This window comes from Lathamus discolor, chromosome 4, assembly GCF_037157495.1.
Source record: "Lathamus discolor isolate bLatDis1 chromosome 4, bLatDis1.hap1, whole genome shotgun sequence".
NCBI classification, from domain to species: domain Eukaryota; kingdom Metazoa; phylum Chordata; class Aves; order Psittaciformes; family Psittacidae; genus Lathamus; species Lathamus discolor.
The window spans coordinates 94,701,999-94,990,356 of NC_088887.1; the positions used below are offsets into that span (position 1 = coordinate 94,701,999).

At 42.6% G+C, this 288,358-nt stretch overlaps 7 protein-coding genes and 1 long non-coding RNA gene across 23 annotated transcripts; 5 read left to right on the top strand and 3 right to left on the bottom strand.

Moving 5' to 3' along the window:
* The first annotated feature begins 12,540 nt into the window (after window positions 1-12,540).
* PCDH8 (protocadherin 8) lies at window positions 12,541-16,888 on the top strand. Of its 2 annotated transcripts, none has more exons than XM_065675820.1 (3): window positions 12,541-15,040; window positions 15,195-15,405; window positions 15,847-16,888. In XM_065675820.1, the coding sequence occupies exons 1-3, from the start codon at window positions 12,626-12,628 to the stop codon at window positions 16,218-16,220; spliced, it is 3,000 nt and encodes a 999-aa protein (XP_065531892.1). In that variant the 5' UTR covers window positions 12,541-12,625; the 3' UTR covers window positions 16,221-16,888. The 2 variants fall into 2 exon arrangements, with proteins under 2 accessions (XP_065531892.1, XP_065531893.1); XM_065675821.1 differs by having other exon boundaries at window positions 15,198-15,405.
* Window positions 16,889-38,590: 21,702 nt separating this feature from the next.
* On the top strand, window positions 38,591-54,477 carry CNMD (chondromodulin). Its single transcript, XM_065675822.1, has 7 exons — window positions 38,591-38,666; window positions 39,038-39,172; window positions 41,559-41,699; window positions 44,779-44,892; window positions 47,554-47,707; window positions 49,030-49,232; window positions 52,595-54,477. The coding sequence occupies exons 1-7, from the start codon at window positions 38,595-38,597 to the stop codon at window positions 52,808-52,810; spliced, it is 1,035 nt and encodes a 344-aa protein (XP_065531894.1). The 5' UTR covers window positions 38,591-38,594; the 3' UTR covers window positions 52,811-54,477.
* A 4,617-nt stretch (window positions 54,478-59,094) lies between these two features.
* Window positions 59,095-86,723, bottom strand: SUGT1 (SGT1 homolog, MIS12 kinetochore complex assembly cochaperone). Of its 2 annotated transcripts, none has more exons than XM_065678164.1 (13): window positions 86,603-86,723; window positions 86,479-86,524; window positions 82,305-82,395; window positions 81,568-81,637; window positions 81,156-81,226; window positions 76,168-76,221; window positions 74,374-74,390; window positions 73,395-73,417; window positions 72,689-72,785; window positions 71,383-71,490; window positions 61,749-61,839; window positions 60,258-60,439; window positions 59,095-59,627 (listed from the first exon to the last, which is right to left on the bottom strand). In XM_065678164.1, the coding sequence occupies exons 1-13, from the start codon at window positions 86,629-86,631 to the stop codon at window positions 59,526-59,528; spliced, it is 981 nt and encodes a 326-aa protein (XP_065534236.1). In that variant the 5' UTR covers window positions 86,632-86,723; the 3' UTR covers window positions 59,095-59,525. The 2 variants fall into 2 exon arrangements, with proteins under 2 accessions (XP_065534236.1, XP_065534235.1); XM_065678163.1 differs by having other exon boundaries at window positions 73,395-73,420; window positions 86,603-86,722.
* A 2,245-nt stretch (window positions 86,724-88,968) lies between these two features.
* ELF1 (E74 like ETS transcription factor 1) lies at window positions 88,969-171,728 on the bottom strand. 3 transcript variants are annotated; one of them, XM_065678166.1, is made up of 9 exons: window positions 171,632-171,728; window positions 126,563-126,873; window positions 118,385-118,559; window positions 110,990-111,097; window positions 110,533-110,697; window positions 105,841-105,924; window positions 102,300-102,492; window positions 101,237-101,704; window positions 88,969-90,685 (listed from the first exon to the last, which is right to left on the bottom strand). In XM_065678166.1, the coding sequence occupies exons 2-9, from the start codon at window positions 126,632-126,634 to the stop codon at window positions 90,070-90,072; spliced, it is 1,881 nt and encodes a 626-aa protein (XP_065534238.1). In that variant the 5' UTR covers window positions 126,635-126,873; window positions 171,632-171,728; the 3' UTR covers window positions 88,969-90,069. The 3 variants fall into 3 exon arrangements, with proteins under 3 accessions (XP_065534238.1, XP_065534237.1, XP_065534240.1); XM_065678165.1 differs by lacking the exon at window positions 171,632-171,728 and adding an exon at window positions 155,012-155,179; XM_065678168.1 differs by lacking the exon at window positions 171,632-171,728 and adding an exon at window positions 127,245-127,450.
* Window positions 155,213-168,102, top strand: LOC136013780 (uncharacterized). Of its 2 annotated transcripts, none has more exons than XR_010612367.1 (3): window positions 155,213-155,785; window positions 155,878-156,032; window positions 166,354-168,102. It is a non-coding gene; the product is annotated as an uncharacterized LOC136013780 (long non-coding RNA). The 2 variants fall into 2 exon arrangements; XR_010612368.1 differs by having other exon boundaries at window positions 166,374-168,102.
* A 5,423-nt stretch (window positions 171,729-177,151) lies between the features above and the next one.
* Window positions 177,152-200,726, top strand: WBP4 (WW domain binding protein 4). Of its 3 annotated transcripts, XM_065678169.1 has the most exons (10): window positions 177,152-177,329; window positions 183,226-183,298; window positions 184,762-184,824; window positions 184,913-185,036; window positions 185,847-186,068; window positions 187,005-187,060; window positions 190,207-190,273; window positions 191,953-192,083; window positions 192,966-193,195; window positions 195,614-200,726. In XM_065678169.1, coding segments are annotated over exons 1-10 (1,176 nt in total). In that variant the 5' UTR covers window positions 177,152-177,327; the 3' UTR covers window positions 195,822-200,726. The 3 variants fall into 3 exon arrangements, with proteins under 3 accessions (XP_065534241.1, XP_065534243.1, XP_065534242.1); XM_065678170.1 differs by lacking the exon at window positions 183,226-183,298 and having other exon boundaries at window positions 177,153-177,329; XM_065678171.1 differs by lacking the exons at window positions 183,226-183,298; window positions 184,762-184,824.
* Window positions 200,727-202,553: 1,827 nt separating this feature from the next.
* On the bottom strand, window positions 202,554-222,020 carry MTRF1 (mitochondrial translation release factor 1). 7 transcript variants are annotated; one of them, XM_065678179.1, is made up of 11 exons: window positions 221,613-221,801; window positions 220,659-220,775; window positions 214,501-214,959; window positions 212,335-212,426; window positions 211,435-211,516; window positions 211,096-211,203; window positions 210,832-211,004; window positions 209,575-209,692; window positions 208,223-208,359; window positions 204,259-204,357; window positions 202,554-202,758 (listed from the first exon to the last, which is right to left on the bottom strand). In XM_065678179.1, exons 3-11 carry the CDS (start codon window positions 214,934-214,936, stop codon window positions 202,636-202,638), a joined length of 1,368 nt encoding a protein of 455 aa, XP_065534251.1. In that variant the 5' UTR covers window positions 214,937-214,959; window positions 220,659-220,775; window positions 221,613-221,801; the 3' UTR covers window positions 202,554-202,635. The 7 variants fall into 7 exon arrangements, with proteins under 7 accessions (XP_065534251.1, XP_065534253.1, XP_065534250.1 ...); XM_065678181.1 differs by lacking the exons at window positions 220,659-220,775; window positions 221,613-221,801 and adding an exon at window positions 221,807-222,020; XM_065678178.1 differs by lacking the exon at window positions 220,659-220,775 and having other exon boundaries at window positions 221,613-221,696.
* NAA16 (N-alpha-acetyltransferase 16, NatA auxiliary subunit) lies at window positions 221,232-283,039 on the top strand. Of its 3 annotated transcripts, none has more exons than XM_065678173.1 (20): window positions 221,232-221,592; window positions 233,054-233,138; window positions 235,408-235,512; window positions 239,411-239,568; window positions 240,686-240,820; window positions 246,854-247,007; window positions 248,520-248,639; window positions 250,753-250,848; window positions 254,454-254,560; window positions 271,906-271,978; window positions 272,215-272,384; window positions 272,709-272,861; window positions 274,392-274,520; window positions 275,436-275,649; window positions 276,873-277,066; window positions 277,784-277,892; window positions 278,394-278,492; window positions 279,060-279,203; window positions 280,854-280,951; window positions 281,227-283,039. In XM_065678173.1, the coding sequence occupies exons 1-20, from the start codon at window positions 221,539-221,541 to the stop codon at window positions 281,425-281,427; spliced, it is 2,598 nt and encodes an 865-aa protein (XP_065534245.1). In that variant the 5' UTR covers window positions 221,232-221,538; the 3' UTR covers window positions 281,428-283,039. The 3 variants fall into 3 exon arrangements, with proteins under 3 accessions (XP_065534245.1, XP_065534246.1, XP_065534244.1); XM_065678174.1 differs by lacking the exon at window positions 221,232-221,592 and adding an exon at window positions 221,611-221,791; XM_065678172.1 differs by lacking the exons at window positions 221,232-221,592; window positions 233,054-233,138 and adding an exon at window positions 233,225-233,429.
* The last annotated feature ends 5,319 nt before the right edge of the window (window positions 283,040-288,358 follow it).

The window sequence follows — 288,358 nt, forward strand, 5'->3', positions numbered from 1 at the left end:
GCTATGCACAGTTTGAGCTTGCCTATGTGCAGCTCTAAATGTTTTTGAGAGCCATTCTACAACCATTCCCCATACCCTGACACCAAGTCCCTAAAAAATACATTGTGCAGAGTAAGAGAGCTCTCCATTAGATGCCTTGTACTGCAGTACGTGTGTGTTTGTAAGGGTATCTGTTGCTTTTTCAGGGTTACCTTCCGAAAGCAAGCTAGACTCTGTGGAGCAACTGAAAAGACAGGAGTGCACTGTCTCGACTGGAGGTGGAAAGAAAGTGGGATAAGCCACAGAAGGGGGAGCAAAGAGAGAAGGTGAGAATCTGATATATTAATAGAATCACCCTGTGTCTTGCTCGAGGCACAGACACATCCAGACAGGGCTGTTCCCCACTTAATGGTAATTGATTTGTGCAGGTGATATAGCAAACATGAGAGTCCAGCTGCATGATGCATGCATGGATGAAGCTCACGGCATGCTTAGGATTACCATATTTATGACAGCAAGAAAGCGTGCGATAGCTTTCTGGGAGCAGTCCCCAGCTTGTGCCCTTGCCTGCTCCCCAAGACACTACGATGACTATTGTTTGCCATCTGAAAATCCCTCTTTGTCCAGAAACTCAGCCCCTACATGCCCTTTGCTGTTCCCGAAAAGAGAAACCCCTTTTCCTCAGCACTTGCCACTCCAGATCCGTCAGCTTCCCACAAAGTGCCCATACCCATTCTCTGCTACCTCAGACCTCTTAAACCATCTCAGAGCTCAAATTCCCCAGATGCTCCCAGACCACAGCTCCCAGTCTCCCCTGCTGCAGCTGCTGGTCCCAAATCCTCTGAGACACCAGCACTCCCACCACATTTGTACCATCACCTCCCCAAGAAGCCCTCAGCTACCCAGGCTTCCTCAAACCTCGTAACACTCCCCAAATCTGTACCCTGGACTTGCCATTTCACAGACCCCTTTCTTTCCTCCAAGGTCCACCCACATTTCCCCCCTTTCAAATCCTCTCACCAACTCCCTTCACCACCAAGTCCCCCCTGCTTGGTCCACCCTCTCCTACTTTTGCTCACTTCCCCCAAGTTTCCCACCCAACCATCTCCTTGCCACTCCTATCTGCCATGCTGCTGACAGCCCTGACATTCCAATGGAAGCAGACCTTCAGCTTCCCCCACTGGATGAAATCCTGCAGCCCCCTTTTCTTGCCCATATCTTCTCCTAAAAAGTAATTTGGGAGGAGATTCCCATCAGTAATGACTTCACTGAAATTTTAGATGTCTAAAAGGGGTTCAGAAAACTAAAATCAGTAGCTTTGATTTTTTTCATTGCAGCGTTCCTACAGGACCTAACCACAGGCTGAGCCCACTGCCCTCTGCGGAGTATATGTTATTTCAACTGTAAGGCATGGTGCCTTGCCCAAGAACACACAGGGAGGCCATGGCATGGCAGTGTAATGTAGACCTTCAACCTCACAAGGCACACCTTAACCAGACTCTGCCTGAGAATCCTTGTTGGCTGTCCAAAATAAGCTCTTCACAGCTTTGCCTCAAGGCTCACTGGGCCTTCAACCTTTGACTTAGAAGCCTCTTTTCCTCCTCAAAAAGCTGCGCTCCCCATATAATGCTTTGGTGCTGTTTAGTCTCACACACCAGGTTCCTGTATCAGCAAAATGAGGGAGCCCCACGCAGAGGTTTTTTTCTCACTGAGGGAAGAGCAGAGAAGGTTTATGGCTGCAGGGAAAAGGAAGCCAGGAAGGTCACTGTGTACCTGGAGGACAGTGAAAAGAGAAGTCACCACCTGAGCAGCCAAAGTTTGTTGCTTAATGAGCAATCACTGATCTAAATCCCCATCATGCCACAGGCAACTTGCTTGATTACAGGGCATACACGACAGGGTTTTACCTCCACACACCTATATATTTCAACAGCTATGGCACCCAAGAGAACTGCACTGGAAGTACATTGGCAAGATTGAAAGTCAAGCACTTAAACTAGGAAATACGGGGCCTAAGGTGGTCTCTGCAGCCCCAGTCACACTATGATACAATCCTTATTTGCACAGTGAAGTGTTATTTCTCCACCACCCTCCTGCTCTGCTCCACAGACCAGAGAGCCCTCTCTCCCTTTGATGGCATGTTCCGGGTCCTTGCTCCACACCGCAGTTTCCTTACATCACTTGAGTCCTGCAATAATTTTCTCACAGACTTTTCTTTGGCCTTCCCCACTCTTAAATTAGAGTGATTCACAGATGTTAATTATCTTATTTCCATAATGAACCTGTGGAAGGAGGGTGTATCATTAACTCCACATTACATCTGCTGAGCTGAGGCACAAAGAGATGCAGGTTAGTAGATTAATATCCACTAATTTTGCACACCTAAGCTGAAACACTTAAGGCCTGCTTTCCCCTCCCTCTGTAGGGCTTGACATTGCAAACTCCACTGATGATCCATTAATATCTTCCTAGACTTTAAGATATAGATACTGGAAAATGATAACTTCACCACCGGCTCTCCAGCAGTTGTCCACAGGGTTGCAAGGCTTAGGTCCATTGTAAAGACCGTGCCCCATTTGAGGAAGCACAGAGCTAAGACTGGTGTTGGGCTATCATGGCAAATCTTTCTTACAACAAGAGACTAAGGTGTGTTTAGCTACTGGGTCTGGGTGGCTGTTTCCTAATAGCAGAGGAATAGTTGGCTCTGTCTCGTGAACAGCCATAATGGCAATCCAAGTTTGTGGCAGACCAGGAAAAAGGTGCTATGGTTAGAACAGACTCTTCTGACTTTTCTCTCCCCAGAGCTCCATCCCTGCTTTGTTCAAACCCAGCAGTTTCCTTCTCCACCTGTCTGAGATCCCAGAGAGATGCAAACTGCTTTCAGGAGTCTGGGTCTGCCCAGCCTGTACTTAAAACAAGCGCCTGTCCCAGATAAGGTCATGATGTACTCACTGCCCTGAGTGAACCTGGGGGAGGATTTACCTGCTTAATCTCTATGCTACTTAACACCTGCAGGCTGCACCGGTTCAAATGCGTAGCCTAGTTTGGGTGAACGCTCACAAAAATGGCACAAGTCACTTGCCTGCTTTAGCAGGGCATCTCATTGCAAAATTTCAGCTGCTTAAGTGAAACCATGAAAACTCCATGATTTAAAAAGCGAAGGAGAAAGAAAAAAAAAGGGGGAAATAAAAGTAAAAAAGGAGAGCCTGTATATTTACCCTACAGGCAAAACAACCATTAAGAAAGCCTAGGATAAATCTTCCCTAGCTTGCTTTCTGGAGATAGCAGAACAGCTTCAGCTGAAACTTTCTGTTAGAAAGAACCAACAGCCTGAAGCTGATACCCAGGATGGAAAATTTCAGCTTAAACGGTTAATACTTGCTGAAGAATAGGCTTCCGGGGACAGTCTTCTACACAATGTAAGTTTTGTTATTGCAGAACTCCCTATAGCACATGGAGAGCCCTGGGTGCCTTTCCCCAGTGTACCCACTACCTCTGCCCTTGCTCCTCTTGCCGGGCTCCCTGCTGCCCCGTCCCAGCACAGCTCTGCCAGCACCAGACACAACACACAACCCAATCCAACGCCAGTTTCTCACCCCGGCTGGCTTTATCTGGGGTAAGATGGCACAGCAAACCCAGCACTATAGAGTCACTAATCCAGCACCTTCAATACAAGCTGCAGCTCTGCTGTATGTACTTGCAGTTCCTTGTACTTGTTGCTGTCCCTATTGCCTGTGGCTCTGTCACACGTTTTTTGACTGTTTAATGACTTTATCCCTGAGCTGAGCACACAGTCTCCAGTCATTAGTGAGCATCATGCGTTCGTGTTGTGTTCTGTATCCTGGAAAGCCACATTCGGTTATGGTATATCTTCCTCTTTGCAATGCCAGGGGTGTCTTGCACAAGCCTCCCTTACTCTTTTGATGGACTGTAGACAGCTTGCTCATTAGTCTAGTATCTAATTGCTTATCAGTCACACTCTCAAGCTCCTCATTACTTCACTTACACAGCTACAATAATTAGATTTCACATTTCTTTAGACTCTCACAGCATTGTCTTAACCTACTGAGGAGGCACTCAGATATAATACACATATATTATAAATTATCTCTGATAATTATCATATTCATTATAATATATAACATATACATACGCAATGCTGCTGAGGCAAGCTCAAATGTCTCCAGTTCTAAGTGCTCAGGATGCTCCAGGAGCATCTCCAAATGCTTGTTTGTGTCACTTTTAACTTCAGTGAAGCTTCACCCATCTGTGACCCTTGGCTTACAAACCATGCCCGACTGCATCATTTGCTACTTCTCACCCACCACCACATACCTCTCCCGCAAAACAAAGCCTTCAGATCTGCTCACTGCAGAGATGCAAATACTTTAAGCAGAAACACAAATTTGATGTTTAGTACAGCAGCAAACAGAAAAGCTGCTTGAGCAGTCAGCCCTTATTTTGGGGAATAACATAGATTTTATGCCTCTTTTTTTCATCTAATTTGATGCATTTCTTTAGCACCTATTCTCTAAGCCTCAAGCTGTTTTTTTGTGAGATCATTCCACACATTTATTACAGAGCTCAAAAAGCTACAACAATTTATTTAACTTTTCAGAACAGAATTCTGCAGACACTGCGGACAGATGATTTTTCTTCCTGGGGATCACATGTGAAATACATGCTCTATTTCCAGATGCAAAAAACACAGACACCGGGTGACATGTAAAATTGTGCACCTCTTTCTAAAGTGAATTAAATTAGTGAATGCACCAGATGGTTAAACTTGAAAAGGCTAACAGGTAATTCCCCCCAAACTGGAAAAGGGCCATATCACCATAGGCTACGTCTGCAGAAGCAAACTAAGCAGAGCCAGAGTATGGACCATTTTATTCACTGTTATAGATGTAGCCATAGAGAGCACAGTGGTTTCCAGATCGCCTCCTTGTCCTGCTGTGGTGCACATTTACAGGTGGAGGAGGGATGGGTGGCACTTGGGGACTGACTGGCTATCTCCTAAAGATGGGCAAGCACTCTGCTGTGGGCCATGGCGCAGGTGCATCCCTCAGCCACAGGAAACAGCCCTGCCCCTCTCCACTCTCCCACCCAGAGCCATCATTGTGCCTCCTCAGCTAGACCCCTTCAGTATAGTATACACGCAGAATGAGCAAAAGGCACACATGGAAGATGGGCAGTGAGTACAGGAATGCTTTGTAGCTCTGGAGGTCAAAGTCTTGCGGAGGTCAAAGAATAGTGGATACAGAACAAATCTGAAGGAAAACGTCTTCCCATGGCCTCATAAAGCAGTCTCATCTGATCCCAAGCAACACCCCAAACTCACAAAATGCAGAAAAATATGGTAGTAGAAAAGCTTAAAGCAAAAATCCAGGGTGAAAATACTCAAGAGCACATAAATGATTTAGGAACCAGATTTCCACTAGTCCCCAAGCTTCTGAAAAGTTTACTTCTCATCGACTTGGTATGAATACCTAAAGCCTTTCTGAATCTCTTGTAACAGGATGTGTTTGCTCTTCATCCTCCTCTTTCCTGTTGCTTGCCATTTCCCTGCCTTGCCCTGCCCAGAGCTGCCTGCATGTCAGGCAGCAACACACTGGCATTCATCAGAGCTAAAATCAGTCCTTATAAGAAACCCAGCATGATAAAGTGGAGACAAACAGCGAGGTTTAACTCGGAGCCCCACCTGCAGATAGGAACGGGAGACCATCCCAAAACCCAGATGAAGGACAGCGGCCTGACCAAGCTCACCCCAGAGTCAGTTCTGGGGGGCTCTAATAAAATCTTGCTCTGGGAGGACCTCCGGCCCGGGAGGCAGCCGGCTGCGGGAGGATGCTCGCCGGCTTCCCGGGAATGAATAGCATTCCTGCCCTGGCAGGCGGCCAAGCGTGGCAGCCGCCTGCACGCGGGCTCTTCCCCGGCTCTCACAGCCTCTTCAACAGAAGTGACACGAGACACACTCTTGCTCGCAGCCTCCTGCCGCTCAGGAGGTTGGGAGAAGAAGAGACTTAGTCCTTCACAGCTGGGGGGCTCTGACTTTGCAAGCTGAGGCGCGGTTAAGATGGAGGACAATGCTGGAGAAGAGGGGGGAAACGGAGAGGCGAGATGGAGGAAGGGATTCCCTGCACAAGGCTGAGTCCCTGCCTCTCCATCGCATCTTTCCCCCGTGCCACCCCTCACTGTAACCCTCTGGGAAACAACCAGGAGCAGACCAGGGCATGACCCTGCAAAGCACCCCTAGCCTGGGAATCAGAACTGTGGCGCTGTGCCCAAGTTCATTAACCCTGCCGTGACACTGGGCTAATTGGCTCGAACATGGCATCATGCTAATGCAACTTCACTGTTTCCAAGACCTCAATGAGAATTGCTTTCCATTGTCCCCTCCCGTCCCATGTATCAGCAAGGGGGGGGGGGGGGGGTAAGAAATCACATGTGCACAGTAAGACTGAAAATACAGAGACAGCAGAGAAATGGAGAGGATATTTTTATTGGCATAGTAACAACCTATGAGCATGTCTATGAGCATAACTATCCTTGTGCTTACATAAGGGTATTCCTACTGGGAAGGACTTCAGAAATTGCAGGAAGGAGGCAGAACCCAAGAAGTGACATGACCACGCTTGTTTAGTGTGGCACTGGGTGAGTGACACCGGGTGACTGACATTGGCTGGCCAGGGGTAGCAGAAGGACATTCAGAAAGGGACCTTGCACACAAACTAGGACGTTGCCTCTCACAGAAATCAGTGGAGCCCAAGCACAACCACCACTCATAAGTATTCGCCGAGGACTCTACATCTTCCTGGTAGCTGAGAGGTGGATTTCTTCCACCCATTCATCATTTGTAAGAGCCTAAATCCCAAACAGTCCTTCAAGGAGGAGAGTGTGAACGAGGCCCAGGAGGAAACAAGGAGCTGCTGGAGAAAAGCCAAATATACCAGCCCGGACACCTTCAAAGTGGTATGAAAGACACCGCAGCCAGATGTACAGCAGCAGCCATGGAGGGGGAGCACCAATTCACAACAGCCAGGCAGAGAAGCCATGCAGCTCCCTTCTTCGGCCTCCCAGTGGTCTGACCAAACCCCAAGCTATGGAAAGGGTAGGCATTTCTTTTACAGGTGTGCATCGGAGCCTGGTGTGAATAACTGTGTTATGTGCACCCATTAAAACCAAAGACACTGAGGCAAAATAGCCAGAAAGGACCTGCAAAATAAAGGTTGTTCCTTCTAAGGGCATCTCCGATCTCCTAACGGTCCTCGCTGTGGGCAAACAGCATGGCTTGGCCTGTCATCTGTCCACAACACACCCACTATCTGCAGTGCATCTGATTCACAACACCGCTGTGAGGTACAGAAGCGCTTGGCAGACGTGGGGGCCTGAGTCTAAGAGAGCCTCAGGTCCTCATCCAGGCTAAAATATGTCCAACTCCCATGGCATTCAATGTCAGTTGAGTACTTAAATACCCCAGACCCTGGTGAGGCTGAGCCTCATTAACTTGTTCCAGATGAGAGAGCACCTGGGCACCTGCCTCATGGTTTAACAGCTGAAAAGCCTCCTTGGTCCTTCTGGGGCAGAAGAGGCAGAGGGTAAAGAGAGATGGAAAACAGGTGGCAGAAGAAGGGAGGGACACCAAAGATTAAGGTTATGTGGGATCATAAGCTGGGTTGTGGGGCAGGAAGGAAAAACACACATCTAGCCCCACTGCAGGCAAGACAGCATCGGGAGCACCCCCAAAAAGCCTGCAGTACACCCCGGCTGAGGGCCACATGGGGGGACTTTTAGGAATGCACTGCTCCGAGGATACCTTCGGGCAGCTTGCACGAGGCCCATGCTGTGTGGGGAATGCGAAGAACTGGTCTTTTGTTTCATGCCCCTTTGTTTTAACCTCTTGAATCAAAGACCCCAGCTGCTCCTCCAGGATCAGCTAGAAATTAATCCAATTAAAAAATAAATTCCCTGTGGATTCAAAACTCTTTGCCAGGTGGGGGGTATGGGCACGCAGTTCCTTTCTTCTGCAAAACAAACTCTTTCTTCTAACCCACATTTCACAGAGGGCACATACAGGCAGGGAAGCATTTGAAGCAAATACAACAAACAAATGATCGGGATGATTTATAACCCTGATACCAACCCAGAGCTCACAGGCAGGATTGCAGCCTCTGTCTTCTATAGCCTGCATGGCTGGAGACAGAAGCACAATGCTACATGCTACCCTCCAACACAAACAGTCATCGAGCAACAAAACCCTTTGCCGCTTCGTTCCACTCTTTTGTTTTCCAGAGTTTTTGGTCACCCAGGCTTGTGGAGCTTGACAGGTTAACCCACACTTCTTGGTTGTGGCAGAAATGATTAAACAGGGGGGGATTGTTTAGGCTGTGAAGCAGAAGGAATTCCTTTGTTTTTGTAGATCACTCCAAGGCAGCCGAGCCCGCAGGGATGCCCAAGAAGAAAGAGGCAGGGGCTGAGCGTGGAGATGGGCTTCCAGAGAGGGAGGTCGTGCCACCCCTCTGCAGGCTGTGAGATGAGGGGTAGGGGGACATGTTGTGCCTCAGCTTCACGGCTGGAGAGAAGTTGGCCAGACCCTCTGGGTATGGGGGTGAGCAGGACCAGCTGGAGACCATGCCCAGATAGCCTGGCTTCTCCTGCAAGGCTCAGCAAAGCCACAGCTTGTGCTCCAAGGGGATCCCATCGCACCACCCTGGGGGCACTCAGTCACAATAGCGGAAACTAGGGCCAAGGAGAGATGGGGGCTTTGAATAGCCAGGGACTGGTGCCCATAAGGTCTCCTAGGAAAGGGGAAGCACTTATAACACAGCCACTTCTTCTTAAACCTGGCTTGCTTCCACCACCCAGTATGTCAGTAAAGCTGTACATCCTCCCTCAAGGTGATTGGGGTCCTGAGGTACTGGGCTGGACCTCTGTGGGAGTCCTACCTTCTCTTGCAGCCCCAAAACGTGACATCTACTAACTTATCTCCATTGACAGAAATTATTGTAGAGAATCTCAGGCAGCTGCCAAGAGGAGGAAAGTCTTACCCTGTTGCACTGGGGATACTGGAACCTTGGGACGCCTGAAAACTTACTGCGCTGTAGGAGATGGTGAAAAGGGTCAGCAATAAGTGCCTGTGCTTAGCTTAAGGGGTGAAGGGAAGAAGAGGAGGTCCTGGGGGTTTATCACCCCATGTCAGGCTATATGTGGGGAGGGGGAATAGTGCCCACAAACTTTACTTCTAAGAGCTGGATCAGAATCAGGGAAAATTTAAAATTTAAACCTGAAAAACAAAAGAGAACCTGGAATGATTTGCTGGCCAGCACTGCCTTGGTAGCTGTTGGCATCAGGCTGGTGGTGTACGAGTCCTTCCACCTATTGGGAGCAGCACATTACCCAGGCATTCAGGTTCACAGCGGTTAATCTTGCTTTTTCCTTTTCCTGACACCCAACTCTGGGAGCAGCTTTGGTTTCTGTGTCTAAAAAGTATGGGAAGGAGGCTGGCAGCAGAGATCAGACCTCCGGACACCACAAAATGCCTCCTTCTTAGCTTCTTAGCAGGCTCCGAGTCTCCGCAACAACGCTAAGTGCAAGAGAGCTGGTAAATTATTAAAACAACCTTGCAACAGCTCCAGAGAAACCACCAGCGCCTAAGATTCAAAGGAAAGGCTGTGGTGTGAGAATCCCCATTAGTAACAATACACACAGTTTGTAAGAACATATGTCTCCGCATGGAGCAATCAACCAATCTGGGCTGTTTAACCACAATATTTCAAAGAAGTGCTTTTAATGCAGCTGATCCGTATGTTTATTTTGGAGCTGCAAAATGGGATTCTTCCCTAGCCTTTCAGAACATTTCTGTAATGGACTTTACCCAAACTACTGGGGAGAAGGCTTTGCTCCAGCGGAGAGACTGATAACAGATATTTCTTTAAATCAAAGTCATGACTGTGAAACAAGAACCCAGGCACACAGAAAGTGCATTTGCCCTCTAAAATAAAAAGGCAAGAGGAGCAAGACCCCACTGGGGCCCTCTTAAGAACGGTTTTGGATAGAAGGTGCATGAGATGGGGACTGGGTGGATGGGAAAGAAGGATTTCCAAGCCTCTTCTGATCCAAATACTTGAGCACACATTGAAAATAGAGCCCTTTTCACCCTTCTTTCCTTCAAAGTGCATGGGAGGCAAATGTAAGTCCTGCTTTATTGATTGATTGATTAATTATTTCTTTTAATAAAGAATAAGAGCTCCTCGTGGAATAGCCCTGTCTTTGTGGGGAGGGGCAAAGGAGGGGGGTGAGGTCTGGTCTCCTTCCCTGCTCGATCTAATCCTAATTAAAAATAAATTACATGCTGTATGGAACTTGAAATGGCAAAGATAATCCTGTTACACACGAGGGGCCACTCTGCTGCCCTGCCCGCTGCCGCTGGACCCATTCCCAGGCGCTCAGTCCAACCTGGTCCCCGGACCTCGGCCCGGTCCGTATCGCGGCCCAAGGGGTCTCAGGGAGACCCAGGGTGACCCAGAGGGGTCCGGCCTGGCTCGGGCGCTGGACGCCCCGCTGGACGGGCGCCTGCGGAGTTCCGGCGGGAGGGAGGAAGGAGCCTCGCGGAGGCTTTTCGTATGGAAAGCAGGAGCTGGGGGAGCTTTAGTTGGCGGCAGAGCGGATCCGCGGCCCCGCAGCCAGAGCCGAGGCCCCATTTAAATCCCATTTCCATAAGCCGGAGCTGCGGGCACCCCGCCGCACATACACCCCACACACCCCCCACCCCCCCCACCCCCCCCCCGCGCGTGCCGCTCCGCGCAGCGCCCGCGCAGCCCCTGGGGTGCTTCTGCCGCGAGTGCCACATCGCGTTGTGTGCGCGGAGGAGCGGGTGTCCAGAGGAAACCGGGGCGAGGGGGGAACGAACCGCGTCCCATTTGTGTCCCCTTCTTTCTTTAAAAGGCAAGGAAAGAGGGAAAAGAAAAAAGGAAGGAAATGAAGGAAAGGAAGGGAGGAAGGAAAAAGATGAAAGAGGGAAAGACGAACAAGGGAGTAGGAAGCGAGAATGAAAGGAAGGGAAGAGGGAAAAAGGGAAAGGTGGAAGAAAAAGAGGGAAGGAAAAGGGAGGGAGGGAGGCAAGGAAGAAGGAACTAAAAATGGAAGAAGGGAAAGGAAGAAAGAGAAGAGGGAATGAAGGAATGAAGGTCACGCAGTTTCCCGGGGACCCAGCTGCCCCTGAGGACCCCCAGCCTCCATCCCCACAGAAGCCTCTTGCCCATGGCTGCCGAGGCACCGAGAGGCTGCTCGGGACTCGGGGCTCCGCGCGGGGCCCCGGTGCCTCGCGGGGCAGATGGTTTCGTTCCCCCGGTTCGTGCCAGGTTTCAGCCTCATGCTGTTATTTTGTTATTCTGGAACGAGACTGGTGTTGCTTCCCAGAGAGGCCCTATTAGGACAAAAGGAAAATCCTGTGAATAGGCGTAACAGGGCACCAGGAGGGATAGGTCTTAAATGTATTTTAATATGAGCAGGGCATTGTGTGTAATTCAGCGCTCATCATCGTTTAGTCAAAGAGTTATGGCAGTGATTGGGAATGAATAGAGGGACATAATGGATACATGTGGCGTTTGCTCATTATATTCAACTTAGTCCAACTCCTCTGTGGAAACTGTTCAACTTTCTCTCCCTTTAGCCTGTCATAGTGAAATAATACAGACATTGGTTCCTCGAATGGGATAGCCTGCCATGCTATTATATTTCTACAGCTAACGAGGGCTTCATAAGCCTTTGATACAGCCTGATCTTTGAAACCTTTCCAAATCTCCTCAAGCTTATGCTAAATCCTATTTGGAACTTTTTTTTCCCTTCTTTTTTTCTTCTTTTTTTTTTTTTTCCCCTCCTCGCCTACTAGTGCCCCAGGCTTAAGAAACCCGGGCGGTGACACGCATACTAAAGCATGCGGGGACACCTCCTGAAAGGCGACTTAACGCCGCTGATCACAGGCTCTCACGCGAGGAACACACCACTCCGGCCGCGCAGATGAATGCCAGGACCCTCTCCCCCTCCTCAAAAACCCGCTAATCCGCGCAACCACCGCGCGACACGCCGCGACATGCACCGACAAGCCGCGACACGCCACGAGGCGACATGCCACGCCACAGGGCGGCATGTCACGACACGGGGAGACAAGCCACGGCACCTGTCCGACCTGCGGCACGAGTAACAAACACCGCCGCGCGTTTTGCTCCGCGCTGCGCCAGCTCCGCTGCCGCGCATCCCGAGAGGGAGAGAAGACGGGAGGAAGGGGAAGAGAAGAATGGGAAAAATAAAATAAATAAAGGGGGAAAAAGGGATAAACGGGGAAAAAAAGGGGGGGGAAGCCCCAAACCCCGCAGAACTGATGAAGACAAAGGGCAGAACCCCGCGCCCGCACCCCGCGCCCGCTCGCGCCGGACGCGGGAACCGCCCCGTCTCGGGAACCGCCGCCTCCCATTGGCTCGGCAGCTCGTTCATTTGCATACCGCCGTCTATGAAAGGCGGCGCGGAGGCGCGGAAAGATGCAGACGGCGGTGGAGGGAGCGCGGAGCCGCGTGTGATACGGTGCATCGCTCCCCGACACACACAAACACCCACACCGCCACCCCGGACCGCCCCGTCGGGCTGAGCCATGAGACGCTCGCTGCGGCTGCTGGCCGCCGCCTGCCTGCTGGCCCTGTCCCGCTGCAAGACGGTGAGGTACCGCACCGACGAGGAGGGCGCGCCGGGCACGGTGATCGGCACGCTGGCCGACGAGATGCCGGTGAAGGCGCCAGGGGAGATGAGCTTCCGACTGATGCGGCAGTTCAGCAACAGCTCGCTGGTGCGGGTGCGGGAGGAGGACGGGCAGCTGAGCATCGGTGAAGCGGGGCTGGACCGGGAGCAGCTGTGTGGGCAGGCCCCCCAGTGCGTCCTCGCCTTCGATGTAGTGAGCTGCTGGCGGGAGCGCTACCGCCTAGTGCACGTGGAGCTGGAGGTGCGTGACATCAACGACAACGCGCCGCGCTTCCCCCGTGCCCAGATGACGCTGGAGGTGTCGGAGAGCGCCGCACCTGGCACTCGCCTCCCTCTGGAGGTGGCTGTGGATGAGGACGTGGGCTCCAACTCCATCCAAAGCTTCCAAGTCTCCCTCAACAGCCACTTTGGAGTGGAGGCACAGACACGGGCGGATGGGGCACGCTGTGCTGACCTGGTGCTGCTCCAGGAGCTGGACCGTGAGCGCCAGCCATCCTACACGCTGGAGCTGGTGGCCAAGGACGGTGGCAGCCCAGCACGCTCGGGCACAGCCACCGTGCATGTCCGCGTCCTCGACGCCAATGACAACAGCCCCACCTTCGCCCAGAGCTCGGTCACGGTCGAGCTACCTGAGGACGCACCGCCCGGCTCCCTGCTGCTCGATCTGGATGCCGTCGACCCTGATGAGGGCCCCAATGGCGAGGTGATCTATGCCTTTAGCAGCCAGGTGCCCCCCGAGGCGCGGCGGCTCTTCCGCCTCGATCCACGCTCGGGCCGCCTCACCCTGGAGGCCACTGTGGACTATGAGCGCACCCGCACCTACGAGCTGGACGTGCGAGCCCAGGACCGTGGCACCAGCCCTCGTGCTGCCACCTGCACTGTCGTCGTGCGCCTCACTGATGTCAACGACAACGCACCACGTATCAGCATCAGCGCCCTCCGTGGGGCCGCCAGCGCCGCTGGTGTGGCCTATGTGAGCGAGGCAGCAGCCAGCGAAAGCTTTGTGGCTCTCGTCAGTGCCTCAGACCGTGACTCAGGTGCCAACGGGCAGGTGCGCTGCAGCCTCCGCGGGCACGACCACTTTGCCCTGCAGCGAGCCTACGAGGACAGCTACATGATTGTCACCACAGCGGCGCTGGACCGCGAGCGCATCCCCGAGTACAACCTCACTGTGGTGGCCGAGGACCTGGGCTCCCCACCCTTCAAGACCGTCCGCCAGTACACGGTGCGGGTGAGCGATGAGAATGACAACGCACCGCTCTTTGCCAAGCCCCTCTACGAGGTGGCCGTGCCAGAGAACAACCCACCAGGTGCCTACATCACCACCGTGGTGGCCCGTGACCCCGATCTTGGCCACAACGGTAAGGTCACCTACCGACTCCTGGAGACACAGGTCATGGGGGCACCCATCTCCACCTATGTCTCCGTAGACCCTGCCACCGGGGCCATCTATGCTCTCAGGACGTTCAACTATGAGATCCTCAAGCAGTTGGACCTGAGGATCCAGGCCACTGACGGTGGCTCCCCGCAGCTGTCCAGCAGCACCCTTGTCAAAGTGAGGATGGTGGACCAGAATGACAACCCTCCTGTCATCATCCACCCAGTGCTCACCAATGGGACAGCAGAAATTGGAGTGTCCAGCAAGACCTCCCGTGACTCCCTGGTGGCCCAGATCAAAGCTCGAGATGCAGATGATGGGGCCAATGCTGAGCTCACCTTCGCCTTCCTGGAAGAGCCTCAGCAGGACCTCTTCACCATCAACCCAAGCACTGGGGACATCGTGCTGAGGGGCGACCTCTCTGAAGAGCTGGGGCAGCTGTTCAAGGTCATCCTCACCGTGACAGACAATGGCAAACCCTCCCTGGCCACAACAGCCACAGTCAACTTCCTGGTGACTGCCACCGCTCCTTCCAGTATGCAGGAGATATCCAAGCCCGGCTCCTGGGAAGGAAAGGCGTTGCAGTGGGACATCCCTCTGATCGTGATCATTGTCCTGGCTGGCAGCTGCACCCTCCTGCTGGTGGCCATCATCACCATTGCCACCACTTGCAACAAGCGCAAGAAGGGGAACGAGATCAAAAACAACTCATCCTTGAAGGACCAGATAGACATCTCCCACCTGGAGAAGGGCCAGCAGGAGGAGGGCAGCCAGAGGGGGAATGTGTTTGAGGTACGAACCTTTCCCAGCAAAACCTCTTTCACCAGCCCTGACCCTTCTCCAGCTGCTGAAGAGATCTCCACTGCTGAGAGCAGCAGCGACAGCACTTGCCTGTATGAGGGTCAGAAGAGGCTGAGAGGACCGAGCGGGGAGGTAAGGTCCCATCGCGGGGAAAGGGGGCTGGAGGCGGGGGGGGGGGGTGGTGTGTGGTGTCTTGGAGGATGTGAATCACGGAGGTGCAGCTCTGATGTTGATTTATCCTTCACCACTTCCCTCTCTCCTGTCTCCTTTGATCCTCTCACCCCAGCAGGGTTTCACTGCCACTCCAAGCTACAGCAAGGAGCCTGCTCCCCCCGTGGCCATTTGGAAGGGGCACTCATTCAACACCATCTCCGGCCGAGAGGCAGAGAAGTTCAGTGGCAAAGACAGCGGGAAAGGCGACAGCGATTTCAATGACAGTGACTCGGATATCAGCGGAGATGCCCTGAAGAAAGATCTCATCACGCACATGCAGAATGGTAAGGGCTCAGCCCCTCAGATGGACAGGCAAACAGGGAGGTGGACAGAGGGACCCATCCCTGGGGCACAGTGATTAGGCAGGGCACCTGGAGGGGGAAATCTGACTCTGAGTGGCTCAAACTGCCTTTTGCTGTGATGCTGATTCCTCTCCACACTGAGTGCCCAGCACAAAATAGCAGGTGCTGGAAGTACAGTGGGATTGGAGTTTTTTCTTCCCCAAAAAGCTTCCCTTAAAGTTAGGATTGTGAGGAGTGTCCCTAGCAAAAAGACGTGACCTTCCCAAGGGTGTTTCATGGTGCCATAGAGCATCACTCCTGACTCCCACTGTCAGTGCATTGAATCATCCCGTGACTGTTAGCTCTGAGGATTACTGATGATGTGGATTTATTCCTGCAGTAACGAGAGGTTTCTCCTCTCTCTCTCTCTGTCTTTCTCTCTAGGTCTGTGGGCATGCACAGCCGAGTGCAAGATCCTGGGCCACTCAGACCGCTGCTGGAGCCCCTCCTGCGGCCGAGCTAACCCGCACCCCTCTCCCCATCCCTCAGCTCCCCTCTCCACCTTCTGCAAGAGCACGTCCCTGCCCAGGGATCCCCTGCGCAGGGACAACTTTTACCAAGCCCAGCTGCCCAAAACAGTGGGGCTTCAGAGCGTCTACGAGAAAGTGCTGCACAGGGACTTTGACCGGACGATCACGCTGCTCTCCCCACCGCGCCCCGCACGGCTCCCCGACCTGCAGGAGATCGGGGTGCCCCTCTACCCAGCCCCTTCCACTAGATACCTGGGTCCCCAGACGGACACAGCTGAGAAAGTGTAGCCCAACACGCTCCCCACCTGAGTAGACAACGTCCCTGCGCGCACATGACAAGGTCACTCCTGAGAGCCTTTAAGTTATTGACCAGATCTGGTGTCGAACGTGTAAATATGCAAGATGTGCCTTAAAGATGAAGTTGTTGGGAAAGATTTCCAATCACATCAGTACTGTTTGATATTTGCAAACAAAAAAGAATTGTTTGTAGTTAATGTAATTTTTATGAAATGTGCAGTATTTAAATTTTTTTTCATGTTTTCTACATTGAGGGGTTGTTTTTTTCCTCTTTTGGTTCACCCATGGCCTGCCTTTTTTTTTTTTTTTTTGTAGTGTTTTTAACCTGTACATTGTGTAATGTAATGTTTGTACATAATGAAAATTGGTTATATTTTTATATAATAAAAGCTTAAAAATGGGAATTCTTGCCAAAGGAACTGTCTGAAAGACACAATAGTAGTTAATAATAATATCCTGAATACGTAGAACCTTGTAAGGGAAATTCCTCTTTCTCTGTGTAATAATAACTTAAGCAACCCAGTGTACTGAGAAGTTTGCCTTGCCAAATGTGACCTGTATTTCTTGAGTCTGTGGTCAAGTTAAATGTTATTTAATTGCCTTTGGTTCCTGTAATCTGTGTCACTGATGAACACTAATAAAGGTTTTGTGATGTGTCAGAGGATGCGTGTTTGCGGATGCCATGCTTCAGGGCATAGAGGTGTTTGCAGGTCAACAAAAGCATTTTGCACAGAGAAATGCAGTGGGGAGGAGCGTGAACGATGCTACTTTTAGTCTCACCCATCCTTCATCTCCAGCAATACCTCACTGCAGGTTTAGCTCTAGGGATTTTAATGATGGGTTGCAGGGCTGGAGCAAGGGCAATGTGACAGAGCTGGCCTTTGCTTTTCACTACCTGGTCTCAGCTCTTCCAGCTTGATCCTTCACTGGTGGGAAGCAGGGTAATTTTAGGGAAGCAAGTGAAGCTACATCCATCAGGTGCAGCGCTCGTGCTGTGCAAATATCTTTGCATCAGCAGCCACTCAAGAGCATTGCTTTCTGATCTGGCTGAGGTGTTGATTTGAGTTAGGCTGCACAGGTATGTGCTTAGATGTTTATCCTTGTTAAGGCAGCCTTACTAAAGGACTTGCATTTGTGTACATACATATATGTACTTCAAAAGGAAGGATAGGGTTATATTTGTGCATAAACCAGAAAGAAGTTGATTATGTTGAGATCGTGTGACACGTATTTTGTCCCCTCCCAGAAATGACAGTCCTGAAAAATAAATCACCCAGAGCTTTGAAATTCCCTGCCCTCAAGGTTTCAGGCTAAAAGCAGATCTCTAATCCGTATGCTGAAATCAGTTATAGAGTAGCGTTTGATGAAACAAACTGAAGCATAAGCTTCAGTGAGTTTCTTCCTGTGTTCAAAAACATGCTTATACCAGAGATAACACTTCTGTGGAAGCTTTAATGGTAGTTTGAACTTTTCCGAAAGGAAAAACTGCTCCTCACTTGGAGATACAGTTTCACATTTTGAACAAATCAATAGTCCAGAAATTTGTACATGGCAAAGCTTTTGGGGTTTTTATCATTAACTCTTCATTTATATGCCTAATTAGTATGGTATGTATATAGAAGATGACTCACGAAGGAAGTATAAAGCTGCCTTAGACATAAACAAAGCCCTATTAGACTGTGTCTCAAAATGTAGGTAGGAAACACTTGTCTATCTATCTCACCTGCATGTCCTTTAACCAACAGACATTCCCTTTGCTCCTCAGCTCCCAGCTTTCTGCTGCCCACATTGCAAGAATGGCAGAGCCTGACCAATTTTTTAGACAGACATGGTCTGAGTTTTAACAGAAGCTTCATAAAAGCCATTTCATGAAGATTTGTGGTGGGCAGAGAGCTTCAGAGAGCTACCCTACTTGAAGGGAATTGAAATCAGGCTGATGCAAGACTCATCTGGGAAGCTTTTATGGTCAGAAAAATAGGTGAGCGTTTCTGGCGTTCATCTAAACCCAGTAGTAAAAAAACATGATGCATCTAATGAACTAAGAGGGTCGTCTTGGTTAAATATAGAGCTGAAGTTGTGGCTGAAGGGTGAGTGCTGAGAAGGAAGGCTGGGAGCCTCCCTGCCGGCTAATCCTCAGTGATGCAGAGCAGCAAGCCTGCATGTGAAGTAATTAGTCATAACGCTGAATGAGGGAAGGGAAAGGCTCTCCATCAAAAAGCAGGGCAGCCTGATGAGCTGCTTCTTCCTCATCTACTTCAAAAGCCTGGGTTACATACTGCAGCACCTCCACAGCAGGTCCCCAGGCTCTCTTGGGGGACGCTGGCAGGAGGTAGCTGCAGACAAAGATTGAGATTCCAGATTCATATTGTTGTCTGCAGCAGAGCCTGTGAGCTTCTATGGATAGGCTGATGCTCCTTGCTGCCTAACCAGGTATTCAGGCCACCCCAATATGAGGCAGTCTTGAAAGGGGTGGGGGGAGAAATAAAGTCTCCTGTTCCTGTTCCCAAAGCACCTTTCAGCAGCAAGCAACTACAGTCTCACTGGGGACAGGATCTGTCTCTTCTGGTCCTATGTGCTGCCAGGAATATGTGGGATTCGTCCATGCAGCATTTTAATCAGAGCCTGGCACTTTGCAGGGACTCCCTGGTTAGTGGAAATTTAGTGGTCAGTCTGTACCTTGTCTGAGACCTTCTCATCTTAGGAAACATGCAACAGGACAGCTCAGGTGCATCCTGATCTCCCCTTTCCCTGTAAGGGCAAGGGGCAGCAGCCCAGACTCCTTTAGTTTTAGATGCCTAAAATTAGGTGGGGGAAATCCCCAAGCTCCATCAGATAAGGGCACTCATCATTCAAAGTGCAGGTGAGTGGAGAGGGGAGCCCCAGTCATAGCTCCTTGGCAGATCCCCTTAAGTAAAACATTTGCTCCATTGATGCTATTGCACTGTGTATGTCCTAGATTTTTTCTTTAAGTTTTTAATTAACATAACTGATCTTTTTGCTAAAATACTTCATAAACTAATGAAAACCTATCAATTACATTCCACTTATTCACCAAGCATGGTGTGGCATCAGCCCTGCATTGCATGTGGTGGGTGAGTGTGAGGCCACACAGCCTCTCCATCACAAAAAACTGCTCTCTCCTGACTGCCCTTCCCTGGCTCAGGGGGCAGAGGTGAGGAGGAGGAAGCATAGAGACACAGGGCAGAAGACAACACTCTTTCAATGAGCCAGCATTAATTCCATGGCCCAAACTAGCTACATCAGCTGGAGATCACAAAATCCCTTACACCAACCTTGAGCCTGCTCCTGCAGAAGTCTTTGGTTGTCACCCACCTATGGTGGAGCAAAGCACTCTTGGCTCCCTTAGCAGACAGAGAAAAGAAATAGGCACTTTTAGTACAGAAATCATTTCCTTCTGAACCAGCCAGCTGAAATAGGTCTGGTGTATTGCACGGAGACATTCCCCATCCCTCCCTACGTGATGCCTGCAGTGGCAGTAGGTGTTTGCACTGTGGATATCCAACATCTAGTGCAACAAATTTCACCCCATATGTTTTCAAAACCTGCCAGGTAGTTTGCTTATAGCAACTGCCATGAGACCATCTGATCTGAGCATACTGTCAGTGTGGTAAAAAGGAGGGAGCTGTGACCAAAGTAGGTTAGATGAAGCTGAGAGATACCTAGTAGCATCACTAGCATCAAGCCAGGGTGTTTTGCTCACAACCAGGTGCTGGTGTCCAGCTTCTTTGGCATCAAGGCAGAGGGATAAAACAGCAAAAATATAGATGTGGGTAATTCCCAGACTCTTCCAGGTGCACCTGCACACCCATCAAGATGTAACTGCAATACTCAGGACACACAGGAGTGATGCTACAGCAGCAGATTCATGAAACGCCTTTTCTCCTGAGTGGCCCAGAGATGTTCTAGGACTGTGGGCTTACAACCACCACCCTGGAGACCTTGGGCAGACATCCAAATCTGCTTTAATTGTCAGTAAATTGAATTAATTTTCCTCAAATCTAGCCTGTTTTGCCTGTGACAGTAATAGGTAAGTGATCTCTCTGTACCAATCTCAGCCCATGAGCTTTTTCATCTGATTTTCTGTCCCTGTCCTGTTGAGGAGCAGAAGTGAGTGAGCAGCTAGGTGAGTCAGCAGTCTGACTGCTGACCAAGGTCAATCCATTACACACACCAAGGAAACAAGATCCCAGAGATGCCTTCTGTGGCACTTCAGCCAAAAACATGAAGTCAAATTCCCACTGACCTGCTCCTCTCTCCTGTGCCTCTTGAATGCCTTCAAGGATGTTTTGTGTTTAATGATGTGTGATATTATCAAACACCACTGTGAGGTGCCTGATTGTGGTTTCTGCTGTGCATGCTCTAGATGCAGGACTCCTAGTGAAATGAGGCATCAGCACTCATGCTTGTAAGTGGATATGGCTGTAACCTCCAGGATCAGGCTTAATCCTGTGATCTCAACACATATGAGAGATGCTCAGAAAATGCTGCCTGGAGCAGTCCATGAAGGCAAGAGAGACACCAGGGTGGGATCTAGCTGAAGATTCAGACAGATGTGCCTCTTTTGTGGCCAGTGTGTAAGGGTCTACATGAGCGGCAGGAATCTATGCTCCTGTGGCAGACAATGAGGGCTGGACAGGGAGGTCTAGGGGACAAAAGCACTCTAGTCTCCCATTACTGCATTGACTATGTCACCATTGTATATGACAGCAGATTAAGCACCTGCCTTACACATAGACACACAGGTGGATATAGAAATTCACGTGGGTGTGCTGTCATCAGAGGGGATGGTCCACCCTTCTCTCCATCTCCAGCTTCATTATTTCATGACTCCTTTGCCACCAGCACCCAGAAAAGTCACCTGCCCGTGGGCAGATGTATGAATGTACCAAAACCAGGTGGGATTCCACAGGTTTAGCTCAATCAGGAGTCAGGCGGATGTCAGACACTATCAGGAAGGAGGCAGAGAGGGAGAAGGCCCCCAAGGCCTTGGAAGAAGGCAGGACTGTGCATTTGGACAGCAGACAACAAGTAGTTCAGTGTCTATGTAACACCTCTGGAGGCTTCTATGCAATTTCAGGGTTGACCGTAATGCTTTTTGGATGATTTGAAGGCTTGGCCTCATTCGTGATAATGCCTGCTCACTTCTCAAATGTCACCAAAACCTAAATTTAGGCTGAAGTGGACTAGCAGCTGGGGAGATGTAAATGTTACTTCCCACCATACATGCCAAGGTCTTCAAGCCTTCTCTATTTAAGAGGATGCTTTGGAGAAGCTCCCTGGAGTTGGAATTCTCCCTCCTCAAGCAGTGATAAGGATCCCTGCACTTGCCCATCCTTCCCAATGGATGCAGAAAGGTGGTTTTGCACCCATGCCCGTGTTGCCCATGGCAGTGTGTGGAGGATTAGCTTGTCGAAAAAAAGGTCAAAGGTCACGCTCCCATCAACCAGCTGAAACAAGACATCTGTGTAGAACATGATGCAAACCTCTCACGCCAGATAATGAGGAAATGAAGGACACCGGCAAACAGCAACATACTATGACCAATCACAGCCAAGGCCACTAAGTGATAAGTGCATGAGAAGGAGGATGGTGGGGGGGTGCACGGTGTAGCTGCAAAAATGTAGAAGCTATAAACCAATGATCTTGTAACATGTAGAAGCTATGAGCCAATAATCTCTCTGTAACCAAACTATAAACATGCAAGCAAGGTATATAAGTATCCATCTGCTTAGCAATAAACGAGACTTGTCGGTCATCATCTGATGAGCTCGTCTCCCGGCGATTCCCACAGCAGTGGTATCCCAATCACAATCAGTGCTCCTGGGGAATGCCTCCCATCCAACATTAATCATGTTGGGAGAGTTCACAAGGAGCCAGAGACCCAGGCACAGGCAGGAAGGGGACCGGCTTCTCTGGGTTCCCCCTGTCCTGCAGTGCATGGGGAGGGTTAAAATCCTGGGAGGTGAACTGGAAAAGGAGCAGATGGCCAGCAAGTTGAGAAAAGCAGTGACTTAGCCTGGATGTTAGAAGCCAGTGGGCTTGTTCAGTTGGTAACTATTAATTATTTTTGAGTGGGCATTGGAATCCTCAGGGTCTCAAGCATGAGCACCCATTTCAGGTTGCCCGTCTGCTCCTGCTGAGGTAGGCAGAGCTGGCTGCTGTGCCCTGATGGTATTTTTTGAGTAGGGAGGACCTACCAGCCCCACACTTGAGGCAGGGAAACAGCCCTGTCTGCTGCTATAGTCAGATGCTGTTTAAGGATGCAGATATGTTTGTGGCAACTCCACCTTGCAGATTTGAAGGCAGGTCTCTGTTCCAAGCCTTTTCCCCACAGGCTCATGCTCTATGTAGAAATACTCCTTATTGTTAAAGTAAAATGGCTCAGGGATAACTTGAATTTGCTCCTGCAGGAAGAGGGGAGTTTTGCGGGAGGTCAGCAGAGGCCACGAGGGACAGAGAGACACAAACAGAAGAAGAAAGGGCAACAGCTTCCTCCCTTCACCTGAAAAACTCTTCTCCCTCCCATTCATAGCGAGAGGAAGACAAAAAAGGCAGGGAGTGTGGGTGTCAGGGGAGAGGGACCCACATGCCATGGGACTCAGCTTTCGAGAGGGTGCAAACACACAATGGTTTTGAAGGACGATCTCCAGCAAAATAACCAATTTCATCATGTACAGGGGATCCTCAGCTTGGTTCATCCTCTCTTTTCTTTCAAAACACGTCTATTTGATTCGGAGGAAATTCAAGAATCCTGACCTTCCAAAAATCCTACAGCAGACACTAGGAGCAGGGTCAGTGAACTAGCTAGAGAACAGCATGAGGAGGCACCTCCACAGATCAAGATCTTAACACTGCTTTTGCCTGCATATTTTCTACTGCCTAAATCTCTGCATGTGAGACCACTTGGAGTGTGGCCCTTGAGTGGGGGCATCCCATCTCCTCCTTTTCCAGAGTTTAATTTCACTGCTGTAGCAAAGATGTTCCTCCTCCCTTCCTTGGGAGCTGGACCACTTCAGAAATGGGATTCAGCCAGGGCTGGCAGCTGTCTGAGTAATGCACGATAACAAGAGATCTGAGATACTTCCAAACACGCAGCTTGGCAGGATGTTAATTAGACCAGAGTAACACTACCTCTACTGTTTGCAGGGCTGTAACTCAGAGAATTTTATGAACGCCCAGGAGGTAAAAGAACACGTCCAAGGCCCCACAACACATATGTGAGAAAGCTGGGAGTAAATCCAAGTGCTTTTTGTTTACTTATCAGCATACAACCTGGCACCTACCATGAATTCAGGACATGACCAGATGGATGCACCAGAGACCAGTGGCATAAAAAGGCAGAAAAATTGCTTCCAATTACTTTCCTTGAAAGGGAAGAGCATCTTGCCTCCATCCTCTCGCACCCACACCAGCAGCAAACCATCACTGTCCAAATTGCCTTTGTAAAGGTCCCCATGGTCCCACACTCCCCTGTCAGGCGATAACAAAGAGGTTCAGTCTGTTGCTTCCCAATTCATGGCTCCTTTGGGTCCTGAGATGGCCAGGATTCTGCTGCATTTCACCACCCTGACGTGAGCTGGGTTTTCTTAGCAGTTAGTTATTTTTATTTATTTAACTGCGTAAACTGATTATCCATGTAACAACTTTAATCAATTATCCGTGGCAAAGAACTTCTCTGCAACTTAATTAGCAAAGTTCTTCCCTGACCTAGCAGTATCTGATTGCATCATATAAGAGCTTAACTTTCAAATGGCAACACAGTTCATTAAAAATAACTAATAGCTGCAGGGTTTAAAGATGTAAATGTTAATTTTCTTAATGAGAAGAAAAAGGGCATGCAGACTCTACCTGTCTATATTCATTATACTGTGTCCACATGGGATGACTCACATTTGCAAAACTCAGGTTTAATTAACATGCTTATTTTTACAATGATATTTCTCATTATAATAAATTAAATGTTTAAACAGCCAGTGCAAACATTTTGATCCAAGACAAAAATGCTTGCGCAGTGCTAGTTTAAGCATTTAATTTATTATAATCCTTTCCATAACAAATGCCTTAGAAGCTGGGGTATTTTGCTGTGAAAGGCTATTAGTATTATTTCCTCTGGTAATGTTTAATCCCAGACAATCAAAAATGTGAGGCGTGAATGAAATTGGACTGGAAGCAATGATGATAAATGAGATAGTGAAGGAATCTGCCTCCTCCGGTAGCTGCGCTGGAGCCTGCAGCTGGTGCCAGCTCTGCAGCGGAGCTGCGCCCCGGCAGCCCGCCTTGTCATTAGGAGCTCATACACAAATTAATCAAAGCACATCAACTAATCCAAAGCATGTTTGGTCCCTGAGAGCAATTACCCCGACCCTATCCACCACCATCCAGCATACCCCAGGGCAGGGGGTCTTGCTAAAGGGCTCCTTCCAGTTGGAGTGTGCTTCCTTTTAAACTAGCCCCCTGATCTGTCCTGGCTAGGGACAAGGGATGGATGTGGCTCCTGATGAGAGCAAAGTCCCAGATCCCACACGGACCCCCGTACCCCCCAGACAGGACCGCCACTAGATGGAGGTGCGGGTCCAGCCCAAAACTAGGTCCAGGACTTCAGAAACATCAGTAGTAAGTGAAAACAGCAGATCCAGGAGACTCCAGCAGCCTCCCCCATGAAAGCAGAGCAGGACAGTGTTATGCTAAAATCGTGATGTCTTGTAAGATGTAGAAGCACTCTGGTTAATGCAGCTCCTTATTTTCATGGGGGCTCCAACTTGTATACTAGCGCAGGATAGGAGGCTCAGCCCTGAAATCTGCAGCTGCTTTATACCCACCGCAACAAGGTTCAGCTGCTGATTTCTAAATCAGTTCAGTTGCTGATTACTCCTGCATGGTCCTGGGGGCACGCTGTTGCAGGGAGGGTGTCCGTTGCCACTTGTAAGTTCACCAAAGGTGATATTATTCCCCAAAAGGCTGCCAGCTGAGTGGGCTCCTTCAGCTCTCACCCAGGACTGGAACTGGGACATGAGGGCCTGTGAGAGGACTGCAGGGCACGGCAGGACAGGCCAGGGGCTCCCCAGGGACAAGGAAGAGAAGGAAAGGATGATCAGCCTGGCTGGGAGCTATGCCCAACCTCCACCCGGCTTTCCCTGGATTTGTGCCCCTGGAAGACATCTCCTGTGCCTCCTCAGGGAAAGTTTCTACTGTGTCTGTGGAAACAAAAGGGGCAGGAGGCAGATTCCTCTACAAGTGGTCCAAGACGAAAACTCTTGCAAGGGATAAAGCCGAGGCAGAGTTGTGCAAACAGGCGAGAAAAGCTCAAGCATTCATTTTTCCTGAGCAATTAGAAAAATACAAGGCAATGGGCTGCCTGGGCTGGAGGCAGGCATGCAGGGACCCACTGTGGGTCCCCAGTATAGAGCCACCAGCAACCCCTACCTCCATCTCACTCTTACGTTCAGGAAATCTCCCACCCTGGCTCAGTGGTCTGGAACATCCTTTTGATGCTGGTCATTCATCAGAAGGAGTGTGACCTTCTTGTGAGACCTCACCTAGATACTGCATCCACCTCTGGGATCCCCAACATATGAACATGGGTCTGTTAGAGTGAGTCCAGAGGAGGCCATGAAGACAATCAAGGGGCTGGAGAGCCTCTTCTATGAAGATAGGCTGAGAAAGTTGGACTTGTGCAGCCTGGAGAAGAGAAGGCTGCGTGATGACCTTAGAGCAGCTTCAAGTGCCTGAAGAGGCCTACAAGACATCCGAAGAGGGACTTTTTGGAAGGGCATGTCGTGACAGGACAAGAAGGAATGACTTTAAACTGACAAAAGGGAGATATAGATTAGACATTAGGAAGACATTCTTTCCTGTGAGTGTGGTGAGACACTGGCACAGGTTGCCCAAAGAAGTGGTGAATGCGCCATCCCTTTCAGTGTCCAAGGCCAGGTTGGATGGGGCTTTGAGCAACCTGATCTAGTGGAAGGTGTCTCTGTGGCAAGGGGGTTGCAACTAGAGGAGCTTTAAGGTCCTTTCCAGCTGAATCATTCCATCATTCTATGATTCTATGGTTCTATGAACTGGTATCAAACAACCTTAGCTGTACAGCATATTTCAGTGATGCTGAAAAGTTAGTCTGCAAGTTACTCCAGTTTAGTATGCAATTCAAAAGTATGTAATTTGAATTAATAAATAAAGCCATTTAGGGGATCTCATTACACTGTGAAGAGCGTTAGCAAAACACAGGTTGTCAATCAGTTCAGCTCGTTGACAAGCTAGAAAGCAGCCGATGGTCCAAGCTGAGCCAAATCAGCAAAGGAGAAGAGAAATCTCTCCTGGATTTACCTTGTCTGAATGACCGTGACAGTGATTTTTTAAAGAAACATGCATTAAAACATTCATGGACAAATTACCAAGTGTCCCCAAGCCACTGAATCAAACTCGGGGGTTGCTCGTGGTCTGACAAGCATCCTGCCAGGAGGCACCCATTTATTTTTCATTGCTTGCTGCTTGAGAAATCGCTGCGTTCACAAAAACTCAGCGGATTAATAAACCAATCCCAGTGCTTAACTAATTGCAAAAAAGCCGAAAAGTGAATCGAGCAGTAGTACGATAGTCATTACAGAAACATCCACCGACTTTGGAAAATTGAGGGCACAACATTTCTACCTCGGAGGCCAGCTTTATGTAGGCCACAAAGTGCCTTGGGTATTTCTTAAAGTCCTTGAGTTTATTCATGTATTATGTCCTTGGATATTCAGGATATTTTTCCAGCAGGCAAGAAACCAGGGCTTCTGTGTACGAGTTTCATCTGCTCAGAATGTGAAGAAATATAGATCCCCTTAGCACATTCTGCTACAGTAGAAGCAAAGTGTAAGAGAAAAATTCCAAATATGTAGATTTAAAAATAAAAACACAGAACTCTTTCCTCCCTGAAAGGGATTTGAAGGAAAAAAAAACCCAGAGCTACAGATAGGTCTAGACTTTAATTGTCGAGCTGCCTAAGAATGGTTGGCCTGAGGTCATTTTAATCAGGTTGTATGTCAGCTTCCAAAATCTCCAAATTAGCTTACAGCTCGCGGTGAGAAAGATGTTTTTCTTTCCTGAAGAACGCAAACAGATTGTTGTGACATGTTCTCAGTCATCATGACAGATCCGATCCCTGCTTTGCGCTGCGAGCCAGGAAAGAAGTCAGACGCTTCTTCGGCTTCTTCAGAGATTTGGGCATCTCCCATGTTGTCAGAGCTGGGGACGGAGTTCACAGGAATCCTTCTAAAAGTGAGGTTTATATGCAAAGACTCTGATGAAAGAGATTGACCTTAATTGGGAAGCAAGTTTCCTTCACATTTTTTAACAACCTCCAGGCCTCCCTAGCAGTCTGATGAAAGGGAAGTTGTGAAAAGAAACAATCTGTATTTATGCAGCAGGAACTATCATATCCTGAGCCGCGTGGAGAATGACAGGGAACCGACTCATCCTTTTTAAAAAAGGATTAATTTGCTGTTTTCTTCCCGAGTTTGTGAAAAATGAAGGCTGTGGGTGGATTTCAAAACAGGCTGAGTGCTTTGGTTAGGTTTACGGCAGGCTCTGAGCCCATGTGAGACTCTGCTCCCAGCGCATCCTCAGCCTGTGTGTGTCCACTTCAGTCCCTTGGCTTTAGCCCATTTGGATGCTTTTTTTCTTTTTACTTCCCCATATTCGTTTTATCATCTGCATCAGCAAATGGCTCCAACAGGATCACAGGGAAAGAGGAAGCAGGGAGACAGGAGCTGTGGTGGTGACTTGGTTTCATGTTGAGGGACTGCCAGAAGGAGAGGCAAGTGCAAAGTCATGACAACTGGCTGATAGTGGGGCATATCTCACCTACCTAGTGGCCACCAAAGGTCTGCACCCGAATTAGTAATCGGCATTGTCTTTTTCACAAGAAAAGAGAAAGAAATAGACGGCAATTCCTCCAAATTCTAGCTGCTCCCCCTTTCTCTTAACTAGTTCAGCACCTTATTTCAGGAGAATTAAACTATTTCTCCCTAGCAGTGGCTGAGGGCTCAGTGTTGCCTGCAGCTGGGAAAGCACACAGGCAGAAGCAGGAGCCTTCCCCTGAGACCCTGGCATGTCACAGACGTAGGCACATGCCTGTGCAGAGATGGACCTGGGACTGCTTTGCCAAAACAGGAGAGAATGCTCTGTTCAAAGGGCCTCATGCATTCTTCACAAAGGGATGCCACCCCAAGCAGTTGACATGGAATCATAGAATCATTTAGGTTGGAAAAGACATTTAAGATCTTCAAGTCTAACCGTACACCTAACACTGCCATGTTCACCCCTAAACCACATCTACATGTCTTTTAAATACTTCCAAGGACAGTGACTCTGCCACTTCCCTGTGCAGCCTGTTCCAATGCCTGAGCACCCCCTTGGTGAAGAAATTGTTCCTAATATTCAGTCTAAACCTCCCCTGGCAGAGCTTGGCTGTGTTACAAGAGGCCATTACCTCTTGTCCTATCACTTGTTACTTGGGAGAACAGACTGACCGCCACCCCACTACAACCTCCTGTCAGGCAGTTGTAGAGAGCGATGGGGTCCCTGCTGAGCCTCCTTTTCTCCAGGCCTCAGATGCCTCAGCCGTTCCCCATCACACTTGTGCTCCAGACCCTTCACCAGCTTCGCTGCACTTCTCTGGACCCGCTCCAGCACCTCAATGTCTCTCTTGTAGTGAGGGGCCCAGAACTGAACACAAGATTCGAGGTGCAGCCTCACCAGTACAGGGGGATGATCACTGCCCTGGCCCTGCTGGCCACACTATTGCTGATAGAGGCCAGGATGCTGTTGGCCTTTTCGGCTGCCTGGGCACAAGCTGGCTCATGTTTAGCTCCATCAATCAGCACCCCCAGGTCCTTTTCCGATGAGCAGATTTCCAGCCACTCTTCCCCAAGCCTGTAGTGTTGCATGGGGGTGTTTTGGCACAAGTGCAGGACCTTGTTGAACCTCACTGGCTCAACTGGCCTTGGCCCATCAACCCATCCCGTCCAGATGCCTCTGTAGAGCCTAAGACGTAAGACCCCCAGCCTTTAAAATTGCATAGCGCAAGACAGCGACAGCGTGTGGGGTGCCTCTGTCAGGACAACTCCTGGTATCAGCAGAAGAGACTGTATTTTCCCATCCCCACTTTTCTCTTGGCTTGCAGAGCCACAGAAGAAAGTCACAACCATATGTCTCTGGGTGGAAGCTGCCAGTTTCTTTTTCCCGAAGGCCTCCATGTCGACAGCAGAAAAATCTTCATCATCCCTGTTGTATGAGTTCGAGGACTTTTTTTTGTTCCCTGGCTCCCTGCCATTAGCTCTGGTGGGACCCAGGGCAAGGCAGCAGTGCCACACAACCCAGATGTCAGCAAACTGTTAATCCCAAGGGACAGACCCCTGGGGCGAGATTGCCGCCACAACTTCTCCAATTAGACGGCTTACCTCCTACTTCAGCCATTCCAGACCTAGCATATTTTATTGTTCAGCCTCCTAGTTAAACGGCTGGGAAGCTCTGGATGTAAGCACGCAGAGATTACTGGTTCAATAATGGAGTCAGGCACGTTGGCTTTACTTCACTTTGCTAATAAAGCTGCAAAATAAATCTGTTGACTCTCCTTTCATCAGCATCAGCCCCATGAGGCTCTCCCACATCTTGCCTGGTGATTAGAGTAGAGGGCCGGGAACACAGGTCTGGAGTTCAGCCCTTAATGAGCCGCCCGTTCAGCCTGTTTCACTCGGGGCTCTTGACCTCTTTGCACCTCGGCCAACTCAGCTGTAAAACTGGCTAAAGGGCGGACCTCATGGGAACCAGCCACCGTGCCCCAGCTGAGCCTTGAGTCCAGCTTTCATGAGCAAACATGAAATAAAAATCAACAGCAATTTGGATCTGCGGTGACCCAGCTCAAATGCCACGAGGACGTCAGGCCTTGCCAGTGCAAACAGCATCAGTCTCTGGGGTCCCCCGTTACAATGTCAGAGCAAATCGAAGCAATGTCCCTGCTATTTGTGCTGCCGTGGAAAAAAGGTGCTGCAGACACCAGCGCAGACAAGGCAACGTGGTGCCAGCTCCAGTACATGGGTGCGTCAGCACCTGCAGCACTAAGCAGCACTGGGAAAACCTGGTGGCATGTGTCCATCCAGGTCGGAATGTGGTTGCCAGCCAGGGGAGTCCCTGTTGCACTCCCAGTTAAGCTGTGAGACAGCCTGCATCCCATCCCTTCTTCAGGGAGGCTCCCCATGGAGAAACCAGCATGAATGGTGCCAAGGACAGGAAAGCCCTAGTACCCTCTCACACCGGTCTGAAACGTTTCCAGTCTGCCCCACAGCCACCATGGCTGCGGCTGCTAGCACCTCTGTAGTGCTCATTGCTCAGGGTAACAGAAGGAGATGAAACAAGGAGCTTGTGCCAGGTACAGCTTGTTTCCTGTGTAACACCTTCTAGGTGCAATGCGGATGCTGAAGAGAAGTCCTGCTTCTGCCGTCTGACCCTGCCCAACACAGGTCTACTCACATGAAACAAAGTTGTTTCTCTAGAAGCTGAGAACCATCAAGAGCTTTTTCCCTTTTAAATGGGAGGTTGCAGGTCAGCTTTAGAGATGCCAGAACTGGCAAGCTGGCACTCCATGGGGACAGCGATGAAGAAGGGAGAAGCACCATCCCTTGGGATTTCAGCAGTATGGGGGTCAGCTTTTAATGGGCTGTTTGTCACAGTTTAGTAAATTGGAGCAAGAAACTGTTTCAGGCATAGCAAGAGCACCTAGGATCCAGTCAGTTCAGCTCCCACATCTGCACATCCTCATGCAGTCCTCCGCTGTGCAGCCGTGTGGAGATGAGACACATGAAGCAGAAGGCTCTTCCTTGGGCATCAACCAGAGTCCCAGATGCTCTTCTCTGGATATCTCAACATTATCCCACCCTGCACCATGCAGGCACACACAGTCAAGCACAGACTTGGAAAGGGTTGAGGCTGAGAACTGTCTCGTAAAGCCTTCTTCATATCAGGTACCTTCCATTTATAGCCCCAGCTGCCCTACAAAGTGCACTTTGGTGACTGGTGATTTGTAGATGTGGAGAAAAAGCTGGCATGAAGCTTCTTCTGGAGTTGGAAGGTGGGTATTTGCGTAGTATTTGCACTGTACAGAGTGCCGGGATTGATGCTGGTGGCTGGGTGCGAGTGCAGACCTTCGGCATACAACAGAGATCTCTGTTCTGGTGTACGGATCCTTTCGCTGAGAATTTATCATCCCTTGAGGAAAATATGTAACAGGCTTTAAATAATTATACAAATCACATTGCAGGCAAACCCAAGTTGATCTTTGAAATGCATTATCCTCAGAAGGTGAGAGAAATGCTCGGTGCTTTACTCCTTCTTCCGACCTCTTCACACATTAACTAATTCATCACAGGAGGGACCACCCAGCGGCTTTTCAACCACAGAGCAAAGGCTATGCCAGCTACCTCTGTCTTTAAAACCAGTATTGCCACAGCTGGAGGCCAGGATTCTTCAGCATCAACAAGAGCAGGCAGTGGGGGAACAAAGATCTTTTCATCAGGCCAAGCTTGCACGGGGGACATCGGTCCCACAGAGCCACTTTGCTGGTCTCAGCCAGGAAGAGCAGGCCTCCCTTATGGCAACAGGATGCTCTGGGGGAGCTGCAACCCCTCCTTGCAGGAGAGGGGAGTCATGTGTGGTCATGACTGGTGCCAAGTGTGGCTTTCTGTGGGCAGACGGAAGGAAATCAGCCACCTTGAGCACCTCCTCTGGGCCACCGAGGCTATGAGTGGTGGAGACCTTCCAAGAGAGGGAGGCAGAGCAGCTGCGAGGCAGTTCTCTCCACCTAGTGTAATACTGCACAGTATTGATCTAGCTCTCTGAAAGCTAACTCTTCTTTCCCCAAAACAGTGCCAAAACTGACTGGAACACATCCTTACGGTCTCTGCCAGACTGTGCACAGACAGGCGAGCAGCTTGAGGCAGCAATGAGTAGAAAGCCTTGCTGGCAAGGAGCAGGGAAAGGCCAAGACCATCCTCAGCCCTCCCTGACATCGCCCCAGCACAGTGGTGGGGCTGGGCTTTGCTTTGAGGCTTTGCAGGACCTCAAGGAGGGCAAACTGGTGGATAGAGGCCACTGCCACCCGCTCTCCAATTAGTCCCTTTTCGTGCGGTGGTGTGTTCCGCCTCCTCTGCTCTCCCTCATGCCACGCGTGGCGCAGAGCAGACAGGCTACAGCACATGGAGATTTAATCATTTGACAGTTCACAGGCTGCATTCCTCCCTCCATCCAGCTCTTCCAGGCTGTCCCAGGTGGAAGGTCCCCAGCTCCCTTCATGCTATTTTCCCCCCTCAGCAGTCCGTTCTGGACACACATGAGGAACCTGCTGCTCCAGATTATCAAATCACATCTTCAGGAAAGGAGACTGGGCCCCAGCCAGGCCAAAGTTATTATCATTGGTCTTGCTAGAGCTTGGTTTTGTAAGGAAAGCCACGGAGGGAGGACAAGGAGTGCCCAGAAATGATGGCTGCTCTCGGTCTCCCTCTCCCCTATCTTTCTTCTCTCAGGGAAATGCCTACCCAAGCGGTCCGTGGCTCCAGTTAAACCCCAGCACCGTCTGCCGGGTTCTCCAGTGAGAACTTACCAAGTTTCTGCACCACATCCCACCCTAAGCACAGAGGTGCTCAGAGGGAATGCAACTCTTGCAGCCTTCAGTGGGGAACAGAGAGGGTCTTACTGGACATGCCATAGTCTCCATGGTCGCTTCTGAGCAACCTCTAAAAAAAGGGATGCGAAATGACCAGAAAAACTCAATGCAGCATTAAATCTAGCAAGAAAACCTCAATGCAGCATTAAATCTAGCAAGAAAATGTGGATGTTTCTTGGTTTATTCACTTTCCCAGGTTTAGTTTCTTAAATCTGAGGTGAGGGAGGGGTTTGGGGAAGATTTTAGCTTTTTTAAATACAGATCTGGATCCAGGGGAAGAATGATTATAGATGGGATTTTAAAAAGCCTGATACAAAAGGCTAAATAAAAGAACAGCACATGGATGAGTAAGGATTGAATTTGCTGAAATTAACTGCACAAGTGCCTCACAAAGGTAATGAAAGCAAGAAAAATTCAATGTTTAAAGTGTGTCAGAAGGGTGAGGAAAATGTACATCTCAAGAGACTGGATTTGTGAAAAACATTCCGGTGCTGCAGGCGCCTCCGGGAAAATCTCATTGGAAATATTCTGTAAAGTCGGGTCATGAAATTATTAGGAGAACAGCGCAAAGATGGAAAAAGAGAAATGAGGTTGATTCATGGGTGCTTTCAGATGAGCGGAAAAAAAGCCAGACTTGGCCTTTGCTACAAAGCAAAAGAAACTTAGTGGATTTCTCATCAAAGTATAAAGAAGCCTCTAGGAAAGAAACAGATTGATGCTACCAAGTTGTTTAAGATAATAACTACCTCCAAAGCACAAAGCTGTGGTTGGAGGTTAAGAAAGAAAGTAGCCTATGAGCAATTTACACAGAATAGCTACAAAAGCGACCACATCGTTAAAGGTAGGAATGAAAGCATGTAATGACAGATAGCTATTTTATTTCTTTAATTCAAGGAAAACAGAAGGCACAGCCACGAGCTAGATTAAGAAGAATAAGATGAAGACATATGGATAGATGGGATTCAGCCCTGGGGAAAAACAAATCGGGCTTTAGTGTCCTAGGGTGAGGAAGAGCAATCCACGATGGGCCATATGTCATCACTCGACCACAGGAGAGCAGAGGAAGGATTTGGGATGAGCAATGTCCTGCACCGAACATATTTTGGGACATCCTTTCAAGTGGGGCCAGCTTGGCTGCTGGGGTTGCACCCCATGCAGAGTAAGCAGGGATGCCCATTTTCTCCAGAGACCAGCATCACAGCAAGGTTCTTGCAGGGCTTCCCAGGGAGAATTACACACCTACCATGAAAAACAGTGGGTTTGGTGTTTGGAATTTTGTGTGTTGCTGGTCAAAGAAGGGAGGATGGAGTCAGCACACTCCTCATACAGGGCAAGGCAGCAGAGGAGGAAAAGCAAGCATCCTAGGGGCACCACAATGTCCAGGGCCACTACAGACATGAGAGCTGTGGTGATGACATACATCCTCAGGAGGAAGGAGCGGCAGAGACAGCGTGTGATGCACTGACCACAGCCCCCATTCCTTGTCCCCCTGGTGTGGAGAAGATGGAGCATTGGTGAGTAAATTTAATACTAGGAAGAAGGGAAGGCTTGGGGGGTAAATAGTTTAAGATTTGGTTTCTATTTCTCATTGTCCTACTCTGATTTAATTGGTTATATATTGAACTAATGTCCCCAAGTTGAGTCTGTTTTGCTTGTGACAGCAACCGGTGAGTGAGCTCTCCCTGCCTGCGAGCCTTTCATTATGTTTTCCCCGCCCTGTCCAGCTGAGGGCAGTGACAGAGAGGCTTTCATGGGCACCTGGTGCGCAGCCACAATACCAATGCCAAGATTTGCTTTCTAGGAGGACCTTTTCCCCAGAGGACTTTGGTTATTTTGAAGAGACTTCAAGTAAGTGGGACCTGAATCAGCTTATGGTGTCACGGTAGTGTAAACCCATGGAAAAGCAGTGGAGAATCAGGTGCCCGGTGTCAGTAGTCCTCACGGATTTCTGTTCCGGCCACCACAGAGTTCAAATAACCATTTGAGACACAGGAAATGAAGATAAAGCTCACAAGGCACCAGAAGAAACTTGCAGAAAGGCACACAGCATGACCAAATCCTCCTCACTTTTAATATTTCCACTTCTCAACTTCTCTTTTAAGCTGAAAAAGAGTGAGAAAATGTGCTTCCTTGAGACAAGCCGGTACTATCTGCTAAGCAACCTCAGAGCCAGCGTAGCACTCCAAGTACTCTGGAATGCTTTTCAGCACAGAGCATAATAGTATTAGACAAGCAGAAAGGCTGTCCTGTAAAAGACTGTTATTATGACTTCCAGTCTCCGAAGTTAGCTTAATCCAGCTGAGCACACACATGTTATTTGGAGAGGAGGCTGAGCTCAGACACTAGTATCATCCTCATCTTTATTGCAAATGAAGAATTCAGCCGGTGAAAGGCAAGTCACGTTTTTGTGCCCTAAGCCCTGCAAACACTGGCTGTCGCACTTGTCTTTGCACTCCGCAGCCAGTGTCTGGGGCTGCTGAATGCTGAACTGCTTGTATGGGTTTGCTTCTGCCTAAACCCCCCCCCGGTTTATCCCATGTCACCCAATCAATCAAATGCACAAGATGCAACTCCCCGCGCACTCCAAGGGAAACAGATCCCTGCCCACACAAAAGGCAGAGCATGAGCATAGGGGTTAACTGGAGGTGGCAATCTTCAAACTGGGTGATGGGAACGTTTTCTTTCCCCTCTGCCTGCTTGAAATTTCCTGCTGCTCCTCCTCTGCCTGTGGAAGGCAAGAAGAGGCAGCGATGCTCTGCACTGGGGGAAAATAAATAAATACATCTGGGATTGTTCCCTGCATGACAAAAACACATTTAGAGGATTACTCAGGGGATTTGCACCTTGGCTTGAGGAGAAAACGCTGCACAGCTTCTCACCCAGGGTTTGGGCAGAATGCCTCCATCCCAAAGGAACCTACATGAGCAGGATCCATCTCACACCCTAGCCCAGGACCAGCAGTCAGGCACCCATCCGTGCGGATCTGCTCATGGCTGTCACCGTTGCTTGGGATTGTGGGAGTCTGTCCAAGTTAAAATGTGCCAGGGCCACCACTGCACCACCAGTACGGTGGGGTGAACCCCCTAGCCCCTGTGTGCAGGGGCTGATACTGCACTTCACCATGCAGCACCTGGGGGGAAGGTACCCTTGAATATTCAGCATCGGTGTGTTAAATACATCTATTCACCCTTGCACTGATGTGCAGTGCTTTTGCTAACGCTCCTCCCCAACACTGCACGCTCAGCCACTCTTTCTCCAGTCAAAACATCGCAGTCTCCCTCTGCCCTTCCGTTCACACCCCAGGGGAGGAGGTGTCACACAGTCAGGTACCAGTGTGGGGGGACAGCGGCTCCCCCATGTCAGTCGCAGGGATGCAGCTCAAACAAGCTGAACCCCAACAAGCAGCTGCTCTTCCCAGGCAAGCGTTGCCTCCCTGGCACTTTTTCCCATGGAAGATGAGCACAGGGGCCTTAAAATAAATCTGTCTTTTTAAAGCAGCGATGCTAAATGGAGGTTTGAGATCAAAGGCTGGGATTCTCACATTTTGCCAAGATAGACATATCCATTCACGAGATTTTTGGTGTAACAAAATACTTGCTAATGAAGAGGATCATAATCTTATTATTAGCCCCAACCTGTCATTCCAGAGTGGGCTAGAATATGCCCTAGTTTAGGAAGTTGCACAGGAGGCTTCACTTTTGATTTAATGAGCTGTGATTGTGTTTATTTTTGGCAGCAACTATGCCCACTCAATTTGTGTTTCAGGTCTGATCATTAACGACAGCTATAGACAGAAAGGATGAATTTGGGTTGAAGGGAAGGAAGATGGGGATCGTGTCTCTGGGATTCGGTCCCCAAGCAAGCAGACACAAGGTGATCAGAGGGGCCTGAGTTTTCTCTGCTTTTGTGCTGCTTGATGATGGGTTTTAAGCTACTGGGCACATCAGTGAGAGAATTTAGATATTGAAAACAAGGAAGATTTTTGCAGTTATGGGTGCAGAGGAGAGGCAGATGTAGGAAATCGAGAATACACAGGGCTGGGATGAGCTGTGGTGGGATGGGGTCGTCAGCTGGCCTCTGCTGTCACCATCCCAGATGGGGGGATATGTCTGTAATGTGCAACAACTGAGCCAGGGGACATCAACCTGCCAGGCGAGCAAAATGGAAGAGAAGTATAAACAGATGCACGCTTTGAAAGAAAAACACTGCTGTGTCGGAGCTGGTTAGCATAGGCACTGGTCAGCATAGGCGCTGGCTGGTGTAGGCGCTGGCTGGTGTAGGCACTGGTTAGCGTAGGCACTGCTCAAGCATGAGATGGCTCCCCATGTGTCAAGGGCTCTCCAGTTTAACAGCCGTGCCCTCCAGTGCCGTGGGCTGCCTAGGTGACAGAGCAAGCAGGGCAAGGCACAACCCAGACATCCCTCCTTCATGGTCTTTCTGTTTAATCCTTCAGTTCCAGCCTTATGAAGGCTCCTGTGCTCTGTATTTGACAGTGTCAGCCCCGAAGGAGTCCAGCACTGTTCATTTTTCAGCATCAAAGACTGCACACACAGGCACATGTGTGTGCATGTATGTACAGGCAGGACATCAGTACAGTGCAGGAAGGAAACGCAGATACTGATACAGAGACAGACACACAGACACATGTAGCCATTTCAAGCCCTTAAAAGCTTTCCATATACAACACTAGAATGAGCAAACAGATGCAGATGAACGCTCCTGCCAACCTGAATTTCCTGTGATCCTAGCATACTCAAAAACCCAACTGAGCATCGTGAGTGACAGGAAACAGAAGAAATTCCAGGGATGTGTCCACTTCAGAGATCAGTTTGCAAGGTAACCATGACCTTTCTAAACAGGGAAGATTTAGAAACATTAGGAAGACATTAGGAAGAAATCATTTACTATGAGGGTGGTGAGGCACTGGCACAGGGTGCCCAGAGAAGCTGTGGCTGCCCCATCCCTGGCAGTGTTCAAGGCCAGGTTGGACGGGGCTTGGAGCAGCCTGCTCTAGTGGAAGGTGTCCCTGCCCACGGCAGGGGGTTTGGAATTGGGTGAGCTTTAAGGTCCCTTCCAACCTAAACCATTCTCTAATTCTATGAAAAGACCAAATCACCACCCCAGCCTTGCTCCCACTGAGCCTGTCCCAGGCCTGGGCTGGCTGCCCTGCTTGCCAGGCTGGTAAAGGGTGGGGAGCTGAGCTTTTTGCTGGTGCCATGCATGGGGGTGTTTCACAGAGCTGCCACCCAACAGCGGCGTCAGCTCCCGTGCCTGTGGATTCCTGCAGCAAGCATGAAGAAGCATCAAAACGCTGTTCTGTTTTAAAAGCTGCTTTTTACAACTGCTGTCCGTCTGTAGGGGCACCTCTCCTCTCTGCAATGGTGTGCAGGGACGCCTGTCCGCTGCACCCCCGAATCCCCGTGCCTCCAAAGCTGGAGACAGCCGCGAAGGTGTTTTGTGGGGAACGGGGTGTCAGGCTCCTACGGCTGCCGGGCAGCTCAAGGGGCTCCTTGTGCCGGGCAGGGGGCGGTGCTGCCCTCCCGGTCGGGCCGGGGCCGGGGCGGGCAGGGGCGGTGCTGCCCCCCGACGGGGCTGAGGCCGGGAGCGGGAGCGGGGCCGGTGCAGCTCTCCCTCCCGCAGCAGCCATGGCAGAGGGCTCCGAGAAGGTGCCCATCGCCCGAGTGGGGCCTGACGATGTGGAGCAGTGCCTGCCACCCGTGAGTGCTGCCGGGCAGCACCGCGCGGGACGGGACGGGACGGGATGGGGGACGGGGCGACCCGGGTCGGGTCGGACTGGGACAAAACGAGTCGAGTCGGGTCGGGTCGGGTGAGGACGGGACGGATCGACCGGGACAAAACGGGTCTAGATGGATTTGGACGGAACGGCACCGAGCAGGTCGGGACGGCACAGAATGGGACGGAACAGGACGGGATGGGGAAAAAAGGGTCGGGTCAGATCGGATCAGGACCGAACGGATTGTAATCGGGTCGGATCAGGATGGGTCGGGTACGGTCAGGGCCGGGACGCGGCGGAAGGGGGTAGTGCAGGATGGGTCCCTGCCCGCACCCACCCGCGCATTCTCCTTAGGCGTACGCGGCGGCTGTGGCCCCCGGGCCGGGGCGGCTGCTGAAGGCGGGGGCCGCTGTGCTTATCGCCGGAGCTCTCCTCCTCCTGGCCGGGGCCATCGGCGCCTTCTACTTCTGGAAAGCCACGGAGCGGCAGGTGAGCCCGGCAGCGCAGCCCGCGTCGGGACGGGGCTGCTGGTTGCGTGTGCGGGAGCAGCACAGCCTGGGAACGCTTCCTGAGGGGTCGATAAAGGGGCCTTTAAGCAGATCTTTACGTTTTTAACATGCTTTCCGAAAACCCAACCCAACACAACCCAACACAACATTATCATCACTGGTTCTTTGCATGGAGCCTCCTGGAAGCACATTTCTTAATGAATATGAAACGTATCTTTGAGAACACAGACGTTACATTGATTTCTGCTTGCAAATCCACAGCGAACTCAAACCCCAACACGTCCCCAGGGCTTCGCAGCCTGGGCACACTCCAGCTCTGAGGACAAAACCAGCATTGACATGTGTAAATTCCTTTTTCACATCTTCTGCATTCTTGGTCCAGGTCCTACCTGGCCCCTCAAGTATGTCATGCTATATTTAAACCCTTAACAGGCACCTTTATTTGGCTTCGGTGGTTTGCATGACTGTGCGCGCACACAGGCATTTACTGTTAGCAGCTGCAGAGCAGTTTGTAAAGTCGTGGTAAGTTTTATTACTTACATTTTGTGGCGAACACGCTAAACTCCACGAGCAAAGAACAAAACTGAGAAGCTGCCAATCGGCTTAAGTCCCAAACTTCAGCATGTTAGAACATGTTAATATATAAACTTTGGTTTCTGTTCATGTCAGATGGTTGTTGAAATCGTATTTCAAACACGCCGGTGCACACGTGAATGTAACCTGCTCCATAAGTGTGATTGGGATCTTTGAATTTATTTTGGAAGGGGTTTTGTACCACCTCCACCCATGTACTGGTTTCCTCAGGAAGACCTTTGTGAGGATCCTGGCAGCCAGAGCAGAGGTTCCCTACAAGATCCCTAGAGGTTCCCTACAGAGAGGGATAACGCAGGCAATCAGAAAGAAACCAAAATGACAGCATGCTGACCTTCAGGATGCTCTCTAAGAGCCGTCAGCTTCTTGAGGCTTATGAGTGGAGAAGGATGGAAATGGATACATAGGGAGGGAGAGGGATGGCAGATTCAGCTCTGACCAAGCAGCTGCATTTAACAAGTACAAGACAAGATTTCCTTCTTTTTACCGCTCCCATCATCTAAATTCTGCTTTGCAAAATGTGGCACGTGCTTCATTGTCATTAACTGTCAAAGTTGATCTCCAGGTGAAGACACTGGGAGAGCTTAGGGCTACTTTTCCAAGCTGCTTTCAAACTCAGAAGGTGACATTGGACTTGCAAATGTTTGGGAAGCAACCGTAAAGATTACATCTAGGGTCATTCATAACAGCATTGAGGCAATTTAAAAGTTATCTTTACTTTAAATCTTTACATTCTCCCATAACTAACAGGGATAACAAAGTCTCAGCCCTAGCTCAGCCCCTGGCAGGCAAAGCCATGCACATTGGCCTGGTTTTATGGACCACATCCAACAGGAGTCCTAGACAGAGGAGGAAAATATGGGGCTGAATCTGCTTAACTGAGGAACCATAACTCTTTAGCACCTCAGACTTTCCTGGGCGAAGGTAAGAGAAGAAGAAATTTGTCTCTGGCTGTCAGTGTAAATTTTTCATTAAAATGCTGTGAGGCTGTTTTAAGGCCGAGAGCAAACTGCTTGTGCAGCACTTTCAGCAGGGCTGCACGAGAGAATTGCAAACCCTCTCTGCAGACTGTGGCCCTCCTGCAAATACAAACCACGCTGCAGCTTCCCTCATTGAAAATGGGATAAGAGCAAATGTGCTGACAAGGAAAATACGAGTCTATACAACTTCACATCCAATTTAAACAACGTTCACATCCATTACAAGCTGGGAAGCATGTTCATATTCAAGAGCAACCTGTTTTCCTGCGCCTCAGCAGAACATCCTAAGAGATAAACAGGGTTTGGACTCTTTCGGAGTGGGATGCTGCTGTTCGCCTTGCTGTTCGCCTTCGGGAATCATGTCAGCATAAGCAGAAATTCCTAAAATAGGACCTAGAAGAAGGTTTTTAAGTTGGAGCAAGCTGGGATGTGGACTCAACCCACACTGGTTTTGAAGTAAAACTCCCTGGAGGGACCTCAGGAGGTCTCTAGTCCCACCTGCTGCTCAGAGCAGGGACTGCTGTGGGGTCAGAGCTGGTTGCTCAGGGCTTGTCCAGTCAGGCCTTGAGAACTTCCAAGGAAGAGACTGCACCATCTCTGAGCAACCTGCTCCACTGACAGCCTGCCCCAAGGGTGAGGTGTTGCAGCAGTGTGGTGGTGGCTGATGGAGGGCTATCAAATACCTACAGAAATACAAGTTAGGAGCTGAGACAGTCAGTCTGACCCATCACCTGGTGTAGGAGGAAGGCAATAAGCAATTACTGATGTGCGCTGCTGCTCTGTTATTGATTCCAGGTGTACAATGTTCACTACACTATGAGCATTAATGGAAAAGTACAAGATGGATCAATGGAAATTGATGCTGGAAACAATTTAGAGACATTCAAAACGGGAAGTGGGAGTGAAGAAGCTGTCGAAGTTCATGATTTTCAGATTGTAAGTACCACCACCCTCATCCTTCACATAACATGCTCCAGCACTGGACCTGCCCTGACTTATCTGCCCCGTCAGTCTCAGGTTCCAGCCCCTAGCTACCCACACAAACATCCTTGCTCTTGCAGCTTGCTTTCACAGCAAGACAGGCAGTTTCCTTCAAAACAAAGTCTACATGCCTCTGCGGATAGGCTGTGCCAGGTCCTACTCCAGTAAGCACCATGGATTAGGCTTTATCAGGGTTGGCTCCACCTAATACTCTGCATTTTCAAACCACTGAACTACATGTGCCTTCGGGGCCTTGATAGCAAAACGTTCTGGCAGCTGTGACAGCCCTTGCGGGATTTCACATAATCACAGAATGGTTTGGGTTGAAAGGGACCTTCATGACCACTTAATTCCAACCCCCTGCCATGGGCAGGGACACCTTCCACTAGACCAGGTTGCTCAAAGCCCCATCCAACCTGTCCTTGAACACCGCCAGGGATGGGGCAGCCACAGCTTCTCTGGGCAATCTGTGCCAGTGTCTCACCACCCTCACAGGGAAGAACTTCTTCCTAATGCCTAATCTAAATCTATCCTCTTTCAGTTTAAAGTCACTACTTCCTGTCCTATCCCTACATGCCCTTGTAAAATGTCCCTCTCCAGCTTCCTTGTAGGCCCCCATTTAGGCATTTCATACTATTTGAACAGGAAAACCCACCTCCCCCTCCCTAAAACATCACGATTTTAGGAGAATAAGGTCAACACAATAAGTCAAGTAAATACCAAGGAGAAACCACCATGCAGTGCTGGACCTAGGCAGCTTCCTCTTGTCCAAGATAAAGGATGAGAGCTGCTCTCCACAGCTTGGCCTGGGTTCATCCCTAGGGGAGAGGATGGAGGCATAGCTTATGCATCCACGCACCAAGCACATGGTGCTGGGACACTTGGGCTGATTGCAAACACATTTGGGTACTCCAGCAACTTGGCTATGGCTGCTCAGTGCAGAGCCTGGACTAACAGATGCCAAATCTCAGCAGAGCTCAACATCTGCAATAGGGTGGTTTACTGAGCTGCACCACTCCTGAGCTACTAAAGGCACATCTATTGATGTTGCAGAAACCTATTTACAGAGCCCAGATCCTGCAATTAGTATTCTTATGTGTGAAGCACTCAACTTCAGTTAAGATCAGTGTGAAGTCCTCTGTAAGTCAAAGCAGCACCTAAAATAAAGATGCTGCTGCTAGGAAGTGTTACCCAGGGCTTCTGGAGCAGCCACCTTCTCCTTGCTGACTCTAGAAAGGTGAGGAAATTCAGGTCCTTGGCTTCTCAGCAAGTACAAACAAATCCATGCCAGGAGACCCAGGACCCCGACTTTCCCAACAGCTGCATTTCAGCCTTTATGAAACTCCCATTAACATCACCATAGCAACATTATTAGCATCTGGATAACACCCACAACCAGCTCTTCTCAGTTGCCTTCACCATTCCACATCTGCACAAAAGCACCAGCCCACTGCAGTTATGCCGAATTGGTCCCCAGGCTGGATGAGGCTTTGAGCAACCTGGTTTAGTGGAAGGTGTCCCTGCCCATGGCAGGGGGGTTGGAACTGGATGAGCTTTAAGGTCCTTTCCAGCCCAAACCATTCTGCAATTCTATGATACTGCCACCATGCTTGCTGCTGGTAAACTGCTGCCTGCCATGACCAGGTCAGAAATCAGCTCCCAACACCAACCAGCCAACGCCACCATCCCAAGGATGGTGCTGCTTGTAATTACAGCAGGCCAGAGGCAGGCTCAATGGGAGAGAGCAGAAGGATGCTGCCAGTTGGGTTTTGAGCCAAGAATGCACATAAAGGAGAAAGAAATTGGAGAGATGGGCCTCCAGCAGCCAAGTTACAGACATTAGCAGCTTTGGATTGACCTGCATCACTTGAATCATTGCATGGTCAGTGGAGACTGGGATTTAGCAGTATTAGGATACTCTTCGCATACTCAGTGTACCACGAAGTCTCATTCCCTCGTGCTTCCATCCCTACACAGACATTTCCTTTCTCACTGCTTTAGGATTAGTCATTTTGTTTTGATGGGTGTCTGCCCAGCCGTACAGGACTTGCAGGCACACAGGATGAGACTCAGGTGCCTCAGTAGCATTCATCTCAAGCTGCACTAGAAGCCTATGGCATCCAGGATGCCTGTAGGAGGCAGGTAAGATGCAGGGTCACAATGACATCTATGCCACCCTGTTCTGGCAGATAGAGGCTGCACAGAAAAGAAGCACTCCTCAAATGGCACTAGATAATAATATTTAGCTGGTTGAATGGAGCTTGTGCAACCCCAGGAAAAACAGTAGTTTTGCCATTGACAACGAGGCATCCAATTTCATAACACAAAAGAGCTCTTTTATGGGTACCTAAAAACCTACAGCAGAAATACAGAAACCACAGACAAGAGAGTTGATGCTCAAAGTGCTGGTACAGGGCTGGGAGGTACAACCCTGGACTCGCAGAAGAATTGCAGCCCTCTGGAGCTGCTGCGATACCCTTCTCTTGCTTAAAACTAGACTTTCATCTAGGCTTAGGCAACTGCATTTCACCCTCATAGGCCAGATGAAGGAAGTCCCACACACAGATTTCTGCACCAAATTCCCCATCATGAGCTTCCCCTTGCTGTCACAGCCACTTATGTGTATAAATTGGACCAAGCTTCCCCCACATTCCTGTAAATCTGTGTCATCAGGGTACTGCACCACCAGCTAACACAATTTGAGGCTGCCTACGGTAGGTGTTAAAGTTACAGTTCAAAGCGTGTCAACTAATGCTTTAACAGAACTACTCCAAGTAGCCTACAGCGGGCATGGAAGCACTTACATAAAACACCCCCATCTTCCAGAAATCAAGCGAAAACTTCTAGCCCCATTTGACTAAAGTCATAAAACTGAAATGGCGACGGATGAGCCTTCTACTGCATCTGGGCTTAAGTCAGATTCAACCTTCAGACTAAAAACTCAGTGGGAATTTTAGCAGTGCTTGAATGCTTCTTTGGGGGCGGTGGGGAGCTAGAGGGCTGTGCACAACCCCCCTGCCTTCTGCTTTCACAGGGCATAACTGGGATCCGCTTTGCTGAAGGAGAAAAATGTTACATCAAAGCTCAGCCAAAAGCGCACGTCCCCGAAGTTGATGCTATGACTAAAGCAAGCCTCTCATCTGAGCTGGTAAGGGGTTTATTCAAATCTTTGTATAGAGAGGGTCTTAAAGTATCATGTAAATACATATAATGATGACATCTGAAAGCCACTGTGGATAGTGGTAGGGCTGTTAAGGGTAGGGTGGGGTAGTTGAGGGTTCACTGACTGTTTGCAAGGGGTTCCTGAAAGGTACGAAAAGCAAGACTGATGTCAGACACATCATTGTGCCCAAGGCATCGCGAGAGGCTGCAGATTAGTGAGTGGGGGAAGCCACAGACCGGTTTCTACCAGGTCCATAGGAGACCTCAGTGACAACAGCGTCTGCCTGAGATCAGGCTGTGCACAAGGCTGGGAGAGCATGGAAGAAGCAGCTGCTTTAGTCGATACAAGGAAGGATTGTGGTAGATACCAGATCTCTACCAGCACTCTTGAGCAAAGCAGGGACTCCATCCCTCAAGTCCTCTAGAACAGTAAATAAAGGTGAATTGTGGAAAATATTATTGCAAAAATTCAGAAAATATTCAAAAATTCAGAAGAAATAATAGTTAGAAAAAATGAAGAATTTGCCTTCTCTAGATGCCATCAGATCTCATTTTAGAGCATGGTGTTAACTAAATTTCATGAAATCTGCACTGCAATCACCACAAAAGCTGCAGCCCTCACCCAGATGCCACCAAAACCTCTCCTTGCCACATACTAGTCAAAAAAGCCTATTGCTTTAGATGCACATAGGCTGAGTTTCCCAGATCTTGGACCCCCAAGCCCATTGCTCACACAAGAGTGGTTCTAATCACTTCATTACAGCTAAGCCTGGATGCTGGCAGGGTCTCAGTCACTGGCAGGAGAGCACAAGAGAACCATAACCCCTTTCCCTGGGTTTGCTCCACTCCTGACAAAACAAAAGCAGATACAGTTAGCTGGGGGACGGGCACCATGAAGTCTGCACCTACCTGCAGTGGTGCTGTGACTACTGAACATCCACTTTAAAATGCCAGGGGGGAAAGGTCTCTCTAAAGCTAAGCACCAAGGCACCAGCAATTTGTTACAAAGCCCCCTAAAGTTGGTGTTTTTCCATGATTGGGAAGAAATCTTACCCAAACTCCAGGCAGGGGCCCACATGTTTCCTGCATTGCCTTATTCTAAAGCAAGGCTGGGCTTCTTGACTTCGTTAGCACTACTGCCTGAAGTCACTGTTTCAGTTTGTCATCTTTTTGTAAGGATGAAGTCACAGCCCTGAAGACATTATCCTTAAATAGTCACAAAGGTATTTCAAACCTTCTACCTGGCAACAGTAAACCTGTTTCCTTGCCCTACTTTCTGTACATCTGATCTAAAGATGCATCAGCCACATAACCTCTGCAATAAACTGCACGCGCCAAAGCCAGAACAAGCAGCCAACTAAGTGCTACTTGTTGGGATGTTAACCTTTCCCTGTTGCTTGATTTTCCAGATTAGATGTATGATGGGAATGGCAAACTAGTATTTGTTTTTCTAGAGCAAGTCCCCTCTCTGGTATTCATGTATTTAGGAGAAAGTATGCATATGCCGTTTTCTTACAACATGTATCATAACCAACACTGCCTACAGAAACAGTTGATTAAAATAAGCTTTCATAGCTACCCAAAACTCTGGCTGCTCACAAGCCAGGATCATCTCAAACAGAAACAAAGGATATTTTTATTTCTGAAAACTAGATTCATATATTTCTGATGCTGATAAAAGCTTAAGTGGGAGAACATAAATAAAGAGCACTTCTCACTAGACAGATTGGATAGTGAACTTAAATGACTTGAGACCTACAAAAGGAATCAATAAACACACTAAAGAACAACAGCTCGACAGAATAAATTGATCTAGTCAGTTATATAACAAGTTTTGATGAGGTTTAGGGAAGCAATTTAGAATTTTAACTTTGAAATCATACCGGTTTCCATGACTGAAAAGTTGGGTTTCTTTTAATATTTCACTGTTGCTATAAAATACTTACACATTTTATGTAAAATAATACTTTGAACTAACAACTTTAAAGAATCAATCACTGGCATTTTCCTACATTACTTTGAAGATATGAACCAAAAACCTGCAGGGTGCACTTCAAAAAGGCAGGCTCCTTTAACCCACACTTGAAGCTTTTGGTCAATTGAATTGCTTTTACCAAACAAGACCTTTAATCATACTGACAACGTTGACTTAAAAATGGAAGCTGGAGCAGTTCTCAAGCTATAATCCATTCTAAAACTTCCGAATAAGATTTTTGCCCCCCTCCCTATCATAAATCTATCTTGGGAGTACATCAAATGAGAATGGGGCATGGTAAAAGATGAGGGGCTTGTTTTTAGCTGGCATATTTCATTGCTGCTTTGCACAGTTTCTACCACCTGAAAACCCGGTGCTTTGGGCTGAACGCTTTTTGACACCCAGTCCTTGTACATAGGGCAAAAACTTTCCAAGACAGATGAGTGAAATCTTAGCTCTAGCAAAGCTGACAGTAGTTTTGCCATTCATTTCAGTGGTGGCAACCTTTACTCAGGCTGTGGCTCAGTACAATCAGTTCACACTCCTGAGATACAAGGATGCTCGGTATTAGCTGCAGAGGATGATTATACAGGTTGATGCTCAAGAATCAGCAGCAAGCAGGCACATGACTGTTCACTGAGCAGCAAAGGATTTATGCCCTTCTATTTGCAGGAAGATGAAATCATGCCTGTGAGATTTGACGAAAACTCCCTTATCTGGGTGGCTGCAGACGAGCCTATCAAGCATAACAGCTTCCTAAGCCCTAAAATTTTAGAGCTTTGTGGGGATCTTCCAATTTTCTGGCTGCGACCAACATATCCCAAAGGTAACACTTCTTTATTTGAAAAATGTGTTATCCCTCCCGGTATCTAAACACCTTCCCCAAATTGGGTTTGCCACAGAGACTTGCACATATGGGAAACAAGGATCCCTTCCTCCCTTGCCCACCCTGTTTTCTCAAGCCCTCATGGGTGAGGGCTGAAATTACATGTTTGGAGTTTATTCACACTTATTAGATGTTTTTAATACTTGTATTCCTCAGATAATTTATATAGCCCACATGGATGACTTACTAGAAGATGAAACATTACCAGAGAGTTCAGCGTATTTCTACAGAATCACAGAATTGTTAGGGTTGGAAGGGACCTCTGGAGATCATCCAGTCCAACCCCCAAGGAGGGATGAGACAACAGCTTAAACTAGCCCCCCAAATGTTTAGGCAGCTGACACCAAGTAGCAGGAACTCTGTTCAGGCCAACAGCTGGGGAATATCAAGTTCCTAATGTGGGACCACAGACTGTCCTGTTTCCAAGCCTGCTTCAGGACTTCAGGGGAGTAGGAGGAGACGCTTTAGCTAGGCAACTGGTGGATAATGTCTATGAGGTTCTGGGGGCCAGTCCCAGGACTGAAGTGCTCCCATCACCCAGAGCTGAGCTTAGCAAAGGTGCTCAGGAGTCACCAGGGAGAAGGCACCTTCTCCAGGTGACTTCCAGACCTTGGGAGGAGAGGAGAAGGCTTGAAAAGATTTACTCTTCCTTGGTCCAGTTAGCATTAGAATACTTGAGGTGGGGGGGAAGCATGACATTTGAGAGCACCTGTGGATCTAAACTGCCCATATTTTCCACTTTTCTCATAACCCTGCATATGTCACTGGTCAACAAGACAGCAGTGTCATTGCTGTCCAGAAGCTGTTTCCACCAGGTTCACCAGGTGCCCTTGGGAGCAAGGCACTAGTCTGTCACAAAAGCACCTCAAAAAAACTTGAGGTGCTTATGACTGGACTTGCGAGTGCTGGCAACCACTGCTGAGTCAATATCAGTGACCAGAGGGTGGGTAAAAAAGCAACCACAAGTCTCCTCCAGTCTGCTTTGCCTCAAGGGAAGGAAGAAAGGGGAAAAAAAGGCAATCTCATCCCCCTTCAGACAGATACCGGCTACAGATACATCACAGGAAGGCAAGCAGCTCCCATAGGAATGCTCACTGAGTCTGCCACCACATACTTTCGTTTTTCCCTCTGCTTCCCACTGTCCCCTTTTTTATTATTCAAAGAAATCCTTGAAACCTGAGATAATTTGCTGATAAATACAAGGACAAGCTGAAGATAAGATTAATCTTATGATTATAATAATCTTGTGATTATTTCTGCAGATAACCAAAGGAGAGAAATTAAGAGAAACAAACGCCAGTCAGAATCCAACTTTGACACAGAAGACTTGGAAGCTGCTAGTGAAGAAGTAAACACTAGGTCACCCACCATGCAGCTGACTCAAGAGCTTGATCACCGGTCTAATGAAACGAGGCCAATGGAACAAGAAACCGATCAAACACTTAATCCAGACAACCCCTATAATGTAAGTATTTCCACTGTAATCTTTAAGAGTCTGAGACTGTTGTAGGCAGGTTATACTGATGGATGGGGAGTTTGTTTGTCTTTTTTTTTATCTGCACAGTCTTCGCCTGTTACAGACTTGTAATACACCTAAGAAGCTGAAAACAGTCTTCCCTTGGTCCTCCTCTCCTTCCTCCATCCTAGTTTTCGTTAGATTTCAGTCTCAAACAAGCATGCATGCTTCAGGTGGCAAGCACTCAAGCTCGCCAAGCTTGATTAAGGCAAGCTGATGCCAAGTTGCTTTTCAGGGTTGCCAGATCAATACAGAAGCAGCACTAGAGAGACTTGACAAGGATAACACCTTCTGAAAACAAACCAGAGCTGGTCTTGATCAGATAGCTGAGCCCCATCTCTACTGACAATGTAGAGAAAGAGTCCAGCAGGCAGAAACATAGAATCATGGAATAGTTTGGGTTGTAAAGGACCTTCAAAGGTCATGTAGTCCAATCCCCCTGCAATGAGCAGGGACACCTTCAACTAGATCAGGTTGCCCAGAACCACATCCAGCCTGGCCCTGAATGTCTTCATGGATGGCGCATCTAAAATACTTTGCCCACAAATAGAAATTAGTATCAGAAGTGACTACTACAGAGGAAAGCAGTAGTAGTCTATTTGCAAAGAGATTAGGGTTAGGCCAGGTAAATCTGTTTTCTCAGCCTCTTCACTATGAGGGTAAATGACCCCAGTTCTAGCAAGCAATTCGCAGCTGTGAGCATGTTTATAGGCAGCAACAGCAGATGACTACTGCAAAACTCGTCCTGGCTCTTTGAGAAAAAGCAGCAGAGAAGGAGCATAGAAGCCTCCCCACTGTGTCCCAACACCTTTTCCACGCTGCAGGAGAGCTGTTTGTACAGTAGGCACCTTCCAGTCTACTGCACCAGCGCCAGACAATTTACACCCACCATTTGGTGCAGCAGGAGTAAGTCATTTTAATACAACACTGTCACAAGATAAATGCCTCCTGCTTTGGAAGTAAGTCTCGGCTTTGACTTGACATTTATGCAACAGCAGGAGATCATTATAGTGTGACAGCATTCCGCCGAGTTGACATCCCTTAATTAAACTTAAATTAATCACTCCAAATAAAGCGGATCTCAATTGACTCTCTCACGAGGTCAGTGAAACAGCAGCAGCACTGGAATGTAACTTCTCACAGCTGCTAACATGATCAAGTCCACGGGGTCCAAGCTGTCCCGTCTATGGAGGGCAGCGGCAGAACAACTACCACAGGTCTGTTCCCCAGCCATAAGGCCCTGGACCAAGCTGAGAATGTCCAGTCAGATACAGTCACCAGGCTCCTCTCAGCCTCAGGGTGGGGCTCCCCTTTAGTCACTGCATAGATGCCTATATCCAAACTCTCTCTATAGACCAATTAATCTGATTCAAATGGATCTTTAATTACACTGTAAGTCATCCCTGTAGGATAAACTAATCCTCCCCAGAGCTATTTCTCTTCACCCGCTATGAGTAGAGTCTGGACGATGAGCTCAGGAGTAGAAGTTCATGCTGCAGGTACCTGGATTCGAGGATGATGAATCCTGACCAATTAAATGACACCCTCTCTGCTCTCAGGGCTGGGAACAGGTTACTGGGAGCCTGAACAACACTGAGCTGTCATTAGTGTCCTATACAAGCCCAGACAAGAGATAGCATCTTTCTGCACCTCACCTTTTCAGTGTGCTGCTAGTTTTCTGAATGGAAAATGGTCAGGTAAAAGGCCAAGTGTCACTTCAGCATTTGCTCTTTGCTGCTGCTTTTCTTGAAGTAACACCAATAAGGAAAGAAGGATGGAGTTTCAAAAAGCAGAGTATCTCCCAGAAACAAGGAAATGAATTTTGAAGGGTGAATCATAGAACCATAGAATAGTTAGGGTTGGAAAGGACCTCAAGATCATCTAGTTCCAACCCCCCTGCCATGGGCAGGGACACCTCACACTAAACCATGCCACCCAAGGCTTCATCCAACCTGGCCTTGAACACTTCCAGGGATGGAGCACTCACAACCTCCCTGGGCAACCCTTTCCAGTGCCTCCCCACTCTAACAGGAAAGAATTTCTTCCTTATATCCAATCTAAACTTCCCCTGTTTAAGTTTTAACCCGTTACCCCTTGTCCTGTCACTACAGTCCCTGATGAAGAGTCCCTCCCCAGCATCCCTATAGGCCCCCTTCAGATACTGGAAGGCTGCTATGAGGTCTCCACGCAGCCTTCTCTTCTCCAGGCTGAACAGCCCCAACTTCCTCAGCCTGTCTTCATATGGGAGGTGCTCCAGTCCCCGGATCATCCTCGTGGCCCTCCTCTGGACTTGTTCCAGCAGTTCCATGTCCTTTTTATGTTGAGGACACCAGAACTGCACACAATGCTCCAGGTGAGGTCTCACAAGAGCAGAGTAGAGGGGCAGGATCACCTCCTTCAACCTGCTGGTCACGCTCCTTTTGATGCAGCCCAGGATACGGTTGGCTTTCTGGGCTGCAAGCGCACACTGAAGCTGGCTCATGTTCATTTTCTCATGAAGGCAGTAGCAAGAGCCTGCTTTTACATATTTTATGCATACCTTGCTCTATGTAGCTCCTTACTGTCAGAAAACAGAGCAGGCAGAATTCTCACTGTCCACAATCATAGAATCATAGAACAGTTAGGGTTGGAAAGGACCTTAAGATCACCAAGTTCCAATCCCCCTGCCATGGGCAGGGACACCTCCCACTAAACCATGTCACCCAAGGCTTCGTCCAACTGGGCCATGAACACTGCCAGGGATGGAGCATTCACAACTTCCCTGGGCAATGAGCCTAAATGTGGCAAGTGTGGAAAAAAGGCAGACTGAAAGAGAAGGGAGAAATCCTCAGAAGACTGCAGGGTAGTATCACACTGAGCAGCTTCCTGAGACTGCAGCAAAAAGCATTAAAATACAAAAATTAAAACATTAAAACCACAGCATACAACTTCAGATGCTGTCATCTACTTAAAAGACCCAGATAACTGTCTTGAAACCTCTTCCGTCACTAGTATTTAAAACTTGGAGGAGTTTACTGCTGCTGGACTTTTTGCAAGGACTGTTGAAGAGAAAGTAATGAATTAGAGCTCCCTGTTGTTCTTTCCATCTTACACAGGTGATTGCCTCAATTCTACACTGCTGCAGCAAGACAAAAAGGAGAAAAAAAACCAAGATGCAGTGGTCAGTTACTGCAGTTAGTGGGAGTGCTGTTAACTGTAACAGAAATGAGAGTTCAGGTTTTACCCGTTGTAAGGTTTACAGGAGCATCAGTGTATTCTACGTGCTCTGAGAATGAGAGCACTGAAATGACGTTTACTATTTTACATTTCAGCAACTGGAAGGTGAAGGCATGGCTTTTGACCCCATGCTGGATCACCTCGGCATGTGCTGCATTGAATGCAGACGAAGTTACACGCAGTGCCAGAGAATCTGTGAGCCTCTCCTCGGCTACTACCCGTGGCCTTACAACTACCAAGGCTGCCGTACTGCCTGCCGAATCATCATGCCCTGCAGCTGGTGGGTTGCTCGTATCATGGGTGTTGTGTGAGGAAAAGCAGGCAGAGCCTTGACAAAATAAGTAGGAATGCCATGACAAACTGGTAAATGGCTACAACCAAAGCAGCAGTACCAATCCTGGCTTTTAAAAATCAAAGTGTGTGTTACTGCACCAAAAGCAAGGTCAGATATTCACACTGTAAATAAAAATCTTAATATTCCATTAGCTTTACAAACGACAAGGGCATACTCGCTTTTACTGAATTCAAACGCTAAAACATCCCCCAAAAAGTATTAAACTTTGCTCACAAACTGGTTTAGCAGTCCAGAAGCTTGCTCATAAATCCAAATTCATAACAAAACCCCCTCTTCTTTCCACGCTACAAGTGAAAATTTACATCCAATTAGGCAACTAGCTTGACTTGTACACTTGGGAGTACCTTTCATCCATGTAGCTTACTTAAATAAATCACACGTTAAGTTGCTCCCCGTTGCCATTCACACCGAGTTGCCAGGTCATTATGAATGGTTATAAACCAATTACAACATACCTTTCCCACAAAGCTGCTCTGGGGGACACGGGAAAGCACCCATTGTGCCAAATCGGAAACAAACAGCAGGAAAAGGGGCTGCGGAAGGGAATGTGCGTGGCCACGGAATCAAAACCCTTCGCACATCCCAACATCAAAGAAGCCCCAGCATCAAGAATCTTGTATCCATGATACCACCATAGCATCTAACAAGTATCTGCTATCCAGCTACTACAGCAGAAGTATTTACATGCAGTTGCAGACCAAACAGTCTCAAGGCCTCTTGGAATTGACAACGGCCACTGTATTTATAAATCCTTTAACTCGACACTTCTGACACAAGATTTCAAACCCTCTTTATTCCACATGGATAACAGCCATTCATGCTAGCTCCTTCGGCTTTGCTGAAGCTAACCTCCAATACCCACAAGAATAACTACTTACCAGTAAGGAGGAAAGAAAATAGAAAGAAAAATAAGGGAGGATTTCCAACCTCACCCTTTTCGCTTAGGCAAACTGCAATTACTGGGATTGATCTTCTTACATATTAAGCTTCTAAGGAAGGTAGTAAGCTGAAACACTCCCAAAGATGGAATGACCTAAGGTACCTAGCCTTGAAAGAAACTGGTAAGAGGCATTACACTGCCCTCATGCATAGTATACATCTTGAACCCTACCACTGAGTTAATGGAGCCATCTACATCGGCTTTATAAACAGACTTGTCTATTTTTTCTTAAAGTTCACTTCCATTTTTATGACTAAACTACTCTTCAGATGTTGCAAACCCAGTAATGTTATTAACACTGCGTGACACACAGAAAAGAGGAATTAATTTGACATAATCATGGCTTAAAGAAAATAAAGGCAACCTCATATGGGATGCTAAACTGCATATCTAAAAAGCAAAGTGTTAAGTAAGATGAGAATAGAATTCAGTATTTTGTTCTATTGTAGCCTTTTTTTTTTTTTAATAGAAGCTTCACCTACCCTTAATCTGAAGAACAGACTTGCTTTGAAATATTTAAATTAAAAACTTCTTAAAGTGGGATTTCAAGGCCTGTTAAATTTGAGTTTCTGCTTTTTTAAAATGAAAATGACCTTGATCATTATGTTGTTTTAGAAGTCCGCCATTCATACGCTTAGAAAAAGTTTTCCTTTCTTTTTTACTGCAGATTAAACAAATACATTAAAAACCAGCGACTGCTTTGTGCTTTTTTCAATGTAGAAAGTGTTAACGGTTGGATTTGATGATCTTAACAGCCTTTTCTAACCTAGTCGATTGATTCTACGATTCTGTGTTCAAGAACTGCCTGGAGAGGAAAACAAGGGGATTGGCAAGTGAAACACTAAAGGCAAAGCGAAGGAAATGTGACTGCCTGTATGAACTACACTGCTGCTGTCCTCTGCATCTTGGGCCATCTTGCGGCAACCCACGACCTGCCTCTTCGTGCCCACAGCCCCCACCCCCCCAGTGAAAAAGCAAACAAAATCTCCTTCTGAAGATGGAAGGATCTTGTAGGTGATTTCCATGTCTACGGGTCCTTGACAAAATTAACTCTTCCTAAACAAAAGCTTGAATCGGTTGTTTTCTATAGGCAGTGACAAAGCTTGTAAGTAGTAAAAGCATCTACTCAGGGATGCATTGAGCTGTCACATACAGCATGTATGTCTTGAGGACTCTTCTGCATGCACCATGTCAAGAAAGCCCCAGTGACTGTAGGAGCAGCAGATACACTACTTACACGCTCTGTGCCTAGTGAAATTGCCGGAACTACAATATTTCCCAAGTATAACACAGAGGGCACAATTTACCCATTTCTGAAAGATATTCAATAAAATGCCTCCCCTAACTATTGCTTCAAGCAAGCAAAATTCATATTTGCCTACATATTGGATTCAAAGGAAAAAAATTAAAGATCTCTTGCTACAGCAAGGTTGAAAAAGCCTTATTTAAGCCCAGCTTCTAATTTCGAAGGCAATGTTCTGAGGGAACATAGGAATGACAATAAAACCAATGATCCAACAGCATGAAAAGACATAGCAATATTCCCTGCAGTGGTGGCTCAGGCTACAGTTCTAACTATTTGCAGTGATCCGATTCACAACTGCACACAGCATTTACTACAAGAGTTGAAGACGCATTTTCCACTGCCATCACATAATACTTAGAGACTAAAGAGGTTACAACACGTCTCCGTTTGGGGGGGGGTGATATTTCTCCTGCAGCATGAATAAATTAAGGAAGTTTCAGTGAAGACTAACCACTTGTTCCATGCAGTGCAAAAAACCCAAACCACAGAATCATAGAACCATAGAATAGTTAGGGCTGGAAAGGACCTTAAGATCATCTAGTTCCAACCCCCCTGCCACGGGCAAGGACACCTCATACTAAACCATGTCACCCAAGGCTTTGTCCAACCTGGCCTTGAACACCACTAGGGATGGAGCATTCACAACCTCCCTGGGCAACCCATTCCAGTGCCTCACCACCCTAACAGGAAAGAATTTCTTCCTTATATCCAATCTAAACTTCCCCTGTTTAAGTTTTAACCCCTTACCCCTTGTCCTGTCACTATGAGTCTGAAATGAAGAGTCGTTCCCCAGCATCCTTATAGGTCCCCTTCAGATATTGGAAGACTGCTATGAGGTCTCCACACAGATTTCTCCAGGCTGAAGAGCCCCAACTTTCTCAGCCTGTCTTCATACAGGAGGCACCAAGCAAAAACATGTACAGAAGCATAGAACTACAGTTGGCAAAGAACAGATAGTTGATTTTATTGATTGGCACACCAGGGTGGACAGATCTCTATTCAGAGTTAGACTGAACCAGTAGCACCATCATCTTCCGTTTCTGAGATGCTCATCAAAAGATGTTGTTTAAAACCAACACTGTACCTATACCACAGGTAGGAGAGGCGGTCTTAAGCCACAAGACAGGCATTTTCTATGACCCCCCCAACAGTAGTACAGTAATCCCTTCTGTGGTATTAAATGGGAAGGCTACTGTTACCTCTTGCTTTCCTGTTCCTGTATTTACAACAGGACTAAAATCAGAGCACTGAGGTGAAACTGCCTGCATCTTCTGGACTATCCAGACATAACCAAAAGGCTTGGGAAAAAAAAAAAAAGCCCTTAAGAGAGGTTTTAACACAATTAAGACATAACCCACTCTGTCACTGCAGGCAGTTCTTTGCCTCCAGCCAACTCGTTGCCAGTGCTGCAATAAATTCCACTCACCCTCTCTAATCCTGAAGGAAATTCCTGTTGTCACTGTTACCCTTCACAGCCTTCAAGCTCTCTGGTATCTTTCTCTTGTCTTAGGGCTTCTGGAACCATTCTGTGCATGTGTTTTGTCAAGAACAAAGCATATACTGTTCACAAAGGTCATGAAGCATCTTCCCCCCAACTTTAATCCAATCCCCTCGCCTACCAGAAACCACCACCCCCAGTAAAGCAGCAAGAGCCACCTCTGGTTCACCTGAAGTAGAACACATACAGATTACCTGTCCATGCTCGGAAACATGCTAGAATTACGTTTAAACCTGCAAACTTGCCTTACAGAATTGAGATGGACAGGGAGGTCTACCACTTGACTGCTACAAGTTTTAGCCCGGAGCTAAACCATTATATTTGCATTACACATGCCTCAAGAGCACGTAAGTAACAATGCATTTTATTCTACTTTTTGCCTTAAGCTAAGTGCGTTGAACCTCAGGCAGTGACACAGTACCCACTGAACACAGGAATATGTTGTGTCAATCTGACCAAATATTCCCATGGTCTTTCTATAAGTGAAAGTAGACAGAGGAACCCCTTCTGTGTTCTCTTCAGTTAAGCAGGAACAACTTGACTGGCAGAAAACATTCTCAAATTACTTCTTCATTTCTATTTAAGAGATTTTTATCTAGGCTTTTCCCATAGCAAGTCTTTGCTAAGTGCTGTTAAGTGCTCTGAATGACATTTATAAAGCAAGACTCGCCAGAAGACAAGAACCCAATTTTGTGACAAAGCGAACTGCTCAGACATTTCTCTTCCTTCTACATTAGAAAGGAAGGAATGCCTTTCAGAGCATAAATAAAAAGCAGCAAAGCACTCATCCAGGAGAACAGAGTTCAAATCCCTGTTCCGAATAAAGTTACCTTCAATGTTAGCATCCCATATGGACGGCAAATGCTGTACATATCAAGCAACTAGCTACTCACAATTCTCCGAAGGGCAAGGGATTCCCCACTGAAGCTAACAAATCTTCACTGAAACATGCTGCAAGTATATCCTTTGAGAAACTCTTCCAAGAAGCAGACATTGCTCAGTAAGAGTCAAGAGGGAAGGCACACACAAAACCCTTCCTAAATTCAGTCCGTCTCCTTTCACTATCTTCAGAGACCAGTACAATATTCCATTCTGAAGGTCATCAAATTTGAGGTTTGGAAAACATGAATCAATTCTGACACTAAAAGCTATTCAAGAAGAAATCACTGCCCAGCTTGCCGTATAGGATAATCATGATCTGAGCACATCAAGAAATAGCAGTTATGTCAAGACTGTAGTCATAGTCTACAGCTGTCCAGTATGATGAAGTTCATAGCTATGGCAAACACCCAAAACCAAGCTCTCTAAAACGATTTGTGAGATTTTAAACTCTTGGTACCTATCTACTGCACAGGCATAGCAACAACAGTAGGAAAAAAAACCCACTGCACTTTGTCAGAACTGCTGCAAATCCTAGATTGCTACTCCTCAGAAAGCACAGAATACTTCCTTTCTTCCTCCTCCTTAGTTCTCAATCATCGTTTACATACATTTATTACTGTAACAGCTGCAGACTTCACTTGTCCTATTAAAACACCTGTTCTAATAGCCTTTGTATTTTACCAAGCTCATCCAATTCTCACTGCAGTAAAATAACATACCAAATACCAAGAAAACAGGCAGAATAACAAATAATCTGGAAAAACCTGCATCATTAGGAATGTAAGGAAAAGTAGTAAACTTAAAGCAGCATCCAACAGTGAGCAAGGAACAAAATGGCTTTCAGGCTGCTGCCAATATTTGCAATTCATGGTATTTTCTAGAATCTTAGAATATTTAGGTATCTCTGAATTCCCAAGAGACAGCAGCATACGGACTAGGCATGTTAGCCACAACCTTGCGAGTTTATGTATCTCTCACAGAATGGCTGGGGTTGGAAGGGACCTCTGAAAGTCACCCTGTCCAACACCCCTGCTCAGGCAGGGTCACCTAGAGCCGGGTGCCCAGGACCATGAGACCAGATGACTTCTGATCATCTGCAGGCCCTTTCTGACCCATATCCAAGCAGTACAAGCATAGACAGTATTTCTTATAGTCTGAGTTCTTTTTCTGTAAATACTGTTATTTACAATGTCATCATGATGTAAAAAATTAAGGACTCATGGGCCCTTCTTTAAAAGATAAAGCATTTCCAATGAAATAACAGAACTTAAAGCAACTTCTTGCTATCTTTGATTTCAGGCAATTGCAATAGAACATGAAGGCAAAGGACCCACTTTTCTGTACACGGAGACTTCCAGCTGCAAGTGACTTTCTCCTATCACATACAACTGCAGTTCAATCTATCACTCAGGTGGAAGGACTCCAAAAGTGGAAATTCTGTGTCTGCATCAAGAATAGCAATCTCACCCTCCTCACTGAAAGCGCATTTTGCTCCTATACGTGCCAGCTTTTTAAGCTGTGTATTCACATCCTTACCTATATGCTTTAAGTGATTTCCTCATCAAAACCCAAGATTACTAAAAATGAAATGAAGCAGCTTCCATATAGAAAAAGTTATATTTACAGTTTTATTTAGCAGAGTTAAAGAGCAAACAATTTTAACACTGTTGTTGAAAAGTGTTTTCACCCAAAGTTGCCAAGATCTAATAAGTTATTGAGCAGAAACACCAGGTGTAAGGCAATAATCCTGACCACTCATTAGAGATCACCCTATCCCCAAAGAGCAGAGCCGGTAAAGGTGGTAGAAAATTTAGACTGATTGGCTTGACTTCCAAAAATCAGACAGAGATGATGAAAACAGGGTTCCACTCCTGAGTATGTCTTTAACATCTGCGGATGAAGGAGTTTCTAAAGCACGCAAAATGTAAAGACAATTCCTACTTCCAAGGGAACATTCAGTGCTTTGAATCCAAGAATGCTATGTCCATACAGTGGTCAGTACATGACTATGGCAACACATCGATGGTAAAAGATTAAAAACAGGATTAGAACTTTTTCCATTCCATGTCATCAGGAGGATTTACTTCTACCTTCCTTTTACCAACATCAGACCAGTTGGTGCTCAGAACTGTGCCTCCAGACTCCATCTGCAATATGAGAGAAAGCTTGTTTAGTTTGCTACAGGAATTCTAGCAATATAAAAGCAACATTTCTTACAGCAGATGAACAAATTCTGAAGAAGCATAAAAAATTTACACTTTGTGTAGCAGCAATTCCACAGGAATTCTGTGTAAAGACAGAATAAAATTTGTCAAAGCCATCGGTCCATAATCTTCAGCCCAACAGTATTTTTACAGTACTGGACACAATGAGATGTTACTTCATTAACAAGCAGCTTTGGAAGAGTCAAGTCATGTTCTTTCTTATGAGGAAAACAAATAAAAGGAACTAGACACAAACAATTAAGAGGAATTTGACCCTTTCACCCATGGCAAGTCTTCAAGCTCTGAGCCAGAAATTGTACTTCCTCTGACAACACTGACTGAAACAAAGAGACCAGTGTTAAGGCCCAACCTTGGACTTCAAGAGTCACATTCGTTAGTGTACAACTTTGTAGCTTTCAGTAAGACCTGTTATACCAGTATCGCCAAAAGAACCATTGCCATTCATTATAGGCTCAAGGTCTCAGTAGCTGGAGGTTTCCTGATTCATGTGAACTTAGTAAATTGTGTCAGTATACAAAAGTTAACATGTTTCGTCAAGGAATGAAGACTTACAAACGATTTGTTCATGGCACGTTTCACTTCATCTGTACCATCTGAATAAATCTGCTGGAAGAGTTTATTTAAAGCAGCATCTCCTTCTAACTTCTCATTTTTCTCCTCTTCTTTGATTTCAACTACCAGTTTGTCCCAGTTCCTTGTATAGTGAGAGGATGATGGATATAAGTGCTGAGAATCTGAAAACAGAAGTGTCACTTAACTAAGGATTTTCTCACTACTTTTAGAGCAGCAGAGAACACACAGACACATATGTGTCTGATGAATCAGAGATGATAATGGACTATACATCTGAAAATGCAAATTGATTCCTCCTTACTGATATAAGCACTGCAGTAGCGAAAAATAAAGAAAACTAAGGCTAGAGCCTTAGTTCAGCAAAAGTTTCAAGTGAACAGAGTTAACATAATTTAGCTATCCAACAAAAACAAACAAACAAAAAAAGTTGGACAACAGCAACACAAATGATTAAAGTCAAAACAAGGCAGGAGACACTGGTGGACAGTAAGAAAAAGAAAACCCCCCAAAAACCCAACCAGCAGCCTAGAGCCATAGGGAAATTTGATCTAAAATTAAAAAATACTGAAATTATCAAATCAGGAAATTCAAACTTTCTCAGACTGTTAATCTGCCTTGAAAAGCTCCAACAGAGATGGAATACTTAAGGAAGTAATACTTAATTGGACATGAACCTATGGAAGCGAGTCCAGAGGAGGCCACGAAGATGCTCAGAGGGCTGGAGCACCTCTCGTATGGAGACAGGCTGAGAGCACTGGGCTTGTTCAGCCTGGAGAGGAAAAAGCTCAAAGGCTCCAGGAAGACCTTAAATCAGCTTTCTAGTACTGAAGGGGGCCTACAAGAAAGCTGGACAGGGACTTTTTACAAGGGGGACAGGACAAGGGGGAATGGCTTTAAACTGACAGAGGGGAGGTTTAGATTGGACATCCGGAAGAAGTTCTTCATTGTGAGGGTGGTGAGGCACTAGCACAGGTTGCTAAAAAAAGTGGCAAATGCCCCATCCCTGGCAGTGTTCAAGGCCAGGCTGGATAGAGCTTTGAGCAACCTGGTCTAGTGGAAGGTGTCCCTGCCCATGGCAAAGGGTTGGAACTTGATTTTTAAGGTCCCTTCCAACTCAAACTATACTATGATTTTATAATTTAAGCAACAGCAGAGGCATAATCATGCACAGAACTGCAAAACAGTGACCAAAACAGACAGCCAAACAGATAAGACCGAAGGAATTAATGACAAGCATATAACCTTAAGAAGCCATCAGATTAATGGAAGTTATGACTAAATTTAATACTAAAGTTTTAGTAATGCCCTGTAGATCTTTTCTGTCAGTTCTTGGCAGTAAAAACAAGACTATTAGGCCTTTCATTGTAAATCTGAAGTTGTTTTTAACAATATTTAACATAAATATTATTAGTAACTGCAAGTAACTTAATACATGTAAACCATTTAATATTTAAACTTTCAGAAACAAACCTGGTGTAAATCGCTTTAACTTAGGAGAATCTCCCTGGCCTTCCAGCTTCTCCCATCTTACAGCCTCTGGCTTCCTCATTTTTATTTCAACCTACAAAACACAAGACAAAGAACAAATTAATCCAGATGGCAAACACTTCTGCCAAAGAGTTTCAAAGTAATTGGATCCTGTAGCAGCAAGAAAATGAATGCATTTGTTTTCAGAAACACAGTCTCCAACATGAAGTCTATTTACCTACCTTACAAGATGAAGTTACGTGACTTCAAGCCACATGTCAGCTAAGCTTTAACATGGCTGCACAGCTCCTATGTCATACTTTTACCCTTTTATTTATTTCTACATATTTCTTCTGCTTCCTGTTCATTTGATTCTTTTTGTAAATTATGGCATCACAAAAGTCAGTCTCAATGCCTCTACACTGCCAAGCACCAAGGTATTATCTTTGAAGCATCCCTTTCTTGCCAGTCAGCTCTAATAATTAAATGGCACTTTAAAGGACTACAAAATCCAGCTTTATCTAGGTATAATATTTACATTTCATCCACCAAAACCATTTTGTATTTTGAGGTGTGCTACACAAACCAGAGAAACACACTGGGACTGTGCAGATCTTCCCACTTGAGAAATTCACAAGCAGTATTCATTTGGTTCAATGAACAAACACTGCTATGGAGAAAACTGTCTAGCATTCATTGACAAAACCAGCAATTAAAAATGGATATGGTTGCAATTACCATAGAAGAAACAGAATGAAGTATGTCATGCCCTAGTCACAACTACACATAATCCTTTTAGACAACCATACTGACATGGTTTTTTCATCATTAACCTTATCTTTTTGGTTACAGGGTTATAAAATTGCAAAACAATGCCAGTGAATCAAGGGCTGTCTAATGTCACTACAAATGACATATTCACTCAAGAAAGTGTTACAAAGTTCATACAATGCTACTAATTAACTAAAACCAGTGCTTGCCAAACTGCAGCAATTCCTCGCTGGTGAACAGCTCAGCAGAAGTGAGTTCTTAGTTCTGCCTAATGCCACTATAACCTGGGGATCCCTGCAGACCCAAGAACAAAGGCACCACTGTACCAGCTAACCCTAGAGATCGTAACAGCAAGCTCCTCACACAGCATCATGCTGATCTGAAATCTGAACTTCATTTAATCCATTCTTCAAATCAGTCACTAGTAAGCAGCCTGAGATACCTTACAAAATTAAGCACACGAGCTCATTTAAGTTTCAAAGCTTCCATGGTTGCAGTCATGCTGCATTTTAAGAATCAGAATATTCAATTATGGTTGCTCTGTTTTTATTTTCCCCGGAGGAAGCTACCATTTCCCTAGACAAATTTAAATACCTGTTTTTCCACCACTAACTTCTATTGCGAACAACAGAAAGTTTAAGACTTGTGGCACGAAACACCCTTCAAGGTAGGGAGAGTTTCAACAAATTTGTAAATCCAGCACCCACATGTGTTTGACTTCCCACTCCCTGCTGGATTCCCAAGGTTTTTAGCAACTTTTTAAGTCACAAATTAAGCAGAGTCTCAGCTTTTAAAACAGTGAAAGTCGCAGGACCAAAAATAATCAAATGAAACTAAAATACTGGATTAATCTAGTTGCTCAACCTCCTGTGGCTAAAGAAGGCCAATATTCCAGAGTTCAATACTGCGATCTGTAAGGACGCAGAGAGGGGTTTCTGTTGGAACTCTGCACAAGCAGCATTCAAACTGTGCCAGTAATTGGCCTCCAGTAAAACAAAAGAAGTCAGCAAAGCTTCTACTGGACTTTTCTAGTAACACTGTGGAAGCTACCACCCTGAAGTTCGTTTTTGAACACCTACACTCATAAATCTAATGCTCTGTGATTAACTTAAGGAAGCAAAAAATATTTGTGTATCTACATAGAAAACAAACAAGTCATTCCTTGACTGCCAGAACTAGTAGGTTTTTTTCTTTAAATGGATTTGGATTTCATGAGCAAAACATTTCAGTTAATTAGCTACTTACAAAGGCACTAATTAGTTGCAAGTGAAACATGAGTATTCATTTAAAACAACCTGTCTCTCCTCTGCTTCTTATATAACTCTTCTCAACCTGAGGTAACTGTATTATCAACTCAGTTCCCTAATTAAGTTGAGGAGGCCTTAAAATTAAGGTTTTATACTCTTGCTTAATCGTGCATCCCCACGTGTCCTACTTAAAACCAGGAAGAGAGTAACTAGATGATACTCAATACTATACCTCTTCCATTTCTGTTCCGTTTGTTTCTTCCTTTGTTATCTCCTCTTACACTTCAGGATTTTCACCAATATCTTTCAATACCTTAAATACAGTCTATTTAATCCACATCGAGAATGACCTCTAATGCAATATAATGCCTGATGTGAGCTACTCCTGAACACAGACTTTCTTCTTCTCAGAATAAAACCCTCCTCAAAGAACCCTTATAAAGACCTTTGGGTATTCAGAGTACTCTGCCCACACATAAAAAGAAGAAAAAAAGATCCTTACTTTTGGTGCTCCAGAGATCCCCCTCTCCTTTTTTAATCTGCTAATTTTTACACTTTCCTCTCTGGAACTGTACTACATGACAAAAAATCCCCAAGGAAAAGGAAATGCTGCAAACTAATTGCCAGGGTAAGATGCAGATTTCTTAAATCTAAACCATTCCACCCCTGCCAAGCTAGAAGTATAGAGGCTGAAGAACTGAGACAGAATGTATTTATGACATGATTCAACCTCTACTCCATATACTCTATCCACTTCAACTGAAGTTACTCATTAGGCGAAGTGGCAGGCAGGAGCAAAACTAAGGAAATCATTAGCTTCATACCATTATACAACCACACTTCCAAAAATATAAAGCTCTCCAATTCTGCTTGTGAAGGCGCAAATTTCGTCAACTTGAGAGCTTTATTTGATCTAAGGAGAAACAACTTTGCCAGTCCCAATTACATGCAGAAACGGCAATAAATGCATTTTAATGAACATTTTAAAGCAGACACTGATAGCTATCACACGGAAAAGTTCCATCTCAGTACGGACATTTGTGTTCTATTTGACACACCAAGTACTGTCAGCTTTTTCCTCTCCTTTGAAAAAAATACAGTACTCAGGCAAGAGAAATACATCAACACTTTGCCAACTACTTTGATTTAACATCTATATTTCATAAAACATATGCCCGTATGCCTCATGACAACTTTAGAATAAAAGACAGGAAAATTTCATTGCAAATTAAGTGGTTTGCATGCCACTTAAGGACAAGCCTAATGCCTCTGCCTCTCCTTGTAGCTCATGCTGTGCAGGCACCTGACTACCTCAGCAGCTCTCCGTTAGGATTTCCTCCACTACATTAGAACCCTTCCTGCACTGGGAAGCCCAAAAATGGACACAGTACTCCAGATGTATGAAAAGTTCCGAAGCAGAAATAATCCACTTTCTGTTAAAATTTTTAAGTTCCTGGTATTTTGGGTTCAAAGTGAGCAAAGGAAAAGGCAAAAGAAACATGGCATTTTGATGGAGTAATTAATGCACTACTTGTTTAAAATAATGACTTGAGAGAAACCCATACCCCTCTGAGAAGAGGGTCAAATGGGGGATTCATCATGTAGAAGAAACCCCATCCACAGTGAAAGGATATAAACAAGTTTCTATTGACAGAAATTTCACAGAGTCATAGAATGGTTTGGGTTGGAAGGGACCTTAAAGCTCATCCAGTTCCAAGCCCCTGCCATGGGCAGGGACACCTTCCACTAGACCAGGTTACTCCAAGCCCCATCCAACCATAAAAGTGATCAATTTTTTTAAAACCTATCAGAGATTTAGACAAGTCTGTTCACAGCTTAATCCAAGCACTAGCTATGAGAAAAGATGCCCGAGTTACAATCAGAAACTATTCTAAACTATTTCATCGGTAGTATAAGAACACAAAACCCCCTGACTTTAAAATGATTGGAATAAAAAAGCATTTAATCTAGTTTTAAGAAATATTTTCACCCTTTGCTACACAATGTTAGTTAGCCAACATTCATTTTCTAGGTAGAAGCTCACAGTTAAAAAGCTCAAACCTCTGATGAACTAGATATCACTTGAAGTTACGTTCTGGGACAGACACTGCCAGTTTAACTGAGAAACATTAAAAGAGAAAGAATTTCTATCTTCCTCCCTAGAAGAAGATTCTGATGTATACTGATAAGTTACAAGATTTCTTTCTCCTAGTTTCTGTGTTTTATATTTTACAGTCCGTGCTAAGGGGGAGTTCACTTACCACTGGCAAATTTGTGTCAAGCTCTGATCAGATGGATGAAGGAAATCAGAACTGGCAAAGCTTAAGCAGTAGTTCAGCCATTATTTTTAAGATTCATCAAACCCAACCTTTTAAATTCTGATGTTTTGCTATACCAATCACACAAAAATGAAAATTCAGGGTTTCCAATCAACTACTTATTTACTGTACTCACTGCCTTGTCCTAGTTGCAAACTTTAAATGTTTTGAATTGTTATTCTGCAATCATGTATTTTGTTACCTAAATTCAAGGGTAGGAAAAAGTAGCACTATCTTCTAAAAATGTATGACCTATTCAAACTTACTTCTAAGATCACATGCACATACAGTTCTGGTACCCTAGTTATTCAAAGACCTTTTATATATTGCTTATATTCTGAATGCCAAGATCTTAATTCTGTTAACTTTAAACAAAATTTACAGATATGAAAATTAACTCTACAGTGTTATCATAGATACCCGATAGTTAAAAATGCATTCTGTAGCATATATGTTTTAACTGAAGGGATTTAGCATGCACACTGCAGTTTCCTTGTCAGCTATGGAGAACAGACTGCAAAAAGGTCAAAGTTTCCACTTCACTGGTATTACATAGCAACCACTTGTTAAAATTGTGAATTTTAGAGTAGGAGCTAAGCAATATAGGTATCCTAAAGTTCTTTGTCACTGCATCCTCAACGTAAACCATTGCTATTCCAATAGTTCTTAAACCCGTCTTCTCTCAAGACAGAGAAACCCCTTATGCATGGTTTTCCTTTATGCAGGGACTTATATGCTTGTTAATACTCCGAGAACTATATTTTAAACAAGTTTATATCTGCCCTACACCCATCTGCATTCAAACTTATTTTTAGCCAAGTATCATACAAGTCATTGGGAAGGTTTCTTTATGGTCTAGCCAGGAAATTGCTCCAACGAGCCCTGCCTAAGAAATGCAAGAAATTTCAGAGAAGCACCCAACTCATAGCTCAAATATCAGTTTACAGTTTACAGAAAATGCTTGAGAATATATATAGGAGATGTTAATTTGCATGAAAGCCTCACAGAGGAAACAAGCACGTGAGAGCAGGGAAGTCTGCATTCAAGTGCCTGCAAGCAATTTAATGAAAACACCCAAACTGAGAAAGCATCTTTCAATGTTCAGACTGCAATGTTAAGAACCAACTTCAGTTAAAATAAATCTGTTCCTCTGTTTATCTATTTGTGTACATTTGCCTCTGAATAGAGACACTGATGACAGTCCAAGAGTGTGTGAAACAGTTTCACTCTTTGGCTTTCCTTTACATTTAGCAACAGGGATTGGTGTGCTTTTCCAGTAAGCTGCACAGACTATTTCAGAATTTGCAAGGAAAACGTTGGTTTGAGGAAAAGAAACATTCCACTGATGCACACTACTATATTCTTGGCATGAAACTGCTCTGTGTGCTTCTCAGACATCTCTATTAAGTTACAAATGTCAACTGTAAAAGAGGCTGAGGATTTCTAACACCTCCCCCGTTTGCAGCACAACTCTGATCTCTAATTAAAGGGCAGTTCTAGGTAAAGAAACCACTTTTTACCACTCTTTCACAAATGGCTCTAAATTGCTGCAAGTCATTGCTTGCAAAAAGCCCCAAACACTAAAAACTGAAAACTCATAATTGTTCCCAGTCTATTAGTAACTGCAAGAGTAGAGCGGAAGAAAAGGAGAAGGCACCAGCTCAGGTTTCCTAAGCACATGTGCTAAAAGCACATACTCATCCTCGCTCTCCTCTTCAGGTCTAACGAGAAGAAAACCTAGACCACAAAAGAAGACCCAGAGAGAGAAACTGCTCACATTACACCATTTTCCAACAGAACATGGCAGCATATTCCACTGGAATCCCAAATACACTAACGGACTGAACAGAGGAAAGAAAAGAAAGCAAGGCTGATTGTGCACAAAGAACTGTTTCAGAATATTAGAAATTCTTAGGCTTTTAGTGCATTTCAACTTTCCTGACATATCTCCTGGACAGAGCCAAATCAGCTAGTTTTTTCTTAAACACGTTTAGTCACTCATTTTAAGCGTTTATGCCTTTTTCCTTTTATGAAGGAAGCACAATGATATTATATTTTGCACACTGAGCTACAGCGTAACTGCACACAACTTCCGAAGAGCAAATTTGGTCCAGCCTTTACATTTTGGCTCCCCCTTCTGGAAAGAAGTGAGAAACCAAGCATCACCACTGAATCCACAGAATCCACAGAATCCCAAGGGTTGGAAGGGACCTCAAAAGATCATCTAGTCCAACCCCCCTGCAAGAGCAGGGTAACCTACAGTACATCACACAGGAACTTGTCCAGGCGGGCCTTGAATATCTCCAGTGTAAAGGCACCTTCCTCCAGTTAAATGCTGAATGCAATGTGCAGCTGCAAAATCAACTCAAGGCCAAATTTGCAAGTAGTAATACCTATTAAATAGCAAATAAACTTTTGCATTAAGTAAAAGAAAATTTTTAAGCATGGCAGCAATACATACGGCCATTATTAAAGGCAGACTGTATCATTCGTAACACTGTGGACAACTAAAGAATGTATAACGGGATGCACGAAGAGATGAAGATTTTCTGTCAAAACTGGACTTCACCTGCATGTTGCACTGTTCTTGAGCCAGTGTCAAGTGTTTTACCTCTTCAAGCTCACAGCTTGAAGTCAGAGTTCTGTCTGCAGCTTATGAACATCAATTTACTCCTGCTCATACAGAAACCCCTCAAACACCTATCCGTGCTACCTCTGCACCATTTGCTTGTTCTGTGCTTTTCAAAACAGAGACTTTGTATCTCAAAGCTACACAGCAGGAGTTTACTGAAAGGTATAATTTCTATTTCACTGCTAGGAAAGAAACAATTCTTAAGGTTCAACTGTATTTTCCACCACTGCTAACGCTCCCTGCAAGAATCAATCCCAGAGTCTGAAAGTTCTGTCTGTTCTTTGCAGTTTAGAATCTGTAATTTTGCAAATACAATTACGACTATTTTCTCCTCCTGAATTTGCATCTTTACCTTATGCCTCTGCATTTGTTATGTGATGCTGAATTTCAAGCAGTATTGAGAAATCCCTCTCCAGCTTCCCTTAGTTACCAAAACACGCACGATTGTTCTACCATCTGCCAGTTCTGCTGTTTCACCCTCTATCCATTTGTTAGTTTTACGAAGTTCATGGAAAACCTGAAGTATCCACCACATAACGTGCCCATACATTCCACTGTTTCTTCATATATTTCCTCATATAACTGGAAAAGAAAGATCAGACCCCTTGGTGCCCAGTGGACTACACAATGCTAAAATGGCAACAGGGCTCACACATTCAAAGCAGAAACACAAAATAAAACAGTGTGAACACATGCAGTTATTCTGATCTGGAATTATTAATCCACAGGAATAGACCTGTTCCTATCCCATGAAAACAGAATTCCTTTAGGAGCATGTAGTAAAAAGTTCATATAATTCAGAAGACAATTAGAATATGTTCTTCTTTGCAAGTCCTTACAAAAGGACTTCATGTAAACAGTACAACATAATTTGTAAAGGGTTTGGGAAATTCTAAGTAATAAGATAATAGTAAGTTTATTCCAAGTAGTAACTGTGTATTTTCTGTATCACTCATAAGAACAACATACATACACAAAACTTAGGAAAAGAAATCTGAATTTCTAGTATTCAAACACTAAAGCTGCACCATCCCCTTAAAGCACCTAATGTTTTTCAAAATGAAACATTCTAAGCCTCTGAAGAAGCCTTTGCATAGCTAACATAAACCTGCTTTTCATTCTTTTTCTTCAGCCAGACTCCATCTGCTGGTCAGAGCCGGAATTAGCCGAAGCGTTATTTAAATTGTACTCCTTCCCTATGCCTTCACAGATGTCCTTGTACTATTCTTTTCTGCAGGAGTAAGAACATCATGAAGCACTGAATTCTGCTCTTCGAACACTTTCTGCACTCTTATCCCACTTCGTCTTTAAAATATTCTCTCACAATTATACAGGAATAGCAACATCTGAAAATAAATGCAAAATCTTTACAATTCAGACCTGAACGTAACTAAAGCTTTGACACCACTTTAGGAACCTCAATCTAAACTAGGCTCTGGACTACTAGATATTACTACAGAGATTAACCCAGGCTGGTGATGGTAGTATAGAAAGCCCAAGTCAAGTTCATTTTAACAGCACTCAGTAGCGTACAGATGCTTCATAAACACAATGGTAAACTTCAAGACAAATGAAAAGCCTAACAATCTAGACAGGAACACAGAGGACTTCACAGTTACTCCTCTTGACAAGGTCCATGCCTATTCCACTCAAATTTATATAAACACTAATGGACTAGCAGATTTTCTCCATACCCTGCTTTATCTCCTGTAGAATAAAAAGCACACATGACTCGATCACATAACCTGCCCAGCTTCCTTTGTGTGAAGAGCAGAAAAACAAGACCAACTTTCTACAGCAGTCCTCTCAGGTCATCTTGAAGTCCCTCTTCCCTGAAATGGTGCAAAAACTATTATTATAGGCACCTTTCTGAGAAGAAAATAGGTAAAATGGAACATGAAAGCACAAAGGAATTTCCAAAAGCTCTGTAGAACCACTGCTGAAATACAAGGAAAGAATCAAAACCAAATTCCTATTGCACAGATTCTGGCTTAGCTCCATGGACAAAATGTATGTCTGTCTATGAGTTATACCGACAATACACATGTATGCTATGCCAGACCACACTTCTTCTATACCTGTAGCATACAAGAAATAAAACGCTGAGACAGAAGCATTCTCTCTCACACCAAGCAATTTTCAGGTGTCTCCAAGCAAATGCTATTTCCAGGAACAGTGTGGAACACACTCTCTTGAAAAGCCAGGAATAGTTAACTGTATGGCTATAACCTTTACCAGCAAGAAAGGGTAAAGATTTACTTCAACACTGAAATGTTCAAAGTCTGACTTCAATTTTTTAGGCATACAAAGATAACTGTGCTCCACACGGCAGTATTTGCTGCTAAAAGCTTAGCAGAAAGGTGTTCATACTCTCCTAATACCTGAATTTTAAGAGTGAAGACCACATTCTTCTTACTACAGCAAGAAGTAAAAGCATCCTCAACATAACTGTCATTTGCACTTCAATAAGCACCATCATATTACTATTTCTGATATTTGCACAAGCTTGGAAAGACTCCCACTGGCTGAAAGGCACCTTGAAGGAAAAAAAAGCGTTTCTATATGAAAAGCAAGATGTTATGACTGCTGCAGAGAGACAAGACAATAGAGCAGAAACGTTTCAACATCAGAAACAGTCAAAGAAATAATTTACACTTTAAGCAGCTTACCTTTGTTGAAAGCACTTTAAATGTACTTTGCTCTGGCACTATAGAATGAAGAAGAACAAGCTTTAAGTTGTAGTCTTCACCTGATGGAAGTCTCACTGATGCATTCATCTGTTAACAGTTGAAAACACATCTCTGGTCATCTTTGAGAGCAGTTTTCCATTTTCAAGTAAAGGACTCATTTGGCACCAAGATTAAGTGATTAAATTAATGACCCTTCACTAGGGCACTTAACGCATCAGGTGTCAGAACTTCAGACAAACGCCATTACATTACTGTGCTACTGAACAAGGTGTTTCTAAAGTATACTAGAAAATGAACAGGAGATTTTGATTTTTTACCAGCAAGTATTCAAAAAGCCTATTATCTTGTCAGCTTGATCTGCATTTTGGGGGAAAAGAATTATATGGCAAAGGAAGAATCAACATATTAACAGCAGTTGCCCAGAGAAGCTGGGGCTGCTCCATCCGTAAGTTTTCAGGCCAGGCTGGACAGAGCTTAGAGCAACCTGGTCTAGTGGAAAGTGTCCCTGCACATGGCAGGGTGGGTGGAACTAGGTGAGCTTTAAGGTCCCTTCCATCCCAAACCTTTCTGTGATTAAAATAATTTGCAACTTCCCTTCTAATATACGCAAACTATGCGGCAAGTGCTCATGCAATTTTAACAATCTAAAGCAGACGGTAACATTCAAGTACTTTGGTAGTTCATGAAGTTATCAGCTGAGAGTAAGAACCTAACTCTTCCACATTCTCAGCCAAATTAAATGCCACTGGCACCACATATGGTATTACAACAGAGGTTACTGCACTTCCTCGAAATACGTACTTTGTTGCCATTAACAATTTTAGTGATGCCAAAAGCAAGAAAACCCACCAACATCCACTTTTTCTGTAATTGTCCTAAACCAAGATATTTTTCATTCACACATATTCTTAGAATACCTAGTCCCTGTCCATTCCTACTCCAGATGCATGAATATTCAAGCATTTCAAGTCCAGATCACTTCTTTCCCACCCCTGCAAAGACAGGGGCAGCTGAAAACCAGATATTCCCTTTGCAGCATGCACACCACAGTACCGCCTGCGTATAAATCCTACAGGCAGTGCTGTGGCAATAGATCCCGGTTGACTTGACTGGGTATACACACATACACAGCATAGCTGAATATAAAATAAAAAAAAAAAAAAAAAAATCAAGACAGAAGACCACCTGTACCACTCTCTTGATGCTACTGCAGCAGATGTTTGCTGGTTTAATTACTGCAGGCCAGGGAATCTAGGGATGCAGATTAATAAACAATACAAATCACCTCTTTTTCTGTGAAGTGCACGCTGACATCGTCCTTCTGTGCATTCTTGACCATTATAGTCACAATTACTTGAGATTCTGTTTGGTACCAGTCATATCTTTAAAAAAAGGGAAAAAAAGAGAGGAAACACTGACTACAGAGGGATATACAGTAGAATACTAAAAGCTGGAACAGTACATTGTGTAGTTCAATGAGACAAAGAGGACATACAAAAACAGATTTCTTCCCTTTCCTCCAAAAAAGCAGCTGCAGAACTGACAAGTAGCTAAAGAACAAAGAACCTTTTTCAATCAGGAAGCATATAAAAATTCGGCCATTTTCCTAACAAATTCATAATACTGTTTGCCTTCTATAAATTAAATGGCACTTTCTTAATTCAGGATCTTAAAAGTATCTCAAACATATTACCTATACTAGGCACAGTGGGGCGGCCTTCGAATTAAGCTCAGCATGAGAATTAGGAACAGAAGAGAGAATGCTTTCACTATTCCCCACTCTCCCAGTGAGGTGTGTGTGATCTCCTGAAAATGCAATTCACTCTGAACAAAAGCAATGACACTGAGAAACACTTCACTTAGACTGCCACATTTTTAAAGTTACTGAAAAAGAACTTCTACAGTCATTATCTTGATTCTCCGATTCTCAAGTCAAAGAAGAGTTATATTCAATTATTATAATTCTCTCAGTAAAGCTGAAGTTAACTTACTTGATCTTTGGTGGCAGAGGTTGCTGCTGTGTATTCCAGTCGAAGCATATTCCATTGGAAAGAAAGTTACATCAGTGTAAGTGAAAATATACCATGAAGTACTTTTCAAAGACACAAATCCTTTTCATCCTGATTGCTTCCCTTTTCTTGATTTATGTATGAGCATTAAGTTACAGGTGAGGCTCTTCACTGCTCTCCTAGCCATTCATGCCAGATTAAGAATTTAAAAGTTTCAATTCACATTAAATATGTCAGCCTTTCACTTAGAATATATTGCTCAGACATTGTATAAATAGCTGTAAGTTCAGCTTTAACTCATCTTTTTTCCCAGATAAGAGGTATACCTGAAAGACATGCAGTGGCTATGTCGGAAATCTGAAAGTCATGAAGGAAACCTGAACTAGATCTGAGAATTCCAAGATACAACTTTTTAACAAAAAACCTTTTTAACTCTGAGACTGTCTTTACATACACCCACCATGCTTCCTGTACACCATCTTCCTCTGCCCTACTCTTAAAAGTAAAACTGAAGTAAATATGAAAGAGGGAACAGAACATCCAATGCAAATTCCCATCTACAGCAGAAAAATAGTCCGCACAAGCCACTTGCAAGCTACTAGAAAACACAGTTACTTTCTAGCAGTCACAAGCAAGTTAGTACTGACAACATGAGCTGCCTAATCTGTGAATTAGGCCACAGGCTGCAAGTCAGAAAACTGAAGTTTACTTCAATGAGCACACAGTAATTGCCAGATTTGTAAGTCATGCTTGAGAGTTTTTTCAGGGTTCAAACTTTGCAACCTTGCCCTTAATTAAAAGAGCCCATGTTCAGAAGAAAAGTTCAATCCTTCAGATTTGCATGCAACATCAAAGATTATTTTTAAAGCCTGAAAGTTTTAAGAAGCCACTGAAGCCTAAAAGGATGCTCTAGCTTAACAAAGACACGGAAACAGTAAACATATGAAGGAAAACATCTTACCACTTCTGTCTGTGATGCTGCAGAGAGAAAAAAGTTGCACTTTCAGAAAAAGACATACTGAACTTACAAGGCAATGCACTTACTCTAGCTGTCTTCAGGTGCTCCAGACATTGTGCATTTATTCCAGTCTCAACAGTACAAAGAGTTAAAAACATGCCAGTTCTATACCTAGTATTTTGCTTTTATGACACTACTTTTTAATCAGACCTCAATCAGCAACTTGTGCAGAGGAATAACTAATATAAAGCATGTTCTGATTAACCAAAGGAACAAACTTTTCATTACTTTCCCTTGCTAATCAGAAACATAATCAGACTGTTTTTAATGAATACAACATCATGGCTAACAAGTTTTACAGATCACTCCCACAAGCCTGTACCAGGTTTGTCATCATCCACAGGAAAGTTCTCACCAAATTTGTCTCATGCTAGACAAACCCATGTGGGGAATGAGATGTAAACTTGGCAGAGAAATTCACTCGTATAACCTTAAATATACTGTAATATTTGGATCTGAGCTACAGTTCAGTATCTCCTCTTCTACATATTTGCCCTATTTACATATTAAGATAAAAGGAGTTTTAAAATAAACTTTTCCCTTGCTTCTTTATAATCTTTATAAGCTAAAAAAAGGTAAAGACAAAAAAAAGAAACCTCCTAGAACATCAGGTTGAAAGGGACCTGAAGGATCATTTGGTCCAACCTTTCTAGTCAGAAGAACATTAAGTTATAAAGAAGAAATCAAGAGTTATTGGGGTTGTTGTTTAGTGGTTTTTGGTTGGTTGGGTTTGGTGTTTCTTTCAGAGGAGGGGTCTGGTGTGTCAGAGAATTAAGAAAATGGCTCAAAAAAGACAAGACAGTGATGCATATTCAGGATAAAACAGGACAACCGAGTTGAATCAGACAAGACGCAGCAAAAAGCAATTATACCATTAAGGAAAAATGTGTATTACAAGCCTTTCCTCAAGAGGGCAAACAAAGTTGTCACCCAAGACAACTCTTTGCAAATAGGACCATGCATGCCAACCACTTACCTAATTTCTCCAAATAAAATTAAACCTGGCAAAAATGTATTACGAAGCAGAAAGTTGTTCATTTCTATACAGCACAAAAGGGTTCTCCCTCTGTTTGGTTTTTAGTCAACAGGTTGACACAAACTTGTTCTACGACCCCATTCACCAGTGTGCACCACAAAGAGGACAGAAAGTCATAACATCAGTTATTCTTACTCATTAAAATCCACATGCAGTTTAAGCACTGCAGATGAGTTAACTGTGTGGAGTGTTAGTCTGTACCAAGGTATGAAAGGAAACTATTCACACTGACTACAACAGATAAAACACAAGAGCAACAATAGCACCTAAGGCACTCTCCACATGGAATCAAGGAGTAAATGCCCCAAATTTCCACCTCCTTCCAACTTTCTTTTCTGCAACACTTGAAAACTTATTTTGACAATGGTTTTAGAAACCAAGCCAGCACTTGCTTTATGGTTATAATTAGTTAGCACTTGTGTATGAAAACACGTTACAGATCATTATGATGGTCTGAATTTGAAATGGGTACCCCCTGTCACAGCTGATTATTACATTAAAAACTCAGTATTAATGTTCTTCTGAATCTTAAGTACAGAAATGCTCAGGGTGTATACTCAGAAAAAAGAGATATGAAAAATGACTTTTAGAAATCTTTTGTTTTAAGTAAGAGCTAAGCTGTAAATCTTTGTAAAACATGACATGGCTTCAAAGCACAGGGTGTATCAAATCTCTCATCAAGTCAAGGTCGTTTTTCTTACCATTTAGCGTTTCTTCACATCTTTTAATCCAAACAGTAAAGGTATCATCTACATCTAGAAGAAATCAAACACAGTAACATTAAAACTCTTCAAGCACTACACATATTTCAGAGAACAATTCCTCACAATTGTACACTAGAACAAATCTACCCCAAACTTGTATCAATTTAATGAAAAAGATACCATTTGCTCTTACCTTCTTGTAACCTCTGTCACTCCAGTTAAACTTTAAGTATTTTTATACAAGTCTATTATTTAACTCTGTGATTATTTAATTAACTTCAAATTAATTTGTAGGACACAAGACTTTGCCTGAACTGACCCAGCTACACTACTACTTTCCAGTGTGCCCAACCCCTGTACAACTGTTTGGAAAGCAAGAGTAGAGTTTCACACATTTTTACATTATTCTTAAAATGATTTCAAACAGTCACACACTTCCTCTCCAAAGAGATACCAGAAGAGACCCTGTTCTGAGGACAACCCAAAGATGCATAAGTTTCACAAACACCAACCATTTTCTCCTCATGGTTTCACGCACACTTTACAAACACATCTGAAGTTTCCAGGGTGTTAGAAATGCTAAGTGCCAATTCCACCCTGTGAATCAGTATCACTGAAAAGTTTAGCAAGACCTTGATATTCTAGGAAGCAAGCTCACGAAACAGAAATGAATTTGCAGGAAAAATACTTCAAAAGGCAGCAGTGTAACAACAGAGTAATCATCTTATTTCAATGAAATTCCCAGTCAAGAAAGTAAAGACGTGGCAACACTGCTGATCAAAAACAGGTGAACATTTAACCTTTTTATAACCGAGACAATACCTGTTGGGAGAGTTCACAACGACAATTGATCCAGCAGAGGCTGGAAGAAGCTCAACAAAAGAGCTCCCAACAGACATGCCTGTAACTAAAATGTGACTCCAGTGCAGTTATGACAAGTACTCATCCCAACCCCTCCAAATATAAAATGTACACATATTTTTCAGTGTGCCTTAGATCTTAAAATGGCTACCCCACTCCTCGAGCTGCTTCCCTTTTCTTCTGCCATCCCCACCAGATATCTGAAAAGTTATCTAATAAACTACCTAACACTCACATAGTCTCACACTTGTTGTTATGAAAAGATAAAAATAATGCAAATAATAACATTATAATGATAAGGCCAGGCTGGACAAAGCCTTGGGTGGCATGGTTTAGTGTGAGGTGTCCCTGCCCATGGCAGGGGGGTTGGAACTAGATGATCTTAAGGTCCTTTCCAACCCTAACTATTCTATGATTCTATTCGATGACATTACAGTACAATCAGACACTGACTGCTACACAGTCTTTTCTGTATTCCTGGCAAATCCTCAGAAGAAGATACCTATTTCCAGATGGAATTAACCAAAACAAACTATCAGAGGGTTCTGTGCAGGGATTGAAAGGCTGCCTTCAATTACCAAATGCATACTTAAGGTATTCAGATGACTGACCACAGACTGTCCTCAGAAATACATGGGGAAAGGAAGTGAGGCAAAGGATCCAGATGTTGCAAAGTAAGTTCTGATTAGATAAGGAAAATTCTTTGCTAAAAGACTGATGAAACAGTGGAGCAGCTGCCCAAAGAAGCTGTCAAACTTTCAATCTTGGACATACTTGGAAATCAACAGCAGAAGGACCTAAGCACACACATGCAAGTTCAAAGGTAATACTGCTTTTGGCCAGGGCATGGAATTACATGAGCTCCAGAGATTCCCTGCAATCTAAATTCATCTGCAATTTTAAAACTCAGCACCCATACCCTACAAGACTTCCAAGTTTTGCAGCTGGGAGCAAAGCTTATTTATCAGAAGTGAAACTAAACTGAAGTAAGTTCAGGCATCTACACAGAGAAACCGAGTCATGTCTCCATTGATCCAGTCTCTGACTTGCAGCGGCAGGTGAGAAATTCTCTTTTTAACTAAGGCCTATGCAAGACAGCTTCGCACACAAACTTTAAAAGAAAGGTCCATGTTCTCTTCCCTATTTTCCCCAGATCCCCCTCACCAGCCACTGCCTCTTTCCCTGTATGCCAGCACATTTTATAATTTGAGGTAAAAGCTATTTTTTTTTTGTTCTTCATGATCGTATTATCATCCCAAAGAACTTACAACAACTTCTATCAATAACTTTCTAGTTCAGAAAACCTAACTGGGTCTTCATCTACTGAAAATTAGCTAACTCTTAGAATACAAGAAATGTATCTAACTAAGACATGTCTTTAGAAAAGTTGACCCATTCCACCTTTACTAAATTCATTAGGTGGTCACAGAAAAAAAAAAACAACCAAACAAGAAAATTTGAGTGTAATTGTCCTAAACCCACATAATATACTGAATTGTAACAGATTACACTGCTTCTTCAATCTCAGGGAAATTAATGAACTCAAAAATCCTCATGGTTGAGCGGAAGGAATCTTGCTTCCTGATGTTATTTTATAAAATAAAGTAACACTGCACATTCAACAATTCATCACATCAAGTCTTATTTAGATATCCCTGCAGGTGGGTAATGGGAAGCTTGCTGGGGTACCCTGGGCCTGTCATTGCTACCAGTAATGAGCACAGGTAGGAAGCTCATTGGTGTTCACATTCCAGATTAAGATTTCAAACAGCCCTAACATCAGCAAGGAACAGAATCATCTCCCGGTGTACTTCTGCCCCCTTGTGTGGCAAAGAAACCAGCCTCGCCAGCAAACAATTCCTGACTACAGTAATTCTCTCTCGAGGCAGCAACAGCTCAAGTCTTCTCTTTATCTCTGGTTTAGTGGTACATGGCAAATTTTCCCTCTGTTCTTCGCTCATTTTGCACTAGCTGCATTTAACTGAAGTTAACCATTTTGCCATAAATACTTATGCCCACTATTGTTTTCACCTGGTATCCATCAAACATTTCACAGAGCTGCAAATTCTGTTCCTGACATAAAATTGCCAGCAAATTAGGTAATACACGGAAAAGAAGCTACTAAAAATCTCTATTTTTAAAAAGGCCTTAGAGAGACTCCTCACCTCACAGTGGGTCACAGGATTTTGTAACGAAATATGGGAAGCAGAGTGGAAGCTATCATTAGATGAGAGAGTAATCAGGAAGGACTGGGAAGCTTCAGGAACACTTCAGCTGGGTAAGCAGCAAAACAATGGCAAATTAAATCTGAGCAGGTAGGAGTCAAGCAATTCAACACAGGAAATTCTTCTGCTGTATTTTAGGTATTCTGAACTAGCGAAGAGGATCCTGGTATGCACTGAGTTATCTGACAAGACATCTGCAGCCTTGTGTGCTGCTGCACCTTACAACGGAAGTCAGATGTGAGGTCAAACAGAATGAAAAAGACATACTCTAGCCTAAGGAGATTTTGTATACAATCTGTATTTTGCATTACTCCAACTGACCAACGAGAAAAGTGACAAAGCCATGCACATGAAATGCCTCAAATTAACAGTGGTTGCTTGGGGTGGGGCAAGAATAACACAAAAAAACCCAACAGGTTAATCAATTAAATTCCGGCGTAATGAGTTTGGAGATGTATGAAAAGTCACCTATCAAGTAAGAAAAGCTACAGAAATCACTGGAAGTAATCACTTCCTTTCCCAGGAAGGTACTAAATAGAGAAGTTGGCTAGACTGCAAAGACACACCTGTCTTTCTGGTACATAAACTAGTGGAGACTCCCTGCTTACCCAAACTGCCACAACTTAGAGACAGTACGTTAGGGAATTTCTTACATTTTAACTCCTGCTCCAGAGCAGCCTCAGCTGACAACTAAGGCTTGCTGCCATTTCACCACATCCCCCTGCCACCACCATTACCACTGCCCCAACACTGCTTTGCTGCTTCCCTTCTGCTGGCTTCAGCACTCAGACCGTTCACTGGGCCATTTCAACACACTAACCCATTACCACATTAGAAGTGTTTTAATACTTTAAAAACAGTAGCTTTCTGCAGACTTAATGCATCAAAAGAAGAGGCTAAGTAATTACAAGAGTAGGAGAGAACATAATGACTTGGCAACAAGCACAAATTAGCTTACACTCCCATGAAACTCATTTTAGATTAGAGGATCAGATCACTTATTTTTGCTAAATCTTCAGGTCCCAGCCACCGTTACAAATAAGACAACATACTAGAAAGACCTGAGATCATGACGACACCTATCAGGCTAGTGCACTTTGCCCTGTGTAACCTTTCAAGGTGCTTTTCTTACCATTTCCTTATGCTGCTGAGAATACAAGGAAAGGAATGAGAAGAGGGTTTTACTTAAAATGGGGGACAGGAGGGAAGAGAAAGAGTCACAATCACCTTGCAACTGTGCTTTGGTTTATGCTTCCCTATGTCTTCTACCAAGCTTTCTGTATTAAACTACCCCTTTCCTGCTTCTAGAATAAAGTTAGGTTTTTAAAAAGCTCCATTTCTCCCAAAACTATAAAGTGCCCAAGTCCAGCTGGTAAGCCAACACTTGAAAAAAAAAAAAAAAACAGATATAATAAATATGCTTCTGTAATTAACTCATACACAATGTGAGGTAAAAATCCATTCTGCCAGTCTGAATACCCATCAAGTTGCATGCTCTTCCTAAAGACTGGTCTATCAAATGGTTTAAGAAGAAAGAAATTTCCAGTATGTATAAGGAGCCTGCTCCGTTCAGGAAGCTTCTTATGTGACTTAGTGCCACACCATTGCCACCATTCGTTTGCAAGACCTCCAAGAAGCACGATAACACTCCCCATTTTATAGAAAACAAACCAAACCAAAACTCACAAACCCAACTAAGAACTTTGATGCACATTTTAAGCAGTTTTACACTTCTCTGCAGTGATTTGACAGCCTTCCAAATGCCAGACATCTGAAGTCAGGAACCTAATTCATTAGCCTTTAAAAACAGTTAAAATCACCCTTGGTCTTCACTTTCAACTAACACATTGTTCTCATCAGCAAAGAGGTACTGTGCACACAAGACATTTTAATACTTACTGTCCAACCTCTGTCCCTCTCTGAAGGACTCTAAAGCAGATGCATAGTTTTTGATATGATAGTCACCTAACCTGCCATGAACAAAGAAAAACACAGGTGATTACTTTTCAGTCAATTCCACATTCTGAAGGTCACAACATCCTTAGTTTACACACTGTATTTCTTAAAATTCACATGTAAGGGCTTAAATCACCCAAAAGGTGTGTTTTTAAAATGGCTAGGACGTTAAGACAATCACCCTAAACTAAAGCGCTTCTTACAACAATAGCTTTATTATGAATGGGTTCCAAGTAGTATGGCATTAAATTTATTCATGCGTTGTGCTGCAAAAAGCTTGTACAGAGCCACAATTCAAATACTATTGCCCGACAGAACATCACGATATTCACAAAGTACAACATATGATACATACCCTTTTCTAAGGAGTGCTACAGCATTTTTGGGGTTGAGTTCTAGGGACTTCTTTGCATCTGCAACTGCATCTGTTGGAAGTCAGTTTTAAGGTGAGGAACATAATAACATGTTATAAAAAGCACCGAACGGTGAGTCCTTTAGTAATGAAAATGTTTCTTAGCTTGCACACAAATCACAGTGTCTAAATCTAGTCACAACTGCTATGGATGAACCCTTCATTCAGCTGCAGAGCTCTACGTTAAGATGCAGCATGACTTAAATTTTGTCAAATCCTCTACTTAAAACTGAAGTGTGTATCTGTTTGGTTTTTACTGGAAAGAAAAAAAATAAACCAAATCTTCAGTTATTCAGTTAATCTTTTTCCCAGGCATTATTCATTTATCACATTCACACCATGATATGATTCTACCAAAAACATAAGGATGGAAGATGCTTACAACACAAAGCTTAAAACCTGCCTAAGAAGCCTTCTCACAAAGATGCTACCAACAAAATACTAGGCTAAAATCAAATGGGAAGCTGGAACTGCAGAGTACCCAATTCACTGGAAGTGTTACAGAAGCAAACGAATCAAAGACAGAGACAATGATAAAGCTATACACTAACTGTAAAAGCAGCATATTACGTTACAGAAAACACTTTCTCTTATTTGGCTTCAGATTGAAGATGTCTTCTGTAAAGAAAGTATTATAATACATTTAAAAGACCATTCTCAGTGGTGTCTGAAGATGTTACCAGCATAGTTCTGGAGGAGAATATGAGCATAAGCTCGCTGACAATAATATTCGGCATCATCTGGATTCTTTTCCAGAGCTGTTGTCAGTTCCTGTAAAAACACACAAAACCCCCATGAAATAGCACCTTGGAAGTCCGTAGAAAAACACAGTTCCAAACTCTGTCAACTAAGAGACATTTCAGAAGAAAATATCCTAACTGGCACGACTGTTCACCTGTTTCTCAGTTCTCACCCACAAAGCTTAACCATCAGAGTGTGAAGTACAAGGAACCTGCCAGCTATAAGTCAAGGAGCCTGTTTCTTACTGAGAAGGAAACAGGACTTTCAAATGTCTTCAGCATAAATTCTAATCTACAGGTAATCCTCAATATTCCAACGACCTTCCTACAATTCTCAGCATACTTGTACACAGGTCTGCTGGATCTGAGGAAGCCCAGTATTAGGAATTTGGCAGTCAACATGCAGCATGCCAAAACACTTGTGTGGGGAAAACATGCTCAAAGCATTGTAACACATGATGAAAAACCACACTATGTGATATTATTGAGCGTAAGAAATTGATCTGATTTATGATGAACACAAAACCAGGAGAACAAAAGCCTTATAGGCACAGGGCTAACAGGAAATACTGTTGCACAATGTAAATAAGCATAACGTAGTCCCTTGTTAGGGGAATCACTGGGTATACAGACCAAAATAATTATATTATAAAACTTATGACTTTTGCACAACAGAATAAAATCACAGTGATACGATGCACACACCTGGAAAGAGCATCTCCAACTCTCTCCTTATTAGTGAAAGAAATTCTCTTTGCTAGAAGACAGTAAGTCTTCCAAAGTCACCACAGTACCTAGCTACAGTACAGTAACTATTTGCTAAGTTGACTTCTTCTCAGACTTCTAGTCAGAATCTAGCAAGTACGAATGCAACTAAAATATAGGCTTTAAACCTGCAAAAAGGTTAGTACAGCACAGTTGTAAAAACTGTCCCACCATGCCAGAGAAAAAGGAAGAGCAGAAGGCCTTTTTAATTGGTATCAGTGTCATGTTCTATTTCATAGATGTCACATACAATGTTTATGTCAAGTAGGAGTTAAACTGGCCAAAAGAGCTTCTTTCAGCAGTAGCACAAGTTCTTACCAGTTTAAGATACACAAATCTACCTCTAGGTACAGCATTAAGTCTGGTCTTCTATGCTTATATGGCTGGTGGGTCTCTGAAGAAAGTGGCACGCAGCACACAACTGTAACTTGATCCAATTGTACCAATGCCCCCCCTAAGATTTAAAGTCAAAAGCAGCCTTCATTCTGGAAATAGTCATGGCCATAAGTATTCCACAGGGGAGAGATACAAGGTAACATGCTTATTAAAATGGGTTCATGCTGCGCTGAGAGATGAAGTACAGCTTTTGACCCTCTAAACCAAGTGGGGTCCAACTCTGACACTGAACTTTACAGGCACTTCACAAGCAGAGTTACTTCTGTGCCAGGTCACCCCTCACTCCAGACATTATTCCCTGTGATTTACACTGATGACAGAAGTACTGATTAGAACCAGCAGACACAGCTATACCACCAGCCCTCACCCCAGGAAAGCAAAGCAAAGCAAACCGAACCCAACCATTTTCAACAGTGTGAAACTCAGCTCTCTATTGTTTGGGTTTCATTTTTTTTTTACCAGTACATCAGCATATCCAATTCAGACACACACACACGCCAAAGTTACTCCTTACACAGCTACATGAGAAGCCAGCCAATACTCAAGTAGCACCAGAACTCCAGATTATGCACGTTAGCAACAGTTACTTAGAGAAAGCTTAGACATCGTCCTCACAAACATTCAAGTGTTTTCTACATATTTTGACTCTAAAGGCCCTTACCATGCAACCAAGTTGCAAATCTATCTCTAAATATGCTGGGAAATTTCAGGTCCCTTCATGCTAATGGTAAATTTGTATTAATTAAAAGGTGCTTTTGGTCTCCCCACAGTAAATTACCTTTCCAACATAAAATAACAAGTAATTTAAAAGTTCACAAATTTATCTCTACTCAGCCCTTGTGGGGCCTCATGTGGAGTGCTGTCCAGTTCTGGGCTCCCCAGTAAAAGAGAAACATGGAGCTCCTTGAGCAAGTCCAGTGAAGGGTTACTAGAATAATTAAGGGACTGGAGCATCTCTCCTATGAGGAAGGGCTGTGGGGGCTGGGCCTGTCCAGCCTAGAGAACAGAAGGCTCAGGGAGGTGGGGAGAGAGTTGTCTGATCAATGCATGTAGATAATCTGAAGAGAAGGTGTCAAGAGAATGCGGCCAGACTCTTCTTCGTGGTGACAGGACAAAAGGCAATGGATATAAACTCAAAAACTGGAAGTTCCACCTGAACACGAGAAATAACTTTACTGTGGGGGTGACTAAGTATTGGAACAGGTTGCTCAGAGGGTTGCAGAGTCTCCTTCCCTGGAGATACTCAGAAGCCATCTGGACACACTCCTGAGCCATGTGCTCTGGGTGACCCTGCTTGAGAAGCAGAGTTGGACTAGATGACCCCCAGTGGTCCCTTCCCACCTCAACTACCCTGTGATTCAGGATCAGATGCAGCTACAGAAAGCCAAAGCATGCACCCAGCAGCTACAAGGAATAAAAAATCCTGAGGACACAGTGCAGAAATGCCATGCCAAGTGGGCACAGGTCTAGTCAGATGTGGAAGCATTACAGAGCCCCATTTATATGGTATCATGTCCCAGATTAGAAATATTAAGTACATGAGCTAGAAGACCACACCTAAGACCATGCAAACGTGGTACACTACCTGTAGATAGAAGTTTCTAAGTCAGCTAAACTCTACCCTGAACTATGGGCCTCACAGGTTCAGAGACTGTCAAGAAGTCTGGCTACCCAACTCAGTACTTTAAAAAAAAAAGGCTACACACGTGACACCGGTATTACTGTATCAGATATTCAATAATGCTTATACAATGTGTTATTGTTCTGAAGTGCTGAATGTACAAGGACCTGAAATAGACATTAGAAAAGCAAAGCAACTATGTAAATGCAAAAAAACCCAAACCCAGATGCATATTTTAATAGTATTTGTTAATACTTCCAAAGACCTTTTGATGTTGGGGATTTCTGCGTTTGGTGGTGAGTTTTCTGCCTCTACAATGAGAAAATTACTTTTTTTTTTTAGACTTTAAATAAGTTTTACTCTACCAAATATATTCGTTTATTCCAAATGGCGTTTTAGATGCCATTTCTCTTCTGAAAAACTTTTACAAGCTACAGTCCATATCCCCAAAAAACTGTAAGATTTAGCTTTACCATTTTCTTTATGGGAATGATAATTCGGTATCATCTTATGCTTTTGCCACCTACTCCATCCAAGCAGAACTATTTGTATCCTCGCCCCTTCCAAGTATGTTAAATAGAAACACTTATCCATGCTTCACTTCTGTCTTCTCTGTTTTAGTTAAAAATAACCTTTGAAAGCACATTAATACATGTTAGCAGGTACAAGCATAGGATCATAGGACAGCCCAGGCTGGAAGCCACCCTGGAAGATCATCCTGTCCAAGCCTTCGTGGGAGAAGGCCATCACCTAGCACCCCATCCAGTCGTGCCTTGAAACGCCCCAGCGATGTGGGCTGCACCGCATGCATGGGGAGGCTGTTCCAGTGAAGGACCATTCTTACTGCAGAAGTTTATTTTTTATGCTGAGATGAAACAAAACACAGTTCCGGTCCCCACAAGATACAGGAAGTGGAAAAAAAATAGATCAGGGCAGAATGAAGAACTAGTAAAGCCTGAACAAGTGTCTCTAATTAACCACAAACTGCAAATTAGTTACGTGAACTACCATGTACCTATACTAAAGTTGGTTCTCTGGTGCGGGGCTTTCCCTCTGCAGCACAAGTAGCACCAGTGCTCTGCCAGAACCGCGCTGAACCCGAGGCCAGTCCTCGCCCGTGAGAGGCTCCAGAGGAGGCTCTGCGAGTCCCCCGCTCGCACCAACGGAACCAACCGCACGCTTCAGGGCTCTGCTCGCCCCGGGCACGCTGCAAGCTCCGGCTGCCTCCACACCCACAGCACCGGAGGCTCGGCAGCCCTCAACCACCCGAGGCCTGCGCCTTGTGTCCCCCCACACCGCTGCCGAGCCGCCGCCGGCCCACACGGCCCTCACCTGCGCCGCGGCCCCCGGGTCCCGGTCGATGTCCCCGTCCGAGAACCTGCCGAGGAAACACAACGGCGTAAGAGGGCGGGCGAGAGGGCCGCGGGGCGGGGAGGCCGGCCGGTGAGGGGCTCACCGAGGAGGAGCCGCCGCCGCAGCCGCCATACCGCCCGCCGCCCCCGGGAAACTCGCAGTCGCTGGAGCGCCGCGCAAGGAGCCGCAAGGCCGCAGCCGCGCAGGGCCTGCCGGGAAGCAGAGGGGCGAGCCGGCGCCGTAAGCTCCGCCCGCGCCTCACTGGTGAGGCGGGCCCGCCTGGGAAGCATGGTTCCCCGTTGTCAGCGGGTTTCTTTGCCCGCCTCTTCCTCACGCCGTGGCCCGGCTGTGGTGATTGCTGCCCTGCTGAAGTTGCGCGGGTGGCGGGCAGGGGTTCCCGGACGGGGTCTAAGCATACACGGGAGGGAAAAGAGCGGGCGCCATTTGGCGTGCTAGGCTGAGGGGAGCAGGGGTGAAGCTGAGGCGGTCGTGGCCGCGGTGCCGGGGCGGCCCACTCCCGGGGCACCGGCCGCGTCGGGAGCTTATGTACCGCCTCCCGCCCCAGCCTGAAGGTGCCGGCACCCGCTGCTGGCTCTCTGCGAGCTCTGCAGGCCGCGGCGCGGCTCACTCCCCGCTTCAGGACCTCGTAGAATGGTTTGGGTTGGAAGGGACCTTAAAGCCTACCCAGTTCCAACCCCCTGCCGTCGGCAGGGACGCCTTCCACTAGACCGGGTTGCTCCAAGCCTCGGCCAGCCTGGCCATGAACGGTGCCAGGGATGTGGCAGCCACAGCTTCTCTGGGCACCCTGTGCCAGGGCCTCAGCACCCTTACAGGGAAGAATTTCTTCTTACGTCTAATCTAAATCTCCCCTCTTTCAGTTTAAAGCCACCCCCCACCCCCCCCCCCCCCCCCCCCCCGTCCTATCACAACTTCCTCCTCCCTGCGTTCCCTTCCGTGAAGCACCTCAGTAAAAAAAAGCCCCTTTTCTGCCGTGCAGCCTCACACGCGTGCAGGAAAGCACAGCAGACTCAATTTTTTCTTTCTGAGTCAGCAGCGTTCAGTGTTTTGTTTGGCTGCTACCGCAGGCACACAGGGAGCTCTGGGAGGGGCTACTTGTGCTGCAGAGAGGGCTCCAAGTGTGAGCCCTGATCTATGATTCACTCCAGCTTCTCCCTTCGTTTGTCACAGAATCACAGGATGGTCTGGGTTGGAAGGGATATTAAAGTTCATCCGGTTCCAACACCCCTGCCCTGGGCAGGGACACCCCCCACTAGACCAGGCTGCTGTACTAAGGAGAGCCAAAAGTACAGATGCACCCAGCTGTTAGGTTGGAGCCTGATGGACATGATCAGGGAGTGATTCTCATTTACTGTTGGTTACACAACACTGCTGTGGGAGACACGTCACTGTCTGCTGGAGATCTTCTCCTCTTAGCCAACTGCCATAAATGAAGCATAAACAAACCATTTTCTCTTTGTAATAGCTGCAGCTATGGCAAGAAGTTTTGTTGGCAAAGCTGTAATCTTACGGTGCGATTTTATTTGCATGTTTCCAGTAAATCAGCAGAACAAAACACCAATGCCAGTCAAGTGTTATCACTTCAGGTTTCCGAGTATTATGAAATACTTGTTCTACAGGAAGAAGTCCCTATTTTATAGTCGGATTTAAAGCCCCAGCCTCTCTAGTGTTTTCATCAACCTGGAACAGCCTTCAGGATGAGGACTGCACTAGGCAACACTTCTACATCGCTTACTCTCATTCCTAGCAGTATTTCCAGCACTGCCCAGCTGCAGGGAGCTGCTGGACAAACAGCCCCTGGTCAGCTGGTAGCAGTTGCTCTGGTTTGGGTATGGCCAGTCTTCCTGAAATGGAAGAGCTGGATCTGCAGGTGGAAGCATGACTGCGTGGGAGTCAGAGCAATGAAACACTGAAATAAACCAGGCAGGTAGAGCAGACAGCTGCTTGTTTGATACAATCCGTAAACTTCTATTCAACTAGGCCGAACTATCTCCACCGCAGTTCTGCTCCCATTAGTTTTTCTAGTACCTTTAAGCTTATCTTTAAATTTTTATCACCCTATCAATAAAACTCCTAGATTACTTTAATCATAGAATCACAGAATGGTTTGGGTCAGAAGAGTCCTTAAAGCTCATCCAATTCCAACACCCTGCCACGGGCACGGGCACCTTCCACTAGACAAGGCTGCTCCAAGCCCCGTTCAACCTGGCCTTGAACACTGCCAGGGCTGGGGCAGCCACAGCTTCTCTGGGCAACCTGTGCAGTGTCTCACCACCCTCGCAGGTAAGAGCTTCTTCCTAATGTTTAATCAAAATCTACCTCCTGCCAGTTTAAAACCTGTCCCACCACAGACCCACACTGATTAATCATGCTGCCCCATTTCTCAGTGTAGTTTGGTTATTTATAATGGTTGAAAAAACGTCATAATAATGGAAACCATTGCAGAGTAAATGCAGAAAAATGTTTTTCCACTTGATTTATTTTCATAATAAACCAATTAAAAATACAAAAGGCAAGGACCCAAGGTTCAGAGGGCTCCATCATTTAAAAATTTGTCTTTAAATACAAATTCACTCTGTAATATGAATACATATAACATTAGACCTCTAAACATAATGATCTTATTTGCATCTATCAAAATTTGTATGGAAACAAATTAGCTGAAAAAACCTCCCTGTGACATTGAATGTACATTATTTACAATCAAAAAAAAAACAAACCAAAAAACCTCTTAGCAGTATTAATCTCCAAATACCTGTATAAATTGTATATATTTCATTTCTTTCCCCCCTTACAAAATAATCTGAAGTAGAAAGCAAGACTGTTAAGCTTCATAGTCAAAAAAATGGCATGAAACGTTTGCACCTCTAGTGATGCCGTTAGCTTCTGTAATTAAATATATCTGATGTTCCTATATAAAATAGAGACATGGTGTTGTCCATTACTGGAATAAATGTTTCATATACTCTCAATAGGAGTGTATAGTCAATTTTGCACACACAAGAGCTTGTGCTGCAAAAAATGCAAGAGGATACCTGGTTATCAATGTCTAAAACTGGTGTAATTTACCAGTATGGAACAGATAGTTGATCATAAAAATTCATACACATGGAATGAAAAAAATATCCCACTAAAAGTAACTGTTGCTTCAGAAGTTAAGTGATAACATGTAGGGATTAAACAGAAAAGGTTATAGTAATGTTACTGCAATGTAAATCGGCAGTAGACTGAAAACATACTATAAGAAAGAAGTCTGAAACTTTGGCCAACAACCTCAGGAGAAAGTCTTCATAGCGTAAAAAAGCATGTTCCTTCATGCCTGTATTTTGAAACATGAGTAATATGTAATTTTATTTATATGCTGACATTTAGCAATTAACAGAAAATCAAAATCCATTCTAAAGCATGAATTCTAACAACTGCAGAAATTAAGGAGCTTTGCAACATCTTGCTTCAGAATCAAATCATATATATACATATCTGAGAGGTCCCATCACATTTATGAAAATAATCATCCACAGGGTCCTTTGTTTGTTTGCTTATTTTAAGAATTTACTCATATGAACTGGGTTCCAATGGCTCATTTTCTTGCTTCACTTGCACGTCAGATGGGAAGCCATTCGAACTGGACACCACCATCACAAACTGTTGCTGCTGGAATTTCTGCTCCGACTGCTCAGTATCACCTGCTTTGTCACTAACATCTTCTTTCATTGCCTCTTGTATGTTGCTGTGCTTTGTTTCTGGTGCTTTAATAACCGAAGTGATCACCGTGCCGGAGGGATGAGCTACCTGTGAGTTGCTGGGCGAGAACGTTACCACGGGTGTGGTAGCACTGAAGGATGGAGACGAAGCCATGTTGACTGTCCCATTGCAAACTGTCTGCACGCTGCTGGTGATCACCTGCTGAACTTGTGCTGGGCTCAGCACGATTGAGGAAGGAGGTGAGACTGGCTTCTGAGACTGTAGCATGACGTTTTCTTTAAGGACCGTCATGGGCTGTGAAGTAGGAATGGCTTGTAAAATGAATTTCTGGGACGTTGTTGCTGAGGTTGGATCTGTGCTGGCTATCACTGTAGTAAGAGGCACTGTCTGGAGTGTTACAGTATGCAGCTGCTGATTGCTAGGAGACACAACCACTGGAACTTGGGTTGGATTCTGTAAAGTCCTATTAAGATTAGAAAAGAGAGGGTCAGAACACTTCCACTCTGAGGTCTGAGAAACAATTACAGATTTACTGTTCGAAAAATCATTTTGCATCGTGAGCTTTTAATTTACCCAATGGTTCAAAAGAGGTAGCAGGCACTCTCCTAAAACACCAAGAACTGGACCTGACCTCTGAATTCAGAAACACTGTTCCCAGTGTAAAGACACCCTGCATGAGCAATAGCACCACTGCCAAACTTGCCTTTGAGATATTCAGTAGTTCACCAGAAAACCTGGGAATTTTATCTGAAATCTCCTCCTCGGGCATCAAACAACATCATGAGCATGACCTACTACACAGCTGCCATTTGAAGTCATGAGCCTAAATAACTCCTAAATGAGGCCTCAATTCCCCTGACATTACATTTACCTATATGTAAAAGTATCTGCACTGTAACAGTGAGCCTGGCCAGGACCTTGTCAGATTCCCACGACACACGGTTCTGTCTGCCAGGCTTGCACACTCCTTCTGGTAAAGCAACTGAGAAAGAATTTGCTCCCAAAACATCTATTTAAATTAGGAACGATTCCATCAGTTGCAGGCTCACAGACTTGGGCACAAGGTTACTACTTTCTTTGTATGTACAGCAACATCAGAGGCTTGACAGCCACATGTTGGTACACAACTACAATAGACAGCGGTGACTCAAGAGATGTGGCCAAAACACATACACTGCAGCCATGCAAATAACAACAAAACAAACAAACAAAACCCCAAACCACAACATACTCCTGGTGAAGTGAAGGATTTCCAGGGGAGGGAAAGAGGAAGGAACTGGCAATTGCTTTGACACCCTCCCACAGCTTGCTCCTTCCCACCATGCCACACTCTCTGATAAATCTTTTTGTTTTGTACCCATGCAGCACCTATTTTTCACAGCTCTCCAAAATCCTACTTGCCAGCACTTAGCCACTGACCAGTCAGACCAGACTCAGCATATTCAAAACTTGATTTAAACTACACTCTGGCTATCACAGTCACAACTGATATCACAACACAGTCACAGTCACAACGAAAAGCTGACCAAGGCAGGACTTACGAGATGCTGACGCTATGGGGCAATGTGGATGCAGTTCTGTTGGTGGTTGTAGTCCAGCCCCATGGGGAGCTGCATTCCCCCTTTCTTAATGCAGCAGCAGAAACAAGTGAAGGAATACTTGTAGAGGATTTCCCTGATCCCTTTCAGCTCAGTCATCTGGGAAAGGCTGAGCTCCAAAGATTGCTGCAGGAAGAGCAGCTCCAGTAACCCAGCTGGTATCAGGATCAGAGCACATCAGTACCCCCTGAGCATCCTCCAGCTGCCAGTCCTTGCTGTAGGCAGTCTTCACCCCACCTCATATGTGGTTTGGTAATATGATGAACATAATCTGCCTCACAAGAAAGAAAGCTGCAGTACCCAGGAATGCTGCTGTAGCAAAACAAATCCAAATCCTTGCCCTTGAGGCTCCCACGTAGGTCTTACCAGAGAGGCCGTAATAGCCAAGAGACAAAGTTTGGTGCGGCTGACACCAGTGTCAGTCTTGATCTCCTGTTTCACCCAATTAGAGGCAGCCCACAGAAGCAGCTCATGGAAATGGGAGCTGGCTGGAGGTGAAACACCAGCCAGAGTGAAGTGATCACTTCTTTTCTGCTGGCTTCTGAGAACTTAGTGCTACACAACAAATCCAAACAGCCAAGCTTGAAGTGCAAACCTCAGAATTACTCACACCATGTCTGCTAAGGGTAATCAGTGCTAAATCTCCCACCTCACCCCATCAATTCTCCTGGGACCTTGACAGAAAAATCACAAATGCCTGTGCCAGAAGCAGGAACAGGATGAGGGCATCCACTGGCTTTTTAAAAAATGGTACCAAAAATTTGCCTACAGTTAAACAAACTTGCAGTAAAATCATAATGTCACATAGGTCCAGCTCAAGACATAAAAGTCTAGAGACTAGCAATCTAAGTGGAACAGCTATGAAGGAAAGGCAGCTGACACTTGCCACCAGAAAAGCATTAGAAGTATCAGAGCAGATACCAAGCCAGCTGTTTAATCCATGAAGAAACTTACTTGAGCCTGAAGGATTAAGATCAACTAAATAGTTTGAAAGCAACAGCTGAAGCTGGTAGCCTGTGCTTGTAAGCCACCCAAATATTACTCTGAAACTACTTCGTTGTTATGTAGCTCTTTTGCTCTAAATGATGTAGTAAAAATAAAAGCTTCTGGCTGCTAAATGGCTTTAAAGGACAACCACAAAAACTGTGAAGTGGATCTAATCAGTGCAAAAGGTGTCTTGCAAAGAACTAGAAACAACAGGCCTGAGAACACCAAACCAGCCAGCATACTGTAATTTGTATTTGCATACTGATGTTAAGCCATTTTGTTTCTCCTGAAAGCAAGTCCCATACCTGTGCATCATCCTGTGACTAACAGTTAACTCCAGGTGCTCTATCTTCTCCATCAGTCAAGATGGATATATATGATGCACACATATACAAACATGTAGATACACATATCTATACACACACAGAGTGTGAACTTGCTACAGGGAAAGCATGCAGCAGATGTCTGTACAAGCACTGGATTAAGTAGCACACAGCCCCATAAATACACATTGTTATTTATGCTAATGGTAGCCAAGCAAGACATCTCCTTCAATTGGTAAGACTACAGACAACTGGCATGTCTACTGACTAAAAATCTATCTGCTCAAACTATTTGTCTCAAATATCACTAGGTAAAAAAAACCCAAAACAACAGGTTTGGTTTAATCATTTTGCCTGTTTAAAAATAACGTACACACTCCTGAAGGTGATCTGGTAACAATGGGCTACATTATTTTAGGTTCTGTGTGTTTTGGTATGCTTCTGAATTTCAGTGTCAATTTGCTAACGCCCTTCCTACCCTGAAGTACAAATCTATTGGGTGATTACTTCAAAAGTTCCTGCTGAGGTTACAGAAAGAACAAGAACATTGAGCAACAGTGGGGAAAAGGAAATACTGCCATAAAGCCATCTGGTTACAGCTGACAAAAGAATGACAAAAATCCTAAAGTCATTTTAGCTTGGCAGAAAATGATCATCTATTTCTTGGTCCTTTTCGTACTGTTAACAGATGAGAATTGTGCAATATCATATGAGCTCATCAAGAGGTAACTACTGATAAAGCAAACAGTAAGTGACAGGCAGGAAAAACAAGTTTATTTACGGTAATTTATGTGAAATTTATGAAATGGAGAAAGGGAGAAGATCAAAAAAAACCAACAAACAAAAAAAACCCAAAACAAAAACAAAAAACAACCCGAAACCTGAAGCTACAAGCCAAGGTAAACAAGGTATTCCACAGCACAAAAAGTAAATGAAATAAGGCAATATTAAGAAATACATAGAGAGCGGTAACAGAAGAGAATTCCCTCTCCAACACACACGTTCAATCTACAGCTGTATGGAAAATGATGGCCTCCAGATAAACAGGCAGATTTCCAGGGACTTTCCCCATTTATTCAGCTAGCTGGTTGCAAACAGCTCACTGAATCAAGCTAGGAAGAGCTTGAGGGAGGTGAGGGGGTGGGATGTGCTTGTCAGAACCAATTCAGATGCCCTAGTTGAGAGGCAATCTCTTCTGGGGTGCTGTAGGAAGCATTAGCCAAATGCACCTCAGGAGCTCTCCTCCACAGCTTTGCTCACGTACATGACCCTCAGCAGTCCTGTCAATACCTCACCACAACACACTGCCCCATAGCCACTTGCCCTTCCACAGGGAAAGCCACACAGATAGGAGCTGCTTAGGCAATCTTGGGGGAAATGTCCGTGAGAGGTAGAAAGGCACCTGATGCCTTCATGCCCTGACTGAACACACCCTCCTCCGAAGGGAGGGCAGAACTTGCCTGTTCTTGTCTAGCTTTGCCTGGACAAGCTAATCTCTTCACATCATGAGGACAAAGACAGAGGACTCAGCTCTCAAGCACAGTGTCCTTTTTACTGACCCATGCAGTCTTACACTCTTCTTCCCAGAGTTTTTCAAAACTGCATGCTCACCTAAAACAAAATTAATCTGTCTAGATGACTTTTAAGTCCCTTCTGCTGAAAGCAGCCTTCTTCCTACCTACCACATATATTACATTAGAAATGGGCTTAAGAGAAGGTCTCAGCTGCAGGAAAATCAAATGAAAACGTTTGCTATCCCTATTGTAAATATGTTCTGAGAAACACACCCTGTTGTAAGCTAAATGGGTATTGTAGAAGCTCACTGAGATCACATTCAGCCTATTTCTGACCAACACTTCCCTCAGGAAGGGGATTTTCTTCACCACCCTGAAACTTGAAACAGTCAAGCCTGCACTTAAGAGATGACAGAGATCAGCTCTTTGCAACAATCACCTACTTCCCTTCCTTTGGAGAAAGCTACAGCAGCAGTGAGCCAGATCCACAAGTATCAGCTAGTTGGTGTGCTGGAGCGTTTCTACTGCAGACCAGCCTTTGGAGCATGAAGACCCAACGTGTTGCACTGACAGAAGACAACTGTCTAGCTGCAAACAGAAGCAAAGCACGTGCACTGATGCTGGCTGATCAACATCAAGCCTTCCAAATATTAACCAGGAGTTGCTTCTGATTATCTAGAAGTCCTCAGCTGGCATTGCATTCCTTCACTCATATTCACCATCAAGTCCCAGAGAGCCCTCGTGAGCTCTTTAGTGAGACTGAAGCCTGTGACAGTTTTTATTCAGCATAACCTACAGGAATGGCAGAGGAGTGATGGGCTACAACATTAGCTGACATCATGCAGATTTGCCTCTCATTCTTATTCAGGGTAAAAGGACTGAAAGCAGATGGTCACTGCAAACTCTCAGTAATACGGTGTCAGAGTGCCTCCCTGTGTCTGTGTGATTATGCAAGTTTGAGCAAAACCAACATAGACAGGGTGTAAAGTATGATTACAGAACATAATGGTGACATTCACTGCACAATTTAACCAAGCGAACGTCTGTATATGGCACATGATAAAGACACTTCATTTGAAATAGCAGCATTTTCAGAATTGATAAACTAATGCTAGACAAATCTGTCTAGTATTTCAGCATCAGCATAGCTGCAGTCAGACCACCGGTACATCACAGCCTGGATACAGAAACAGATTATGGAACAACAGCAGAAGGCATATGCGTTTGCTTGGGGTAGGCATGACTTTCAAAGGTATTTCCCTCTGCTTATTGGGACCAATCCACTGTGTTGGCATATTGCTGGCTTCATCACTGTTCTTACACAGAATGCGCATGCCCAGAAAAAAACATGCTTCACCTTCAGCTACTTCCTTCTCCTCTTGAATGAGCATCTTGCCACTGTGGTCCATGCTTGTGTCACCTTCAGGATGAATTACTGCAACGTTTTCTATCTCAAAGGTTGCAAAAAGGTCAAGATGAAAGCTGTGGCTGATTCATCATGTAGCAGCTCTCCAGTTCAGAAGTGAACACAACAAAGCATATCCCACTCGTCCTCTGTGGTCTGTATTAGCTTTTCCCCCAGCTACAGAACAGAGCCAGGATACTGGTCTTCTAGCATGCTCTCTCCAAGCTACCACAATGACAACGTGAAAATACAGAAAAGAAACAATAAACTGAATTTTGATAGAAATGTTGTGTTCAAAACCTGAAGTCTGCTAAAGCATCACACAGTATCTGTCAGCATTCAGCTAACTGCAAGTTTCTTGGTATACAGAGCTGCCAGCTAGAAGATTCAGCTATGTCCCATGCACTCAGTAACAAAGAGACTTATAATTTTTAATTACTCACAATATGATCTCCTTTGAACTGTTAATAACATGAAGACTAGTCCACCCAAAAGACACTTCATCTTAAATCACTGTTACCCTTGATTGAAGGTAAATGAAAATGCATCTCTTTATCTGCAGCCCTAGTCATTTAAGGGAGAAATTTAATTGCCCAAATGCAGGCACCTTAGAGCCCTGACTGATGTCCTAGAGAAGTCCCTAGCCTTACAGGAGCGGAACACTTTCTGGAGCAACAGAAAGGATGTCGTTTACCCTCAGAATGACCCACTGAACATGGAGCTGAATCCCAGGACTACTTTGGTGCCTCTGAATCCCAAGCTAAAAGAATAATTTCTCCACTAAACCAGATACTCTGGTTAAACTTGTCAGTTATTGTGGTTTAAACAGAACCATTTCACAAGTGCTAAATTCAAAGAGACTTCTTTTTCTTCCTTAAAAAAGCTGGCTCATTGGGAAAAGTTAGAAATAAAATGTTCATCTAGAGAGGCATTTTTGGTTTTGTCTTATTACTGGAAACGTGGTGCCAAATTAAGCTCCCAGTTAAACAAGTGGAGACTGCAGTGACTGTGCTTGTATCCACTGAGCCAGAGCAGTTAGATCTGTGGAACAGCAGTGAGTCTGCAATTCCCAATATTCCCACTGGTGATACTAGATGTCTTCCTGAGTCAGCAAAACCCAATTTGTATGACCTGACCGTGCTCCTGTTTCCCAAGCCTGGGTTAGCACCACATCACAGCCTTTCTGTGTAAGCATTGTGGCTGAAGAAGAGGCATCTATCCCTGGTGAGGAATGCTTCTTGTCTCCTCTGTATACAGCAGCACCAAAAGTTGTACAGAAAGCCCACCAAGCCCAGAACTTTCCACATCTAAGACACCACCCTCCCTTTAAAGTACACAAAATCCTGCACAAGCTTTCTGCAGCTGTAAATGAAGCGGCTTGTCTCCTTTGAAAAGACAACTCCTGATTTTCACTGGCAAGCCCCTTTCTTTGAGAAATGCAAGGGGGAGAGGCTGCCACGTTCTCCCAGCCATGATCTGGGAGTAGATCTTACCAGGCAATGCTGCATATGGCAGGGGAGGGATGGTGACACGAGCCCTCCACAACATTCCTCAAACATGATTCTTTTACCAAGTCCCACAGCAGAGAAGTTGCATGTTCAGACTTCTTCCCTGAAGGATATGGTTAAGAAGCCAATTGTTCTGACCTTAGCAATCCTCAGTATTTTCTTTACATTGTTTTCTTCTCACAACACAACAGAAGCAAATTGCTGCAGAGGGAAGACCATTTATTTCCATGAAGAATAGGGAAGAACATGTGTATGAATAAAACTTTAGAAACTACACTGCATAAAACAAATTGTATGGGTCCAAGATGTTCATGCTTCAAGGCAGAGTGCAACCACTAACCAGTATGCATCAGAAAACCTCTTGAGCATCATTCTCAAACCCTGGTCACTACATGCCCCAACCTGTGAACACATCTGGCAACCAACGCTGCTATTTGTCCTCATGCTTTCTTATAAAACTACCATAAAATTACTCCAACCACAACCCTAAATCAGGTTTGTCAGCTCTTACTTCTGTAATGGCAATCATACCTGCTGTACATTTTCAAGTCATTTCAGCCCTTATTCAGCCCCATTGCTGCAAATCAGAAAGTGACACAAACACATTCAGCTGCTAGAGATTTATAGCTGTTTGAATAAACAAGCCACAAATCCTGTTCCTTTGTTTTAGCCTTATTATAAAACAAGACTTAAAACATATGCTCACAAAGCCATTCAGTGTACCATCTACCCCTCGAGGCTATTGGAAGTTTGCATTTTGAAACAGAGAAGAAATTCTCAAATTTATCTGGCATAAATTGTATTTTTGGAGCCTGGAATGGGCAGTGACCACTGCGCAGGACTCAGCCGCACCTTGGTTTGCAGCTTGGCTCATCCTGACCAAAACTATCTGGCTTGTGGTCTTTATTTTCATTCTAACTGCTTAGCCACCTCAGTACATTCTTTCTTAATTAGCACCACTCTACACCATTCAGTGATTACAAACTGTACTGAAAACATCCAATGGATCTTTTGTTCTCCCCTTCACTTTGTTATCTTGGCCAAGGAAAGTGCAATTGAAGCCTTCATAGAATATTATTTTAAGTTGCAAACGAGATTAGAAGAGACACAACACCAAACCCTTCAGGCTTTTACTTCGTTTGAACTTCACACATATCATCTCTACTTTTTTTTTCCCCCTTGGCTGATTGCTCAAGGTCTGATTGTGAAATACCAAAATGCAATAACTGGATGTCATCACGTCACTGAGCAGCTTTCCAAATGTTAGGCTGGACTTACTGCCTGCCTTATTATGTCTTACAGATACTTCTGTTTGTTGTTACCCTTCTGAGGTCCTTTCCAACCCTAACTATTCTATGATTCTATGATTCTATATTATTGATTCTGATTTTGCTATGTGATCCAGTGCAGGTCTAGCTTACAGCTAATTAACTCAGCAAATTGCTGAACTTTCCCCCTATTAATGTTTAATAGCATTATTCTACTGAGTTAAATGGCACTGTATAGCTTTGATTACATCTGTACTTGTTTCCTTTCACTACATTGCCCTAATCAATTTTTACGAGTAATTAATCCCTCACCAAGCCTGAAACTGTAGGACTGCACTGTACAGAGCAGTTCCATTCCTCAGCTTTAAAAACTTACATCACTTTTTTTTAATTAATTTTCTAAATTAAGTCCAAAAGTGGTGGGTTTTTTTTGAGGAGGAGGGTGTCAAATTCTTTGTAATTATCTTTTACATAAACTTCTGAACAAATATAATCCTCCCCTCCATGTGCATCCTGAACTAATTCTAGTTGGTTTGAACAATAAGCAAAACACCGTTTGATTGCAAAACATACATTTTAGAATGAAAAGACAAATGAAAACAGATATTGTCTACTTAAAAATGGTAACTTTCCACTTTGTATTACAGTGCCTATCACTAACTATGAAAAATATTTTTGCCAATATATTTATTCCCTTGCAGTCTTTACTAACCAATGAATTTCTGTTTTCAGTGTGGGTTTTTCATGCTGCAGAGTGAATGAAACCATTTCATAATTTTTAAGGAAATAAAAAATAGTGGGATTCAAACTAGGAAGTCCTGGCATAATTTTAAGGTTTGGTGGTTTTTAACCCAGGGAAAGAAAAGACAGTGTAACTTTCTTGATTGAAGCTGCAGTCTCGGGTTGTCATTTCCTATATGTAAGACTTCAGCCTCCTCAACTTTTTGGTTATCCCCTAAAGCATTTCTTATTGATTCTATTATATCAGTCACTGAAGGCTGATATAAACACCTTCAGTTCTTCTTTCAGTTCTCCTGAAAAACCTAGCTGTTACAGCTAGTCTTGATATTCCTTTTATGTAACTGGAGTTTTAATAATTGACTGGCTTTTACAGCATCCCTCTAGCAGAGATGAAAGCAAAACTTACTCTTTGGAAAAGAAGGAATTATTTGCTCTCATTAGCATCACTATTTACTCCTCTCTGAGAGAACTGCATGGTTAACCCCAGATAGTCAGTATCACTCCAAATCAATTGGTGCCTCTGGATGTAATTTTCAAAGGAAAGACTAGAGGAAGGGGTCAGGAAACAGCATTATTGCCATTCTGCAGCACAAATGGGTAACCACTGTAACACTGATGTTACCACAGCAAATCTCAAAAAAGCAATGTTTCACTGAGAATGTGCGGCTCCTGAATTATATCCTGAAGCTTTTTTGCAACAGTTTAGCTTTAAGGTCCAGAATCGCCTTATATAACTGACATTCCTGTGAGGGGCCTTGACTGCAAGAACATTTGTTTGGTTTAAGTCTTTTGTAGTCAGTGGAGATGAACAAGCTCCATCAGGGGATGCCTCAGGCAAGGGTAAAACCAGGCTAAAGTAATTGTTTTTAAAGCCTTTTCAATTAGGATGCTGCTACTAATGGGTAGATGCAAAGGAGTCTTGAGGAACATGGTCTAGTGTGAGGCACCCCTGCCCATGGCCAGGAAGTTGGAATGATCTTAAGGTCCTTTCCAACACAAACCATTCTATGATGCTTAAACACCATGTAGTGTTAGCCAGTTGACTTAGAAATTAAGCATGGAAGCATGACTGTCTCCCAAAATACTCTGCAGATACATACCTCTCATGAGGTTATTCTATTAATTGTTTTCTAAATTCAAAAGAACATGCTCTTGTAACAGCAGCAAAATGCTGGAGCAGATAACATGGAGCTTTCCCTTGTTGTAGCTGGGGACAATACAAAAGATGAAAGAGATGACAAAAAAAATCTTAAGAAGAAAAATTCTTAAGAAGCAAGAAGGGAAATTTTTTTGAAGGCCTCAGGCAGACCCACTGTGTATAATGCAAACACGAAGACAACAGAAAACACTGCCTCTGCTGCGGGACAGAACTGACAATACCAATCTGAAAGAGAAGGTGTGTAGTTTTCCTCTCTAAAAGGATTTGTATCAGGCCTAATACCACAAGAAAGATGCACTTCCCTCCACCAAAGGCAGAGCACTTACAAGTGTACACATCGCAGTGTAATGCAGTAACTCCCAATTCCTCGGATCAGCCACAAAGACGCTGCTTCACTTCAGCCAGACTTGGGGAGGAGCATTTTTGGAAGCATAGACAAGAATCCAGTCTATCTAGCCATCATCTAGTAAATTTATTATCATTCATACATTATTTCTGTACATTTTCTTACCTTACATTCTGAACCGAGGGATTTAACGGTTCATCTGGAACATTACTGGTTGCAGGTGCCTGTTCTTCTGTGATGGGCTGCAAAGGCTGCATTACTTGAACTGTCCGAAAAAGCTGAGTGTGTTGCACTGGCTGTGGAGACTGCGCTGTCCTTGAAACTTCTGAAGCGGAGCTGGATGTCTGCTGCTGTGCAACTTCTACTTGCTCCTTCAGCTTCACAGGCTTTGAATTCCCTGTTTTTACCACGGTGGTTGATCCTCCCTTTGTTCCTGCATTTGCAGACGCTCTAGATCTGCTCGACTGGTTTCTACTGGCCACAGCAGTTGGGAGCAGAGTTGAATCTGATGATTCGGTGCTAGGACTAGCATCTTCATCATCTATATAGATGAGATCTTTTGGCATTTCTTTAAATTGATATACTAGGCGCTGACCTTCCACTTTAGCCAGTATTCCTCTTTGGTAATAGTATCTGTTCAAAGCATACATGCACCAAAGTTATACAGTGTTTTTTGCCAAACCCCAAACAGCAGCAGAATAGGCAGCAAACCCTCCAGAAAATAAGACCAGCAGTAACAACTAAACAATATTTTAAGTGCCTAGTTTCTTCATTATAAAGGAATGGCCAACTTAATTGTGGGGTTTTTTCCTCAAACAATATTTTTACTGGTATTTCTTGTCACCTTTTAATTTCAACCTCAGATAACTCTGAGGAGAAAGAGAAGAATTACGTGACTTGGCACCTCTGCTATCAACTCCTACTCTTCAAAAGTTGCATGAAACTTGCAATTCTCCTCTTGACTCATACAGTTCTTTCAGTTACCTGAATTCAAGCTTATTCACCAGTCAGCACAGGCAGACATTTTAGCTACAACAAAGCAAAAGGAATAGGACAGGAGAGCTCTACCTGAGTTTTATTTACAAATTAACATGACAATTTGAAATTGTACACAGTGAGGTGAAGGGATAGAATACTAACTCTTTTCTGTCCTTACAAATTAGATGAGGCATTTAATGCATGCAAACACTAAGGCAACAAAAGCAGTCATTACTGAAAATGCACGTACCTGAGCGCTCTACCCATTGTTTCGTAATTCATGTCAGGTTTGTTTTTATGTTTTCCCCACAACCTGGACACAGCCTTGGAATCAACCAGTTTGAAAATGCCCTTCTCTCTTTGAGTCCATTTGATATATTTAGGACATGTAGCTTTGTCCTGGAGCAGTGCTAGCAAAAACTCCCAGAGATAAATTGTATTTCCTAAAATGAAAGTATTTCAGGACAGGGAATTAAAAAAAAAAAAAAAAAAAAACCGAAAAAGAAAAAAGAAACATTAGTTGACTATATTTTATTATGTATAACATTACATATTACATTATTATGTAAATAATCTAAAATAAATAAAAAAAAAAAAGAAGCTGATATATTTCCAAATAGACTGTCATACATCATCAAGATACCATCAGGACTAGGAAATACTGATGAAAAGGCATGGGAAGGGATTCTTTTTTAATATCATCTGGGTGCCCTAACCCACTAGAAATGGTCTAACCTACAGAGTCAGGTACCAGTCAACCTACAGTCAGTCTTATTCCAATCACCAATGTCAGACAGTATTAGTCACCTACGTGTACAGTTCCCTCCTGCTTAATCCAGAAGCAGCCACTACTGCTTTACTTTAAATGGGAATGTGTTCAGGTCCATCCTCTGAAAATGCTGGAAATTAAGCCCTTGCTTAAATACTTTGTTCATTGAGGTGTTATAATCTTTAAAAGGCTAAAGGAAATCCTTACTTTTAACTATTAGATTTATATGGGGCAATCATATGGGGATTCCAATTGGCTTGGGAGATTCTAACTGGACATAAGAGAACAATCAGCCATTGGAATCATTTCCCCAGGGAAGTGGTAGATTTCCCAATGCTGGGCACTGCTAAGGATTTGCTGGACAAGATTATGGCACATCCAGTCTAGGTCATGCTTTGCCTAGAAAGGTTGGACCAGATGATCCCTGAGGTCCCTTCCAAATTGTCACTCTATGATTCCATGACCAGTGGCACATGTTGAGGTTGGCAAACCTTCAAGACTAAGCTTCAAAACCAGATTATTTTCTTTTTTAAACCAGTGAGCACTTGCACTTGCTGGTAGCAAACATTCAAATTTCACTTTACAAACAAGCAGGCACAAACATTTATATATGGAAATGCATCACATCTGCTCAGTGTTTACCACGTATAAAGAAACAGTATTAAAATCACAGATTATGAATACTTAAAACTAGTACAAAATTTGCATATTCTTTTTTTTTCCCCCAAAAGCACATTTAAGAAATCTAAACTCATACAACTAATTAGACCCATTTTCCTGCTTTTTTAAAGGCTTTTGATGTTTGATGTTCTTTTGGATGCTTGAAGCTGCACATAAGCTTCTTAGTGAAATGCTGTTAGTCTGAGAAAGGAAGAAGAAACTTCTTGTATGAAAGTATCATCTCCTACAAGTAGCTGTGCAAAAACACAGCAAGGACAGCGTGTAGAGATTTCTGAAGGTTCACATGAAGGATGCCAGTGCACCCGGGGGGACAGAATCTCTTCTGTCAGCTTCAATTTAACCTGGTAGTTTTTTAACTGTAACAACCACCAGTCTCAACTCTTTTCAACCAGAGAAGTCTCACACAGTAAACCACCCATACTCCTGCACGATAATCTGTACTCTGCAAATCTTCAGCAAAGTCATCAGCATGGCAGAACAAAGAGTTAGCAACTCCTTCAGCAGGTGGGAACTTGAAAAGCAAGCACCCTAGAGAAAACACGCTGCCTTTGCAGCATACATCTCCCTGCTTGCATAAAACGGTCAGCCTGTTTGCCTTTGGATACCCCAAAGGCAAAGGTTAAGACTGTTTCGGCAAGACGAAATGTCAGCCAGGAGTGAGAGCATTCCCAGCCACTTATCATCTAATCCAGGGTGCTTTTGTTGCAGTCTAGACTAAAAATGCTCAGCTACATCAAGGCAAGCTGAAAATCTGTCACTGCTTAGCCACTGAAAAACCACCTTGACAAGGACTGTCTGTGAAAAGCCAGGTCTGCGTCACTCAGGCAGGATTTTTAACCCACTCGAGTCACAGTGGCAAAAGAAATACGTAGAAAACTCAGTCTTCTCCATGCCTCACATCAAATAATTCTATGGAGGGCTTGGTACTTTGGCATACATGTTCCCTTTACAGGAACATTGTGGGTACTGTAAGACAGGCAACTCTTACGGTTTTCTAGCTGCTTCCCTGCCATGGCTAGTTATATTAATATCCCTTTTGTTTTAATTCTGTGTTTCTCAAAATGCAAACCAAAGACTTTTGCTGTAGCTCTTCTGTAACAGGCAACAGTTTCAGGCAACATGCTTCTTTTTAATTCCTTCTGAATTAGCAATTTTGTAACAACGGACAAATATGAAAAAATGGTGTATCCTTGCTATCATCAACAAAAACATTACACTCTTTTCTGCCTTTTAATTTTGTGGCTAGCTGCTTTAATATTCTCTATTATTTCATTTGAACACTACTGGGAGGTTCCTCTGATACTTTTGTTTCATTTTGACTTAAAAATCTGGTTTGAATTAAAACCAACAAAACAAAACAGCAGTGTGTACTCAGAACTGCATTAACCTGTTAGATATTTACTGCTTGCCAACAGGGTTTTAGTTTTTTTTCTGTTATTGCAGAAAATCCCTCTGCAATAGGGAAAAAAAAAAGCCCAAACTCATTTGTCAGTGTCGTGATTTTTCTGATTCAGGAGAGTCTGATGTCTTACGCCACCACCTTCCATGTTTGGCTGGGCTTCTATCCTGGCATGTACTTCACGCATGCAAGCACATCAGCTCTCAGGTGTGCATGCAGGCACTTGTGGTGACACAGGGGAGGAACCTGCCTCTGTGAGCACAGCGTAACTCGGTGGGTGCCAGGGCATCAGGCTGCCATTCAGATGCCAGCCCAGGTGCAGGTGTGGGTGCTGGACCCCACAGCAAAGCAACCAAGTTGTAGACAAAACTGGCAGGCAGCACTGAACAGTTCAGTCTGAAGGAAATGATTTATTTTATCAGTTATGTGGGATTTATTTTCTTTTTTTCCTTTTAAACACAGGAGGAATGAAAGAAGGATCAAAACCCCAAGTTTTCTGCCAAAGTCTTCAAGCTACGTCGTAACTTTCCTCAACATTCAGGCCTTGGTACTTCTTGCTGCCAACTGGCAGCCTTGATTAGCTTCTCATGCAGAATTAGACACACACAGATGGAAAACATTTCCAAAGATCATCTGTCAAAATAACCACAGCCCAAGAAACATTAATACAATGCAAAGCATGCCCCAAGACTTCACTCAGATCACAGCAGCCTCTGCAGGGGTTGAAGAGTTTCCAAGAATCATGGCAAATAAATTGACAAATATGTTATTCTGCCTAGGAACTGGGTATTGCATTAGGAAATCTTGCACACTCATTATTTGCTTGCCTTAAGATGAGATGTTAAACACGTCTGTGCATGAGACCTGGTTTTATATCCTGACAGTGTGGTTCCTCAGAAACAATGTTCTTTTAAAAAATTCAGGGACGGCTCTTAAACTTACCCTTTCCATCTCTGTTTCTCTTTTTCACACATATGTTTGGAGTTGTAGTAGGGGACTCAGGACGAGGTGGCCTCGACTTCTTCCCTGAAATAAACCACTAGTAAGTCAACTGCAGCTTAAAAAGCAAAAAAAAAAAAAGGAAATAAAAAAGAACAAGGACCTAAAAAGGAAAGAGATCTGTTTTCCCAATTCAAAGAGGATTCCATTTGTAGCAAGTTAAAAGCCCCGTTCTATGCTGAACATGAGTTTCTACAGTAGGATTGGGCCCTGTATGCTCAGTGTACTTCTGGTAAAGATTATGCTCACTTCTCCAAAGTCCATGTCCCTTGGAAATTTCTGTGGCTTTTTAAGTACTCCTAAGAATACTTAAAACTGATGAGTTAGGAAGAATAAGCTGTTAACCGTGAGCAAGAGTTTAAACAGGAAAAACTAGATAAAATACAGAGTACCCTCTTGTTCACTCATTAACAACATGGAATTTGGGGATAAAACAAGATTGCTTGTTTCATAGCTTGCAGGTGCCCACTGACAGCAGCAACCTACACTGTCACGTGAAGAAAGCATTTTTCACTTCTTTCAAGAAATGGGTAGAAGACAGCTTTCTCAACAGTGGCTACAGGTAAAGTCAGTTGGTTGTTTCAGAACCCGTAACGGGCTCTGAAAAATGCCAGTTTTTAAAGTCATAAGCACGGTGCCTGTCTCTGGTGAGAAAGAAGTTAGTTACAACTGATGACAAGAATGAAGAGTATGCATTTAAAAATGTGGAGGAATCAACTACCTAAACATAACTGGAGAAAAAATGTAAGTCATGCCGAAGCATTTTTCAATATAAAACCTTGAACCTATTCCTTCATTAGTTCTCATTCCCTGCAATGGCAGCTTTTACAGGTAATGTAATTAATCAGGAACTTTCAGAGCTTTCTTATGATGTAAAAATTTATCAGATTTTGCAGGGTTTTGTACATTGATAAAACCTAAATTATTCACGTACTACCTTTGCTCTTTTGAGAGGCAGAATAGACCAAGGACTCAGAGAAACATATTTCTAATCTAAATAGCATATTGTCAGAATTAAAGATCTAAAGAAAAAATATTTTTCTTTTTCTCTATTTATTGTGTTTTCAAAGAGTTGATGTTCTGAGGCAAGACCAATAGGCCTGTGCAATGCTGTGCAGTATGATACTCCACTTTGATTTTGGTTTTAGAGGCTATTTTAGTAAGGAAATGATTCTGCTGCAGAGAGGCTTTTTTACTACCTCTGAAAAAAATGCTCAGTGCCAGTCTGCGCTGTCTGCTAATCTGACAGGATTTATGACTAAAGATGGGACACGAAGTCCAATGACTGTCTTGGACAGTAATGTCTTCCTTGATTTCAATGAGGATGGGAGGGGGCAAATCCTACCACACTGTTCTTTCACGTATCACCATATGAAAGGGTAAGAAACTAGTACATTTTTAGCAGCTTTGTTCCACTCACCAGTACTGATTGTGGAAATGTCTGTTTTCCCTACAATGTCTAGATGAAGTCACTCTTGTATAGATCAGCTTCTACTGAACAAGTAGTCCCTCAGGGTAACTTTGGTTAAGCACTTTTCTCCCCTCAGAGAGGTGTCATTGGAAGACTCTTGGATGCTCACCTTGTTTCCCCTCTTGCACTGGTGTAAATGTATGCCATTAATGAGTGGAGAGTGTTATTTTGATGTCATTAATTACCTTGTGTCCAAATAAGATCAGATCTTGAAAGAAAAGAAGAGGATAAGGGCTCAACTAGCTCATGACTAAGTACTGATCACATATACTTTACGCATTTCTGATTAGGGATAACCTAGGCTCCTAACATGAATACTACTCCTGCAATTCCAGGCTTTCTCATTTCAGCCTACCCTACTTCAGGTCATCCCATTTGGACAATTCTCTACCTGAAACCCACAGAAAATCAGAAATCAGCAAAGAATGTGAAACTCATTTACAGAAAGGTATTGATGTTACTGCTCTGTATCTGGGCTAGAGGTCCTTAAGACGATGGCTTTAAACTACACTGTGAGCTATAATCTCCAGCTGCTGACACCATCAAAACCACAGCGAACAGAGACACACAAAATACAGTTTCCTTTGTTTAAAAGAAGATACTTTCTGAAAGCACATTAAGCATTAGCACACTTCCTCCTTTGGTTGGGCAGAGCGTGACTTTGTTACCTTTCAAAGTACATCACTAAATTCCTTTTTAGGAGAGACTTTTACAAAGAGGAAGGATGAAGTACATGCCACGGCCAAGCCTTAAAGTGGGACTACTGCAATTTTTACATAGCCAAATGAATTTACAATTGGTATTTCCACTTTCCTATTTCCATGGGTGCAAAAACATGCCAGGTTAGAAATTCATGCTACAACTTAATGTGATATGTAGACAGTGAGATGCTCACCCTGATTAAGTACCACACCAGAAAAACTTCAATACATTTTTTTTGCACTGTCTTCAGTGGGGTTTGTTCAAAAAAAAAGAAAATAAAAAAAAAAAGAAAATTTAAACCCCTAATGAACAGTGTGTATCTAAATATAATGTCTACATAACTTTTGTGACCACCTACTGCCAGGTGCCTTCCATAGCAAAAATGAGACTAAACGTATTAGCATAGCAACTTTCCAAGTTTCTTCCTCTGACATTGCTCTGTTTATCCTGCCTTTCTGCCCTGTAGTTCAGCAGCTCAGTGCTCAGACATTCATGAGTGCAAACATCACGCTGAACATGGGTTTGGAGTGGCACAGATGGGTGGATACAGCCCTCCTGCTGCAGCAGTAAGGCCACAAGGAAAGGAAGTGAAATCACCCTGTCACTTCTACAGAACATTTTCTTGGAGGAGCTCTACTTGGCAACGCCATTCTGGCTCACTTAGCTGGCAACACTCTGCACAGTGCAACCCTGTAAGTTTAGCTGATGGGTTATATTATGCTGGAAGTCTATAAAATCATGAGTGGTATGAATAGGGCTAAATGACTGTGGTCCTTTGCTGTGCCACAAAACTTATGGAAGGAAGGGAAAGAGACTGCACTTATGAAGATAAAATAAGAATAAACAACCAACCGAAAGAACCTCACCCACACACTGCACGTCACCCTAAAGAGCACATAACAAAACAATAACATTTTGCAGCAACTGTTGGCACATCAATGTCTTACAAATCCCTGGACATTTTGAAGTAACACTTCAACATCACTCAGACCGTACCGTCTACCTCATGAAGGCTCAACTTTGGTGAGTAGTTGTTACTGAAACACTAAGCTGATGCATCTCTTCTAGCATATTTTCTATCTGATGTAACTGTCAAAAAGAAACACATTTGCTGTGAAGCAAACGGTTTTCTAACCTACAGCTAGGGAGGAGGAAGGAGTGGGAGAAAGCAGAAGCACAATACGAAAGAGGGTATGAAAGCATCAAGCCAAAGAGGTTAAGTATGTGGCAGACAGCAGCTCCTTGTTTAATGGTGGACTGGGGTTAAGGTTGAACTTAATGATCTTAAAGGTCTTTTCCAACCTAGCTGATTCTGTGATTAAAAAGAAGAAAAGAAAAACCCAAAAGAACAGTTTAAAACCCTGTTACAGTGGCTATCTCACAGTACCGCACACAGCACAGTAGCTTCCCCAGCAGCACTCTCGGGGCAGCTGCTGGTAAAGCTCTCCTCCACAGCAGTTTCAGTTCAGCTTTCTTAGGGGAATGGGAGTTTTACCAACCCACACCCATCCTGCCAGACCTTGTGACACACACGGGGCTCAGGGGCTTCCCCAAGATTTCCACAGGCCAATGTGCTCGCTCTTACAGAGTAGAGACTCCCAATATTTAGAAGTAGCAGCAAAAGCAGCAGTAAAAATGCACTCTCATTCAGTAGGAGTATGGCTGGGTAGCAGGAGCCCTGTTCTGGAATGCTTTCATTTCACAGGGGAACCTGTCAAAGTCCTCGTGCTCTGATTCAGTCCCAGGATTAGCTCCAGAAACATAACTTTCTTGATTTCTTCTTTTATTAAAAATCTGTTGTAACAGCACCTCACATCTGCTGGCCCTGCATGCCTTGTCTACCCGCAGACATCTGTTTCAGGACCTCTGGTGGGATCCAAGCTGGAGCAGGGTAGGAAAACAGGAGCAGAATGTCTGACTAACACCACTTCATTACCCCCTGGCACAGTACCAGCTCCAATGGAGCATCACTCAGTAAATGCTGTGTAAATGCTATCTACTATAAATGGGACTAATGTTTACTACAGCATGCAGCTACTTTAAAACCACCTAAAATGAAATCATTCATATTTAACAAAAGCTAAAAAACCTCTCATTCACATCCCATATTCTTACTTGAAACTAAATAAGAGCTAATTAAAGTAGCTTTCATAGTAACAAAATTTCTATAGCTTGTACTGCAATTCTGCTCTGAAGAAGAAACTACAAATAGGAACAAGCAGAGATCCGTGTTTCCTGTGGGAAAGGCCATCTTTGCTACCTCTCCAGAATCATTACTATCTAAGCACTAGCATCTGTGCTCACACTACCCAGTAAGAAAACGTTTCCTCTGTATTGCTAGCTGAGAAATTTCTAGCTTAGTCATTTTGACACCCAGAATGGTTTCAGATACCCCCAGGGGAGGCAAGCATGCCACCCACTGCTCTCCTACTCCATACCGCTGTTCTCCAGCAGCATCTTACCTTTTTTCTTCTTTGGTTGTTCAAGTTCTGGAGTCTCTGGTGATTCAGCGTAAGGGTCTGGGGCTTGGTGAACTGCCACCACGTCAGGGATCCCATCAAATGTGACTGACACGTGTGTAATAGGAGACACCATATCATCATCTTCAGTTGCGTCAAACATAGTTGCTTAAGAGAAAGGGACAATAGGGATATTTTCACAGAGCCACAAGGACTTTTAAAGGCTGTTTGTCCTTGTTTTTTGGTTTTTTTGCATCTTTCCTTACCTGTTCAACTCTGGCTAAGCAATTAAATCATTGTCTACAACACTGGATTTCTGTTAGCCAAACTATGCACACAGGGCTACTTGGAAACAAAATAATCTTAGCAATTCCATGTAACCATGGTGCACTGAATCCCTCTTTCTTTCACAACTAAGCAAGGCAAATACAGATTAGATTTGCTTTCATAAAAACCTTACTTATTCTTTTGTCATCCAACATAGGACCAGGGGAATCCATATTGAGAAGTGCTTCAGCAGCCTCGATTGTTTCCATTGTCTCATCTCCATTATGACAAGATGCTTCAACTAGAATCAAGACAGAAAAATTAACTCTTAACAAGCTACAAACTGGACTTAAAGCTTAACATGGTATTTATTCCTATTTCATTTCTAGGGAAAAATAAGTGGCAAACATGATCTTCAACTAGCTGAGCAGTAACAGGTTAGCTGGGGAGAAAATGCACACTGCAAGAATTTCCTTATTTAATACACTACATTTTTTAGATTGTGTGAATTAAAAAATAAAACAAAAGTCAACATAAACCCTTTATTTCTGCCTCATCTTTCTACCTCCTCCCCTTTCCTGATCAAGCACATGCAGTAAAACACAACACACATGAACCCTAAGAAACATCACTACTACAAGCAATACTTCACACAGTATCTTTTTAAAAAAAACCAATATTGCTGATTTCTTCTTATGGTGGTCCAAAGGAAGTGAATTCCATAATTAAGAGATGCTCACCAGAAGTATCCTGTCATTTAGCCTGGAGGACAGATCAGAAAATATTCCATAACTTTTATTAGAGAGCATATGATCTGAATGTGTAACTGAATCTTAAACCATTCAAATCCATGGGGATTACAGGTAGGGCTAACAGTGCAGGCTCCAGGATCACATTGGAAAGCAGACATAAACCATGATAAGCAATACGGAGGGCTGGCAAACTGTTCAGAAAGTCTGACTACTGGACAATCCCTCATCAATTTTATGATGGTGTCCTTTAGACAAATCCAAAGCTCTTGAGCACCAGTTTATACTTCAGGTCATCTGAAGCTACACACCAGAAACACCCAATAAAATATCATTTTGCAAAATAACAGCTGTCCAAGAAGATAACACTGGTTTGAGAGGAGGAGTACCAAACCAGAGGACTTTTTTTTTATATAAACATAGCATGACAAGTAAGTTAGATCTTAGTTCTGGTACCATAAACCTTTGGGAGTGTTCAACACATTCTTTTAGATGTTAATCTCTGTTGGACAGCAATGCACGGGCCAGGCTTCCTTATCCTCTGACACCAATTTGAAGCCACACTGAGGAATTCACTTGCACCTATCAAGTGGCACAAAGGGCTGCATTGGTATTCCCCTCCCTTAGGCACCAAGGGACATCAGTTACCTTCTCAGCCCGGTCATGAGTCAGCTTCATGCCCTCTCTCCCTGCTTAGCTTTGAGGAATTTGGGGTGGGGCACTCATAAAAAACAAAAAGAAGAAAAAAAAGAAGAAAAAAGAAAGGAGACAGACTGACTGAGCAAGCAAAAATGCACCATGAAACACAACACACAACAACCCTGGAACATGTTTTCTTCATATAAAAGCAAGAGGTTTATCTCTGCACTTAAAAAAACCCAACCAAAACATCAGCACTAAACAATCAAACAAGTAAAAAACCAACCAAGCAACAACAACAACATACAGTTTCACCCCAAGCGTTTACAACTCCAGCAATCCTATCAGTAGGAGAGGGCAAAGATGAATGCAGACTGTCACACATCAGTCCTACCTCCTCCACCCAGCTGTGAGCTACGGGCAGCACACAGAGCTCAGGAGAAGGCTCATCCTTACCTTCTGGATTTTTCCTCAACATTAGTCCTACCATGCCCCAAGAATCAGAGGCTCAGGCTAAGACAGAAGACAAGCATTGGGAACCCCTGACCCACACAACAACTTGCCCTGCTGTCTACAGGACCTCCTCCACTCCCTGTCCTGCATAGACATTCAGTTAAGGATCTGCAACTTCTGGCAGACATCTCCAAGCAGGCTTAATAAATGGGAGACACAAAGTTGGAGAGGACAGCATGAAGGGAAAAGGTGAGGTGGTGGGCCTGGCTTGGGAAGCCATAGAGGGAGACAGGGCAGCAAACTGCTCACACTTTTGTCGTGCAGGCTCAGAGCTCCGCCACACACACCTCAGGCCCAAGAACCAAACAGCATCCTTAGGGAGTGCTTGGCCAGCTGAGGAGGAGACTGAACCAAGTGCAGCCCAGGCAGACTGCAGGCACGCTCATGCTTGGCTTAGAAGCACTGGCCTGGTCACTTCTGGTTCCACTTTATCTGGATGAGAACCTTCCATATCATCAACCAGCATAACACAGACCACAATAAGGATGTCACCCTAAATACAGGCACACAGCACTGCCAAAGCAGCTGTCATTAGTTCTGGCATTCTTTGAATGGTCAGGAAGGTAACCCCCCACGATGCAGCTCAGCCAAAGCCATGGAGTGGGGCTAGTTTATGCTGCCACATACAACTTAAAAGCCAGCAGTGGTACTCCCTGGTCCTCAGTGCTGCAGGCAGCAACTGTTCGCTCCTTCCCCAGTAAGAGCTGTATGAGGAGCAAACCTGCCTGCTTGCTTTCAGGTGCTGAAGTGATGGAGCTGTGTTAATTCTTCACTCTGAATGTTGTCAGGCGAGGCAGAGGTCACCAGCTTTACATCACCGTTACACCGTGTAGCTAGAAGTTGACCATCCATTTCCAAGACTAATGAAAGGAACTTATAATAGTCATACAAATAATGTAAGCATAGGATAAATATAATTTGATGCTCACAAAATACATAAGGAGCACCAACGGTCTTTTCTATCCACAGACACAGAATGGCAAAAATGAGGTTTGTAACCACATTAATGCTTTTCCTAACACCCTCCAAGCCTCTTCTTAGCAGATGATTTCACAAGGTGGTTTGAAACAAACTAGTATTTCCCTGTTGCTGAAAAAAGCAAGGGCTGTGGTTCTTCCTTCCATCTCTCTCCCCGGTTCATGATCCAAATCCCCAGCACTTAACACAAGCCAGGCTTCAAGCTTTTTTTGATCATACAGAGAGTCAATTTAGTTTTACAAAATGGCTGAAAACAAGTTTGGGGGGTATTGCTGAGTTAGCAAGTTGAATTACAAGAACTCAAGAGCTAACACAAACAAGGCGTGGGGCACCACACAGAGAGGGTGAGGCACCACCTCTCTGCCCTACTAACAGCAAGGTGCTAATTCACACTACTCAGCTTCAGACAGTGCTTGGAGATAACCAGCTCAGCTTCCAAAGGCAAGTTGGTGTCTGCTATTTTAGTTTTTCCCTTAACGCTGCAGAAAGGTATTACAACCACTGGCAGTTATGATACAGACACAAATTTAAGAAGAATTGGGATGACGTGGCTTATTTGTTGCACTTTGGCAATGTCAGGGCTGAAAGAACGGGGGAGGTGCTTTCTGAGAAGCATCAGGTTTCTAACGTTATATTAAATAGGTGGAAACTTTAAAAAAAAAAGGAGGAAAGAAGAGGAAAAAAGGAAATGGGGAGAACGAAAAAGGAAAAAGATGGGGGAAAAAAATGGGGTGAAGAATTAAGAAAAAGGGGGGAAGGAAAGGGGGGGGGGGAAGGGAAAACCACACCCAAAAGTAATTTCTTTTTTTTTTCCCAGGGTACTTTACAAGTTCTTGTTTATCTGAGCCAGCCACAAGTGTAACCCTCGGTATCTGCACGTCAGTGACAGCCCAGTTACTGCAAATTTGGGTTCGCTATGAATCAGCAGCGCTTGCCGTTGGCGTGAGGCTTGCCCAAACACAGCTTTCTGCTCTCCTCACCTGGTTCAGAAAGAAACTATGGCTCATGCTGGAAGCTCCCCACCTCAGCACCAAGTCCTGCCTACAGCCTTTCTGAAAGCTCCACGCTGCTTCTGGTGATCCCATCCTGCTCCTGCTGCTTCCCTGGTGGCCAGTGGCTCCAGAGAGCGGACAATACAGGCGCCTCCCTGTGCAGGCCAAGATAAGGGCTGTGCTAGTCACAGCTGTGTTTAAATTCACTGCTGGTTTCACTATAGACAAAACCAGGGGGCTTACAGCCTCGAAGTAACATCAAAAGAAATCTAAAGGTGCTACAAGTAGAAAATGACCCATTCAACACGGACAGAGCCCCCTTTCGCAGAATAGCTGGCTGTTAAATTTAAGCAATTGCTTTTCAGTATCATCTCTCAGCTGACTGCTAGCAAACACTGGAAAATCGAGTTTAAGAACCCACATATTTCAGGAGACCTACACATGATCCTTCATTTTCATTTTTAAATGAGGCTTTACAGTTTGTAAAGAAAATCATCTCACCGGGGAGCTGTATCAAAAAGCTCTCACGGTTTTTAATCAGATGCTACATGCAGCAGTGAGTAACTTCTTTACACACTAACTGAAACCATACCCGTTGTTGGGGTTTGTCTGTTTGTTTTACAACTGGCATCTTGTCAACTCAAAATCCTTATGGATTAACACTATGAAGTTCAGTTTCAACCAAACTATTCCTTTGGACTTCTTTGTAACATCATAAATGATCACCAAAGGTGATGAGTTTTGTGCGGGCCTGCAGTACCCAACATCTCTTTGCCTTCATTCTCATACCCATGCAGCTTGGTGCATGCCATGAATGCTACAGCATCACAAAATGTACAGCCAAATGCTGCTAAACTTCAAAATGGTGTAAAGTAACTTCTGAACTGGTTACTAAGCACCATTACTGATCCATGAAAATGCACACTTCCATGCTCACTATTCCCACTAACCACAAATATTCTGTCCCTCCTGTCTCACCCCCCAAACTGTCTCAGTGCAGCCACTTCCCTCATCCTATGCAAACACCACTAAGGTACATAAAGAGCAGAAGACAAGTTGGCCCAGAATTTAGTTTGCACAGAATGTTATTCCCTGTATTTTTCAGAGAAAATGTAATAATTCAATATTCCTCCTAGAAAGGAAAAAAAACATTTTCAATATTCCTTTTCAAGATAAAACTTCATTCAAAGCCAAAAGTTCCACTTTATCTTGTTAATCACCCTTTATTACATGATAGTTAATCATTCAAAATCCTGTAATATTGGCTCAAACTGGCATCATAGGTTTTCCAGGGAAGAGCGCTTTTGAGGAGAAGAGAAAAAAAATACAGGCCGAGTGGTAACGTAACTAAAAAGCTGATTTTTAGCAGGGTTTCATGTGAAGTAGATGCTGTTCTTTCTGTAGGTTATAATTTATACTACAGGTAAGTAATCACTGATATGCAAGAGCCATGGGATTGAAGGGCTGGAGCTACATCCTAGAGTTGGCAAAACCTACCAGTCTATCTTTCTGCACATAGATCCCTAAAAACTAACTGCTTCAGTTTCAGGAGACCTACTGCTATTTTCTGTTATTTTAGGAGAAAAGAGAAGCTTAACGTATGACAGAGTCATGAAGCAGTACTGAGAAACTGGTAAGTTTTACAAACCCTGCATATTAAGCAGCCGTATCTTGGTAATGTTTAGTCATAAATCTTGGTGGTTTCAGTTTCGGTTTGCTGTGAACTTCAGCCTTACGAATATTTTAATGTGGAATTAGTACTGGTTTTGTAGGTCTGATCCTCTCTCAAAGGCATAACGTGGAAGTGACTGAAAAGAATGGTCCAAACTTCAAAGAGCAAAACAACACGTTTCACTGTTGAGGCCAAACACCCCATGAAATGAAAACAAGAGCGGAACTTCAAAGAAAGGAGGGGAAAAAAAAACAAAGCAGCTGGAATATAGAGTAGGTGGGAAATTTCAGTTATGATTAGCCCTGTTTCAGAGGCAGCCTATGGCAAGCTGCGCTCTCTTCCATGGCAGCCCTGCAGCTCAAGCAGGCAGCTGCGGCCACAGCCGATGCTTGCATGCAGCAGGCAGAGGGCTCCTTCCTCAGTGTTCTCTTCTCACCTCCTGTGGGGTGCCTTCACTCCCCTACGGGCCCAAATTCTGCCCCCCTTGAGTCAGGCTGGACAGTTGCCTGCTCTGCATCCTGAGCAGGAGCTTTCCGCAGTGGGGCTGGTCCCTGCCTGGCCTGGTTTCATCCACTGCCCTGTCCAGGGACACCTACAGCATGTGCAGTAGCTAGCAGGATGGAGAGTGTGAGAATTAGTGAACATCTATCTCCTTCACAACAACAACCTCTGCAAAGTGGCAGCTCTGGTTTTCTAAGGACTTTGACTTTAAAGAAAACCAGAGTGCTTGGACTACAATGGATGATGGGAACAATACCGTGCTTGTCTGCTTCCAAAGTATCCCAGAAACCCTTGGACACCATTGGTTACAAGGATTACATATTTTCGGTCTCTGGCAACAATTTGCAAACCCTTCTCATGTGACCAGCACAAAAAAAATGTTAACAAGAGCATTCACAAAAGTGGAGTTTCACAATTACTCATGCAAGTAAAAATTCACACACAATGTACTACAGTGAATATGGATTCATAAAAACAATCCGCTATGAAAAATTCAAACAGTGTGAGGAAATGCCAGTTGCAGTGTGAATAATTAATGTGAATAGCAAGGGAATAGTTGGCAAGAGGTCTTGACTTGAAATAATGTTTAAGTATGTACAACCTTCTTGAATAATCAGCTAACTGATGTGTACGGTCACAGTCTGTTCACAGTTAATTCACTACTAAGAAAAAAAAGGAGGCATTTTCATCAGATAAACCCATTTACTGAGAACAGCTCACGTCAGTTTACTCTGTGAACTGCTCCTCATGTCAAGTTTTGTGGAGTTTTTGTTTTGCTTTTGGTGGTAAAAGATCGTATCAGACTGTGCCTTTGGAAATCATGTCAAAAGCATGATTGAAACCAGCAAACAGTCTCCAGCCCTGGAGACAGTCCAGGTGTAAGGCCTAATGGCTGCAAGAGGATGCAGAAACAGATCTCTCTGTGAAGTATCTACCCCTCCTTTCAGGCTTGTTCTGCAAAACTGCTTCAAACACAGCGAGGGGTTGTTTCTTACAACATGTGGCATCTCTGAGCTCTTGAGAACTGGGGCTACCTTTTCTAACAGAATTCACAGAACATCTGTAGCTTAGGCATCATTATTAAAGATCCAAAATGCATACTATGTTGTTCGTACTTACACCAGCATGTCACGCTAACATGCACATTTTATGGTTAATTGTATACCCTTGGGAAGCTAAAAGCAGCACAGCTACTCAAACTGCGTATTCCTGCTTTTTGGTATGTACATTTACATAATAACCCCTAAATAAGGGCAAACAAACCAGGTAAGGGCAAAGAAAAATCTTGTTGGTACTCTGAGCAGGACTCTGTCTAAATCTCTGTTGATGGATGGAGCTCTTCACCATTATCAGCTGTGCAGCTGGGATTGCAAGCCACCTGCTAACAGTATTAATGCCATTTTCTCTGTCTTGTACAGAATTAACAGCATTTAATACTTCTGTAAGTTTGCTTCCTATTGGATTTTGTCACTAAGCCTTTTTTCCACGTTAGCTACAACCATCTTGGTGCAAAAATGTGGCATGGAAGTATTTTTATTGCCAACCTGTGAGGGTGATATCATCATCTTCTATGATCTGCTCTTCTGCGACGTCCAGAGAGTTCTCAGTGATCATGTCACTAGGTTCATCCACACAGGTTAACCCAGAGTAGTTATGTAGAAGTTCTGCACTAGGAACATGCTCCACGATGACAGCAGGGAAAATAGATGGATCACCAAGCTAGGACGTAGAAAAAAGAATATTAAAATAACAGTAGTCAGACAACATCCAATCTTAACCTGAATCTAAACTTACTGTTACTTCAACAGACCTGTTTGACATTGCTCAAATATTAGACTGTCAGGAGAAAGTACCAAAGAACAAGATGACTTTTAGCACATAAACTCCAGTAGCAGCAGTGTCCCACTATGGGCCAGAGGCTGAGCATCACTCTAATATCTAATATACTGGCTTTACTTGAGTAGGAAACACGAGACTCCCAGGACATTATTTTGCAGCACAAAAGCTGACAACACAGAAGAGTGACAATGCACAGTAAATGCTCAGTGTTGTTGGCAATAATAGTGGGCACAGGACTTGCCACAAGCACTTTTGTTCTCCCCGTCAAGCTGGGGGCAAAGGAGTCCTGTGGCTGTCAGGGCTGGACGAAGCTCTCACAGGCACCAAGTTTCCCATGAGACACTAGTTGAAAATCACTTGGGGATGCTTGCTACAAGAGCAAGGAAAGTAACAGGGAGTGCTTCGTATACATGCTGTAATACTTTCCCTCTTTAATTCTTACAGCTTTAGTCACTTGACATTACTCCCCCTCACTGCTTCCCTTCCTAAGTCTGCTTTCAGACATCATCCTTCTGCCTCAATAGTTATTTTGCATCAGATACAGGAGAAAAGAGGCAGCTGAGAAAACAGAAATCAAGCTCACCAGTAATATATTGCTGAGAGACACACACTCTCTGAAAAGGCAGCCATTCAAGAGGAAGAGGTTTTCAGAAAATACCATTTACTACAGACACAGTATTTTCCAAAGTTAGTCTCTTTGAATGCTTTTTACAGAAAGAAAGTCACAATTGATGATTGCAGAGCAGGCCCAAAGAAAGACTGGCGTAACTCCAAGCTTCTCTGTCTTTAAAAACAAATCCAAAAGTTGCTAAAGCATGCTCCTGATAAAACCGGTATACATACATTTGGTCTCACCCTCCATAGAAGAGCACAAATACGCATGGGCCGAGGTTACTTATTTAACCATTTAAATAACAGCTTAAATAACAGCTTGCTTAGGGATTGCTCATGTCTTAGTCTTGCCATCAACAGAAAATGGTATCAGAGCTATTGGCTCAACACAGACATGGGCTACGGCAGTTAAGCCTCCCCTAGGGAAGAGCCTGGAACTTAAGTACTAAAAGTAGAAAGTGCAACTGGAAGTTTCAAAAGGCAGTAATTACCACTTTACCTTGTTCTGTGTTTTGTAAAACACGTCTCAGCAACAACTGTGGTAAAGGGCAATCAGGAAAAAAAGGAAGAATTAAGAAACAGAACTAGTGTTTGTATGGGTTTCTATCATGGACAGTTTGCTAAGCAAAAAAACCCCAACAAAACCAAAAGCAAAAAACCCAACAAATAACCCATCTACTCTACCAAACATAAGCTTCAAACCAGAATAACATGGCAGGAGATCAATAAACATGAACAAAGGGCAGATGGGTTAAAGCTCTGTTGTGCAATCACATTGCCAGATGATGGGCGCATGCACTGTCAAGCAATGGGACAGCTTCTACCCCACACCTTTGTGGCCAACTCTGTCCAAAGCTGCATTATGCTGGGGCCGAAAAACCAGACATCACTGGCGGCCACAAGGTCCTCGCTGTTCCTCAGAAAGAATCATGTTCACATGTACATGCATCCTGTTTGCTTACTGACCCCAACATTCCTGATCCTATTTGTTTTCAGGCAAAAAAAACCCAAATAGATTTGATAAAATAAAAGCCACATCAATAAAACAAGATAAAGCGCTGTAAAGAAGAAGAAAAATCTAATACTGTATGCATTAAAAGGTTTTATTTTCAACAGTATGTTCCATACACTAGAAGGAACACGGTCCATTACAGCCTCATCACTGAGACCCAATTCATGCTCTAAAATAGTTTAAATACCCCAATTTCAGTAATATACCACAGTATATAACTATTAGGATGTAGGTTACATACATTGTACATCCATATATGTAACTACATTAAAAATAATAGAAAAAGGTTTACATACAACACTCAGGCTCTTGTCAGCAGCAAGCAAGTACAGCACGTGCTTTCCAAGTACCTGTTCAGTATTCTACTGAGCAGGTTAAAACCATCAGTTTTAGGTAGGGAAGATGCAAATAAGACTTGGGTCTTTTCATCCTGCTCTAGTGTGTAGACACTAAGGGTGAAGCTCATCTCGCAGCTTCAGGCTGCTGTAGTGCTTAGACTTGAGCTAGGAACCCCAGGCTCCTCCTCCAGAGCTGACAGAGAAATGGGTATTTCTAGGGCAATATTTCTCTGCCCAGTTTGAGGCTCCTGTGCTGCAAAAGGATGAATCATGGCCTAAAAACACCTATTCCTTTCCGTTGACTACAAAAGGGTGGGGGCGTTCGAGTGTCTGTTTCTGCTGTAGGTGTCTGTCTCCTCTACACTTAGCAACAAATGCCCAGCTTCCTGCCCAATGTGCCTGAGGTGAGGTGCTCCTTCCTCCCTGCTTCCACTGCTGCATCTGCAGCAACAGATCAAGTTGCCCGTGCTTAGGATGACCCTCATGTTAGCTTCTTCTGGATAAAAAAGTTACCTTAGCTCAGCTCTGTCCTCTTCTAATGACTGACACTCATGTCACTGACTTGGCCCCGAGAGGCAAAACCTGCTCCAGCACTGCTGTTATTCTTTAGTGGGGACAAGTCATAAAAAACTGTTTCAGAATAATAAATGAAACAGATAAAACCAAACAACTGTCACATACTTTCAGCTCAGCTTCTCAAAGCCCTATTGATATTGCACCCTATTTATCACCCTGCTGTGAAACCTAATTATAAAAGCCCAAGCATCCACGTGTTACTGAAGTATGCCTCACCGCTGACCGAAATGTTTCCTGTGGTACTGAACAGTGCTGCTGTCACACACTTCAGCAGCAGTTGATTTGATCCATGTGATCAGATGTGATCTGCCCTGCAAGGTTAAACTGTATTTTGACCACGTCTAGAAGCAACCATCATTCACACACTCCGACACGGCCACTGTATCTGTCTACAGGCAGAGCACCCCTATGGCAGGGCAGTACCTTGTGACTTGAACTTGGTGCCAGACCATCCAATGAGTTTGCTGACACACTGAGCTTCCAAAAGACAAGAGATGAACAGAAAAGCATTCACTTGTGGTAAGACACTTTAAATGTGGCTTTGTTTACATCAGAAAACAAAGTTTACATTAGTTTTGAACTGGAAGAGTCAAAGTAAATATCACTTCCTATGGCCCATTGCTCCACCTGCTTCCAACACATACCTTACAATGTATGGACTTTCTTTCCTGCCATGGTTGTACAGAAGGAAGCATATGCTTTTGGAGAGAAAAGCATTCACACAACTGCAAACAAATCTAATCTGAAATACATTTTTGCAGAAATGATCACTTTTCTTGCACAATATTTGTAATTGGTTATGATTTCATTAACAAGCAGTTTTAAAAGCTATCACTCATGTATGCTGATGTATACATGATTGCTGAGAGAGAAAATCTCCCCTCAGGACTTCCATAAACTTCTTGTTTTCATTGACAGTGCCTGAATCCCAACTGAGAACCAAGCTAAAGCTTCCTGTGGCTTTGCTGTTGTACGACACAGGAGTAAGTTTTTTTACACATTTAGAGCTGCAGAAGAGCCCGTGTTTACTATGACTCCCTTTGATACCAGTGTGTAATGAGGATTACACACAGGGAAAACATTACATTAAGGACTAGAAGGTAGTGATTCAATTAAGACAAATTAAATTACCTCTCTAATAGCATGAACACAAAATAATTTATTTCTAATACAAAGGTGGTTCTACATGCACTAACAAAAAGGAAGAGTGCAAAGTATTACACAATTAAAAACAGTCCCAAATTAAAGTGTCAGCAATGATTTTCAAGAAATCAATATATAAATCCATAGAAGAACAATCTGTGTATTTTCTCCTTCTGCCTACTTCTGCTGCTTTATCTTTCTCATGCAAAATATAGTTAAAATATGACACCCTCACTCTGCCAAAGCTTTGGCTTGGCTTCAGTGTACCTCCAATGTCTGCTGCACATATAAAACAGTTGAGCTACTACTGCAACCTTCCCAAGTCTTAGACACCAAATTCCTCACTGCAGTTCATCTACAAACTGGTCCTGTAGACCAACCTTTAACAATTTGGAAGACTGCAAAGCTTCAGACAGATGCTGAAGCCCGTGGAAGATCCCATAAGGAGGTCCTTGAAAGCACCGCTCATGCCTGATGACCCCCTGAAAAATGAACCTTCTCTCCTCAGGTGCCAAAGGCAATATTTCCACTTGAGTGTCTGACATGCCGACAAGGTGTTTCTTCTTTTCTCTGAACATTTTCTCATCAGCTGTCACCAACTGACACAAGATCAAAACACCACCCTGGTCATGGAAATGGAAGATAAGGGAGGGGATTTCTTCTGTTCTGGAGGTACCGTCTTCTCATACTGTGAGTCCTCTAAGGAAGAAAACTTGTTCCAGGAATATGGTGACTAGCTTCTAACTGGTGTGGAATAAATGTTGTGCGAGTGAGTGATGGGTGGGAAGAAAGGCATAAAACAGACAGGAGCAGGGAAAAGCTACAAGGCAAAAAAGGAAAGAAACCTCAGTGAAAAAAACCCAGTATTTTCAATAGAGCAACAGAATCCAGACTTGTAATACAACTGGCCATTTATTAAACAAACAAACCAGCAAAGTGACCTTGGTGACTAGAAAATGGGCTTTGGCTTTCTCTCACTGGGGGTTCCTGTGCCAACAGCAGAGGCAGCCTCTGGACTTTCAAGGTGTTTCCATGGCCAGTATCTGCAAACCACCAAGTTTCACAGAGGGATTCTGGAAGCAGATAAATGCTGCCTGCTTTCCCAAGGAGATAACCTCAGTATGGGTCTCACAATCATTTCCTTAAAGACTTCGTAAAATAGCAAGTGGATAAGGAGGGGACTTTCTGCCAGAGCTGGAAATAGACAAAAAAATTAGACCTGGGCTTTGACCAGGTGACTTATGCTTCAGAAAGCCCATGGCAACAGCAGGGAATGCGGAAAAGCAAACCAAGATATAAAGAGGTGGTACAGAAGTCACAGCCCAACCTCAGGGCTTGGACTGAATCTCTCTTCTTCAGAGGAAGGGAAGAAAGAACCGTCCCTCAGAGATACAGACGGTATCCAGGCACAGGCTGCCACATGCATCAGCCACTTGAGGAAGCATGTGACTGCACAGAGCAGTCATGCTGGGGACCACGCTGGCAGTTTAATGGTTGCGATGATTCAGTGCGACTCTGGCACCATTTAAACCTTCCTAGTAAGGATACAGCCTCTGTGGCTGCTTTATTCAGCTTTTTAGATTAAGAATGTCAAACATTCAACATGTCAATGTCAAACATAACATTAAGTTAACAAAGGACTAAATGAAAAGACATTGAGGGGAGAAGCTGCAGACATGAAAAAAAGCAGTTTTAGACAGTGGCACTGACTCAGGCCAAGCCTGTAGGAGCTCCTGCCCAGATTTATGTGTGCAGTCTCTCTCAAAAAGAAACAAAACAACAACAAAAAAGCAACCCTGCCATTTAACCAGGATCTCTGGCATGTAACATCAGCCAGACAGGTTATCGGTAGCATTAGTGCAAGCTGCTTGTTCCCCTCTCAAAATTACGAGGACATTATCCCGTTTCTCCCTCACCATATAAGCACAATGTGATAAATGAACTCTCCAAGTAAAAAAAATAAATCATAATTTTCTAACCAGAAAAAGATCGAGCTGGTAAGAGAGAACCTTTCCAGTTCACATGGGCCATGTGACTGAGTCCTTCCCACTGGTGTCTGCCACTGCCCAATGCTTACATTTGCAAATGTCCTGCTCAGAATTTATGGCTGTTTAACCAAGGCTTAAAAAGAAAATAACTTTCTGAGAGCCATGAATGATGACTTCCCTGAAACGCTGAATGTAGCTGCCACCTAGACCCTGACCCTCTCCTCACAGCTGTTCTATGTCCTGACAGCTCTTGGCACAACAGGGCTCCAGGCAAAGCTTTGACAAAAAGTACCAAAGCTCTTGCAATGAAGCTTTGGGGGGCATCACAAAAGTAATTATCCAAAGACCAGTTAAATGATAACTGTATACAAATATGTCACCTTCTGTATACTCAAAAAGCTGACAAAATGCTTTTGAAGAATACAGAGCAATTCCAGAGCTAATTTGTTTGCAAAGTACACAAATCATGTTACCCATCCCCAATCTGTCCAGAACTTAGAACCTTCAGGAGTAGCAATAGCAATATCACCTACATTGTAAGAAGCAGATCAACCAGGTATAAGCAATAAGTAATCTTTTGGGGTCAGTGTACTATAAATCCTTGTCTGAGCTAAATCTTGCTCCAGCTTCCCAGACGTTTCCCTATGCAGGACTCCTTTTTCTACAAGTGAGTACTTAAGATCTACCTTCATGCAGCCAGCTAACTGGCTGCCTGCATCTTTGGTACCTGAACAAAGTTAACCCAGTGATTTAAGAGGATTCTTTGCAGTGATGGACCTTCTGCTGTGCGCTCTCTCCCTCTGGCCTTTCAAATCTTTCATTTCGTTGAGGGTATGCTACAGGAGACCTTCTTTCCTTACACTTCATCTGAAATAGGGTTTATTTGGGTTACGAGAAAAATGCCAAGGTTGAGTTTGTTCTGGAGGTGGAAGAAGCCCTGTTCAAGGAGTTTTTACTGCCCTGTTGAGTGCTCTTTAGTATTTCCAAAGTTTTCCAGGTGAACATCTGAAGGAACTGCAAGAGGCAGAATGCACAACTAAACCAAACAAAACCATGTTTGCTCACATTACCCTTTCCAGAAACGGCACTGAAGTAGCCCTCCCCATCTCAACTCTTCCCTCTCCCATCAGCTTGTAAAGCAAACCCAGCAATGAACAACAAACAGCAGTAATAAATAAGGCTCATTTTCAGCTATGTTTGTGCAATTCCCATACCTAAATCCCTAGGCTGCCACAAGCTCTGGAAAAATACAGGGAAGGAAGTTACATTACAAGTTCCACCCAAAACTGAGTTAGCACTTTAGACAGACAACACTCAGTTCATTGAAGTGATCACATGACTCTGACAGCAGAAACGGGCCACTGACCCAGTCAGATATTTGGCCATACAGAAAACTAGAGACAAGATTATAAAGCCAAAAGTATTTTTGAAAGACAGGAGGATCAATGCTTTTCACATCTACAAAACCAGGAACAGTTTGTTGCAGTACATCGCAGCCTTTTACAAGCTGTCTCTCCACAATAGCCAAACACCTAATTTCTTGTTAATAAATGCAAACCCTACTATTAGCCACTATCTGGTAAGGAGCTGCCTGATTTTTACAATAGGAGTTCCTTGCTGAAGCCTCAGGACTCACAGGATGTGGTTTAGATAATCAGCTCCTAACTGAGAACCTACTCAGATAAGAACAGACATATTCCCCCTGCAGTGTGAAAGAAACCCATTTAAGTTACTTTGAAGGTTATTTCTGAATAGCTGGCATACAGTAACACAATTTAGAAACTGATCTGTAAAAAGCAGTGAGCAAATAGCTACTGCTCCTTCTAGTCATCTGGAGTGTGACTTTTATTCAGCATTTTATCCTAGCACACTAAGAAAGTTAAAACTACTGTCAGATACCAGAATTTGGGGAATTCTTCATCACAAGTGGATCAACTCTACTGGCACACATCAGTGATACAGAAAAAAAGCATATTTTGGAGGAGGATGTCTCTGCAATACTGCAGAAGTTAGAACATTTCAACCAATTTCTGTTCTGCCCATGCAAGTTAAAGGAAACAACAGGAAGCTTTTGAAACAGCACAAAGATCTGCTGCAACAATAATGACCTCAATGTTTGCTTCTTTGTGTTTTACACCACATTTTTTCCCTTGTATTTTCATAATATTCCTATCAGCAACTTGTACGAACATGATTTCTTACACTGTCCCATACCTGCTGCTCGTCCTCCATAACGTTGCTGGCAAATTCAAACACGAGCTCATTCTGCTGTACAACTGCTGCCATAATAACGCATTCCCAGGTCTCAGCTCCACATATGAAGAAAACGCTTCACGGATGTGAAAGAACAGAGAGCGCCACTGAGGTCCAGCTGGGCAGAGAGGCAGGATCACAAAATGAACCGAGTATCAGTGTTCGGATTCCTTAGATCATCAGTGTTCCTGGGTTCTTTTCTTCTCAAAGGGAAACAAACCCAAGGGAAATCCTTTCCTGAGTTGCTCTTCCCACCCTGATAGCCTTTATCACTGTGGAGGGAAAAAATAATCCACTTTTAATGAAGAAATGATTCCTTTAGCAATGTGAAATAGTAGCAGTCACAACAAAGCTTGCTCCGAGCTATAACTGTTCCACATCTAACTCCAAGCAAGTCAGACACCTTTGTATCATCAGAGATATTACTTTTACTAATACATGACAATTTTCATTCCCTTAAAACTGCTTCAGGAAGTGAAACATCAGTTTCAGAGTGTTTCATATTAAAAGCACGAGACTAAGAAGAAGTTACAGAAGCAAACAAAATCCATCTTTTCATTCGATTCACATATGCACTTTTCACATTCACAAGTAACTCATCTTTAAGTTACATTCCACGTAAAAACACAAAACTCAGACTGACCTACTCAGCTGTAGGATCTCTCATGTGTATCACCTTTCTTCTTCACACACAGTTCAAATTTAGCCAAGTTGGTATTTTGTGAGTAAAATGCTCTGGAACTTGATTCCCACAGTGCCAGACAGGTGAAACTAGTAAATAAATTGCTTTGTACAATCCAAAGAGTCCTGAGTTCCTTCATGAAGCAGACCTTCAGCTACTTGTTAAAAATGCACTGTAAACGTATCCTTATCTCTACCACAGGCTCGCGAGCAGCCGGAAGGAAACAGCACTGACCACGTCATGGCAAATTAGAACAGGCAAAGAACTGCACAGTACAATAGCAAAGAAAAAACCTACCCCAAACTACGGAATGTAAACAGCTTCACTGAGGGGTGGGAGAGCACAGCTCCCACATCCTCATTTCCTCATCAGCGCCAAACATAAACCTGGCTAACATGAGCTTACAAAGAGGCATGCCTGTGTCACTGCTGGGGGAAAAGGTGAGCTCAGAACGTAATCTATCAGTAACAGAAACTAAACTGGGAAACTAAGGGATGTTGGTGCCTAGAAATTTAAATCCGTACATTTTTAAGGAAGCAAAATGTATGCTGCCTAATGTTTAGATCAAACTTCTTTAAACTGCCCCTGATTAAGGGTTGCTGTGACAGAAGAATAAGGGGCAGAGGCTTAACATACACCCATCCAGACTGAGACCCTCCAGAAAGCCTCTGGGCGACTGCAGTGCCCTGGTGAGGATGACCATCTGCCTTTGTACAAAAGCCTTCACTTCACCTTGGTTTTGCAGTAGGCTGAAATGCAAAAAAAATGAAGGGCATCTTCCTCTCCCCAGTGCCAAGCAATTTAATTAGGGAGGATCATATGTCACAGGCTTATACTCCCTCACTTTAGGAAACGTAACAGCTGTTTTTCCCATATAGGTTGTGGTATTCCCAAATTCCTAAGTCTTGATGGCAGAGCATTTAAGCCACTAGATCCTACCTTTCTAAGAAATCAGGAAATCCAAGATTATGCAAGCAGGAGAACCTCCCCAACTCCCAAAGCACGATTTAATTAGCTGCTAAAGGGTTCAGAAGAGTAGCCACAACCCTAACTAGGGAATACCTGCATTAATGAGAGCTACATGAATGAACAGAGAAGGAAGGGCTTTGGGAACCATGACTGTTCAACCCCAGCCCTTCCCATTTTGCAGGATGACTTGACTACTTAAGAAGGTTTTCCCCGTACTTCAGCAGGGCTCTGGCACTGCAACCATATAATCGTGGGTAACTTCACTAAATGTAATTACTTGGCCTCACCTTTTAGAAGACAAGAATGCCATTAAGAAGTTACACATGCATGCCAGCACAGTGCAACTAAGACCAACTTGCCCATCCCAGACTCCTACTGTTCTGTACGCCAGCCTGAAAAGAAAGTGCGTGGCAATATAATATACAGTTTAATATTTCCTGCAGACATAATTGAAGTGGGTGAATCTGTGTCAATAGGGACATACCAGCTCTTTCAGAAGAGAGGACAGGTATGGAAATAAATATCCGAGTACAACTTCTATTTTGGTTAATGCCTAGAAATAAACTGTAACTTTCAAATAAGATGAAGCAATAGTATTTTAAGTCACTCCGTCTAATCAGTGAAAAGATTCGTTCACTCCAATGGATCACTGGGCAAATAAAAGAACCTCCTTAGCTTCCAAATGGAGACTTGTATTAAAACAGGGGTTAAACTAATTGTCCAGAGAGAACCAGAGCTGGAACACAACAAGGGCTTATAATCATCTCCGTTATATTAATTGAAGCCACGCGTGAACAAAGTCCAGTAGCTTTCTAAAGCCAGTAACAATTAACAGTGTCCACGTGAAATCAGGGTACATGAAGTGCTGAAGATGCAGGCAACCCAATAAGCTCATGACGTGTGAGGAAAACTGGAGGTATGGGTACTGTAAAACAGATTTTATACGTTCCCCATGAGCATTAGGAACTGGGATATTTTTCCACAGTCATTTATCATTCTGCAAGATATTAATATTTTACAGTAAATACTACACTACCAGGATGCACCCTACATGTGTAAGATCCAGCAAACTTACTAAAAGCCATAAAGAAATCTTTTATTACTTTTTATTTAAAAAAAACCCAAACATATAACAAAACCCTTAATGCAAAACTAATCATCATGATTTAATACCACTTAAGCCAGCAGCAGTATAAAACATCTGATCTCAAAGAGACACACACACTAGTTAGAACAGTCACGCTCCATGCTGAGATGAAGTTTCTAACCATCTGATATGGTTGTAGGAACGGACATTCAAAGCTGTTTTACGGATCCTGCACCATGGTGATGCAGTGATGGAAGACTGTACAGCAGAGTGCTCCTTCTCCCCCTCCCCAAAACCAAAGGAATCTATAAATAAAAGTCAAATGATAACTTCTTCTTACAAGAAAAGGAACATCTAACCACAATATTATGACCAAAGTCAAAGACAAGTGAGTGAAGAGAATTTAGTGAGCTTTTATATCAAACCTTACAGAGGTTAGGCACTCAAACTATTACTATTTACAGTGAATTCTTCATTACTTCTTTGGTGGTACACAGTAATAGCAAATGATCTATTGGGCAACAACAGCATGGCAAAATAATGCAAAAGTACCGTCCTTTAACCCATATAACATTCTCTGGCATACAGAAAACAAGAGCAGCTTTTCACAAAAGCCAGCACAATCATAAACCAGCTATATTCTCCTCAACATCTATTTTTATAAACTGTGCTTTCATTATTCCAAGTATCACAGGATCCTGCTGTCTATAGGCTTACACAAACAAGACTATTGTTTTCACTATAGAATGCCACTTATCTTCCTGCCTGATTTTATGTACATCTGTGAGTGGAAAATAAGTTATTTGCAAACAGCATAAAATGCATAAATTGTAGTCACATGCACAATAAGCTTGGCTACATACAAATAGTCACAGAAGAAAGAGAACCAAGTATATATTACCATAAAATTTATAACGTTTTCAGAACTACAGAGTAAGTAAGGTCTTACTTTCATTTTTACTAACTGTTGTAGTATAAAAAGCAGTATTAAGACAAAGCCATATAAATAAACATCTGAATTTTGGTTAATCCTTGAAACTCAACACACAGATAATTTATTTCAATCCCTCTGGAAGTTCCCCTCTTCTACTGATTTCAACATCTAGAAACAACCTCCTCAGGCAGTCTGTCAAAAAGCACATTCAGCTGAGTTAACCCTTAGCACACTGCTACTCTGCTGTCCCAGAAGACACATTGTAGGTCTCCTTCCAGCCAGACGTCACAACATTTTTCCCCACCGCTCTTCACCACATATACCTTACACTTAAGTCTAACCCTGTTTAGCCAGTTCAACAAAGCTTGTTAGAAACATCTCCAGAACTGGTTTAGGGCCCAGTGGTGAAGCTGCAATACTGCAACTCGGCTCCAACTACGAAGTAAAAAATCCACAATTTCTCCTTCGACTCCTGACAAGATGAGCCAGTGTAGCTCATCCTGCCTTAGCATCTGAACACTGTAATACAGAAATAACACAGCAGCACCATGGTGGAGCAGGTGGAGCAGGCATCAAAGTGTGAGGCACAAACCCAAAGATTTGCTGAAGAAGCCAGCTATAAACTTGGAAGGTTCAAGTCGTGGCACTGAGAGCACCACAGCTGAGCTGAAAGATGCCTCCAGCCAGCAAGCTACTGGATCTAGTCCCATTTAGTGCTACTAAAGATGACTGCCATCTTCCTGAGCTGCCTTTTCTGTGAAATTAGTAAGAACATTTGTACATTTAAAATGAAGAACCAGCTTAGCTGCTTTAAGATTCAAATACACATCTGAACCCTGAGTTACTGCAGAAATGGCTCAATGCCCTTAGCACGGAGACAAACGACTTGGGGTTGAAATTTCCCATGGATTTTCTAAGACAGTCTGCAGCATTAGCTCTAGCCTAGAAATGCCAAAGCTGGGACTTAACAGAAAGGCAAAGCTGAGCCCCCTTCTCAACACACCTTGGATGTGGGAGGATAGGGAAGAAAAAAGACATCACCTGGAAATACTGAAGGACTGAAAACCATCCTGGGTGAGGTCAAACACATGGAAGGTACCACCACCATTTCACTCAAGTTTCTAAGTCCTTTCTACCAGTGGAGGTTAAGGATAGACCAAGTCAGAGCCAGTCCAGCCTCTGCAGAGTTGCATCTTTCTAAGATACTATACAAATAACACATCACGGAGTGTGGTTTTCTTCAAAAGGGTGGAAAAGCTGAATGGTATCACAGTTCTCGTAATATAGCAATCCCAAACCCATGATGATCTTTACGTATGGTCCACACTAAGCATAAATGCTAACAATAGAGTCCTCTGGCATTCTTCATGGATTGATTATTCCTATTCAGCAATATCAAGAAATTGCACAGTACAGCGGCTTTGAACCATGTCCTCGGACCCAGAGCATCTGTAGCTGGCAAAGTGACGAGTAAGAAGAGCAAGTTAATACATGGCATTTGGCACAAGAAGTCTCTGAAGGTTCAGTATTTTCAACTGCTCACACACATTAAAGGAGGTAGGAAAACAACATGGTAAGAGGGCATCACCGAGGAAGAAAAGAAACAACACAAGGAACAGCCTGAAATCTTCTGAGCATCCATGCTGCCTTGAGGAAACTGTGCAAAAAGCAGCTGACATAATAAAAGTCAACAGTGACCTTTGCTGAGCTTTCATTAAGGACAAAGAAATCATCAGTATCAATAAAACCTTGTTTTGAAGCTGGGCTGCAAAGCAGCCTGTGTCAAGGGCTCTCAGTATATATACAGCAAGGAGGATAGAGTAACAGGGTTCATCTGTTAAATATAAACAAGGATAAAACCAAAACAAATTGGCACACAATTCAGTCAATACAAAAGAAGTGAAATGAACCTCCCTTTCCCTAAATTCCACATAAAAGCACATTTACTCCAAAGAGATCAAAAAGCACAAACATAACCAACAAGCTCTTCTTTGCTATCACCAAAAATATCACATTTTCATCTCTCTTTCTGACCACTACCCCTTTTATCCTGAATATTTAATGAGGCAAGACTCTTTCCAGCCTATTAACAGTAATGGTCCCAGCACTGTTTACAGACTCCCCCACTCCTTAAAACCTTTCTCTTCCAACCTCCCATGTTCCCTGATAGTTTCAGTAAAAGTCCCTTTTATTTAGCTCATTTATGCTACACAGCTGTTGAACACAAACCCAGCACCCTGGCACAGCAGTGCTAGGAAATCTAAAGAAAACTAGTGTGGTTGAGGTTTCTTTTCCCTCTCCTAAAAGCATGCTCCATGTGTAAAGGTAGCCCTAAATCACTGTAGGTGTGCAGACATTGAGCACTGTAAATAATTGATTTATGCTGCAGCAACAAAAGATCAGGTTACCACTGAAAGGTCAGTCCTACACAGGGAGCTAAAAGGTACTGGGGGGAGGAAGACCCTCCCCAACTCTACTGCTGGAGCTCTTGAGCTCTTCATAAAGTATCTGAACATCTGCTAAGACAAGAGCAAGCTTCCCCAGTCTGATCAGGCAAGAAAAAAACCACGTTGGGTTTTAGTCACTTCTCCACAAAGTGTTTGCTCTTGCGAAGCAGAGACAACTCAACAGGAAAAATTATCTGTAACTTGCCCTAAAGCAAGGGAGCAAGGGCACTTCAGGGGGAAGCAAAGGTCCAAACCCTCTCCCCCACTTCCCCATCTTCCTGGGAAGAAAATAACTGAATCTTGCATTTCCACAGATCGGATGCACGGTATAAGAAGAGATTAGGGAGATGGGACGCTACAATGCTGGCACTCCCTTCCTCTCCAAATCATGTCAGATATTAGACCTTCTCCCTCCATCCCCCCCCCAAAAAACTTCTTAGTGGATTCAAACACCATTCTGCAGCTGTCCAAACCGCACTTTTTGGCAATTAGACACACAAGAGAAGATGAGGGTAAATGTTCAGCAGTGGTTATGTGACTAGCAGCCTTGGTTATCTGTAGGGCTTTGAAACTCTTCAGATTGAATTTGGGTTACTAACACCTCCGCTCACAGATAAACTGCATTACTCTAACGCAGGTAGACAAAAGCAAGGTAAAGTTGCTTCACTGCACAGCACCTACTCTGTATGTGTGCATCCGTGCAGGCATGCAGAGCAGCTGCAGTTACATAAACATGCTTTATCCTCACTTTTGTGTGTGTATGTGCACATACACATACATATATACACACCAAAATAAATATATGAAATGTGTGACCTTCTGCTGACTTTTTACTTTCGGTGTAGCCGTTTTGGCTTCTGAAGATGCAAAAAACTCCACAACCTCCCACATCTCTGTACAACAAGGGGATATGCAGAAGTGCTCCTTCTCTGCTTCCAGTTTAGTCACTTCCACCCACTGCTGCTCACCACCACCGCAGTACTGCTGGGAAAATAACTTAGCTAGATCTTCCTGTCATCCACTGAAGTCCAAGCAACTACATTATCTGGACCCCTCAAAAAGGACAGTGTCCCCGAGGCAGCGCACAGGGAGCTTGCACAGTCTGCCAAGCTTGTGAGAACTCAGCAGTTCTTGGCCTTGCAAAGATGACATCTGTATGTAGTTACTGTCAAAGAGGGGAGAAGCCTATTTGCAATTCAGGCCTTACTACCTTAGAAACACTGGCCACAAGCACACCATCACACCGAGCTTCCTGGTGACCAACTGGCAGTCTTTCCAAAAATCCCTCCGTGATGGGCCCTCTAAAGGTCTCTTATCCTAACAACTTCAGGTCTTGTTAGGAAGAACATGTCTGAAAGCACGGTCTTGTTTAGCAACATAATATGGATCCCAGGACCATCTTAAACCAGTAACACTCATAGCAATGACCTGTTTCTCCATAATGGTACATGTGCATGCTCATCGCCACCAAACACAGAGGCTGGGGAGAGGGGTTTGCTGTTCAAAGCTCCCAGGAATCACTAATGTGTCCTGCCCTTTGGTTCTGCCCGTGTAGTTAATTCACCACTACTGGTAAACAGAAAGTAAAACTCTCAAATGCTCATATTTCCCAGCTGATAAAATGACAACAAGGAGACATTCAATTAAGTCAAGAAGCAACTAGTTTTGAAAGGATGAAAGGAAAGCAATTTAAAATGCATTGACCTGGATTTACTTGCTCAAGCTCCTTGCTAGACATGACATAAGGCAAAAGCTTAGGAAAATTAGAAAATGTTTTAAAACCAGCTCGATAGAATTAGACCAAATCAGCCTCATTACATAAGGATTTATTCTGAAACAATGGAAAACACCTGTCATAAGAGAAAACAAACCTCCAGTAACAGACTGTAACCACACATCTCTACAGGCAGGGGTTTGCTCTAAGTTTTTCCTTTGTAACTGCTCACTTCTGGATTCCTGCATTCTCCACCAGAAAAACAGTAATATATTAAACACTCCAAAACCAGGATATAGGGACTACAAGTTTGATATGACACTGCAAGTATCAGCATAATCTAGCTCATCAAGAAGCAGGTGACAATAGTTATGGAAAGGAAAACAAAACATCTCTCATTACTTCCTCTCGTACAACACTCAGTATATGCTACTTTATCCCATAGTAAATTTGCAGAGACAAGGTTGGGTTTATGTGTTGTCACAAGATAACCAAGCTAGCAGCACTAATGAGTAACAGTATCAAAGATACCTTACTGTTCTTTATATTGCACAAAGTCTCAAAAACCTGGTTAAAACAGATACCAAGAAAACTGGTAAAATCCCAAGTCCTGTTCAGAAATGTCTGTAAACCAAATGAATTATTCCAGTGACACAGAATATATGTCTTAAATGGCACCCTCAAGTGGCTTCTGGTATTTCATAGCACCTTTTAAGGAGCATTAAAATGACCATCCTATAAGCAACCTAACATGTGAGATGCAGCTAAGCCAAATCTTACTGATCTCAAAGGGAAGGGTCTCTGTACAGAGAGTGCTGAGGGCTGAGCTCCAAGACAGCTAACACAGGATATGAGGAAACCTGTAAAAGAGGGTGGAGGAGGGAAGAACTGATTGACCTCAAGAGGTTTTGCTCTTTTGATTAATGCATGCACCCAACAGAACGAAGTGGTAGCAGTGGGAGGAAGGAGGATCAGGGGAAAAGAACTATAATTGCTCTGGCTAGGTGCCAGGCTTCACAAATTACCTGCTGCCAGTCTGTGCCCAATACTGATATAAAACTGTCATCTCTTCTCGAAAAACTGCTTTGCCCACAAATTAGCAACACAGTCGATTCTTTTAAAATCACCTGCAGGTAAAAGTGAAGTTTACCAGTTTTTGCTAAAACTGCTGGCACAGACTGGGATATAAATGCACACAGAATATACATATTAAAGGGGAAAACTGAAAATAAAAGGCCAGCAGAGATCAGGTTCAAGTCAAAGATGCTACAGGACCAAGCTCAGTAAAAATTCCCATTCTTTAAAACTTTAGCAATACAGATTTTTAGCATTCTATGGATTTCCTTTTGCTATTAATTTATTTGTAAACTTTTCCAACTGGGCTGTCAAGCACAACAAACAAAATGTTTAAATAAGTTCAAAATGACTCCCTGTTGTAGCCACAGAAATACTGTGCGATTTGTATTTCCCTGTCTGAGCATTTGAGCAGCTTCAGAAATCTGAATTTAACTGACATGCATCAAATGGAAAGGGGCACAAACCAATCCACACAGAACTTGCTGAAGTCTCCCCTTTCCCAAGCACACACAGACACAGACTTCACTGCTCAGGTTTGCTCTTTACTCCTGCTGACGATGTGCATGTTCAAGGCTGCATTCGGCAACTCAGGCAGGTTGAGAAACAGAAGGGGTCTTACCTTTTGCAGTGTCTTTAAAGAATCTGTATTAAAATAGAGCAGATTAACCAATGTTTCTGCTGTCAGCCTCCCATTTGCTGTCAACCGTCAGCAATATGAACAGTCAAAGGCCTCTGGAACAGACTGGTATTAGTCAGCTAGACTTGAATTTCCAGTTCTTTTATACTGCTGTCTATTTTCCTTCATTAAGTTAGCCTGTCCTACCCTCGTATCAGATTACACGGAGCCAACATTTACAGCACCTTGCAAAACACTCCAACATATCACATACCTAAGTCTGCCTATACCTGTTGCCCTCAATATTTAACCCTTGCTACCAACAGGGAAAACTTTAATTCTAGAATATAACAACTAAAAAACATCTTCAGCAGAGGAATCATTTTTCCTTCTACCTGACAGCTACAGGATGGTGTGAAATTTCATTTTACAAATTGAAGGACACAGGCAGGCTACACTGAGAACAGCAGTGCCAAGCTGCTCTCAACAACAAGCCTAGAGACCCAGCAACAGAGGGACTTCTACTCCAGCAAGGACCACGGCCTGGAAGCACTTGCTGCTTATTTTAGAAGGTCTTGGAAACCCCAACCGGCTTCAAGATCATCAGCTTGCATCAGTTCCTCACCTCCCCTCATGCTAGAGCGGGAAGCAGCAGGAGCTTTTCTAGCACATGCCCATCACAGTGTGAGCTAACAATGCTCCCAGTCCATGGTTGTTCCAGCACACCAGCTTCCCTCTGCCTAGCCATGACACAGGGCTACCCTGGGCTTGGCTTTTCCAACTTCTCCAGCCCAACTTCCCCTTCTGGTGGGTGTGCTGCTAATCCTATTTCCACAGTCTAGACAGTGGCAAATTAAACTGTCCAATGCTGAAAATAAAGAGAAAGTCACAGCGGTTTCTGCCTCTATGTAAGATGTGTGGCCACCCTTGTGAACATCAGTTGTGATAGTGATGCTTCAGAGGACTACACCAGGTATCTTGTGTTACAGATGCCTAGCTTTCCTATATGCACATCACATACCTTGGATTTAAACAGAGTTTTAACAAATAAATGTGTATATATTCTTGCATCTCACTCAGCATTGTCCAAGCAGCCTCCTTCTTGGGCCAAGTGATCCACTTTGCTAAAGCTGAGAACACAAGGTAATCCACCATGACACTCATACAGGTGAGTTAACTCAGGAGAGCACAGATGAAACACACCAGAAGAATTTTATCTGCATGCTAATTTAACCTAATCTTTACTCAAGTAACTTTTTAACCCTTCAGACAAGAATCACAGACCAAATCAAAACAAAGCAAAAAATAAATGGTTACGAGGACTTTATTACAAAACAGTACAGCCTGTATCAAAAAGCACTGCAACTAACACTTATCTATAAGCTGCTTTCTTAACACAGCATTAAACAAGTATTTTTAGTCTTTGATTGATTCTAGCTCTGGATTTAGAAGAGCACTTACATCCATATTTAAGTTAGCATTGTGGTTAAAATGACGTGTGGGTAAAATGCAGACAAAACCATCAGATTTTCAGTCTTTCCTATTTATGAAGTTTATCAGTTAAAGCACATTTTTGCAAACTTTGCCTGAAGCTTTTTAATCTTTGTCACAAAGATCCTCATTTAACTTTACCCACAAATATCATAGAATGTTTAGGGTTGGAAAGGACCTTAAGATCATCCAGTTCCAACCCACCTGCCACAGGGAGGGACACCTCACACTAGACCATGTTCTCCAAGACACCACCCAGCCTAGCCTTGAACATCATCAGGGATGAGGCAGCCACAGCTTCTCTGGGCAACCTGTGCCAGCTCCTCACCGCCCTCACAGTGCAGAATTTTTTCCGAATGTCTAATCTAAATCGACCCTCTGTCAGTTTAAAGCCATACCCCTGCCCTATCAGTACTTTTCCTTATAAAAGTGCTTCTCCAGATTTCTTGTAGTGTCCCTTTAGATACAGGAAGGCTGCTATGAGGTCTCCCTGGAGCCTTCTCTTCTCCAGGCTGAACAACCCCAACTCTCTCAGCCTCTCTCCATAGCAGAACTGCTCCAGCCCTCGAAGCATCTTTGTATTCCTCCTCTGAACTCGCACCAATAGGTTCATGTCCCTCTTGCACTGGGGACTCCAGAGCTGAATGCACTACTCCAGGTGGGGTCTCACAAGAGCAGAGTAGAGGGGCAGGATCACCTCCTTCGACCTGCTGGTCACACTCCTTTTGATGCAGCCCAGGATACGGCTGGCTTTCTGGTCTGTGAGCACACACTGCCAACTCATGTTGAGCTTCTTATCAGCCAACACCCCCAAGTCCTTCTCTGCAGAGCCACTCTCAATCTGTTCTCTGCCCAGCCTGTAGTTGTCCTTAAGAAATTAAGTCCTCAGTCACATATTTCCAGTGGTTATAACACAGGAATTCCTAAGTGAGGTTTTCCCACTAGGCATGAAGTGACCCGTGTTCTCCAGTCTGTAACCAGACACAGCACAGCACCCATACAGTGCCCAAACACACACCTTTCTTATACACCCCCAAGGATTCACTTTGTCATCCAGTCAGCTATGACCATCAAGATTACTTCTTGTAAGTTCTTTCTGAAATAGTTTGATGAGAACTAAGAGAAGTAGTACTATGATTTTTTTTGGTTTTAAGGGCTTGGGGAGTTGAATGCTATTACTAACACAGCCAGGGAGTTAATTTATGAGGTTGGAACATGAGAGACACAACTCCTTCAGCAAATCTCTCACAAAAATTAAAACAAATCCCCTAATTGGTCAAAACCCCAAAGCTGATGCTGGCACTAAGCTTTCATATAGATTCCAAAAAGCCCCCAAAAGCAACAAAAAAGCCCAACCCAAGAGTGAGTGACACCACCTCCTAACATTTCACAAGCAGAAATACTTAATTCAAAAAAGCCTGTAGAAACAGGAATGAAAGGTAATACAAGAAACAGCAAACCATACCTACAGTAGGCAGATTGATAAGGAAGAGCTGTAGACAGGGAAGTCAGAGATATCAGTCAGACTTCATTAACACCCTCCCATGAACTAACCTCCTGGACTGACAAGTCTGGGTTTTTTTTTGTTCCTACTGTTTGTCTTTTCTAATGTAATGGGGTTTTTTTTAGCATGAGTACATTCATATTAATTTTTGGCTTAATCAGGTTCTTTGCCATAGTTCAGACAGAGTTCACGTAAGAAGTCATGTAGGCCATGACAGACTTGTTCCCTGAAGTGGGACACCAAAACAATCTCCACACCTCCAAGATAGTCTCCCAAACGAAGGTGTGGGGTTTGTTACTCCTGAGCTGAACTCTTCCCCTGATTTCTAATGTATCGTGTTTCACAGCTCACTGTAGCTGCAACTCAAGTGTTGTCTTCAGGCCTAACAAAAAAACATTTAAATTTATTAAAAATTATAGCATAAGGGAGCTGAGCTTTTAAACTCACAGGCAGAAGGGCTAGGGCTTGTTTGGGGTAGGAGGCTGTAACTGCACATTTTCTCTCAGCACAAGTCACAGCTCTGAGCTGGTACATGCTTTCTGCATGGGTAATTCATACCAGCGTTCCTGGTCACAGCTCAGCACAGTGAAAGGCAAGAAGCAACAGAATACTCCAGATATGCTCAAGTAAACACAATTAGTAAGCTCTCCTGCACAGAAAGGAGCAAAGTCACCCATCAACCAGTTTGCTCTGAACTGAAGGAATACTCTCAAAACGTTAGTTTAAAACTGAACTTGAGCTTGGAAATTACTTTAAGAGAGCACCAACACACACACAGGCAAGGAGGGAGGGACATAGCCCTGGTTAGAAAAAGTATTACATAGCCAGAGGGACTTGAAAAAACAAAACAAAGCAAAAGAAAAGCACCACCATTGAACCTCAGGCTCTCGCTGTAACTTGTTTGGTACACAAACCACCTTGTTACTAGACAGCCAACTACTTATGGGTGTGGAGTGTGCAGCACAAAGAGCTCTATGTGCAGGTTATCCCAATAATCTCCTCTAACGCAGACACACTGAATTGTACTCCATTGTACCCAGAAAAAGGGACAGAATTGTCTCATCTCTAACCCTTCCTGAAGCAACTTCTTTGTGCCTGCAAAGATACCTGGCCTTGAACACTGCCAGGGATGGGGTAGCCACAGCTTCTCTGCCAACCTGTGCCAGCGCTTCACCACTCTCACTGTGAAAAATTTCTTCCCTATGCCAAATCTAAATCTTCCATCTGTCAGTTTAAAACTGTTGCCACTTGTCCTGTCACTACAGGCCCTGGTAAAAGCCTTTGTGAGTTTTCTAAGACAACCATATAATCATGGAGTAATTTGGACTGGAAGGGACCTTTAAAGATCATGTACTTCCAACCCCCTTGCAATGAGCAGGGACACCTTCCACTTGCTCATGGTCCCACCCATTTGCTCACAGGATCAAATTGCTCACAGTCCCATCCAACCTGGCCTTGAATGCTTCCTGGGATGGGGCTTCTACCACCTCTCTGGGCAAACAGTCCCAGTGTTTCACCACTCTCATTGTAAAAGAATTCTCAGTCTCCCCTCTTTTAGTTTAAAACTGTTACCTCTTGTCCTATCACCGCAGGACCTGCTAAAAACTTTGTCCCTGTCTTTCTCATAAGCCCACTTTAAGTATTGCAAGGCTGCAATAATGTCTCCCTGGATCCTCCTCTTCTCGAAGGCTGAACAACCCCAACTCTCTCAGACTCTCACCACAGCAGAGGTGCTCCATCTCTCTGAGCATCTCATGGCCCTCCTCTGGTCCAACTTCAACAGGTCCATGTTCTTCTTGTGTTGGAAGCCCCAAAGCTTAACACAGCACTGAAAGAGGGGTCTCACGAGAGCAGAGTAGAGGAGGAGAAGAATCATCTCCCTTGACCTGCTGGTCACACTTCTGTTGATTCAGCCCCAGACACAATTGGCTTTCTGGGCTGCAAGCACACAATGCTGCTCATGTCCAGCCTTTTATGCATCAGTAGCCCCAAGTCCAAGCACATGGAATATGGTGGTGCCTTTGCCTTGGAAGCCTGCATAGCAGGAGTGGTCCTCTCCTGAGCTGACAGGCTGCCTTTTTTAAAACAATGTCCTTCACCTGCTTGCTCAGTATTATCTTCCCCTAGAAGCTGCTGCTGGGTTCAATCAATGAGCTGATCAAGGCTGCCCAAACTGGAGAAGGAGCACTAACAGTATGAAGAGTAGAGGCATTACTTCAGTACTGAACATCCATCCATCCATCCAACCAACCAGAGATTAGTGCCTCTAAAATCATGCCTTTAAAAACTCTGCAAGGCGAGAGACCACTTACACAGTTATAGCAGAAAATAACATTTACTTAAGACATAATTGAAAGTTTCTAAACTGCCACTTTTAATGCGCCCTAAAATGCAATGTGTTCACTCAGATTATTCTGAAAATGTGTGCTTCATGATGCTCTGTGTAATTACAATAATAAATACATTAACTTGCAGCTATGTACGATAACACAGAAACTAATATTCCCATGCCATCTGTACATTTTTCTTCTAATAGATCAGCGTAGTTTAAATTTCATATTCTGAAGTATTTGGACAGGGTGGGATTGAGAAAGGAGACTATGCACCTGGGGAATTTCAATCTAGTGATCTTGGCTTTTAAGAGAACATAAATTATCTCCTGACTTGTTGCTAGATTAACAATTCCCACCATAGGGTTTCAAACAGTGATGAAACATGATTTAAAGACCAATAAGATTACTATAAAAAAGCAAAATTATTTATTTTAAGAGTGATGTGGAGAAGGAGCAGGGTTTGCAAAGGCCCCTCCAGGGAAGGCAGAGTCTGGACTGGCCAGTAGTCCTCATTTCGTAATGTCTGGGGAAGTGATGGTGCTGAAGCCTTAGTCACTCTGACATGAGTGCACACCTGCTCCTGAGGGACACAGGCATTCACTCACTGCTGAAGAACCAGGCACAGAATTTATGAGTGTTAGGTGAAAAGACCTACAGAATCAGGGTATTCTGGAAAGTTCCAGAGCTCCCACACAGCAGGTGTAGAGAAATGCAAGCTTCGCCTCTTCCTCTTTTCATCATTCAAGTTCCTATGTCTTTGGCAGAACTAAGTCAGACATCCAAGATGCCTGCTGCGTATGTCCCCATGTCATCCCACCGCACCCCCACCACAGGGCTCCGTGGATCAGCCTGACTCCCCAGCTGTGGGGAAGCAAGGCAGGAGGGTGGGGGGAACCAAACTGCCCAGGCAGAACAGCCCCCGTCACCTTGGGCTGAGCTGTGTGCCCAGCTTGCTTTCATCCCGCAACAGAAGGCAGCACAACCCTGCCATAGCCACTGGCTCATGAACCTGGAGACCTCTCTCTACCTCCCCTCAGCTCCGTAGAACAAATAATACAGATATTATGGCACCCAGGCTCATAAAGATGTTGATATGCAGCTTGTTGGCTCAGGGGATGACCATTCTTGCTACGCCAGCCTCAAGGGCAAAGGCACCACAATATTCCATGTCCTTATTTATGCAGGCAAATGTGCACATGCAAACATGTGCCCACGCACACATACGTACTTGCCTTCTCCCTTGGGTGCTGTCTGAACAGGGCCATTGCACAAGTCCACCTGTGCCTCCCAAAAGAGAAGCCCTGCCAGTGTCATACACAGTAGAAGGGTTGAGCAGACATGCACCCACACAGCTTCTACCATCAGGAAACAAAAGAAGAACAAAAAAATAACAACAACCAAGGTGAAGAGGAGGTTAAAGTGGCAGATTAACTAGTACCCTAAACAAGGTAATGCAGGAAGAGGTTGTTTTACACAGTTTCTAACCCATCCCTTCATTTATCCTCCAGCCTCCTTTCTTTTTCTCCTTTTCTGTCACCTAATATTCAATCTACTTCTGTGAAGCCTCAGTGGCTTGCTGTGATCAGAAATACAAGAAATCAATATCAGAATTGGGGGGGTAGGAACATGCCTTTTTTCAAGATGCCATGGACTTCAAGCAGAGTTTCACAGAGGTTTTACTACGTGTTCCCCCCCGGAGGGTTGTGTCCCATGTCCCCCGCCCAAGCAAGACAGGACCATCAAAAATGGTGCTCAAAACCAAAAGGAAAAAAAGGTGAGCAGAAGCCTGCCGTCGCTGTTAAAGGTTTCCAGTGCAGCCACATTAGAAATGTGAGAGCTGGTGCCTTTCACAGTGGCAAAATGCAGAGTTCTGCCCTTGTGGTGCTGGCTCCTGCAGAAACGTGTGGGGACCAGGGGCTGCTCCCTTGGGGTCAAGCCACTGCCGAGAGCTTCGAGCAGTGCCTGCCTCTGTGAGAGCAGAACCATCTCCTCTCCCGCACCTCTCATGCAGGATGCAATACAATGACTTAATGAATAAACAGTTTAATGGAAAAAAAACAGTATTCTGTGAGTTAAGCTGTCACATGAGGAAGAAAAGAGCGTCAAATCAGGCAAAAAGGCTGAAATGAATCCACACAGTTCTAATATAATTGTGATGTGCAGAGTACTCAGTTCTCTAAAATGTGATGCTAGCGAAGATATTAGAGTTCGAGCTTCAATAAATTAACTATGTTGTAATAATGTGCATATCTTCACTTGATCATGAAGCCTACTTAAGAACCATTAAATCTTTTAGAATACAAGATTCTATGTGCTTTTTCTGTGCACTTGTAATATAAATTATTAAATCTAACTTGTTTATTAATACCTTAAGATATTAATATATCTTAATATAACATTAAGATACATTAAGTTCTAGAAGCCAGAGCTGCCTGAGAAACACACAGATCCACAAGTGGACTAAAATGAAGAAAAATAATAGTAATAATAAAACAAGATCACAGCATCTTACAATAAAAACTCACTGGGTCAAATAATGTGGCAATTACCTGTCCAGAAATATATTCATCAAATTGCATGACTTCACACCCAACCTGTTAATTTCTCATATGCACTTGAGGACTCCTACATTGGTAGCCGTGGAAAAAGAAACACTGGAGCTCAGCTCTCTCTCTGTGTTAGAGTAAGTTCCATGGTTACTCTTTCACAGTTCATGCTTCATGAGTTCAAGTACTGCTTTCTGCTGAACTAATTAAATTCTGGTCTCTACTCCCAGGTGTCTAAATAAGGGCCTTGAATGGATAACGATGTCAAAAGCGCACAGGCACAAGTAGGCTCTTGAGAATACAGTTTGTTACACAATGGCTGCCCAGGGCAGGCAGCAGAGTTGTCATCTCTGGGTGCATCTGCTCCCCTGCTCGTGGTTTAACTGACAGGAAGCACAGCAAAAGATACCAGGACCCAGCGAGGAGTGTTTCCTGCCTGCATAGCCACATCCCCCCTGATGTGCTTGTCACTGAGCATCCTCCTGCACAGGCCATGGCCTCCCGTGAGGGGGAGAAACTCTGTGATGCCTTTGAAAAAAACAGAAAGAAATTAAGTAAATTAAGCCCAGGCACAGAAAGGCAGCAGCTGAATGGATAAAACGTAATCAGGTCAAGTGTACAGAGGCATGGCCCCAGAAGGCCATCAAAGCAGGGCATAAAACGCTAGTGGTATGTTCTCATCCTGCATGGCCCAGGACAACACACAAGCCAGCTCCAGCCTTCTTCAAACAGGCTTGTACTCCACCAAAAAAAACCAAGTTACTTGACTTAACAGATGAAGAAGCAAACGAGCAGAATCTTCAGACATGAACAGGACAAGGGAGAATGGTTTTAAAATGAAAGGGGGCAGATTTAGGTGAGACATTAGGAAGAAGTTCTTCACTGTGAGGGTGGTGAGGCACTGGCACAGGTTGTCCAGAGAAGCTGTGGCTGCCCCATCCCTGGCAGTGTTCAAGGCCAGGTTGGACAGGGCTTGGAGCAACCTTGTCTAGTGGAAGGTGTTGCTGCCCACGGCAGGGGGTTGGAACTTAATAATCTTTAAGGTCCCTTCCGAACTCTATGATTCTATGAACCACAACCAGTGGCAGAAACCACAGTGCCAAATATGCCAACTACTCATCTACATAATGGGACCACCCTGCTCTGGAAAAAGGGACAGGTTAGATGATGTAAGGGGCTTTTCTAACACTAATACCTAGAGTAACACCTGTTAGTCTACCACAAAATTGAAATGCTGAAGTAGCATTTTGTACTAACAAAATAAGCACAAGAGTTAATACAACTTAAGCAAGCAAAGAACCAACTGCTAGACAAAGCAAAATTTCAGTGAAAAGCAGAAACTCCAGCACAGCTGTAATTTCTACAGTACCTATATGTGAACCAATGTGCTTTACTTAGTCCCTCTCCAGCTACTCTTCTGATCAGTCTTCGATTACTCTATAGTGTCACCTCTCGGAAAACACTTTCTCCTTAGCCAATCTAAAAATTACTACTTCCAGGTAGGATGAGAAATTATTAAGATGGCTTCATATCCTTCCTCCACCAACGGCAAACTGGTGGTATAAAGCTGAGGAAAACCTATTTTGAGCTGTTTCTGCAGGGTTACAACTAAAGCAATAGAAGACATATTACCGATGTAATTAAGCTGGGAAATACAATAATCGGTAGATCTCTAGCAGACTTAATACTACCATCTACTGCTACAGTCTAGGAGCATTTTCTACATAAGATTAAAAGCAGTAACAAAGTCTTACTTGGACTTCATGGAGTTTCTGGCACATTTTATCCTTTATGGAACCGAGGCTCTCTGCCTAACATGCGCTCCATCCTATGGTGGTCTCCATCCACATCCCAGAAGAGCTGGGAATAAAAATGCCTTCCCATGGTGACTGGCACTGATGGTAGAGCAGCAGCCTCCAAGCCTGCAACTTCCTGAAAATGACCAGGCTCCAGATTTTCCAGGTTTCTAACTAGAAACCTAGTCTGTAACTATATTCCTCCAACAGAGCACACTTTATCCCCAGCTTTCTCATGCTCCCATCTGAGCACTGTGGCCATCTGGTTATGCCAGACAACCACAGCTGTCCAGTGCTTCACAAGACCAGACTACATCCCTCCATGTCACCGGGCACTTCACCCTTTCATGCCATGCAAGGCAGAACAAAATCCCTGGACAAGGATGCACCAGACACTAAGAGAAAGCCGGTGGAAGAACTTATAGCAGAAGCTCCCTTCTGCAGCATTTCTGACCTCCATTGCAGACTCAAGTCCCACCCTTGACAAACACTCCAGTAATCCCAAACAGCCAACAAATTAAAAAAAGATACAAATTAATGGTTCCTCAAAAGCCTCGAACAAAAAAGCCTTGAAGCATGAGCTGAACCTTACTAAATTTTGCAGGACTGGCAAAAGGGCTTAGAAAAGAGCTGAAAAAAAAAACCCAACCCAAAACCCACCAAACATTGATTTTCCATCTCAGACTCCAACAATACTATGTAGCCAACAGCAGTCTGTAGATTTGCTTCTTAGTTTGTAAGTCAGGCTGGTCATATCTTGCAACATATACTGGCAGGATTCAATGTTTTCCTAAGAAAACTGGGGTGGCAGATGCTGACACTGATCCAGAAACAGTTTACTCTGAAGCTGGATATTCTTTTTAACCCTGAAAGTTCATCTGTGTCCTGCTAATGAACTACAGATTTTATCACAGCAAGTCTTTCAAGATTCTCATATGCATTTTTTTTCACAGTGTGCTACTAGTGTGCTAATGCTAAGCATAACATCAAAAAAGCTGTATTTACAAGCACAATCATCTTTATTATCTTGATTATACACTATTAAATTAGCCAGAAATTTAATGTAACAGCAGCATAGGACTGGAATAAGGGTGGCAGCATTCCTTTATAACTGATTTTGAAGCACCTTAAGATCATCTCAGTTTTCAGGCTCTGCGTATTTTAAACAAAAAAGAAAGGTAAATGTTGTGGTATTTGTATTTACAACAGCAAAACAAAAAACAGAATGCCTCAGTTCTTACAAATTTGAAAGTCTCTTCCTTGAAGCTGCTGCTGGGTGGCATCAGCAAGCACCATGCCCCAAACAGCATTTCTGTCTCTGACTGGGCTACAGCGAACAGGGAGGAGTGCTCCCCACAGAACTGCTTTTCCTGCACAACAACTACAGTCAACTTGCCTCATGTCCCTGTAAGTAGCAACCTAACTGTTCTGCTACCGATGTGTTTTGGTGGGGGGGGGCGGTGCAGGAGGGATCACACTGAAGCTCCATAGAGGGAGAAGCAAAAGTGAAATCAAGCTGATGGGACACCCACTGACAAAGCTCCCTGGACAGCATGAAAGAACCTGCCTTCAGAGATTTCTATCTGTCTTAACCAGAGGGGAACATGATTTTTTAAACCTACAGTGTCCTTTTAATAAACAGCCCAAAGAAGACATTTTCCAGATAACCAAGGAATTTTTTACAGTGTTGACTTACTAAGCGGAGCACAATAACCAGCTATTCTGTTTGCACTACGAGGCAGTACAGTGCAATGAGTTAATAATTTATCATGGCATTGCTCTTGGCAACTGACCATAATCAACTTCGAAAATTCTTCCTCATTCTTACATTTTCAGACTCAGCAAGAATATGGTATCCTCAGAGCTTCAGCTCTTTCTGAACTTTTTCTAGCTGAGGTAAGAGGTTTAATCTTCCCAAACACCTCCTTTCCTCCTGTACCGTTTCAGGCTCAGAGCAAAGGTCACTGTTTCATTTCAATAACCTGATTTAGCAGGCAGGAATAACCAGAATATTTTCAAACAAAGCAAGAAGTTAACATTCCTTCAAACAGACGTAGCTGTCAGGTTTTCACCCCTGTGTTTCATTCCCCTTCTCCCAGAAGCTTCTCCCTCCACCAAAGGCTTTTATTTGTACTTATTCCCCAAATAACAAGCAAATACCTTTTTCTCCCATTTTGTATTATTAATACTTATGCCTCTACATAATTTTAGGCAAATCCAAATGTACTAGTTAACACACCCTTCCTCTCTATCAGTAAAGTATCTAGCTGTGGTATTCAGACGGCCTGTTTGGAAAACAAGACTTTGAGAGAGCTAACTCTAAATTATTACTTCATTGAAGCTTTGGCCATGGAAACTGGTCTCCCCTTCCAAGGACAATTGTGTCATTTTGTCCTCCCCTTTATTTCCCAACCCTGGCTCTCAAAAACTCCACAGCTCCCATCACTCTGAAAGCAATGCCTAACCTAGTTCAGACAACCAGCCCTGTGACTTCCCCTGGCATGGACACCTGAGTTGCCAAGTTGGCTCATCTTGGCTGAACCAGATAAGGGGTTGCTCACATAAATAGTTCAGTCTGTGGATGGGAGGGAATGGCAGTAAGGCACTAGAAAAAAACTGTTAGTGAAGAAAAATGAGGGTGGCATCCCATGAGCAACACTGAGGTAGCTGGATGAGTGCTCCTGCCATGGAAACATCCAGGAATGGTCATGCTCACCTCTAACTTTCACTAATGGCACATTTTAAATTAAATTGCACAGAGAAGCTGTGGGTACCCCATCCCTGGCAGTGCTCAAGGCCAGGCTGAATGGGCTTGAGTAACCTTGTCTATTGAAAGGTGTCCCTGTCTGGGGCAGGTGGGCTGGAACTGGATGAGCTTTAAGGTCCATTCCAACCCAAACAGTTCTGTGACTCTGTGATTCTATCACATGGTGAAAATTTGAGTGCTCATGAAAACATATGGCTAGAGTTTAAATTGTAACTTTAGCTCAACTAGTGCAGCTTATTGTTGAGTCAAGAACCTAAGGGCAAGTTCAGGGCCTGGGCAGACGCTAAAAGAACCATTTAAGGATTTACAACCCATCACCTCCAGCACAGTTCTGAGAAAACTTGCTTGGTCCAAACCTCCCTACTGTGCTTCAGGGTATATCCAAGTAAACCACTGCCATATGGGTTTAACGGGATGTGCTGCCAAGTGACTGGGGTGGTTACGCACCCAACCTTCACTTGGGAGTGAAAATGAGCAGCTGGGGTGAGGCCGAAGCACCTTCAGTGTGCATGTAAGCTCAGTAAGCACACAGTGTGTGAGGATACTGGCAACAGCATCGAGGCATCAGCATCATTCTCCCATTCTGCCAGGCTTGCTCACAACAGACAGTGTGTAACATGTTCTCCTGAGGCAATCTCCATCAGAAAGCAAGCTGCTTTCTCCACGCAGTCTTTCTTTGATCTGGAGATCCTCATGTAAGACAACAAAAATGAACCCACAAAACCTCCCATTGATTTATTATTATTTTTTCCCCAGACATGCTGCATCTGTGCAGCACGTAAACTATTTGATGTCTTTTCTCTCAGGGCAGTGACTCTTTTACCTGTTTGCAACTAATAACTGCTACCGTCTCTCCCCTCAAATGCACACATTTTAAATCACCGTGTATCAATAAAATGTCATCATAGCTCTTGTATTTACAAAGCCTGGCAGTACAAATTAACAAAATGCTTCCTAAGTACAGCTGAAGGCAGGGCACCTGTCAGAGAAGCTTCAAACACCATGAACACCAGAATCCAGACACAAAATGCACCTTTTCTAATCACACGGCTTCAAAAGTGTTGAACCTTTTCTGCAAATATCCCTATCATTTTTAAACAAAGCACGTGCAAGACTGAGCTGTTATTAATGGCAAAAGTTTTCTGACATTTCTTACTGTTGAGAATTATTTCTAGTCCATTACCACTGAAAAAACACTCGGTACAACTCATTTGAAGGACTCTATTAAAAGACAATCAGCTTTTTTGTAGAAACAACTGGTCAGATGTCATCTTACAACAAGCATACATTAATCAGACACGTCCTTCAGAAGTGTACATATATTCTACTAGTGCACAAATATTCTACTAGCAGAAGCTTTCTTCTCAGCAAATGCCTCCACAGCCCACTTTCAAATGGTCTAAATTAATGGCTTTCTATATTATGACCCCATCAAAAGAAAAATTGTATTCACTTAGTTGATCCAAAAGCAACTTATTTCATTGTTGCTTTTAGTTGGTGTTTAAAGAAACACACTTCTTTTGGGACAGAAAAGGGCCAGTACAACACCCAAAGCCATACCTAGCAGTCAAACTTGAGATTGTTTCTCAATACAGAAAGTTTCATTTTCATTCATATGCCTAAACCACCTTTGTAAAGAAAAAAAGCCCCAAATAGACACTTCCTCTCTACAGTTCCTTCTTTTCTCTTTTTGAAATAAACAAAATTTAGTTCGGTTTTTTTGAAAACACAAAACACAACAGGATGGCAGCCTTGCAGCAGCTCCCCACCAAGGGCTCCTGGAGCCCCGCTCACTGGGCTCACAGAGCTCTTGAGGAACTGGTTCAGAGGCCCTGCATTAGTGCATGTTTGCCACCCTTTGCACTCCACAGCATGCAAGCTTCATAACTATTTTCTTCACTATGACAAAGCTTGAACAGCTACAGAGAGTAAATAGTTTACAGAGGCTCTGCAAAGGGAGGGGAAATAACAGCACAAACCAGCAAACATACCAAGAGAATGGGAGTGGATAACCACCACCTCCAAGACCAATGTCAGGCTAAACTGTGCCTTCAGCAGACACTGTGCAAGCCCTGGTGCCTTCAAGATACAGTTTTTATGAAAGCTCTTTCTAGAGAGGGTCATCTTTTGGTCGGAAGGCCAGCCTCCACTAAAAACAGACCATGCTATCACATCCTTGGGAAACTATTCTTGTTAGCTCCAAAATTATCTAATGCAGCACAAGCAGCACGCACAAAAAGGAGAACACTAGCAGTGCTCTTGTCAACTTGCTTTTAACTTGAAATTGAGGCTGGTTGGAAGGGCAAGTTAAACATTAATTTTCTGTCAGTGGTCAGCCCTGGGTATTACAAGCTGTAGTTTCACAATCACATTTTGCTGCTTCTTTCCCTAGCTGCAATATAAAACCGAACAAACACTGAGATAGCCAGGAACTGGAGAACAGCAGAAGTGACTTGACACAAAGCTCATAAAAGCAAGGTAGATTTCTCCTAATCTGTCAGCTTTATTAACCCTGTCAGAAGATCCCATGAAAAACACAAGTGACTCTAGAGGAACATACAGCATGACAAACAGTATATCAGCCACAATATATATTGACATGTTTTTTCTCCCAGCAGCAGACAACAATTTGAATCAACCAAGCCCACCCTTTTCTTTCAGTTCTGACACTCAGTCTCATGTGGGATGACATTTATACCAAGCCCACTGAAGCAGTCAAACCACTACCACGCAAGAAGGTGAGCGAGGCAAATGCGGAAGGAGCTCTCAAATGAAGCGATGAGACCATTAGTGCACCACCGGTAACACTTCAACAAGTACAAAACATCCCCCTCAAAATGAAAGACATATTCCATATATTCACACAGAAATGTTGGCGATGAGTTAAATATAGGGTGTTCTAGAAATAGACTAAAATGCCTAATTATAGAAGCAGACACTGACATCCAATCCATCTAGAAAACAACCCTTTCCCACAGTTCCCAACCTATGCAGTTTAGTATTTGTATTCCTAGCAGATTATCTTAACTCTTAGTATTTTTTTTCCCCCAGTACAGAACAAAGTGATTTTCACACGCAAGTTTAAGAACTGGAGGCTGTAATTTTCACATTCAAACCTGAACCTAGTACAAAGTCACATGTGACCCAAGATGAGGGATGTCTTTAAGGACAAATAAATGACCTGAGCTTTAGCCAACCGATTCCTCACTGAAGATAGCTGGTAGGTAGTTAAGGCCTAAAGCACATCAAGGTAGGAATGCATAAACTTTAGTCCCTATCTAATGGGATCCTTTTAGCACAAAGGCTGACACAGTATGAAGCTCTGCTGCAGGACAGGCCCATACTGAAGAATAAATTGTTTTTACCTCTACACAGATTAGAGTGAGAATGCCTAGAGCCCTTCCCATGGCTGCTGCGGACTTTTGATAAGCAAAAGACTCCAAAATTTCACCATGCGTAGTCTCCAGCAACTACTTTATCTGTGAAGGAACATTTAAGTAAGATTTAATGAAACAACACTTAAGTCAGATTTAAGGAAGCAAATAATCTCTAAAGCACATCAGTGGCATTAAAACAGTAAGCACAATAAATCACTGGCCTATGGTAGCAAAGTTTCAGCTTTTACAGAGCAGATCGTAACCAAGGCTGGAAATGTGAACTCCACCTCCTGCCACTCCTGTGCTGTATCACTCCCGGTGGGGGAAAGATCTTGCTGCTCCTCGCACACCCAACACAACTCCAGCAAGTTACCAACTGTCAGTGAAAACAACAAAATCTGCCAGAGAAAGCCGAGAAACTTCTGCTAACACTTGCAAGAAGCAGAAGCTGTTCTGGAGATCAAAGCTGCTCTTCCAATACACAGGGAAATCCTACGTTTTTTCTTACAACGTCGTTTCTATCAGCTCACCTGACGCAGCCCTACTGTATCCCTTCCCCTGAATAAAGCTGTGCTGAAAAGGGTATGCATATACACCTCGTGGTGGTGTTCTTTTTGTACGCAGAAGTATCTGAGGAGTAACACATGCCACTGAAGTATGACCTCGCAGCAATACTGAAACATCAGGCTATACCAGGCCAACAACATTCTTCAAATCTGGACGTTTACTTCTTGAGTTTCTTTTTTTCTTCTCATTTGAGTGCCAAGATCACGGATTTGGCAATTCTAATGTTCAACAGATTTAAAAAAAAAAGAAAAAAAAAAGAAAAAAAAAAAAGAAGAGCACATTAGAAAACAAGCACTTCTTGTAAAAGCAGGAGTCTGGAAATAATGTTCAAGCTAACTGGCATCTAATGATACCACTCCCATGGCTCATCTCTCAACAACCACAAACTCGATCCAAACTGAAAGATCCTTGCCGGGGGCGAGGGGGAGAAGAAAATGTTTTAGGGTTTTTTGGTTTTTGGGTTTTTTTTTGAGACAAACACAGGCTTTGGCTATAAAAATCAACAAAAACAAATGCCATTTCTCTGTCCCTTCTAATACACTTCCCTGCCTTTTAGAAGATCTGTCCAAGCTGTCATTTGTCAGGCTTGGAGGACTTTCAAATCATTTTTTCCTAGCTCCACTGCTGCACCCAGATGCTTCTGTAGCCCTGGCGTAGACCTTGTGCAGCAGCAAGAGAGCCTGAATATGGCAGCTTTGTCTTCAAAGAGGAACTGCTCCTCCGAGAAGCCCTGCTCAAGAGAAAGCAGCAGCAGCTACTTACCCTTTAGCACACAAAAAGTGTTCTACCCCAGATAAGCAGCTGCAGCCTGGGAGCCGACTTAGGATAACTCCAGCTTTTAAGGCTGGATGTCTTAACAGGGTCCAGCAGAAAGAAGGGGAGGAGAGGAAAGGGAAGGGAGGCTTGCACTCTGCCAGTTGCAAACACAGCTGTTGCCTCAGCCCTATGATCTGAAAATAAAACTCATGATGAAAAAAAAGAGATGCAAATATATTACAGGATTTTTCAGTAAAAAAACTTCTATCGTTAACTCAAACTGGGGTTTTTTTGTTTCTTTATTGGTGGGTGGGGGTTTTTTTCTGAGTGTTTCCTCCGTATTTTTATCATTTTCTCTGTGGATTTTTCAACGTGGAACAATGCACCAAATAAATCTCCCCAAAACTGTGGCTTTTAGAAAGAAAAAAGGCAAATCACAAAATCAAAATATGGTAAAAGCACACAACGTACTGTACAACGCAGAAGGAAGATAAGGGTGAACACTGGAAAGGCTGAAGACAAGAGATGGCCTGACCCAAAACATGACCACTTACTTAGTGGTTGCCTCCAGCTCTCCTTCCCCTGCCACCGATCGCAGTTTTAAGCAAGACTCCATTGTACTTCTCAGATATAGGCTCCATACAGCAATTGAAACTGGAAACTATTGCCCTGTGTGCAACACTTTGAACTCCCTTGACATTTCATTTTCAGCAAGAAGATATTCGACTTTATTTCTCAACTAGAAGACTGAAATAAAGGGTCCAAAGTTATATACTCAGACAAAAGTTCTCATGATAGTCGCCTGCATTTCTGTTCAACTATAAACAAGGCGGAAACATTCATTCTTTTCCAAAATACCGTGCTAGAGTTCAGAAGTTCATAATTAGGAGAATCAAGGTGGCTTTTCATCCACTGGAAGTTTAAAAAGCAATCTGACACACCGCAATTACCTCCAGGATCTTCTTCTCCCATTACACCTACCACTAAGCCCATTTTATAATTGGTCTGTCCCTCTGCCATGCACGCCATGCCCATGCCCATTGTTTCACAATCATTTCAAGGAAAAGGTGAGCACCTGCCCCAGTTTTCTTGTGCCTTTTAACTCCCTCTATTTCAGAACGACACCGCTGAGAGAGCTTGGAACCACAATAAGGCTGCAGGCGTAGAGAGCGACCCAACTTCGAAACAACAAACCTGCCATTTTAAAATCGCTTGGGACCACACTGGGCGAACGCTGGAGCAAAGGTGCTCAGAGCGGCAGCGCTCATTACTAACACTTTGTCCAACTCGCACGCCTACACGCTAACAGAGTCCAGGTAAATGTAGTTTCAGAATAGACTCCGTCTATCGTATAGACTGGTTGCCCAGGGGGTCTGCCTCAGCAGCCTGCCTGACACCGCCACAGCTTCGAAGGCGACGCAACTACAAAACACAGCGAACTCGGCTGTAACGCATGGCAGCTCTACACACAAGTGCCCTTCGCCCGGGGCGACACACGGGCACTCAGGGCGCTGCCGCTCCAAACATCGCTCTTAACTCGCGGCTCAGCTTGTACCAGTTTTTGCCCAGCGCGCCCTGGTGCCGCACTTTACCAGAAGTTCCCTTTCCCCCTCCAGCCCTCCCCAGACGGCCGACGAGAGCCGCTCCAGGCGCGGGCAGCGCGGAGAGGTGGCGGAGGCCAGCAGCCCGATGAAGCAGCATCCCCCCCCGCCCGCCCGTCGCCCTTCTCCCCCCGGGGAGCACGTACCGCCTCACCGCGGGGCCTGCGCTGCCGCCCCGGCCTCCCCGCAGCTTCGTGCAGTTAAAATGGCTCCTGCCGCGGGGGGGAAGTGGTGCCCGGGCCCCGGCCGGTGAGTCACCGCGGGGCCGGGCGGCTCGGCTCGGCGCGGCGCGGCGGGGCTCGGCACGACACGCCCCGGGCGGCGGCCAGCGCTCCGAGGGGCCCGGCCCGCAGGTGGCGGCGGCCCCGCTCCCGCCCCGGGCTGCGCTGAGGGGGCACGCGGCGGCGCCGCTTCCCCAGCCGCTGTGCGCGGGGCGCTGCCCGGCGAGGCTCCCCTCAGAGCTCACAGCGGCGGGGGACCCGCGGCAGCCTGCCTCCGAGAGCGCACACCTCCTTCAGAGCCCTCAGGTGACACCCACCCCACTCCCCGTGAGTAGCAAACAAACGCGTTTCTGTGGAACATGCGGGATTCCTGGCAGTGCTGCCCTGCTGAACTGGTTAACCCCAGGAGAAAGCGAAACTGAGGAGGGCCCAAATCGGTCAGGGAAAGGTGCCTAATGTGCAGAGTTCAGTGAAGCACCGACACACGCCCAGCATCCAACAGGTTGCTCGAGGATCCCCAGTAGATTTCCAGACTGCTTCTTAAGCTGTTTAAACGATCCTTGGTGCCTAATGAACACACCGAGAGCCACCCAGCACACAGACAAAGGCAACGTGACCACTTTAAATGGACTCCACAAACTCTTTGGGTGCACCGCAAGGCCTGACAGGAACTTAACCTCAGAAAACATGGCACAGAAGGTGAGGAGCAACCTGGGTTTGGTGGGGGGAAGGAAGCACAGGCTCTGCGTGCAGGCTGGTACACCCATTCGTTTTCCATGAACTTCCCAAAGGACAGAGTCCACAGCACACGCTGGCCACAAGGGAAGGCAGGGCACAAAGACCTGAGCCCATGCTGGCAAGGAGAGGGTACAGCTGCAGGGCAAGGAGCTGAGAGGCAGCAATGGAAAGAAAGCAGCAGAGGAGATGTTGCAATGGGCAGCAAGACGTGAGTAAAAACCTGAAGCTACTTCCAGCCAACACATTGAAACCATTCCAAATATGATTAAGGGCAGCTGTCATTAACCTTCCCGGTAATAATTAAACAGGAGTTCGCTGAGCAAAACTCACTGGTTTACCAACATTAGTATCTCCAACTACTGCTTAAGTTTAATAACCAAGGAGAAAATTTTGGGTTTACTTCTAAGTAATTCAGTCCCTGTGACACCTGCAAGGCACTCAAAGGCAAATCTGGCTCCCAGTTTATTGTTTAAAGAGCAGTTATCCAGATATGATTTTATTAGATGTATTTATATTACAAGACAGATATGAACCTGCTTGAGCGAGTTCCACCTTGAGCAAGGAGATGCTCAAAGGGCTGGAGCACCTCTCCTATGGAGACAAGCTGAGAGTTGGGCTTGTTCAAGAGAAGGCTCCATGAGGCCCTTGCACAGCTTCCAGTACCTAAAGGGGGCCTACAAGAAATCTAGAGAGGGACTTTTTACAAGGGCATGTAGGGATAGGACAAGGGGGGATGGCTTTAAACCAGAAGAGGGTAGATTTAGATGAGATACTAGGAAGAAATTCTTCCTTGTGAGGGTGCTAAGGCACTGGCACAGGTTGCCCAGAGAAGCTGTGGCTGCCACATCCCTGGTGGTGCTCAAGGCCAGGTTGGACGGGGCTTTGAGCAAACTGGTCCAGTGGAAGGTGTTGCTGCTCATGGCAGGGAAACAGATGATATTTAATGATCCTACAACCCAAACCATTCTCAGATTCTATGATTTTATCATGTTACTTTGCAGCCTGCCTGCTTTAGCAGAGGTTTTTGGGGGGAAAATAGCAGTGGCAGCAGTTTTTTAAGACTTACTGAGTAAAAAGGTATCACTTAAATCACTACTTAAGCTTTGCCACGGCGCTCTCTCAAAATTTGTCTTCATTTGTATTTCTCAGCTGAAAAAAGATCACATGGAGGAAACACCGCAGTGTTATTTTAGTCTCTGTATTTTCCACCTCTCGCAACAGATGTGTTTTCTCCTCCCTCCAACAACTACATTCTAATCCAATCATATATCTAAAAGTATTTGTTTATTGTACTGTAAAACCTTTTAGAAATTATGGGGCATTGAGGGGAGAAATCTGACCCAGGTGCACAGCAGTTACAACGAAACCGTGACATTGGCACAGGGACACTGCCATTTTAATTATTAAAAGAGTCTAATAGTTATGTTTTACAGGAGAAAAAACCCAACGGAGTCTTACCAGGCAATGAACTCAATCAAAAAATCATTAGGTAGTGATGTATGAGCACAGGCTATGCAAACATTTCTCCGTTTCTAAGCTAAATCTGGAAGCAGTATTGTTTTAAAAGCATATGTAAAATGTAAACATATTTAGACAGAGAGGATGCAGGTGGATTTTCATCCCTGGAACTGTATTGGGTTTCTTGTTAATTATAATTTGGCTTAAAGAAGAAGTGACCTTGCCCACTGCTGGGATGAGTATCTCTATGAAACTTAGATCATCGTTTGCCCAAAAGACATAGCTAGACACTGACCAACAGCACAACTTAAGCCAACTTAAACAGCTTTAGCCCTCCGCTCCATCCTGGCGGCATATTCCTTGCACGGAACTTCTCCCCTCCCCTGCTTCCCAGCTCAAATATTTGTGCAGCCACACAGCACGGCAGAGGTGGAACCTGCCAGCGGGGAAGTTAAGGCTGCACAAATAAATAAATAATGCCTAATACAATTTCCACGTTGCTGTTGGCCACAGCTACCAGAGACACACATGCCCATTCACATCCCAAGGGCAGCCGTGCAGCCAAGTGGGCTGCACGCCACCTGGATGTGGCTCCCACCTCTGCTGGCCTCACGTGTGACCCTGAGGGAGCCAATTCTCTCTTTATGTACTGGCTTGGTAATTGCTGTCCCTCCTTCTCAACCTGCTTTGAAAGCTACAGGTCTACAAGAGTGGGGTGGGACTGCATAGGATAGGATACAATAGGATGGGATGCTTCCCCAGGAAGCACAAGAAGGGGTCCACAGGAGCCTCCCAGAACAAGGGATGGCATGAGGCTATGAAGTCATGCGAGGACACAACAAAGCTGGTAAAGGGCCCAAGTTTTATGAGGAATGGCTGAGGGAGCTGGGGATGTTTGGTTTGGAGAAGAGAAGGCTCAGGGGGACCTTATTGCTCTCTACAGTTACCTGAAAGGAGGTTGTAGTGAGCTGGTGGTCAGTCTCTTCTCCCAAGTAACAAGTGAGAGGACAAGAGGTAATGGCCTCAAGCTGCACCAGAGGAGATTTAGACTGGATATTAGGAAAAAATTCATCACCAAAAGGGTGATCAAGCATCAGCACAGGCTTTGCAAGGAATTGTAGAATCACCAGCCCTGAACGTGTTCAAAAACCATGAAGACGAGGCCCTTCGTGACATGGTTTAGTGGCGGACCTCACAGTCCTGGGGTAACGTCTTGAGTTGATTAATCTTAACGGTCTTTTCCAACCTAAATGATTGTGATTCTATGAAGAGAGACCAAAGAGACCAGCTCTGGAGTTAATGCTGCCCCACCTAAAAGACAGATACATTTTAGCCTTGCAAAAAGAGGGCAAAAGGGAGCGGTTTGACTGTGCTCAGCTTTCACTCTTGGATGGGGGTTGAGGAGGAGAAAATACTGTTTTGACGAAAGGGAGGAGAAACTTTAGGTTTAAAAGCTCTTTGTGTTTTTATTTTCCTGCTATATTACACACAAGGTTACCACATGAGAAGCCTAGCAAGTCCCCATGTACACAGGGCCCTGCGGTGCCATTCTTAAAGCAGCTTGAGATGCTGTAACTCCCCTCTACTATTTCAAGAGGAGATCCTACCACCCTGCTGAGAGTCCAGGCTCACACTGTCTACTCGCAGAGGCTTGGGGCCTCACCAAACTCTGGCTCAAGTCCAGATAAAAAGTCTGATTTAAGAAAATTCATTTCCAATTTGGTTTTGTAGCATCACAGTATCTTACGCTTTGCAACATATTTAACCTTAGCCATCCCCTTAGAAAGGAATCCCATTGATAAGCATGGCAGGGAATAACTCCGGAGCAATGGCTATGCCCAAGATCCCACCATATGTGTATGGAAGGACAGCAGTTGACCCAGCCTTCACCTAGGTCTTGAGCTGGCACCCAAACTCCTGCATCTTCCTTTCCCCCGGTCTAGAACAAGAAGAAACAGTATCAACACTGCTAAAGCCATTTAATACAATATATCTCTATCATGGCCTTACTCTCCTGGTACTTCCCATTTGTGGACTGGCACCTCCTGCTGTGATAGGTGCCACAGAAAACACAGAGCAAAGCTACCATGGGTTTCTAACACTGCCAGATGCATAATGACCTAAACATTTACATACTGAGAAATTGTATTAGGAGATTATAAGGAAAGTTACTCCTATCCCCAAAGGAAATCTCTGCTATAGGACATTAGGTGTAGGAAAGTTCTTGTAACTATGTTATTTTACAACTGAACCACAAATTCAGACCATTCTACTTTTCCACCTTGCTGGTCTTCTGAACTTGAGCTGAATTGTAGGAAAGGAAAGGTGGTAGTAAACAAAGCACATATGAGCAGGACACTGTTCTTTTCAAAAGCTGGGAGGGAAGGTATTCCGCTGTCCTGTGTTTAACTAGAATCCTTCAGTTAGTAATGTCTTCTTTCAAAATATACAAGACAGTCTTTCGCAAGCCTGTGGTCTCCCAAGCCTCCAGAAATTATGCCTTGCTGGAGAAGGAGTGAGATAGGTGTTGGAAATGAAATGCATCACAACTGAGCACCAGGGAGCTTTAACCTCATCCACTTTACACTTCCAAGTTTGCCTCCAGTGTTTCCTAGTGAAGGCAGATTTGGCAAGGTGGCTGCCTTTGCCAGCAGAACAGCAACATCCCACATAGCTACGAACCCCTGACCTTGTACAGCCTTGCACAAACTTCTCTTGGATCACTTCTAAGGTATTCCTAGGTCACATCCCAGCCATGACGAGCCTCTAGGAATATCTACTTATATAGTCACTTTTCCTCACTCTTCTAAGTCCCTTCCTTCCTCCTTTTGTTATGGGTTTGCCTCTGCTGAGAAGTAATGCTTCTTAGTACTTCTGAGAATGGTTTTAAATGTGGTTATATCCTCCTTTCTACTGGGAAGCAAGCTTCTGAGGGAAAGAACTGCAGAAATCCAGGCAGCAAATACAGCTCTGACACAACATAATCTCTAATCCACTCTCAGCCAGAAGCAGTGGGCTTCATCTTATTTCTGACACTTCTTACAATCCCAACCACATTTTTCTTTCCCCATCCTGTCCTTGCACCAGTTCTGGTCCATGACTCAGGTTAAACCTTCCGCTGATCCCATTATCCACATTACTGCAGCACAAAGCTGACTGGGGAGGGTGGGGAGCACTCTGCTACTGAATCAGCTCAGACGGACTGTAATGAGGAAAACTGCCAGCAAAGGACACAGGACCTCCCTCTGTGGGTGGCAATGAACTACCAGAGGGGGCCAGCTCTAAGGTAAATTTCCACTCTAAAACACACATGATTGCACAATAGCTGAAGGGAAAAAAAACACTAAACTCGAGGCAGTTACTTGGGGGATGCTACAGGCAGAGAGAAAGGACAGAGGCACTGCTTAACTCATAGCTTCCAGAGCTGAGCTAACTCTGTTCCACCCTCCCCCTGGATGCTACTTGTCTGTTTGTTTGTTTTGGAAAGTGCTCTGAAAGTCATTTAGCATCCTATAAATACACCTGCCAGTAAGTGTGACAGAAGTCACACTCTTACACCCACAGCTCTGAGGCAGTCACACACAGAAAGCAAAATAAAGACACAACAAATTTATAGCACATACTTCTCTCAGTGAGTTTTAGAACACACCCCACCCCCCACCCCCCCCCAAAAAAAAAATCAAGAAAGAGAAAGAATTAAACCACAATCTTCAATTATTTGTAAAATATATGCAACTTTACTTGGGTTTCTCAGGTGACAAGGGAAATCATCGTGCCACACCTAATGTCATCACTATCCACATTCAGACAGACAGTTGAGGCTCCTGCATCCTGAAACCCAACTCACTCATAATTTGCTCAGTTCTTCATTCAGTCATTAAACTGATCCAAAAAGGCCAACATCCCTTACATCTTTAAGTACCACTCTGTATCCTGTTTCAGCATGGGCCCTACAACTAGTAAGGCAACTAATAGGAAGTAAATGGGCAGAGCAATATATTTTATACCAACAAACGGGTAACTCTAGATTTATTATTTCTTTTCATCTAGAAGAGCTTACTGCTTGAAAAGACAAACAGTTTCTGAAACAAGGCGGAAGACAGTGTAGTTCTAATTAATGCCTAAGTATAGTTATACACTGTAATGGCAATGCTATTTTATGTACAGAACACCTCAATACAACATATTTGCAACACAAAGCCAAAATGACTTCATCCAATTGCTGAATATCCCAAGAGAATAAGCAAGGGCACAGCAATATGATGGTTTTATCCCAAGTTTTCACACAACGTGTAGCAGCCCTGAAAATTGTTTAAAAATACACTTTTTATATCTTGTATATGATTGTACATCACCCATGGTAATACAGACTGCAGTTAGATTATGCAAGATCCAAAGGAAATGATCACCTGGGTAAGCAACTGCTTTGAAAGACAAGTATTAGGTCACCTATCTATTTCTATGGATTTGCATTCAAAACAAAGTGGGTTTTTTAAGCAAATACAGGTTTCCTGCTACTGTGTAACAAAGACACAAAGGTGAGGGGATAGTAGGTGTGAAATGAAGTTAATATCTAAAATTAAAAACCATACATATGAAAGAAAAATTCAGGTTTTCCAAGCATGAGAAACAATCTTTCCAGAAAGAAAGTCAATGTTGATTCTTGAAGTAGATCAGCACTGGACACCCTACCACAGGGCGATCCCCCACACTATTATACCATTACAGTGCTGCACAGTCCTTGCAAGGGTAATTTTTAAGAATAGCAGCACATTCTGAAACTGTTAGAGACGTTATTACGCCAGTAATGGTAAACTTAGCCTTTGCTCTTTTCTTACACACACACGCACAAAATAAAATCCAGAACTATTTGTAAACATGTTGTTCTGTGGGTTTTGGTTAGGTTTTGATGTCAGAATGTTCTAATCCCTGTAAATATAAACCAGAAAAATAAAATATCGGGCAAATGAATAAACAGAAATATATACTAAGTGCAACTATATTTCAAATACATGCAGAAAGGACATAAAAGCGAGGACTGGGTGAGTTTTGCATGGTCAAACAGTGGTTTCTTAACTGGGACACTCTGTAGTTAGCTGAGGAATCCTCTTAAAAAGCTGTCTTTTTCCTCTTCTCATTCTGTGAGTCACTCACTGCATTTTTGGATGTTGCAACATATTCATGAATAATAAGCACCGAGAAGAAGAAAAAATACCCAGTGTTCACACTGGACTTCTTTTTATAATGTCTATATTTATCAGTATAAAAAATCAAATCAAAAATGAGGCTGAGATTTGCAGAAGTTTCTATGCAAGGAATGCCATTAATCACAGAGAAAGAATTCGGTACAGCCAGAGACAGGCACACAGATATGAACAGAAGTTACAGTAGGGCAATGTGAGTATTACTATTATTGTTTGGCCTTTATACAGAGCAAGAGGATAGGGGGAGGGATCATAATGTTCCCCATCAAGCCCTCTCCTAAGGGAGAACAGCCAGGCACCGCCCTTAGTAGCCAGTTCTGGGCCCAAAGCTGCTTTTCTTTCTTTGCTGATTCTTTTTTAGAGGGCAGAGTTAGGCTGTGGAGACCGTGCAGCCCCAGAGAGGCAACTGTGCAGCAGGAAATTATTGTTGATATCCTGAAGAAACACCAGAGGATTATTTATTCACATTTGTGCTTTAGACAATAACAAAGAGCATCTCATAAAAAAAAAATAAATATATATATATATATATGCATGTCGGGTTGGCTGCTGCAAGGCTCTCCTCTGCTCCACTCAGATGAAAAGCTCTTAGCTTCTATTCTGATTCCTGTTCTCCTTCCAATTCTGCCACCCCAGGCAGGCCATATCGACTACCTCACACACCTGTGCCAACTCTCTGGGTGGATGCAGACCAAATGTATGGATTTAAAGGAAATCCAGATAAAATATCACTATTAGGAAAAATGTTGAACTAGAGTTCCACAAATATGTTACATTCTTTTGAGAAATCCACAGGGTATTTCTGCACTGCTGAGGATGTGAACACAAAGAAAAGGAAAGTGTGTTTATTACAGCTCTTCCAGCTGCCCCAATTAATGGGTAAAGATGATAGTGCTAAGTTGGAGAGACAGGAGAGAAAAAAATCAGTTGTGCAAAAAAGTGAGCTCATGTGAATGAATCAATTTTCCATTGTAACTCATCCAGACAGAGAACTGACTATTAAAGAACAGTTAGCGAGAAACATCACCTGGTTCCTTGCTTGTTCAGGAAACAATCAATAATTTAAGAAGCAGGCTTACCTATCCAAATACACGCTACATTAACCAATTGGTGACTGTATAAATCATGGAGAAGAGAGAAAAAAAAGTAAAGACTGCAGGATGCAAAAGGAGGGGTGCCAGGAGCTTGGTGCTGCAGGGAGGGTGACCTGGCTGCTGGAAGGACACCATTTTGATTTCTCAGCTCCATTTCAAGCTGCACAAACAGCAGCCTCATCTTCAGCCACATGAGCCATCCTACCAGCAAATCATCAAGATTACAATCCTGTGGATCACACCAAGAAACCAAACCAATACCTCTACTATTGTCACTTGCCCATAAAAACAAGGTAAGGGAGTTGGACATATCCACTGCACACACAGCTACAGGGTCAGTTCCAGAGAGAACTGCTGCTGCTACTACAATGTGTTTTCCAAAAGCCTCCCAGGAACCATCTTTCTTGATTCTTTGGTATAAACAAAATTGGGAACCAGAGGCTAAGAGAATAAGAGGACATTATGGCATATATGGTTTCTTGTATGTGATTTTTCTCCTGCTTTCCACTAACAGAGGTCATTTATTTAACAGAGGGAGCTCAAATATTCTCCAAGTAACCTGTCATAAAGACTTAGTATTCTCAATGCTCCATTCAAAGCACTACATATACATTTATGTTTGATATATCAGACTAATGCTGTCAGTTTAGCATTCTAGCATGTGTGTTTAACCTTGTAAACCATTTTGCCCTCCATTTACTGAGGGTTCATCAGCTTTAAAGGTATCTGTGCTCTGGAAGACATCCCACTAGCCAGATGGGAATGATTTCAACTCCTTCTACCATCAAGGGACAGAGACCCAAATCTGAGGGTAGAACACTCTCATTCTAGGACAGTAGCCTAAATTCAGAGTGTTTCATCCACTGTTTCTCTGTAACCCATTTCATTTCTTGAACTTTAACTTCTAATGTTCCCCATTTTTAGCAAGACATTAGAAATGCTTTCCAGCATTGCATATGAGACAAATATATACTCTTTGTGACTGTGGTCACAGAAATCTTCCTTTACTTCAACCACTACTTAAGAGCAACATCAAACTAATTTAATTTTTACAGCCAGAATAATTCAAACAGCTTTTCTTAAGACAGTGGTCAATGATCTCAGCCAGGAAGGAGAAAGAGTAAAGAAAATGTTTGTTGTTTTTTTTCCCCCATTACATGCTCTTTTTTCCCCCATTACATGCTCACATCCTCATGCCCGTTGCTTTTAGGATATGAGCCACTGCTGCTCTGCATAAGCTAGAAGCAGCCTACTCACTGCTACTCTCTGTTCTGTAAGAAAATGAACTCCTCTATCCTAAGCAAGCACCCTTTAGTTTCTTTATTGCTGATCATTAATTGCATGAAGCAGCTGCTGCTTCGTCAGAAGACCCCAAGTAAACTACTTGAAGATTATGGTTCCAGGTGATTCTAACAGGGTTAGGTACTTTATTTCTACTTACTTTCTGAAATGATACTAATTTCCATTCATTCCATTCCAGAAAATTACATTATCCAGTGAACATTTTCAAATTTACACAAGTATATCATTTGTGTACCATCTTGGCAGAAGTCAGAGCTGGAGGTGCAGAAAATATGACCCAGAATTATACAGCATGTTGGAAAATTCACTTGTACTATTAAATGCCAACTAATAACACCAAGCAGCAAACAGGAAAGACACCGCCTGCATCATCGGGAGATGCACATTTGCATTTTTGAGGTGAAATAGCAGCTGGATACAGTATAGGGAGGGAAAAAGGAAGCATCATGCTTTGGGTACAGATTCACAGGAAACCTGGCTCTTGACTTATAATGCTCAGGGAACAATTCATGTTTATAGGCAGAAAAGAGCAGGCTGAAGATCTGCAGGCCAAAGTTAATACAGCAAAGACCTTTTACTCTACAAAGACAAAACAGAGGAATGGGGGAAACAGTATATAATCATTAAGTAGTTGCGTTGGCTCGGGGATTGTTTTCTTCCACACTTCTGTATTCCTCAAAAATGCGAGTGGTGGTATAATATAAGGTGTGAAAATATGGTCTTCTCCTTCCCAGTTCTACTTAAGTAAAGAAAATTATAACCAGGCTCTCACCCCTTTGCGCATCAGTCTCCCATCTTGAAGAATATTATTACTGGTGTAACCACACAAGTCTTAAAAAAGGGGAATGACTTTTACTAACAGGAGGTTGAGCTCATGGTTATGTCCAACTGGGAAAGCTCTGGTGCTTCACTGCTGGTTACAGCTCACTTAGAAAATCCAATCACTAATTAGGTGAAAAAACTTCTTGTCCATATTTAATGCTTTTTATCTCCTCAAAACTACATCATGCTAACACAATGTTTGGGAGAGAACGAGAAAGAAATCCAAGCTCTAACTACAGATGCTTGCTCTCCAACATTATTTAGAAGCAGCATTCAGATTCAAGTCCATTTTCTTCACATTTAGTAAAAGCTACCACTTTGTTATTGAAAAAATAACCTAGAAAAAAAGACACACAGTAAGCTGGGTGAGAGGAATTTCAATTTTTCACTATGGGTAATGAATTCAACTCAACATTCTTCTGTAAGTGCTGATCTAGGTCCCAGTTATTCTATAGTATATATATGTTATATATACATACCATATAGTTTATATATTTAAACTATTGCAATTTTATCAGTTTCTCCTGCATCTTGTTTCCCTGGCTCTTACCCTTACAGTCAGGAGGAGAAAACTACTTTGGATCAACTCAACATACTTTTATTTCCTTCCCTTTCTAATTTGTTCTATCTTATTTTCTTTCATTCCCAGTTCTATTCTCTATTCTTCAGGCATATGAACTAACATTCAAGATACATTTTGGAATAAAGATGGAGGAATTTGATTGCAGTGGTTCCAAAAAGCAAAAGCATGGAGACATCAGTTTTTCAGCCACCAAGCTCTGACCACATTTGGTTAAAATACATGTACAATTGTCATCTCCTTTCCTGCATATCTGAAACTGTAAGTAATGTATTTTTTAGGAAGATAAAACCGTAATCCCAAGAAAGGATTTTCCACAGAATGATGAAAAAACACCCTTAAGATTTTTATTTCTACTTGTCTTCAGTTCACTAATAGGACATGATTAATCTGACGGATAAGAAAGAGGGAGCACAAACACAAAAAGTACCAGTAACAGTGTTCATATAGTCACCTTCTCACATTTCTTTAACACAGTATCCGAATATAGTGGCTTTCCTAACACTTCCCATTTAGAATAGCTTCCTCTGCTAAAAGGCAGTCATTCTGCTATGCAAAAGAACCACAATTATGCATTTTCTCCCTTAAACCGCACCTGAACAAATACTTGTGCCTACTGAAACACCTGTAAGGCTACTGCTTAGTCTGGTAGTAAAGACACAGAATGAAAAGTTAAATGTGAACATGTATGTAATTGATCTTCCTCCACCTCCAAAAAGTGAAAAAGAAAGGGAGGCTTGATATGGCTTCCATCACGTCATAAATCTGAAGCATCAATGAACTACACAGTCTCTAACTGTATCTAATATACTACGTGTCTTGACATCAATCTGAAACAAGGGAGAATGCATGTGATCTAGAGGATTAGAGACTTCAGAAAAATAAGTAATATTCTCAACAGGTATTGAGGCAAAGATGTAACACCTAGAACCTAGTCTGAGTTTTAAAGTCTATGAAGAAATACACAGTACTTAGCACTAACTTTCCACAATAAAAGCAATTCTCTCTATAAATACTTTTTTTTTTCCTACAAGAAAACATGAAATGAGGAGTTTTCTTTCAGTAAGGCTCATAGATTTGGCAAAAGAGGAGAAACAACCTACCTAACTAGTAAAGTCAGAGAGGGAGTGCATATAGTAACAACCTTAGGTATGATTTGACCTTCCAACAGCTAGCCACACTGCAATGATAAAACAGAGACTACAAACTCCCATTTCTGCCACAGCTTTTTATTTCAAATGGAATAAATACAACATCTACAAAAGTTAATGTATTGGTTTTCCCACAGAAAACAAACCTATACTTCCCAAGCAAACAACATCCTGAAAAAGTGTTCAGCTGTCTGACCTCTGCTTTAGAGACTGCCCCAGAAATTACACCCAGGGGTACAGCAAGCAGGTAGACCAGACTTTAGGTAATGTATTTGCAATAATTCACCTCAGATGCGGCCCATAATGACATAATCGCCTCCTATACTCCCAAAAGTGTACAACAATGATAAAAAGATATCAGTAAATCTGATCACAAGGATATGGAAACTATTCAACATCAATACATTTATGTGTCCTGGAAAATTTCCACAAATGGTCATTTGCCAAGAACATAAAAGTACATTTTTGGCTCTCACCATCTTGGCTGCAGTATATTTATGGTCAGAAGCCAGTTCATTCATTCATTAAAATACTACACCTGTAATAGCTGAAACGTTTTACTACATTGTAATATTAACATTTGAAAACTGAATTTGAAAAAGGGTTAGTAAAATTTTCTTAAAAACCCTAAAGTAATCTTAATCTGTTAACCCATAAAAATTCTTTAACTAAGAAAATGTTTAAAAGAAAATAATATAAAGGTTTTTTTTTGGATGGCTTCACATGAAGGTTTCACTTGAAAAGGCATCCAGTGAAAGACAACTGCAAAAAGCACACAGATACCCAAATACATAAGGGTAAAGCTTGGCACTACTTCAAAGGAGGTAAGAAGGTGCTGGGGGACCTGTTCTCTGCACGCAATTACACGTAGGTGTAATTCCCCTCTCCCAGAAGGAAGCATAAAAGTAAAATGCTGGCATAAGCCTGCCAGCATAAGGTTTACAGCTCAATAGACCACAGACACATCTCAATTCCAGTATCTCCACTAACACACCACTAATTTCCTCAACCCGCCCCCAGCAGCTTCTCAGCACAGTTACCAGAACCTGCCTCAGCTTTGCCACCTAAGCTACCCACTCCCTTTGGACTAAAATAAATCTACTGTGTAAACCATGCAAGTTGCACAGAGACCAAGTGGCCTGTTTTCCTTACATACGGCGTAGTGATGTTCCTCCTTGGGATGCCCATGCAAACCACCGTTTCCAGTGATGGCGTGATAAAGCCAATGCCTTTTTCTGCACAGCTGTCCCTCAGGCCCAACATTTTACTTAGGAGATGACTGGCTGCAACAGGATCCATATCAGTGAAACGTCAGCCATTTCATTAGATGGTGCTGTCTGGCACATGCGAGGGCAGGCATACGGGGAGAGCAAGAAAAAGTACTGTGCAAGAACTGCCTGAAGGCGTATCTGTTTTGAGAAACTACTGCTAGAAATACTCAAGCTCTGGGCTTTCTTCTGGAGCTTGGTAGCAGCTTCGATTGTGTTGCATCCATCTGCAACGCAGGAAGCAGAGCAGCAGGGAGGAGGCCCAGGGTCCAGGCCAAGAAGATGTTGGAGCTCTCTGTCTCCCAATGTCATTTCACTCAGCACAAATGGCTGTGTGAAGACAAGGAATGGTCTTCCTTAGGCTCGAGGGAAAATGCATTCTAATGCATGAATGAATTCAGTCATCTGTATTTAGTTACTCGGTTTGCATGTTTCTGTTGTTTAAATCAGTTGATCTCCCCCAAAACAGTGAAGTTTTTGAAACTGTATTGGACTACGCTCTTTTCCTAGAGATTTCTTGTTCCTTAGGAAACACATTATTACCACGACACATTGGATCAGTGTTCCTACAGCAGTGTATGTACACTAAGTACTGTCACCACCCTTTTTTCTGACTACTCTTGCTGTGCTTTCACCCACAATACCACTTCCCCTGCCTTTTATCTTAAAGAAATAGCAAATCCTATGCCACAGGGCAGCATAACCTCTTCATGTCTTCAACAGTTTAAACTGGTGATAAAGTACACTCTCTGTTTTCCTCAAAACAAACGTATCTGGGGTAATTCTCTTGATCAGCATCAGAGTTTGATCAACAAGAGACCCTGCAATTTCTCACTGAACTTCCTCCTTTAATAAAATTAAAGCGCAGAGAACAGATGCCAGCATGCTGTTCAATCTCCCCTTGTCTGAAAAAGGTCTTTGAAGGTCTGCAGCAAGTTGCAGAATTGCAGCTTTCCCACCAGCAGTTCTACTTCTCAACCACCAACTTGAGTCCCCCACAAGAAGAGCCCAAGCACACCTCAAAAACATCCAATACACGCTTAACCTGCAAGCTGCTGGAAATGACACAATGACAGTGTCTCTCTAAGCAGCAGCAGATGTTGAAACAACAGCAGCAGATACCATGTGAGCTAGCTTCTGCCAGGACCTGGAACATGCTGTTTCCTACCTGAATACATGACATACAAACAAGTCACAGAACAAGGTCAAGCAACCTGAAAAACCTCACTAAATTTCGTTGATGTCGCTATGACCCAGTACTTCAAACACTGTAACTGCTTTATGTCACTATTGTATTAACAGAGGAAAAAAAAGACCAGAATATCACACTGCCTAGAGTAAGCAGGTGAACCTGACACAGGACGTTTTAGCAAGAAAAAAAAAAAAAAGGTATTTCTGTATAAACACATAATTAAAAGAAGGAAATTAAAGTAATTCTGGGGAGCAGGCAAAATTACATCTTCACTGGCTGCAGATGTGCTGGATTAGGAACTACATGGGAAGTCTGCACACACACTCACATGGCAGGCACATTCAATAAAAACACCTAACTCTTGACTATCCCGATTACAGTTGCATTTGGCACTGGTGAACGGGGAAACCTGGCAGAGAACACAGTCTAACTGCTATTTCTAGCCTTTGTTAATTTGGTTGTCTGAGTGCATAATTATCCTAAATACACACTAACAATTTGTACAGTTAGTTATATAGCTCTGCTATTCAATAATATTATGTTCAAATTTGATATGCCCCTCAGATGGACAGAAGTCGCTTGACAATTCCACAGATTTTAATCTCAACCTAAAACACTGTTTGACTTCACAGCCAGCAAAGGCATAAAACTCACTAAATATTACAAAACCAGTAAGATGGCACAAGGTGGCAAACTAAAACCCACAACTGCACTTTCAAAACAGACAGACCTTTATTAGTGAGTGGGATCCTGTATCTCCTAGAAATCACCAGTGCATTATCATTAACTCCCATGAACATTGTGATGGGCATATAGATCAAACATGAACATCTCAATATGGCAGCTGAGAGAAGTGGTTTTAGAAATCATCTTTGAGAGGTGTACTTTGGTGCCTAAGTATTTCCAAGTTAGCAGAAATACTTGATGCCTGGTTTTGAGAAGTCCAGAGATACTGACTTAGAAGGACTTAGGCTCCTCAAGTTTCAGTTCTTTTCAACAAGAAAACTTCCATTAATGTCACCCTGTACAGAAACCACAATTTGTTACCTTAAAACATCCACAGGATATTTTAAAGTGTGAATTAAAAAGCCCAAATCAAAATCACGGTATGAAATACTGAAAATCAGACCTCGGCACTGTTTTGCTTACCTTGTACCCTAGAGCTGGTGCAATAAAATATATTTTCTACGGAAAGAAATACTTCAACACTTAATGGGTATTTATTCCAGTTCAGATGCCAAAGAAAAAAATGTGTGTTTGTTATATGAAAAAGAATGAACTATGGAATTACAAAACATCATCTTGTAACTATTTAGGCTCAATTGTAATTCCCAAGCCAAACTGAACCCTCAGCTTTGCTGTGAAGCTGCCTGAAAAGCTCCACAGGTAATGCTTTGATTTGATTCAAGCAGTCAGTCATGTGTTTCAGGTTTCAGAATGATTTCACCACCGTAACATTTTGTTTTAGTGACTGCTGGGGGTGCTATGCTGCCCAGCCATACGCATGGGTGCCCATGTCCCTGTCTGAGGTGTCTGCTTGCAGCAGGAGATTTGGCAGAGGGAAACATGCCTGAAGGATGCAGAGGTGGTTAAGGGGAGACTGCAGGTACCACAAGCTCTCAGCAGCTGACCTCTGAACAACGAGCAATATCTTTGCCTATCTAATGGCAGGGGAAATTTCTTCATCCCTAAACACAGCAGTCAGTATCCTGATGAAGGAAAGACAGTACACCAACCTGGGAATATGAGAGGACTCTGTACCAACAGGGAGTAGTAAGTGAGGAAGGTGAGCACCCGATATCCTGTCTCCAGCTGCCACCAGATGTTGATGCTCTGGAGGAAAGTACACAATAATTAATCATTATCCCAGAAGTCAAATTAAAAGAAAAATTGGTCCTCCTAACAAAAGAGAAAACCAGCCAAGTTCTGTAGCATGACACTTTATTGTAATCTTATCCAAGGTGGGAACACGTGCTACAATACACAGAAAGCACTGAAAATAATCTTGTTTCCTCAATCTAGGCAAGAATGCAGGTGGACAGAGCACAGTCCCCCCCTTCTGCATGCACTGGAAACATCCTCCACTGAACCAAGCCAAAGCACATCATTGAGAAGGAAACCCCATCTCACTTTATATACTCCCAGCAACAGCAAATCCATTAGAATGCTTTATTGCCCTTGTTGCCATTTATTATTTCAAGGTAAAACATACCTAACTGCATCTCCTAGACACTGGATGTCTTGGTAGGGTCAAGCAAGTATCATGTATCTTCCTTACGCATACCTAGGATATAGATGGACATGATTTCTCCTCTCAGTCTCTTCTGAGGGGAATAAACTCTGCACACCCTGTATTGTAAAACTTAGTTTCCAAACCTTGGATCACTTTTGTCACTGTACTTGTACTAATAGTTCACATCCTTCCTCACATGTCAGCAGTAAAACCACACACAGAATTCCCATGATCTTACTAATGCCACGTACGTTCCTATTTCTGTGCAATATTTATATTGCTATACAGCCAAAGACCACACTTTGGTCACAGCATTACCATGAAAAGTTGTGCTGAGATGATTCCCTGCACAAATTCTTAAGCCTTTTTTCTGATTACCAGTTTGAAGACAGCCCCCTATCCTGCTGGTGTAACTGCATTCCTCGTTCCTTTGTATGTTGCTGCATGGAAAATGCCTTCTGCTGGATGCTGACCATTAAAAAAAAAAATATTTGGAATACATGCACAAACCTGCATGTAATCTATGGGTAACTATGAGATATCATCACAAAAACTGTGAACATAACAGTATTAAACAGCCTTACACCAAGATCCAGCCCCCAGGGGACCCCACAAGAAACAGCTGCACTCTCATAGAAGAAAGGCATGCCTAAGCTCCTCACTAAACTATGAAAGATTTATGAAGCAACTTTGCCAATGTTTGTGGTATTTATTCCACAGTGACTCCATGGCACAATTGTTTTAAACTCACACTTCGCTGCAGAGTTAATAGACATATCAGGGACACAATATAGGGTGAGCCTGCTACAATACACTTGATGAATAGCTTAGGAATTTGGGAGATGTGGTTTTTACAGTTCAAAAGGCTGGGAAGCAATTTGCCCTAGTTCTACTGTAAATTGGTCTTTAACAATTTTTAAGTCATTTTGAAAGATTCAGAACAAGTAAGCCCTGGCTTGTCATTTATTTCAGAGACTTCATTTTAAAGTTTTAATTTTTTTCAGCCAGGAAAACGAACAGTGAATAATGTGAGTATGGAAAAGCATTCACACAATCAACCAAAGAGGTTTAGGTTCAATTCTCTATTAAAAAAAAAGAAAACTCAGAATGAACTGGCTGACAGTCAATCTAGTATTATAATTCAGTACCGTATTTCCATGTACATAAACATATACACAATATTGATGAACCTTGTAGCACCACATTTAGACAGTCGCTGAACACTTGCAGTGTGAGATTCTCCTTCCAGCTGCTTGTAACTTGGCCAGACTTTGGCTGTTTGGGTTGAAATTTTCCAAGTTGAATGTCTGCTCAGGATAAATTTTGTTCCATGTCTTGTAGAGGTTACCTCCAAGTGAGGGGTGCAAAAAGAGGCAGACTGCAATTAGAACAACTCAAGTCACAATACTTCAGCTGCTCCCAGAACAAGACCAGGGAAAATGCTGTCTTTCAGTGTCAACAGAAATCTCTGGCAAACTTTGAAGGCTATAGCATCCTTTCAGCTCTCGGGGACAGACTTGAAATTTGACATCTGGACTGGAACTGCTATACTGGAGGTGTCCCTTTTGCTGCCCCAACAAAAAATCCACCTGCATTTGGTCAAATATCCAAATTGCACTTCGTGCATTTTCAGTGGGTATTTCCTAGGCCACATCCACCTTCTTCACAACTCTTCATGCTGATCAGATGACACAGGCCATCCCCACAGCAATAAACAACTTCTCCTCCAGCACCTGTGCAGGACAGGGCTGCAGCTCAAGAACAGTACTGTAACAACTGTACCCCAAGTCAGAGAACAGCAGGAGGCTCCAGGCTCCCACGTAAAGCTATAGCCACAACAGTACCAGGTACCTGGGACAAGAGCAGGAGTCCTGCTTCTCCCTGCCCTGTCCCTGCCCCATCCTATGAGTCTTCGCAGCAACACAGGCCACAACAACGACCTAACATAACCATTGGTATCTTCAACAGAGAGCTCAACAGCAGAATCCCAGGTAATACATGAAAAACACAGCCGATGAAGGACGGTGACATGAGTATGCTACCCTAGGCTGCCTATCTGCTTTTCACCTCTTTTCCTAAAAGAAAGAAAACCTTGGAAATCACACACACACGCAAAATGTATTAAAAATTCAATTAACATGGCAGAATTCAGGAAATATTAGACCTAAGTGGCCTAAGGCAATTAAAACCATCTCCTAGTGCTTATATGCATGGAGGTCAACCTCTAATTGCGACTGAGCTGGTCACATTTCTTTTCCCCATAGAAGCTTTGCCATAATTACCACACAAATCCCTCTTTTTGCCCTTGTTCTCTAGAGCATCACTACATACATTCAAACCACAAAGGGAATTACTCCTTTTGTCTCAGGTTCTTTTGCGGTTCTCATCCCTACAGTAATCCTTAAAGTAAAGGATACTGTTATCTACACTGTTTTAAGGATGGGAAAACTAAGATATGAAAAGATCCAAGCAAAATGCTCCGGGCACTGAGTGAGCAGTGCTGACACTCAAGACTTGTATTTCTAACATGCTTAGACCTACAAAACATCTTCTGCACACTGAGAGCTAACAGTCATTGGACTTTTGATCCAGACAAACAAGCTCCGTGTAACTGCAAAGCAGATCCCAGGGACCCAGGCCAGGCACCCAGAAAACCCAGCAGCCCATGTGCAAAAACCTTTATATGTATGTGAAAATGCTATGACGAAGGCTGGGGTTGCAAAATCCAATTCTCCAGCCGTCTCAGATGTGAAACTGCCTCTTCCTCTGCATATATTCATCTGCCTTATTCATGTTACCTCTTCTTACTGCTGCCCAGCTGGAGAGCTGCAACACGTTGGCAGAACCCCTGGCTCATCACCCCAGCTGGCCAGGATGTATGGTGGCAGATCATAAAATCGTAGGATGGTTTGGGTTGAAAGGGACCTTAAAGCTCATCCAGTTCCAACCCCTTGCCACAGGCAGGGACATCTTCCACTAGACCAGGCTGCTCCAAGCCATGTCCAACCTGGCCTTGAGCACTGCCAGCGATGGGGCAGCCACAGCTTCTCTGGGCACCCTGTGCCAGTGCCTCACCACCCTCACAGGGAAGAGTTTTTTCCTAATATCTAAATCTACCCTCCATCAGTTTAAAACCATGTCATGACAGAAACCATGACTGCACACAGGCCCAGGGACAAACCAGATGAGCTGGGCATTTTTACAACTCCCAAGCACTTTGCTTCTCAAACTTGCCAACAGGGTAGGGCTGGGCAACGCGAAGAGGTAGTAAATGTATAGAATACGGAGCGTATAGGATCTGCTGCATCCACTGGGTGGCAGGCATGTTTCACGGGATCCAGAGACGGGTGTACGCAGAGAGATACCAACCAAACCTCTTCAATACCCGGCTTGTTCCCCGTCTCAGAAGCAGCAACTGAGCAGGCACGGTAAAAAAACAAACCCCCACAGAGCAAAGTTAACATATTCCACCTTCATTTTTAAGACCACCTTCTTGCCCACAGCAGCACCGAGGCGTTCAGACTGTCCTGGCACTACATGGTCAGAGCTGTGTGGACATGTGGTGACCCATGTCACTTCTGTGGGTTGGTGCCTTAGGCAGGGACCTTGTAAGAGTCTTCAGAAAGTCTCTGCTGCACTAAATAATGCATAAAGAGCAATGCCTACAGAGACCAAGCCTTTAAACCCTTCACCAGATTAACAAACTCAGTAGGGGGATGACTTGTTTTTGGACTGAGCTGTAAATGTGTCCACATGCTAGGTTTTAAAGTTCATGGAAACATAAAAAGCCAATATTTTCCTTGTATTTCCACCCAGCACCTAAACAGAATCATGTCAAGATTCACCTAGGAGATGTTCCTGGAGAAGAGGCCGACGACCAAATTTCAACCCGGCACATGTTTTTATAACCGAGTTATAAACTACATGAAAACTGCACTTACAATGGAACCGCTGACAAACGTGTAACTGCTGCAGTTAGCTACGACAGGCTGACCACAAGCCCTCCTTCAGGACGGAGCGACGTTACCTCCCCCCGCTCCTCTTCCAGGCTGCTCCGCAGGCAGCCGGGGCCGGGGTGTGTGGCACGCACGGGTACCTCTGCTCGGACGGAGCTCTCGCTGCACCCATTTCCCACACGCCGAAGGAGCCACCCCCTGGTTTTGCCATAAACACCCAGAGGGCCTCTCACGTCCATGACTCACTGCCTAAGCTTCTCCTCCACCCCTGTGCGTGACTATAGCAGAAAGGTTGCCAGCTGCGATCGGTGAATTAACATCACTTTGTTCGCGGCCCCGTCGGGAGATCAGTCACGCGGGGCTGGAACTGGGGGGATACGAACTCGGCAGGAGTTCCACCCGGGGGGGAGCAGCTGAGGCGGGGCGTCTCCGCCGCCACCAGTCCCGTACACCCAGAGCCACAGGAGCGACCGACACCCCTGGGCGGTAACACGGCCCGTCGGAGCCGACGTGTCGAGGGCGACCGCGTCCCGTCCTAGTCCCCCCTCACCCGCCCCAGGGCGGTGCCGGCGCTTGGCCCCGACCTCCTCCTGCTCTTCCCCCCCCCACCCCCCCCCCCATCGCCGCCTCAGGCGCGCCCCCGCCGCGGCCTCCAACCGTCCCGCGCGCGCCCCCGCCGCCCCTCGACGGCGGGCAGGGCGGCGGCAGGCGGGCTGGGGGGCGGCGGAGCGCCCCTCCCGCCACAAGCGCGGCCCCAACTCCTCACGAAGTTGGCAGCGCGGTGCACCCCGATCCCTCCGCACCCCGCTTCTGCCACCCGCAGCCGCGGCGGGGCAGGCACAGCCCGGCACGGGGCGCTGCCAGCGGCGAGGCTCGAAGCCCCGGCCCGCGGCAGCGCGCTCCCCGCGAGGGAGGGTGAAGAGCCTCCCGCCCCCGTGTCTCCGAGCGCGGGGCTCTCCGCAGCCCGCGGCACTCACCGAACGGCTCCGGCTCCGGCTCCGGCTCCGGCTCCCTCTCGGAGCGGCTCCCCGCAGAGCGCCCTCCTCTCCCGGGGGCGGGGAGGAGGAGCGGGTGAACGCAGGAGGTGGGGAAGGGCGGGGGGAGGAGAGCGCGGATTGAGCCCTCCCGGCTCCTGTCGCCGCGCTCCTTCTCCCCGCCCCGGCCCGCCCCAGTCCGCCCCAGCGGCGCGGCTGGCAGCGAACGCAGGGACCGGCGCGGCGCGGCGCGGTGCGGTGCTGCGGCGATGTGAGTGCCGGGGGCCGGGAGGGAGCGGGCAGCGCCGGCCGCCATCTGCGCACAGCCCCCTGCCCTGGGGCCGCGGGCGGGGCGGGGAAGGAAAGGAGGGAGGGAGGGAGGGAGGGAGTGCCGGCCGCCGGGCCCGGCGTCCGCAGAGCGCCGGAGGCTTGGGGCAGCCGGGCTGCTGCCGTGCCCCGGCCGTGGCCGGTGATCCCCGCCTCACTGACTGAGTTACTTCCCTCTCGCCCCCGTGCTTCTGCTCCCGTCCGGCCTCCCCGCTCCTGATTGTTTGTTTGTGCTGCGCTCCCGCTCCCTTATCTCTCCCCGCCACGGCGGGCAGCTCGGGCTCCCGCCTGCCGGGACGGTGCGGTGAGCGGTGCAGCGGGGCGGCTGCCCGTCCGACCGCTGCCCCTCAAACCGCGGCCGCCTGTGGCGCCTCCGCCTCTGGGCGAAGCGTGCGGAGCGAGCCTCCGCGCCTCGCTCCTGCTGGCCGAGCGTTTGATTAGGAAGCACAGCTCCCCGCGTGCGCGGCGGTCAGAATCCAGGGCTGGATCTTTATTAAGTGAGGCTTTCATACGAGTGCGTTTGTTTGTCTCTGTTACTTTTCAAGATGCATTACTTCCCTACTGACAAAACACCCTTAACCTGATCAGGAAACCAACCTTTACCCTGACTCGGAGATCTTTCTGTGGGGAAGTATTTGATGGTTAGGTTGTGTGAGCCTGGCTTGCAGGCTGGTACTACATAGGGTGCTGTTCTTAATTTTAGTTGTTGCTAAAATTATACCTGCACAGCTTCCTGACCCAGTTTGTGTTGCTGGTTTTTTCCTCTTCTAATTCTTATCATATTCTTCCTGACATAGCCCATATCTTTATTCTGCATCTACAGCAGTAGACCTCTGCTCTCAGTAGATATCCCGCACTTAAGATATTTAAGTTTTGAGGACTGACTCGGGCAGTTTGCTTTAAGTTCCCTGTATAAGGAAAAAATACGCACTTATGGAGTTGAGTTTGCTTCTCAGATGAATATTTGGGACAGAAAAAGTGGCATTTTGGAGGTGATAGCTTCCATCTGTTGACACGGAGAGCTCAGACAACTCAACATCTGACTTTTTAGACAACTGAATTTAGGGGACATGAGGTCCATTGGAGCTCCGTATGTGCAGAAGGCTGCCTGCCCTGATACTCTTGTGCATTCTTGTATGCTGTTAAAAATATTTGCAGCGTTACATTTAAAGTTACAGAGTTTGCGATGTAGAAAAGAGATCCAGCAAAGCAGATCAATGCAGATGATCTTCAGCACCAGTACAGGTCAGACTGAGCAGCTGCTGCAGACTGCTCTCTGATCAGTTTGTCTTGCGGGATATTGTAATTTGTACATTTGCAGGATATTGTATTGTATTGTAATTATGTTCAGAAAGGGCAGATACAGTGAGAAGAGGCAGCAGCAAATCAGGTTGGGAATTAGAATTTACAGAAGGATTGCCAACAGTAAAATGGACTCGAAAGCCAGAAGAACAAAACTCTTCAGAGAACTGTCCTGTTTCATGTGGATGAAACTCCCATCCATCTGTGGGAGCCCACATACAGATGTATATTCTGTGAAACACTAAAAGCCACAGTTAGGAAGGACAGCCCCATGTACTCGCTGGGTCATGGCTGCCGTTTTCTTGAGTTCTTATTTTTAAATACATTTTTTAAATGCGGGTATGTATCTCAGCAGAGTTTCTAGGGTAGGAGTAGTGCACTCTGGATGAATGGAGTCGTGAATTATTTGAGAGCGTGGGTCATTAGGACCATTGCTGGGACCCGCTTCATGGTACTAGAAAACCTCCTTTTTGGCCTCCTTCCCTATTGATTTTAGAGCTGCGTTATTAGGTTTTACCAATACCAGGATATTTGAATTACAATTAGCTGTTCTGGAATTGCTTCCCATGTGGAGTAGGGTTTATTGTGAAATAGATGTGATTTTTTTTTTTTTCATTCTATTTCTTTCCATTACAGGACTATTATTTTTCTTTAAAAGTACACCATATGCCCAAATCGAGTTCATTACTACTTCTGAATGCTGTCTCCTGTTGAGTGGTTGTTATAGAGCAGCCACAGTAGTTACTCTGAATTCATTTCTTTGTGTAGTCAAGAACTTTGTCTCTTTCTCACTTTGCACACCTGTATTCAAGATGATGTGCGTGCAGGCTGCCCAGTGCTCAAACCTGCAGAAAGCTGTGAGATACCCCCTTTGTGTAGTCTTCAGAGGCTGTAGCTGTTAGAACCAAAGAAGACTGCTGGGCATGTGTATGATGGTTTTTACCCCCTAAATTCTTATAATTGGGCAGATCTATTCTTGATAACACTGTTTCCCTCCTCTCTCTCCCCCCTCCCCCCCTGCCAAATTTCAAGTCTGATGCTCTAGAACAGAGCTGTTCAAAGCAAATGCTTCCAGGTTTGGATGCACAGACACATTTTCTTTGGTTTTTGGTTTGTTTTTTTCCTTGTGTTCAGAACCACCTAAACCAGTTGTTTGGTTTTTTTCCCTTCCCACCCCCTCCCCCTTTTAATTTTATGTGGTGAAAACAAATCCTCCATCCCAGTCTCAAAGTCAAGTCTGGCAAAGCCGTCCTAGCTGAGGGTGGCTTCTTTATAAGAGTTTCTCAAGCTTTGCTCTGTAAGGAGAGCTGATTGCACCACCTGTTAAAACATTAATAATACTATAGCTTGTGGGGAGAAGCAGTTCACCAGTTGACTGGGTTTGGGGCGCTGGACCCCACTACTGCTGGTGTTACTCTGCAGGTTACTTTCTGAGCCTTGTCAACAGAACCTGTCTCCTTTTGTGTGCTCCCAAACACGTGCTTCATGTGCTGGAGTGTGTAAATGGGTCACTGCAGCGTAGGCTGCATTCATCTCATGGCTCAAGAAATGAATACACAAAGTCAAAATACCTGAGTTTCTGAGTTTTCTCTCTGAGTTTTCAGCGTTTTCTTGTCTTGTGAAAAAAAAATCACTGCTCTGTAGGAGACGCAAATTTCTTCCAAATGGCTGAAGGTTTACAGCAGTTTGTCCAGCAGGTGCCCAGTACCTGACTATCTGAGCTGCTCTGTTCCCTGGGTGCCCATTAGCTGGTTGCCAAGCTGAACTTGCTCAGACAGTTCTGGAAAACCAGGCTTCCGTTGAACTTTGTCACAACCCTTCCCAGGAGATAGAGCTTCACAGTGAAACTTGGATACCTCTCTGGGTCCGTGTGTCACCAAGCTCCTGTTTGGGAGCCAAACCTGGGTAAATGTGTGCGATGCTGAACCTCAGCCCTGCAAACCTGGAGAAGCCAGACTTGATGCATTCTGGACTGTCTCTTTGTTTTAGCGGCAGGCAGGAAGGTAGTTGTGGTGGGAGCGGCTAGCCTGTCAGCTTTCTTGTCCCTAGCAGGTTAGTCCAGCTGTAAAGCTGAAAATAAGAACTAACGTTCACTGATGTAAGTGCAGGCAGAAGACAGGGAGTCTTAAAAGCTGTACGGTTTTGATTGCAATGGCGTTTAAAAATAACTGTGTTTCCCTTGATTTGTACACAATTATTCAAGTATAAGAAACCTCTGTACCACTTTAACAGCATCTACTCTCAAGGTTGTATTTGGCAGATTAATAAAATAATCACATACTGAAATGTTGTCATTGATCTGGATTAACTTTCAGGTTTGTGACCGGAGCCCATGAAGTGCTAGCAGCCTCTCACTGAAGTGGGGTCTTGCTTCTGTTGCTGCTCCTTTCCAAACGCTTCTCTTTGGCTTGCTCTTATTGCAGCGCTGTGGTGCTTTGCAGGCTCCGCTGTTGTTAAAATGGCAGATATTATTCCATTTCAGCCAAGCTTGGTTTTTGAGTAGTATGAACTCAAGGTGGAAAATCTTGGGACCATAATTTCCACAATTCATTAATCATGAAATGCAGGATTTTAGGTTCCCAGGATATCAAATCTTTTGCACAGACAGTATCGTTTTCTTTTATATGTAACAACAGACAGACAGCCCGTCTTTATCAAAACCAATAGGAGATGAAGACAAAAAGCTTCTGGATCTATACTTAATCCCCAGGAGTGCCCTCAGGTTCTCCAGCACGATGACTCTGTATAGCTGCAGTGGTTTGCTACAGATGTGATGTCCAGTAGTATTTAGGAAAGAATCCGTGGAAAACACAGCTGTGAAAATACAGCTCATCACATTCTCAAGTCTTGACTTTTGGTGGGTGCAGCTGTACAGTCTTGATTTTTGCACTTATACTTGATTGTGTTGAAGAGAAAGAGGCAGCTCTGTTAGGTCAAACTTGGAAGCACACAGATGTTCTTGCATACCTGAAAGATGCAGTGAGGCTGTTGTATAGTTCATGTGTTTTCTGTCAGAATTGGTCTGTTGCTTTAGGAAGGGTAACACAGCTTTCAGCTGGAGCATTATTTGAGATGTCAGAGGATTTAGAGACAAATAAGGAGCTATAGCTCCAGTAGGAAAAAGGGCCTCAAGGTATTTCTCAGCTCTGAATTTCTCTCTCCCACTAGGCTGGTTTTCCAGCTGTGAGTTTTCGATTTTTCAGGTTTTCAGTGCAATACATTCTGGTATATAAAACTCAAAAGCCATTTAATTAAATGTGTGACTAAGTAATCTTCCAGTTTTAAAGTACCACCTTTCAGGGATGAGCAGCTTGATGTTCAAATCAAGGGATGCTCCTTTCTAGCTTTCCAGAAAACTGCTGGAAAAGCTGTTGATTGCTAACACACTCTTGCTTATAGGATGATTATTTTGTTTTGCAGAGCATATCCTTCATGCTTACACTTTTAAATAATTGTAGCATCTGCAAAGTTGTATTTTTACATTAAGCCCTGGCCAGAGGATGTATTTCGATATCTGTTTGAATTTTAAGAGTTGAGGTTTGTTTCTGGTAATGAAAGATGTGCTTGCATGTGTAAGAGTTGAAGGTGCTATCGCTGTGCATGGAAGAAGTTTTGGTTTTATTGAATAAAAGTGTCAAGAAGTATTTTCCTTGAAGCCTGTCCATTGATCTTCAGACAAAGGCAATGATTCAGGTTTCAGACTGATCTTTTTTTAATGGTCTCAGCGTAACCTTCAAATATTTTTGTTTTCACCCCTCATTCTTTTCCATTTTAAGAGCAGTCTGTTGCTAGAACCTGTTTTGTTGAACCAAAGCATTGCCTCTTGCTGCAAGCTAACAAGAAATTGAATTATTTCACAAGCCTCATCTGGCATTACAAAGTGGGTTTTGAGGACGGAACAGCCATTGGGGGGCTTGTTTGTTTTATTATTAAATACTTTGTATGTCCAAACTTTTGAGCTCTGAAGAGTTTTCCCCAAGTTTCCTCACACATGCAACTTATCTAAATTGCATGTTTCAGAAGTTACTCGAAGTTTTACAGTGAAACACCCCAACGATTTACTGCTGTGTCTGTGACCCCACAGGGCAGAATCTGTTCCAGGATTCCCCACAGCAGCTCACGTTGTCAAGAACTGCACCTTTGTACTGCCTTTGCACTACACTGCGTACAGTATCCAAAGCAGACTTTGGCATTAAATGTAATGTTTTACACTTAGACACATTTATTGTATGCGGTTCTATGAAAAATGTAAAACATTTATGAAAAGTGCAAGTTGCACAGTTTGTGTTTAGTAGGGTATCTAGAGCTGCTTAGGTATCTCTAGCTTGCCTTTTCATGTGTTTCTGGTTCTTACAGAAGCATCTCCATGGTGAAAATCTTGCACTCTGCAGGGGTCACATGGGGACAGTCCCAATACTGAACAATACGATCACTCAAAGCAGAGCAGATTTAGTTTCTTAAGCTATATATCTATATAAAAACTTGTGGCTTTGATTCTTGTTTCAGATTATACATACTTATTTTTTTTCTCTCCCCAGGGCCGATTACTGGAAATCTCAGCCAAAAAAATTCTGCGATTACTGCAAGTGCTGGATAGCTGACAACAGACCTGTACGATGGTCTACCATAATATGTCAATGATTTTGAAATACTAAGAATTTGAATTACAGGCTTTTGACATCACTTTTGATACTAATGTATTGATGCATGAAATTTGGTTTTAAAAAATGCAGTTGTAATACTTGAGATATTTAAAGTATGGTATGTGGGAGCCAGGTACATGCATGCAAAGTGGTGTCTGCTGTTCTACTTGCCAGTACAGATAAGAGCTGAATTATCTGACCCTGCCTTTTCAAGTTCTGTAACTTAACATTTGATCTGTCTTGAAACTTTGTGCCTGTTCCTGGTCTTCACATGCAAGTAGAAAGCAAAACCTGGCATATGTACTGTTTATATATGGTAGGCCTGGTACAGCCAGCACTCTTAAGCAGGTTTCTTTAATTACAGACTGCCCACAGAAATGCTACTGGGTTACAGAAAGGTGTTTCTGACTTGCAGATGCCTTTTGCAGAATACTAGATCTATTGGTTTCTTACTTAGAAATTAAGTCTTGCATTCCTGACTCAGAGCCAGGGGTAGTCCTGGAGCTGAGCTTCATCTGGTTTACAGTTAGATACCTGCAGTTCCGAATGACAAGTGGGAGCTAATTGGTTTAGGTTCCTTCTTGTGGTCAGTGAAGAGAAATACATGTTAAAGGGGTGGGATCTGGGGAACTTACAAAGTCTCCTTTTAAATGAGATGAATCTTGCCCTGGAAGTGCATCCTCTGCACGTGGGTTCATGCAAAGAAATTCTGGAGTTACTAGGTCAGGCTCAGGCACCTAACATCTGAACACCTAAATGAGCTCAGATGTTCTTTGTGCGAACCGCATGAGGACTTCCACTGTTGCCCCTGTACAGCTTCTGAACTCCTTCCAGCTCCTACTGGCTTCAGTCTCTGGCAGCTTTTTGGCTTGCAGACTGCTCTGTTGCCTTCAGTTACCCAGCTCCTCTCTCACTTTGCCTTTTCCTCTCCCTTTCTCATGTCTGTGGACCTGCAGACTTGTTTAAGTTCGTGAGGTAGTCTAATTAAGGAGCCTAGCTAATATTTGGAATGCTGAATAACCTATATGGTTTTAAAAAGATTCCATGAAAATGGAGAGGGTAAGAAAAAAAATCAAGGGATGACACTTAGAAAGATAGCATGGAGAGGGAGCCCAGATTTCCTGTTACTTTTCTCTGTGTGTGAAGAACAGTATCATTTGAAAAAAATTTAGAGCTTAGAAATACAGACTATGAAATTTTATGGCACCATTTGGGAGCATTACTGATATTTTGTAACTTCCAAGTTGAGTGTTTCTCAGTGTTCCTTAATTCCTACAGCCATTTTGTAGCTGTAGTGTTTGCTGGAAGTGTTTTCAGACCAGTGACATTTAGGCTTGTTCAGCTAAGTTTAGTCTAACTAGATTTTAGCTAAAATGAATGAAATTAAAAGTGCATAATACTTACAATTTTTTCTTGGTTTTCTCTCTGAAGAGCATTGATTTTCATGAAAGAGGGAAGAATCATAAAGAAAATGTGGCAAAAAGAATTAGTGAGGTAACTCAGATATCTTAATTGCACAAATGCTTATTTTTAATCTCTTTCATGATCAGATTTGTTTAATTCTCGTGTTTCTTTGTTTTAGATTAAAAAGAAAAGTTTGGAAAAAGCAAAAGAAGAAGAAAACATGTCAAAAGAATTTGCAGCAATGGAGGAGGCTGCAATGAAAGCCTATCAAGAGGATATGAAAAGGCTTGGAATTAAGCCAGGTAGATCATATAGCTGCCAGGAGATTAAAGAGAGAATTGAAAGAATACTGAATAGGAAAGGGTTGGGTTTTTTTTTTTTAATTAGTTTTTAGGAACACGAGGGGAGGACTTCAGGACTGTGTTTGCACATTAAGAAGAAAAGAGGGGGAGCCTGCAAATTGCCTCTAGCAGAAGTGACAGCACAGAATGCTTTTAGCTATGGTATCCTCTGGTCCATGGAACAGTTCAGTTTGGAGTATAAAAATTGAACAATGAGATGACATAAAAGAGGCTGCAGTTGATGCTTTGAATCAGCAGTGCAGCTTCCTTTGGTTAATTTTGTGTCACTTTTGCCAGTTGGAGACAAAAGTTCCTATTGAGTAGGAGAGGTTGGGTTCCCACTGGTGTCTTAACAGTGGAGGTGAGAATCTCCTACTCAGCTTGCAGTTCAGCAAGTAGCTTTGTTCCATGTGACAACTTATTATCCATTAAAAAAATTTTGTAGTTTTAAGCTTCTGTAGAACTATCTTTTTCATAACTTTCTTAGTTTCATTTTTGTTGTTGTTTAGTTAGAGCTCTTTGGTCCTTACAGTTTTTCTCTTTATGTTACTAACCTTTTGATACTTGGACTTTCTTACACTACTATAATATTGCTGCAATGCAAGGTTCTGTGAACAGAATCTTTTAAGTTTACCTGCTAGGAGTGTAAATGCTAATGAATGTATATAACTGATAAGAACAAAATGTCCTATTTACTGTTGCTCAAGAGTAACTAATATTTAAGCTCACATTATTACTCTTTTCTAAAAAGGGAGTATTGTTTCCTTTAAGATGATGTAGGTCCCAGTTCAACACAGAGTAAAATGCAGAGTAACACAGTGGAAACGAAAGGAAAGAAAGAAAAGAAAGAGAAGAAGGAAAAGAAAGAAAAGAAAGAAAAGAAAAAAAAGTCATCTCCGGACACCTCAGTGACACCAAAAACTGAAACGAAGGAGTGGGTGCAAGGATTATCTCCTGAAGGCTATACTTACTACTACAACACCAAAACAGGAGGTAAAAACTAGTGAGGAGCAAATGCAGATATAGCTGTTGGATATAAATGAGAAAAGACTACCTGCGTTTCTTTACTCTTCTGCTCTTTCTGTAGTAAGCTGGTTATTAGAATGTGAACAATTGCATGGAGTTTTGATATTTAACATTCAAGACGTTAGCATCCAGAATTTCAGACTGGTTCTCCTGTTTGTTAATAATGGAAGAAAACAGTAATTTCACAGTTTCTGGAAGTGTTTAGCCTTTCAGAGGTTAAGTATATGAAAGATAGCTGTTTTCTTCCTAAAGAAATGTTCTGATCAGGAATGTGAAATAAGTTTATTGTGCCCAAGTAAATGAGAGCAGTTATGGATTGCTGTCTGATTGTTTCTTTCCACATTTACAGGATTTATCTAACTGACTTCTGTTGGGGTGCTATGTGTTATGATCTACTTTAGAGCATTAAAAGCAAGCCTCTTTTATGATTCGTGAGAATATTACAAACTGTTTCTTAAAAATTTAAGGATTGACATGAGTTTTTACCATAGTCTTTCCTCATACAAAATAATTGTCAAAAGGTAAAAATCTTGTGTGTTTAGTTTCTTACCAAAAAAGCAAAACCAAACAAAACAAAAAGACCCCAGCAAACAAAAAAGAACTCTTCCTTTTTATCAAAATTTCAGTATTAATGTATGTATTAGCCATAGTTTAACAGAGTCTGGAAGGTGGTTAGGCCCAGTAAAGTCAACTTTAGTTGTGATACTTCTGTTTATTGTTCATACCATGGTTTGCTTGAGGGTGATTTATATTCCAGTAAGGATTTTACTTCTCTGTTTACTATATTAGTTGTTTGTATGTGTGCACACATCAGTGTCATACCATCTTCTTTAGATCTCTTTTTCTTAAAGATTATTAAAACAGGGTCGAATCATGGATGAAATATCTTTTTGTGTTTTTAAGAATCACAGTGGGAGAAACCTAAAGGATTCCAAGGCAACTCTCCAAACTCAAAAGCGGTAATGAAATACTCTTACTCATAGTTTTCTTTGTCCTCGCAAACACTTTTCAGGAATAAGCTAAGCAATTTGAAAGTCTTCTGACTGCGGAAGATAAATTGTTTCCTCTTCAAAAACTTAGGAAAAGAAAAACTGAATGTGTAGAATGTTTTGATATACTTGATGGAAATTGAGATTTTACTATACCCATTTTTGGCTAATTTGTTTATCAAGGGAAGAGAAATGGTGGTGGGTGTGTTTTTGCAGAGTATGCTTTTTTCATGCTGCAGTCCATAAAACTGAAAACTTTTGGGAAATTCTGAATAAATTCTCTTCAACCTTTTGCAAATGAAATGTAATTAAAAAAAAAAAAAACAAACAAAAAACAAAAGATCTTACACATAAGAGTCATTTCTCTTAGGAAACATTAAGACTGCACTGTCAGATAGTTCCATGGTCATGGAACCTGTGTGTAAGGAACCTTTTAGCACGTTACTTTATTTTCCTTATTTAAGGCATGGGAATGCTTGCAGAATAGACCAAGGACAGAAAGAAGTGTCCCTTGCCCGTGGCAGGGGCATTGGAACCAGATGATCCTTAAGGTCCCTTTCAACCCAAACCGTTCCTTGATTTCTTCCTATTATTAATGGGCTTTCCCCTGATACTTATCAATCCAGAATTTTTGTGGTTCAGAACATTAAAAATAGGATTTCTACAACACTCATGTGACGTTACGTTCCAATTCCCCATTTTCAAGATAGGTCTCATAAGTACAATATGATTTAAAGTCAGTTTTGTTTGCCAGTGTTGGGTTTTATGTTAAAGATCAAAAAAGCCTGGCTTTTTTCAGAATGCTTCCCATTCTGTCCATCTCAGAAGATAGCCTGTGCTTGGTACTGGTTAACTTACAGTCGGAGGAGAAAATGGTTTTAACTGGGGATATTTTTAGGCAATTGAATCAATTCACGAAGTATATGTGAAGTCTTTATCTTTTCAGTCAGGGTGTAGCTTTGCAGTATTTATAAGCCAGTCCTAATGCAGCCTTCCACTGAAAGATGTGGTCTTGTGACTAATCTTGTGTGGTCCTTGGTGCATGTGTGCCCTAACAGTGAACTAGTTCAGGGAGTGAAGACATCAGAGTTTAGGTTAGTGCTCTGTAGGCTTATTTCCTTGCCATCAGCTCTGAGGGCAATCAGGGAAATGCCAGTGTGGGGAGAGCTGATCAAGGAGAGGAGGGGCTCCCTTCCTGGCAACAACTTGAAGTTAGCTCATCTCAGCTTTATCATAAATGCACACCTTCAGCCTTGGATATCTCTCTAATGCCACATGGCTGTATTTTGTCATTCCTCCCTCACCCTGCTCAGTGACTTTGTGGTGTCTTGAGTTATTTTTGCTATAGCTAAAAACAACCACTTGATTGCTCCTTATTTAGTTTGAGCTAAAGATATTGCGAACATTCCAGATCTCTTACAAGGACTCACTGCCCAGAAATTAAAGGGCATGCTTGAAATATGTAGTGTAGATGCACAGGCCCTCCCTGTTCCACAGCACATTAGCTTGCTGCTCAGACATCATAAGAGGTGAAGAGAGCAGAGTAATGAAAAGGTATGTTGAAGACTACCTGCAACTTCAGTTAGGCTGACATCATGTTTGTTAGCATTTGTTCCCAAGTAGCAAGTGATAGGACAAGAGGTAACAGCCTCCAGCTGTGCCAGGGGAGGTTCAGATTGGATACTGGGAAAACTTTCTTCACTGAGAGGGTGCTCAGGCATTGGAACAGGCTGCCCAGGGAAGTGGTGGAGTCACCGTCCCTGGAAGTGCTCACAAACCACATAGGTTAGGCCCTTAGAGACATGGTTTAGTGGTGGACTTGGCAGTCTTGGCGTAACGGTGGGACTTGATGATTTCAGAAGTTTTTTCTAACCTAGTTGATTCTACAGTTAGCATTTATACAGTAGGATACTCCGTGTGTCTAGATCAAATATCTGCTGAGATGCTTAGGATATGCCTAACAAAAAGGCTAGGTTGTACCTAAGGCTGGCTTTTTGTCCTCTTTCTACTTACGGAAAATAAATTCTCCTTTTGCTTCTTTTGGAGAAACTAGCACTTGAGAGCAAACCCTTGAGGAAGCTCGCTCACTGAAGGCTCTCTTGCCTTCGCCTGCTCTGAACCTACCGGTACAATTTCCCCTGCTTACAGGGTGGGTGCAAGAACTTTAACACATGATTTTGTTGTGTGTTTAAAGAAAACAAAGTTTTAATAGAGTGTTAAGCAAATGTATAGGTATGTCTGTGTATATATACACACACACAGACATTTATTAATGCAAAAATAATGTATGGTGAAGCTTCATGGATGTTGTGCCTAATGCAGGGGAGCAGACAGTAGTTGGTACTTAAGGAGCAGTGAAGCACTTGTATGTGCAGGTGTTGATGAGAATCAGGTTTTTAAGGAAGATGTTAAGTCAGGGATAATGGCTGATTATGTAGCTGTGGCTGATTCTGCACATCTGCATTTTAATTGCACATCCAAAAAGACCTACCCGCAACTTCCGCCACATTTCATATGGATTTATTAATCAGTAGGGAAAAGTGGTGCTTCACTAAGGAAGTAAATGAACGGGCATGCATTCCTGCAAAGTTTGATTTCTCTGGTATTTCTGGTGAAGATCTGTTGTGGGATAAATTCTAGAATGGTTTTTTGTTTGTATGTTTCTGTTTAGTTGGTGGTAGTACTTATTGTAGCGGTTTTCTGTAGCCCTCACAAAACCTTGCACCTTCCAGAGAAACTTTTTGTCAGCCTCCACTAAAGAGAATGACACAAACAGGGAATTACTACCTCAGGGGTGAACACTTTGGAAAACAAACCCCATTTAAAATAATGGCCTGTATGATAATTTGAAGTGTATTGCAATATGCGTTATATTGCCTCATACTAATTATCCACTGGTTGAAAAAAAATGTGTGTGTGCATTTGCAGTATTTTAAGTTAAACAGTTCAGTCTCATTTGAGTCAAAGGGAATACTTCCTAACAACATCAGGGGTTCAAGCTTTAAAATGGGAAAATTATCACAAACAAAAGATACTCAGGGGTTGAGTGGTCTTATAAGTGGTGCTATGGCTGACCCTTGAAACCTGTTTTAATTTCTCCTGTATCTTCTCCTTAGACAGCGGAGTGGGTAGAGGGTGTCACTGAAGATGGTCATACTTACTACTACAACACACAAACAGGAGGTAAGGAGAGCTTGTTTTCCAGTTAAGCTCTGTTTCAGGAGAGAGGGTTTTCAGAAGAGCACTTTGTTTTGCAAATAACTGCATTTTAAGGGTATTACTAAGTTCTGAATTTTTTAGCTGCTACCTTAGTCAAAATTCACTTATTGCTTACGCCAGTGCTGGCTTTATAGCTATATTGTCAGTGTGTATACATTTGTGCTTAGTAGGTTTTTTCTGACATTCAACTTGTAGCTCTGAACTGTGTGTTCTTCTTTTCTACATATATATTGAAATTATAGTTTGGGAACCAGAAAGGGGCAGGATTTTGCTTTGGCTGGTATGTAGGACTGAATAAGAATCTCCTAAATTTTAACTCTTACCAACACAGCATCGATAAGAGCGCCCAGCATCTTGCCTCCTACTTCTTTTCCCCGTTCTTTTCCCTAACATGGGGAACTTTGTGGTAACTCCCTCAGAACAGGCATCTGTTTTCTAAATCCGTTGGAATAATTTTGAGGTCAGTGATGCCTCTCTGGAGAGCAAGTGATTTTATGCTGTGTATGAGTTTTCCTTCTGTTGCTGGGTATGAAGTGGCATTCCTAACGATGCCAAGAATAGAATAGAAACCCCAAAACTTCCAGTTTTCCAACGTGCCACTCTGCTGCCCAAATGATTTGTGATTTCTCCTTTTGAAAGCCGAAGGAGATGCTGATTATTTTTAAACATTGCCTTCTAAGCTCAAGGACATTTTATGCCTTTGGCTGTGTTGTTTTTTCAAGTTCTTCATGGACACATGACACTCATGAAGAATGTCTTTGTAATCATCATATTTGGTAAAATTTGGGCTTGTGAGATTCCGAAGTGACAGCAGTGCCCTTAGGAGACTGTTCTGGTCATGTAAAGTCACTCATTACCAGTTTCTTACACCTTTACTTCTTCAAGATACATGTTAAGTGTTGTTTTCAGTTGGGGATTTCTGTGGAAAGAGATAAAATAACTGGAGAGTTGTATTAAATTTGAAAGCTTATATAAAAATCCAGATTGAAGGTTGGTTTTGCCTTATTGTTACTAAAACTGGTTTTCAGACCATTGAGTCAACCTTTACTTAAATATTTCCTCTCAGTCTATTTGCCTGTATAGTACCAGCAAATTCCAACTAAAAAGTTGAAAGTGAGGTCACATCCTGTACATACTCCCATGTCGTTTCAGATTGATGTTTGTATTTAATTGATAGCTCTTTAATTAGAGACTGACCTAATGTTACAGAGCCAGGTAGCACAGAGAAGGGGTTTATCTTCCTGGAGAGCTGAGGCTTGCAGTTACAGTTTACCTTATTCTGGCTTTGTAATCGATGGACAACGCAAATCAGATAGGCACCTCTAGAGGGCAATTTGTCATGCAAAAGGATGAGAGACCACAGTCTTGCAAGCCACAGTTCACCATTTCTGTTATTTTTCTTAAGCACTAATTAAAACATGCTTTACCAACAGTAAACTTAGCTGTCATAAGTGTATTTGTGCTGCGAAGTGAAATGTTGTCTTTCTGATTATGTTTATTAAAACAAGCCTATCGAACAATGGCAAAAGCCTTGTGCTAAACTGTTTGCTGTATTTTTGCATAAGACAGCACTCCTTATGAAAGGTAATGCCAGAACAGAATTAGAAACGTAAGTAACGTGATTGTTTAAATATTTTGGACAGTATCCACATGGGAGAAACCAAGTGGTTTTGTTTCATCTTCAACTGGGAAGAGTCAAACAGATTCCAAAACATCTGATTCAGACTCAGAAGACAGTGAGAATGAAGCACAGAGTTCGGAAACAAATTTCAAGGCAAGTTTTTAGATTTATTTTACACACAGTATTAATTTTCTAGCAGAAGATGATTTGTGTGTTGTGATATGACGTATTCATTGTAATTAGGTTAACCCATATGACTGAAAGTAGAAGTTTGCACTTGTTTAAAGTCAAATGAATCTTTATTCAATCATTTGGCCCATTAGTGGCACTGTTCCAGAATAGAAAGCATGATCTTCCTCTTCAGCCCACCTGAAGCAGCTTGAGATCTGCAAGAGATGTGATGTTCTCTGAGAAAGGTCACTGTCATCTCGCTGAAATAATCCACAGAGTGGTTTGGATTGCAGTGTGAGGATGACTTCAAACCTTCATTGGTAAATGTGACTGCCCAGAGACCCTCAGGGAGAGCTTTTGACTGAAAATCACATGGGTGTAATTTCTTTATTAATTGAGAAAAATTTTGGCAGCCTGTAGTACAAAATCTGGATCAATTATATTGATATATGTCTTCAGGTTTAAAACTTACGATAAAGGGTGTGATTATGGCTCTGGTTGGGTCAGATGGTTTTTCTGTAACTGTTTCTCAGACAGTTTAAACGTGTTCACAGACAGGTGTTAATTCTAAAACATGTATGTTTGTACCTCTGCATCAGTGTAAACTACTACCAGGTATTAGGTCTAAAGCGTGTGTATCTGCAGCACAGAAAGCTGTATGTGAATTTTTGCTTCTTACTTTTTATTTACATGTGCTAAGCTTTGTTTTCAAGTAAGTTTTATGACAGTGTGAGTTTATCATTTCAAGTTACTCTTGGTTGAAAAGTATGAATAGTAGGTAATGGTAAATCAAAGACATAAAATAAAGCTACATTGTGTTTTTATTTAGGCGTTTTTGCTTAAGGTGGGTTTTTTCCTCTTTAGAGGAAACGAGATAATGGTGACGAATCAGAGGAAGGGAAAAAGTCTCCCAGAGCTAAGAAGTTAAGTCCTTATGGGAAATGGCGAGAAGTTAAGTCAGAAGAAACTGCTGATAAAGAGGAGAGTTCATCCCCTTCCCAAGAAGCCTCCGGTGACACATCTAGCAAGACCAATCCTTACGGAAAATGGAAAGCAATTCCAGAGAAAGAAGAAGAGGAGGAGGAAGAACCAAGGTGAGGAAATGTTTATCATAGTTATTTTCATGGTATTTGTTTCCAGAATACTTGTTTGAAAGAACTGAAGCTTTTTCTTCTGAATTCTGGCAGAATTAACACTGCAGGGATTGGAAATGTAGCCCAAATACAATTCTTTCTGCAGGAATTATTTGAAGTAATAGCACTCCATGGCAGATAATTGGTGGTGGGTTGGTTTAGTGTAGAAGTTCACCATGATTACAGACTAAATGGAAGTGATTTAAAGGATCTTCGTCATCCATAATTTTTCTTAGAGGCTGAGTATCAACTATTTAAAGGTAGTTACTCTAAGCTTATGTTCCTTAACAGCGTCTCCTTCAACAATCTGGCTCAGCTGCCTCAGGAGCTCTCGTGACTCTTTCTTCCTCTGCTTCCAGCTTCAGAACAGCATAGGCAGCTTTCTCAGGGCCTCCAGCTTTCAGGCTAAACTCTGTTTCTTTCTGATGAATAATTAGGTGGGCTAACTCTGCCTGAAGTTCAAGATGTGTCTTGGTCTTCTAGGTCCACCAGCAACCTTATCTTGATCATACTGGGTTAGAATTGCTTTGAATTCCTTCCTTATGGGATCAGGAGTGCCTGACATAAGGAGTATGCTTTTTGTCAGACTCCAAGCAATTTCTACCTACGCCTGGTGTGTTCGGCTGAGTTACTTGCACAAGCAGTGAATTCTTTCTCACTTTGTGGTGTTGTGCTAACTCTAGCTTCTCACTTGAAGGACATGGTTGAAAAGACATTTCAAATTTTCACCCAGTATTGCAGTAAAAAAGTTGGTTCAACTGTTTCTCATTCCCTCATTTGCCTCCTTTCAAAACAGAGTTAAGCAAAACCAAACCAAAATCCACAACCTTTACTGCTGTCACTGTGGGTAAGTCCTGGAGGCTCTTGTAATGTCATGGGAGATGCTTTCTGTAATGACTTAACTCGGGAGATGAAAGACAAAATGTGTAATCTACTTATGCCATTTTAAATCTGGAAGCTGTCTCTCTTCCATGTCCAGCCGATGTGCTGCAGATGTTTTTGTGATCAGGAGGTTTGGTTTGGTTTGGTTTTACTGCACAGTGCTTGAGCTGGCTCATTATTTTTGTGAAGCATGCTGCCTTTTACAGCCAGTTTCTTGTTGTGGGGCCCTCTAAGAGTCTGGAGAAGCTAGGTTTTGGAGAAGGAAAACTGTCCTTTCCCTCATACTCAGCCCATTCTCCAGTGTTTTAGTTGTAAATTATTCAGCAGTTTTGACAGTGTTGGAACTAAATTCAGCACTGATTTACTTCCTTGGAGATTGTAATGTCACATAACACCTTCTGTGTTGGACCAGCCAACTGCTCCTTGACTCCAGAGCTGATAAGTTCTTTCAGTTTTTGGAAAGCACTGCCTTATAAAAAGTGCTTTCAGCTACCAAACCTTATATATCAGTCTGTAGGTGAACACACAGGCTTGAGATATACACACATGTAAAGGAGACAAATGCAGTTGTTTGTTATTTACTTTAAACTGAGGTTAGGCACAATGGCAACCACTTCCAGAGGTTTGTATTTTCGGGATACTGCAACAGTCATGTTTTCTTGACCTGCTGTCATTCTCGTGGCTCTCTTTGGGTGCTTGAGCCAGTCCATGTCTTCCTCAAAGCACAGGACCTGAAACCAGGTATAGTACAGGAGTCAACATCAGATGCACTCAGTAGTACTGAAGGATTTCTTGTATGGATTGGCCAGGAATACAATGTGTATCTCTTTGTAGCAGAGTTCTACTGGTGTGATGCCCAATGGACTTGTAATTAAGATCATTTGCTGCCAACTGTTGGGTTGTTCTCCATCATATGCTTGTGCCACAGGTTATTCTTTTAGAACATAGTGCTTTGCTGTTGACCTCTTAAAACCAACTGGTTGTTTTTAGATGGTGTCTTTGATTTGTTCAGATCAGTATTTGCTGTGATTCTGTTCTCCAAAGCTGTTCCTCTCAACTTGGGGTCACTGGCTGGTTTGGTAAGCCTGTTCTCTGTTCTGTCATGCAGACCCTCAGGGGTGGACACTTGTGGAAAACTACTGCATGGCATTTTGGCAGTGAAGCATTGCTAATTGGTCACTGACTACTGTCTTTTAAATTTACACACATGCAGCCCTGTTGTCTTTTGCAGGACTGTTTACATGATGAGTGCTTGGGCCATGCTATAAGCTCTGTACACAGTGAGGGCTTAGTTTTTTACTTTTCAGGGCAGCCCACACAGAAGAAGCAAGGAGCATGTCTTTTCCCTGATGCCTGTCATGATGGTGATCTTGGCTAGAAGACTGCATCTAGCTCAAAGCTGCTTTGACAATCAAATATGGATGTTGCTGTCTGCAGTACACCATGCTGTTTTTTCCATGTAGATTAATCCTTCTGTGTTTTCCTCTATTCTCCCAGTGAAAAAGTGGACCTGGAGCTTCCTAGTACAGAGAGTGACAGTCTGCCACCCCCAGTGGCAGAGGATCCAGACGATGCGACAGTGATATTTAAGGAGAAGACAGTCACCTCCCTTGGAGAGCTGACAGAAGGGGTGCCAACATTTAAAAAGAGGAAATTTGAAAATGGAAAATCTAGGAACTTAAGACAGAGACTGAGTGATCAGTAACACTTAACAAATAATACTTGATTCTGTTGAAGCAAGAGTGAATCAAAAGTGTAATATTTTAAACAGGCTTTTATAAAGAAGATGTTGGAGAGAAATTAAGGATTTATAGGGATTGAAACATGTGAGTTGTAATATTTTTTAATTCTGTTTTGATGTGATTGATCTTGGAATGGAAGTCTCTGCTCTGTTACTTATGCAATATTGTAAATACATCTATTTTATCCGTACAATCTAAGTTCAGTTTGCTCTGGGTATGCTCTTTTAAATACGTTGCATAAGGTTTTTTACTCCTTTTCTGAGAGAACATAGTCATCCTTAATCTGGCAGAAAGGATGCAGACCTTTTGTTTTTTCACAGAGGAACTGGATCAATGACATGTACTAGAGAGTAAAATCATCCCCCAAGATTGATTATGTGCAGTAGTTCCCCAGCTAATGAGTAAAAATACTGTGCTTACTAACCTTTGGCTAATCACTTGCAGAAGAGTAGGTGGTGAGACTGCCAACATTTCACAGTGATCCTTTGATGAAAGCTGTTTCTAGAGGAGTTAGTCACATCAGTGCCACTCATTCCAAGTGACGTTTGGAAAACTTGTGTACGTGCACAATAAATGTCTTAAACCTCTGCAGAAGGTTTAAACAGGATGAATCTTAACTTTCTGTGACAGCCCCAGAGCCTGTTGGAGCAGATTATTTCTGTGGTGTCTTCCTGTTGTATTTTGCTTTATTTTTGTCTGTGCTTGAGCTTTTCTTTCTTTTTGCACATCAAGTTTTCTTTTTTTGGTCTTACTTTCTTTTATATCCCTTTTCCTGACATGACAAAATGTCCCTTTTGTGACAAAACATTCCAAAGACCTGGCCCTGCTACAGCATGCAGAACCCTTTTTGAGGTTGATGGATTTTGTCTGTTGTAAGAGGAGTGTAGTGAATAGTTGCAGTGACTGACTAAGCTGAGAGGGGCTAAAGGTATTGAAGTTTCATCATTCTCAGTACCATAGGAGAGAAAACAGAAGATGGATAAATAGAGCTGATGGCTGTACTGTCCATGATGGCTTGGACATTTCTTAAGGCCTGTAGGTTTGATTTCTTCACTAGGTGGGATTGCTCTCCTTTAGCATGATCAGGATTCATTGTGAAAGGATACAGCGCCACTCATTGCTTCTCCAGGTGTCAGACAGTGGATCACAAATGTTCAAATCATGAACCCACTAAAAAATATGTCTCTTTCTAAAAGCTTGTAGTGTTTTGTTCAGGAGCATCACAGCCAAAACCAGAGGGTGCAGTTAAAACAGTTGTCAGAGTCCAGCTGCAGCAAAATGGAGTTGGTAACTGCTGAGCTTGAACTTCCCAGAGAAAACAACTGTTAATCCATGCTATCAGCAGAGAAAGGAGTGTGAGACAGGGAATCTGTTTATCATGTCTTATAAAGGATGCCAAGGTCTTTTTTTATACTCTGTGATGTTCTGTCTCTGTGTAGAAGAGAACTGAGTATTTAACCCTGTGTGTTTCTCTGCCTTGTTGTATTTCTTCTGATGTTTGTTTTGAGAAATTTGAATGTTTCCTGTAATGCCCAGCCCTGGATTGTCGTTTGGAGATGCTGGATTTGCACTGGGTGCTCTCATACATTCTTGCATACATGTAGGAATGTACAGCAAGTACTCTATATGAAAGACCTCACATGCCAGGCTAGAGCAGAAGTGTCCTTTCTGCTGAGGAGGGCTTGTCAGGTTTCTTTAAAAAGCACAGCTTTAGGTTTTGTTCGTGTCTGAACACTACTGCAGCAGCCTGGAGCCTCCGTATGTTTGTAACAAGTTTATGTGCATTTCCTCTCAATTTACACAAGTATTGCCCTTCAGCTAACTCGCTTTTCCTCCTCTTGAATCCATCATGTCTTTTCAGCGTCACATAACACGTCCTTGTGTGGCACGCCACCACCACCACTTCTCTTCACCTATTCCAGCCTGAGTTTGCCTGGGCTCTGTGTTCAAGGAAGATTAAGGCCATGGGTGATATCACTAATACTTCCTTGGCCTAGTGGAAGCGACTCTTGATACATGTGGCCCTAAACTACATTTGCCTTTCACATGACTGCATCATGCTGCCTGCCATTAGCACCCTGTGATTTTCCAGTACAACCAGCTCTTTCTGCTGCTCTGCCATTGCCAGCTGCCACGTTAACAGCTGATCCTGCTTTCCTTCCAAGCACAACCATTTTTTAGCTTACAAACTTCTTTTGTGCTGCTGTACTCATCTGTTTCTGTTACTCCAAGCCTGAAGTGTATACCTTTCTTTAGGAGCTCTGTGAAGTGAATTCATTGTTTATTGGCACAGTAGTATAGTTTTATTTGTACGCTCCACTTTTAAATCCTCTGAGGAACTCATCTTTTCTCTTATAGTGAGGTTCCCAAAATATTAACATCTTTCCTTAAAAATTTTGTCACATTGGTCATGGGCAGTGATTTGAGATACCTGTAACTAAGCTGCTCAAGGAGGTGTTTAAAACCATCTGAAAGTAAGTGTTCCAAAGTTGTTTCCTTGAGGAGCTGCTGCTAGTTGTAATAGCAACCAAAAGTCTTTGTCAAGTAGAGTGTTAAACAGACACCAAACCAAAGCATTAGTGGAAAAGATACTAAACGTTCTCTTTGTTCACTGATAGTAAAGTTGGTTTAAATACCATACACTTGCTTTTGCTGATGGGACTTCTAAAGCCTATGTTTCACAAAGAAATAGAGCTCCCCGTTCCCCACTACCTCTGAGTTTGAGGAGAGACCAGTTCATTCTTTGTCCTTAAATTACAATAAGGACCAGCTGAATCAAATGGGATCTATCCAAAGCCAGTGTTTAATTTTGCACCATGCTGTCACTCAGTTTCCTTATTGTGTATCTAAACCAAGTATTTTTGATACAGACACGCCGTCTTTTGTGAGATTTAAGGCAGACACTGCTTTTCCAGGACACAGGTTCTGCGCAGATCCCTCTCCCTCCTGTGCTATCTCCCTGCAAAATCTTCCGCCTGTGGAATTTGCCGTAGGAATCCTGTATGCATTCCCACAGTTACGCTCCTCATCTGCTAATCCTGCCTTGGCTGCACTGGCCTTCAGTAAAGGAATGTTCCTTTTACTGTTCGAGAAGAACAGTGCTACCAGAGGAAGAGTGTTGTGTTTCCCTGCTAACCCATTTTCTGTCATGCAGCATGTTTTTAGCTGCTTGCCTCCTTTTATTGCAAGCTCGTTGTTTTGTAGGCTGCTGTGGACATTGTTAGCAATACGAGGGTCAGAGAAAAGGGGAGTCACTGCAGTGTCTGACAATGGCTTCATTTGTGTGGGTTTGAGCAAGTCAGTTCTGTATTTTTCCTTCCTTGCCACATCTCTCCCCTGTCTTGTCTGTCTAAAGACAAGATTTGCAGTACAGGATGCTTTTCTCTGCTGTGTGTTTTTTTTATAGTAGGGTCTGTTTAAAGCTGGTGATGCTTTTAGAAGGAAACATATTGCATATACTTTGATACGCAATTGATGCATATATGCAATATATTGCAGTTACTTTGATGGGCATTTCTTTATACCAGGAGCTGTGCAGAGGCATGCTTATTTGACCCAGGTTATAGAATACTCCTTGTTCCTCTTTAGGCGAAGCCAAATTTTAACCCTCCACCTGGGAATTTGTAGATTAAAATCCAGACTTTCCCAATAGTGTAAAGCTTGCTTTGTGTTTGGCTATCATAGAGAAAATCTGCTGTGGCATGATCCAGTCCCGGTGTTCAGATTAAGAAGGTGGGAAGGCTGGTCATGACATGGATCCAAGTTAAATTCACCTGTGCTTGTATAAAAACATTTGACCTTTATTTTTCTTCTTTTCTGCTTGAAAAATACATTACTTCAGTGCAAATTTTGGTGTCTCAGAAAGGGAGTAAAAAACTTTCATGTTTCTTGGTTTCCTTGATTAGCTTTTTGAGTTGTGCCTCCCCTTTTTAGTACTTGTCTTATGATTGCTATCTTCTTCAAATAGTCTTCCGCCAGTATTCCCAGCTATGCAAACCCCCACATCACCGCTGTGCTGTATCTCCAGCATCTCCCTTCACCTCACCTCTGCTACACTGGGATCTGGGGAAGCATCACGCTGTCTTACGGAGGCCATCGTGTCTCCCCATCCCAGCTTCTGCCGCCTGTTTGCATCATGCCCTGGAGAGGTACAACCTTATCTACTCTCAAACAGCCATAAGCTGTTTCAACCCCATGTGCTCTTCTGATTTCCTCACTGATCCTTCTTCCTGAGACAGATCCCATTCCTCCTGTGGGGTTTTAAATCCTTGTGCTGGCTGGTACAAAAGCTGTCTCTGTACCTTCTGCAGCAACCCTTTGGTTCTGCTTTATCAGCTATTACCTCTTCAGTCTCTCTTGTATCTACCTCTTAAGTCCTCTTTACCTTCTACCTGCCGAATTATTTAACTTAGAAGTCGTGTGAAGTGTTTGTGTGACAAACAAACAGACTGAGCTTTGTGAAATGTGTTGGGTTATAGCTTGTATAGAAAGTTTCTTTACACAGCAAAAGCGTTGCAAATAATACTCTGAAGAAGGCTGAATCTGCCCCAGAGGGTTCTCCGGCAGTGTCAGCAAACACAGGTTTGACTTTACCTGTAGAAGTAAACACAGCCCATGTTAAAACCCAGCAGAAAGCATTACACAGACTGGGGCCTGATGAGAGTGAATGTTAATGGCTTCATTACAGAGGGGGAAGTGCAGAGGAGCGGGTGAATGAGAAGCGAGTGGTTTAGTTCATAGGCATCCTCTGCAACATTAAACAGTGGGTTTCTCTTTAGCAGCTTCTCAGTTGCAGTTACAAATATTGTAAGCTCTTGAAGTGGAGTTTATATGAAGACCCTGAATAAAGCTTTCATTTGAACCATCCACTACTGTTGTTCATCTGTTCAGGGGGGGTAAGGGTAAGCTGGGAGATGGACGGGTGCATGTTCTGTTAAAAATGGGGACTGGGGTCAAGATAAACCAAAATAGGGATGGAAATGTGGGAATGCTTCTTAAAATAAATACTTTCATTTTGTGGTCACCAATAGAAGTGTCTAGCGCGTTCAGCACTTACTGGAAATGGGTTTGTTCTGTGCATCAATTACAAGTAACAAATGACCCGGGTTAAAACTGTTAATTTTACAGTTCTTGCCAGAGTTCAGGTGATGTTTGTTGTAGCAACATTCCAAATGTAGCTGAATGGATAAACCTTCTGATGGTAACAGACTGTCATTCAGTAGTCCTCATACCTGCTTCTCTAGGGTTGATGGGCAATGCCCTGAGGGTTAAGGATCTGCACTTTTAAAAGGTGGGGAATGCACGTAAACTAGTTCATAGCATTTCTGTTACTGCCTTAAGTAGAAGCTGAGCTGCAGATCTTCCTGCAGGTTTTATTTCTGAACTGCTTACTGCGAGAAGTCAAAGTTCAAGTGTCCCAGTGACTTAAATTGCGTGGTGATGTTTCCCAACTGACTCACAGGGCTATACATTGAAAGAAGGCCAAGCAAACCCAAGAGCTTTCATTATTAAAAGTACTGGGAGCAAGTCAGAAATTGCCAGACAAAACTTGCTGATAAGAATGTGCAAACATGCCAAAGAACTGAAAAATAATTCCAGAACTGGGAAACTGAGGATAGTTTTCCTACTTGCTTCCTGGTTCAAGTTCCATCTTTCTAAATACAGCTGAATATAGTTAAACTGTTGTTTGTTAAATATACAGTAGTAAAAACTACACCATTTAGATAAACTCAGTGTCAAAGTGATTATTTTCCTTACAATAACTGTCATTTTCTGAGTCCTGTATCATTGTGATCACAAAACAGACGTGCAAATATAAATCAACAACAAGGCTTAATTTAAATCATAACGATGAACTGATTCTTCACATGCAAAAGCTTGTACAGAGGAGCAGCTTTATAGCAAAACCTGGGAGGAGCAGGATAAAAAACACCGTGTTGTAGCAAGTCAGCCCAGTTCAGCAGAGCACTCTGAGTTCGTGTGACATTAAACACATCAGTATTCTTGAACCGCTGTGTCCAAATGCTCTGTAAGCAACTGGATCACTCTCAGGGACAGGCCCACATTCCCAAAGTCATCAAGGCAAAAGCTGAACTGCAGAGATACCCATTTGCTAAAACACATTACACTGTGAACTTCTTTTCTCTGCCAAGAAGCAGGGAGCTGCCTGCTGTCATGGCTGAACTCCTCCTGGAATCTCATCAACTCAGCTGGAAACCAGAACGCCTACTTTCACACACCACTGCAGCATGTGGTCCAGTCCCACCCTACGCTGACCCAAGAGTGGCTAGAAGCAAGCTGACATGCCTCAAAACTGCTGTCTTTGCTTTTGGATATTCACTCTAAGAATTAAAGCATCGTAACATGGAGTTATTTTGAAAGGACTGCATTTAGGAATCTCACCCACTCAGAGTCATTCTAGACTGTCTGGGGAGCTGAGGTTCTTTCACCTGGAGAGGAACATCTGCCACCTCCAAAACATGCACTATGTGGTATTTATTCTGCTCCATCACCACGGTTCTGCATCTTTCCAGCTGCAATATGTTAAGAGGTCCAGCTTAACAGAGCCATGCTGCCAAGACAGAAGGTATTCGCACACAGTACCCCAAGCTTGTTCTTTTCTGCAAGGACTGCTGAAATGAATTCAACCCATTTGCACCCATATAAGTATAAAAGAGTAGCATCACACCCTGAAAAACAGAGGCATAGATTTATTTAACAAATGCATCTATTTTCCTACCGAACACAACATTTCTGCTCTATCTCCATGCAAGGCCTTCAGCAGCCTCCTCCTTCCACAGCCTGCAAACTTTCTAGATACTCAGTGACAGCCTCCATCTCTGCAAACTCCAGCAGTCTGTTGATGAGCTTATCCAGTGCTTCTTTCCCATTTAGAATTTCCTATGAAAAAAAAACCAAAAACAGGCAAAAGCATTACTGACTGTACATCAGTATAATTCCAAATTGCCCAAGACTCAAACAAGGAGCTCCTGGAATGCACTTTGCCTGGAGTCTTATCTTGACACATTAATTTGCTCACCTCTGCGCTCCCCCTGTGTGAATGCAACATGCCATGGTGCACAGCAGTGGAACTTCAGCTGGCTGCCTGTGAGCAGCACATTGATTCCAGCAGCAACAAAAGGAGCTGCTGGTGCCTTCCTGCCACGCTTTCATGTAGCCCATGCGTTTACATGCAAATCCCCTAGGCAAGAGCAATCGAGGGTTGAAGAACCCAAGCCAAATATAGATTGCTCATGCCAAGATCTAGTATGTTTTGCAAGCAGAGCCCAGCTAACTTTTGGTTCCAGTTTCACTGAAGAAAGTAACAAGTTCCCAACACTAAGTAACTGAAAAGTTCAACTAATGAAAGTTGGTTTTATGTAATTGTGGAACTCAGAGAACCACAGAATGATAGAATGGTTTGGGTTGGAAGGGACCTTAGAGATCAGCCAGTTCCAACCCCCATGCCATGGGCAGGGACACCTTCCACTAGAGCAGGTTGCTCCAAGCCCCATCCAACTTGGCCTTGAACACTGCCAGGGATGGGGCAGCCACAGCCTCTCTGGGCACCCTGTGCCAGTGCCTCAGCACCCTCACAGGGAAGAATTTCTTCCTTATGTCTAATCTAAATACTAAAACTTCTTCCCATTCTCCTCCACCATGGTATCTGTATACCTGTTCCCCACTGAATATGAACCATTCCTCATTCAGCATGCTCTGTGTTCTCTGACGTTACCCAGGACACCTCTGGGTACAATTCAAAAAGCGTGGATCCTTATGTAACAGCATTTACAGTGAACTGGATACCCAAGCCAAACATTGAAGGGTCACCCTAAACTTCGTCCTAAAATTCAAACCATTTTCATAAATTTAATACACAAAAATGCATCACTAGGTATTTGTTTCCCTGGAAAACAACAATAAATAATCAAGATTCAAGCCGTATGCAGAGATTTACTGAGAAATAAGACCTCAGGTAACCTTAAAATGAAAGCATTTGGTTTCTGTTTCATTTGACTGGCCTGCAAGGCAAGCATAAAAGTTTTTCTTCACTCCAGCATTAGGAGGAGGAAAGACTGGCTTAACAAAACAAGAAGCCCTTGGTATCAGGTTTTTCTTGCGGATGTACTAAGCTTCAAGAATCCCAAATGTCACTTGCCAGTTTGGCTGAGGGACTCAGGGAGCTGACTGAGGGCTACAAGTAGGCCAGCAAGCTATATCCTGTGCTAGATATCTTTAACAGCACTGCACAACCAGGCAGGAAAGAAAGTTTCAGCTTTCTAAATCTGTTCTGACAGAGCTATCTCGATTTCCTCATACAGATTGTATGGTTTTCACTAAGTTAATTTCTTCCTATGGTACAGATAAGTAACTTTAAATACTCTCATAAGCAACCATTACCTTGATATTGCGTGCATCATATGAGATCCTGTGGTCAGTGACTCTGTCCTGGGTGAAGTTGTAAGTACGGATTCTCTCTGACTGGGCTCTTGTTCCCAACTGTAGCAAAGCAGCAAAAAACCAAATTCTATCATATTGTGTTTAATAAGAAATAGACTCAAATTCCACCCTCAAGCAGCATACCTAGAAGAAACTTTGATGGATCAGACTATTCCGACTACAAACCTAGTGGTCGCTGGCTTAGTATATGAGATTTTTAAATACTTTGGCATTGCTAAACTGTATTATCATAGAATCACAGAATGGTTTGGGCTGGAAAGAACATTAAAGCTCATCCAGTTCCAATCCCCCTGCCACGGGCAGGGACACCTTCCACTGGAGCAGGTTGCTCCAAGCCCCCTCCAACCTGGCCTTGAACACTGCCAGGGATGGGGCAGCCACAGCTTCTCTGGGCAAAAAAAATGATTTGTGATTCAGCATCACAGGCCAAGTTCTTACAGCCCCCAGCACGTCTGGGGTCCACCTCTGGAGCTGGAAGAATGACCTAACTCTCAGAAGTGACGTCAGGCCAGAGACAGATCTACACAAGTGCACAAAAACGTAAAGCTGGTTTTTAGGGGAGGCTGTAGCTCCCACAAGAAATAACGACAGTGGGCCCCGTCAATCAGCAGCCCAGTCAACGTGTGGCAAAGCTGCTCCACTGAAGTCGGGGCGTCCTTAGTACTGAACGAGGACGAAATTAAGACTACGAAGACTAGTCCTCTAGTGGTGAAGTGCAGGAATGCAAGCCGTTTAAAAGTTAAACTGGGAAGCAAAACGTAGCGTTGCTGTGTGGTTGAACACTTTGTTAAAATACCGAATTAAATGCTAAAAACTGCGTAAAGAAACGGGTGTCTGCTCCAATGGGCTCTGTTGAAAAATTCATCTGCACTCAACATGTATATTTTAAAATAAGACATTTACTGAATAAATTCTGAAACATTATGAAAAGCAATTCACTCTTGCCTGATTTTCTGCAGTATTCACATAAATGCACATCCAAGTCCTCTATACAACTCTAAAGGCTCTCAAGCTAAAATTATTAACATAAGAGAGACAGCTCACCACTTCCAGTGGCTGGCCTAATATCCTGCAGGAGCAACAGACTTACATGCAGCCTGACATTAGTGATTAAACAGCTGAGCTGGAAACTTCAAAGTACTGAATAATTCTGTAATTCTGAAGTAGTTTTATTCCTGCTGATCACTGTTGAAGTTTGGACCACAAATGGGGAAAATATTCAAAGAAGGGGAAAAGAATGATAGCGCATTTCAAGAGAAACACTCACTTTGCATCATAATTTGAGGTAACTCTCTCATGAAAGCTGTTTCTTAGAGTCATAGAATAGTTAGGGTTGGAAAGGACCTCCAGATCACCTAGTTCCAACCCCCCTGCCATGGGCAGGGAAACCTCACACTAGACCATGCCAGCCAAAGCAATGTCCAACCTGGCCTTGAACACTGCCAGGGATGGAGCATTCACAGCTTCCCCGGGCAACCCATTCTAGTGCCTCACCAACCTAACAGGAAAGAATTTCCTCCTTATATCCAATCTAAACTTCCCCTGTTTAAGTTTTAACCCGTTACCCCTTGTCCTGTCACTACAGTCCCTGATGAAGAGTCCATCCCCAGTATCCCTACAGGCCCCCTTCAGATACTGGAAGGCTGCTATGAGGTCTCCATGCAGCCTTCTCTTCTCCAGGCTGAACAGCCCCAACTTTCTCAGCCTGTCTTCGTATGGGAGGTGCTCCAGTCCCCTGATCATCCTCGTGGCCCTCCTCTGGACTTCTTCCAGCAGTTCCATGTCCTTTTTATGTTGAGGACACCAGAACTGCACACAGTGCTCCAGGTGAGGTCTCACGAGAGCAGAGTAGAGGGGCAGGATCACCTCCTTCGACCTGCTGGTCACGCTCCTTTTGATGCAGCCCAGGATACGGTTGGCTTTCTGTGCTGCGAGTCATACTTTTATGTTATTTTCTCATGGACCAGCACCCCCAAGTCCTTCTCTGCAGGGCCGCTCTGAATCTCTTCTCTGCCCAACCTGTACCTGTGCCTGGGATTGCTCCGACCCAGGTGTAGGACCTTGCACTTGTCGTGGTTGAACTTCATGAGGTTGGCATCGGCCCACCTCACAAGCGTGTCAAGGTCCCTCTGGGTGGCATTCCTTCCCTCCAGCGTATCAACCGAACCACACAGCTTGGTGTCATTGGCAAACTTGCTGAGGGCGCACTCAATCCCACTGTCCATGTCAGCAACAAAGATGTTTAACAAAACCGGTCCCAACACCAATCCCTGAGGGACACCACTCGTTACTGGTCCCCAGCTCGACACTGACCCATTGATCACAACTCTTTGTGTGCAGCCATCCAGCCAGTTCTTTATCCACCCAGGGGTCCACCTATCAAGTTGATGTCTCTCCAATTTAGAGACAAGGATGTCACGTGGGGCAGCGTCAAACGCTTTGCACAAGTCCAGGTAGATGACATCAACTGCTCTACCCCTGTCCATCAGTTCCATAGCCCCATCATAGGCGGCCACCAAATTGGTCAGGCAGGATTTCCCCTTAGTGAAGCCATGCTGGCTGTCACCAAGCACCTTGTTGTTTTTCATGTGCCTTAGCATGCCATCCAGGAGAATGTGCTCTAAGACTTTGGCAGGCACAGAGGTGAGACTGACTGGTCTGTAATTCCCCAGGTCTTCCATTTTCCCCTTCTTGAAAATGGGGGTTATATTTCCCTTTTTCCAGTCGTCGGGAACTTCACCTGACTGCCATGATTTTTCCAATATGATGGCCAGTGGCTTAGCAACTTCATTTGCCAGCTCCTTCAGGACCCGCAGATGGATTTCATCAGGTCCCATGGACTTGTCTACGTTCAGGTTCTTAAGATGGTCTCGAACCAGATCCTCTCCTACAGTGGGCCCAAGGTCTCCATTCTCACAGTCCCTGCGGCTGCCTTCCAAGATTTGGCTGGTGTGGTCAGAGCCTTTGCCAGTGAAGACTGAGGCAAAGAAGTCATTCAGAACCTCAGCCTTCTCCAAATCCATGGTAGCCAGTTCTCCTGATAGCTTCCGGAGGGGACCTACGTTGTTCCTAGCCTGTCTTTTATCTGCAATGTACCTATAGAATCCCTTCCTGTTATCCATAACATCCCTAGCCAAGTTTAATTCTAACTGGGCCTTAGCCTTCCTAACCTGGTCCCTAGCTTCCCGGACAACATCCCTGTACTCTTCCCAGGCCGCCTGTCCTTGCTTCCACCTTTTATAAGCCTCTTTTTTCCTTCAAATTTTCCTCAGAAGCTCCTTATCCATCCAAGGAGGTCTCCCGTCCCTCCTACTGCACTTCCTTCTAGCTGGGATGCAGCACTCCTGTGCTTGTAACAACACTCCTGAGCTTGTTTCTTCCTTAAAAGGTTACCTAAACTGTATCAAATAAACTGCCACCTAACTATGTAGTGGCAGGAGTATTCATATACTTGTTTCTTTCAAAAGCTCTGTATGGTCTTATCAAATACTCTGGTTTAGAAACAGGTTAAAATACAATCTTGAGAACTTCTGATCCCGGTTTTCACAGAAAATAACTGTTTACTGATGCTCTACTTGTATACTTGCAACTCTACTTTTAACTCAGGCCTTAATAGGGGGATTCAGCACATGATGTAGAGCACTGCCTTATAGGTAAGTCCAGCTAGTCTTTTGAGCCTTCTCTTTCCAGCTACAGCTGATGCCTCTTTTGCACTGCTTGGGAAGTCTGCAGTAGCACTGAACTGGGATAAGTAAAATCCAGGGCATTTCAAACCACAAGATTCACCTTTGTGAGCACACCTGGTCAGGCACTCACACTCACCTGCTCCATCACTGTCACTCAGATGAGAAACAAATCTACAACACAGCACCCTCTCCAAATTTCAGCAACCACATGCTCTCACCTGCAGTTTTCTGGCACTCTGTTCTTGACTGAGCTGTTTTTCAATGATCTGCTGGTACAGCTTAGCCCTCAGTGTCCGCAGAGCTATGTCCTTGTTCAACAGCTGGGATCGCTCCTGCTGGCACTCAACTGCTAGTCCTTTTAATACAGGGATACAAGAGAGCTCCAATCAAAACCCAGTATAACAAAGAAAAAACAAGCTAAATTAATTCTAACACCTTAGGCAAATGAAACCTTCTGGAGTGCTGGTTTGTAGGGTCATTCAGCTGCAGGATAAAAGGTCATTTTAAGACAGCGGCCAGAACCATTAGTATGGTTTTTAACTCTTCACAGCTGTACCAGAGGCTTTGGTCAGTACTACAGAAAAGTCACGGACACCTTAACATTTCATGAAGCAAACAAGTCTGACACTGCCTCCAGAAAATGAGCTCTCTCCAATCAGCATTCTTATGTTAAAGATGTCATTTGCACTGTCTACAGAAGCATTCTTAAAACAGTGCAACACGAGTTTTTGAAGTCTTAGTCTAAATAAGCTCTTGGAGACTGAAAAATTCACTATTCTAGAAGAGTGTTTAAACAATACTGGTGGTCTTGAATTTACGAATAATGAAATAAAGTAAAATAAAGGTCTTTAAAAGAAATCTAGTACTTATTTTTGCTTCTTATTTGATTTCTGAAGTAAAAAGGTATAGAGAAAACAGCTGTTTTCAGGTCACTACTGGCATTTCCTGTGTCTAAAGAGATTCTGCATCTGAACAGATAGAAACCCAGTGAATTTCAATAACAACAAACCCCAAGAAAGACAGACTGGTCCAGTCTATACATTATCTTTCCATCAGTAGATATCTTCCTTCCTATTCAACATATGATAGCATTATCTACAGTACTGAAGCACAATCTATAGTACTATATAACTATATAGTACTGAATGAAAATCTTCAAGCCTACTACTACACACAGGTTCCAGCTAGGCAAAGCAACCCCCGGTTGCAAATGGCTGTTACTCCTCAAGGTACAGAGCACACAGCACAAATTATTTGCGTTTTCCATCCTATCCCTGTCACCCTCTCTGTCCTTTCATCCTTCAAAGACAGTGTATTCATTAAACACTCCCTCTGAGGACAAAACTGGCATAATAAGAAATGTCTGACTATCATGCCACTGGTACACATCCCTTCTCTCACGGGTTGCCTTGCTAGCAGAGGGCAGAATCAGAAGGGGCCACACTTCCTTTTCTTGGTATAAGCCCTAACCCTGCAAACCCACTCTAAGAGACAACTTGTGGGATCCCAAGCTTTCCCTTCAGGATACAGATTTACGGTGATTACAAGTAGGAAATGCAGCCAGACTTACCTGTGGGAAGGTGCACAATTCTCACAGCACTATCAGTTTTGTTAACATGTTGTCCTCCTGCTCCTTTGGCTCTGAATGTGTCTATACGCAAATCTTTGGGATCCACTTTAACATCAACCTAGAATCAAAGAAAATTGCTACTTTTTGCTCATTCTAAATGTATCTGAATCACAATGATACTTGGTGTAAAAAAACTACCATGTCTCAAGAAGTTGCTCGGAACAGCTGTAATTATACTTCAAGAAAGTGCAATGTTGAATATGGCTGCAAAGCAAGTAATGCTTTAAATACTTCACTCATTTTCCTCAAACTCTCACTCCAGATCCTTCACAAAACAAGGTGTGTATGAAACAAACCAAAACCAACAGCTTTCTGTAAAACCACTACCCTTGGCAGTGAGGCTAAGAAATACGCAAATAATCAAAAGCTACTTCTAAACAACAGTACAAGATCTTGGCCATAAGTCAAGCCTGAGTGATTCTTGCAACAGTGCTTAGAAACATCTAATTGAGGAAAAAATGGGTGTATCCAGATCCAAGTAAGGATTGCAGCATTGGAAATACGAGTCCATGATGACCTGGATCATAGTTTGAGCTCAGTGGATAGGAAAGGAACATTCAGATCTGATCAACGTTGCAAGGAAAGCATTACAAGGAAGCGGGAGAAAGTGCAGGAAAAGCCTGCAGGATCTGGTTTTGTTTATTTTGTGTGTGACTTGCTGATTTAAGTGAGAGCTGTCAATACCAGTAAGTTCTCAGAAGGACTAGCCAACACACTCATTCATACTCAAAGCAGACTGTCCTTGATTTAAAGAGGACACATGAAAACAAAAAAAATCAGAAGGACCTGCAGAATCACATTACTATGCAACACTGAACATTTTCTGGATATATTCCCTGTCTTAAAACACGACATAATTTAAAATTGGCTTGCTCATAGCAGTCAGCTCTGTGAGTGCTGGGGCTGGAACACTCACTGAAACCACCACTGATTTACACGCCAGTTCAGCCAACAGCAAATCTCTGCTAAGTTGCTTCTGATGACCCATGTAAACACATGAGGTATAGGCCTAAGGACTATCACCTTCTAGAGTCACAGATCTTGTGGTTCACTTGCTGGGGCTCACACAAAGCACTTGGGTACCAATCAAATCCCCAAACAGTAACGATAACATGGTTTTAAGTAACACCTACTCCAACGGGCAAAGGGGTGAGAAAGGATACACTGCCCTACCATCCTGATTAACAGCTGGTTTACCTCCTCTGGCTGAGGGAGAACAATAACTGACATTGTCCCAGTGTGAATACGCTGCATTCGCGATGACAGGCCCGTCTCAGGGATTCGCTGGACTCGATGAGTCCCTCCTTCATACTTCAGATGCCTGTAGACATCATCTCCCGAAATATGAGCAGAAGCATGATGCAACCCACCTACAGAGACAAATAATGTGTGATGAATATAGCACAGAAACACTGTTTTTAATTGCCTTGCCGTGGTGGTATGTCTGAAGAATTACTGTACCTATCTCAGCTGGCATATAGTTCACAATGTCAAAGGTCCAGCATTTATAGCCTGCATAGTTCTGGTACATCTCAAACATTTCTTTAGTGAACTGTTGGCAGATGTCTCCTAAAAATATAGAAGTGGGACAACATAAATAGCAATTCACAAAATGGCAGCCACCAGTTTTTAGATTTAGCTGCAACTCTAACCACACTCATTAGACAGATTAATGCTCTTCTTTAGAAAGTACCACTTTACACCATTAACGTATAAAAAGGCATTAAGAATAACCCATAAGAGGTTTAATGAAGTTGGATGGAGGTTTGAAGTAATCTTTACTGTGGAGACTTTGCTGACCTCCAGTTGTTCTGCCAGCTGTCACTTCTAGTATGACATGACTTTTATCGTATTTTTCCTTTGGCACTAGGAGCTGGAAAAGCTGAAAAAGAAAGAAAGAAAGGAAAAAGTCATTATCTCCTTCACAACTTTTTATCTCCTCCTAATCAAATTTACAGCCAGTCTTGACAATTGCCACAGCTTGAGAGCACACCATCACTGATTTATTCTGGCAAACTGGTAAGTAGGACTAAAAACTGTCCATTGGCCACTGTAGCTCAGTGCAATCACTGTGGAAATGGGATATGCTGGTGCATCCACAGGAAAGCTAGCCGAAAATTCAACCCTGCAAAGTCCTCAACTACTGATGAACACAAAATTATTAGCTATAACCCAGCCAATCTTTACATTCATCTTATTTTTCAGAAAGTCCCATTTCATGTTATTTCAATGTGAACATAGAAATGAGCCCAATCACAGAGCTCTCCACTGAATCATTTCAGCTCCTCTGCTTATAATTAATTTCCTCACTCATCGGGTGCTGTCAGCTGAAGAGAAAATGAAAGTCTGCAAGTTCCAATCAGAAATCTTTCAAGAATGCATGCTCCACTGCCAACAAAGTGTTACTAGGGTGTAATGTCAAGTCTCAACAGCACAGGCTCACCATTTTTTTAATCCCCTTCAGCATCTGCAGACAGACAAGCACGCAAGCAAAAGTGACTAAAATAATAAGCTTCTGAGACACAATTGTCAGTAAGAAGCTTACAAATAATTGATGTTGCCACTTCTTTTCAGGGGGAATACACAAGGTGGACTTCTCATTTACTAAACACAAGTGTCAGAGTCTAAGGCTAAGATCACAGAGGAACGCTTTTCTGACATCTTTATTTACAAAGCTGTGTAATTTTACCTCAGGCTCACCTTTCTGCACAACACGTTGATTTTTTTATCCAGGGTCTCCTTCTCTTCTAAGGCAAGCTCTAGAAGTTGTTTCTCATCTCTGCTATCTAGCTCTAAATTCCAACAACAGGAATAAATGTTAGTCAATCTCACTTACCTTACAGCAAATTGTAATACAGCTGTCCACAGACATGCACTGCAGCACACAGAAGCTTGCAGTTGCATTCTGACAGCATGAAATACCAAGTAAGAGCAGCCCAAGCCAGGATTCATGTTAGCAACTAAATGATCGTATTTTCTACGTGTGCTGGAAGGAGTGATGGATATACTACCTCTCAATCTCTATCTTAGGGCCCAAAGTCTACATCAAATAGATGCCAGTCCCACCTGACAGTTACTCTCAGTCATTCTAATGGTTATGTCATACAGATGGACAGCCCAGGGATAAATAACAAACGGATTTGACAAAATATGTTAAAACCAGGCCTGCAGACAAGGTTTCCTTTATTGCTATTTTTCATGCAATAAAATTTTTAATTTCCAGACTTCCCCAGAAACACCCATATCTTCAACAATTTGTAGGCAACTTGTTAAGGTGAGCACCACAAATAACACTATGACAATAATAACAAAGTTCCTAACCTTCTGTCTCCTGCTATTCAAGAGGCCACTGAGACATGGGAGATGCAAGTCATCAAGAGGTGGGAGACCTCACTTGGGCTCTTTGCTTTGCTTAAGGAGACTTCCTTCTCTACAATCTGCAGTACTATGTCCAGTTTCGAGCTCCCCAGTTCAAGAAACACAGGGAAATACTGGAGTGAGTACCACTTATGTGAGTTACTCATAACACTGGTGCCCCATTCCTACCGCCCTGCAAACCTGACCTCTAGGAATTCACTTCAGCTACCCCTCTGACTCACATCACCACTGGCAAACCAGCAAATAATGTTTTTCTGCTCCACTGAGTATTGCAAATATAAAATCCAATAGCAACTGTGAGGAATTCAGGTACTACAGAGAAAAGGGTCAGTTGAGGGTGTTAAACAGAAAACAAAGAGCAGTCAGATGACACGAACATCTGTGTTTTAACGTGGCCACATGATAAACAGTACACATAGAACAATTTGGCTCCATTTAATTAATTTCTGGGCTGTAATCTTCTTTTCATTCTTTTCTTCTCCCTCCTTTCAACCAGAACTCAATCCATTTATCCACATCATAATTTATGGAATTAGAAAAATTCTTCATTATATTTACTTGCTCCAAAAATAGCCTTTTTAAGTTTGCCCACACCCCTTGGTTGTCCCCCTGAAAAGCACCATCAACTCTCATCCTCCTCCATTTACACCACTGGCTACTCATTTTCTCCTGTCCTTCGCTTTTCCTTTTACTTCAGTGTCAGCCCCATCCTCTCCAGGTCAATGTTTCCCTCTCTTAGTACCTATCAGTGCAGAAGAGCAGATGTTTGTGTGCACCTACTCTTCTACCAATGGTTTTTTTTTTCCTCAAAATGCTGCACCATTAGTTATCTTATTCCCTGTGTACAGTCTTATTCCTGAAAGGTATCAAAACCAGCAACAACTTTTAATTCCTTTTTACCCAACTTCTACTGTAGCAGATTACTGAAAAGCAGAAGCTTCTTAAACAACCATCAATTTTTATTCCTTAAAGGACCCCTTGAATATTCTCAGAGAAATGTTAGCTTTTGCCATTTCAATTGGAAGCTGACAATCCTAGGCCTAATGAAAGTTCATGTATTTGCTCTATAAGTATCAATAAACAGCTAGATGGAATTCCATTTTAATTAACATGGGTAAAGTCTGCATATGTCAAATGTATTAAGCTTGCCAAATCTTTTTTCTTCAGTTCATGTTGCTCTCAGTTCCATGAAAAACAACCTTAAAACAAACATTTCCAAACTATTTCTGCTAGATTCCAGATGATCTCTACTCTCCCAAATTGTCTATATTAAAACCTGAAACTGAAGTGAGGTGACATGAAAACTGGAGATGTGTCTGGAAGCAGAAACCCCTAGCAACACACGAGCTCCCAAGAAGCAGGAAGGACCAGAGCATGCTCCAGGGCTGGCTTAAGTTATTTCAAAGCTTTCCTCAAAGGCAGGGCAATGAAGTACATTGCAAGAAAGGTGACTGTTTTGAAAGAAGTAAGCAGATGTGTTCTCCTTACCTTTGCACATAGCTTCTAACTCCTGAACTTCTTTTTCAGCTTCCTTGATTTCCTGAAATGCAGCTGCAACTGGGGACAGATCGGCACATCTTCTCCTCAGGGTTCTTTGCTCAAAGTCATTTACTGAGTCAGCATTTAACAGATGACTAACCTGCTGGTATTCCTTGCTTACTGTCTCCAGATATTTCTGCACTGCTTCCTGCTTCCACAGTGCTCGAGAATCTTGATGATTTTTCCTATACCTGCTGTCAAAAGACAGAGTGAATCTAGCTGTGTCCAATAAAGATTTTGGCTTCCAAAATCCACCATTGTGCAGTCCCGCTGCACAACCTATCTTCTTTGCAGCGGGAGGGAGAAGACAGCTGTGAAGCTGACCGTGACAGCAGCAATTGGCAAGCAGGCTCTTGAAACGACAGACCCTTTGGAAAGGTTTCATTTTGCTTCTTATTTTTCCACCAGCTGAAATTAAAAGTAGACAATACATGGACCAGTGTTAATATCTAGAAAAAGAGATCATGCTGTTAAAAAACAAACAAACATAGAACTCTATCAAGCCCAAATCCTATTCTTGATTGGACCAACCAAAATGCAACTGTTATGGACAAAACTATTCCTGATTTAGTCCTTGTTTAAACCAGAAGCTCTTATCAGCACCACTGTGCTAGCTGATGATTGAAAACGGTCTTTTCCCTCATCTCCTCAAACTGTTTATTCATGCTGTGGAAAAGCTACTGTAGATGCAGCTTTACAGACAACAGCTTCATTTTGCCATGTCTTCCTGAGAAAAATTCAACCATTTCATGCCTTAGTGGTGAAAGGAAAATGTTGCTGAGAGAAAATGAATCTATCCAAAGGTACAGAATTCTACATAAAGAATGTATGGGAAGTCCAGAATTATGTGCAAAATTATATCCACTCCCGTAACAGGATATAATTTTGTCAGGAGAACATCAGTAACAGTAAACAGCCCCTGAAACAGATTAGTCAATAGGACCCCAAGATACTTGTAAGAAATTCCCCATATATGTACTACGTAAGACATAGAACAGTGCTTTATATCTCACGTACTCCTTCCTGTGATGTATTTACACATACATGATATACATATTTTGCATTCAAAAAGTGAATAAGCAGCTGGTACCCTGAAATACAACCTGTATTTTCTGAGACAACTGGCCTACAGCTTTGCAGGATATCAGGCTCCCCTGAGCATCACTGCTGCTTTAGGAAAGATCTTTTCATTTTCTACCATCAATGTTGCAAGTTATGCTATGAATTTTTGCTGTGCTCTAAACATTTATATTGGAATGCAAGGGTCTACCGAGAGGAAATAATTCATGTTCTAGGACTACCCACACAGAAAAGGTTTAACAAATAAAGAAGCACTCCTTGTTATCTCTGCAGTGCCGCAATCCCATCTGTCTACTGATTTTAACAAGAAAGTGGGTTCACAGAAAATGAAGGCATTAAACAGCATCTCCTTGAAACTTGCCCAGACTAAACAACCCCAGTTCCCTCAGCCATTCCTCGTAAGACTTGTGCTACAAATAATTTATTTTTTCTTTAAGTAAATAAATTATTATAAAAAAATTATATCTCTCCATACAGGAAAGCGTTATCAATATTGTGAACACTCTAAGAGATTTTTAAAAGAACTTCTGTCAATCGCCGATGCTGTTAACCCCATAAAACCGAGTTCAGACACGCAGTACACAGGTACACAGAAGGAGGCTGCGTTTCGACGCAGACTGTAACACGGGCGGCTCAGCGCCGTGCCCCCGAGCCAACCTTTCACGCACCGCACCCTTCCGGCACTGCTGCCCCGAGCAAAGCACCCGAGAGCCGAGCAGGAAGTGCCCCTGCCAGCGCTCCCCCGTCGCGGGGGTGCGGGCGGACGGAGAAGGCTGGAGCAGACCGTGAGGGGCGCGGGGGTTTCGGTTCGGCTCCGGTCCTCAGCAGCCGCCGGGGAACTCCGGCACTCACCTCCCGCGCGTTTCGGCAGCGGACGGATCCCGCCTCAGAACAGGCCATGGCAGACGGGAAGTGGAGCGGACAAGCTCCCAGTCCCAGCATGCCTGCTGAAGAACACGACTCTCGCCGTGCTTCAGCCCGCCCTTGCCTTCATTGCCTTCTCCGCCGGGGCTGCCCCCAGCGCAGGCCTTCGAGCACCGCTCCAACAGCGCTGCCGGTGAAGGCAGCTTAGCTTTGCTCTGCCAAAAGCAAGACTCGAGATGAAAAGTAAAAACGGGGAATGCGACCTTAAAAATAGCTCTTCCTTGTCGATACCCTCACAGCTGTACAGTAACACTGTCTGGCTTCAGGAGTGCTTTGGGAGAAATGGCAGGAGTGACAACAAATGGGAATACTTTTTATTTTCCAGCCTCCAAGCTATTATACTACATATATTTTTCCTTGTATTTTCCCAAAACATGGGCTGGAAAGAAATGTTTCACACCTGGTTACTAAAAGATTAATTTCAGAGAAGTCTGCATAAAACTATGTTAAATTCCACTTTATGTCAAAGCTCACTGTTCAATTATACTTAAAATGAATTATAACTACACTAGTAAAGACAAACACCACTTACTAAACATTAATGAACTGTTCAGCTTTATCATTATGCTAACAGGCTGTGGCTTCCTAACAAGGTATTCTTTAAAAGATACTATGCATATGCACACTTCAATAGCTAATATTAAACAGATTATACAACTATCTCCCTAATCATCATAGAATCACAGAATGCGTTGGACTGGAAGGGACCTTAAAGCTCACCTAGTTCCAAACCCACTACCATGGGCAGGGACACCTTCCACTAGATCAGGTTGCTCAAAGCCCCATTTAAAAAGATTTCAGGAACACTGGGGTATTTTTATACCTATAATCACCTAAAAAGCTTTCTTCCCAGCTACCGTCATTCAACAGGATTAACAAAAGAAGGTAAAAATTTGGTATGTGGCATACAAAACACCACTGGGATTTGGTGAGGTAAGTATTCCAAAAGACTGAAAATGAAACCGATGGATGGCGATGACTTGAATCCAATCTCACCAGCACGTGAATGATAACTGACCGCTAATGTAGATCTGAGGACAGACTCTGGCTTGGCTCCATCCACTGGGACAGAATGTAAGGCAGACAGATTAAAAGACTCTTACAGAGAATGGGATCCACCCCAGAGCTGATCCAAGCTAGAAAAGGGCCACAGCAAACAGCATCCTGAAACCCCAGTGTTGCTTCCCCTGGCCTGAGCCTGCAGTGGTGCACCATGGGAGATGCCCTCATCCAGATGCCATCCCCACCACACCTCACCCTTCATCCACTATGGCTTACACCTCAGTGAAATGAAATAGTGAAATTATCCTTGCATTGGGCTCTAAATGTGCAATATGATACTTGGGAAGGTAATCTAAGGAAGGACAACCAAAAACATAATATGAACATGAAAACTGTAAGCAAACCACATACTCAAAAATTGATTTTAAAGAGTAGGGTAGGTCAAGGAAAATTAACACCAGCTTCTACTCCAGCTGGTTGTGTTTCTTACATTAAATCCTCTGATTAAATGCGATCATGATTCAGATTTGATTGTGGGCAAATTATTTAAGTGTGAATAGAGACTGTAACAAACTCTGAGCCTGCTCTCCCGAGCAGGCAGCAGGCCACGCAGTTGACCACATGGCCAAGACAAGGGCTGGGTGCTGTACTGCCAGTTGGGGTTGCCAGATACACTCTCAACCACAGGACATAGTCCATGCATCTTGTATTCAAAACGTGTAAGATATACTCTTTCCCTAAGTTTACTTATGCTTTTAGAACGTGATATGGGAATTGAGTATAAAAGATGGGAAATCCCACCGCTGTCTGTGCTCCCATCCCCTTTATGATTTGCTTTGATACCTTAAATACTGCGTGGCTGAAGCAGCTGCCTGTGGAGCCAGTGAGACCCATAGTTATGGGGTGCAGGCTGCTTGGGGCAGGGTGCCACTGCCTTCCTCAGCAACCATGGCAGCCCATGGTGGGTGCAGAAGGGCAATCCTAATCTGCCAATTGCTTTAGAAACCGGAGGCAAAGAAATGGCTCATCAGAGAAAACAGGCTCCAGGCCTTACAATGTGCTTGGCTGGAAGGCAGGTCCATGCCCTCACGGAGGCCCTTTTTCACCCAGGGGGCCCTAACTGGAGTAAGCGGTCTGCAAGCATCCTGCTGCAACTTCTATAGATACCAACCGACACTGACAGGTCATAGAATAAAATGAAAGACATGGCTAAACCACAAGCGTGTTATGAAGTATCTATCACTTTAACATTGCTTCTGCCCTTTCAACCCAAATAGTTTGTCAACAGACTTCTGAATTCTTTCTTTTTGAAGGAACAACTGGTGACAGAATCATACGCGTCTTGAATACAGTCCTGTTTATTAACAAAGCCTGTAGAAAGCGCTTTGTTTTGTCCAGCACAGTGTGATTAAATGACAAGAAGTTTTCTTGACTGTGCTCCCAAACCTCACTTTCAACTAGAGCTCTGCCTCCCCCAAAAGCTTCTTTGTTTATTACTCTCCCAGCTAGTCTACAAACATTTCTTTTATTGCCTCCTTGCTTTCCTTTTCTTGTTGCCTTTAATCCAGAATTTGAATACAGAGACGTATCTAAATGCAAATCAAACCCATGCCTCTTATTTGCAATTTGCTGATTTTCAGGCAGCATTCTTTCCAGGAAGCAGAGACCTTTAGCTGTCAAGAACAACCTCACTGCTTCAGACCAAAGGTCCACCTAGCACAACATTTGCCTGACCATCTTGGAGATGCATCTGTTTATCACTCAACTGAACAGGAGGCATGTCTTTTGCTAAGACGGAAAACTATAGTTCATAAAGTCAAGGCTTGTCACAGAAAGTGCTGAATACATGCTGTGGTACAAACAGGCTCTGAAAATGATGCAGCAGGGCAAAGACAAGTTGTCCATCCTTGTCAAAAGTATTCCTGCTTTGTAGAAAATCAGATACTGAATACAGCAGTACTACGTCATTTAGCAGAAATAACAGTGAACTTGAAAATGCTTGTGGAACACACACATACTGCTATCAGTGATCCAGGTGACTGACATCATTAGAAGCATGTCAGAACAAAAACATGATGAATAACACAGTAAAGATATGAAGAAACTTATTACAGACCATAGTTCTAACCAGATTAACGAAACAACACGGAAAGCAACCACCACCCACAACAAAATTTGCCATAAACTGATGCTCAGCTAAGAAGAACTAGGAAAAGGTATGCTGTAGTTCTTTAACATTCTCCTTGCCTTCACAGTTTTCATCTCAAGAGGCTCCCAAAGCCTACTACTTTTTTCTAATTAGCAGTCCCCAAGTTAGGCCACTGTCCAGGTCACTCTCTTCTAAGAAACTGTCTACTCCCTTTTTCTCTCCTTCAGCCTGAAAGGAAAGCAGCTATCATATCCATCAGCTTCAGCAACACTTGTGAGAAGTCAAAGAACTGCTGCTTGTGGTCCTCAGTCATGGCCACAGCCACCTAATTTACATGTAACCAAATATTTTAAGCTCATAAACTGCTTGAATTGGCTCTTGTTATATACTGCTTTCCACACACTCGCTTTACTGTGGGTAGGAACACCTCGTGCCTATCCTAGTCATCATCTGGGACAGTAGGTGGGTAACCATGTATTACAAAATTAATGTCCTTTCAATACATACCAAAATATAATTAATATATTTCAAGGGTAATTACATAAATTACATTAAATACATTCTAACTGAAGCTGACTAATTTTTTGCCCTGTGAGATGGTCTCTTTAATTGGCTGCAACCTTGACAGTTTAACCAGCTTTCTTTCTAAGGAAATGCTCCAAGCCATGTGGTTTTAATGTTGCTGTTTGTCTGACGTGTTTGGGTTTGGTTTTTTACCTCTTAATTTTTTTTGCAAAGTTTCATTTAAGCACCATTTCTGGAAATAATAATCTATTCTCAAAAGACCTTAAACCTCCTTTGGAGAAGGAGCAAAGCCGTGATTAAACTCTCACTGTTCTAAGCATGCACGATAAAGTTTTACATAACCGACTGCTGAAAAATGCATTAATGCAATAGATGACATCCCCGCTCGCTCCCAGTCTGCGAAGTTTGCTGATGTTTCCTTAAATACCAGCCAGGGAACAGCAAGCACGCAGCCTCTCCAAGCGCTGCAGTTTCCAGGGACTTCGCACTCTTCCAGCAATCCCTCCCGAGCGGCCTGGCTCTCCACAGCCCCACTCTGAACGCGCTGTTGGGATGGCAGCCACCAGAACTAGGTTACCAGGGGCAGGGAGGCAGGACAGCGAGAGCGCAAAGCGGCTTTCTGCCCTCCAGCCACGGCTGGGAGAGGCCCCACGCTGCAAACCCCTCCGCGCCCCGCTGCCGCAGCCCTCGCGTTGGACACAGCCATGACTCGGGCGGCGGGAGTTAGCATTTGTTAACAATCCCAGCGGGTGGGTACCCGGCTTCCCCTCCTCCCCTCGGGGCGTTGCCGAGGGAGCCCCCCTCCGGGCCGGCCGCCGGCCTCGCTCACGGCAGGTAACTGCCCTCAGTGCCGCCGGGAGGGGAGAGCCACCACCGACACACCGCGACGGACACACAGCCCCCGGACGGGGCGTGCAGGAGGGAAGGGGGGGGCCCCCCTGTGAGGGGGAAGCGGCGGGGGCCGCCGGACGTTGTGCGCCTGCGCGGAGGGGACCCCGGCTGCCATTTTGCAGCGTCAGGCGGCGGCGAGGCCTCCCCGGCAGCTGCGCAGAGGGACCGCGCTCGCGCGCCGCGGCTGAGGGGAGCCGGCGGGGAGGGCGGTGCAGGCCAATGAGTTGAAGAGTCGCCGCTCGGGCAGGAGCCGCGCCGCTGCCGCCCGCGGAGCTCGGGCTTTGCCGCCCCTCGCTCTCCCGCTGCTCCCCTCCACACCGACAGCCGCTTCTCCCGGGCCGCCCCCGCCAGCTTTCCCTCCGTTCCCTTCCTCCCTCTGTCCCTGCAGCCGTGCCTGCCCCGGGGCCGCCCGCACCATGCCGTCCGTGCCGCTGCCGCCCAAGGAGAGCAACCTCTTCAAGCGGATCCTGGTGAGCCCCTGGCCCCGCACCTCGCACTTCCTTCCGCCGCCGCTCTTCGCCACTCTCACACACTCGGTCTCGCTCGGTGCCCTCCGACCCACGGCGCGGGTTACTTCGCCCGCTGCCGGAGCTGGCTCCGGCTGAGGGAGGAAGGATGTGGCGGCCGCTCTTGCCCGGGGGGAGCCGGGGCTGCTGCCGTCTCGTCCCGGTTCGTCCACGTTACCTTCCTTTGTCTGGGCCCCGCCGAGCAGGCCGGGAGAGCCCCCCTCTCTCGTGTGGGGGCCCGGCAAGGGCCGGTGTCGCCGCCGGCCGGTCGAGGGCGGGAAGGAGGGCGGGAGCCGGCCAGCCACCCGGGGCCGCGCTTCCCCGGGCTGCCTGCCCGGGACGGTGGCTCCAAGCTGAGCGCCGCCGCCGCTCCGTCCTCCTTGTCCCTCCCGCCGCAACCGGGCGTAGGCGGGCCGTACCGGCGCCGTGCCCGCGGGCTGGTGGAAGCGGCGTCTCGGGGGGAGCTGTCATCCCATCCCCGCTGCGGGTCTGGGTTCGGGGTGCGTGTGCTGCTTCCCCCGTGTCACCGCGCTTGGGAGGGCAGAAGAAGCCCTTGGAGCACGGTGCGAGCGTCGCGGGGGTTTGGTGTTCCAAAGCCGATGTCCATAGGTACTTCATTGTCAGCAAGGACGTCAGTTTTAGCATAGAGACCAGATTAAAACTAGTTCACTGAGCTGTCTTAAGTGTAGTTGAAGGCGCCTGGTGGTTTAAAGTATGGCTCCGTACGTCCTTTGGAAGACTCGTCTCAGTTTCTCTGTGCTTGCCCAATTATTATATTGGGCTGTTTCAGCTCTTTGACATCTAACAGTGCAAAGGACGTTTAGTGTTTGTGAGGTAACTTTAAAGAAAGAGCTCACTTTAAGTTTCTGCTCAATCACTGTAATGTTTTATAATGCTAACTCTATGGAAAGAAAAAGCACCCATGCACACCCCAAGAAGAAAAAACTCCACCACAGCCCACAGCCAAAACAGACTGTCCTTTTCATTAACTTTTCTGTGTGATAGTAATGGGGTTCCAGCCTCAACAAAGTTTTGTGCCAGTTTGCTCATCTGTGGGCAGAGAAGATCTGTGCAGCGCAGTGGTAATCTGCTGGCAGGCATGAGTTTCGTCAGTTATATTGGGATTTGTTAGGCTGGTTTCAGTGACTGTGGTTAAGAAGGGAGCATTTTGGCTTCAGGAAGCTGAGCTCAGAACAAACAGCATGTGTAAGCCTGTGTACTCTGTATATAGCTAGTGCATTTCAGCAGGTGCTTCATAACTCTTCTTTTACTTGCTTTTGGTTTGGGTAGTAGGCAGGTTTTAAGGCTTAGTATTTCTTAATGGTGATTTGTTGCTTACTGCATGCTCATGGTATGCATCTTACTAAGTCATTCTAGCACTCCTCTTTCTCTCTGCTAAAAATAAATGACTAATATTAGAACAGTTAAGTGATTATTCTTACTAGTAGCAAACAAGTTCGCAGTAACAGTCACTTCTGAAGTTTTTTTCAACTGGAACGCAGAAGAGTTTTTCTGGAGATCGTACTTTAGACAACCTTTCTCCCCCCCCTCTTTTAACTAAGCAGTGGGCAAAGCATAAGTGCTTAGGCAAGGAAAAAGAATTGCATAAAACTTCAGTGAAGCCTGCGTGGAAACTTACTTGCGTTCTGAAGCCTTTGGAAGGCTTAACTGGTTCAGTGGCTAGTCACAGTTCCTAAACTGGTAATCGCAAACTTCTGCTTGTTAGCTTGTCACATCATACACTGATACCTCTTGAAATACTTTAGTTAGCTTTGACTTTTTCATGGTGCACTTTTTTTCTGGAATGTTAATATCTGATTAGAAGTTGAACCCTTCTGTTGCTTGACATGTTTCAGAGGGTTTTAGTGTAGTAGTATAGCTTATAGTGCTGAGGCAGCTTTTTGCCTACTCTGGTGCTGCCAGAATACTTGAAATTATTAGGGATACTATGGGCATTTTAAAAATTGTGTGTGGGGGGGTGGTATGTGGGAGGCTCTATAACACCTTACAAGCTTGTAGGGATTTAATGACTTGGAACAGATGCAAGGAAACTGTAGTCATATTTTTACAAACACTCTGGAGAATTAGGAGTTATGAAATGGGAACCTCATTTGGAGACCATGGGAATTACTTAGGAGTCAGTGACTTGGTGTGTATGTATGTAACATGTAAGAACAAGAACTGAATAAGAGCAAACCAATCTTACTGAGCCGCCTAAACTAGCGTGGCCTCCTGGAGTTCAGTGTGAACTCTGAAGTCTGCTCAAGAAGCTGAGTAAACAGTCTTTAAGCCACATCAATTTATGTGCCTGTATGCTTGGCAGTCCTTGAACAAGCTGACATAAAACTAGCTGTGATGTGATTAGATAACTAATAGCAATTGCAGCATAGATAATAGTTTCTCAGTACTACTGTAAGGTAGTGCTAGCACTTGTTTTTCTCACTGTCCTGACTCCCAGGTCTGTTTTGTTTCTAAGCCTTACTTCCACTCTTCAGCAGGGAAGTGGTTCCTCAGACTGGTGCTCTTCCCCTGGGAGCTGTGATGGTGCTTGCAGGGGTGGTGTTGCTTGAGAGGGAGGGGCTGAACAACTTCAAGCTCTTCTCTTTCACTTCTCAGCCTCACAGAAGGCATGGAGGAAGTGTTTGAAAGCTTCCTGGCTCCCCCTTTATGAGAAGAGAGAAAGGCATCCATAAAGAAGAATTAATACAGGAATGCTGGGATGTTTCTTGCCACTTAAAATCAGTCTTCACTTATGTGACTTTTTAAGTGGATGGGGCAGATGTAATCTAAAATAAACATGTATGTGTGGTAGCTTAAAAATGCTTTGTGTTAACATTGAAGTTTGGTAATGTCCATTTGGTGTTTATTTCTGGCAAGCTTAGGCTGATCTTTTATTTTGTGTCTTTAAAACAGTTGTAAGCTTGCCTTCAAAGTATGTTTTGGTTTAAGCAGCTTTGGGTTTTGCTTTTTTCCCTCCACCTGAGAACCCAGATTATATACTGTATCTCAGTTTAAAATTGATTCTGTGAAGCCAAAGCTTAAAACTAAATCAGCCCTGTCTGTACAGGGCATGGTAGTAGTCCTTATGAGTGCTTTAGAGGAAAGCCACACAGTTGTTGTCATACTTTCATGGCATGCTTGCCAAATTGTTTTTGTTTTTGAGAAATGTTTAGTGTCTTGCAGTAGCTGTTGGTGTCTGCCCAATATTGCACAGCCTAAGATATTGTCTGGTGTTTGTTTTGTGCCTGATACAACTGTGGATAGTATCATGCCTGTAAATAATTAATTCTTTGATTTCCTAGTGAATCCCACATACTGTTGTTGCATAAAATAAGGTTTGCTGCTTTAATTGCAAATGTGCTTCCCTTGAGGAAGGAATAGCCTGTGAATATTTCATCCTGTTTTGAGTGAGCTAAGTCCTAGTACCTCTTCAGATGCAAGGCATTACTCTTACTGAGACCAGTTTAGGCATTTACTCTTATTTGACACACGAAGTCTGCAAGTACATCCCTTTGTAGTGGTGACTTGTTGCTGCTCAGTTCATTCATGTATCTCCCACTTTTTGTGGCTGAGGAAGTCTTAGAAATTATCTTAAGTGCCCTATCTCTGAGGAGGTGTTCCACTTTCCTGTAGTGTCTGTCCTTTTTGTTCCCTGACTTCTGTAACAATCTTTAGAAATTTGTTCTTTGATATAAGGTAAATATGCAGGTGTTTGTAGAAGTTAATTTAATTCAGTGTTTTTCATAAAATTCCAAAAGTTTTTTAATTTTATTTGATGAAATGATAATAGATTATAAGCATGCAAATAGTCCTGGTAATGATGTGGGGGAGTTATCCAAACTGTTAAACTCAATAATTGGGAAGGTATGATGCTATGCTAGTTAATGCTTCCTAGAGGAGATGAATGATATAACTGAGGTAGCCACTGTGATCTGCTACTGGAGTGGTGGATATTGGGAGTATCTGTTAAAGATCCATTTTATTTAAGATAGGACTATGGAGCTGTCAGTAAAAATCTTTGGATGTAACTAGTAAGGCTGATTTGTGGTGTGGTTGTTAACTTGTGCTGTTAAGGAGGGGCAGCATAGGGAGAGTGTAGGGTGCTTCCTTGCTACTGACTTTCAAAGGAGATGGTGAGGATGCCTGGCCAGCTGCAGCCTACTGCCATGGCTGTGAATTGTGGAGGATAGATACTACAGTAATGGTAAGAGCCTGTAAGACTTCCATGAGGGAAAATCATGCTTCACAGTTGTCAGCAATGTAAGTGAGTCTGATTTCGGAGAAGAATTTATTCCAAATAAATATTCTTCTCTTAATTTTTCAAAAGGAGCTTGTAAATGTCACTGTGGAAGACTCATAAAGCAAGCTTCCATGGAATGGTGCCGGTTGGTTATTCACTCTGGGCTTTTCTTAAGGAAAGTTCCTATGTGAATAAATGATGACTTGGGAGAATGAAGTCCCATAGTGTTTTGTGTTGGAACTTTTTCCTAATTGCCTGTGGTTATATTGAACAGAAGTGATGAATAGTGAGAAGAGTTCAGTTGTACTAAGGTACTCACACAAGAAGTGTAGGCTGTGTGGAAGTACTTCATTTTTCTGGAGTAAGTTGAGTCATAGCAAATTGTAGATAAATGTTACACTTGGAAATCCTAACTTGATGTAGACCTAGTATGGGCTGTGAGCTGAATTGCTCAGGTTGGAGGATCTGTTAAAACACTTTCATTGTACAGAATCTGAAAGCTGGTGAATCCTGGGAAAAGAAAAAGGCTGTTATGCCACTGAAGTACACTGCAAGTCTACATGTGCAACACCGTGTGCATTGCTGTTTCCCTGGCCGTGCCCCCACCCATAAACCTCCTCAGAAGAAGGATGCAAGTTATGAAATGACCTTCTTGAAGGAGAAAAAACTTAAGATTCTGAAATTATGAATTATCTGGAGAAGTTAAATACAGACTTGCCTATTTTCAAGCTATCCTGCCTAGCTTTTATTTTGGTAGAAGTAGTGGCTGCAGAGTGGCAGGTTCCAAACAAACAGTCCTTAACAAGAAGGTAGCTATACTGTGGAACCCTTTGCTGTGCAAGATGTAGTAGCTATGGAAAGATTTAGGCACTTTGAGAGGGGGTGTGTCTAGGGGAAGCCTTTACTGTTTTGTGTGTGTTTAGATATTTCTTTTGGTTCAGAGGATTGGTAAGGTACAAATAAATGGAGGCTGAGAACATTCTGATGAGAACTGTAATAATGCTGGTCTTGATCATAAGCCCCTCCCTGTGTGCGTAACACTTGTATCTTGCCTTTAGTAGCCTGTAGCAAGTGGGTTTGCTCTCTCTGGCCTGATCTGTTAATTCATGCAACCTTTTTGTATGAATTATTGAAGTCTTTTATGGAACATTGAGGTGAAGTAAACTTTAAGGCTTTTATTGGTAACTTCTGTGAACTTGCTTTGAAGATGTCTAAATAAAAATGGAGTTTTTTAAAAGCCTGAGGTTGGATTTGTTTTATATATGTATATATAAATATATATATGTGTGTATGTATATCGGGTCTCACCAAACAGTGCTGATGTTGGTGGTTTTGTTTGCTAAACTGCTCACAGATGCAGTTCCACTAGCTTGTGGAGCACCTGCTCAGTCTGAGTTCTTGCCAAGCAAATTATAGTTTTATCCCAGGAGATGTGGCAGATGGGTCTCTTCAATACTTCCACACAAAGTGCAGGTTAAAAACTAGGTGAAAATGTATGACGGCGGTATGACTTGTCTGATTTCTAGTGTTGCTGTTATGCTTTCTGCTTTGCAAGGGCGTACATGTGTTCATAAATGGTAGAGAACTCTAACTCAAATAGTGAGGAAGCTACACATTCTAAGTACTTGTATGCAAGAGCTCTTTCGACTGCATATTCTGTTTGCGCTTTCAAAGCAAAAGGAAAAAATGCTGTTGCATGCAAAGAATCATGGTAGTGAAATCTTGGATATTACCGTGACATTAGTACTTCAGTCAAAATGTTATCAGTGTATATGATGCTGGTCACTTGTTCTATTGTACACCACCATCTGTGGTCTGACTCAGCAATGTTCTGCATTGCCAAGTCCTCAGGTCTGAGGAAGAACTATGTGGCCCGTCTGTTTCAACAGTTGAGCAAGCAAGGTTGGAGCTACGTTACCTTCCTCTTACTTCAGCTGATGAAGTTAACCACTCTTACCAGCAGAGAGTTGGGTTGGCCATACATATATAAAATACCAGCAGGATTTCTACTTCATATATGTGAATGAAATATAATTCCACTGATACTCTGAAAGGGTCTTCCTGGGACTAGGAATATAAGATGTTGTGAGAGTGGGAAACCAGTAGTGAACTCTTTCCTTGGCCTCCATGAGCTGAAGCCCCATCCAGCTTCCCCCCCACCCCCTATTCTCTCAAACATCAGTGAGCTGTTTGGGGGACCTTATGTAGATGTCCCTATCTGTCTCTGTAATTTAATAGTGTTGTGATGGTTCTTTTCCTGTATCAGTATTGCAAAGTATCCAACTATTTAATGATCCACAGGGCATTTCCAACACAGATGCTGAACTCCTTCAGAACTTAATAATATATAATTCAAACAAGGTGGTGTCAGACCTTGCCATCAAACTGGTAAATAATTTAGTAATTATTATTTGTTAGCACAGGAGCAGTAAATACTGACTTCTGCCCAAAATCTGAATAAGGTACACTGCTAACTAATTTCATCAGTTGCTGTGAGAAGCATAGGTTGTCTATTAGATGTGGATTACATAGTTCTGTAGATGTGCAATAAAACAAGGAAGGCTTTTTAAAAGATACAAGTGTTAAAAGCCAATTAAGAAGAATACTGACAGTGTGCTCATGTTCTTGTATTGATTGTACTTGGGTTTGGTCAGAAATGTGTATTAATAATTTGAACAGCCCTTAAATACTTGTCAGTTCGCAGGATAAGTTGCCCGTCAGAACTGCAGTCAGTGATAACTTTGAGTGTTTTTTTTTTTGTTACTGAACTTGTTGATCATTGTGGTATGGACAGATTGTCAGCACAACTGACTTCCAACATTCCTTTCCATAGGGCTTGATGTGTAACCTTTGTCCTTGTCTCTAGACATTCTGCATCCAGTTCTTGGGTTTCTTCCTCACTCCCATTAATGTTGCACAATAGACATACAGTTTAAAAAATGGAATGTGAAGGCATAGAAAATGAAAGTCTAAAATTTTGTTTAAATGAATCCCAAGTGTTGCCAAAAATCTGTTTTGCACTAAAATCCTTGGTAGTGAGAGAGAAGACACTACCTAGCAAGAAGGATGTTGAAGCTCTGTCAAGTGCTGAGAGGTCTGCAAGCGAGATTATATGGAAGTACAGTAGAAAGGGAAACTGATAAACAATGTTGTTCTTACAAAGCCCGATGATGTTTTTATTCAGCTACCTAAAAATAATTAAATGAGTTGAAATATTTGTCTTATTGGTGGTTCTGATGGTGCAGCATGTTCCTGGTGAGTCACCCTATTGGTGTGCAGACCTGTGTTAATAGAATGTGGGCTGCATGGGTAGGGTATGGGAATTGTGTTGAATTGCTGGCTGTGGTTTGGGTTTAGCGGTGGACAAGTTATTGTCAAGAGACTGCAAAACTAACTTTGAAATTGCAGTGTTGTTATTAAAGAAAATCGTACATAGAATCATAGAACAGTTTGGGTCAGAAGGGACCTTTAAAGGTCATCTACTCCAGTCCCTCTGCAGTGAGCAGGGATACGTTCAACGAGATCAGGTTACTTGGGGACCTCTCCAGCCTGACCTTGAATGTGTCCAGTGATGGGGCATCTACCACCTTTCTGGGCAACCCGTTCCAGTGTTTCACTATCCACATCATAGAAAAAGGTCTTCCTAATATCTAGTCTGAATCTCCCCTCTTTTAGTTTAAAACTGTTACCCCTTGGCCATTTTTATACAGCAGGCTGTATTAAAAAGTCTGTCCCCATCTTTCTTGGCAACATGGTCACCATGAACCTGGTCAGTGTGTCTCACTTGGATTAAACTTCTTCACTACAGCTCTGTTACAGTCACAAACTGTCTTCAACAACTTTATTAAAACATTTTAAGTTGATCAAGGAAGCATGTTTGCTATATTTAACGTTGCTGTTTGGTTTAATGCAACACTGGTTCTCATTCTTGGAATGCGATATGTTTTATTCTGCCTTTACAAAAATGGTTTATGAAATAATGTCACTTAGTACAGAGGCACTAGGGACAGGCGGTGAGGAAGGGAATTGGTTGCTGCAGCTGCAGTCTTTCTTTGGGCAGCTGGTTGTGAATTTTTGTTAGATGGCCTCTCAGAACTAAGTGTTAATGTCTGAGGGCCATAATGAGATGTCTTCAATATGTGAAAAATGTACCTGTTCTCTCAATACAAGACTTCTTCTAAGTGGCAAATGATTTGTCCAGGGAGGGTAGTCTTTAAAAGCATCCCTTTACTAATGTTATGTTACAGATAGTTAACCATAATTTACATGTGAATGGCATATGCAGTTGACTTGTGACACATGAAGTCCTACCACTTCATAAGTAATGTTAGGGAGCCATTCAGATCCCTGATGCTGTTTATACTTTGTAGTGGAAGGTTTTTTGTCTCTAACGAAAGATGGCAGGATACAAAAAATTAGAATTTGTGAAGGGAGTTCCTCAGTAGAAGCAGCAAAGCCCTGTAACGTAGGATTTAAGTCTCCTTTTTTGCTCTCCATTATTGTATCTTTGTTACTAGTATTTTTTTGTTACACTTCCTTCCTAGATGCTGTGCCTATTGACCTCCATGTAGAGGCACTTGATAGTTCTCTGAAAGTGCGTAAACTGATGTGTAGATTAATTGCATGGCAAAGTCTACAAGTAGTTTATATTTTGGAGTTAGTGTTGAAAAAGAGAATAAGCCAGGATGAGTTTTTGCTAGGGGAGGTAACATCCTTCCAGGAACATCTGGTAGTAAAAGTTCTGGATAACATTTTGGCCTTGCCAGAATCTCCCTTTGAGGTTTCAAGCCTGTAAACAGTCATGATTTGGCTTTAGTTTTAGCAGGAAATTATTGCCATGAAAGGGTGCTGGGGAGCCTCACATTAGGCAAAACAGATAAGGCTGTTTAGAAAAAGAAAGGAAAAAAAAACCCACCCACAAACAGCAGCAAACACCCCCCCCCCCCAACACCTACAAAAAAACAACCCAGCATATTTGCTTGAGCTTTTAATATACCAAAGACTTAATGCAATGTGACAGATACTAATGAGCACATTTCAGTTGTATTTGTCCTAATTAGAACAAAACTTGAGAATACATACGGAGACATCAGATTTCTAAACTATGAAATTCCCATCTGTACTACAAAATAATACAGTATCATATGGCAGCAAACTGGTCTTCTGTAAACAAGATGCAGGTGGAGCATGGTGTGCTCATTCACAGATTTTGGGCAGACAGAAGTTTAAAAGTAGGCCTTTCATGATGTTTGGATGCTTCAAAGCTCCATGCTTGTCCATGTAACTGAATCTGCTTTTCAGTATATCTGTGTTGCCAGTGAGAAAAATGTGATCTTGTTTTTCCCTAAAAAATCCAAAATTTGTTTATGATTAAGTTCAGTTCTTATTCTAGGTCTGAGACTGAACTCTGTAGGCTAAAAATGTCAGAACAGGGATAATAGATGTGATTTCCTCAAGAAGTTAATCTATTTTAAGTGCACACTTGACTCAAATACCTTTTGTTCTGTGGTTAAGCGTTGCTGTATATTTGCACTTTCACTCAACATGGCAAGAGTTGTAGAATCGTGGATGAATGTTCACTATTCTGTTAACTCTTTCAGGCATACCTGAATAAGTTTAGAAAGCATGCTTGGATCATTGTTGGTATTTTCTTATTCTTCAAAAATGATACTAAGTGTCTTAAGAAAGAAAAATAGGTGAATGGGAGAATTTGACTTCCTCCTAGAAGGAACTGCAAGTTTTGCTGCAACCTGGTCTCTTTCTTGTAAACTAGGTCTCAGTTTAAAATTCCCAAAGGTTTTTTGTTACTGCTGTTTAAATGTTAATTGCCATAGTATAACTGTTGCCTCTGATGGGAACTCCCTGGCTGTCCTGCTGGGAGTCAGCCAGGCAGGGCAACCTCATCTGATAGCAAGGTGAGCTGTCCTTTGTTTTGAGTGGTGATTTAGCTGACTGCCAAAGGTTGCTGCAGTTAAGTCCTATCCCAGAGACTGGAGGCACATCAACCGATTACCCAGAAGTCACCATAGGCATGTTTCTGTACTGCTTGTATCCTGGGAAGAAACACAGTGATATATTGTGGCTGCAAAGCAGTTACTACACTCTGCAATTATTTAACGTGGACTTTACCTCTGTCCTAGAAGATTGATGAAGTGGGCGTGATCTATGAGACTGTTATTCAGGCACAGAACTGAAATGACACTGTTTCTCCTGAGAACAGCTGTCTAAATTACAGCAGGACAATACACCTTGTTAGCTGAAAATGGTGCCAAGTTAAGCCCGATTTGTTTGGGTTTTGTTTTCCTTCCTTCAAGTTAAAAAGGTTAAATAACCTTAAGTCATTCATGCCTACAGGGACAAGTGTGCCTTTAACTGGCTGAAGTAAATTTGTTTAAAATTGATCAACTGTAGTGATCAGTAATCATTTAAATTACTAAGACCTTACTGACTTGTTAACATTAGGTGACATCTTTCAAAAGAAGGAAAGGGACCCAGGTGCTCATGTAGGGTTTTTTTTTAATTTGTTCCCAAAGTTGAACCACATTGTTTGCCAGTTTACCTGGTGATTAAGTAAATGATAACCTAAATAAGTCTAAAAGTAGCCCTTAGCTGTAGTGTTCAAGGTAGAAATAAGGTTTTGTTTTGCTTTTAATACCCAGGTAAATTCTCCCTCCGTAGATATCTGTATATAGATTTTTGAGGTTATTACAGGTCTATCCAACTTCATGGTTACTCTCTTCCTCCTGAGAGTGTACATAGCAACAAGTCTTCTGTCTGAGGTTTCTTACTCTGGGAGGTCACGGCATCAGGGAAATAAGATGTTGAAAGGAGTGTCTAGACTCTTTAAGCCTTCCCAAAAGTTCAGGATTTCTGACTTAGCTTTCTTTTAAGACTTTCCAAATCAAAGTAGGCATTCCTACTTGCCTTCGCTATTTCTGTTGAAAAGGGATTAACAGCTTTTCATAAAAAAGAGGCCATGAGGTAGAGCATTGGCTGTATGTAAATGAAAGCAGATAGTGTTCTGAATGCTGAGAAAAGGCAATATAATAGGAATAGTCATATTGAGCTAGAGGCTGTTAGTGATCTGATAGTCATTCCTTGCTGAAAGATCTGCCTTTGCAATACTACCTTAAGGTACTCTGGTTTTAAATACATGTCGATGATTATATTCCATCTTTTTTCCAGAAATGTTACGAACAAAAACAGTACAAAAATGGACTCAAGTTCTGCAAGATGATCCTCTCTAACCCGAAATTTGCTGAACATGGAGGTAACTGCAGACTCAAAAGATTGTTTGGGTTTTTTTGGGGGAGGGTTTGTTTGTTTGTTTTTTCCCTCCTATCATGAGCCAAATGTGTAATCAGTCTATTCCATATTACTGGGAACGAAAGGAGCTTGTTGCTGAGTATGATTGTGTCCTTAGGACTGAATAGTTACTGGGGATTTTCAGGTTTTGTGCTTTCAGACCAAGTTTTCACCCTAGTTCAGTCAAACACTCCTGTGAAGTGGGATGATGAAGATCAAAATATATGGTGGAAGCACACTTCAGTGAAGCTTCCAAGTAAGTTGCCTTTCTAGGTTTCTGGGTCAGAATGATAGTGTGAGATTTTCTTGTATTCCCACATTCCTGTTTAATAGCAAGCCCGGACTTTTTATATATATATATATATATATATATTACATCAAGGTATTCCACCAATGAATTAAAAATCTTGCCTTTTTTGTCAAGTTCATATTCTTAAATTTTCTGTACTGCATACCAAATTGCTACTTACAAGGAACAAAGTTAACTGTAATACTGTTGGTGCTAAGACTTGAAGCTAAAGACAGAATCTGGAGATCCTGTTCTGATAAATACTGCAGGAAATTGGACAGCAAAACCTGTCAGAACTTAATCCTCAATAAGATAACTCTAGTCTTACTCTATTACAGAGTTTCTGTGCATGGCTCAGCCAACCTTTCCTTCTGATACAGTGATTTTTTTTCTTGTTTGTCTGCTGTTGAAGTAACCTAACATTGAGTGTGCATGTACTGTGTCAGTAGGATTATTTTCCTATTTGACATTGTCAAATTTTGGCAAAATGTTCAGCTAATCCTTTTCATGCTTCCATCAGTCTGCTGTTTCTTTGTCTTCATTACTTCCCTAGAGATAAAATTACAATTTTCTTGTTGCCTCAAAGCTGGAGTGGCTTTTCCAGTTCTGATCTAATGCATTTGTCTCCACTAGCACTTGTTTTTATAACATCTCAGTATACATATCTCTCTTTCTGCTTTTGCTGCCACTTAAACTTTTCCAGGACAACTAGCTGCCTTGGCAGTCGACATACTACTTGGGCTCTGAGCCACTAATGGCTTTGAAGCTTGGGAGCAGAGTCTGGAATGAACAGCTGAAGCAGAACTAAGCTGATGAAATGATCTGATGGGAAGCTGCACTGTTGTCACACTTAGCTTCAGAGACAAGGAATTTGAAAAATTTAGGGAGAAGGTGGCAAACAGATGGATTGCTGTGGCTGGGCAGCTATTTCCCTGGTATGGGAAGTTAGCTTGCCCTCCTTCCCACAGTGGGGATATTCTTTTTTCAAGCATCCTGATATTATTGGGAAGGCATCATTCTAGCTTTTTCTGTCCTTATAGCGTGTATGTAGGACGACTTGAAAACCAAAATCGTTGGCTCATTTTGGATTATTGTTCACCATAGGTCCGCTTCTACAGAAAACTCAGTTAAACAGGTCTGTCAGACTTCAAACTGCTGTTACATCTGACCTTGGGATGATGGACCATTGCCATTGATACTGGGGAAAAGGCTGCAATTGGAGGAAAACTAGAGTATTATGATGAAAATGTGACTCATCTTCTGGCAGGAGCCAAAACTCTTATTGGGGGGGCGGGGGAATAAAGAATCTGGAGCAGCTTTCAGGCCTAGTGCAGCTTGTTTCCCACAGTGTTACTTGAAGAATGGCAGAAAAGGAAAAGCAATCGTTCTACCAATGTATTATTTGGAACCTTGTGCCTCTCAGTTTTGATTGAAATGCTCCTACTTTGAGAAGGCCTTTTAACCCCAAAACACCACAGCAGGAAATACACTTCTCAACTAATGCTTTGTAAGCAACCTGTATTAGTGGAGCTGACTGTGACAGAGATTGGTTTCTTATGCTATGACACAGTCTAATGATTTTTTTTTGTTTGTTTTTTCTTGTCCTGTCCACTCTGGAGCTTTAACATGCATTGAGAAGCTCCTTAGAATTGTTTTAGCTTACTGTTAACCCCCTTAGAGCCGGTTAAATGTATTTTTTTTTAATTAATAAACTTAGTGTTGCTTGTGTTCATCACATCTGTATGATGATATGCAGTGGTCTTAAGACCGTTTTGAAGAAAGGAAATGTTTCCATATAACAGTCTTCAGCTGTGTGAGGCCGCTATCCTGATCTAAATATATCTTTTAATGAGGAACTTCACTGTGTAACAACTTCAAAGGATATCTGCACTGTAAAACTGGCATATGGGAAGTCAGAAACATAAGTATATGATATGTCTTACAGAGACGCTGGCAATGAAAGGACTGACCCTGAACTGCTTAGGGAAGAAGGAAGAAGCATATGAATTTGTTCGTAAAGGACTTCGTAATGATGTAAAGAGTCATGTCTGTATCCTTTGTAATACAAAATCTGGTTTTTTTTGCTACGAGTTCTTACTTCTGCTTTTATGTACTGATGTGGCAACAAAGTCATAGTTTTGAAGTACATAATGTGATCTGCATAAAAAAAAGTCTAAAGGTATTATGAATATTCATATACAATGAATATTAATTGGTAATCAAACACTTGAAACAAGGTTATATTTTCCTTTCTACAGTTTTGCAGAACCTTTAAAAAAATGCCTTTAGCATTTATGTCTTAGGAAAAGACCATCCATAATGGTACATCTTTGTAAAATCTGTCTTTTTCCTGAAGTTTCCTTCTCTCAAAAAGGTGTAAGAAATCTAATCTAGAGGTGTTCTGAAAGAACCTATTTTGCCACTAGGTTTTAGGTAATGCTTTAGGTCTCCTGGCTTGAGTTTTGTTGTGAGTTTGTCTTTCAGAAGTTTGTACCTGTAAACTACTTAATAGCTATGTAGACAGCTACTCCCAAAGTTCTTCTGTTTAAGCCACAGGTAGAAGACCATTCCAGATTTGGACAGAATGCCTTACTTGTTCTGTATGTATTAAACTTGCATGTTAAGGGGAAATTTTCCCATTAAGTATGCAAGCTTTTAACAAAATCTTCATTTAGTATCACAGGAAACACTTTCTGATGACCGTGTAGGTAAGAGAAGGGGATGGCTGTTTACACCATTCATTTGTTCAGGGAGCTTGAGGTTGGAAAAATCCTGTTAACTGCTAACCTCCATACTCCTAGAGGTGTGCCATAGAACAAAGACACTTTGTACCTTGTTGATTCTAAAAGCTGAATACCTAAGGAATACTAAAACAATTTTAATCTATGTGTAAGAAGTCTTGCACCTTGAATCAGGGAGTAAAAGAGTCTGGGCGAGTCACGGAGAGTTTGGAGGGGATTTTCATTCCTAAACAAAGTTCCAGATTAGGGATATATCAGCATCACTAGTTCTTGTCTACAGTTCATGCTGACTCTTAAAACTGTCTGGAAGACTCCCCTACAAATGCTGGAGAGATCTGTGCTTTTTCACATGTAATCTGGGGGGTGGGGTGGTCAAAGGGACCCTCTTCCTGGACAAGTTCAAAAGAAAAAAAACCCGACTTATTTTGGTTATGAGTTTCAGTGGATTTTATCACTATTTAGCTGACTCGTTAAACTTGGCTTACTTTAAGAAGGCTGCAAGATTTGTTTTCTGAATTCAGGTCTAAACTCAGGTCAAAACTCATCTGAATGATATTAGGCACAGGTTTGGGGTTTTGGGGGGGGGTTTGGGGGGCTTTTTGTTTTTTTTTTTTTCTTTTTTTAAGATGCATCCATAGAACTTGTTCTGACAAAGCAGGAAATTTGAACTTTGTGCATTCAGGTGTATTGTTACAGCTCTACAGAGAACCCCTTGAGTAATCTGTGCAGATTACTTCTCTAGCGTAGTGAAGTAATAGCGAATTCATTCAGATTTGCTACAGTACTTTCAATTGTCATCTCTTGATAAATTCTAAAGAAATAGCTAACCTCTTTTACTACCACCATGCTTTAAGAGCACCCAGTGTGCTATCTTAATGTCACTGCCCAAATACCTGAATCTTTCCTGATGGCTGGGCTCCAGTACATGGGGAGAGTCAAGACTAAAGTATATATTCCAGGTTCCTTCTACATCCTTTGCAAAGACTTGTGACTAGCCATGAAGTTCTGATGAAAGCTTGCAGGCCTGTTAATTCTCAGTGTTATTACCTAAGCAGAGCTTGGGAGGTTCTCTAAAATGTTTGCATCTGCTTTTTTATGTGAGCTTAATGCCTATTACTTGGTTTAAAGGAAGAGGCGAGGGGAGAAGGGGGGTAGCCACTGAAGTCACCTCGTTCCAGTAGCTGGTTTTGAGGAGGTGCAATACATCTATGTGTTCTTACTTTCTTGGGCTAACTTTTAAAGATGCTTTTGATTTAGTTACCTGTGCTTTTTAGAAAGGACATGGTGGAAGGTGCTTAAAATACAGTTGGTCACTTCAGTGTTGTTTAAGGAGTAGGAGATTTTAATTCTGTGTTTCCCCATATTGAGGTCTGTAGGGAAATAGCCATTGTAAAATGGTTTAGAATTCCAGAAATTTTCTGGTCAAACTACATATTATATTCAGGACGCTGTAGAACACATGCAAGACTACCCAGAGCTGTCTACTATAATAATTGGTAGCACTGTGCTTTGTTGTCTTGTGTCAGCTGTTAAAATTCCTTAATGCTGAGTCTCGACTACTGTACACACTTCTGAGTCGGTTTGTGCTTTTCTTTACGTGATTGCTTGGTCACAAATACGATTTATGAAAGATTAAGCCAGATTTCCTGGATTCAGTTGATATGGTAATGATGCCTGAAAAATTACTCAAAGCATCATCTTAGTTTAAGTATGCGTTTGAAGTGCACATAAATTCTTTTGGACTGGACTGTCATTCTCTAGGTGAGAATCTAAAATGCCAGTAGTTCTCATGCAGGTATATGAAGATGCTGCATTTAACTTTGATCCATGTCTTGAATCCTTGAACTCAAATAGCCAAGGCAGGCTTTATAGAAAGAAGTAGCAGTACTATACACAAGTGCTGTCACTGTATACAAAACTGTTTTGTCCCCCTTTCCCGTCTAGTCTTGCATCCTCACGGCACTGACAGCATCTCTCCTAACAGTCTCAAAGATTTGTATGAAGATTTTGTGGGCTTCAGCTGGCTGAAATGAATTTGGTGTTCCTCTAGAAATGCAAAAGGGGTCTTTTGCCTCTTAGAAGTTTCCTTCAGACTTAATTCTCACAAGTCTTCTTTTGGCTGAAGTCTTATATCTAGAATTGACTTCAGGGACATGAGTCGTTCTAAGAAAGAAGAATCTCAGAGTTCTGTTTCTTCCATTAACTTGAGCAGGTTAACCCATTGAAATGCAAAGTTTAGGAATGATTGTATCTTTGGAGGAAACAGTTGCTTCTATTTCAATTCAATAGCATATTAACTCTTGAATATTTTGATTATAAACACTGAGTTATTTGTGTCTTCTTAATTGAAAGCGGGTGAAGGATGCATGTACCTCTCCCCAAGATCTGCTGTGGTTTTGCTGCTTCAGGGGCACATTGGAGAGCTTTTGAGCCACTATTGATTTGAAAATCAGTACTGTGGAAGATGTTGCCTTTGTGAGCTACTATTAACCTGGAATAGCAAAAAGTTGATAGTCGCAAGTAATCCTTCTCTTAAGACTTTTGGAAACTAACGTAAATACAGTGTACTGTGTTGTAATGACATATGTTGGTTTCATGCTTTGAATTCAGAATCTTTCCGGGATAAAAAAAGATGCTTGCAAGAGAAAAGTCTAGTGAAATGATACACAAGTCATGGAAATCTGAGTTGCTGAGAATGCGACAAAGGCTTTTGACTTCTGAAATGCTAAGGTTTCCTTTTGTCAGTGAGTAAAGTGAGCCTCTGTGTTTCTCTTACTGTAAAATCTGGGGACTACTTGATGTTACAGATAGGCAAGTGGGGAAAAGTAAAACTTGTACACTAATTGCACTGTTAGAGTGAGACACTTCTAAAAGTAAGAAGTCCTGCTGTAGTTACAGTAGTATATTAGAAACAATACATCTCTAAGAATATCTCTTCTGGGTCTTATGGAGTTTGGATCCTTTAGTTTGTATAACAGTAGGTTTTTGGGGGTGTATGAGTGTGACTGAACAGAAGATACCTTAAAACTTTAAAAGCTTCTAAGTAAGCAATAACATTTTAAAATGTGACAGCAAAGTCCAGCTGCAGTAATGAAACTTAGTTTATAAGGATGCTGATCTTCATGGAACATGTCATGTTGTTTCATAACACAAATACACTGCAGTTACTTTGAAACTTGGCAGTATATTTTCCTTAATGTGCATTAGGTTGGCACGTCTATGGTCTTCTGCAACGTTCTGATAAGAAATACGATGAAGCCATCAAGTGTTACCGGAATGCACTCAAGCTAGATAAAGATAATCTACAGATCTTGAGAGATCTCTCTTTGTTACAGATTCAGATGAGGGATTTAGAAGGATACAGAGTAAGTATTCTCTTTGCATTCCCATTTATTGCTGTTTGCATGCTCTTGTTATTCTATCCATTACTAAGTCTTCTGTTGGCAGTAATTCTGTTGCTACTTCGTTTTGCTTTTCAAAAGTGTTTTAAGCTCTTTGTTTAGGAAAGCATGATAAGTACTGCAGCAGAGTTCCATATAATGTTGAGAACAAAACTAAAGTACAGTTATTCAGTACAATTTGACTTGCGGATCACCTTGTAAAACTCTAGTTCTCAACTTGTTTTTCACTAAAATAATGAAAATGATAAAATTTAAAGGTTAGCAAGTAGGAGTACTTACTGTGCTGTTAAGTACTGCAAATGGTGGTTTTGGTGTCTATAGTGAAGGTGTGTTTTGTGAGAAATATGCTATCATGTTTCCCTTGAGTATGTTGGAAACTTGCCCCATGACAATTGATTTCTTGGACCCAATACTGCTGTTATAAATAAAACCTTAAAATTTGTCTAAAACCAGTGCTAGTGGTTTTAAAATGACTGAACTGATATGGCTGTGAAATGGAAAAGCCCTGCTCCTCTTCTGTGTGCTATTTCATGTGAAGCAGAAGGCTGTATTATGGGCTTTGGTGCTAGCTGATCTCATTCACTGAGAAGGTTGAATTTGCTAATGCAAGAAAAGGGAATGACTGATTAGGGGGATATGATTTGGCTCAGGAAAGGGGGTCTGAGAAGCGCTGCAGCAATATAAGTATGAGGACCTTCTGCTGTGAGGAGAGTGGGACTGGTCTTTCAGTGGCAATGAGCAGTTTTCCAGTGGAAACACATCTCTGAGATTTCAGAGCTCTCTTTTTGGAAATAATTTAGGCCCTTAAGAGGTAGTCTTGAAAATGGCACCTCTTGTGTCCCAATAAATAGATTTTGTGCTTTGTGCCATGACTCCTGTATTGAGGATGTAGCCCTCCATGATTTATGTGACAGAAACATGTTGCTTTTCCCTGTGCTGTAAGAATTAAAAAAATTGTCCAGGGCTTTTAAAAGATCATTTAAAGTATAAGCTGTGCTGGTGGTAAATTATCATAAAGGTGGTGTAACTTTTTTGTTTTAAACATCTCTGTTACTTTAAAATTGCTTTTCTTTTACTGAAGGAGACAAGATACCAGCTACTTCAGCTGCGCCCCACACAAAGGGCTTCCTGGATTGGATATGCCATTGCTTACCATTTACTGAAAGATTATGATATGGCCTTAAAATTACTTGAAGAGTTTAGGAAAACCCAACAGGTAAGACTCCCTATTCTGGAAAGAGAAACTTTTCTGTATAAAAGATGAAATCTGAGGAATGAGTTCTTTCTAATTAAGAACTAGTTAAGAATTAGGAGGAAATTTGTTATTTTGGAGTTTTCTGCTTTGAGCAGAAAGATTTCCAGAAGCTTAGCAGCTGTTGCAAATTATACAGGAGAATACTTTCCCACTCTCAATAGGCTCTTACGAGTTGAGATTATAAGGGTAGACTGATCTGGAGCAACTGAGGAACTTAATGTTTGTGAGGCTTGTAGCTAAAGAAAACCTGTGATGATCCTACTCCTTTTACACTAGTAAAAGTAAAGTCAATTTTCTGAAGTAAAGCTTCAGAAAATACTGTTCAGTGTTGAATGTGCTCGTTTGCCCTTTCTCTTGCCATAGCCTAGAAGCCATTACATCTCCACAAAGAATGTGAAAAGCAACTTTTTTGTTACTTTGTATGCATATATATATATTATGTACTTAAAATTATGTGATTGGTGTCGAAGTAACAGGAAAGCACCGCTGAAATCTTCCAGAAGATGTGGTGTACTGAAATTTGTTGGAGTAAATGGTACAGTGCTAAAATTGTTGAGTATAACCTTTCTTCAAGAGAAACCATTCACTTATTTTGTTACTGGTAATTCAGAAGTATAAAGTCTGAATTAACAGAGTGGATGTGTTGATTTTTCTGTAACATGGAAAGAAAACCCATGTTTATAGATGCATGTGGTTTGGGAGGCATGCAGATGATATCACCTAACCTATAGACTTTGATGTTTTCAAACAAAAATCTTGCCTCATCTCTGAGACAGTCGCATTTGAGATGTTAAATGGCCAGAATGATGCTAACAGTAAGAAAGGATATTAATTGCTAGGAGGGACCAGTGTTTGTGTCTTGATCCTGTATCATGGTCAAACAAAGGATGTTACAAGCCAGGTGTATATATAGCTTGATTATTTCAGAAGAGCTGTAACTTCAGTGTTGTACAAAAACTGAAAACAATGAGTTTAAATGAAAACTGGGTCATATTTTGAGTGTTTGACAGCCAAAAAGTCATGGTTCATGAATGAGTCAGCAGAGCCCAGTCTGAGTTCAGTCTTGAAATGACTGTTAGAATTAGAATATAAAATAGATGGGAAAAACTGCAAGTGAAGTGTAAGAAATCATTATTTCCAAGGGATGAGAGGGCTTAACAATGGTGTTGGACCCCTGGAAAGAATGGAAGTGATACTGTTAATGTTGTCTTTTTCTGAAAGGTTGTGCACAGATATACTTACTTGAGGGCAGTCACAATGATATGCTGTCCAGTCTCGTGACTAAGCCAGATTTAAATACCATCTGCCATAGATGAACATACTTAGTTAAGTCTGCTGTGCAAATTATCACAGTCTTAAGTCTCACACTAAATCCAAAGAAAGTCAAGAGGATCTCGAGCTCATGCCTTTTTTTTCTTTTTTTCTTTTGTTTCCTTTTTTTTTTTGCTGTTTTTTGTGTTTGTAAAACTGGAAATATTTAGGAACCTTCCATAAATAGGAAAATGGTTTGTATTTGAACAATGATCTGTTTAACTGTTGATTAGCATAACATCAGTCACAGCCAAATGGTGGAAAAGCTGGTTATGCATTAAAGGACAGAAATATGCTACAAATGTCAGACTAGTAGTGTCAAGTTCTTCCTCTTTTTTTTTGAGATGGTAGATACAGTTAAGTGGAATATTGCATTTTCTTCCCCAAAGCACTGAAAATAAGATTACATTACTTTAATATCTCTTGTAAATAGAGAGAATCCTAGAAGATAGAGAGCTCCCAGAAGAGTGCAGGGCTATCTAGAGCCCCAGCTACTGGAAGGGTTAATGTATTGGGTCCAGAATAGTCAGGAGCCACACTTTGGCTCTTCCATACTAGTCCCCCAGTCTACTGTTTGTGCAGTGTCTGGGTATTTAACAGTCCTGCAATCAGGGTAGTTGAGTTCAGGATACTCAGGAGGTACACCTCTTGCTTACTTTACTTTCCACATCTTCTCTTACCCTGTATTTTGTATGCATTCCTCCTCAATAGATGAAATTATGTGACTGTCTTGATACTATACTGCATGTGACTGATAAAGTGGTGGCTGTGTTCAAGGTTTAAAGTAGGGTTGGAAGACTGAAGGGTTTCCAAATCACTAGTGAATGGGAATCATCAGCAAACTGATGCTTTCAAGGAGTTTTATGGCAGTATGTACTATTCACCATTATTGTTAATGAATAAAGATGCAAATGTAACATTACAGAAAATACTGCTGTCATAATAATTGGTAACTGTCAGTGTAGAGTGATCACATTAACTTACTTGACTTACTTAGGCAGCTCTGTCCATTCAGATGTGAATTAACACAGCCAAAACCAAGCAGTAAAACTTAAGAAAAAGATCAAGGAACTGTCATGTTAGTCACTGTAGGTGAGTATCTGAAGATGCAGTATTACAAAATAATGGAGCTAATCTAGCTACAAGCTGTTGCCAAAACCAGCAGTCTGACTTTTTCCTGTGTGCTCCCACTGCTTCCTTGTGCAGCACTGGTTGACTCGTGGAGAGCTGGTTCAGGAAGCCAAAGTGACAGAAAAATAATCACTCTTTTGAAGGATTGATTGGCTGAACTGAACAACTGTGAGGTGAGAGGGGAAAGAGGAAGGGGAATAATAGAGGGAAGTGAACTGCCTTTGTTGATCCAGGCTGCAGTTAGATTGACTTGGCTTATTGTAAAATAGTCCCTTGGGGCTGGCTTATGGGTGAAAAGCGAAAACCACCCTTATTTCTGAGAAGCAGCAGGGTTTTTCATTATAGAGTACTGATTACAGAGAGATCAAGACTTTCTGATAACCCGCTTTTTAAAAGTTAGAAAATGAAAAGAACAATCTGGAAAGGCGAGATGACTGGAGCAAATGCTGTCTAGTGAAGGGCAAGCATTCTCTTTGTTTACTGTAAGCAGAAAAAGACTAGGAGGTTCTGGTACAGTTTAGATACTGATTTAGGGAAAAGTGAGTGCTAGGAAGATTGCTTAGTAAGGAAATACAAAGGAACAAGTAGTGGCAGGAAGCTAAGCAACAAATTCAAATGATAAATCACTTTTTGTCACTGACAGTTTTATTCTAATGGCTTAATTATCATTGGAAAAGATGATTTTTTTTTTTTCCACTTTTACTGCATCCGGATCAACATTGCCTGTCATATGAAAGCTGCAAATTAGCCAGATGAACAATATTTCAGTCAAAACCAGGTTGTGAGGTTAAATGCAGACATCACTGCAGGAAGTATAACAGCCTGTGCTGTCCAAGTTAAAATTAAATGATGTAAGAGTCACTCCAGAATTTACATTTTGGGACCCAAGGTGTAAAACAACTATGCAGTTTGTTCTACTGCTGTATGTCCCATTTTTCCTTTCTTTTTTTTCCAGAACAAAATTTTTATTCTTAATTTTTATTTTATTCCTAATTTCTGCATCAGGCCCACAATTAGAGATATGGACAGAAAGCCTCTGGAGTTTTTGGGGTCTGCTCTTAGGTATGTTTTGGCTGCATCTTGTCACATTCTCTCAGTGACAGTAATGTTAGGGCATCTGTGCTTGTAAAGTTGAAATTTATTTTGAACACAGTTGACTTCAAGGCAGAGTTGGACACGGGGTTGGAACTGGATGATCTTAAAGTCTTTTCCAGCTCTAACCATTCTATAATTCTATATTCAAGAATCATAATCCTTTTGAGGGGGAAGGAGGAGTAAAGGTGTATCGTGCAGCAGTAACAATGGCATGCACAAAACTTTTTTAAGAATATCTTATTCTTTACAGGACAATCTGATTCTTCACATTAGGTACAGGGGTTATAAGTCACTTGTCTTCTGATGAATTGTACTTTTAAATCATCATTAGTCTGAGATTTCAGTATCTTTAAAAATGAACTTTTCCTAAAAGTAGTTTTAAAAATGGCCTTTTAAATGGAGCAGCAGTAAGTCCAGTATCTTTCTGGTGGATTTGCCTTATGTGCAAGCAGGAGTTGATTTTTTTTTTTTTGGTGACATTTCATGGTTTCTATTAGTCCTGCCAAAACAAAAGAGCTACAAGAAGGCGAATTGATATGTTTGTCTTTTTTAATATACATTTTTAAGGGGTTTGAGGGTAATTTCTGTTTTGAAGATTTAAAATGAAGTAATGATGTGCTAAAGAGCTGTGCTATTTGTGGAATTTAGATATGTGTACTGTATTGGAAGGGAGGATATTTTCATGGAGGAAGTGAAGGAGGAAGAACTAAACCAGGGCTCTACAGTTTCAGTTTTTTGGTATTGCAATAAGGATTGACAGGAAGACATGCTTTAACTCTTAACCCATTGCAATTCCCTGTCAATTCTGTTAAAGCAGTCAAAAGTACTTTCCAGGTGTCAGTGTCTTTATTAGTGACTTCTAATGTTTAATATGGTTAAAAATTAAGTAAAGGTGGAACCAGAAATGGAGGTTTGGATAGAAGATACCTGTTTTAAGAAATGGGTAGGACTTGGTGCTACTCTAGTACATGCAAGGTTTTTTCCATTAGTCATCATTTGCTATAATATATTAGTAGTTACTAAAAAATACTTAAATGCGGTTATTTTCAGCCCCAAAACTGATGTTCATTGTAAGATACTCTCTTCTTTACAATGTTTTTAGTTATGCCGTCTTCCATAGCATTTCTATCTAAAAGGAAATCTTCCTTCTAAATAGTCGCAGTACTGGAAAAGCTGCCTCTAAACATTAAAAGAGCATGTAAACAGAAATGTTAAATCTCAGAATTTATATGTTTAGGCAAGGTCTAGAAGTAGTGGTTTAGGACAAGATTATTTTAATATGAATGTTAATTTCAACCAGTTTAATGTATTGGGTTGGATTTTTTTGTTCTTTTATTAAATTTCTTAGTTCTTTGATGAAGACATAGGAAAAGCTTTTCTCAGGGAACAGAAAAGTAATAGTAAACCATTTGGTGACGAATGTGACTTCAGTGTTGCTTGCTCAGAAAGAAACAAAGTGTGTAGCGTCATGGGAAAGAAAATTATTAACATATACTAAGCTCGGTGGCTTCTTAGGTATTTCTAATAATAAAATCATGTTAGCCTATCACTCTGTCTCTCCTGCAGTTTCTACTGAGGCAGTATATTTCACAGAGTAAACTTATATAGATATACTGGGCATTATCCTCAGACTTCTGCATCTGGCCTCAGATTCTTGCAGTTTACTCATAATTGCAGTAGCTTCTGTGTGTATTAGTGAAGAGCATTTGGTATGAAATATTAATTGTAACTCTGGCAAGATTTTTTCATTGCCTAAATACACTTCAGAGTGTTATCCCAAAAATTAAATGCTTCTGAATGTCTTTCTGTTTTAGTGGCTCGTGTATCAATGGCAGGTGGATGGCCCACTAGTTTTACTTTAGCTGGTAGACCAAACCTTAGGTATCAAATGGCAGCAGACCTCAAAATCATTATCTTTGCTTGAAAATACTCTTAGCATGGTTATGCACTGTACTTTGTGGGGTTTGAAGTGTAGTGCAAGAAAAACTTGGTTAGAGAGAAATAGTTTAGATTCTGTCTGAAAAATTCTAGTTGTCAAGCTATGGCCAGTATTTGGGTGGCTCATTGCTCTTGGAAATAGTAGTCTACAGAGTTTTTGGTATGCTGAAAATGAATATTGTGATATCCCAGCAGTCTGCTACAGAACTTGGGTCAAAATTGTTGTGGAGTACATGAGTCTTTCAGAAGGAAAAGGTTACCAAGATCTCTGCAAATTTTATTGAATTGTATGAGAGAAGGAAAGGCAAACACAGGGATTCTTTTAAACTGTTCTCTAACAAAGGGTATCCTGAATGAATCTAATTTGATTATGACTAATGGGAGTTTTACATTTTGAATGTTTGGATGAGTATATAAATAGATCTGATTTATTCCATAGACTGAATCTTGTGTTCTACAGTACTGCATATGATTGAGGTACAGGTAAATGTTAACTAACGTATTTTTTTTCCCCTCCAGATTCCTCCTAATAAGATAGATTATGAATATAGTGAACTGATTTTATATCAAAATCAAGTGATGAGAGAGGCAGATCTATTTCAAGAGTCTTTAGAACATATAGAGACATATGAAAAGCAAATATGTGATAAATTAATTGTAGAAGAAATCAAAGGTAAGTCATTCTTCCTCCCTCAGCTAATTTTGCTCTAAATGTTTCAGCTGACTTTCAGATATGATAAAGCAGTATGAGGGGAAAAAAACATGTTAAATCTTTAATTTCAATGTTACTGTAGGGAAACTGGTATCTACAGTTTTGTGCTCTAGTAATTTGCCCTGTTGAAGTGGATAGTGTATGCAAGTAATTTAGCTTGAGTTGACACAGGAACATAGGAAATTTCAGTTACTATTATATTGGTACATACTAGAGTAGCTCTCTATAAATCAGAGCTATTTATAACCCAGTTATAATATCAAAGAATATTATTTGTAGTACAAGCACTGGTTTATTTTTTTTAACTGACTGAAATATCATTCTTGTTTCCTTAAGCTTTCTAATACACTTACTTGTATTGCCTTACTTAAGAGAATACTGAAGTTGACTTTGATAAAAATAAACCAGAGTCGTTTTGTGAATTTGAAGTACTGAGTTGTGAATGTGCTCAATTATATAGTGTAATAGCACATATTCTTCAGCTGCTTCCTGCACAGTTGTGGTGGGTTGACCCTGGCCAACAGGTAAGCTCCACACAGCTGTTCACTCACTTCTCACAGCCTCCCTTGTCATGAGAAGAGAGAGAATAGGAGCAAAGCAAGAAAACCTGTGTCTTGAGATAAAGATAGCTTAAGTGAAAGAAAGAGGAAGGGGAAGAAAAATCCCCAAACAGATGCCAAGGTGATGCAAGGGCAATGACTTGCCATATTCTGCAAGCAGGCTGATGCTCAGCCAGTCTTCTAGCAATGGCCACCTGCCCAAACACTCCTCCTTCCTCCGTGTTTATTACTAAGCATGATGCTACATAGGATGAAATACCTCTTTAGCTAGTTTTGGTCAACTGTCCAGCTTGTGTGGGTTCACAGCTTATTATCCACCTCAGCCTGCTTGGGTGGCAGAGTGGAGTTAAAAAGGAAAAGCTTTGATGCTCTACAAGTACTGCTCAGCAGTAGCAAAATCATTGGTGTTTTATAAATGCTTAGTCACAGATCCCAAAACACAGCACTGTATAAGCTGCAGTGAAGAAAATTAATTCCATGCAAGACATACCTGGTAGAACAATTTACTTAGTGGCAAACCAGTGTGACTTAACTGATTAAAAACTGGTTAGTAGATGTGAAAAATGTAAGTGTAGTTAAGTAAACAGCTTGGTAAGAAGCAACATAGTCATGTGTTGGAGTCTTGAAGGAAGAATTCTTTGTTTCATTGATAATCCAAATAACTATTTTGAGTACTCAGATACAGATATTCAAATAATCTGTTTTTGCAGGTGCTAAATGCTCCAAACTGTGTTGTGTATATGTGTGGTAGCTTTAAGTAGCACTTGTAATCCGTAGTAAATGCCCTTGGGAAAATAAAGATCACTTTTTTGAGTATCTTACATATGACTAAGCCCCAAAATTTTTGTAAACTTTGCTCACAGTATATCAATGCTTTCTCATATAACTCAGTTCTTTACTGTGTTGTTTTTAGGAGAGATGTTACTGAAGTTGGGAAGGCTGAAAGAAGCTGGTGAAGTATATAAAGAGTTAATTGAGCGCAATGCAGAAAACTGGTATTATTATGAAGGCTTGGAAAAGGCCCTACAACCTAGTAAGTTAAGATACACAGATACATGGAAGATACGTATGATACAGGATATATTTAAAAAACTCTTTTTTTTGTTACTGTTTTAGATTTGAAAGCTTTGTTTGGCAGAAGAATATGTACTTTCTAATCTTGGGTATGATACAGTTGTGTTTTATCCATTTTAAAATGTTTACTGGGAAAACTTGTATACCTGAAAATGCCAACAGCAGGTCTTTCTCTTCTTGGAGCTAAAGGTGGTGTTTGCTAATACGCTTACACGAAAAACATTTCCTTGCCATGCATGAATTCAGAGACCAAATTGGAATTCATTCCTGACTACTGGCTGATAGTCAGACCACTATCATACACCACAATGTAAGGCTGTCATTCCGAAACTTGTTTAGGTGGTACCTCTTTCTACAGGCACATGGAGAAATAATCAAATACCTGTTTCAGATGGCCTTTTAAAGACAGGCCCTGCTCTTTGGAGGAGCAGGTGATAAATGTGGTATTTGTTATTCTAGTTCACTGCTGTTGTGTCTTTCAGGAAAACAGTTAATTGTTTGGGATGTGTTTTGTTTTTGTTTTTTTTTTTTTTTTTAATTGCAATATTGCAACAATTTATACTGTAGTAAGTGTTTGGCAATGGTAACTTTCCCAAGCGTTTACTGTTACACAGGAATGTTTTCCTTGTATTTCATTGTTCACTAATTAGTGGATGTTTTACTGGAGTTACTCTGATGACATCATAAATCATAAGCCCACACAGATATTATTGGTAGATATTATAGCTGCATTATATTTTTCAATCAGCTTTCTAGAAGGAACCTTTACAGTGGGTTTCATAAGGTCTGGGAATATGGCTTGTGATTGGGAAATTAAAATTACTTCAGTTGTTACTCTTATGCAAAGAGTAGTGTTGCCCTTCGAATTTTTTTCCTGCTGTATCTGTAGAGTTGCATGTAGTGGTTGTCTCCAGAAAATAAATTACCCAAGAGCTTAATTATTCTGTTTGATATAATATGTTCGTGAAATGTGTAGTTCTTAACAAAGAACCAATCCAGTAGTCTTATCTTGACATCTTAAAATCCTGTGTAGATTAATACTGTACTAATTTATAAAACTAATAATGCTACTTTATTTTTTAGGTGGTCTTAGGACTATTTCCTCCCCCATGGTAAGTTCTGGAGCTCCAACTTGTGACTTCAATTAGGGCTTTTATATGCTTTAGTTCCAATCCAAACATCATTTTAGTTTAACTTTTAGAACTTTACATCTCGTGGAGCCACTGGGTAGCATATTCCCCCCCCTTCCCCAGCATCTGAGCTCAGTGACAAGATAAATTGTTTTTCTTATGAAAGGAAAACAGATATATTAAATATATGTTGTGTCTAATCTTGATCTGTAAATTCACTTTTATTTAACTTGCTTGACGAATATAATAAGCAAAATTGATCTTAATTATGTGAAAACGGCATTTCAAAGCAACAGATTAGTTTTATTTAAGTTTTAACCACATTGGAGCTCCAAAGCATATTATGGGGGAAAGGGGAGGAGTGGGAAGAAAATCTTTAAGTAGCTTTATTGTTAAACATTAAGATACAAGGAGTACAGGTGCACAGTACTTACACTGGCAGTATTGTGCCCTGTTTTTGCTGCCACCAGAAGACCTGTAATAAAGGCACGCTTGTATAGCATGCTGTTTGTATGCCTGTGATTTAGAAATGCAGTATATTCTTCTGAATGCTTTAAGTATGTCTGAAATGGATGCATAGTGAAAAAACAGTTAATTGAAGCTATGAATGTCAAACTATGTGAATGAGTCTGGACAACATGTAACTGAAAGAAACCAAGCTCTAATACTGTATGTTTGAATTTGCGGAGTAATTGTACTGTTTGCAGTTTATCCTTACAGTGATTAATGCTGGTAATTGCGTATGGTACATAGAGTGTTTTCAGTACACACTTTTACACAGTAATGCTTGTGATTAACTGGAAAAAATAGCTTGAAATGTTTAAATTGTTCCAAATCCAAGTTGTGTAAGAAGTCTAGTTAAATTAATTCTCACAATTTAAAAACATTTAGAAGAACAGATTTTTCTCTTTCACTTATATCTATTATATTTACTGATAATAGGCACTTTAGAAGAGAGGCTTCAGATTTATGAAGAAGTTAGTAAAAGACATCCCAGAGCAGTTTCACCTAGAAGATTACCTTTAAACTTTGTTTCAGGTAATAAGTTGCGTATCTGTTCTGTATTAGCTTTTTTATTTGTTTTTTTTCCTTTAGTTTCCATCAGACTATTAAATGTACATTTAATACCTATTTGTATGTGTACACAAACCAGATGTATGCACTTCTCTTGGAGCAGACAATTATTTGTTGAATTTTAGGAGCCGAAAGAGTTCATGCACTTTAGCATGGGGATATGAACTATGTAATGTGTGTATTGATGAAACTACAGTACAGAATGGTATATAGATTGTAGGAGTTCTTCTGCATCATTTTTCTGCCTCATACAAGTTAGGAATTGTAAGTTAAAAAGTAAAGGGTATAGGTCACTTGAATTCCAGCTATAGGGGTGTGTGTATATAAACATATCCCTTTTATATCTTTAATATACATATATATATGTTAACTTAAATTCATAAACACTGAAACCAGGTGTAAATGGTGGATATAACAATTACAGTAGCATAGGACTGATGAATTTTCCTAACAGTTTTTGTACTCGATATGGTGTTTTCTGTACAGCAGGAAGTGTTTTTTTATGACTGAATATTTTGAGTGTGAACTTTGTAGAACCGTTAGAACTTAAATCTACAACAGAAACTTAATTTGTGCTGACAATTCAATAATAGGAACAAAAAAAATCCCAACCCAGGTCTGCAGTATTACATAGCACAAATTATATTTTAATTTCATAGCTAAGTTTTTCAATGACTCTGTGCTTTCAAAAGCTGTTTTGAAATACAGTGCACAAATATCCTCTGTTCTGGAGGGAATATGTATGTACTTCTTAAAGAGCAAAGTATGATCTTCTAAAATAGAAGGAAGGAGACTAAATGAAATAAATCCCATAAAATATACACCTGGTATTTAGCTGTTTAACAGCTGTAACTCCAGTAGAAAGCTTGTGGAAAGAAATATGAAGTACACAAGCTAGGTATCAAGTGTATCTCAATTTCACAATGTTAGTTTTTATTTAGCTCATTTACCGAGTGCCACATTTGTGTAGCATTTCACGGTACAACAATGTAGCTGTCCCCTTTTCTATTGTTGCTCACAAGTCCGAATGATTTTATGCAGTAAGAGCGTATGCACAATATAACTGCTTCATAAGAGATTTAGCTCTGAAGTTAACACTAGTGCACCTTAATCACATGTATTTGTTTCTTTGACTGAACAAGGGCAAATTTTAAGGCAGTTCATCTACATTTCAAAAGTTAAGTGACAAGAAAATGTTTTTCTTCTGTAATAAAATTATGGTTATACATTCTGCAGAACACTTCTGTTTATCATTAATAATAGTGTGTTTTGCTGTTGAATTAATTTCGCATTGTTTTGCACTGGGTTATCTTATTATATCTGACAGTATAGTTTCACACCTAATCCTCATTTAAATAGAAATGTTTGTTAATAAGGATTAGTTGTTCCCACTATAGCCATAGTCTAAATGAAAGCAAAATTCATTATTGGATCAGTTGAGAAAAATCTCTTTGTAGGCTTTCTGCAGTGCTTCACAACAAGTAAAAATTTTCCTAAATTAAAATTTGGTTCTGTTAATCTGTTAGGATTTATAAGTCGTGGATGTATAAAGCTGGTTTTGATCCCCTAGAAATTCATGAATTTAACAAATGATTTCTTGTGCATTGAAGTACAGCAGATAAGAATTTCTGTTAGCAAAACTTAATAGTGAGAATGTGAAGACGTAGAAACAAACTTTTTTTTGCAGAAATGTATTTGCACATGTCCAGAGGAAAGAATTTTTTTGTTAAAGGAAGTTGTTGTTCTAGTATGGCCAGTGACCAGTTGCTTGCACCCAGCAGAATGGTTGATTCAGAATTGACTTAAAATACTCTGAAGGGCTGTCCTTCCTAGACCTTACTATGCACTGCATTTTAATAACCTTGTGTTTCACACAGATCAGTTCCTTAATCCAGCTGGAAACCACCTTTGTGGAGAAAGGCTGTAAATTTTCAGACTAATTAAGAGGGGGGTTAGAATCTGTCCGTCCAGTTTCATATTTGCTTATGCTGCTCTGGATTCACTGTTCCTGCTGTGGTCAGATCTTTTCTGTACCTCAGACTAAATTTTGAGCTTGGCTTCATGTTAGAGGTGGGTGCCTAGCTGTGTATATCGCTGTGTTCTGCAGTTTTCAGGCTTTGTTTTAGACTGTTTTACTTTCCATAGATAAATATGTACTTAATGGAAACTTGAATCTTGCTTTTCTAGATTCTGAATTACAATTCTTCTATCAAAAATATTAATTAGAATAATTCAACAGAATAAATTACGAGATGGAATTTTTGTCATACAGTGGAGTTTCTTGTAGTGTCAGAAAACAACCTTTAATACACCTGTAATAAAGCATGTGTTTATGGTCCAGTTATGATCCCCATCCACAGGTAGTACGATTTCTATATATGGCAGTTTATTTTAGTACAGTGAGGCAAGTACCCAAGTTACTTCTATTAATCTCAGTAACTGTACTGGTAACAGTAAATGTCGGACAATTAAGAACTGGTGGAAGTACGTAAGAATGTTATATCCAGAGCCGTATCTTAATTTTCTGACATATATAAAATAACCTGTTAATAATTTGTAATATGTTCTTAATTAATTTTATTTCAATGGTTTTTGTGTGTATATTAGCCTTGTGAAATGTACTGTTATCTTGCTTAAAGACTTCTCGAAGTTTACAGCAGACTAGGTAGTGAAGTGTAGCAATTTCATCCCTATGCAAAGGAAACAAAACCAATTAAAGAAACCAAAACAACAATGACAAACACCCAACAAAACTGAAACAACTGAAACCAACCACTTATCATCATACGAATAAAAGCGTGAAAACCAACTGTTTTCCTGACCACATACCTTCTCTCTGAATTCCTGCTTTTTCTTTTTTTTTTTTTTCTTTTGGAAACGGCATTTTTCAGGTGGCATGTACTGAAAGTACTGTGATTCTTACTTGACAACATAATTAAATCAGATATTAAGATTTCTGCCATTATATTTTAATAAAGATGATTCTAATACAGTGCTTACCCTTCTGAAACCCAGTCTTCTATTCTGTTTCTGTTCAGAAACAACCATATAATCATTGGAAGTCATGTCCTACTGTTAAAAAATAGGACTAGAAGAGAGGTAGAGGGTTGATTTCATCCATCCTTCTTCCTCAAAGCAGGATAATTTATATCTGCATTATTCCTAACACACATTTGTCTAACTTAATCATAAACTCTTCCAATGATGGAGCTTTTACAAAATCTCCAAGGTAATCCATTCCAGTGCTTAGTTACCCTTACCGTTATAAGTTTCATGAATGTTTAAATAGCCCTTGCTACATCCTCTGTAGCCAGCACTTAATAATTTCTCTTTTTAATAGATCTTACAGGTTTGAGGACTGTTGCCATGTCTACATCAGCAGTCTCCTAAACACTAGCAACTTAAGCATTTTACTCTGATATTTTTCTTTATCCAGAGCATATTTGTATCTTATTCATAAATAACAGGAAAGATTAAAATTACTATCCAGAGTTGCACAGTAGTTAGTGCTTATATTTATATAACACTTGCAGTCACTGACATATAACCAAATACACTTTTGTTTCTAGGTGAAAAATTTAGAGAACTATTGGATAAGTTCCTGAGGGTTAACTTCAGTAAAGGCTGTCCACCCTTGTTTACCACTTTGAAATCTTTATATTACAATCCAGAAAAGGTAAAATTTAGTATTTATTTGGTTTTAATTAAGTCTTCTATATGGAATTTCTAATAGACTATCTATTTTTATGTAGATTTTCCTGTAACTTAACCAATAACTGTTGCTGAACATTTTTCTCCTTGATATGCTATTTTGTAATATGTGAATGAACACTTGGTGGTGCTTACTATATATGAAACATCACTTTTGAGACAGGTGATATCAAAATGCTTGAAGTTAGATTGGTGCAGAATGCACTCAAGTTCTTGAAAACACAGAGATAACCAGTAGGTTTATATTTGTGGACTTTGAGTGCAGGGGTGTCAGGATTCTTTCAACTTATGGTTTATGATGTCACCAGAAGTCATGATTTTAAAATACCACACAGATGGTTATTGTTCTGTGCATGTTTCTGAATTGCATGAATACACAAATAGATCAGTATTTACCATAAAGGTTTGTTTTCCATTTCAGTCTTTAGCTAAAACTTCAGTGTTTAATTTTTGCACTTCTAAACTCACAATTCTGGCAAAATTGTGTCACATTAGAACTATAGTTTCAAGTGTAGCTCTTCACTCCAAGCTTGTCAGTGAACTAAACCATGTTACTAAAACACATAAAAAATAAAGGCCAGTCTATTTAGGCATTGCTATCTTAGCTACAAGCAGGGTATTTTAATCCCTTCATAACTCAGTAAAATGCGGTTTCTGTAGCTGGTAAAACCATAAATACATGATGCAACTTTTCAACCATAAGTTTGTATTTCTTTATTGGGACTAAAAATATTCTTTTTCCTAAGAGTCTCTTTGCATGTTATCTTCACATGAAATTTTCAATACACTTCCATTTGGAGAATGTAATCTGTCCTGTGTCTCCATGGTTGACATAATTTTAGTAAATTCTGGTATTGTATACAATACAAGCTTTTCTACAGGGCCTGTTACTAATGTGTACTTTTTAATGTAAACCTTTGAAACTGGACTTAAACATTTAAAATGATGATACATTAGACAGAAGTACAGTCAGTGCTGTGAAAGGTTTACCTCTGCTATTTGAAGTATGAAAATCTGGAAGTTAAAAGATGCATATAAACTCATTTGGTGTGTGAAAAGATTTTTAGCACTTAATTGTTTCTGACATGATGGGTAAAAAAATGAGGACTACTGTACTTTAGGGCAGAATTATTCAGAAAGGTGCCTTACTGCTAGTTATCCTCATTGTGTTGAATCAGTACTGCTTAGAACTGCCAGCCTAATCCTTAAAAGTAATTAACCAAAGAGCCTCACAGTTTCCACATATGCTTGGATTTGTTTGCGCTGCTAACTTTTGCAACAGCGTTTTCTTCTCCTTTCTTGTCCTTCTCTTACCATATTCCTTCATATTTCACATGGTTGGGTTCTCATGGCACTATAGTGTAATGGAAGGATTTTTGAAACTAAGAGGAATTTTACTTTTGGTCCCCGACAGTTAATTTTAGAATTGCTAAAATTTAGGGATCATGACCATCATCCAGTAAGAAGATGGCTGATGTAGGTATCTTTAGTATCATGTTCTTGGCTCTTCTTTTTGGGGATAGGTGAATTATTTTTAGGCAGGTGTGTACTCACCTTTCAGAAACTTAGTTTGGTTGTTTGTTTCCCAGTTCTCTGGAATAAGTTTTCAACAATTAAGGAATGACATTAAGTTCCTGATTCAGGCACATGAATTTATGTCAGTGGACACAGAGAGCTGTTCAGGTTACCACCATATGTGGTTTCTTATATTGGATCGGCCGAACAGCTATCAAGGTTCCTTTTGATTGTGCTACATAGAATCATGGAGTAGTTTGGGTTGGAAGAGGCCTTCAAAGGTCACCTAGTTCAGTCCTCCTGCAATGAGCAGGGGCATCTTCAACTAGATCAGGTTGCCCAAAAGCACATCCAGCCTGGCCTTGAATGTCTCCAGGGATGGTGCATCCACCACCTCTCTGGACAATCTGTGCTAGTATTTTACCACCCTCGTTGTAAAGAACTTTCTCCTTGCATCCAGCCTGAATCTCCCCTCTTTTAGTTTAAAACAATTACCCCATATCCTGTTGCAGCAGGTCCTGCTGAGGAATCTCTCCATGTCTTTTTTTATGGGCCCATTTTAAGAACTGAAAGGCTTCCCCAGACTCTTAGATCATAGAGATCTATTTTGATTGTAGATGGAGCACAGGCATCTGTATTATGGTTATCTGAGCATAGATGTCTGAACCTGAATTTGCCTGCTGTGTTAGCAGCTGTTTATACTTGTTTGCAAACTATCCGAGGGCTTCATGTCTGTAAAACTAACGCTGAGAAACTTTACCAGTTCTTTCTAGAAAGAACTAATGAATGTCCCACCAGAAACCAAAACTGGAGTAACTGAAGTGCTAACTGGAATGCATGGAAGGGATGTCACTTTTTCACCTACCTGAATGTGTGGAGTGCAACTGGTTCTTCATCACTTCACTAGAGAATATGCTTTACTTTGCTTAAGGGGGACAGGTGTTTTTAACCCTCCTTCACGTTTAAAGTAGAACTGTGTAAGATCATTTGGATGAAGTCACAGAAGGTCACCATAAGTACACAATTGTATGTATTGGCCTTATGCTGAGTTTGCCATGTGCAAAAGTTTATATTTGCACAGCTGGCTAGAAGGGGAACTGTTCAAGACCTCCTAACTGCTTGAAACTTGGATGCTTGAGAAGGTAACAGACAGTAAGGTGAAACCTGCGATAAGCAGATTAGGGTGCTTTATTGGTCTCGGCAATATTGTTTGTTACCTTCTAGGAGTGAGTTGTTAACCCACTGAGATTTGAGTTTATGATGTTTCAGAGGTACTTAGGGAAGACTTTAACTCCGAAAGCTAATGGGGAGAAAGCGTTAAGCTTGCTTTGCTGTAAATTACTGTACATGCTTCTGCAACAAGTTCCAGTTACAGATTCCATGGTCCACTACTGGCAAAACAGTGATCTGACTAGTGTCTTTTTCAATAGTTTTAGGAGTAATCCAGTAAATAATGTAAAGAGTTAAAGTTCTTTCTCAGGTGATAATTGTTATGCTCACTGTTTGTAGATAACTTGAAGGCATGCACTAATCACTTCCTAGCTTGCTACACTGGTATACAGCCACATTTTTAATTTCCAACTGAAGAAAAGATCAATTAGAGGGTGACAGACTTTCAAACTGAGTCTTATGGTGTTTTCCAGCATGTCTCATTTGCAACAAGCTTATAATACTATATAGACTATGTTGAGTGGTACATCACTGCTGAGAGTCAGCTATCACTTTTTACCTACAACATCAGAGAAGTCAATTGATGAAACACTATCTTGATGGCTTTGTTCTTAGTAAAAATAACACACAGAAAAATATTCATCACTGCGTTTGTTTCAAATGACTCTTGAAGTAGCTGCTGTATGTTGTGAAGAAATTGGCTTTCTTCTGTTCATCATACGGCATCCTCTAAGGGATGCTGTAAATATAGCCTGGGTCTTTTTTAAAAGTGAAAACTCTGTCATGGTAAAGTAGTGTAAAATGAGCATGGTTACATGAAAGACAAAGCTCACAAATGTAAAAAAAGTACTGTACGAGGCTCTAATTAACCTGTTAGGGTTGGGGAAATGAAAGGAGATCACTGGTCTGAACAAGAGTCAAGACCTATCTATACAGTTTACTAGCGTTAAAGAACAGACCTGCATTCTGAGCTCAGCTTTTTTATTTTTTTTTTTTTCAGCTGAACTTGTAGTCCCTTGTAGGTGACAGTGTGTTTGACTTGGTGTGTCAGCTAGCTACCTTTCTGAGTTACTAAAGCAGGTAGCAGACTCTTAAATACCACTTAGAAGAACTCTTCCTGTATGGAACGCAGGGAAATAGCTTTTACATGTAACAGAAGTCACAAGCAAATCGGAAAATACAGGTGTGTCTTCAGAAAATAAAGTTCACCCACTTTTCTGTAGTTGCTGCTGTAGTTGTATGTATCGGATTGACTTAACATTAGCATCAGTATGCATTATGAAGCAAGATTTTGCCAACATATGGATAAACATTTTCTTAATGATTTTTGCACTGTATATAGGTTGATTGCTATCTGTCATTCAGAATATTTTCTAGCAAAAATAGGAAATTCAGTCTTCAGAAGAACATGCTGCAATTAATCTACTTTAATTGTATTTTAATTAGCCATTTACATTGTATGGCTGGTAAATTGAAGAAAGAAACGAAGATGGGGAAAATAGACTGGAAGTGTTTTTGTAACTTGTTGAATGTTGTTTCATGTATTAAACCAAACAGCAGCGACTTCTGGTTCTCTTCAAGAATGTCTGGTTTTAAAATAGCTTTTATAATATCGAACTGCTACAAAGATTCCACAGTACACACATGTGCCTTGGCTGTGAGTTCAGTCACCTTCTCAGATATCAGCCTGTGCCTGTTTGTATGATTTCTCTTGAAATGCACTTTTTTGGGTCTGGCTATTGTTCAAGGCAACAAAAGGAAACCCTGTGAATGTTCTACTGCTCTACAGAACTCTTACATTCATTCCCTATTAGCTTGTTTCCTGGGACTTCCGAGGTTGACTTTATTTGGATAATTCCTATCATAAAATGGGAGAATTCTGAGGGAAGATTTACCTGGAAAGGGAAGGTACTCTGCTAAACACCACCATGGTGGTGGTGACACTAAATCTGCAGTTTAAACTGTACCATTCATGCATTGAATCTATGCCTTTAATTAGCAGATGTCTAGTCTTCCTGAGAGAAAGACATGTTTCAGTCAAGTATCTAGTATGTGTTTTGGTTTTTTTTTTTGTCAACCTTCATCTTTCCACATCTGCTAGCACCAAGACAAACAGTGCATGCGGTGATACTTTTATTCTGATCTTGCAGGTATCATTCACTCCTCTGATAGGACACGTCTTGGGTCAGGAGGCGACTTCAGGGCAGCTGCATATTTTCTATAACTGACTGTCTAAACTAAATTAGCAGTGGATTACTCAGCTGAAGCCTAGTTGGTGCCCTTACTGCTTTCTTGACGATACTTGGGTCTATTCTTACGTATCCAAGAGTGGGTTCCTGTTACGTATCGAGGAAAAGCAGAAGATACCAACTGTCAGTGACTTTATTAAAAACTTTCACTGTTGAGCAAAAAAAACCAAACAAAACCCCCCAACCAAACACAAAGAAAACCTAAACCCCAACAAATCACAAACAAATAAAACCCGTAACCCAGTTCATGAAGCAGAATCCAGAGAGGTTCAGAGCACCTTTCCTTGTAATGCATTTTGTCATGATGCTCATTTCAAGTTCAACAGTTGTGGTAAATCTTCTGCAAGCCTTCTGAAGTGTGCTTAAATACATATATTTCAGTAAGGGAGGAACAGGTTACAGATTGGATGTGCACATGCCCATTGGACCTGATGGGATGCATCTACAGCTACCCATGGAACTGGAAAATGTTGTTGCACTGACACTTGATCTTTGAAAGGCCATTGTCATGGATGGAATTTCCTGGGGACTGGAGGAAAGCAAGTGTTGTTCCCCTTTTCAAGAAGTACAAAAACCAGGATTTGAGAAGCAATGGGCCAGTCAGCCTCATCTCAGTCCTTGCGAAGCTGATGGAGCAAGTAATCCTGGAACCATTACCAAACACATGAAGGACAAAGTGTGGTTGGGAGTAGGTAGGATGGATTTATTAAGGGACTTTCATGCCTGACTAGCTTAATAGCCTTCTGTAGCGGAATGACTGCCTCAGTGGAGAAGGGAAGAGCAGTTGATACTGTTTATCTTGACTTAGCAAGGCGTTTGATGCTCCCTTCCATAACACAGATAAAACTAATGAAGTACAGGCCAGCAGCATTTTGTGCTGCATTAGTAACAGCCACCACGATGAGGGTGAGAGAAGTGATCCTTCTCCTCAGCCCTGGTGAGACTTATCTGGAGTACTGGGTCTAGTTCTGGGCTCCCCTGTATGAGAAGCACATGCACATACTGGAAAGAGTCCAGAGAAAGGCCATGAAGTTGATGAAGGGACTGGAGTGTCTGGCATGTGAAGAGAGGCTGAGAGCTAGGATTGTTTAGCCTATATTTGAACAAAAGAAAAGACACTTTTGTCATGGGCGTTGTTGAGCATGGGAACAAATTGTTCAGAGGGGTAGTGGAGTCATCATCCTTGGATATAATATAAATATGACTGGACATGGCCAGGAGTAACCTGCTTCTGCTGACCCCATTGTGTAAAGGCAGTAGGGTTGGACTAGACAGTGACCTTTACCAACCTTAATGATTTTGTGATAGTATCTTCTTACTGCGTTTCACCTTCAAGTCTAGGATCAGTTTGGAGTTGTGACTTACTAGCCAGCAAGCTACTCTGCAACTGGTACTTTGATACTGGGACAGGTGCATCTTCTGCAAGTTTGGCAATGTAAAGATCCTCTAGCAAACAGTGCAGATAGGCACAGTAAAGAGGGACATGCCTCTGTACATGAGTGCCTATATACAAAAGCATTGAGATTCCTAATCTGGATACTGTGATTTGGAACCTTTAGTTGTGATTTTTGTATCTGTTTACCAGTATAACCCTCCTAATTAGTTCCTAGAATTTCTTGCTCTTTTCAGACTATTAACAAAGGGAAAAACAAGCCCTTGTCACAGATGTCCTTTTAGAAATGGATTAACTTGAAAACACAGGTAACTGCAGGCTTGCCTTAGTATTGGGTTAAATGTGAGTACGTGCACGTGAAGCATCTATAACTGCTGCTTCAGGGTAGGCACTTGCCAGAAGAGCAGGTTGTTTATTCAAGAGTCAAACAGGGTTAGACTAAAGATGCTATCTATAGATACGAAAGGATGTAATATTTGTGTTGGTAAGAGTCCTTTATCCATCATTCTTGATTTTGGTGCTCTCAAAGTGGCACATACGGCATCCCTCTTTATTTCTGTAATGTTCCTCGGTGAAAATTCTAATAGACAATATAATAGTTGTACATTTGGTGTTTTGTCCGTGATCATCTGCTTGTAGTCTCAAGTGAAGAGAAAGAGCTGTGTAAAGAATGCTTTCAGCTTCTCAGAAATCAGCAGTTATGTGGTCAAGCTGTTGATGTTCAATGAACTTGAGTGTGTCCTCCTCTAGTTGGTGAAGGAAAAGTGGAGGAAGAGTTAATAATGAAATTCTAGTAAAGTCATAATTGCATCCAGATTATGTCTTAGGTCAGATAGCTCACATGGGGAGGTGCTCAGTGAGGCTGCTGGACATCTGTCAAGCATTAAAAACAAGTGCTAGGCTTCAGATGAGGTGCTGTCTTGCAGAGATCAGTGCTTCAATTTTGAATTACACTAAAATTACTTATACTTACTGTCCCAAGTACCTGTTGCCTTCCGTACTCTGTAACTACTTTGGTGTACATTTAAAGAGAAAATGGCCTTTTACCCTAAAATGGCCTGCTCTGAGATGTTATAACATACTGTGTTGTTTTCATCTTGGAATTCTAGTTTCTGTAAATTTCGTGCCAGCAAGGTTCATGATCTTTGTATACTCTGTGTTGAAGGTGAGAATAATAGTTGCCGAATTTGTCGGACCAGTTGTCCATTCCACCTTTGTCCTTCAGTTACCACTTGTGCTCCAGGAAGGGCACAGATGTTTTAAGTACAAGTTTCTGTGTACAGTTCAAAATTTGTAATAATTTTTGGTTTTCTTACCATGTTGTGAAGTTTAGCTAAAAGCGCAGTTGCTCGATGAACTATTTCTGCAGTGGCAATGTCTGAAAGGTGGTTGGATTGAAGATGTGGAAATAAAAACATACTAACTGTCCTCATTTGAAAAGTCCAACTGCATGACTTAGAAAAAAGTCACTTGCTACAAGAGAGGTGCCTGTTTGCACCTTTGTGTGCAGTGTTGATGGTGTGTTTTGAAGAACTGTAGTTATTTCTGGGAGAAGTAATTTCTTTTACTTGTTATTTAAAGCATGTACTTCTCATATTGTCTCTGGAGATTTATTCACTTGATTTGCTTGATCTTGCCATAAAATGTTAAAAGTCCACATTATCGATGTATAAGCATATTGTGGAGGTAACTTGAATTTTAAGGTGAATTTGTCTTTTTCCACCTTTTAACTGTGGACTAAGTAGTAAGAATTGTAGGTGATTGACTAAAATGAGTTCATCCTAAGCAAGTATGATACATGGGAAGATAGCAGGGGAGGCTATCATTTAAAAGGCAGCTTCATCCTACACAAGGAAACTTGTGGGTTTGTGGTTTGGAGCTTTTTACTGACAAGATGTCCTGTTTTTGTCTAGAACTTTGAAATGCTACTTAAACAAAACATGGCTTTAAAAATGGGAATGTAATGGATTTTTTTACTTACGGTTGATACTTCTAAGAATAGCCTGAAAAGTTTCATTTTCATGATTTGTGGAGCCTTCTGAAATAACTACTTGAAAGTACTGCTATGTGAATGAAAGGGTTTGAAGTGCAACTGAGATATGATTTTATTTACATGCTAAAGAAACATGGAGCACTTACAAGGAAAATGTCTCAACGCAATACAGTCTGTGTGTACCTGAAATACTTTAATATGTGTGTCTTAATCCTTTTCTCTGGTATAGGAGACTTGCGGACAAGCTACTGGGTTCTTCCTCTTTTATGCCACAAGTGGTTTTTTTAGTTTTTGTCCTTTACTTAGCACTTCAGTTTCTGAAGTTTGGCATTAAAAAATGGGTATCAGTAGAGTAGCCATTCTTGTTGAGTTTTCTATAATGCTAAACCTTTAATTTAAAAAGCCTGCTATGCAGCGTGGAGGCTTATGAAAAATCTTTATCGGGCTTCTTTTAATTTCTAAATTGGAAGAATACTTGGATATTTAAACTGCACTTTTCATGCAGGTATCTTTGTACTTGAATAAAATTCACAGTTGTCACAGTACTTATTAGGTTGGGAAGAAGCCATAGTCCTTTGAGCACATTCAGGAAGCAAATACTCATGTTTAGGAGTGTCACTGTGTTTGTATGAGTTTTGTTCTTGCAAAGTTACTGTTCAGGGTGAATGTATCTGTGGCTGTTTACAGAGCTTTTCTGATGGAAGCTAATAACCTGAAGCATAAGCAATTGCATGGGATATATTAATGTTCACATTCTGTAAGCTGCTGTCCAGATGTATTAGAAATAGTAGTGAACAGCCTTATTTGTTATTGGTTGTCACAAGAGAGGGATCTTGAAATGCTACCCCTACCTCCCCCCAAAAAAGCTCTCTTTGTACTTAAGCGGTATTCAGAAATACTCTTTGGTTCCCTGTACATGCTGGGCTCTATATCCATGAGATAAACCATCCAAAGAGTCAATTAGTCAACATCAAGGTTTGCGTCGATTGTGTTGCAGGTGCGTTGGTTGATTCCATTGAAGCTCGACATTAATGCACATGTGCCCTTTTTCTGAGTAACTAAAAACATGGAGACTGTGAGGAAATACTGCATGAGAGAAAATGGCTGGAAGAAACATCAGAAACAACAGTCTCAAAAAATGGTGTAAGAATGTCTGCACAGGAAGGTAGGCTGTCTCCAGTGAAGATCTTTCTTTAACCCTTTCAGGAAAAAAGGCATTTTTCATCCTTGATGTAGAAAGCTAAAGGAATTTGCAGCAAGTTGCAGTTGGTCTTGTAGTTAGATGCTGTCTGTGAACTACTGATGGATTGCATAAGGAAGTGAAAGAGAGCTCTAGTTCAGCAGCGTGGAAGCATGTTAGGAAATGTGGTAGTGTTCAGCTTTGGGGCCTCTAACACAAGGGGGATGTGGACCTGCTCATCTGAGTCCAGAGGGCCACAAAGATGCTCAGAGGGCTAAGAGCACCTCTGCAATGGAGATGGGCTGAGAGAGCTGGGGTTGTTCAGCCTGGAGAATAGAAGGCTCCAGGGAGATCTTGGAGCAGCCTTGCAGTGCCTGAAGGGGCCTAGAAGGAAGACGGAGGGTCATATAAGGATAGAATAAGGGAGAATGGTTTTAAACTGAAAGAGAGTAGATCTAGATTAGATATTAGGAAAAAATTCTTCCCTGTGAGGGTGGTGAGACACTGGCACAAGTTGCCCAGAGAAGCTGTGGCTGCCTCATCCATGGAGTTGTTCAAGGCCAGGTTGAATGGGGCTTTGAGCAGCCTCATCTAGTGGAAGGTATTCCCGTCTGTGGCAAGGGTGTGGAACCAAGTGATTTTTAAGGTCCCTTCCAAACCAAACTATTCTGTGAATATGAAAATGAAAGTAAAACCCTGTCTGGTGTCAGTACTCTGGTAGAACTACTATCCCTATTTCTTTTCAATTTTATCCACTCTGGTGTATGTTAATTGAGGCAGGCACTCTTTAGGAAAAGACACATAACAAAATACTTCACTTTGTTGCTTCGTATCTGTATTTCTGTTGCTTTCGAGTGGTTCCTTGATTTGTACCTTACCACCTGTTGGTTTTGGTGTAATTCAGACATGGGACTGCTGCTAGAGAAGTAAGTCTAGCTTAGCAAGTCATCTCTGAATTTTGTTACTGTTTTTCTTCTGTACTTACACACTTATTCTCACACTTAAACTGATACGTACTTGGTATAACTTACTAGATATCTGCAGTTCACTATGAAGTGTAGATTAATTTGGGGTGGAGTGAATTAAAGTATGAGTAAACTTCAGATCAGTCACTCCATATGAGATGTCCTCCTAGCACAACTTTCTGATTTATGAGTTACTGTAAGACTGTTTCGTAAGGCTCTGTCATGTCTCCATCAGTATGTCTGTGGAAAAACAATATCCCATTTATAGTCTGTTTATCCTTTTAGGCTGATTCCTAGATGAAAGATGTCTAGTACATTTAAGCAGTGTGCTGCTTCTACAGGTCTCTGTGTAACTGGAAATAGCAGATAAATGTGTAGGCTTCTGTAAATTATATGCGGACTTTGGTAGTGGGCTGGCATGTTAAATTTCTGTAGCTAAGTTTGAAAATGCAGTGGAAGGTCAATGTCTGGAAGTGTGAAATCGAAAAGAAACTTTAAAAGTCAAGCCTTTAGTTTTCTTTTGTGTAGTCCCTACGGTTTTATTTTAATTCTGTGTTGTACATTTTACAGCTTGACCATTGTAGGAGAGTTTTCTAGGACAGCCTGTTCTGACTGTAGTGTTACTGTCCTACTGAGCTCCAGATTCCTGCACAAAGGTTTTCCAAATTGTATAACTTCGACGGTTTTGTAAACTGCTAGTCTGTGTTAGCTTTTACTTCTAAAAGAGATAGCCTATGTAGTGAGACAAGGACATAGGAATATTGTAGTCAAATTAGTTATTATTTATGATGTGCTGAATGCTAATGTTTGTACTTTTTGTAGCTTTGCTATAGGTGCAGCAAATATGCTGCCAATAGTAAATACACATCTTCATTGAAGTTTCCCTCAGTTTTTGAGGAAAAAATACTATGTTTATAACACAACTAGATGTGTAGTTGAATTTGAAAAATCGTTTCATTAGTCATAGAACAGAATAGTTAAGGTTGAAAAGGACCTGAAGATCATCTAGTTCCGACCCCCCTGCCATGGGCAGGGACACCTCACACTAAATCATATCACCCAAGGCTCTGTCCAGCCTGGCCTTGGACACTGCCAGGGATGGAGCATTCACAACTTCCCTGGGCAACCCATTCCACTGCCTCACCACCCTTACGGTAAAGAACTTCCTCCTTACATCCAATCTAAACTTCCCCTGTACCACTTGTCCTGTCACTACAGTCCCTAATAAAGAGTTCCTCTCCAGCATCCCTATAGGCCCCCTTCAGGTACTGGAAGGCTGCTATGAGGTCTCCACGCAGCCTTCTCTTCTCCAGGCTGAATAGCCCCAACTTCCTCAGCCTGTCTTCATATGGGAGGTGCTCCAGTCCCCTGATCATCCTCGTGGCCCTCCTCTGGACTTGTTCCAACAGTTCCATGTCCTTCTTATGTTGAGGACCCCAGAACTGCACACAGTACTCCAGGTGAGGTCTCACAAGAGCAGCATAGAGGGCAGGATCACCTCCTTCGACCTGCTGGTCACGCTCCTTTTGATGCAGCCCAGGATACGGTTGGCTTTCTGGCCTGCGAGTCATACTTTTATTTTCTGAATGGAAAGATGCTACATTTATGGAGAAGACTGAGCAATTCTGACAGTTCCCAGCAGTCTCAAAGTTGAGACTTCATTTCCAAGTCTGGCTGAATCCTACGTTTTTCCATCCCAAGTAGATGCCCTAGCAGTTTATAAAGATACTCAAGGAGTATTGCTTTTAAAATAACGTCTTTTAGGAGTTGTTTTAGTATTTAACTTGTTACATTTGAAGCACTTAAAATTCACTGCTCACTCTTGTATTTGTAGTCATCCTACTTAAGGTTTGTTTTGTTTAACCTGAGACTGATCTTGCACTTGTAATGCTGTTGCCCAGCTACAAAGGAGCTTGTGCAGTTGTACTTTCAGTGTGTAAACACACACGTACTAGACCTTTCCAAAGCAGCAGTAAATTCTTTAATGAAGAATGTTCTTCTTGTGATTCATTTGCCATTCTGCTTGAGTAGTCTGCTTTCTGCAAAGCTGGTGTACCGAGATCAGTCCCCTAGCTGAGACTTCTCTCGTCTAAGAATAGCTCAAAAGTGCAAAGCCTGTTACATATGGGACAAAAATATGCTTCCAGTGCAGATGTCTGAGACAAAAACTGATTAATGTAGTCACAAATCACTACAAATGTTGGATGTTTCAGTCAAAATTGCAAAACAATTGCAACATTTAGCAAATGCTATTTTGTACTATAAGCTTTGATTTATTATATGTTTACATAGCATGCCCTAAAAAAGAAACAGTGCTGTTTCAGCAGAGCAGGTATACAAAGTACCATGTTACAATTTACTTTTTTGAATGACAAATACAAACAAAACTTGCTTGGTTAAATGAAGGAAGCTTTTTCTTCTGGAGGTTAGTATTTGAGATAGCCTGTGTATCCCTTGGTGGTATTGACATTGTATCACTTATTCTATTTCAGGAGTAGCTGTTCTCAGTGCTAGCAGCAAAGGACAGCAATAGTAGCCTTCATTTATACAGCAAGTTAGCATTATTCTGAGATATTTAATCATAGTAGGATTTGATGGTGTATATAGTCAAGTGCATACTGATTACAGACTTAATGCAGTGCAGCTGTATTGTTGAGGAAGACATGCAGTTTACTGGCAATCACGTGTATCATAAGGCACACCTCCAAACCTAATCCAGGGCAAAAAGGAGCTCTAGCTATTCTTGATTTTTAGTGAACTCTGAATTCTGAATGTGTATGACACTCCAATAGGTGTATTTTAAATTTGAAAGTGATTACAAGTCATTAATGGAGGTTTTTAGGAGATTTTTAGGGTGGCTGCCCATATACACCTTCTTGTGTGGATACATTTGGAAGAACCTGACCTCAGACCTTTTGTGCAGTGCAGGTGTGCCAGCTGGCTCATGTATTTGGCATGCTCTGTTCTTTGCTGCCTTGATAAAAAGCACATCTCATTTCACACCAGTCATCTCTTGGCTATAGATGAAGATGATGCTTGTTTTCATCAGGCTGTTGTAAAACCTTTTTTTTAATGTGTAGCAGCCCCACTTCCCCGTGTTTTTCCCCTGATTGTGATTGACTGACTCTGTGAGCTTTTTCCTTTTTGAGTCTGTTGGCAGGTTATTTGAAACTTCCTTTCCATCATTGTCTTAATTCAGAAAGGTATGGGCAGAGTGCCCTTGATTTAAATATTGTTAATGGTGTGATGGGGCTGTGCTAGATACAACAGATCATCAGAAGTGTGCCTCTGGTACCAGTTATAAAATATTTTTCAGGACTGAAAGTTCACATCTAAGCATCTTCATTTGTAGAGATGGGGACTTCAGGATGTAGAAGTGTGTAGAGCTGAACTGGCTCTGAAGCTGGGATCCACCTGCACAGTGTCTCTAGGGACCTAGAGAAGGGAGTACGAGTTCCTAGCTAAGCTGTATGTCTTTCTTTTCTATCACAAGTAATTATGTAACCCTATTCAGGGAGGCTGTGAGGGGGCCTCTGTGACCAGAAGTAGTTTTGAAACCAAATTATTCGAGAAATACTACTTCAGAAGATGTTCTTGTTTGTGCTATCATTGTATTGGAGCTTTTCTTAGTGCTGTTTCTGGGGAAGGTATTGTTTAGAATGGTGTGGAGAGCATAGCACCAAAAGAAAAGCAAGGAACCAAATCTTTGAAGTATTCCTCTTCATTATTTAATGGGTTCAGCTCTGTTGTGTTAGCTTTTTTCCTGCGTGTGTGTGAGAGAGAATAATTACTACTATCTCAGAAATGGACTGATGGAGGAGACAACTGAAGAAAGGGATGGTTTAGTACTGTTATTGTGTGCCACAGTCCAGCTGCAAGCCTGTTCAAAATGTCATCAAAGGCCTTCTCCAGAACTCTGAACCAGCTTTCTGTTTTTTCTGTCTTATTTGGTACTAAGTTATGTGCTTCTTATCTTGTTATTTTGTAATGAAATTGAAAGTTGTAGGTAGTGACCTGTGTGATTTAGAACTCAAAGGTTAGAAGTCTGAATTTTGATGTTTTAAGAGGCTTTGGAAACTGGTGGCACTAGTTCTTGTCATAAAACCTGAGATTTGTTGATGTCTTCAGTTACGCTTTCGTAATATCTTCAGGTTTTTCAGATTTATGGCAAGGGAATAACCAAAATTTCTTTTTCGCTAGAGTAATACTGTTTGAAATTAACTCGTGGTCAGTATCATGGTATTTCCAGATACCTCAGCTTGATAGTTTTTAGCAACTGTAAAATGATCTTTATGAAAAATGCTGTAATGTTTAGTAAAATATTACTGCCTCTGAGATGGCAGTGGTGACTGCAGAATATGGATAATAGATGGTAGTAAATCCAAGAAACAGATTTTTACTACTAAAGCTGCAGTTAATATGATACAGAAACTGGGGGTCGTATTTCCAGATAATTTGTTCCCCAAAGCATCACGTGAACCTGGAATTATTTTCCTAAATTACTAGTAAGAGACTGAAGCATAAGCATAAAAAGGGAGGAAAAAGATTGAGTAGTCACGAGAAACAAAGATAACTGTCATTTCCATTGAGAACATCTGCAGTAACCAGACTACCTGATTTGCATTTTTTGTAGCTGTTGCTTTCACTGAATAGTTGTTTCCAAGCGTATTGTTCAAAGTAATTTTCCAAATGACATTTCCAGTGTGTTTTCTTGGACTGTAGAAGCCAAAACCACTACAGAGTTCTGAATTCAGAAGAAGTTGGCATTGTGTAAAACATAGTACAGTTTGGTATTCTCCATCACCTCAAGATCAGAGAATTTCATTTCACTGTTGTTTTACTCACAATCCCACATCTTTCTTCTGCCAGCCCCCCTGATGGTGAGTCTAGTAATTGGGCTTCTGTACCCTGAGATGGAGAACGGAGTGAATCACCTGTAACGCCGGCTAAAGCCACTACCGCTGGCCCAAAGCAGGGACGTGGATCAGAGGTGGTGGCACCATTCTTTTGGTGATAGCATGGTCTTTGTCCAGCTGGGAAGCCATGCTCCAAGTTCACAGTAGTGGAAAAAAATCATACATAGTGTAGTGGTGTGGAAAGGGTTTTCCTACATTTACAAACCATTCGCTTGCAGTCTAGCAAAGCTGGTTGGTCTTAAAGGAATTTGAGCTTACTGTCAGCTAGATGAGAATAACTTTGGGAATACCTTGAAGCTACAAGGAAGTAACACTTAGCCTGTTGAACATACATGCTGCAGGTCTGCTGCCTGAAACAGATGCTTTCTTTTGCATTTAAGCTCATTTTAGAGAAGAGAATCTTCAAAGATTTTCTGAGGTTGTTGAAGGTTTCTTTTAGTAAATAGATGTCTTGAGACCAGACAACAGCTTAATGCATTTATTTGGTTTTGTCCATTTATTTGTGACTTTTTTTATAATCCTTTGTCACTTCATAGTTATTTGAGGTCTAGTAACATTTTATAGTATTTTATGAGATTTTGCTGCCAGAAACAATTTCTTATGAGATTTGCCCAGAGCTTTCTAGAATGTTTATACCTTTTATTACACTTTTGATATGTTTCCACTGGCTGTGTATGACTTGGGTGTGACACCTTCTCTGCTCTCTTTGAAACGAATGTTTGGCATTTCTTGCCTGTTGTGCTGAATTAGGTTAAATTAAGTAGTAACCTTCAAATTGTATACTTTGATCTTCCAGAACAAGATTTTTTTTTTTTTCCCTTCGTCTCCTCTCCCAAAGTGTATCTTAAAGTGCTTTGGATATGTGCTTTGTCAAATCCTGCTTTTTTAAATTTCACTCTCTTCACAATACTTCTTATTTTAGTCTTGTGACTTTTTTTTTTTATTTAATGTAGGATCATCTTTTAACCATTGAAGTTTTAGGTTTTTACCATCTATAGGTTTCACCTAGTTGGCAAATGTAGCTATTATCCCGCTATGCTTACAGTAAGATCTTATTTAAGTCCCTTCTGTGTTTTGGGTTCATGCTGCTTGCTTGCTTTAGCTTTCTTGTTTCCTGAAGAGGCTGGTTGCTTGCTGGATATGGCAGGCATGTTTAAAATATAACTACAAAACAGGTTGAGCATTTAATAAAATGCTTAAAATACTACCTGGCACTTGTAAGTCATGGACCTGGTATTGGAATAGTTCATGGTCATGAAGGGCACTGGTACTAACAGTTGTATGCATTATAAATGTCAAACTTGTATAGTGAGTTCAAAACTCTTAGGTGAATTTTGAGTCTTCAATCTCGGGATGCACAGCAACATTGTTGACAAGGTCTGATGTCAGAAAGTATTAGCCTTAAATCACTCAGTATAGACTAGACATTTTTATGTAAAAAGAGGCAGCCCATATTGTAGGCAACAACACCTTTTCAAGGAGAAAAAAAATAATCTTTAATCATACATATCAGCCTGTCAGAAAACCAGAGAATCCTCTCCTATATCTGTTGTTGTGGTAAGTTCATGCAGAGTGTTTTCCAAAGCACCCTCTCTTCAGTTGGCTCAGTTTGGCCACTTAAAAGCTAGTAACATAAATTAATAAGATTTCCAAAATCCATCTTAAAATCGGTACTAATCAAATGTACTTACTTTTCTGTGTAAGCTGACAAAGATTACACCTGTTTCCCTGCCATATCACCAGTTAAAATGGGTGATCAAAGGAAGCTTGTGAAAAGTGAAGTAAACTATGTGAGGATACACCCAATTTTTTCCAAGTCAAGTAATTAGTATAGTTTCTCTAATTTTGCTCAAGCCTATTTTTCAGTGTGTTAATTTATAAACATGATAGTAAAGCATAACTTGAGGTGATTTTTCTTTTTATGTGCAGGTTTCTACAATCCAAGAACTTGTTACTGGTTATGAAACCTCTTTGAAAACTTGTGATCTTTTTAGTACATGTGGTAAGTTTCTGTGATCTTCTATTAATTATCCTGTAATCACTAATACTGTTTATGGCAGTTATCAAGAACTGTTGGAGTGCTAATACTTTGCAAGAAAGTAGTTGTAATAGCTTCTAGTGAATGAATTCACTTCAGGAAATACTTGCTGAATTTGCCAAGCTTTGTATTTTGTGTTTGTTCTTCAGATGCAGTCTTCAACATTACTGATTACTGTAACTTTTTCCATTTTGTTACAGAAAACGGAGAGAAAGAGCCCCCAACGACACTGCTTTGGGTTCGATATTTCCTGGCACAACACTTTGACAAACTTGGACAGTGTTCTCTGGCCTTGGATTACATTAATACTGCAATTGCCAGCACTCCAACATTGATAGAACTCTTCTATTTAAAAGCAAAAATTTACAAGGTAAAAAGCTAATTTGGCTATGTGGAGTACCTAGTGTATATATGAAAAAACCAAGCCCACATCAGACTGGTGTGGCTGTGTGTCTAGTATTTCAGTTAGCAGTGGTTATGGGCATTGGTTTTCATGCGGGTTTCTCTTTGGGCATTGTTCTGTCAGGAAAACAGTGAAAACCCTTTTGTTTAGGTTTTGCAAAGCGAGTCAGAACCTACAGCAAATTGTAACACTGCCATTTGTTATTTCTCAAATACCTACGGCTATAGATTTCAGGAGTTGATCAATAGCAGGCTTATACTGAAAGTTAACTATTTAATTTCTCCTTAACAGCATGTAGGTAACCTCAAGGAAGCTGCCAAATGGATGGATGAAGCACAGTCTTTGGATACTGCAGACAGATTTATCAATTCTAAGTGTGCTAAATACATGTTGCGAGCAAATATGGTCAAGGATGCAGAGGAGATGTGCTCTAAATTCACGAGGGTAAGTACATTGCTTTAGCAAAGAGAGGTTTTATTTACATCTGGCAGTTTGTTTTTTAATCATGTAACTTCTGACCAAAAACCCCACTCCAAACTATCTTCTATTAGTGTTTGTTTTTCAGATAATGCTCTTACTGGTAAATAACTATATAGAATCATAGAATTGTTTGGGTTGAAAGACACCTTTTAAGGATCATCTACTTCAACTCCCCCGCCATGGGTGGGGACACCTTTCAAAAATCAGGTTGCTCAAAGCCTCATCCAGCCTGCCTTCAAACACTTTTAGGGTTGGGGCATCCACAGCTTCTCCGGCAACGTGTGCCAGTGTCTCATCATCCTCAAAGAATTTCTTCCTAACATACAATATAAGCCTATCCTCTTTCAATTTAAAACTGTTACACGTTGTCCTGTCACTAAGGGCCCTGGTGGAAAGTCTTACTCTTCCTTGTAAGTCCCCTTTACATATTGAAAGACTGGAGTAAGGTCTCCCTGGAGCTCCTCTTCTCCAGGCTGAAAAACCCAACTCTCTCAGCCTTTCTTCGCAGGGGAGGTGTTTCACGCCTCTGATTTTTCATGGCCCTCATCTGAACCTGTTGGAACAGGCTCACGTCCCTGTTGTGCTGGGGCCAAGGTTTCCGTATCATTTATGTAACTATAAAGGAGCTGCTTGGTGGGATTTCCTAGAGCACATAAATGAATTGGGCTCCTTAATTTTAGGTGTGAAAATACTTGAATCCAATCTTTCTAGATATTTCTAGGAATGATTGAAAACTCAGTCACTAGAACTCATTGTGTATGTTGTGGAAATGTTAGAGCAGCAGATACAGAACTCTAGCATAGATACGTGGTAACACAGGATAGATCTTACGTAAATAAATAGATGTGAGTTGAACAGGATTTTCTTTCTAGTATAAAGACTGATGTGAAAATTTGGTAGCTAGTGTTCGTGATATGTGGAACATGCTTCCAGTTTGTTTATTCTTAATCTAGAGCATTGAAACTATAAAGAATGAATCCTAGGATTTTTTTTTTCTTGAAAAAAGTATGAAGTAAAAATCTAACTTCATTTATTCAGACTATGAACTTCTAAAACTAAGTTATTCATGCTACATGATAATGCAAGAAGTATATTGGTGGATTAGTAAACTAGTAGATGCCGCTTACCTGATGGAGGGGAGAAAACCCAACAAAACTTGTTTGCTGAACTTTTAAGTTTTTTAAAAATAGTATTGTTTTCTGCCCCCAAACTATGAAAGTAAGATTGTGTATGCAAGCATGAGTTAAATGTTGAGACACTAATCTTGTTGGGATGATACTACTCATTCTTTAAAATCATTTAAATTGATACCTTGGGAGGCATAGTGTATCACAAGAATTATTCTCAATTGCTGGGTGGTTTTATCCATTTTCTACTGTATTCCAAGCAATTGAAGGATTGATAGTTCCAGGCCATTAGTAGGAAACAAACTGTAGGTGAAAGAAGCAGGTGGTAAATTATGATAGCAAAAAGTGATAATGACCCTTATTTCAGGAAGGAACTTCTGCTATGGAAAACCTAAACGAGATGCAGTGTATGTGGTTCCAGACAGAATGTGCTGCAGCTTATCAAAGGTTAGGGAAATATGGTGATGCCTTGAAAAAATGCCACGAAGTAGAAAGGGTAAGTAAGTGCAAACGCCATCAATTTCTTTCCAAGTATTTCTCATACACTAATGAAGGTATTTGTTGATGATTTTCTTGGCATATAAAGTGCCCATACAGTGATTTTTTAAAAACAGGTTAATATTTGCTGATTTATTGCAGTAGATAAGATGTCATCCCTAGCTATTACATAGAAAAAACTATTACTTGAAGTAAATATCATGTTGTTGTGGTTTAAGCCCAGTCAGCAGCTAAACACCACATAACTGCTTGCTCGCCACCCCACTGGTGGGATGGGGAGGAAAATCGGAAAAAATCTAAAACCTGTGGGCTGAGATAAGAACAATTAATAATTGAATTATGGTAATGATAATAGGAAATATATATAGAGAGAAATAAACAAACCCAAGTGCTGCACAGTACAGTCGCTCACCACCCGCTGACCAATACCCAGCCCGACATGAGCAGCGATCAGCCCCTTGCGGGTAACTTCCCCCCAGCTTATATACTGGGCATGACGTGCTGTGGTATGGAATACCCCTTTGGCTAGTTTGGGTCAGGTGTCCTGTCTCTGCTCCCTCACAGCTTCTTGTGCCCCTCCTCACTGGCAGAGCATGAGAGACAGAAAAGTCCTTGATCAGGGTAAGTGCTACTTAGCAACAACTAAAACATGAGTGTTTTATCAGCATTGTTCTCAAAAGTCTGAAAAATCACATTTTAGTTTTTGTTAACAAAATTTGATTTTTCTGGGCGGGTTTCTTTCCTACTGAGAGGTTCTCTTGGACAGTCAGGATTATAAGGATACTGCTATGGCTGTTCAGTATTGCCTGTAAATAATATCAGCTGTAACTGATGTATTCACCTCCATCTAATTAAAAATCAGACTAAGTGAAGGAAGTGCCTAAGAGTTCTGTGGTGTTTTTTTTATTTGAAGCATTTTTTTGAGATAACGGACGATCAATTTGACTTCCACACATACTGCATGAGAAAGATGACTCTTCGTGCCTATGTAGACCTTCTGAGATTAGAAGATGTGCTCAGGAAACATGCCTTCTACTTCAAGGCTGCTAGATCAGCAATTGAAATCTACTTGAAGCTCCATGATAATCCTCTTACCAATGAAAGCAAAGAACAAGAAGTGAATTCAGGTATCCATAATGGAGGTTCATATGTGTATAACGTGCAAAAGCTTATTAAGCTGAATATTTTGTGTGCTAGAGAATAAATATGAGTTGTAGCATACATAACTTTTTCCTGTTTTCTGTTACGATTTGATAACTGAAGAGAGATAGATCATAGATAACATGCTACAGCTTTCTTCTTCTATTCTCCTCTCATCATGTTAAAAAATTAGTATGTGAATGAACCCAGCAGGAATACCTGGGGAGGAGTGGCATTTCAGAATATTGAGAGGAAAAATCAAATTTAGCTCTGCCATTCATTCATTTAAACAAAAGATTAATGTCATTAACAGATGAATTACGAAGCAATGGGTGGATTTTGTGGGAAAGCAGTCTGAATTGTAATAATTTCATTTTGATTTAGTGTATTTAACTTACTACATTTTATGGTTTTTCATGTAACTTCAGGATCAAAGAATATATGGGTAAGTGTGTATTAGCAAAATCAATACATTTAGGAAATGATTTTAAAGAAGTGTTAAATGGAAGGCAGACTTTCTGAGGCAACCAGTGAGATGTGGCTCACATGCAGTATGTCACAGAAACTAAGATGGGGAAGAGTAAGAAGTCACATCATGTTAGTTCATTTGCCTGCTGTGCATTGGGATTCAGTAGGCTTATGCACAGGGGAAAACAGCACTATGTGAATGGGGTAGAAAGAATGCTTGCTTCCCTGTCTGAGAATGGTGGCTAGTCCAGGAGAGATAGTGGTGTCACAGCCACAGAAAATGTGTTAGCCCCAGAACAGCCTGTTCTTCTGTTCCTTGCTACATTATTAGTGCAGCTCCTGTTCTCAGACACCACAGTAAGCAGAGTGGAAACTACAGTATGATATTGGATAAACTGGTTAGGTCAGTGGGACAGCAAGGAAGGAGAAGAGGGGTGAATGGAAAGCCTGAAGGCTCCTCACTTCTATGTGAACCTGTAGGAAACCATGTTTTGTGTGTTCTGCTTTTCATGCAACTGTCAAACCTTCTTCATTTATCTAAATGTTAGTCCAGTCAAAATCTGAACACAGCAAGCAACCTAAATATTCCTATAATGATCCTTCTAATACATGCCAGAATATTTTACCTCTCTTCACCCCAAAAAATACCAGTTTTTGCTTGCATCCATTGAATTATCTTACGGCATTTGCAGGAGAGATTTTTAATTAAATTCTTTGTGTTTGTCACCTCGTTGATCTGTAGAAAATCTCTCAGCCAAAGAATTGAAAAAAATGCTTAGTAAGCAAAGAAGAGCACAGAAGAAAGCAAAACTGGAAGAGGAAAGAAAACATGCGGAAAGAGAGCGACAACAAAAGAATCAAAAGAAAAAGCGAGATGAAGAGGAGGAGGAAACTAGTGGGCCCAGGGAAGAGCTGATTCCTGAAAAACTGGAAAGGGTTAGCATGGTCTTTCATGTTAAATTCATGTGATCATCATAAAAAGCCTATAGTATGGGATTACTGTCAGGTTCTCTTAAAAGAATCCAGTGGTTTTTATAAAATCTTTCTTGCACACAAAGGTGTGTAGTCTGTGTACACTAAAGAAAAGTAACATTTTTCCTTTAATAAACCAAAGGTCTATATTAAAATACTGTAAATTTTGTTTTTCTTTTTTAACATTAAGCCATACTTCATTAAAATAGATACTGAGCAAAAATATGGTTCTTGCCTCAAGAGTTTTGGGTTTCATACATTGAATAGAGGAAGAACTAACAGAAATATGTGTGCAGTTCACCAAATTTGAAGACATGAGCCATTGTATCTCTAAGCACAAAGAATTGCCTCCTTTGTCACACTCACTTCAGAAGTTTAAGCTTGTTGTCTAAGGTGGTTATATTTCATTGTTTCCTAATGCAAAATTATAACAAGTGCGTTACATAACCCATGCCAGAGTTAGCAATGATGTTGTCTTTGTCAGCATAAAGTCACGAGTAAACACTTCTAAATCTTGCTGGTCAAATAAAAATGTTGTGGTTCAGTTTATTTCAGAAAGCTCCCTACAGTTCACCTTTGGCCTCAGTATTTAAATGCTCTGAATAGCAGAAACTATCTTTGGTAGTTTTTATTTGATGCCTATTTTAAGCTTTAAATTTCACTGTGTTTTTATTAAAACAGGTAGAAAATCCATTAGAAGAAGCCATTAAATTCCTTATACCACTTAAGAATCTTATTGGAGATGAGATAGAAACACATTTATTAGCATTTGAAATATACTTTAGAAAAGGTAAAGTACAGCATAATTTTATTTTTGGTCTACAGAATTGTAACCCTTCACTGCTACCTGTGTTACCTGAGTGTACCCTAAAGTGGTCTGGAATAGGTATTTACTTGACTGAAACTGGGGTTGTCATCATATGTAATAACAATAAGGGGGAAATATAATTTTTGTTTAGCCACCTTTAAGCTAAAAAACCTAAGACAAAGTAAGTTGTAGTATATATTAATAAATGCTGTAGAAAGATATTTGCAGTGTGATCTTAAATTATCTAGGGAAAAACAAAGCCAAACAGATAGTAACGTTATGTAGTGTTGCCAGAGTTCGGGTAGCAGGCATTTCCATTTTACTAAGCAATTTGGAGGGGAAAAATAAATGTCCTTTCTAATTCTGTGTAGGCATTGATGTTTCTCATGTTTGTATTAGATTTACTAAAGTAAAATAGTAGTTGATATAGAAAGTTCTGTATTCTTAATCTTGGTATGTTTTTGTTTTTTCTCCTTTCCACAGGAAAGTTTCTGTTAATGTTACAGTCTGTCAAAAGAGCTTTTGCTATCGACAGTAATAACCCATGGCTACATGAGTGCTTGATTAAATTCTCTAAAGCTGGTATGTATGTGGGAAGTATGCATGTATAAAGATACAGGAGGTTATACTGTACAAGGACATAATCACGTAGTTTTGTAGTGTATAAATGCTCTTGAAACACAAACTGATGATGAAAAATGAATGTTTTTTTTTTATGCTACTACTGAAGAAAGCACAGGCTGTGTTATCCAGGGTACTACTGTGTTATTATACTCCTTCCTCCATTAATCGGGTAGACTAAATAACTCAGTATGGCTAAATTTCACAGAGTAGGTGTTCTGAAGATCACTGAAATTCTTAAGTTTTACGGAAATAAGTGGCGGATACAGGGGAGAGAGTCTAACAGAAGCAAAGTACGCATTGTGAACTTGTGCCCTGTCATGTTAACTTCCTGCTGCCCTTTATGAATGTTTTCTCTGTAAATGCGTGATTAATGCTTGTGTCAACCTGTTTTGAACTGAGATTTGTGTTTATGTACCCAAATTTTAGAAATGGGAATTTCAGTAGTGATGTTTATGGTTTCATACTACCATCTACAGTTGTTTAAATGGCTTTTTTGCTTCTCTCCCTCTTTCTTCCACCTTCTAGTATCTGACCATAGTAACCTCCCAGAAATTGTGAGCAAGGTCCTAACTCAAGAAATGCAGAAAATCTTTGTTAATAAAAACTTGGAAAGTTTTAATGAAGAATTTCTCAAACACAATGCTACCTCCATTCAGCACCAACTGTCAGGTTTGTTTAACTTTTTAATGCTCTTGAAAAGGAGATGACTTGAATCCAGAATCTTAATCTGCAGTGCATAACTTATGCATAAAACCAGTAAGGCAGAAATTAACATTTTTACATTGTAGGTTTTTGCTTTCTTTTACCATGTTAAAAAGAAGTCAAACCCAACTCATTCACTTTTTTTATTAGATACATAAGGAACCTGTTTCTTACCTCCAAAAAAGTGTGCTCAAACCACCACAGATACTCAAATATGGAAGCAACATCATCCCTCCTGTTGCAGCTTCTAGTTTTGAAATTACTAGGAAATACAAAATAGAAAATCCAATACATTAGAAGCGGTGCTTTTCCCTGTTACCAGTTGGAATGTCTCTGTTCCTTCTCACAGGTTTGTCAAGTAGCAACAGCATCAATAAAAATTACATGACAAACTTGTTACACTACTTCTGTTTTTCTGCTTCATGGTCAACAATTAAAATGTTGAAACATGACACTTATGCTATTTGTGCAGAAGAGCTGTACGTAGCTGCTAATAGGGTACAAATGAGTGTTCTCTTAGCTTAAAATGTTTACTAGTAAAAAAATTACAAGCAGAATTTTAATTGCTTTTGAGTTTCCATACCATAGCCTGCCAGACTTTAAACAAAATGTGTCAAACTTAACCTATATAATGACAACTTAAACCCACACATACTCAGTCTAACAATTCTCTGAAACCTTCTGGACACAAAAAGCAGTAAGAACTAGGAAGCTTTACTTAGGAAAACATATTTAATAATTGAGGAAATTAGTTGAGTAGGAAGAGACAGTATACTCAGAATGAGGGTTTTTCACTTTTTCAGCAAAATTATTTCTTAAGCCTTTTGTTCTTTGTAGTATATTATGTAGTGAGGTGTGTCTGGACTTTGTATTTGGGAAAAGTATGTGAAATGCCTACGTGTTCCTTAAGATGACATATTAAATTAAGGCGGTTATGATAAAAAGAGCAACACAGTATTTTGCAGAGATGCCAGGCCAGTTTCAATAAACTCTGTGGTCTAAGAAGCTGTATAGTTAGGTTTATGCAATGTCTGTCTTTTCACCAGCGTAGTCTAGTCCAAGCAAAGAACCAGACTTGTGTTACACTGTCTTTGTATCTAAGCTGTTTTACTTGGCTCCAGGTTAGTAGCCCAGCTTGGTCTTATTGCCTGCCATATGGACATATACTGCTCTGAATTTCTTCTGGACTGTGTTCCACAATTGTTTAGTAACTCCATTGTTCACTTTGAAATATTTTGAGCAGTATTGGAGGTATCTCTGAGAAAATGTCTTCTACTCACTCCTGCGTTTGTAGGGTGGATTTTATTTAGCCTGCTGATTTGAAGGGCTGGCATTAATGTACTCTTCATGTATATTTCTTGACTGACAGATCCTCAGTAAAGTGAGGCATTTCACTTCTGCAGAAGCAGATCTCCTGTGTTAGTCAATACTTATGCTTCTAATAAATTTCAAAGTAGCTTTAGCTTTGTTAGTTATAAAGGAGGGAATAAGGGAGGAAAAGAACGTTTATTAAAGCTTGCAAGAAGTCCTAATTCACACTGGATTCTGTGTATCTTCATGTTCAGTGCTGTCTTAGGACTGCTGTTAGGTGACTGTTGTGTTCTTTCTTGTGATCAGGTGCAAAGATGATGTATTTCCTGGACAAATCAAGACAAGAAAAAGCAATTGCTGTTGCTACTAGGTTGGATAAAAACATGAGAGACAGAAATGTGAAGGTAAAAGATACTGTATTTAAAGCCAAAAAAAATCTGTAGGTTCTTGAATAATGTTTGCTTAACTGCAGGATAATGTACATGCTTCATATATTGTGATAAATTATTAGTATTTGAAAGAATGAGATTTCAAATTTTGTCCCCTATGTACAACTATAAAATACCTGACTACCAACAGAGAACCTGCTTGCTCAGATTAGTACTGTTTAATAATACATCTTTTTAGTAATAAAACAATTGTAAGTCACATTTATTAACTATTACTTTTGTTTCTTCAGACATTAACAAAGGTTTTTGAGGCACTGCTTGATGGCAGTTTTGGAAGCTGCCACACTCAATGTGAAGAATATCAAGCAGCATGTCATAAACTGTTTCCTTATACGTCTGCCTTTATGCCTGCCACAAATGAGGACGATAGCAGCATTGCATCTGTGAATCATACAGCCATTAACCATGACTTGCTTTCTAATGAAATTTGAAGTAGTGTGTGCAAGCCAGTGTGTGTGTGTATACCTACATGCACACATGTATACAGAACTCTGACTCTCATTACGTGCTGGCTGGATACAGATCAGGGTTACTTTTCCAGGTTGTATTTTAAAACTTTAACAGGTATAAAAAAAAAAAAATTTGCATAGTTAAATGAAATGGATTATGCTATTAGTTTTTTTTTCTCCCAACAAAAACTGCCAATATTTATGTAAACATTATCCTTAATCAGCATTTTTCATGTTTATACTTGTACAGTTTTAAGTCTTTTAATAATCCATCAGCCTTCCCTCACAAAAATATGGATGTTAAAGACTGCTATCACGTAAGTGTTGTTACATATACAGACAAATGTGATCATATCTTGTTAATAAATTATCATTTGAGCATTTTTAGCAGATTAAGACTGAAGTGCTGCTTGAATTGCCCTCTTTGTCTTCTACTGTTCTTTAAGGGTTTTTTCTGTTGTGGTTCTGCCCCCCCCTCCCCCCCCTTTTTTTTTCTTTTTAGTCTTTGGTCATTTTGGTTTCTTTGGAAGCCCAGTGACAATGAGAGCATTGAGGGTTTGCATGTTTTTGTCAGGTGTGTGTCTTATATGGAACCAGTGTTGATGGATATGAAGATTGTGTAAAAAAAACAAAACAAAAAAAAACCAACCCAAACAACAAAACCCCCAAACTAAGACTTTTTGAAAACTATTCTGTCTACTTTGTGTTCCATAGCTATTGTTTTCTTAAGTTTCTGGGCAGTTTAATATTTTTGAGTATCCTTAGCCAATTCCCTGAGAAAACGTAATTTGATACGGTTGTTTGTCTTTTGTTCCACCTTCCCCTTCCTCCTCTTCCTTCTGGTTTCTCCCATCTGTCCACCTATTGACACTTAAGTTGAAAAAGCTGCTCCAATTTTGGGCTAACACCGAAGGTACAGTAATGAGGAATACAGTTCTTCCTTAGATCATAAAAATTCACTGGTAAGTTTACTGTATTACCTCCATTAAAAGTCTTAGTTGTCCACTTACGGCTATACTCCAGTACTTGTCATGCCTATATACTATTGTTTTAGGTGCTGTGAAGCAAATAGTACATGAGGAGTATGTTTTACATTTAAAAATCATTTAAGGGAGCACAAAGAGGCTGACAAATCATAACGAACCTTTTTCTTACATTGTATTCTGGTGCATTAACTATTAAATATACAACACATCAAAATGGAAGTCTGACTCTTAATATACCTATTTAAGGCATAGTATTGCTGGACAAAATGGCTACATACCACAGCTTTACATTCTATAAAAACTGCTATCAAACATAACTATACTGTGGCTTGTACAGAAAATCGGTTTTCTGGAAACTGTAATGGAATCATTCAATCTTGGTTTCTTTTTATTTCACTGCAATGTAAATAGTTTCAGGAATATTAACTAGCCCCTCAAAGGCAGATAGAAGCTCATGAAGAGGGGATTTTATTAAGACAAATAAACTGTTCTAATTAAAATTCTCCTTTGTGTGTCATCTGTTTAGATTACAAATTGTTGAATGGAAAATTCACTGTAAAATATTGCCAACATATGTTATGCTGTAATAAATTATTTTGTACACACTTGCCTTTGGTTTGGAATCTTTGCCTATTTATGGACTTCAGCGCATCACTTTCATCAGTTTTATTCTATTCGGTTGCAACATTTGCTGGTATAACGTGAACTGTAAGTAGTTAAGGTAAAAAAAAATCATTTAGCACATTGAGAGCTGTACCTCTGTATATAGTAACATGCTTCCCTGAGAAATGGGATAAGATGTTTTTGTCTTGTGTATTCACCATGTGCCATTTGCTGTGGAATGATTTCCTCAAAGGTATCTCAAGCAGGTAGAGGGAATTGTCCATAATGGCATCACTTTGGCTCAGCAGTGCCTGGGAAGCTTTTTTATCAGCCCATGTAAAGTGAAGGCATGAAGTGGGACTGTGGTCTTCTGTCTTTTATAGTGATGGCACAGTGCGAGAGATCTAGTTCAGGCCTTCAAAAGAAGATTGCAGCCTGAGAGAGGTGAGACTGAAACAGCCCTCTGGGGTCTGTTTAGCCTGACACTTTAAATCAGGCTTGAGCAAAAATACCTGGGGTATCTTTTCAGCAGTTTCTTCCTTGAGGAAGTAGACGAATAGTCTAGAAATTAGCACTAAGAATTGTGGCATCTCTTTTGAGAATTCTGAAAATACAAAAACTCAAGTCTTCTGTCAGCCAGCGTGTGATTTGGTTTTCTCTTGGAACTGCTGGAGGCAACAGCTGAGTTTTCTTCAGGACTGTCATTCCAGGTGTGAACTGCTTCTCATGATAGATGCTTGGCAGTCCTATAGACTGCTGCAAAGAGAGACTAGGGTAGTATGGGAAGGGTACAAAAATAATGGAGAATAACAAGCTTCAGGGAAAGGTCTGTGGGGTTTTTTGTTTTGTTGGGGTTTTTTTTAAACTAGTCTGAAAAGATTCACTGTTTTTTCAGTAACTTGAAATAGAAAAGGCATCAAACTTAACAGGCCTGTTACGTCATCCCAAAGAAATGTGCTATAATACATGAACGGTAGGTGTTCATGTCACAGAATCGCATTTCAGTGTTACAGCTTTAAAATACATCAGCTGGTCTGGCTCTGTTTTCTTTCATACTGCCATTTCATTCTTGTTTCCTTCATCACTTTCTTGCCTTTATTTTCCCTTCTGCAGTTTCTCATCTCAATGTAACGCGCTTTGACAGTCAGTTACGGTCATTCCACTGTCCATTAACTCCTTTCCTCCTCTAGCAGATGTGACATCTCAGGTGGTAGCTTCTCTTATCAGTCCATTGGCATCAGAATAACTGCTTGGCTGCATAAGGAATTTGTAGACAATCGAGATAGAGTCAGCTTGTGTGGGTGACCCAGGTTGAAGAGCCTCACATCTTCCTTTGCCCCAGCACAGTTGCACCCTACACCTGACTTCAGGTTTCAAATCTGAGACTGCCTATCCTCTCTCATTTGAGCCTAGTCCAAAATATTCTAGGCTAAGACTGGGATATTACTTGTTTTCAGCACCACTGTTCCATTGACCCAGAGAGGTGGAAGAAGTGGCCTGTTTATGCTACAGATCTCCTGTAATTGGCCTAACCAGAGGAGCCAGGCTGGATGGGGCTTTGGGCAGCCTGGTCTAGTGTGAGGTGTCCCTGCCCATGGCAAGGGAGTTGGAACTAGAAGATCCCTTTAAGGTCCCTTTCAACCCAAACCATTCTGTGATCCTATAATTTAATTTTGATTGCTATAAATTACAGTAAATAAGTTCACTTACCTGTCTTGGGTCTTTGAAAACCTTCTATTTTGAGCTGTTTTATTGTGGCTTTCTTTTATAGATCCTTCCCACATATCCTTGCACAAACCAAGTAACTGTGTTAATGACATAAACCTCACAAAAACTCATTGACCAAGCATCCAGTCTCGTGCAGGGTCCTGCAGTACTACTGCCGTCTTGAATGAGTACCGCCCCCCTAACCTTCTCTTGTTCCCATAAGCAAGCAGGCAGGTGTACCCTAAGGCTGACAAGCTTCTTGTCATAGGAATAAGCCTATTCCCGAAGCCTAGGCCCCAGTGGAAAACCCTGTCCCTGATATTCGTATAGATAACAAAGGTTTAGTCCAGAATTAGCAGTTACAGTGGATGTGGTGGCTTCTCACATCTCAGCTCTAGCATCTGCAGCCTTCCCAAAAAAGGCATCTCTCAGCTAGGAAGAGGTCAAGCTTTAGGTATGACACAGAAGATTCAAGCATAATCATGTTTTTATGTCTGAATGTACTTGCCACTCTCCTGTTTCCACAGCACTTTTATATCGACTTTTGGCATTTTGTTTTTTTCACGTCCAAACTACGGATGTTAATGAAAAGTTGTTGGTTCATGGATTTTCCACTAGAGGGAAGCCTTGCATCCAGAATATTTTCATAGTAAGGAAAGGCTGCAGTCTTGTTTACTGTCAGGTGTTTTGTAAGTAAGGGCATAGGAAAATGCCTGTCTTCTTTTCCCTTTCAGGCAGTGGAGAAGGGTCATCAGTGTTTTGTATGTGCTTAAATAGCTGAATTAGACTCCTAATTGTATAACCCAGCTGTCTGTGGGCGTTGATTTGGGAATCTGAAGTTGAGAGCGTAGTTGCTTGGGCTTATGTCATACTAGCTGAGAACAGAGACACTGGAAGAGGACATTTGGCCCTACAGGTGATCAGATTGGCCTTTTGGGAGATCCCATGTCATATGTGTGTGCATCAGTCAACCCACTTCCTGCCTTACTCTCCTCAAGCTGTTGGAGAGGGGCAGAGTGAATTGGCCTTGAAGATTAGTCCTCACTCCAGTTAATTTGTCATGGGCTAACCACACTGTCTGCTCACCACTCAGACTTTGCTGCTTAAATATATTTCAAGTCTAGGCAAAGTATTTGAGAACTTGCCGTTAACACTTCAGAGGAGGTTCAGGTTTTGAGAGGTTCCTAGAGGTATCTTAGGTATGCAGTGAGGTGGGAGAAGGAAATACATGGTGTTTTCAGGACTGATTTCATATGATAAATGGTCAAACTTAGAACAAACCAGGAAGTGAGGACCAGAGCAGGAGATGTCTTCCTGTTACCCATGCAGCATGCCTAGCACAGAGCAGTCCTAGTTCAAGACTTGTGGTAATAAACTCATAAAGCCTATCTATAAATGTAAGCCAACTATACCTGCTTGAGGCCCGGCTCTGTAAATGGTGGTGTAAAAGATACCCAGGGATCTACAGAAGGCATCAGGCACCAGAGGAGTCTGTTAACTGTCACTGGTGATGTTTAATCAGATTTTAGCTAATCTACGCACTTGATTATATTTGAAGTGAGCTCAGAGAGTATGTGAAGTTGGGGGAACTTTTACTTCTATTAATAATATTCCCTGCATGTATAAATGTCTTTCTAGGGAAATGCAAACCAGTGGACTGAAGCAGTTAGATTTGCCATGGATGAATTTATTACTTTGGGTTCCATAGGAAAGATCATAATTCATCTGCTCAGGGTTAGAGTGCCAGTCCAAGTGGTGAGGACATGTACTGGTGTGCTTAGCTCAGGCTAACACACATTTTTCAACACCATGGCAGGTTAAACCTGGATGTGCAGAGCTTGGTTTTTGAGTGTCCACAATGGCAAGGCCTATGTTTTTCAGTAGTATGTTATATTCAATTGTGGGGTTTTTTTAACTGCTGTCATTTTGTGTAAGTGGTCTGATTCTAGTTTTGTATGCAAATCCTCTGCTGTAGAAGTAGAGCTCGTGAGTCAGTGCTGGGCAGTATGGAGTAGGTCATTCTGAAACCCTGTTATTTATGAACTAGAAGTTGGAAATAGAAAATGACTATATGGAAGAAGTTGCTGCCACAGATCCTCCCTCTGGCTGGGAGAATTAGAGCATGGTTTACTTGACTTTCATTTGTGAGGAAAACAGGATGCTGCTATGGCTTGTCACAAAAATTATTATCCCAGGATGCTGGGAAAAAGTGGAAAAAAACCCAGGGCTTTTAATAATAATTCTTAAATTGGAATGCAGTTGTCTCAGAAGAAAGAACTGGATGCAGTACATGGTCACTGACAGTAACACGGGTTCTTTTCTTCCCATCTACACAGCCCCCTGTGCACTCATGACAAGAGAGGCCCCAGTGGACTAAAGCATGGTTATTGCCAGACCATAAATATGCAAATCCCCATCCCTTAAAGGAGGGTGATTTACTGGCTAACCAAAGCTCAGGGATTACTGCTTTTGTCCTGCATTTGTATGGTGACTGACTCAATGGGGTCCTGCTCCATGACTGGCACTTCTGCAACACAGATGAATGAAGAGCTCCACTTCTGCTCTAACATATGCAACCACATGCCTTCAGCAAACAAGAGGTCTCCTTTTGCCTCCTCCTGCCTTAAAGCCAGCAGAGCATGGCAGGGAGAGCAGGACTTGATTTTTACAGCCTGCTTTGGTAGTTTGCTTCAGTGGGGTGAATGGGAACGACATGCTGCACCCCCTGCCATTCCTGGTTTCCCCTATTCTTGTGGCTGTACTGGTCTGAATCCCCTTGAGATTCATGCAATACAAGAGAACGATGCTTCTGAACCACGGAAAAGCCAAATCATTGGCTTAGTCACACAAGGACAAGTAAAACAGACAAAATTAAAACCCTTGTACATTCTCAAAAAGAAAACAAAAACCCACCACAAAACCCAGAGGATATTCAGTGTCCCAAGAAAATCTAACAGGAATTCTTCCCAGGCAAGCAACATAATTCTTTCCTTGGATGTGGTTAGTTTCTTTTTGGCCAGGTATGTTGGCCACAAGTATATTTTACTATTATTATAATAATTAATTACATCAATTTAAAGGCTGTATTTTTTGGCCAGGTTTAAGGCTCTGGAAACCCACAGTCCCCAAACGATGTTGGATATGAAGTACAAGATGCCTGAACCAGATAGGCTACGTGTATGTGACTGTGCAAATTATCATAATAGGACCAGTACAAAATGCATCATTTTTAGTCAGAGCAAATAACATTGATATAAAATACATCTGCCTGAAAATTCCACTGCCTTTTATTTTACTTATGGAGGAGATTAATTAGGAGAAATGTCTTATTATTTTAATACATAAGAGCTCCCTGATACGTTTCACTTCGTAAGAGTTAAATTCAGTTTCCAATGTGGTTTGTGTGGCAGATATTTTGTATGGAATACAAGCCTCTAAAGCCTGAAATTCCCATTCATTTCTTGTATGTAATCATGCACTGTTGAGTGATCCTTCCTTCTCCTGACAAAATCACCATCTTTTTGAAGTAGCACAGTATCCACCTATCTTAACTCCTCAGTTTATCAACAATTCATAGCAAAAGCAGGTGTGAAACAGCTGTTTCATATTTGCATTTG

Excerpts from the sequence above, each read along its gene's own strand:
- PCDH8 (XM_065675820.1), top strand. The coding sequence starts at position 12,626 with ATGAGACGCTCGCTGCGGCTGCTGGCCGCCGCCTGCCTGCTGGCCCTG. Across the intron at positions 15,041-15,194 it reads TGAGAGGACCGAGCGGGGAG|CAGGGTTTCACTGCCACTCC; the intron begins GTAAGGTCCCAT and ends CTCTCACCCCAG. Across the intron at positions 15,406-15,846 it reads CATCACGCACATGCAGAATG|GTCTGTGGGCATGCACAGCC; the intron begins GTAAGGGCTCAG and ends CTTTCTCTCTAG.
- CNMD (XM_065675822.1), top strand. The coding sequence starts at position 38,595 with ATGGCAGAGGGCTCCGAGAAGGTGCCCATCGCCCGAGTGGGGCCTGAC. Across the intron at positions 39,173-41,558 it reads GGAAAGCCACGGAGCGGCAG|GTGTACAATGTTCACTACAC; the intron begins GTGAGCCCGGCA and ends TATTGATTCCAG. Across the intron at positions 41,700-44,778 it reads AAGTTCATGATTTTCAGATT|GGCATAACTGGGATCCGCTT; the intron begins GTAAGTACCACC and ends CTGCTTTCACAG.
- SUGT1 (XM_065678163.1), bottom strand. The coding sequence starts at position 86,631 with ATGGCGGCTGCGGCGGCGGCTCCTCCTCG. Across the intron at positions 71,491-72,688 it reads TGCACTTCACAGAAAAAGAG|ATGAATGCATCAGTGAGACT; the intron begins GTGATTTGTATT and ends AACTGTTAACAG. Across the intron at positions 59,628-60,257 it reads GTGCCATGAACAAATCGTTT|ATGGAGTCTGGAGGCACAGT; the intron begins GTAAGTCTTCAT and ends CTCATATTGCAG.
- ELF1 (XM_065678166.1), bottom strand. The coding sequence starts at position 126,634 with ATGGCAGCAGTTGTACAGCAGAATGAGCTCGTGTTTGAATTTGCCAGC. Across the intron at positions 110,698-110,989 it reads GTTGGATGACAAAAGAATAA|CAACTATGTTTGACGCAACT; the intron begins GTAAGGTTTTTA and ends CTTTCTCTTAAG. Across the intron at positions 101,705-102,299 it reads ACAATGGGTAGAGCGCTCAG|ATACTATTACCAAAGAGGAA; the intron begins GTACGTGCATTT and ends TGCTTTGAACAG.
- WBP4 (XM_065678169.1), top strand. Across the intron at positions 183,299-184,761 it reads GGATAGCTGACAACAGACCT|AGCATTGATTTTCATGAAAG; the intron begins GTACGATGGTCT and ends TTCTCTCTGAAG. Across the intron at positions 190,274-191,952 it reads CTACAACACACAAACAGGAG|TATCCACATGGGAGAAACCA; the intron begins GTAAGGAGAGCT and ends TATTTTGGACAG.
- MTRF1 (XM_065678182.1), bottom strand. The coding sequence starts at position 216,531 with ATGGCCTGTTCTGAGGCGGGATCCGTCCGCTGCCGAA. Across the intron at positions 214,972-216,494 it reads GGGATCCGTCCGCTGCCGAA|TTTTAATTTCAGCTGGTGGA; the intron begins ACGCGCGGGAGG and ends TGTATTGTCTAC. Across the intron at positions 211,204-211,434 it reads AGCTGGCAGAACAACTGGAG|GAGACATCTGCCAACAGTTC; the intron begins GTCAGCAAAGTC and ends CTATATTTTTAG.
- NAA16 (XM_065678172.1), top strand. The coding sequence starts at position 233,276 with ATGATTGTGTCCTTAGGACTGAATAGTTACTGGGGATTTTCAGGTTTT. Across the intron at positions 239,569-240,685 it reads GGGATTTAGAAGGATACAGA|GAGACAAGATACCAGCTACT; the intron begins GTAAGTATTCTC and ends CTTTTACTGAAG. Across the intron at positions 250,849-254,453 it reads ACCTTTAAACTTTGTTTCAG|GTGAAAAATTTAGAGAACTA; the intron begins GTAATAAGTTGC and ends TTTTGTTTCTAG.